The sequence below is a fragment of the Salmo salar genome, chromosome 12 (genome assembly GCF_965601325.2).
Source record: "Salmo salar chromosome 12, fSalSal1, whole genome shotgun sequence".
Classification (NCBI taxonomy): Eukaryota; Metazoa; Chordata; class Actinopteri; order Salmoniformes; family Salmonidae; genus Salmo; species Salmo salar.
This window is the reverse complement of record NC_138302.1, coordinates 31,482,764-31,729,058: the sequence shown is the minus strand read 5'-3', so window position 1 is coordinate 31,729,058 and position 246,295 is coordinate 31,482,764. Positions and strand designations below refer to the sequence as shown.

Sequence of the window (246,295 nt, the reverse complement as noted above, 5' to 3'; positions counted from 1 at the left end):
ACCTTATATTGAAGCAAATGTTGTCCTATGCATGTATGCACTTTTTAAAACAAAATCTCTACAATGAACTCAAAACAAAGGACAGTAATATACTCACGTTTGGGGTATTCGATTGACAACTAAGGGACAATCTAAATTACTATTTCACAAATAACGAATAACAATTATATTGCTTTATTAGAATCCGCACACTTGCCATATTAGAACATTCCAATATATACATTTTTTTCCCCAATAAAATATATCCCATAACCAGTGCAAAAAATACAAGCAAATTCCCTAAAGACTTACAGTCTAATTTACAATACAAACCCTGTCATAGAACAGTGCTGTTATTGCCTTGATCATAGACAACATTTACACATTCACTTCTTGCTGATGAGATTCCCCACCTGTTGTATGAATCGGCCAAGCTTATTTTCATTAGGCGTAGTTCCAGTCTGATAGCTGTGTATGAAACTAACAGAGGGATGTATCACAAACAAACTCCTGTGTTTGTCTGAGTTATATCCGTTTGCAGTGGTTGTTGTCGGTTTATCAGAAGGCTTGTTGTCAAATGAAACAAAACTCTCAAACCGGCTATATGCTCGTTTCCACCTGGTGTCTGAATGAATTGATGCTTGACTCTCCACAGTGTTTGTGGAGCTCAGGGGGTTCTTGTCCACTTCACATTTCTTTCTAACCCAGCTAGTAGTTAACCCAGGAGATGATGATTTACCTGCTGGGCTGGGAGAATTATGTTGTTGTTCCTTTTCGGTTTCAGTGCCAGCCGCATTGTGTGATGACCTGGAAGGGCTTGGAGAATGACCCTTGGGTGATGTAGTAAGTCCCACAGCTGACGGTTTTCCAGGAGGATCTGAGATGGTTCTCTGCTCTGCTGAAATGTCAGCCTGCACTAAATGCTTTGATCTCACTGAACCTATCCTTTGAAGTGTGTATCTGAATGAATTCTGCCTTTGGAGTTCTGCTCCTTCTACCTTGTGTGGCGTTTTCTCCACCATTTTCTCCACTGAAACATCGGCATGCACTATATTCTTTATTGATGTCACAGAATTTCTGGGTTTCAATGGATTCACACTTTGGCGTGTTTTCTCTTTGTCTGCGGAGAGCACCAAGTCGGAGCGGTTGGCCAGCTGGTCAGTGGATTCCTGACTCTTTCTGGTGGGGCCCTCCTTCTCCTCTGGTATTCAAATCAAAGATGTTAGCCCTTTAGAGCTCTCCACATTAAGTCCAGTTGGTCTGAAGTTGGAGGGCTTGAGCAAAGGTTCCTTTAGTTGTATTCCCAGTTGGGCTGCCGACATCGTCCTGGAGAGAGGCTCTTGCCAGTCATCAAGAGGATTCCTCTGTCTTGGTCATGATATCGTATTGTGAGACAGACCTTTGTGCATCACTGAAGTTGGTTAGTTTATATTTTTGTTCTTCAACTCTGTTTCCCTCTTCCTGTTGACCTCCTGGGGTGAGTTCCTCTCTGTGGCTGGATGGTCCCTGATTAGAACTGTGTTAGGAGCTGCCTGCTAGCTCTGTGCCTTTTATGCAGGCCTCTCTCTGATGACCTTCCTTTAGCTCTTTCGAGAGTAGAGAAAATAGACAGCCTGAGAGAATCCTGGCTCTGCCCTGGCCTTAAGTTGCTGACAGGTTCCTCATACTCATGTAAACTGAGCCTTTTCCGTCTGATCTCTTCCAATCTCGTCTGACTCTCCCTCAATCTAGCAAGGGTTAGTTGGGGTCAGATGTTGCTTAGGCCACCTAGACTGCCCTGTGGAGATGTCCCTCCTAGACTGCCCTGTGGAGATAGCATCCATAGACTGCCTTGTTGAGATGTCACAGTTAGGAGTTTCAGACTGCTCTGCCAGACGGCTGCTGAAGAGGACTGATGTTCTCATACGGGATGATGTGGTTGGGTTCTGCGTACTGTCAGGCAGATGCAGATTCTCAGCTGGCTCCCCTAGGGTCGCATCACTGTTATTGAGGTACGAGTCGATCTTCCACCTGCTAAGAGAGTTCTCACTGCTGAAGGGAGTAGATGCTGTTGGTCAATGCCATACTTCTTCTTCTGCCTTCTGCATGTAATGATTAATCCTGCCTGGTAACAGTGTGTCCTCGATGCGTCTGCCTCTCTCAGGGGCACCGTGAGCACCGCCAGCGTCATCTCTTACATTCGTCAAGGGAGTTGTGGAATTCCCTCTCTGCGGCAGCTCTCCGGCGTAGCTGTGTCCCCTCACAAGTTTCCCCATATCGGTGCAGTGAGATTGATTCAGTCTGTCCTGAAAACTCAGTCTTCTTGTGACCATCTGTCTGTTGTTATATCGATCATCCTTCTGTCGACCAGTAGAACTCATCAAGCCAAGCTGTCTCCCACGGGATCTCATGTGAATCTGGTCGAGAGACAGTCTGCTCTCTAAGAGAAGACCGGAATAAGGGTTGTACGTGGCTGTTGCCGGCTCTTTCCGGAAGTCTCTCTCCTGAGAGCGAGTGACAGGCAGAGTGGATCGGGCAAACAGACGTCTGAACTCCTCGTCGTAGGAGCCCACCAGCTGCCCTGTGACCACCAGGACCATGCTGAGGTTGATCTTCTCAAAGGACCACATGAAGCTGGAGAAAAGGGAGACCAAAAGAAAGGTGTTATAATAAATACATGCAGTCATCCGGTTACTTATATATGAAACTCCATGAAGACTTTAGAAAATGTTAGTATGCTATATAATGTATAATATTATATTTAATATACTGTATTTAAGAAGTATAAGGAAGATTTTGGGAACATATTTATGTTTTAAATGCAATAGAGGGGACATTGTTGGTTAGACATACCTGTATGCACCGTACAACACTGTTTTGCAGTCCACCAATAGAAACCTCTGCTCCAAAGATCCAGGGAACTTTGCTCCAGATCGACACATGTACTGCTGTCCTTTCACTGTCCGAACTCACAAGTTCTGAACAAGACAGAAGAACTGAGCTAAAATCTCTCACCATTTATTTTTTGCACACACACACACACACACACACACACACACACACACACACACACACACACACACACACACACACACACACACACACACACACACACACACACACACACACACACACACACACACACACACACACTCTAACCTTATCAAACTTGACAACCATCCCCAAAACCATTGACAGGAGGCCAACCAGAAAATTGGTTTGGAATGATTAAGAATTACAGCAAGACAACAAAAACATTTCACCTTTCATTGGCAAACTTTGTTTTTGCTCAAAAACAAGTTATTGATCTATCCAATTGAGACAAAGGGTAAAGACACTTTGTAACAGGAACAAGCCTGGCACTGTGCTATAAACCTCATGAAATAAACCCGCTGATGACATCCAGCATGTTACAGTTTTTCTCAATTGTTTACACACAAATACTGGTACTTGAGACACAATGACCACAACGTGTAACTCATGCACCAACCCCCTGAACTAATTCTGCTAAACTACAAGCACAATTCCTGCTTTACACTCAAATTGCAGTTCTAAAACATACTTTTTTCAAAACACTACACACAATTCTTTGCATTTGGCACAATTTTCATGCATAAAATCTCTTGTTTTCACAATGAACACACTGCCATTCAAATATGCACACTGACTCATCACATGGGCAAACACCCGTCACACAGTTTTACAATTAGAAATCAGAGCTTTAGCATAAAAGGGCAACAGGTGAGCTCTTCTGTTTTGGAGCAATGGATGCCAACATTGGAAACAGAGGCAGAGCCAGAGGAGTGAGAGTAAGAGGAGGACGAGGACGAGGACGAGGACCGTAATCTCTGATGAGATCCGAGCCACTTTGGTTGATCATGTGGTCAACCACGGTCTAACAATGAGGGAGGCTGGGCAAAGAGTACAGCCAAATTTGAGCAGGTACACTGTAGCATCCATCATCCGGACATTCCGAAATGAGAATAGGTAAGAAATCTACTCTCACTAGAAAATTGCAGTACTGCATATCAATACAGTACTCAATGAGTACAGTAGTACAGTATTTCCTGTGGACTGTTCTGTAGGACTGTAAAAATAAAGTATGTTTCAAGTATTTGGGAAATGTATTCCTACTTTGTATTTACAGTATTTTCCTATTTGTTTGGCAGAACTGAAAGATTACCAACACAAGGTGGTCGGGAACGTGTTCTGTCTCCTGAACAGGAAACTGAAATCATGAACATGGTCCTAGAAAATAACGCCATAACATTACAGCAAATACAAAGAAAAATAATAGAAAACAATGAGATATTTCAAAATATTGATAGGGTAAGCTTATCAACACTGGACCGTGTCTTGCGCAGAAATAATCTCAGGATGAAGCAGGTCTACAGGGTGCCATTTGAACGCAATTCAGAAAGAGTCAAAGAATTGCGATATAACTATGTGCAAGTGAGTCCTATACAATCCACAATTGATGCATACTCTCAACACTGTATAAATTATACATATTTCAGTATTGTAATCATAATGATTGTGCTTCACAATAGTGACCACTCCATGTCTATTTCTGATATTGTCATGTGTGTTTCAGAGAGTCCTTGAGATAGAGGTGGCTGCAGTGGAGCACCAGTTAATCTTCATTGATGAGGTTGGATTCAACCTCACAAAAAGACGAAAGAGGGGAAGGAATATCATCGGCCAGCGTGCCATTGTTCAAGTCCCTGGCCAGCGCGGAGGGAACATCACAATGTGTGCAGCGATTACCCACCACGGCGTCATCCATCACCATGCTACCCTTGGCCCCTACAACACCGCCCATCTGATCATATTACTGGACAACCTACACAACACACTCATTCCACCAGATCAGGTAGATGGCCCAGAGCAGCTCAGGCACGTTGTCATTTGGGACAATGTAAGTTTCCACAGGGCTGCTCTGGTTCGGAACTGGTTCACTGCCCACCCACGCTTTTTAGTTGTGTATCTCCCTCCATATTCTCCATTCCTCAATCCTATTGAGGATTTTTTTTCTGCCTGGAGATGGAAAGTGTATGACCGAAATCCACAAACGCGTATACCTCTTCTCCAAGCTATGGAAGACGCATGTGGAGACATAGCAGCTGATGCTTTTCATGGCTGGAATCGCCATGCTAGGCGATATTTCCCCCGCTGCTTGGCCAGGGAAAACATTGCTTGTGATGTGGATGAGGTGCTGTGGCCAGACCGCAACAGAAGAGAGGATGCAGCATATTTTATAATTTTTTAATTTTTTTTTACTGTAACTGTATACATTAAATTATTCTGTTTTGTATGTAGACCACTGTATGTGCAATTTTGTGTTGGTTGGGAATGGGATGTACACTGTGTACATTGTTTTTGTGGGAAAAATAAAATATATTTGTTACCGTGTATTTGTGTGTTCTGAGTATAAAAACAATATTGTCAAATATTTTACAACACACTTATGTATGTACTCTCTGTAGTAATGGCAACACTGAACCAAAAAAATGCCTAAGTCATTATGATGAATGGAGAAGAAGTGTTTTCCATTCATCACAGTGTTTTACATTGAGCACATCAGTGTTCAACTGGTTCTTATAAATGTCTATTCATATGATGCTTTGTGTGTGTCATTTGAAAACAAAATACCATTTTGATAAGAAATAACATTGTTTTGAATGTAAAGTTTCATTTTGCTGGAGAATTGAGGGGTTTTTCCCATTGTGTGTGTGTTTTTTGATTTGTGTGTAGAGTTCTGAGAATATGAGGCATGCTTTCAGAAAATGTATGTAAACAATAGAGAAAAACTGTAATACACTGATGATGCTTCAGGGGAAATAGACACACCGGTAAATGACTACTGCATTTCCATCAAGGGTGTGGAGCAAATGTCATTGCTAATCCGCGAAGACTCCTGCCAATAGTTAAAAGGTCATGCCTGACAAACTCCTGCTATGCATTTAAAAGAGACCTTGGTCTCAGTATGACGCCCTGATAAAATAAAGGTTAAATAAATAAAATAAATACAATTTAATAAGGACTTTAAGCTCATACAGTTCATTTGTGAATATACACTGAGTGTACAAAACATTAGGAACACCTTCCCTTTCCATGACATAGACTGACAAGGTGAATCTAAGTTAAAGCTATGATCTCTTATTGATGCCGCTTGTTAAATCCACTTCAATCAGTGTAGATGAAGGGGAGGAGACGGGTTAAAGGATTTTTAAGCTTTGGGACAATTGAGACATTGATTGTGTATGTGTGACATTCAGAGGATGAATGGGTAAGACAAACAATTTAAGTGCCTTTGAAATGGTATGGTTGTAGTTGCCAGGCGCACCAGTTTAAGTGTGTCAAGAACTGCAACGCTGCTGGATTTTTTAAAGCTCAACCGCTTCCCATGCGTATCAAGAATGGTCCACCACCCAAAGGACATCCAGCCAACTTGACTTTAACTGTGGGAAGCATTGGAGTCAACATGGGCCAGCATCCCTGTGGTACGCTTTCGACACCTTGTAGAGGCCATGCCCTGACTAATTGAGGCTGTTCTGAGGGCAAAAGGGTGTGCAACTGTCACGTCCTGACCATAGAAAACTTTTATTTTCTATAGTAGAGTAGGTCAGGGCGTGACTGGGGGGCTAGTCTAGTTTATTAATTCTATGTGTGGTTCTAGGTTTGTTTTTCTATGTTGGTGATTGTGTATGATTCCCAATTAGAGGCAGCTGGTAATCGTTGTCTCTAATTGGGGATCATACTTAAGTAGCTTGTTTTCCACTTGTGGGTTATGGGATATTATTTATATTTAGTTGTCTGTTAGCACTGCATTGTTGTCATGGTTCTTTTATTCTTTATTTGTTTTGTCTTTGCTTAAGTTTCACTATTAATAAATGATGTGGAACGCTACTTACGCTGCGCTTTGGTCCGATCATTCCAACGAACGTGACAGCAACTCAATATTAGAAAGGTCTTATTTTTTTATACACACATTATGTGTAGAAAATTGTGGTATTTCATTGGACAAAGCAGAAGTTTTTGTTATTTTGTATTAATTTTTAAGTCAGTTAAGAACAAATTCTCGTTTACAATGATGGCCTAGGAACAGTTGGTTAACTGCCTTGTTCAGGGGCAGAATGACAGATTTTTACCTTGCCAGCTCGGGGATTCGATCTAGCAACCTTTCGGTTACTGGCCTAACTCTCTAACCACTAGGCATTTTGCAAGGTATTTCAAATATAATTCCTTACCTTTAGATCTTGGATTTGGACACCTGCGCTCTTAGCCATATTCAGAAAGCTTTTGAATTGGAAGTCATCAAGAAGTATGTAGACCATCACTCCCCTAGTAGTCGCATTGACAATCTCCTTAAAAACATCAACGTCAGTGAAGACATCCATCGCTATAGCAATAACCTATAATGGAAAGGGATTAAGAACACGCTTAATGATCAGTTTTGTGAACAGCAGAGGTTTATTGAAAGTAGAAGTCTCAGAACTTGGTCACAAAATCTGAAAAGGTGCCTCATGTATTTTTCTGTGTAGTAATTACTGTGTTGGGGAGTAGTGAACTACATGTAGTTCAACTAGTAATTTAATTACATTTTTCAGTAGCTTGGTGGTAGTTGAACTAAATTCAAATATTTTCAGTAGTTAATTACTTGTTTTGCAATGTAGTGGTATAGCTACCTACTGTCACGCCCTGACCTTAGAGATCCTTTTATGTCTCTATTTTGGTTGGTCAGGGCATGAGTTGGGGTGGGAATTCTATGTCCTTTTTTCTATGTTTGGTATTTCTTTGTTTCGGCCGGGTATGGCTCTCAATCAGGGACAGCTGTATATCGTTGTTGCTGATTGGGAGCCATCCTTAGGCAGCCTGTTTTCCTTTGGGTTTTGTGGGTGGTTAATTTCTGTTTAGTGTTTTATTTTACCTGACAGAACTGTTTGGCTGTCATTCTCTTGTTTTGTTCAAAGTGTCTCGATTAAAATTAAATATGAGCACTCAACATTCTGCGCCTTGGTCTACTTCTTCAGACAGCCGTTACAGAACCACCCACCACAAGTGGACCAAGCAGCGTGGAGAGGAGGACTGGACATGGGAGGACATCCTGGACGGCAAGGGATCCTACACTTGGGAAGAGATCCTGGTCGGAAGGGATTGCCTCCCATGGGAACAGGTAGAGGCAGCAGGAAAAAAGGACCAACGGCAACGGTATGAGGGAACACGGCTGGCAAGGAAGTCCGAGAGGCAGCCCCAAAAAATGGTTGGGGGAGGGCACACGGGGAGTGTGGCAAAGTCAGGTTGGAGACCTGAGCCAGCTCCCCGTGCTTACCGGAAGCAGCGTGGTACTGGTCAGGCACCGTGTTACGCTGTGAAGCGCACGGTGTCTCCAGTGCGCGCTCATAGCCCGGTGCGCTATAGGCCAGCCCCCCGCAAGTGCCATGCTAGAGTGGGCATCGAGCCAGGACGGGTTGTGCAGGCTGTGCGCTCCAGACCTCCAGTGCGTCTCCAGGACCCGGTCTATCCTGTGCCTGCTCCCAGAGCCAGGCCTCCTGCATGTCTCACGAGCCTGGTGAGTCCTGTGCCTGCGCCCAGAGCCAGGCCTCCTGCAAGTCTCCCCAGCCTGGTGCGTCCTGTGCCTGCTCCCAGAGCCAGGCCTCCTGCATGTCTCCCCAGCCTGGTGAGTCCTGTGCCTGCTCCCAGAACCAGGCCTCCTGCATGTCTCCCCAGCCTGGTGAGTCCTGTGCCTGCTCCCAGAGCCAGGCCTACGGAAAGTCCCTGTCCAGAGCTTCCGACGACAGTTCCCCGTCCAGAGCTTCCGGCGACAGTTCCCCGTCCAGAGCTTCCGGCGACAGTTCCCCATCCAGAGCTTCCGGCGACAGTTCCCCGTCCAGAGATTCCAGCGGCAGTGTCCCGTCCAGAGCTTCCGGCGACAGTGCCCCGTCTAGAGATGTCCCACAGTTCGGAGCCTGCAGAGACAGCCCACAGTCCGGAGCCTGCAGAGACGGCCCACAGTCCGGAGCCTGCAGAGACGGCCCACAGTCCGGAGCCAGCCGAGACGGCCCACAGTCCGGAGCCTGCCAAGACGGCCCACAGTCCGGAGCCTGCCGAGTCGCCCGCCAGCCGGGCGCAGCCAGAGTCGCCCGCCAGCCGGGCGCAGCCAGAGTCGCCCGCCAGCCGGGCGCAGCCAGAGTCGCCCGCCAGTCCGGGGCCCGCTGCGAGGGTCCCCAGTCCGTGGTCGGCGGCAAGAGACCACGCTCTAGGGGAGCCATTAAAGTAGGGTGAGCCAGTGGTGGAGCGGGGTCTGCGTCCTGCTCCTGAGCTGCCACCACGGGTAGATGCCCACCCGGACCCTCCCCTATAGGTTTAGGTTTTGCGGCCGAAGTCCACACCTTTGGGGGGGGTACTGTCACGCCCTGACCTTAGAGATCCTTTTATGTCTCTATTTTGGTTGGTCAGGGCGTGAGTTGGGGTGGGCATTCTATGTCCTTTTTTCTATGTTTGGTATTTCTTTGTTTCGGCTGGGTATGGCTCTCAATCAGGGACAGCTGTATATCGTTGTTGCTGATTGGGAGCCATACTTAGGCAGCCTGTTTTCCTTTGGGTTTTGTGGGTGGTTCATTTCTGTTTAGTGTTTTATTTTACCTGACAGAACTGTTTGGCTGTCATTTTCTTGTTTTGTTCAAAGTGTCTCGATTAAAATTAAATATGAGCACTCAACATGCTGCGCCTTGGTCTACTTCTTCAGACAGCCGTTACACCTACTGGAATTTCACACTACTTTTTTTCTAAAATAAAACATGGGTGAAGTAGGCAAGAATTTTATTTATTTTTCTGCATCAGCACTGCCTAATTCTCACAACAGTTTTCATGTGCCTTATTCTCACTTTTTGTGTTTAATAGGCTTAATTACACATCTGACTCCAGAGTAATCTGTTCTTGCAATTTGGGGTCAACAACATTTCAGATGTATATATGATCATAGTGAAGGTAGTGAACTACTTTTTCAAAGTAACTTTAGGTAAGTAAAATATGTTTTTCTTAAGGATTGCTTCAGTGTAGCTTAACTTCTTCCAGTGTGAATTAATTGGTAGCTTGGTAAACTATATTTTCAGAGTAGCTTCCCCAACATTGAGTAATTGTGGTATTCAAAAGTGCACTGTCTGTACAGCACAGTATGTGCGTTTTGAGAAGTAACAATTACTTTTGTTATCCGCACACACTCTTTCATAACCTTCTGGAATTACATATCCAATTGTAAGGATGATGAGTGGAAACATGTGATGCTACCATTTCAGTAGGCCTACGTTGAAACCGGTTCAAGTTGAGACAGGCTTAGATGGTTGATATGCCACAGACATTTAACTGAACATACATTTTTTTCTCAACATGTGCACCTGTGGGAAATGCTACTCTGTGAGAAAGGCAATTCAAACCGGGAATGTGTATTTGTACAAACCATAACAGTAAATACCAGACATTGCAAATGATTGATTATATCATATGATTATATATATGAAATTATATTATTGTGCCTCGTTACCTGTCTTGCATCTTGGATTTGTTTACGTATCATCTCTTTGATGGTCGGTGAGTTGTGTCTGGGAGGGTGGAAAAGCAGGCTGATGTTTGTCTCCACGTTCTCATTGGTGACCTCTGGCCAGCCGAGGTCAAGTTCAGGAACCTCCTCATCTGACTCAGTGGGGAAGTAAGTCGAGGGAGCTCTGACATTTTCTTCACTTTCACGTTTCCTTGCTTCATAATCCTCATCCTCTGGGACTGGCAACTCTGCATTGTCCAAAATGAAGATGACCTCCTCTTCAGAGAGGTTACTGAGTTGTTCAGCTTTGAGGTACTCCTGGTCGGCATCTCTACCCCCACTGACCAGAGCGTAGATGGCAAGCCGGTATGACTCCTTGTAGTGTGGCTGGATGTATTCCGCTGGAATCAAGTCTTCTTTGAATGACAACAGACAGGAGAGCTTGGATTCCATTTGTATGATTTCCCCGAGAGGATCTCTGATTTATGTAGAATGGGGATATTACCTTAAAAAATATATACAATATATTATGTGTTATGACAGAACTGATTCAATTGTGACTTGTACTATTTTCATCTTCACTATGTATATTGCCACAACCTAATGCCAAACCCATTTAAGCGAAACAGTTGACTCACAAACTACCACAGGTGAAACTTCCAATAACTGTTTGATTTTACCATATTTTTGTAGACATTCTTCATTCAGTATATTTGTGGAAAATACACTCCACCTGTGTGTAAATTCAAGTACAGACAGTACACCACAAAGGATCTTTTCAAATCTTTCTGCAAATTTCAGGGGAGAAAGACAGAAAAGAGGCCTTGCACTCAATTGAATGTCATAATGTCAACAAACTAGACTTACTTCATGGTCAGCAATAATAGCCAGCTCTTTCCGCTTTTAAAATCCCATTGAATGTGTTAAATTGTCCAATAAGTTGAACATTGAGAATCACAGCCAGCAAGTCAACCCTGACTGGCACCACTGTATGACTGAAGTAAAAAAGTGAGCAGTCAACGATGGCTGTGGATTTTAGTTTTTTTATGCTAATAGATCAAACCTGCTGCAATCTTCACCCCATTCACAGTTTTGACAAAACACATCACATGACAGTCCCTGCCTCTCCATTCAGAGGTTTGGAAGAAGTCAGGCTAGTAGTATCTTGTTTGGGTGAAAGGGAACACATTAGTAGTATTCATACTGCAGTAGTTTATGTATCAGGGGGCTAGGGGTCAGTCTGTTATATCTGGAGTATTTCTCCTGTCTTATCCGGTGTCCTGTGTGAATTTAAGTATGCTCTCTCTAATTTTCTCTTTCTTTCATTCTCTCTCTCGGAGGACCTGAGCCCTAGGACCATGCCTCAGGACTACCTGGCATGATGACTCCTTGCTGTCCCCAGTCCACCTGGCCGTGCTGCTGCTCTAGTTTCAACTGTTCTGCCTGCGGCTATGGAACCCTGACCTGTTCACCGGACGTGCTACCTGTCCCAGACCTGCTGTTTTCAACTCTCTAGAGACAGCAGGAGCGGTAGAGATACTCTCAATGATCGGCTATGAAAAGCCAACTGACATTTACTCTTGAGGTGCTGACTTGTTGCACCCTCGACAACTACTGTGATTATTATTATTTGACCATGCTGGTCATTTATGAACATTTCAACATCTTGGCCATGTTCTGTTATAATCTCCACCCGGCACAGCCAGAAGAGGACTGGCCACCCCTCATAGCCTGGTTCCTCTCTAGGTTTCTTCCTAAGTTTTGGCCTTTCTAGGGAGTTTTTCCTAGCCACTGTGCTTCTACACCTGCATTACTTGCTGTTTGGGGTTTTTGGCAGGGTTTCTGTAAAGCACTTTGAGATATCAGCTGATGTAAGAAGGGCTATATAAATAAATTTGATTTGATTAGTATTCTTTATAGGTAGAGTTGTTACCCCAAATGTGACCTCTTCTGTGGAGTGTACATTTGTATTAATGTATAATATTTAACATGTCCTTAATACATCTTTGAGGAGAATACCAAAAGGATATTGTGCCATACAGAAGTCCGTATCGTCTAAAGTTATTGGTAAATGACTAAAAGGTCCCTCCTTAAAAGAAAGACAATTAGGAGATGAGAGGAGACAAGTGAGGGAAATAAAAATAAAGAATGACAGAAAAAGACAACAGAGGTGATAAATGAGGTTTTATTTCTAACACAAAGCAAAGGGGGAAATGCAACACGGTGCAGACAAACATAACTTCTCTGGCATAGTGACTGCTGTGCGGACGGCACTGGTTGTGTGTCTTCCGTCTGCACTCTGACATCTATTCACCATCCACAGAGAAATGGACACAGACATTCAGACCTGGGCTCAAATACTATTTGAATTCACTTCAAATACTTTAGCTGTGGTTGATTGAGCTTGCCTGTTGCAACGGAAAATTCCGCCCACCTGGCACTTTAGACAGGCTGATCCCAGGTCTTCAGACATTCCATTATATAGTACAGTATAGTGGAAGGTGCAGCTTTTTCTATGATTAACACTTATGATTAACATCTACACTGTTCATTTATTTTTTCAACATTTCTTGCCTGTTAAAGCTCAGTGACCAAGACATATGACATCTAAAATGGACACCTCATGTAACAGCTTCTGGTTTCACTCAACTCATGCTATAAAACAGTAGCAGGAAACGCCTCAAGCCTTCTCAGGCATCAACACCCCTGGTTACTTTCTAGGGGGGGTTGGTGACTTGAGAGATCTGGCAGGGCTGGGTGACTTAACACGCCTAGGGGGGGTTGGGGACTTAGGGGTCGGGGTTGGGGATTTCGCGGGGGACCTTAGGGATGGGGTGGGGGACTTAAGAGACGGGGTGGGGGACTTAAGAGACGGGGTGGGGGTTTGGGCAGGGGTAGGGGTTTTGGCAGGGGTCTTGGAGGCCAGGGGTGCAGGTGTTGCTCCTCTCCCTCCCATTTTGGGCTCGGGGGGGCTCTCGCCTTGCTTGTAGACGCTCACGGTGATCTCCACGAACTCCCCGCCATATTTGTTCCGTACGTTGATGCTGTACTTGCCGGAATCCTCGGACGTGACGGCGGTGATGGTGAGGCTGGCGAACTTATTGGCCTCAAGCGTTATCTTGGCGTGCTCAGTGGAGACTACCTCATTTTCATTCTTGAACCAGGTGACCTCTGGACTAGGGTCACCCCAGACTGTGCAGGTCAGGCTCAGGGTCTGAAGGGGGACAGAGGACGGTGGAGAGGAGAGGAGAGGTCCAGGAGTGAGAGGTCAGACGTCAGAGAGACAGAGGTCAGAGAGAAAGATCTCTTAAATATGCACGCAATTCTCAATGAGAGACCATGTATTTTCAATACAGTCACAATCTTATACAAGCATATGACATCATGATATAAAGTTTGTTCAGAGTGCATAGTATATCCCACCTTCTGCTCCATAATGGTGACCACATCTGGCAGACCACCAACCACTCTACCACGGTCTGAGGATTAGAACAGTCAATTACTACTTGTTGTCACGTAATCACTAGGATAATATGAATTGTGTAAATATAGTCTACTCACTCTTCTCAGCGAAGGCTGCTGCCCTGAAAGATAACAAAATAATGATATTGTTATAAATCAAGGACTTGGTGTATTACCAAAACATTTGGCAGTGTGTATACGATGAGGACAAATTCTTGGCTTATAAACCCGGTTGAACTTTTAATACTTTGATTGTTAAATGTGTTGCATTTTGCAAAAAAAACAACGAAAAACCATAAGAAGAAAAGCACAGCAATAAGTATCTTACTTGAGTCTCAGGTACTCCTCATAGGCATCAGTATATGCTACAAAAAGACAAATTGACATGATAAGAAATAATCTACAAAGACAAGCTAAGTGCAATTTAAAACAATCCTAGTGGTCAAAACTTCTGATTGTAATGACATCATTTCAACATTGTGACATTGTTTTGCCCGCTGGGATTTTTTCTCTCACAATGCTAACCTTGTCCGGAGAGGTCGAATGTGCGAGTGTGGGACTTGGTGGCATCCATAATCTGGATAGAGTAGTGTCCCTTCTCCTTCTCTGATGGCTCCCTGATCTGCATCCAGGCCATCTCAGCTGTGCCGGCGATCCTCATCTTCTCAGACGACGAGATCTTGCTATCCCTAAACAGATATGGTCAGGTTTATTTGTCTAAATGTCTTTCCACAGTTATATTTAAAGGATGGATACTTTAAGTTGAGGTAAGACCAACAGACAAATCTACCCTACAGTCTAAACTGAAATAAATAAAAATAGTATCTAGAAACATCCATTGATTGACATATGTTAAAGTATGCCTTCAAATCTCATCTCCAAAATGGCTGCATACTGTGTAACCGGCCTTGCTGAGTGTGATGTAGATGATGAGATGTGCGTACTTGTGCAACCAGGCAGTCCTGATCTCCTCTGTGTAGTACTTCATGTAGCACTGGAGCCTGATGCCTTCTGGGGTACACTGAAGCACCAGCTCAGAGGCAGAAGACCCTGAGAGGAAAAGGAGAGGCAGAGACTTCACAACCACACCAACACTAAGTACTTTCACAACCACACCAACACTAAGTACCTTCACAAGCACACCAACACTAAGTACCTTCACAACCACACCAACACTAAGTACCTTCACAAGCACACCAACACTAAGTACCTTCACAACCACACCAACACTAAGTACCTTCACAACCACACCAACACTAACTATCTTCACAAGTACATCAACACTAAGTGCCTTCACAACAATACTAAGTACCTTCACAACAATACTAAGTACCTTCACAACCACAACAATGCAAAGGAGAACATCAATATTTTTCCTAGCAGGTGTTTTGATACAAAGTACATACCAGCAATGTGGGCAATGGCGTTGATAATATCGTCAAACACTGCAAATCAAAAACAGAATATTTGTAGAAAGAGGAATTCATTTTCAATACCTCCTGATAAAGGAAATGATATTGTATCAATAATCAGATTATAGATCATGGAGATCCTGGAGCAGGAGTGTACCTTGGCCAGAAATGTCAAAGACAGAAGTGTCTTTCCCTCTGTCATCACTGAGTTTAGCTTTGTAATGGCCCTGGTCTTTTCTGGAGAACTGAAGAAAAAAGGTACTATTTACTGAGATTATATTATCAATTCAGAAAAATCTTGCAATATTTTAGATATTATCGTGATCTTGGAACAAAAAACGATACTGTGGGAAATTGAAAAATAGGGTCGATATTAATATAAGAAAATGTCAGCAAAAAAAATTAAAAATAAAGAGTTCTCTTGAGCAGATGTATTCCTTGTGCAGTCATTGCTTTCAAGGTTCACAGCAGTAGTTACCAAGGAGATGGGGAGAGCAACGGATCCAGACATCACATTAGGAGGGGTCTCCGGAACAATCTCCTCCTCATCCTTGAACCAGTGGAACACAGTCTCTTTCTTCACATTGGCAACCTGAGACACGAGCACATACAGAATACAATCTGTCCTGCCACTTTTAAATCACTGCAAAGCCTAGTAAAATGCATGAGCTGAAGCCCACCCAAACATGTCTGTAGAGGTGCTGACTAACAGAGAGTAAACTGTAGAAAAATGAAGTCCCACAAACTATATATGCTCCCAACAATTTAATGGGTAAACAGCAAAGTCCCAATGATTACAAATGTGTACACAGTTTCAACCTGAAGTAAATAGATATCTGTAACCTAGTCCTAGAAAACGTGTTTGTTACCTTGCAGACGAGCAGAACAGTACAATCGTCATCCACATGGTAGGAAAGGTACTCAGCAAAGTGGGGACCTAAACATGATAAAAAATATTTACATTTTTTCAACTATTATCACAATATACAGTACATTTCTACATTTACGTAATTTAGCGTAACTGTAAGTCGCTCTTATCCAGAGCGACTTACAGTATTGAGTGCATACATTTTTCATACTGGTCCCCCGTGGGAATTGAACCAACAACCCTGGCGTTGCAAGCACCATGCTCTACCAACTGAACCACATGGGACCAGTACAAACGTAATCTACAGCGCAATCTGAAATGTTGAAAATCAAACTAACAGACCAGCTGATTACTAATGTTTGATATCAAGACAACAAAGTCTTCACTTTCTGTTGAAAAATTACACAAACTTTCATACTATCGATTAAATATGTGCCATCAATCATCTGTGTACTAGGATAGAATACCTTGTTTCCTGATGTGCTCTGACCTCTGGAACTCAGCCTCCTTCAAGGCAGCCTTGAACACTGAGAACAGAACACAACAATGTCAGTACTTAACCTAATACCCAACCTCTTACACTCTAGCACCATAGCCTTATAGTAAAGAAGAAAATGCTTACTATTATCATATGTGTATATCAGACTTTGGTTCAAACACTATTTGAAATCTATCAAATCATTTTAGTGTTTGCTTTAGTCTACCTGGATTGCCAGATGGGCTGAGTTTGTGTTTTTATTGACTATTCTATTGGTCCTATTGCGCCAGGAAACTGAATCAAGCCCAGATAAAGTATTTCAAATAATTTCAAATAGTATTTGAACCCAGGTCTGACGTACTGTATATTAAATCCCCTCTCACCATCTCCCACCAGGACCAGAGAGCTCTGGTTCTTGGCTCTGCCGTCGTGGATCTGGACGGTGTAGGTGGCCTCGCTGGCCTTGGAGAAGTGATCCACAGTCATCTGGATCACCCCGGTGTTCACGTCATGGCTGATCTTGTGGCTCTGTGGAACACACAAAACACATATCATCATTATGTCAGGCATGTTTCTTAATAACTATTACCTTTACGTTTCACTGTTTATATGTTTCATATGATTATGTCTCATGTTATTTGTTATTTATATTCACACTGCACAATTGCCCCTTGTGGGATGAATAAAATATTATTGAATTCAAATCATCAGTGAAATTCAGAGTACAGAAAAAGGCATCATGTTTACATGCATTTAAAAAAAATATATTCTGTTGCTTTGTTAACTGTACTATACAGTACACCTTTCTTTTCCTTGATTAAAAAGCAATGTTTAAGGTTGTCGGTTTGGCACCTACATCACTGCTGGTGACCTCCTTGTCGTTGACAATGAACCTATAGTTGACGGCGGGTGACATCTTGAGGCACTGCAGCCAGAAACGCACATGGCCCTTCTCTAGAACCTCATAGTTCAGTTGGTGCTTCAGTGGGACAACTGGACGAAGAAACCAACAAAGAAATGATCAATTCTCAAGGGATATTTGTTGTGGTATTGTGAGAAGATTCCTATGTGACACTTCACCCCTGACAAAGATGCATATTGAAGCATAATACTCACTTGGATGTCTGATGTTGTAGCTGAGTTCCAGCATGGTGTTCAGGGCTGCAAGATAAATTCAAGAATGAAGAATATCGGTATAAACTTTGACAAGAAACATATCTATATTTTTAAATCTGAGTCTAGGGGCGTAGCCAAACCTACCATCCTCTGTCACGGTGTGGCTAGCAGAAACTCCATCGGTGTCAGTCACATGCACAGAGAAGGCACCCAAATCACTTACGTCTGGGTTGACGAAAGTCAGCTTAGAGCTGGAAAAGAAATGAATGTTGAAACAGATTATGTTGACAAAAATCTTTAGTGTGGTCGTTAAAGACATAAAAAACCCACTTACTGTTTGCCCTTCGTTTCTATGGAGACTCTTGTACAGTCACTGATTTCTTTGTAGTTCTTAGACCAAGCAAAGTTGGAGGTCTCAGAAATCTCACAGGCCTCGAATGACAGGAAAATATCACCAGTGTCCTCATCCACTCCACACTGGATCTCCTGGGTGCCTTAACACATGAAAACAGACAAAATAATAACCTTTATTACTGAGTGGTGGAGAGGAAATGTTACATATTATGCATCAGCAAAACTGTTCAAACCAAAAGCGAATGAAAACCCTGCTCAAAACCAATGGAGGTGTGTGTGTGTCATATGTTCCTACACCAAAACCTTTCAAACACAAATCACTCACACAAATCCAACAGGCTATATCAGACTGAAGTTGTCAAACAGTAAATACAGTTGTCATATAGCTGTCCTTTAACTGATATTACCTGGCAGAGCCTTGGCAAACACTGGCTCAGATGTCTGGGAGGCCTTTCCTACTCCCTCAGCGTTGACAGCCTTCACTTTGAACGTATACTCTGCTCCTGCCTCCAGACCAGTCACCTATACAGCGCCAACAAATCATTACATCCATGAAACATTTCATTGTTCATTGTGGACCGAATCCTAACTTGAGTTACATGAGCACAACATGAAGTTTAATGAACCTTTCTATATCAATACATGATTCAAACTACATTTTTGAGTTTGACGCACACATATTACAAGATTCAATATTCAAACTCTGCAGAGATGATGTGAATCATCATGTCTGCAGGTCTACATGCTGTAGCTGCTTGTTTACCTGCAGGTAACAGTGGCCAATAGCCTCTTCATTCAGGGGGTGGTAGTGATGGCCCTTCTTGGCCATCTCCACGATGTATCCAGTGACGGCACTGGCGCCAGTGTAGACAGGGGCCTTCCACAGGATGACGAGGGAGTCACCTCTGACCTCTCTGAAGGCCAAGTCATAGGCTGGACCTAAAGGTCAAAGGTCAAACAGTAACCTTGCACAATCTCACTGCCCATAGCTGGAACATTATTCAAATTAAATAACTTAATTTAAAATTAAATAAGTAACAGGGACATTATACAGTACCGCAATACTAATGATAAAAAATACTCATGTTAAGATGGTTACTTTACCAGGTACTGCAGAAGTCCAGGCCTCACACTTCAGAGGTGTGCTGGGAGCAGAGGGCACGCCAACACCTGCCAGGTTCCCAGCCTGGACCTTAAACTCATAGAAGGTTCCCTCCGTCAGACCATCAACCTGAAGAGAAGGGGACAATAATGAGACAGGGACACAAATATATCCAATATTTTCAACAGTGCTGCTACAAGTAGCTACGTATTTGCTATTGATTTTGAATGGCAAAGTTGTATTATAGATCTAATCTATTATTTAGATGCAGAGGGAAGAGTACATACTGTTCACACTATCAACACTGCAGTTATTAAACCATTATGTATGAAGAACCAAACCTATTTATCCTAACCAGATGCCACTTCTGACACCACGTGACGTACCGTGTAAGTCCTGGTATTGGTAGGGGCAGAGTTGACCTCCTTCCAGGCCAGGCTGTCTGCATCACGCTTGTCGACGTAGTAGGCGTTGATCTTGGAGCCACCGCGGTGCTTGGGACTGTTCCAGGCAATGATCATAGAGGCTCCGTCACAGCTCAGCATGGTGATGCCATGAGGTGCACTGGGCGTCGCTGTGGCACAGAGTCACACAGGTAAACTCAGAATACCTTTCCATCATGTAAAATTGACCAGTTTTTCATTTCAAACTGACATTTGTTTATATGGGATTTGTCATACAGTTGCATGAGTTTGTTATACAGTGATATAGTGGTTAAACTGTATGTACAATATGGTGGGTGATTTGAAAGGAAACACACGATAATACTGTGATACTCTGACAAGAGGTCAGAGCACAGATACAGCAAAAGTTGGGGGAAGGGACAGTGAATAAGTCTGGTGGTGAACCTGTTCAGGAGCAAAACTGTGCATTAAAACACCCCTAGATAACAGAACAACTTAATACATACCATACTCCACTCCCCTCTCTAGATTAAACAATAAAATCATTCATATTTAGCATTGGACAGAGGAAAATAGTCAAAGTTAAGTATTGATAGTAAGGCAATACTGCTTGCTCTTTGGGGGTCTACTTAAGGTTACTGTAAAGCACTTTACACTGTTGGTGTAAAAAGGGTTTTATAAATAAAATTGTATTAATTGATTGCAATCCTGCATTTCTTATATGGCAATATTCTATTGATACTTACTGAGGGCGGGCTCCACAGCAATAGGAGTGGACTCCTGGGACTCATCACTGAGGCCATAGACGTTGACAGCCTGGACACGGAACACATAGGTCTCCCCCGGGGTCAGTCCATGGACCACAAACCTAAAACAGTGAAATTAAACATGATCATCTATACGTCTTGAATTGAAGGTGGTATTGCTGACTCTAAGACCTGGACAATATATCCAGTGCCTTCGGAAAGTATGCCGACCCCTTGACCTTTTACAGGTTTTAAACAGGTTTTTAGAATTTTTGCAAATGTATAAAAAGTACAAAACTGAAATATCCATTTGCATAAGTATTCAGACCCTTTACTCAGTACCTTGTTGAAGCACCTTTGGCAGTGATTACAGTCTTGAGTCTTCTTGGGTATGACGCTACAAGCTTCGCACACCTGTACTTGGGGAGTTTATCACATTGTTCTCTGCAGATCCCTCAAAGCTGTCAGGTTGGATGGGGAGAGTCGCTGCACAGTTATTTTCAGGTCTCTCCAGAAATGTTTGATTGGGTTCAGGTTGGGGCTCTGGCTGGGACACTCAAGGACATTCAGAGACTTGTCCCGAAGCCACTCCTGCATTGTCTTGGCTGTGTGCTTAGGGTCATTGTCCTGTTGGAAGGTGAACCTTCGCCCCAGTCTGAGGTCCTGAGCACTCTGGAGCAGGTTTTCATCTAGGATCTCTCTGTACTTTGCTCCGTTCATCTTTCCCTCGATCCTGACTAGTCTCCCAGTCCCTGCCGCTGAAAAACATTCCCACAGCATGATGCTGCCACCACCATGCTTCACCATAGGGTTGGTGCCAGGTTTCCTCCAGACGTGACGCTTGGCATTCAGGCTAAAGTGTTCAATCTTGGTTTCATCCAACCAGAGAATGGTCTGAGAGTATTTAGGTGCCTTTTGGCAAACTCCAAGCGGGCTGTCATGTGCCTTTTACTGAGGAGTGGCTTCTGTTTGGCCACTCTACCATAAAGGCCTGATTGGTGGAGTGCTGCAGAGATGGTTGTCCTTCTGGAACATTCTCCCATATCCACAGAGGAACTCTAGAGGTCTGTCAGAGTAACCATCTGGTTCTTGGTCACCTCCCTGACCAAGGCCCTTCTCCACCGATTGCTCAGTTTGGCCGGGCGGCCAGCTTTAGGAAGAGTCTTGGTGGTTCCAAACTTCTTCCATTTAAGAATGATGGAGGCCACTGTATTCTTGGGGACCTTCAATGCTGCATATATTTTTTTGGTACCGTTCCCCAGATCTGTGCCTCGACACAATCCTGTCTCGGAGCTCTACGGACAATTCCTTCAACCTCATGGCTTGGTTTTTGCGGTGACATGCACTCTCAACTGTGGGACCTTTTATAGACAGTTGCCCCAATTGAATTTACCACAGGTGAACGACAATCAAGTTGTAGAAAAATCTCAAGGATGATCAATGGAAACAGGATGCACCTGAGCTCAATTTCCAGTCTCATAGCAAAAGGTCTGAGTACTTATGTAAATAAGATGTGTTTTTTATTTTTATGCATTTGCAAAAATTTCTAAAAAACAGTTTTTGCTTTGTCATTATGGGGTATTGTGTGTAGATTGCTGAGGATTTGTTTTTATTTAATACATTTTAGAATAAGGCTGTAATGTAACAAAATGTGGAAAAAGTCAAGGGGTCTGAATACTTTCCAAAGGCACTGTAGGTGACAGGATTTTTCCAAATCAGTGTCTCGTTTGCAAAGATTTTGTTTCTGGATTATTCTCAAGCCAGAGGGCTGTCACACTACATTCACTGTCCTTTAATAACATATCTAATATTAAATCACTGCAGTAGCTTGAATAGATAACTAGTAGACAAACGTATATGTTTAAATGGCTACCTGGTGTTCTTGTAGGGCTTATGGTTGCATGGGGCCCAGGTCTTTGATCCCACCAAAGAGGCGTCTATGTAGTACCCCATGAGGTGGTTGGGGTGTTTGGGGGGGTCCCACTGCACAAACACGGAGGACTTGGTGTTCCTGGTGGCAACCACCTGACCAGGAGCGGAGGGAACACCTACACAAGCAAAACACATGCATGTTGGGGACTGGAGATACTGAATTGATGTATCATTACTACACAGTAACAGAGTATACGAGCTTAGGAGTTAGAAATACACACATCTTCAAATTAATCTTCAAATAAATGATCGTCATCATTTATAAACACCTTCATTCAAGATGGGATACATTTAGCATTTCTCATAATGCAAAACGCCAAACGTACCCGATGTGACGCGATATCTTGGTACAACGTTATGAGGAGATACAGAAATATAAAGAACAATGAACACAATAACCATTCTGTAAACCAGTAGACTATATTCCACAAAACATACCTTCAGCAAGGGATGACAGAGGCATTCTTTTCAGTTGTGATGATACATGATGTCATGCATCTTTCATTTAGGGAGTTTGTGTCAGACAAGAGTGTACTATTATCAATCATGAATATTGTGGGGACGAAACGTATTTTGGGATTGTGATGTTAGGGTGAGGATACTGTAGGATTTGATGTGACTTAATCATGCCCATCATTGGTAGTTAGTTTCTCCAAAATACTAACAGGGGTGAAAGACCGATTTGTGATTGTGACATTACAGGAATGTGATAGTCACATGACATAAATCTCAGTGCATTTAAAATAAGAGATAAATGTTGGGCTTTATATTGTACATACCAACAGGCCGCTCACTACCTGAAACATATGTTAAACAGAGTCTCATTTATCAAAGTAGAATTGGAAAGACTCCTTGACTGTCGCTGTTTGTAAATGCATGTATCATACATTTTGTGTGTGTATGTGTGTACCTGTCTGTGTGTGTGTACACGTCTCTGTGTGTGTGTGTGTGTGTGTGTGTGTGTGTGTGTGTGTGTGTGTGTGTGTGTGTGTGTGTGTGTGTGTGTGTGTGTGTGTGCCTGCCTGCCTGCGTTTGTGTGTGTGTGTATGTGTATGTGTGTGCTAAACCCCACTCTTACCATGCTCATCCACCTTTTCGATGGGATCTGTAGGCTTAGAGGCCTCGCTGGCGCCGTACAAGTTCTCAGAATACACACGGAACTGGTACTTTTTCCCGGCTTCCAAATCAAAAACGGGGTAGCGAGGGGACTGCAGTTTCACTGCTGTGTTGATCCTCTGCCAAGCCCCAGTGCCTGACACGGACTAGTGGATATTTGGGACGGGAGGGCAAATGAAAGGTAAAGCCTTCTACAACGACATTGAATCACTAATCTCATTAGTAAAATGCATTTAGCTACATACCTGCCAGCTGTTATTTCTGCCATTTTGCTAAAATATTACTGCACTTTAGACAGACTGAAAGTTGTGAAAAGATAAATGGACTGTCTAATCTATTACAGTTCCTGTACTGAGAGATCTACATAGATGGGAAGGGGAAAGGAGCAGCCACACACCTTCTCAATGATGTACCACAGTGGTGCACGTCCACGAGGGCTGGGGGGTTTCCAGCTCAGCACGATATATGATTTGAATATCTCTGAGGCATGCATATCTGTAGGCTCCCCCGGCAATGTAACGTAACCTATATTGGGATTGAATGGCATTGAACAATACTTCATAACACTTATTATTTGATCAAAAATAATTACATCAACATTAAAGTACATTTGGGGTACATTTATTATTTATTATTATGGAATTACATTAGGGGTTAGTTAAGATCGCTTTAGTTACAATATTAGCGTCAAGAGTTAGATAATGGGTTAAAAGTTATACAACGCAAAGGATGACATTTGGATATGAAAAATTAAGGATATAATTTATAAGGAAAATACAGTTGAAGTTGGAAGTTTACATACACTTAGGTTGGAGTCATTAAAACTCATTTTTCAACCACTCCACAAATTTCCTGTTAACAAACTATAGTTTTGGCAAGTCGGTTAGGACATCTACTTTGTGCATGACACAAGTCATTTTTCCGACAATTGTTTACAGAAAGATTATTTCACTTAATCACAATTCCAGTGGGTCAGAAGTTTACATACACTAAGTTGACTGTGCCTTTAAACAGCTTGGAAAATTCCAGAAAATTATGTCATGGCTTTAGAAGCTTCTGATAGGCGAATTGTCATCATTTGAGTCAATTGGAAGTGTACCTGTGGATTTATTTCAAGGCCTACCTTCCAACTCACTGCCTCTTTGCTTGACATCATGGGAAAATCAAAAGAAATCAGCCAAGACCTCAAAAAAACATTGTAGACCTCCACAAGTCTGGTTAATCTTTGGGAGCAATTTCCAAATGCCTGAAGGTACCACGTTCATCTGTACAAACAATAGTACGCAAGTATAAACACCATGGGACCATGCAGCCGTCATACCGCTCAGGAAGGAGACGCGTTCTGTCTTAGAGATGAACGTACTTTGGTGCGGAAAGTGCAAATCAATCCCAGAACAACAGCAAAGGACCTTGTGAAGATGCTGGAGGAAACAGGTACAAAAGTATCTATATCTACATAACCTGAAAGGCTGCTCAGCAAGGAAGAAGCCACTGTTCCAAAACCGCAATAAAAAAGCTAGACTACAGTTTGCAACTGCACATGGGGACAAAGATCGTACTTTTTGGAGAAATGTCCTCTGGTCTGATGAAACAAAAACAGAACTGTTTGGCCATAATGACCATCGTTATGTTAGGAGGAAAAAGGGGGAGGCTTGCAAGCCAAAGAACACCATCCCAACCGTTAAGCACGGGGGTGGCAACATCATGTTGTGGGGGTGCTTTGCTGCAGGAGAGACTGGTGCACTTCACAAAATAGATGGCATCATGAGGGAGGAAAATTATGTGGATATATTGAAGCAACATTTCAAGACATCAGTCAGGAAGTTAAAGCTTGGTCGCAAATGGGTCTTCCAAATGGACAATGACCCCAAGCATTCTTCTGAAGTTGTCGCAAAATGGCTTAAGGACAACAAAGTCAAGGTATTGGCGTGGCCATCACAAAGCCCTGACCTCAATCCTATAGAAAATGTGTGGGCAGAACTGAAAAAGTGTGTGCGAGCAAGGAGGCCTACAAACCTGACTCAGTTACACCATCTCTGTCAGGAGGAATGGGCTAAAATTCACCCAACTTATTGTGGGAAGCTTGTGGAAGGCTAACTGAAACGTTTGACCCAAGTTAAACAATTTAAAGGCAATGCTACCAAATACTAATTGAGTGTAAGTAAACTTCTGACCCACTCGCAATGTGATGAAAGAAATAAAAGCTGAAATAAATAATTCTCTCTACTATTATTCTGACATTTCACATTCTTAAAATAAAGTGGTTATCCTAACTAATTGACAGGGAATTTTTACTAGGATTAAATGTCAGGAATTGTGAAAAACTGAGTTTAAATGTATTTGGCTAAGGTGTATGTAAACTTCCGACTTCAACTGTAAATGTAATCTACCCATGTTAAATCTAAGTTTAAAGAGCTGGCTTGTTAGTTTCTTATTTATTATGGTGTTCGTCTTACTGTTAGTCCAGTGTTGTCAATGAAGTTTCTTAGAAAAGTTTTTATTCATTCTTATTATGAAGTTTTGATATTAATATGACTACTATCATTAGAGTTGTTACTATGGCAATACCAAAGTCCAATCTAAAAGCAGGAGGTGAGCAGGAAGCGCGAGGGTTTATTGATTAATAATGATGAAACAATAAGGGCAGAAATCCTTCAACTTCTCCTTTAAGGTACTGAGAACACAAGCATTTATGTGTACATATATTCATGTGTATAGTATTGTATATTGTAAGGGCTTTTGCCGATACAATATATTCAACAGGTATTTGCTTTTATGGATATTGGTCAGTTCTGGAAATGTTGTGGATATGTTGATTTTAATGCTTTGTGGAAGGTTAATTTGTTATCCAGTGTTTTTGTTTAATAGATGACAGGAATAGAATAGACGCAACACAGTCTTTTGGACCGTTACTATTGTTGGCATACTCTACCTTCCAGGTCATCATCTTTAATCACTACTTCATGTTTCCCATCCAGTTTAATCACTGTTACAAAAGAGGGAAAAACAGAAAAGTCATGTACGACACAATCTGCTGGCTGATATTTCACCCAAAAATATAAATTAAAAAATGTCCTTTGAGTATGCACTCAAGTCGACATCATGAGTGTGTGTGTGGTTATGTACCTTGCAGTCTCTCTCGCTCAGCTGGGTCCAGGGCAGTCACCTTGTCAGACTCGCGGGATGGTCTGCTGATCCCGGCACTGTTAACAGCCCTGACCCGGAAGTGGTAGGCGTGACCCACGTTCAGGCCGTGCACGGGGTACTTACAGATCTGCACTGGGGCGTCGTTACACTGGGACCAGGTAGCACTACCAGACTCACGTCTGTACAGGAGGAGAAGGAATTACATCATGAACCATTGAATGCATTGATATGTGAAAGTGCTGGTCTGAATGGACATCAACAATGATACTGCAGATGTTTGTAATTCCATCAGTCATTTATTTACTAATCTAATTCGCATGCCTTCGTCACAAGTCTGTTTGGCTCTGTAAGATCCGGTAGCTTCACAAAATCAATTGCTCTACCAGATTAGATCTGAAACATCATGTGACCGTGAAGTTTCTCACAATCATTCCACTGTCTTACACTCTCAATGGCCTTCCTTTATGTCTTCTACATCTTCTAACAACTACAATCAAATCTGCTTTTATTGACTATTGTTGGAGATTCTGGATGGGAGAGTCTAACGTAAGGTCCTAAATGACTAAAACTGACTTGTCCACAAAGTATCCGGTGATGGCAGCCTCGTTGGTGGTGTTGGGGGGTTTCCAGGCAACCAGGACGTAGTCCGAGTTGATGTCAAATGCCTTGACGCTGATTGGTGCACCGGGTGCTCCGGCTACAGAGGGAGCAGCATCTGGGGAATAAGGAAGAGAATAAGGAGGTGGGAATGTAGAGAATAAGGAGACAAAGTAGCAATACTGTATAAGTCACTTGGGTTAACACATGCAAATATGTATGGGATTACAAACTGAATACAGTATGTAAAATGCCTAGAGCATATCTTGTGTTGAGTCAGGCCTGAAGTTTAAAGGGCCCGTGGGAACTGTCATTTATCACTAAATGTTTCTTAACAATAAACCTCAAATCTGGTATTGTTTCTAATGTATATCATTCTAGTAAACATCCTTTCCTTTCTAATGTATAACATTAAATAATATTTCTCAAATATAAATATGTTGTTTCAACACTGTTAGAAAAAAGTGTTCCAAAAGGGTTCTTCCCCATACGAGAACCGTTTTTTTGTTCCAGGTAGAACCGTTTTCGTTTTGGGTTTCATGTAGAACCTTCTGTACAAAGGGCTCTACATGGAACCCAAAAGGGTTCTACCTGGACCCAAAGTGGTTCTACCTGCAACCAAAAAGGACTCTTCAAAGGGTTCTCCTATGGAGACAGCCGAAGAACCCTTTAAGGCTCTAGATAGCATATTTTTTTGTAAGAGTGTATGCTGCTTTATTGTCAAATTATAATATTATCACTTAATTATTATAAGACCATATGACTTTACCTTTCACAAAGAGGTAGGCGCTATGCTCGGTGGTGCCGTCCTTCGTCCACATGCGGAGGGTGTACAGACCCTCATCATCCTTGGCCAGGTGGGGCAAAGTCAAAGTGGCAGCGCCCCCACCAACCTTAATCTCAGCCAACTTCCCTGCCTTCAGCAGTTTATCTGATCAACAAGAGAGACGGAATAACAACACTTTATCTAGTACTTCGTGGTTGTTGAGAGGTGACCGTAAGAACATGGATAGCATCTGTAGAATGTTTTCAAAAACTGTTCCTTCATTCTATGTCATACTGTAATATGCTGGGCTGTGCTGTACGGACATGTGCTGTGAATTAAGATGTGCTTTTTAAGATGTGCTCCTCCGCTCTTCCGCTCCTCCGCTCTCTCCACTGGCTTCCAGTCGAAGCTCGCATCCGCTACAAGACCATGGTGCTTGCCTACGGAGCTGTGAGGGGAACGGCACCTCCGTACCTTCAGGCTCTGATCAGGCCCTACACCCAAACAAGGGCACTCCGTTCATCCACCTCTGGCCTGCTCGCCTCCCTACCTCTGAGGAAGCACAGTTCCCGCTCAGCCCAGTCAAAACTGTTCGCTGCTCTGGCACCCCAATGGTGGAACAAGCTCCCTCACGACGCCAGGACAGCGGAGTCAATCACCACCTTCCGGAGACACCTGAAACCCCACCTCTTCAAGGTATACCTGGGATAGGATAAAGTAATCCTTCTAACCCCCCCCTTAAAGATTTAGATGCACTATTGTAAAGTGGTTGTTCCACTGGATATTATAAGGTGAATGCACCAATTTGTAAGTCGCTCTGGATAAGAGCGTCTGCTAAATGACTTAAATGTAAATGTAAATGTACACAATGTACTGTATGGCTCTCCTGTGTTGTGCTGTATTGTGATGATGTATCATTGAGTAATGTTCACTCGCTCACCGTCTCTGTACCACTGGGCCAGTGGTGGTACGTTGGGCAGGTCAGGGACCACCACCATGGTACACACCAGACTAATGGAACCTCCCTCTGTTCCGAACGACACTCCAAACCTATCCAGCATGGTGATCTCCAGCTTACTGTGGTGGATCACAGTCAGGTGGGGCACTGAGGAGAAGACAAGGACAACACATGCTAATATACTACTAAATCTCAAGTATACCAATAATGCCCTATAGTACTTACTATGATCTGTGTTAACCAAACACTTAAACAACATATACCTATATCAGTATGTAATACATACAGATATTGTGTATCTGTGGATGAAGAAATGTCTGTGTGATATGTAAACAAACCATATTAGCACAATCCAATATTATCATGGTTGATGTGTTAGTAAATGTTTGTTGTATTGTGACATTGTAAGGTCCTTCAGTGTGTGTTGAATGTAAGTCACCCCTTGTTTTCATTCGCTGACTGTCTCAGGGCCAGAACAACACAAAGTCACGCTCACAATAGTTTCCAGTGCTTATCAGGCCACTTAGATAGACACTGTTATTTGTGGCCTCTGATCTCAAGCAAAGCCTGCCATGTCTGGGCCCCACTCCAGCAGCACTGAGCTGGTTCTCAACCCACCCTCCTCCTCAAACCACACTTTCCTCTCACCTTGACCAAAAAGCTGGCAGGACCCATAGGCTCCTCCTGCTGGTCCTAAGAGGAATACAAATTATTTTTAGAAATGGAAGAAGGAACATTATATTAAAAAATGAAAAACTTCATTCAGATTCATATGTTATGGGTGTTTGTTGTGTTGGAGAGTGACACTTGATTGAACTTTTAATAGCAGTTCAAATCCTTCAGTGCAAATACTTCAAAAAGAGAGAGAGAGAGAGAGAGAGAGAGAGAGAGAGAGAGACTCACTCTTGACAATGACAGAGGCCTTGCTGGTAGTTGAGCCATGGGAGTTCGTTGCCACGGCGCTGTACTCAGCAGTATCACTCACCATACACCTAAAGTGAAGGAAATGAGATATTAGTATATTATGATTTCATTGGCTCAAATAAATGGTACATGTGTATTGTGTTGTTCATTATCACTGTTTATACAACAGGTGGGTCTAATCCTGAATGCTGATTGGTTAAAAACTGTTAATGTCATAGGGTGTTATTGGCATTGTGTTAAATGACTTCATGACTATGTAACATCCAAGAAATGTATTTAGTTCATAACATCCTCTCCTTCACCTTCATGCCTTTTAAAGGACGACTTTTAATCCCAGTCAAATGTTTGAGAAGGAGGAGACATTGCGTTTTGGAAAGTGATCTCATGGCTTGAGAGCGCCGTCGAACAGAAGGCGACGTTCTGAAGCAGCAGAAGGCGTTAAGAAGGCGGCACATCGTGAGGACAGACATTCCCAAGGAGAAACCGAGGGTGAGAATAGAAGAGGAGAAATGTGACCTTCCCCTCTGGAAGTACTATTTTAAAGACGATCCATTTTCCATTTTCCCAGCTGGGGTGATCTGGATCTCCGGCCATTTTATTCCCACTGTTACTCTCTTTCTCTTCAAATATTATCAAAGACAACTAACTGATTAAGAGAGGAAAAGAAAGGGGTATGAAACAGAGCATGTTGGGGCGGAGGAGGGGGGAAGGGCTAACTTAAACTGCGGTTTCCTTTTTGACCCAGTAACGTAATGACGACGTAGGAGAGCTTCAGTGCAGAGAGCGAGAGAGAGGGGGGAGGAGGAATGAACGGATCGAATGACACGGAGGTCAGCACTTCGGTGTGAACAGCTGAGGCGTCTTGAAGAAGAGGGCCGGGCGGGCCAGCGACATGCAGGCTGTCTTTAGACGAAATAGGAAATGCAACAACCCCCTCCACCCTTCAGGTTCACTGGGTTGCCATTCACTTCCACTGGCAACAGGGAACAACCAAAGGGGGACAATGGGTACTGCCTGACAACAAGTGGAAAAACAACACCTTTTCATAGAGTAGAACAAGGCAAGTGACAATTTCATTTGACGTCAGTAAGTTCAAGAAATTAAACACAATTTAATGTGTGTAATAATGATTTCAAATACTACAGTATGTGAATTGAATTTCGGTTAATGTCCTTAATCAAGTTGAAATGAACCCGAACTTGACCTTGGTCAAATTAAACCAATTAACATGAAAAGAGACAGTGAATTAGAGTGAGGTACACTACCTGCTAATAATCAGACTGTGTACTCCATACTTGCTCTCAATCTTGTACTTTCCTGGGGCACTCAGTGGGTCAACAGGTTTTCCTCCCTTATACCTGAAAATACAAGGCATCAAGTCAGTAAGTGGGTTCTTTTACACCTCAGTATTGATGGAATTCTCTGTACTGACGTGTTTGTAATATGTCTGCTATGTGACATATAACTAATATGGCATAATATTGACATAACTAATATGTTCGCATATTTGACTTTACTTCAATGGTTAAACATCACTATTTTGAACATTTCTAATGAGACCGTGCTGACAGGAAACATTTTTATTTATTTTTCTCCCCGATTTCGTGGTATCCAATTGGTAATTACAGTCTTGTCTCATCGCAGCAACTCCCGAAGGACTCGGGAGAGGCGAAGGTTGAGAGCCGTGCGTCCTCCAAAACACAACCCAACTAAGCCTCACTGCTTCTTGACACAATGCCCACTTAATTCGGAAGCCAGCCGCACCAATGTGTCGGAGGAAACACCGTACACCTGGTGACCGTGCACGATGGGACAAGGACATCCCTGGTGGCCAAACCCTCCCCTAACCCGGACGGCGCTGGGCAAATTGTGCGCCGGCCCATGGGTATCCCGGTCGCGGCCAGGGCTGCAACAGAGCCTGGACTCGAACACAGAATCTCTAGTGGCACAGCTAGCAGTGCGATGCAGTGCCTTAGACCACTGTGCCACTCGGGAGGCCATTGACAGGAAACATAAACAAAATATAGCCTAAATATCTGTGAAGTCCCTCCAATAAACAGTGAAATGTGCAGAGACATTTATAGCATTAGACAAGACGAAGGTGCTGGCTGTTGGACAGTGTAATTGGTGCTAATGTGATCATTAACATGGTGCTAATGAGACCCATAAAGTGAGGAAACCTCACTAAAAAGCTCCAATAGACACCATAATGAAGGCCAGCCAAGTACTGTCCCAGAGGAAAATCTGGTTGAAATGTAATTATAACCAGTTTACAACCACAACTGCAGGTAAATGCTCATTAAAAGTGCATTCTAATCCATCGTAGGTAAATGTCGCTAAACTGTCTGTCTATAAATTAAGCAGTTGCTAAGTTGTTGGTAAAACATGTCACATCTCAAAGACTACATGGCTAATCATAGTAGTTACTAGATGCATACACAATATGGAAACCGATACACAATGAAGTACAACAGTGGTTCAATAAGAGGCGAGCACTTCTAACCATTTGACAATAGGCCTGGGGTGACCGTCTACGGTGCAGAACAGCTTGACAGGAGTCTTCTCCCAGACGGTGTGGGGCCTCAGAGCCACCATGAAGTCAGGGGCCTTGTCCGTCTCCGTACTCAACGTCATCTTCTTGTGCATCATCTCCTGCACCTGAGGAGAGGCAGTATAGGTTGCATTAGCAAATGAGGGGGAACCTTTCCTCCAGCAGTGATAAGGTTAGTACAGTTAGAAATAGGATAATAGAAACTATAGGCAAAAAGCTATCAAATATTACATATCTGTTAACTGTGGTATTTGCAAACCACAGGGTATCTGATATATGATCCTTTGTCAGCAGCACTGTATATAACATGATCCTTCCACAATCCAGTGTATTACCTCTCTCTTAATCGCAATATTCTCCACTTGGGTCTTTGTGACCACTCTCATCCTGTGGAGCTCCTTCTGAATTGAAGCAAGTCCTTTCCCAACATGACTAGACACTCGCTGGTACTCCTCTATCTCATCGGCGCTCCTACATACATATTCCACAGCAGGAAATATAAGAATTGATATACCGGTACAATATACATTGTTTAATAAAAAACAACAACAGATGAACACTTCAACATATTGTCCAGTGTTAGGTCAGATAGGTCCGTTATTAACATCTAACCAACTCATCCTGTATAACAGGGTTCCACAATTGGGGGCTTGTTTTATTTCATTGTTTTTTTCTTCATTGTATAAAAATCGGCCCGCAGCTGAATCTAGTTGATGATCCCTGCTGTATAATGAAACACAACGCATGCACCAGGACACAATTTGGTATATTTGCTGTGTTTTTCAGTCACCATGGTAGCTCCTGGTAGTTTTTGACTGCAGTCAGCTCTGACTGTGGTTCATATTCCCTTACACCTAAAACAGCATGACATATCGGCCCTGTCCAGAAACAACCCCTAGCTCCTCCCCCTATGCACTTTATGTAAACCTGAAAGAATTTAATAGGTATGGTAGTAGTTCCATCTTAGTTGGGTGAAGATTTTGCCAAATTGCTTACACCTATCTAATCCTTTCAGATCTACACAAGTGTCTAGGGGTAAGGGCTAAGGGTTGTTTCTGTACTGTGCCAATGTAGCTGGGAGACACTGTCCTATTGGACCCACCTCTGCCTGAACGCCGGCACTGTATAGGCTGGTTCAGCCATAGCCTCTGTGGCGTGGGTGTGCTGCACCTGGTTAACTGACTTAGAGCTTGATTTCCTGTGGAGAGAGAGCAGTTGTTAGAGTCATTAGAACAGGTAGACAGGAAGATAAACAAACACTTAGTGCCAGCACTGTTGTGGTGGTACTGTAGTTTTAAAATGTAAAAACAATTGCAGAATATATTTCATATCAAAAACCAAAAGGGACATAAAAGCTAATAAAGCAATTAATTTAGTGGTTTTCACCTAGATAGTGAGATCATTGGTATTGGACAAAAGTTCACTTTTCAACCTCATTTTCAATATCTCCAGCACAATACCACTTTTACCATATGTGAAAATGGCGCATTTCTACGTTCTGTAGAAAAAAATATAAAGTAAAAAATGTCTATCCGATGATATCATCAAAGTTAAACATTTTAAAAACAGGGATTTTCCAACACTATGATACTCATGGTGACGTGAGGAACAAGAAAATACCCTCCCTTGGGCTAGAAACTCGTTGGCGGTTTAGAAAATCACAGTTTTTTACTTTGAATCCTACCATGTGATGTCACAGAGAACCATTGTTATTTGTACCTTTCTTCTTGTCTTTTTAACCACAGATCATAAAAACGTGCTGTTTTCACATATATGGACACTGTTTTGGTGCTGGATATGATGAATAGGAGGTTGAAAAGTTACAGAATTGCCCTTTAATTTCTTATCAAATATAACTAGTAAAGAGTCCAGAAACTGGATAGTTTTTTCTTGATGGGTTGGGGTCTAGAATAGGGTTCAGCATATGTTTCAGGCACAGTGAAGCAGTGGCATGCACACTACTCTATGACATAAGACATGGGTTGCATAACAACATCAACATCACGACCTGCTATGACCTGGTCAATAGGTCCCAACACTTAGGCTTTTGCTTGCAGTTTGAGGCTTCATTGGGTACAGTTCTATTTGCCCGCCCCCACTTCAGCACAAGACAGACTCCTATATCCTTGGAATTGCAGTTTGAAGCACAGCGGATGGCGCAACCACCAACGGGTTGTGGTGGTCTAAGGTTTAGGATGCAGTGCTACTAAGGAGCGCTAAAGCAACATCTAGTGGCCTGCTATGACCCTACGACCCTAAAACAAGGAAAAATCCATTGTCACAAGCCGCAAAGCATCAGCATGGGGTGGTGGACATTTGATGTTGGAGACCATCTCTTGTCCACTCCAATTCCCTCTACACCAGCACTATGTACATCCACACTACTGTGCTCCAGCTACTGTATTGCCAAAAAAACTGCTTTCTATAGTGCTGCATGTGAGCAATAACACTAATCCCCTACCTTGACGACTGCTCCTTGACAACATGCTTAGTAGTGTGAGAGCTGTGATGGCTGACGTGGCTCACATGCTTCTTCTGATTAAAATGCATGACCTTGGTAGCCATGGCTGGAACACTTCAAAAGAAACCTGGTCACAAAACCAGGTAGGAGGGGGAGGAGGGAAACGGATTTGTTTACCTTTACTTCACATGCAACTGCACATTGGATATTGTTTGCTGTGTTAATGAGGTTTTCAACATTAACATCAATGTTTTAGCATTATCAGACACAATAATGACTTCCCATTGAGCGCTTTCACGCTGCTATTGTCAACTATAGTTGTCAACTGTTGATGAGAATCTGCAAAGCCTTGGTCCTATCCATGTAGAAGGCAATTCAGGACATGAATATTCCCTTTAATTATCAACTTTTCACATAATTAATGACAACATAGCCTAATCGCAGTGGGCGTACTTATAGGCACACAGGCTTTCTTTGAAGGCTAAAGACTCTGTCTTTGAAGGCCTCACAAAATGGCTGTCAAAGGACTGATATGCGATGGTTATTATTTCTCCAATAAACTCCAAATACTTTGCTAGAGAATATATCTTTCACATTTTCTGCCTTGCATACTAGTTCTATAATATGTATCCCACAAATGACATGTTCAGGCATAACTTTATGGTTTAAGAGGGGCCATGAATGTTGCCTCCACATACCACCATATCAGCAGGGGTCAGCCCCTCAAATGTTTCACCTTACAGGGAGCACAGCTCATCTATGAATAGCTGAAAGAAGTCTGAAGGCTAATGCACTGGAGAAATATAGTCAAAAGCTACAGAAGAAAATTAGTAGTCTGCACCTTTGGCTGAATGTATGACAATACTAATTGGAAAATAAATTGGCCTAACATAAGCATCCTGATCAATCAATAAATTAATTATTCAACTGCACCTAAATAGATTCAATACTCAACTTTTTATGTACCCTCCGTATACAGTACACTATCCAGATTTCCAGGATGTGTCTTAGGTATGAACAATCATTAGTTAGGTAGCCTACATCATCTACTATGAACCAAAATTACGCACCCAAGAAAATAGGTTCAGCGACCTCTTCATTCAAAGGCATGCAATTAGTGCACAGTGAAAGTATAACAGCCTACAGATAAATTCCAACACAACCCTTTATCCCTCACTGGAGACAAATTATCAATCCCCAAAACAACTCCAGACATGTACATCTGTCACTTTCACTTAGCTTACATGTATGACCCCATATATGACCATTATCATTGTTAATGTACCGGAAAATACAAGGTTCCCCTGAAATAAAAATGTCGGATTTATATCGACCCGCTCAATGTAATTATGAAAAAATAACCGAAAGAAACGCGACTCACCCCTTGAGATTAAAACAGCGCAAAGCGGTAGCAGACGAGCCTGATGCCGCTTGGGAAGCACTTGCTGATGGTAACAAAAATATTACACTCTCACTCAAGGAATGGCTTTCCACGACCACCCCATGTATGGATGCACTTATGACTATATATAGCGTTTACCAACATTTTCTGACCCATTCAACACATTTAGTCAAAGTTGACGTGGGCAGGTGGCTGATGAAATTGTCAAATATTCAACACAAATATTTGCTTCAGTTTCGTCGATATTATTGTAGGATTTTTCAACAGGTTATTTGTTGGATAGACTGTTTTTCCTAGCAAAAGATTCGTGATTTTTTTATTTTGTCAATAATGTAATAGGCATATAAAAATGTGTTTTAGCCTATTTTTTGTTTTCGAGAAAATGACTAACGAATTTATAAATCGAATGGAGAGCTCTCTTGAAGGTGATTTGCTCACTCCCACTAAGATTTGCTCACTCCCACTTCAATTAGTTTGACCAATTTCCTAATAATGATTTTCTTTCTACAAACTGACACCCGTAACTGTCATTATCTGCAACAATAGTTGAATTTGACGTGATTTATTTCCTGTGTGATACTAACACTGTTAAGCTTATGAGACCTTTTTAGTGTTCTCAAGATTGCCTCCCACCCAGGACCAAACACTTGCCAGCAGCTATTTTTAACCAGAGATTAAGTTCAGAAACAGTGATGCCCTCACCGTTTACAGTAAGTGGACTACTATAGCCCTACAACTATTTTGATCGACATCTTTCTATTTTGAAAATGCTAAAATAAAATAGCTGGAATTACACCTGATATGACTTAGCAGATAAACTTTCTTGCGTCCATGTGCAAACTCTACAGTCATTTTAAATATGGTGCGATTTTCAGAAGTTGCCAGGAGTTGCCAACTTTTTGATGGATTTTAGAGTTAAAGTTATAGTGCAGGTGCAGTGAATTATGGGACAAGCCTACTCCTGGACTAAAAAAGCATTGTCAAGGCAGATCTCATTTGAAAGTGCTTTATTAGTAAATTAATATATACTGCTCAAAAAAATAAAGGGAACACTTAAACAACACAATGTAACTCCAAGTCAATCACACTTCTGTGAAATCAAACTGTCCACTTAGGAAGCAACACTGATTGACAATAAATTTCACATGCTGTTGTGCAAATAGAATAGACAACAGGTGGAAATTATAGGCAATAAGCAAGACACCCCCAATAAAGGAGTGGTTCTGCAGGTGGAGACCACAGACCACTTCTCAGTTCCTATGCTTCCTGGCTGATGTTTTGGTCACTTTTGAATGCTGGCGGTGCTTTCACTCTAGTGGTAGCATGAGACGGAGTCTACAACCCACACAAGTGGCTCAGGTAGTGCAGCTCATCCAGGATGGCACATCAATGCGAGCTGTGGCAAGAAGGTTTGCTGTGTCTGTCAGCGTAGTGTCCAGAGAATGGAGGCGCTACCAGGAGACAGGCCAGTACATCAGGGGACGTGGAGGAGGCCGTAGGAGGGCAACAACCCAGCAGCAGGACTGCTACCTCCGCCTTTGTGCAAGGAGGAGCAGGAGGAGCACTGCCAGAGCCCTGCAAAATGACCTCCAGCAGGCCACAAATGTGCATGTGTCTGCTCAAACGGTCAGAAACAGACTCCATGAGGGTGGTATGAGGGCCCGACGTCCACAGGTGGGGGTTGTGCTTACAGCCCAACACCGTGCAGGACGTTTGGCTTTTGCCAGAGAACACCAAGATTGGCAAATTCGCCACTGGCGCCCTGTGCTCTTCACAGATGAAAGCAGGTTCACACTGAGCATGTGACAGACATGACAGAGTCTGGAGACGCCGTGGAGAACGTTCTGCTGCCTGCAACATCCTCCAGCATGACCGGTTTGGCGGTGGGTCAGTCATGGTGTGGGGTGGCATTTCTTTGGGGGGCCGCACAGCCCTCCATGTGCTCGCCAGAGGTAGCCTGACTACCATTAGGTACTGAGATGAGATCCTCAGACCCCTTGTGAGACCATATGCTGGTGCGGTTGGCCCTGGGTTCCTCCTAATGCAAGACAATGCTAGACCTCATGTGGCTGGAGTGTGTCAGCAGTTCCTGCAAGAGGAAGGCATTGATGCTATGGACTGGCCCGCCCGTTCCCCAGACCTGAATCCAATTGAGCACATCTGGGACATCATGTCTCGCTCCATTCACCAACGCCACGTTGCACCACAGACTGTCCAGGAGTTGGCGGATGCTTTAGTCCAGGTCTGGGAGGAGATCCCTCAGGAGACCATCCACCACCTCATCATGAGCATGCCCAGGCGTTGTAGGGAGGTCATACAGGCACGTGGAGGCCACACACACTACTGAGCCTCATTTTGACTTGTTTTAAGGACATTACATCAAAGTTGGATCAGCCTGTAGTGTGGTTTTCCACTTTAATTTTGAGTGTGACTCCAAATCCAGACCTCCATGGGTTGATAAATTGGATTTCCATTGATTATTTTTGTGTGATTTTGTTGTCAGCACATTCAACTATGTAAAGAAAAAAGTATTTAATAAGATTATTTATTTCATTCAGATCTAGGATGTGTTGTTTAAGTGTTCCCTTTATTTTTTTGAGCAGTGTACTTAATCTGGGTCTGCAGCACATTGAACAATTTCCCAGATCATGATGTAAATCAACCTCCATACAATAAATTGTTGATCAGAATGTTCCTTAAAATGCTACATTTTATAATATACAATGTCATGATTTGACACCTGAGCTGAGACCTGCATAGGAGACTTTGAATTTATCTGAACAATGTTGGCTGTCATGATTTGAAGCTAGAATCCTTAATTGTAACAATAACAAAGCGGTTGCCCGCCTATGTTTTGGCAAAAGCTGAGGGTTGGGCCTGGAGAAATGTAACCACTCAAATTCATAGACAGAGCTATGGATGCAAGGACTGACCATCCATGATATCAAAATAATAGTTATAACCATGTTTTGAGGCTGTACAGTGTTTGTTTACATTTATGTTGTTTACAAACATTGGCATAAAACAAGATAATATTTGGGGTTCTGGTGGGGTACAACAGTTAATCAAAGCTCATCAGGCATATACACTGAGTATACCAAACATTAGGAACACCTTCCTGGTACTGAGTTGACTCCAATGCTTCCCACAGTTGTGTCAAGTTGGCTGGATGTCCTTTCGGTGGTGGACCATTCTTGATATACATGGGAAGCTGTTGAGCGTGAAAAAGCGATCAGCGTTGCAGTTCTTGACACAAAACGGTGCGCCTAGCACCTATTACCATACCCAGTTCAAATGCACTTACATTTTTTTTGTCTTGCCCTTTCACTCTCTGAATGGCACACATACACAATACATATCTCAATTGTCTCAAGGCTTAAAAATCCTTCTTTAACCTGCCTCCTCAACTTTATCTACACTAATCGAAGTGGATTTAACAAGTGACATCAATAAGGGATCATAGCTTTCACCTTGATTCACCTGTTCAGGCGATGTCATGGAAAGAGCAGGTGTTCTTAATGTTTAGTATAATCAGTGTATAAGTTGTATTCTTGAAGAATCAATGGGTATATATATCATTAATTTATAAGTCCAAAAATGTATGTAGCAACTAAGGATTCTAGCTTTAACTTACACTGCTAGAAATATTTGTATTAACATAATAACAATGATAACACAATTACTATTGCTTGTGGTAGCTATGAGCATCTGAGCACCTCGCCCCCTGCTCTCAACAGCATCCCTATTGGCTGAGATTTGACCCGAGCCACAGTGCCTTAGCCCTTAGCAGGGAGCAAAATCCAAATGGCTGAAGATCACAAAGTCTTGGTAGTAAGAAACATTGGTTTGAGGGATATAAAAAGGAATGAAGGTGGAACACATCTCAGACTCATTTATATTGTTTCATTTTAAATAGGTAGCCTAAGTAGACTGAAATTCATCTGCAAGATCCAGCGTATATAGGTATATATTAGTTGATCATTGATATTCTGGGACCAGATCTGTGTAGTAGGTGATTATTAAAGTAGTTTTACTGTACTTATCTTCAATAGAGACCCTGTAAAGTACTTTGAGACAGAAAGCCTTCCTAAACTGCATCTTCTTATTTCTCAGAGGAAATGAGAGAGTTATTGGGCCAATACATCTCAGACACCCTCAGCTATGTCTACACAGTGAAGGAATTCTGTGACAGGCATCCAAGGTGGATCCTGCAGAGAAAGGAGGAACAATCCAAGATGAAGAACATCAAGGAAATGTCAGACAGAAATTATCTTAAATTCAGCCGAGTCTTGAATGCAGAAGTCAAGACCAAGGCATTAGGAGAGTTCACGAAAGACTATCTGACCCAGGTGACTGCAAACCGTAGGGTTAAGGAGCTGGAGAAGGAGCTGGAAGCTGTACTGAAGGACACTCACAATGGGCTGGAGGAGCTGGACTGCTTCATGGATGCTGTGGAGAGGCTGGTGGTCACCTCTCTGTTTGTATTTACTGATGAAAACCGGTTGTGTCCTCTGCCTCAGGGGAGGGAACAAGCAAGTGTCCGAGCTGTCATCACCTCCGCTAGAATGGCCTGTCCTCTCCTCATCCACTTTAAGAGGGACGCTTCAGCCTTCTTTTCCCCATGCCTCCTCAATGTGGAGGTGCTGTACGTGTACTTGGAAAATTACATACACATCTCCGAGAAGCTGTGTGAGAGAATGGGATTGGGAAAAACGTAAGTGGAAATCAGTTAAAATTATTTAACACAATATTCAAATCAAATTATCTATCCTTTTTTTCTCTCTGTATGGTTTCAGACATACCAGTAAGATACTTTATATTATTATGTAACATTATAACAACTTTTGCTGTAGCTGAAAAGTTCTTTATATTGTTTTTTATTATCCTTATTAGAAAAACATTTTGCAGAGAGAAGAATGACAACTTGATGATTGACACCAGCACTGAAGTGAATGACAAGTCCATGCAGACCATGTTTAACCATTTGTGCCATTTGAGTGATATCAGGTAAACCTTTCCAGTTTTGTTTTATGTTACATTTGCAAATACTAGCTTACTAACACTGAGGGCACACATTTCTGATCATTCATCGATTCCAGCTACATATTTCAATGTCTCTGATGAAAAAGTGGAATATGTTCCTCCTGCTAGGATGAACCAGCACCTCAGACTGACGTTCCTGTTCCAGGAGTCTGCCCTGCGCTTCATTGGTCTGTTCAGTCAGTGCCACTCCAGAATGCTGGACTTTATAAAAGAACTGGAAAGGAGAGCTGGCAAACTAGATATAATGAAGAAAGGGGGTTATATCTCCAGTGTGGTAGGCAGTGCAGTGGGGGCAACAGGAGGGGCTCCGACCATCGCAGGCCTTTGTCTTGCCCCTGTTACTGCTGGGCTGTCACTGGGGCTCACCATCGCAGGGAGTGGAATGGGTGAGAGCAGTGGTGTCAACAGTCTAACCACCGGTGTTACAAAGGTGGCGTTTAAAAGCTACCAAAACAAGAAAGCCAATACAATCTTTCAATGTTTCATGGAGGACATGCAAAGACTCCATGGTAGTCTGGAGAAGGTGGCCAGCAACATTTGCCCTTTGGAGCCGAAGGTGGTGGCATTAGTTGTTGGGAAGAATATAGGCAAATGTGCTGCGAGTTTAGGAAAAAAGATCAATGGCATAGTAAAAAATACTTCTGCAATAGAGGCCTTAATGGGAAAAGGCGTGGTTATAGGTGCAGGCAAGGTGGGACTGCAAGAGGGCAAAACATTTGCTGCAGATTTACCTGACATTGGGATGTTGGCCCAAGGCACTCCACTCGCCCTCTCTAGGACATTAAGGCGATGCGCCGTGGCCTCAAATGCCCTATTCATTGGCCTGGACATCATCACTATCTGTAAAGACAGTGTCAGCCTTGCCAAAGGCAGCAAGAGCAAGAGATCCCAGGTCATCCGAGCCAGAGCAGCACTGTGGCGCACAGAGATCGACTCATGTCAGAGGATCCATGACTCACTGTGACGAGGCATCTGGAGGTTAAGAAAGAGTCAGCGAATCCTGGAGAAACCCTTTTACCTTGTGAAGGAGTTTGAAAGTCTAGAGCCGCTTGTGCAGATGGGACTCATGGAGCAGCCTGAGGATGATATAGAAACACTGGTGCAGCCTATGGAGGAGACGAGACTCCTGGGGCAGCCTATGGAGGAGACGAGACTCTTGGGGCAGCCTATGAAGGAGATAGAAAAAGGTCCAAAAGTCGTTAAATTGATTTGCCCTTAAACATGTCACATACTGTACACAGCAGATGTTGAATGATATTATGTGCATGTATTAGCAAAAATACTCAAGCTACTAAGTCTTTGAATTTCACCAAGCGGGCATTGCCATTGGTTAATTGCTTTTCCATAAAAAAATTCCTGTCTCTAGGTTTTTGCGACTGGATGTGGCATTCCGGTATGGTGTTGTTGCTGTTGCTGTTAGCATATGTATGGGCTGAGAACATTTATAAGTAGAAATTGAGAAAATTACGAAGCCAAGACACCTGCCGTTTGGACTGCATTGTTTCCTGTGCATCACTTCCTGTACACCTTAATCGCTTAACATGTAGATTTGAAATGATTACTGTGCATGGTTTTAAAGTTACTTGGACTTGAGAATAGAAGAGAACATATTTTTTTATTAAATGTATTTAAGATTATTACATTTTTTATTCAAACCACCCCTTTATCTGGGCGGTGTTCATGTTGTCGAATAGTCAGATCTAAATATTCTAAATGTATTATATAGAAGAAACATGCCTCTCTGACATGTCAAATAAAGACTCACTATCTTTCAGAAATAGAATATGACGTAGCTGTTCTACGTCATATTCTAGAACTTGTCACATTGTACATTGATGTAGTGTAACAATTTTAAAATAGTTTCAAAAGAGTTACATCCACATTACATTGTTGTGAAAATCTAATAGGCCTACATAGTTATTTCAACATGGTTATTCTATTTCTGAATTGTATAGGCATGTACTGCCCTCTAGTGTCTTTCAGTGTCTTTTACTCATGTGACATGTCTTGCTGTTATTGTTACTCACTTCAGTTAAGATATGTGCAGATAAAAGTGCATTATTTTCTACTTTAGCAATGTTTAAATATCCATACAGAGTTCAACTGCAGAACTCCAGAGATTTTCAGAAACAGTGATACCCTCACCGCTTACAGAAGATTAATGAAGCCCTACAACTATTTTGATTCACAACTTTATAATATGAAAACGGTAAAATAGCTGTAATACACCTGCTATGATTTAGCAGATTAACTTGTGCAGAAATCTATTAACCAGATCAATCTTTTCAATATGGTGTCATTTTCATAGCCTAAGTGCTTTGTGACAAGGATCGATGAGTTGTGCGTCCCAAGATGCCGTTCTGCACACCACTGTGCCGTTATTTGCCTGTTTGTGGCCAGCCTGTTAGCTTGCACGATTCAAGCTGTTTTCGCCCACAGGACTGCCGCTGACTGGATGTTTTTTGTTTGTCGCACCATTCTCAGTAAACCCTATACACTGTCTTGCGTGAAAAGCAGAGAAGGGCGGCCATTTCTGAAATACTCGATCTGGCGTGCCTGGCACTGACGATCATACCACACTCAAAGTCACTTAGGTCACTTGTTTTACCATTTCTAAAGTTCAATCAAACAGTAACTGAATGCCTCAATGCCTGTCTGTCTGCTTTATATAGCAAGCCACGGCCACATGAGTTACTGTCTGTAGGCACAATCTTTTTTTCGTGAACCTCGGTGTACCTAAAAACTGGCCAGTATGTGTATGTTACAGGTGTAATTACAGAGCTGGGTCTAAAAAACTGTCCAGTAAGTGTATGTTACAGGTATAATTACAGAGCTGGGTCTAAAAAACTGTCCAGTAAGTGTATGTTACAGGTGTAATTACAGAGCTGGGTCTAAAAAACTGTCCAGTAAGTGTATGTTACAGGTGTAATTACAGAGCTGGGTCTAAAAAACTGTCCAGTAAGTGTATGTTACAGGTGTAATTACAGAGCTGGGTCTAAAAAACTGTCCAGTAAGTGTATGTTACAGGTGTAATTACAGAGCTGGGTCTAAAAAAACTGTCCAGTAAGTGTATGTTACAGGTGTAATTACAGAGCTGGGTCTAAAAAACTGTCCAGTAAGTGTATGTTACAGGTGTAATTACAGAGCTGGGTCTAAAACAACTGGCATTACAGTACAGTATTAAACCTTCCTCCCCTTATAGATTTGTATGACAAGACAACAAATAATGATTATATCTGAGAATGACATTTATGCCTATTATTGAACCAATCAACAATTTAATCCCTTTTAAATCACAACAGTGGCAACAGAATGTAATATTGCCTATGTGTAGCTGGTGTAGAAGAGTCAGGCGCAGGACAGCAGATGTGAGTAATAAACGTAATTTACTCAAATATTCACAAATACAACGCAAATATGCGAGCCCACAATAACGGACCGTATTACAAACAAACAATAACTCACAAACAAACATGGGGGAACAGAGGGTTAAATAATGAACAAGTAATTGGGGGAATGAAACCAGGTGGAAAATGAAAAGTGGATCGGCGATGGCTAGAAGGCCGGTGACGTCGACCGCCGCACGCCGCCCGAACAAGGAGAGGGACCGACTTCGGTGGAAGTCGTGACAGTACCCCCCCCCTGGACGTGCGGCTCCAGCAGCGTGCCGACACCGACCTCGGGGACGACCCGGTGGACAAGGCGCAGGGCGATCCGGATGGAGACGGTGGAACTCCCGTAGCAACGAAGGGTCCAAGATGTCCTCCACTGGCACCCGGCATCTCTCCTCCGGACCGTACCCCTCCCACTCCACGAGGTACTGAAGGCCACTTGCCCGACGCCTCGAGTCCAGGATGGCTTGAACAGCATACGCCGGGGGCCCCTCGATGTCCAGAGGGGGCGGAGGAACCTCCCGCACCTCACACTCCTGGAGGGGACCAGCCACCACTGGCCTGAGGAGAGACACATGGAACGAGGGATTAATACGGTAATCTGGGGGAAGCTGTAACCTGTAGCATACCTCGTTCAGTCTCCTCAGGACTTTGAATGGCCCAACAAACCGCGGACCCAGCTTCTGGCAGAGCAGGCGGAGGGGCAGGTTTCGGGTCGAGAGCCAGACCTGGTCACCCGGGGCGAACACCGGGACCTCACTGCGGTGGCGGTCGGTGCTCGCCTTCTGCCACCTCCCGGCCTGTTGCAGGTGCACATGAGCGGCGTCCCTGGTCTCCTCCGAGCGCTTAAACCATTCGTACACCGCAGGAGCCTCGATCTGGTTCTGATTCCAAGGTGCCAGAACCGGCTGATACCCCAGTACACACTGGAAGGGGGAGAGGTTAGTGGAGGAGTGGCGGAGTGAGTTTGGGCCATCTCTGCCCAGGGGATGAACGCCGCCCACTCCCCCGGCTGGTCCTGGCAATATGACCGCAGAAACCTACCCACATCCTGGTTTACTCTCTCCACCTGCCCGTTACTCTCGGGGTGAAAACCTGAGGTGAGGCTGACCGAGACCCCCAGACGTTCCATGAATGCCCTCCATACCCTGGACGTGAACTGGGGACCCCGATCAGAGACTATGTCCTCAGGCACCCCGTAGTGCCGGAAGACGTGAGTGAACAGGGCCTCCGTAGTCTGTAGGGCCGTAGGGAGACCGGGAAAAGGTAGGAGACGGCAGGACTTAGAAAACCGATCCACAACGACCAGGATCGTGGTGTTGCTTTGTGAGGGAGGAAGATCCGTCAGGAAGTCCACCGACAGGTGCGACCACGGCCGTTGTGGAACGGGTATGGGTTGTAACTTCCCTCTGGGCAGGTGCCTGGGAGCCTTGCACTGGGCGCACACCGAGCAGGAGGAAACATAAACCCTCACGTCCTTGGCAAAGGTGGACCACCAGTACTTCCCACTAAGACAGCGCACTGTCCGACCGATGCTAGGATGACCAGAGGAGGGTGACGCGTGGGCCCAATAGATCAACCGGTTGCGGACAGCAGACGGAACGTACAGACGCCCAGCTGGACACTGGAGAGGAGTGGGCTCTCTACGTAACGCCCGCTTGATGTCCGCGTCCAGCTTCCACACTACCGGTGCCACCAGGCAAGAGGCCGGGAGTATGGGAGTGTGATCCATGGACCGCTCCTCTGTGTCATACATCCGGGACAGTGCGTTTGCCTTAGCGTTCTGGGAACCTGGTCGGTAGGACAGGGTGAACACAAAATGGGTAAAAACCATAGCCCACCTTGCCTGGCGAGGGTTCAGTCTCCTCGCCACTCGGATGTACTCCAGATTGCGGTGGTCAGTCCAGATCAGAAAAGGGTGTCTCGCCCCCTCAAGCCAATGTCTCCACGCCTTCAGAGCCTTGACGACAGCCAACAGCTCCCGGTCCGCCACATCATAGTTCTGCTCCACCAGTTCTGCTTCGGTGGCGTACCCGAGCGCTGAGAGAGCACGGCTCCTATCTCAGCCTTGGACGCGTCCACCTCCACTATGAATGCCAAAGAGGGATCCGGATGAGCCAGCACGGGAGCTGAGGTAAACAGAGCCCTCAGATGACCAAAAGCCCTGTCCGCCTCAGCCGACCACTGCAGTCGCACCGGACCCCCCTTCAGCGGTGAGGTAATGGGAGCCGCTACCTGACCAAAGCCCCGGATAAACCTCCGGTAGTAGTTGGCAAACCCTAGGAACCGCTGCACACCCTTTACTGTGGTGGGAGTCGGCCAATTACGCACGGCTGAAATGCGGTCACTCTCCATCTCCACCCCTGACGTGGAAATGCGGTACCCTAAGAAGGAGACGGACTGTTGGAAGAATAGACATTTCTCAGCCTTGACGTACAGGTCATGCTTCAACAGTCGACCAAGCACCTTCCGCACCAGGGACACATGCTCGGCGCGTGTAGCGGAGTATATCAGAATGCCGTCGATATACACCACTACACCCTGCCCGTGCAGGTCCCGGAAAATCTCGTCAACAAAGGCCTGGAAGACTGATGGAGCACTCATCAACCCGTACGGCATGACGAGGTACTCATAGTGCCCTGAGGTGGTACTAAATGCCGTCTTCCACTCGTCCCCCTCCCGGATACGCACCAGGTTGTAAGTGCTCCTAAGATCCAATTTTGTGAAGAAGCGCGCCCCGTGCATTGACTCGATCGCACTGGCGATGAGAGGCAGTGGGTAGCTGTACCTCACTGTGATTTGATTGATACCCCGATAGTCAATACACGGGTGCAGACCTCCATCCTTCTTCTTCACAAATAAGAAACTCGAGGAGGCAGGTGTAGAGGAGTCAGGCGCAGGACAGCAGATGTGAATAATAAACGTAATTTACTCAAATATTCACAAATACAATGCAAATATGCGAGCCCACAATAATGGACCGTATTACAAACAAACAATCACTCACAAACAAACATGGGGGAACAGAGATTTAAATAATAAACAAGTAATTGGGGGAATGAAACCAGGTGTGTAAGACAAGGACAAAACAAATGGAAAATGAAAAGTGGATCGGCGATGGCTAGAAGGCCGGTGACGTCGACCACCGAACGCCGCCCGACTTCGGCGGAAGTCGTGACACAGAAACGGCAATAAAATGTAGTAAGTCCAGATTTAATATAATATTATCCCATCCTAAAAGCCAATTTTACATTATTTTCCACCGTTTTTCCAGAACATCATTTTAAAGTCGTTGATAAGATCAATTTCTCAATATACAATAAACATATTAATCATACAAACTCCAAGTGACATTTCGAATATTTACTCAGGGAAGATGTCCAGCTGAATACGTACATTCAATACAGGGCAGTGTCCACTTACACCCTTAGCTCTCACCCCCTCCCTTCCACAACGATGTACATCAGTACTTTTCCATCACCCAGGATTTCTCCATGCTACTCTGTGCATATTACAGGACTTCTCATCAGTCAAGAGAGGCCTTGAGTTATTGGGAGTACACATTCCTACAGTCCACTAAATAATTACACTCTTCAAATAGACAAAGAGCTTGAACCTAACACTACTTTCAGTCTCTAAGGACATAAAAACAATATATTCATACTAAGAGGATTTAATGATATTAAACAGTAATATAAAACAGTCATTTACAATCTATCAGAGTAAAGACAAAGCTAAAGGAAAGTATCACCCTTATTGTGTGAATTACTCAGATGATGGCACTACAAAGCTGTCTTTTAATATACCAAATTCCTAAAGTCTCTACACCACTACCGGTGTCAAACGTTGTAAAGTTCTAAAGTGCTCTCAAAGTATGACAGAAACACCTGGGTATTTGCACTTTGATGATGTTTTTTAGTTTGTAAAAATGACTAACTAGTTTCTTAGTTTGTAAAATGTTTGCTTTTCAATGAAAGACCAATGGACAGCAATATGTGGCATGGTAATTAACATAAGTACCAGAGCCAACTACTAAGGTAAAGGGGAATACCTAGTCAGTTGTCCAACTGAATGTATTCACTGAAATGTGTCTCTGCATTTAACCCAACCCCTCTGAATCAGAGAGGTGCGGGGGGCTGCCTTAATCGACATCCACGTCTTCGTCGCCCGGGGAACAATGGGTTGTTAACTGCCTTGCTCAGGGGCATAACGACAGATTTTTACCTTGTCAGCTAGTTAGTGTTAATGATTGAGAGCATAGAAGGGAGGGAAATCACATGGTTTACTGTAAAGGAAGTACAAGTCAACACAAAAAATATCATTTGTCAAACTTTTGGCAGATGGGACACAACTCATCACCCGAAACCCTTAATTTGTATTGTAATATTTCCTTTGGACTTTAAATAAAGTTGATAATTCTCATAAAATTTTCGATTGGTAGCCTAAGCCTGGCTGACATCTATCTACAAGCGTCAGTGCATTAAGGTATGTTAGTTTGGTGACCCCGCTTTATTTGAAGTGCATCTAATAAAACCTTTAAGCACTAAATAGATGCTTCACAAATGATCTATAACCGTATACCATGCTCTATAAAGCTTCATAATGTGGCATAACTGTGTGACATAACCGTACATTTATTTGTTCACATTTATTAATCCTTTATAGAGCATGAAATACGGTTCTAGATGATTTGTGACCCAATGTATTTAGTGCTTATGAACCCTATTTAAATGCTTTATGAAGCCTTAATAAGATGCACTTCAAATAAAGCGGGACCATTCGTTTTTTTAAAGGGTCGTTTGGATAATTTTTGGTGGGTTTTGAGCATTGCTCTTCAAAACTTCAGAGGAAGTATAAAATTGACTAGTATATCCACAGATAGATGACAAGACCGACAAGAGACCAAAGATGTGGTAAGAAGCTTTTTATATTTCAGTATTTTCAATACTGTTGCCAGCTCTTTTGAGGTCAAACATTATAAGGGGTAATTGAGTAAGATCCTATGTTCTTACAGAGAGAAAATTAGAGAGTTATTTGACCAATACATCTCAGACACCCTCAGCTACATCCACAGAGTGGAGAAATTCTGTGACAGGTGTCCAAGGTGGATCCTGCAGAGAAAGGAAGAACAATCCAAGATGAAGAACGTCAAGGACAAGGCAGAAGGAATTGACCCCAACTTTGATAAAGTCATTAACTTTAAGGATAAGGAAAAGGCATTTCAAGAGTTCACAAACAACTGTCTGATCCAGGTAACTGCAGACAATAGGCATAAGGAGCTGGAGAAGGAGCTGGAAGCTGTACTGAAGGACACTCTCAAGGGGCTGGAGGAGCTGGACTGCTTCATGGATGCTGTGGAGAGGCTGGTGGTCACCTCTGTGTTTGCATTTGCTGATGAAAACCAGTTTTGTCCTCTGCCTCAGGGGAGGGAACCAGCAAGTGTCCGAGCTGTCATCACCTCCGCTAGAATGGCCTGTCCTCTCCTCATCCACTTTAAGAGGGACGCTTCAGCCTTCTTTTCCCCATGCCTCCTCAATGTGGAGGTGCTGTATGAGCACCTTACATGAACATCTCTGAGCAGCTTTGTGAGAGAATGGGATTGGGAAATGCGTAAGTGGAAATCAGTTTAAATTATTTACCACAATATTCAGATCAAATCAAAATACTTCAGTATGAAACCATATACATTTTTCTAAAATATTTCTTCTCAGTAAAGTTTCACACAAAATATATATTAGTATAGTATTATCAAATGTATTACCTCATATAAATAACGTAAGTGCTTTGAAAGAGATTGAACCATGTTACATGTATGCTCCCTCTATTGCTGAAAATTGCCTTATAAATAACACTTTTTACATCTATTTCTCATTAGAAAATCATTTTGTGGAGAGAAGTTTGACAAAATCATCATTAGAAAACAATTTTGCAGAGAGAAGAATGACAACTTGATGATTGACACCAGCACTGAAGTGAATGAAAAGTCCATGCAGACCATGTTTAACCATTTGTGCCATTTGAGTGATATCAGGTAAACCTTTCCAGTTTTGTTTTATGTTACATTTGCAAATACTAGCTTACTAACACTGAGGGCACACATTTCTGATCATTCATCGATTCCAGCTACATGTTTCAATGTCTCTGATGAAAAAGTGGAATATGTTCCTCCTGCTAGGATGGACCAGCACCTCAGACTGACGTTCCTGTTCCAGAAGTCTGCCCTGCGCTTCATTGGTCTGTTCAGTCAGTGCCACTCCAAAATGCTGGACTTTCTAATAGAGTTGGAAAAGGGAGCTGTCAAACTAGAAGAGATTAAGTTTGGGTCTGATATCTCCAGTGTGGCAGGCAGTGCAGTGGGGGCGACAGGAGGGGCTCTGACCATAGCAGGCCTTTGTGTTGCCCCTGTGACTGCTGGGCTGTCACTGGGACTCACCATCGCAGGGCTTGGAATGGGTGTGACCAGTGGTGTCAACAGTCTAACCACCGGTGTCACAGAGATAATGTTTAACAGATACCACAGTAAGGAAGTCAATACAGTCTTTCAACATTTCATAGAGGACATGCAAATACTCTGGGGGTCTGGAGGAGGTGGCCAGCAGAATTCTTCCTGTTGTGGGGCATAACAGGCCGGCATTAATGGTTGTGGCAATTGTGGGAAAAGGTGGTGCGAGGTTAGGAAAGAAGATTAATGCCATAGTGAAAAATACCTCTTCAATAGAGACCTTAAAGGGAAAAGGTGTGGTCATGGGGACTCCAAGAGGGCAAAAAACTTGCTACAGATTTACCTGACATTGGGATGTCGGCACAAGGCACTCCACTCGCCCTATCTAAGACATTAAGGCGATGTAACGTGGCCTTTAATGACCTATTCATTGGCCTGGACATCATCACTATCTGTAAAGACAGTGTCAGCCTCGCCAAAAGCAGCAAGAGCAAGAGATCCCAGCTCATCCGAGCCAGAGCGGCATTGTGGCACACAGAGATCGACTCATGTCAGATGATCCATGACTCACTGTGCCGAAGCATCTGGAGGTTCAGAAAGTGTCAGAGAATCCTTGAGAAAGCATTTTACTTCGTGGGGGAGATAGAGACTCTGGAGCCACCTTTGGAGAAGATGAGACTCCTGAAGCCGCCTGTAAAGGAGACATAAAAAGGTTTAAAACTAAGTTAAATGCTTTTGCCCTCAAACTGCCACTTATATAGGGTGTCAAAAAGTCCTGGAAGCGGATGCGGGGTAATGACAATGGACCTACATGTATACAGTTTCTTCACTCAGTCCAGCTCACTAACAATCACAGAAACAAAAGCTAGACAGTCAGAGAGCATCAAAAATTCCAAAAACATAGGACTATTTCAATGTGGCCCTCAGACTGTTAAAGACTCAATGTGGCCCACGGGGGAAAATGAGTTTTTCACCCCTGCTATACAGCAATGTTGAGTAATATTATTTGCGTGCATTAGCTGTAACGGGCGTCATATGAAGGGGACCAAGGCGCAGCGTGTTGAGTGCTCATTGTACATTTTTATGAAAATGAACACTGAATACAAAAATGACAGCCGACAGTTCTGTCAGGTTAATCTAACAAAACAGAAAACAACTACCCCCACAAACCAAAGGAAAAAGGCTGCCTAAGTATGGCTTCCAATCAGAGACAACGATAGACAGCTGCCTCTGATTGGAAACCATACCCGGCCAAAACATAGAAAACAAACACATAGAATGCCCACCCCCTATCACACCCTGACCTAACGAAACAGAGAAAAACAGCTCTCTTAGGTCAGAGCGTGACATTAGCAAGAAACCTAGTTCCACTGAGTCTTACTTTCACAAAACTGACATTGCTTTTGGTTAATTCATTGCTTTTCCTTTGTCTCTAGGTTTTTGCAGTTGGATACGAGCATGGTGTTGCGGTTGCTGTTAGCATGTGAAATGGAGAAAATGAAGCTTGTAAACCGGCCTCTTCGACTGCATAATTTCCTGTGCATCGCTTCTCCTAGTTTTTCTTTGTGTGGATTTTAAGATTACTGTGGAATGGTTAATAAAATTGCTAATTATTATGATATGAAGTTACTCAGATTTATGAATTGAAGAGAACTACATTTTTATCAATATGCATTTTATCACGTTTCAGGTAAGACCCAGATGCAGACAACGTCGAAGTAACAACAGTTTATTAATCCAACAGGGGCAGGCAAAAGACAGGTCAAAGGCAGGCAGGAGTCAGTAATCCAGATAGGTGGGGCAAAGGTACAGGACGGCAGGCAGGGTCAGGGCAGGCAGAAAAGGTCAACACCGGGAAAACTAGAAAACAGGAACAATTGAGAGACAGGAACAAAGGGAAAAACGCTGGTAGCTTGATTAAACAAAACGAACTGGCAACAGATAAACAGAGAACACAGGTATAAATACACAGGGGATAATGGGGAAGATGGGCGGCATTTGGTGGGGGGTGAAGACAATCACAAAGATCAGAGTGTGACACATTTAAGACAATTACAACTAGATACAAACTGACCTTTTATTGGCTGCGTTCACCAGGGCACAACATTGTGGAACATTCTGATAGAAATATAGTATGTATAACAAACATGTGTCTCTAACATGTAGAATATGAAATGCCTATCTACAGTGCCTTCAGAAAGTATTCATACTTCTTGACTTATTCCACATTTACAGCCTGCATTCAAAATGGATACCCCATAATGACAAAGTGAAAACTTGTTTTTAGAAATGTTTGAAATACAGAAGTCTCCTTTACACAAGTATTCACACCCCTTTGCTATGAATTTCCTTTGATCATCCTTAAGGTGTCACTACATGTCATGCCCTGATCTGAGAGAGACGGTTTATTTCTCTAGGTTGTTAGGTCAGGGTGTGGGGTGGGCATTCTATGGTTTATATTTCTTTGTGTTGAGCCGAGTATGGTTCCTAATCAGAGGCAGCAGTCTATCGTTGTCTCTGATTAGGAATCATACTTAGGCAGCCCTTTTTTCCACCTTTAGTTGTGGGATCTTGTTTTTTTGTAGCTGCCTGTAAGCAGCCCAGAACTTCACGTTTCGTTTTCTTCTGTATTGTTTTTGGTGAGTTTGTTATTTATTAAAAATTTGGAACTCTAAGTACGCTGTGCCTTGGTCTACTCCTTTTGACGATCGTGACACTACAACTTGATTGGAGTCCACCTGTGGCCAATTCAATTGTTTGGACATGATTTAGAAAGAAACACACCTGTCTATATAAAGGTCCCACAGTTGACAGTGCATGTCAGAGCAGAAACTATTCCATGAATTCCAAGGAACTGTCCGTAGATTGCTGAGATATAATTGTGATGAGGCATATATCTGGGAAAGAGTATAAAACAATTTCTAGAGTGTTGAAAGTTTCCAAGAGCACAGTGGTCTCCATCATTGGGAAATAGAAAAAAATATGGAACTACCCAGACGCTGCCTAGAGCTGGCCGTCCAAACAAACTGAGCAACTGGGCAAGAAGAACATTGGTCAGGGAGGTGACCAAGAACCGAATGACCACTCTGACAGAACTACAGAGTTCTTTGGCTGAGATGGGAGAACCTGCCAGAAGGACAACAGTCTCTACAGCATTTTACTAATCTGGGCTTTATGGGACATTGGCCAGATGGAAGCCATTCCTGAGAAAAAGGCACATGACAGCACCCTTAGATTTTGCAAAAAGGCATGTAAAAGAGGCAAAAGATTCTGTGGTCTGATGAGACAAAAATGGAACTATTTGGCCAATACGCAAAGTGCTATGTCTGGAGAAAACCAGGCACAGCTGATCACCTGTCTAACACCATCCCTTCCCGTGAAGCATGGTGGTGGCAGAATCATGCTATGGGGATGCTTTTTCAGCGACAGGGACTAGGAGACTGGTAAGGATAGAGGGAACAATGAATGGAGCCAAATACAGGCAAATCCTTAATGAGAACCTGCTTCAGAGTGCAAATGACCTTAGACCAGGGAAAAGATTTATGTTCCAACAGGACAATGACCCCAAGCATACAGCCAAAGCCATGCTGGAATGACTTCAGAACAAGTTTATGAAAGTCCTTGAGTGGCCCAGACAAAGGCCTGACTTGAATACCATTGAACATCTGTGGAAAGACGAAGATTGCTGTTCACTGTCACTCCCCATCTAATTTAACAGAGCTTGAAAAAATATTTAAGGAAGAATGGGCAAAATCCCCAAATCCAGACGTACAAAGCTGATACATACATACCCAAGACGACTCAAAGTTGTAATCGCCACCAAAGATGTTCTACAAAGTATTGACGCAGGTGTGTGAATACTTATGTAAATGAGATATTTCTGTACTTAATTTTCAATAAAGGTGTAAATAATTAGTATACATTTTTTTCACTTTGTCATTATGGGTTATTCTGTGTAGATGGGTAAAAAATGTTTAAATACTTAATCAATTTTGAATCCATGCTGTAACACAAAAAGTGGAATAGGTCAAAGGGGTGTGAATACTTTCTGAAGGCACTGTATCTGTGACAATACTAGTTGTACCAACTGAATGTGGCTGTTCTAAGCCAGATTCTAGAACTTGTCACTGTACTCTAATGTTGATGTAGTGTAACAATTTGATTGTTTCAAAAGAGTTTCATCCCCATTATATTGTTGATCAAATCAAATACACAGTAAATTCAGCATGGTAATTCCATGTCTGAATCTCCTGAATTATATTAGCTATGTACTGCCCTCTAGTGTCTTTTTGAATACTTACATGACATGTCTTGCTGTTATTGAGTGTTATTCATCGAAGACAAGATATGTGCCGATAAAAGTGCATTATTTTCTAGTTAAGTAATGTGTAAATATCCATTCAAGTGCATGATAAAACAATTACTTTATCAAATAAATGTGAATACCGTATCTGTAATTGTCTCCCTGAGATTGGTTTTAATCCATTGCACACAGGAATGTGGTGTTGGCTAAAAACAAATAAAATAAACAAAGAACTAGGATGTATGATGGCATTAACTCGGAATTGGGGTGTTATCTGTTGTATGTGTGTGTGTGTGTGTGTGTGTGTGTGTGTGTGTGTGTGTGTGTGTGTGTGTGTGTGTCAGGGGCGAAAATCTGATATCCACTTTGGAGGGGACAATTACATGAAATTTTCTCAAGAGCAATTCCTGAGGGGGACACCAAAAGTAGTGCTGTAACACATAGCCTACATTGTAATATGGTAAATGTATATTGAGGAACCAAAGAAATAAGGTGTTTGCCGTACTCCTAACTACCGGTACCCAAAACTACACAACTAATCACAACAGCAATACCATTGCCTTAACAAATCTTAGTTCAGTCACCAGTTTAAGTTGAGAGTGGGGGTATCCATGGCATTTTCCAATTATGTTCCTATTTTATAAGTAAAAAAAATGGAGAACCTTTCATAATGTTGCCAAACAAAGACTCAACAAACTTACCTGAGACTCCCTGTCTCTGCCAGTCTGTCCCTGCATATCTGTCCCCAACTCTGCTGTCTGTGTGCCATCTGTTGCCTGCTCTGCCTAATGACATCATTTACATTAGAATTTCATTTCTTTCTTATGAACATTTTATCAACTAGTCTTTGAGATATTAGGCTACTAGGGTTCTTACTATGCGTTTTGGTGTATTGAAAAATACTCTGATGTCCGTCTTTTATTTTTCTGCCATTTTTCTACCTGGCTGGCTGGCTGGCTACACACACAGTGTGTAGGTTATTTACAGTAGGAGATGGGCTTCTATCATCTTCAATCATTCTATATGGGCTTCGATCTAAAAGGTAGCTAGCAAATGTGAAACGGATTAAAATGACAAGAGTTGACAGCTGTATGAGTTCACCATTTACACAACATATGCTGCAACCTTTTGTAATTTTAATAGTTTGTTTCATATTGGCTGGCTTCCAACAATAGCTGAATTTGCAAAGCTAGCGAGCACCAATTCAGTTTCAGTGGTGTTTGCTATAATCTTTGCTACCCGGGTTAAATAAAGGTGAAATAAAATAAATAAATACAAGTTCCCTTGCGACAATTTAGCTTTTGCAACGAGACCATTAAATATATTTAAGACAATGGTAGAAGAGAGTGTAGTTCTGTTCAGTTTGGACTTCAGTTTATCGCTAACCTTATCACAGGGACTTTGAAGCACTAACTTACATCATCTGCATGCTGATTCCATCTTTGACGACGCCACATAAATGGAATAGGTACTAGCTAGCTTAATAGTTAATATTTGCGTGCTAGCTCTGCATATTCAGCTAGTGCGTGTGTGCGCGATTGACTGGATGAACCTCACGGCAGTTACGTAGCAAGCTAAGGAACTGGCAGTGGATCAAACCATTGTGAGGCAAAGGGCGGGGGGGGTCGCAATCTTTTGAAACTTAAAAACGCGTTATTAAGTGTCTATAATCAGCACAATTGCTTTCATTGCGTATTATTAATATTATTTAAATTACATAGTTATGTTTCAGTGATATATTGGGGGGGACAAATCATATTTTTCCCAGGATGGGGGGGTCGTGTCCCCCCCGTCCCCCCCGGGATTTCCGCCCCTGGTGTGTGTGTATGTGCTCATGTGTGTGCGTGCCTGCGTCCGTGTGAGCGTCAGATTATTGACCCCTTCTCAGCTGGATTCCATTGTCTATTTGGTGGGCACCAGCACACAGAGCACTTGTATGAGGAAGAAAGGAGATTATTGGAGCATAATAATATGATGAGCAGGGAAGTTTCAGGGGCCTCCACATTGGGATGCTGCTATATTCAGTTCAGTTCTTACTGGGGTTGGCATTTGGATCAGTCTGAATACAAGGTTTGAGTCAATTCTATTACAACTCAATAGATTCAAGACATTGATATTCAATATATCTATATATTGGAAATGTGCCTATCATTCCAATTTGGACATCAAATGCACAGAATTACAGTTAACTCCAACATTTGTGGCACGCTTAAAAAATGGCTAATCATATTTTATACTAATACAATTGCTCAGACAAATACATTTTTAACAAGTAATACATTTTATTCTCAAAAAGATAGATGTCAAAATTATTTTGGAAGTGACTATAAATAGGACTAACCTATAGAATTGTAGGATATGGTGTCAAATGTTTTATTTTATTTAACCTTTATTTAACTAGTGTCATGACTGTCCTGATCAGGTCAGGGTACAGGAGACCACCACCCTACAGATTATCTCCCAAAACCACATTGTGTATGTGTATTTTTATCATCATTTTAGCTTGCTAGTAAATAAATAATCAACTAAGATTGGTGTGGTAAACTCATTGGTGAAGCCCGGGTCCGTGCAGATTCCCGGATTATGCGACGTTCAGAATGAGACTGTAGAGGAAATTGATTAATTTAGCGACTGTTGTAAAATCGATATTCTGATATCCTTTGAGTTAATTTGGGAAATAGAAACTCAATCAAAATACTGTTCCCATGGTGCCCCAGGTTGATGAGTTAATAATTGCTTGATTCATAGCTTAATTCATTTAATCACGCAATTATAAACCGTTAATCATTCGATGAGCAACAGTCGTCACATTAACTAATACAACGTCACGACACTAGGCAAGTCAGTTAAAATGACGGTCTACCCTAACCCGGACGACGCTGGGACAATTGTGCGCCGCCCTAACCAGTGTCTGTAGTAATGCATCTAGCACTAAGATGCAGTGCCTTAGACCGAGGTGCCACTCGGGAGCTCCCAATAATTGTAGATTTGGAGACCAAGTTCTGTAATTTTCCAACTTCGGCCCTTGGAGTGGCCTCCCAAACCATCTTCCTCAATGTGTGTGAAAACAAGATACACTTGCGTTCAATACCAGACAAGTGTAAAAAAAAAACTCAAAGATAGGCATCAAAATTATTGGCACCGTTTTCAAAACTCTGGCACCCTTTAGAGGATAACGGCACTGAGCCTTTTTCTAAAATGTTTTATGAGTTTGGAGAAGACATTGGGAGGGATCCATACAAAATCTTTCCACATCCTTGATATCCTTCAGTGCTTATGGACTGCTCTCTTCAATTTAAACCACAGGTTTTCAATGTGGTTTATGTCCGGAAACTGAATTGGTCATTGGAAAATTTTGATTTTGTGGTCAATTAACCATTTATTTGGGGATTCTGATGTGTGCTTGTGATTATTGTCTTGCTGGAAGATCCCCTTGCGGCCAGGTTTTGGGCAAAAATGTCCTGGTACTTGGTAGAGTTTAGTGGAAGCAAAACAGTCCTATAATAAAGAGCCACCACCCTATTTTACAGTAGATATGAGGTTATGTTCTGCATGTGCATCCTTCTTTCGATGCAAAAGCCACCACTGGTTTGCGTGGCCAAAGAGCTCTATTTTCGTGTCATCGGACCATAACACTGGTTCCTATCCAAGGACCAAGGCCGTTTAGAAAACTCCAGGCATTTACATTTGATTGTCGCTCTCAAAGTTTTTTTCTGGCAACCCTTCCAAAGAACCAATTGGCATGGAGGTGGCGTGTCATTGTAGATTTGGAGACTTGGTGACCCGAAGATGCGACCAAGTTCTGTTATTCTCCAACTTTGGCCCTTGGGTTCTTCTTTGTCTCCTTAACCGTATTCGTCACTGTGCGTAGGGACAACATACACTTGTGTCCAATACCAGGCAAGTTTACCACTGTTCCAATTGTTGGTAATTGTGGTAAGTGGTATATTTGTGTTTTTAGCAATTTTTTACACACATTGCCTAAGGTCAACAACCATTTCTCTTTTCGTTTGTGAGTTCTTTGCCTTTTCCCGTGGTGGTGGATGACAAAGGGATTTTACATGCGTGTTACCAGACGGGGGAGATGCATATGCGACAGCTGAAAGTCGGACACTAAATTGGTTCTCCAACAGTAAGGCTCAGATCAACATGGCAGTGTTGCCATTGTTTATAAAAGGTGTTCTTTATAATGTCAGATTTTTAAAAATCTAACTCCCATATCACACACTCACAAACTAAATCATAATATATTATTATGTACACATTGTACAATCAATTAGTGAGAGAGGGCCTTAAATATCAAATGTATTTGTATATATCCCCTGTACACATAAATCCCATAAAAATTTGTTCCTGTTTCAGTCATGTCTTTGGTCACATAGCTAGCTATTCGCTGGCGTAAGTAGAGACACTTCAGGCTGAGGAGTACGTTTTACACATCCCCATGTGCTACATAGGTGCCAGTCAGACAATTTTTATCCCAAGAATGCAACACACTTTGAAAGGCGGTGACCAACACTGGACATCGACTTGACAAGCTTGACATTGAGACAAGCATGATGCAAGACTTTGCGCTCACTGAGTCACACAGAGCATTTGCGCATGTGCACGGGTGCAATTCCCGCTGCTACAATGAGGGTAGCTACAGTACCACAACAGCAGAAAAGTTTAGCCCCGCACTTCAACGCTTCTGATTGTTGCGGAAAATGACCCACTACTACTGTTAACTTTGTGCATCTACGTCATCTCGCGTCATCACACGGAGTCTACCTTTTAACCTAACCTAACCTATAACCTGACCCATCACCTTATGCATTACTGCCCCCAGTGACAAGAAGTGACACCCCAAAAACACACTGTCACGCCCTGACCTGAGAGAGTCATTTTTCTCTGTTTGGTTAGGTCAGGGTGTGACATGGGGTGGGCATTCTATGTGTTGTATGTCTATGTTGTTTTTTCTTTATTGGCTGAGTATGGTTTCCAATCAGAGGCAGCTGTAATTCGTTGTCTCTGATTGGGAATAATACTTAGGCAGCCCTTTTTCCCACAGTCAGTTGTGGGATCTTATTTCTGTACTGCTTGTCAAGCCTGCAAGACGTTACGGTCGTTGTCATTGTTTATTCTTTTGTTTGTAGTGTTCTGATTTATAATTAAATACAAAGATGAACACTCACCACGCTACGCTTTGGTCCACTCCTTTTGACGATCGTGACAGAAGATCCCACCACCAAAGGACCAAGCAGCGTGGGCCGATGGACTGGACATGGGAGGACATCCTGGATGGCAAGGGATCCTGGACGTGGGAGGAGATCCAGGCCGGAAGGGATCGCCTCCCATGGGAACAGGTGGAAGCAGCGAGGGAGGTACAGAGACGAGATCGACAGGCAGGGCAACAACGGAGGCCCGAGAGGCAGCGGCAAAAAACAAATGGGGGGAGGGGGGGGGCACATGGGTAGATTGGCTAAGGCGGGTTTAAGACCTGAGCCAACTCCCCGTGCTTACCCTTGGGGAGCGAGTGACCGGGCAAGCACCGTGTTATGCGGTGATACGCACTGTGTCGCCAGTGCGTACTCACAGCCCGGTGCGCCCGGTGCAAGCTCCTCACCGTTGCCATGCTAGAGTTGGCCGGCAGCCAGGGAGAAGTGCACCGGCTCAACGTATCTGGTCTCCAGTGCGTCTCTTCGGCCCAGTTTATCCTGCACCTGCTCTACGCACGGTACCCCTCATTCACCAGCACAGCCCAGTTCGTCCTGTACCAGCGCTCCGCCCTTGCCGGGCTATCGTCAACATCGAGCCAGGACGGGTTGTGCCAGCCCTAAGCACCAGACCTCCAGTACACTGCCATAGCCCAGTACGGCCAGTGCCTGCTTTGAGCACGCGGTCCTCAGTGCATCTCCCCAGTCTGGTGAGACCGGTTCCAGCTCCCCGTAGGAAGCCTCCAGTGATGATCAATGGTCCGAAGCCTCCAGTGATAATCCATGGCACAAAGCCTCCAGTGATGATCCATGGCCCGGAGCCTGTAGGGATGATCCATGGCATGAAGCCTCCAGTGATGATCCATGGCCCGGAGCCTGTAGGGATGGTCCATGGGCCGAAGCCTCCAGTGATAATCCATGGCACGGAGCCTCCAGTGATGATCCATGGCACAAAGCCTCCAGTGATGATCCATGGCGCGGAACCAGTAGTGATGATCCATGGCACGGAGCCTGCAGCAAAGGTCCCCAGTCCGGAACCTACAGAGACGCTCTCCAGTTCGGAGCCTCCAGCGACGCTCCTCAGCCCGGAGCCTCCAGCGACGCTCCCCGGCCCGGAGCCTCCAGCGACGGTCCGCGGCCCAGAGTCCTCAGCGACGGTCCGCGGCCCAGAGTCCTCAGCGACGGTCCGCGGCCCAGAGTCCTCAGCGACGGTCCGCGGCCCAGAGTCCTCAGCGACGGTCCGCGGCCCAGAGTCCTCAGCGACGGTCCGCGGCCCAGAGTCCTCAGCGACGGTCCGCGGCCCAGAGTCCTCAGCGACGGTCCGCGGCCCAGAGTCCTCAGCGACAGTCCGCAGCCCAGAGTCCTCAGCGACGGTCCGCAGCCCAGAGTCTTCAGCGGCGGCCTGCAGCCCAGAGTCTTCAGCGGCGGTCGGCAGTTCAGAGCCTCCGGCGCTGATCCACGGTCTGGTTCCTCCAGCGACACAGAAGCGGGGGGATCAGCGGGCGGTGTGGGGGCTACGCCCCGAACCAGATAGATGCCCACCCGGACCCTCCCCAATAGGTTCAGGTTTGCGGCCGGGAGTCCGCACCTTTGGGGGGGGTACTGTCACACCCTGACCTGAGAGAGTTGTTTTTCTCTGTTTGATTAGGTCAGGGTGTGACATGGGGTGGGCATTCTATGTGTTGTATGTCTATGTTGTTTTTTCTTTATTGGCCGAGTATGGTTTCCAATCAGAGGCAGCTGTCATTCGTTGTCTCTGATTGGGAATCATACTTAGGCAGCCCTTTTTCCCACAGTCAGTTGTGGGATCTTTGTACTGCTTGTCAAGCCTGCAAGACGTTACGGTCGTTGTTTATTCTTTTGTTTGTAGTGTTCTGATTTATAATTTAAATACAAAGATGAACACTCACCACGCTGTGCTTTGGTCCACTCCTTTTGACGATCGTGACACACACAAACTATACAAAACATAAATGGCTCCTAGCCTCCCACATATAGGCTACTTTCTGTCCCTAACACTAAAACTAAATAAAAACGAGTAAAGTTAATCTGAAAACTAACTGAAAATAAACTGAATTTCAAATAATATTAAAACCAATAAAAATAAAAACCAATATAAAAACACCAAACTATAATAACCTCGTAATATACAGTATTTTTTGCTCATCTTTATCAAGGCTGCAAATAATTTGAGGTGACTGTATAGTCTAGTTCTGTGTCAATAGTATCCCTTTATTATTCTCTCTCTGTGGCCTCTCACAGTGAAGCCAGAGACAAGGTCACCTTGGAGCGGCCATGATGGCACCAGGCAGTCTTTTTGGAGGAGAGATTGACAGGTCAACCAAACACAAAGCACACTCTTCTCTCTCTCAAGCTACTCCTGTGGAGGACAGAACAGAGAGAGGGAAAACCCTTCTTCGAGGGGGATAGAGGGAAAGGAGTAGGGAGGGAGGAGGGGAGAAAAGAGGGGGAGGTCCTAATTCACTATAGAGTTGAGGGGAAAAGACGTCAGAAGCGTCACGCGTCATTGAGTCAGCCAAGATGGTTCAGTTTACGTAAAGCGTGAGGTTGACGTACTGGGGACTGCATAGAAGGAGAGAAGGGGGATATTTAACACCTTCAAGACCAGGTATAGTAATGTTGAATTTTGTTGCATCAGATCATCGGAAATTGATACGGTGTTTCAGTCCTTGGTTTTATACCATTGATGGGGCATTTTCTTGTGGTTCAAACTTGAAGGTCAAAAGACAAAAGAAAGGTGACTGTCATAAGCAGCTGTAATATTTTGCGAAATTGACATTTTAGTGACATTTCAAAACAGAAAGAAATATCATTCTGGATTAAATGGTACACGTTACAGATGAGCTGTTTTGGTAAATCGGTATTGATTAATTGTTTGACAAAAAAACGATAGGATGGCATTCATAATATTCAAAAACAGTGACATACAGAACTTTTCCTCAGATTTCTGCCCGCTTCTATTCAATACAACAGTTGGTGAGAGTGGTGAGATGCTTTCAAACTTCTTCTCTACCTCAGGCTCAGACCACGTATGTCAAGCACTCAAGTCGTTAGATACATTTTTCCATCCAGACTCTTCACTGAATCTTCTCTGACTTGATACATTGTCTGTTTTATAAAAGGCCCCCACCAAATATCCAAACCCATCCTAAATTTCAAGAGGTTGACCTCATCAATACAATTATGAAAAATAACTTGCGATGTCCACTGGTTCCACTTTGGAGAGAGGTCACAGGGTCACAGACTACATCACATCAAACTTTGATGGGGCAATAGAAGTAGAATAGGTGTCACTAACACAAACACTCAACTCAGAGACCTTAACCTAAAGTATTTTTCTATATATGTCCCTAGAGCTGTCAGGATGCCCTTCAGTCACCTCCAATCATCCAGCTGATGCCCCAGCATGAGGATGGTGATGCAGAGAGGAATGACATCATCATGTGATTTCCCTCCTACTTGCACGTCCTCCCCTGGGTGCAGACATGCCGGCCGGGCGTCTCTCCCTCTCTTTTTCTCTATCCCTCTCTTTCGATGTCTCTCTCTCTGCTGCTGCGAGGAGAGGGGTGGGATACTGTATCAACCAAGCTTCCACTTCCTCCCTTATCCATTTCTCTTGCAATCCCCCTTTCCCTCCCACCTCTCTCTCTCTTCCTATCCCCCGTTCTTCTCTCCTCATTTCCTAAGCTGAAGGAGAAGCCCTCAGCCCCCCCTCCCCTTGCCATACCCTCCGCCAGCAGCCCCGGCTCAGCCAATCAGTGTACGGTGGGGGCAGGGCATAGCTGACCACCATTCCAGTGCAGCACTGCATCCACCGACAGACAGGCAGCTAGCAGGGAACAGCTAGGAGAGCTAGCACCACAGCACTGAGACACAGACAAGACACTGTGTGTGTGCCTGTGTGTGTGCAACCAAGGCACAACTTCTTCTTCTTCACTGTTTTACTAGCACTTTTACCTCACAACTCTCTTCAAAGGAGACTAGGACAGCTCAGGCCTGCGTTTCCTCCTCATTAGAATAAAGAAGAGATCAGTGAAGGACAAGAGAGAGCTTGGATATCGGTTGTTCTTTCCTCCCTTTTCTCTCACCTCCCTCCGTCCGTCAGTCGCTGACAGCCCTCGCATACGTGCAGGCAGGATGATAGCGGCACAGCTTCTGGCATATTACTTCACTGAGCTGAAGGATGACCAGGTTAAGAAGGTGAGTGACTATAACACTTTTACCGTACTCTTCCCTCTAGAATGGGTCAGTTTTGCAAGAGTAGACGCTGCTGACAGTCATGGACACTGGTTGATGGTTGATGCTATCTGCATATCAATATGCCTCTGGGACATTTGATGAGGCTGGGTGAGGATGGAGCATTGGGAGGGAAGCCATGATGGACATCTGATTTAATTTTGATGAGTGGTTAGTCTTGTCAACAGTAAGTATTGGAACAGGAGTGTGCAGTTTTTAATAAACACACTGTGTGTCCTTGAGATTAGGATGTGCAAGCTGGGTGGGCTAGCTGGTGGTGGTCGTGATGCAGTGCATGCTAGCCCCCCTCTCACCGCAAAGGAGTGTTTCCGGGGCGTCTGTTGCCGGGGCGTCTGAAGCAGACAGGTGTCTGTGAGCTAGAGGCTGCTTAGAAGGAAGCCGTGAGCACTTCCTCTCCCCCTCCCCCTCTTCTTCTCTCTCTCTCTGACTCCTCTCTCGGTCCCTCCATCGTCATGGAAACGGTTAAAGTGCCAAACCCCACCTTGCCTCGCCATCCTCCTCCCCTGACACTAGGCCTGTAACCAAATCCATTCCCTTGTTCATTCCCGTGGATAGGAGGGAACACGCCCGTTAGTGATAGACAGATGTTGACCTCAGATCAGAACAGAAACAAGGCACGACATGTAGATGTCAGAGAAGCATCAGAGCATCTAGTTGTCTCAGGACACACATTATACATTAATAAATCCATTGGTTTTGACTTGACCTGTGTGACATCCCCTAGAGACTGAGTAAAGACAGAGTGGCTCGTTCTCTGATGGAGTGTGGGATTTGATTTGTGATGTCATACGTGACGTGTAGTGCAGCATGTGCACGTGCCCCTAGTACTGTAGCTAGCTAATGTGTGATTCACCACAGCAATGAAAATGTTAAGGCCCCTGGGAATAAATTCAGTTAACCATTACATTCCTGATTAAGACCTGTATGAGGGCTGATTCAACAAAATATTATATTACGTCAATTATTATGACAGTATATTATACTACTACTATACTATATTATTATATTACAATTCATATGAGAATATTAAATTATCTTAATCATTAAATTTTTTGATGCCCCAAAATTGTACTAATACTTACCATTGTGATGAAAACAGATGGTCTCTGATAGTGCGCATTTCATAACGTTTGTAGCTTACTACTACTCAATTACTAGCGTCACACATGTGAAGGCTGCACAATGCTATTTATATCAGGACAATCATTCTCCAGCTATTGGCTTTACAGCAGTAATATTGTTCAGCTCAGCTCTTCTTTTTGGAGCCCCATAGCGACTGGTGAATACTAATGCCACTGCAAGAGATTATATAATAATCTGTGGATCCTATCCAGTTGTTCCCTGTGGATTGTGTTCCACTGCACTCTGGAATAATATGACAACTTGTAATGTCTGTCTGTCTTCATATTGCTAAGTACCTGCACTCCATCATTGGTTGAGTAATATACAGTATCATAACAATACATAATAGTTAGGGTCAGTAAAGCTCAAGACCCTAATCCTTGAATATACTGTACCATGATGACACATCATCATAACATATTGTATCCATTCTTTCCTGTGGTGGTCTATAGATCGACAAGTACCTTTACTCTATGCGTTTCTCTGACGAGACGCTGCATGACATCAAGTGTCGGTTCCGGCGGGAGCTGGAGAACGGGCTGGGCCGCGACACCAACACCACCGCGACTGTCAAGATGCTGCCCACCTTTGTCAGGTCCATCCCTGATGGATCAGGTAAAGTGTCACGTCAATACAGTGTAAACTTCAATGCAATAGTGGTTCTGTGTGGCTCAGTTGGTTCACAAGCCAAAACGGGTCCCCGGAAATTGTGCACAAAGTCATCCATTTCATATGATATGTTACATCCTGCAAAGAATTATAATAATAATAATTTTCCTGCAATTCGGATGATTTGTTACGAATTGGAAAGTGCTTAATATTGCCTTCAATCTCTTTAATAAAATACAGCAATATATACATTGGAAATAATCCACACTGATGATGTTCGCTGCCTCTCTGCATGACAAAAAACCTATACATTCATAATCATAAGATAATGGCATGGATCCCATTTGGACATGCAGCTTGCATATCTACTGGCATGTCCTTTCAGGCTACTTCTATACAGTAAAAGCACCAAACTACCACTATTGGACTTTTAACGCTACATAGAAAATAGTGTTTATACTGTAAGCACTTTAAAGCACACTACACTCCCAGCTTATCTGTGCTGCAAAAATGTGCTGAGGTGTTTTAAATGGCCAGTGCCATTCTGTGACATTAGGCTTTTTGTGTGTACTGTGTGGCCCCTGTATTTGAACTTGGCAGGTCATATGGCCACCTAGCGCCATTGTTGTGAGCCCAGGAGCAAAGCAGTGCTCTCTGTGGCCACTAGAGTGTCTATGGGCTGTCAGTATGTCAGTATGATTAGCTGTGCTATAGCGGTGCATGATAACATTTAATATCGCTGACGCTGATACAGAGACACTGAGCTCATGCAAAATGATGCAGGGGTCCACCGTTGGGGTAGTTGGGTTTATTGGGGACAGTTGGGGTTATTTTTGTTCAGTTTATAGTATATAAAATGTATCTGTTGTAGTTGAAATTTAAAGTTACAGGTAAGATTTATAGTTTAAGACATGAAAAAAGAGGAAATGAGTTCACTGTTTGTTTCCTTGTTTGTTTACTGCTGATTGCCTGTCAACATCAGTTAAAATGCCCAGCCCTCATTAATAAATAACTAGACTATTGGGTTACATTAACAAATGTAATGTTGAATGTCAACAGGCAATCTTCCCAGCATAAAGTTACTACTTTGGAGAAGAGGATGGAAAATACTATATGTAAAATGTTGCCTGATAATAAAATGTCAGAAAGCTATTTTGAACTTGCTGATTGTAGAGGCCACTGCTGATAGTAGAGGCCACTGATAGTAGAGCCCACTGCTGATTGTAGAGACCACTGCTGATAGTAGAGGCCACTGATAGTAGAGCCCACTGCTGATAGTAGAGGGCGTTGTCAAGAGGTTTACTCCAAACATCCAACCTATGCATAGACCAGGGTGGCCTATCTTTGTTTGTAAACAGAGCGGCCCGTGGACAGTAAATCCCAAGGCCCAACAAGGCTAGCCTTGCAGAGGGGTCGTATCATAAAGCCAGCCTGTCGTGAGCAGTTCCCTGTCATCTTGCATGTTATAAATAGCCATAGTTTTCTGCCACTGGACATGAGGGGGTCCGGGAAGAGGGATTCAGTCAAAGTTCAAAGTTGAGGCTATGGTGACAGCTGACAACTGACATGTGTCAAGTATGTGAGATGTGTGCAAAAGTATAATCAACAATTTACTTAGTTACACAGGCCAATAACAAGCCATCAATGCCATGATCAACAAGATAGCAACACATGCAATATATTTTCTGTGATGGTATTCTTTACAGAGTAAGGAAAGATGAATATCAACAGTGGAGAACTCATTTAACTACAGGCCCTTTACTGTAAACTACAATCTAGATGGAACAGCAGTACTCTATAACAGTGTTATAACAGAACATTACCTAGTTAGCCTGAGGATAGAATTCTACTTTGCTTTAATGGCAGCTACAAATGGAGCCATCGTCTAGTCTGTAGGCCATCAGACACACCTCCATCCAATACAGCTCAGTGACATTTCATTCCAGACAGGTCAAGGGAACAGATTGTGATAATGCTCTGTGGTCAACACCAGACAGATAGTGTAATTAGATCAGCTTAGTGTCTGGAGTACACAATCAGCTTGGTGCCAGATCTATACAATCAATATAAACAGGCCTTTCTTTACCTTTTGAGGACAGAGTATGATTTTGTCTCCCTTCCTAGAATGACATATAATCCTGACATATAGCACCTGGCAGGCGATCAATTCAGTTCACCTAAAAGGAATTTTGTAGAAAGTAATACGCTGCTTGAAAGAGACTAGAAAATAGGTCATGTTGTTAATGTATTTTCTTCTGCGTTTTTATTTTATCTTCTCCAATCTGACAGAAAAGGGGGATTTCTTAGCTCTGGATCTGGGTGGCTCCAACTTCCGTATCCTGCGCGTGAAGGTGACACAAGACAAGAAGCAGCCGGTTCAGATGGAAAGCCTGGTCTATGAGACCCCTGAGGACATTATCCATGGGAGTGGGACGCAGGTCATCAACACCACAAAACACCACCAAAAAACAAACCAAAACACCCTCAAAAATACAACAAAACAAACTCAAACACAAAAAAAAACCTCTAAACTGCCCAAACACTCCCAGACCATTGCCTATAGTCTCATTCACTCACATCAGAGGTTCACTGGGTCAAACAATAAGGATCACTCTGTATAAAAGCAGTCACTCAATATTGTTGTATGGATCTGTTTGTCCTATGAAGTGGGTGTGACATCAAGACCCCCATCACTACACTGTTGACATCTGTTGTAAGTCGCTCTGGATAAGAGCGTCTGCTAAATGACTTAAATGTAAATGTAAATATGTTGACTGTTGAAAGTCCCCGAGAGAGGGCAGTTGGCAACAGTAACGTGATACCCACAACAATTCTGTAACGAGAGAGATCAATTGTGATTGGTTGAAACAAAAAAAACATTCCAAGCTGTAACCTATAGGCCTACAGAGTGGTCGTAGTAGAGGACTGACTTGAAGAACTGCTGGCCACCATCATGATTCACCAATTCAAACCAGTTTAATTGTTAATTAGGGGTTTGATAAGCCAATAGGGTTGGGTTGCTGCTACTGTTATTATGTGTAATTGTATAACAACGTGCTTCCGTCTAACTCCTCAATGCAAGTTATTTTTATGTCTGTAGCTCTTTGACCATGTCGCAGAATGCCTTGGTGACTTCATGGAGAAGCAAAAGATCAAGGATAAAAAACTCCCTGTAGGATTCACATTCTCCTTCCCATGTGCACAAACCAAACTGGACGAGGTAAGAGGTTCCAATAATGTATGCTTTTATAATGTTTTAAATGCTTTATTTGAGATGTTGAGAAACCATAATAAATGGCATATTTAAAAAATATATACTGCTCAAAAAAATAAAGGGAACACTTAAACAACACATCCTAGATCTAAATGAAAGAAATAATCTTATTAAATTCTTTTTTCTTTATGTAGTTGAATGTGTTGACAAAATCACACAAAAATAATCAATGGAAATCCAATTTATCAACCCATGGAGGTCTGGATTTGGAGTCACACTCAAAATTAAAGTGGAAAATCACACTACAACTTCGATGTAATGTCCTTAAAACAAGTCAAAATGAGGCTCAGTAGTGTGTGTGGCCTTCACGTGCCTGTATGACCTCCCTACAAAGCCTGGGCATGCTCCTGATGAGGTGGCGGATGGTCTCCTGAGGGATCTCCTCCCAGACCTGGACTAAAGCATCCGCCAACTCCTGGACAGTCTGTGGTGCAACGTGGCGTTGGTGGATGGAGCGAGACATGATGTCCCAGATGTGCTCAATTGGATTCAGGTCTGGGGAACGGGCGGGCCAGTCCATAGCATCAATGCCTTCCTCTTGCAGGAACTGCTGACACACTCCAGCCACATGAGGTCTAGCATTGTCTTGCATTAGGAGGAACCCAGGGCCAACCGTACCAGCATATGGTCTCACAAGGGGTCTGAGGATCTCATCTCGGTACCTAATGGCAGTCAGGCTACCTCTGGCGAGCACATGGAGGGCTGTGCGGCCCCCCAAAGAAATGCCACCCCACACCATGACTGACCCACCGCCAAACCGGTCATGCTGGAGGATGTTGCAGGCAGCAGAACGTTCTCCACGGCGTCTCCAGACTCTGTCACGTCTGTCACGTGCTCAGTGTGAACCTGCTTTCATCTGTGAAGAGCACAGGGCGCCAGTGGCGAATTTGCCAATCTTGCTGTTCTCTGGCTGTAAGCACAACCCCCACCTGTGGATGTCGGGCCCTCATACCACCCTCATGGAGCGTGTTTCTGACCGTTTGAGCAGACACATGCACATTTGTGGCCTGCTGGAGGTCATTTTGCAGGGCTCTGGCAGTGCTTCTCCTGCTCCTCCTTGCACAAAGGCGGAGGTAGCGGTCCTGCTGCTGGGTTGTTGCCCTCCTACGGCCTCCTCCACGTCTCCTGATGTACTGGCCTGTCTCCTGGTAGCGCCTCCATGCTCTGGACACTACGCTGACAGACACAGCAAACCTTCTTGCCACAGCTCACATTGATGTGCCATCCTGGATGAGCTGCACTACCTGAGCCACTTGTGTGGGTTGTAGACTCCGTCTCATGCTACCACTAGAGTGAAAGCACCGCCAGCATTCAAAAGTGACCAAAACATCAGCCAGGAAGCATAGGAACTGAGAAGTGGTCTGTGGTCCCCACCTGCAGAACCACTCCTTTATTGGGGGTGTCTTGCTAATTGCCTATAATTTCATGTGAAATTTATTGTCAATTAGTGTTGCTTCCTAAGTGGACAGTTTGATTTCACAGAAGTGTGATTGACTTGGAGTTACATTGTGTTGTTTAAGTGTTCCCTTTATTTTTTTGAGCAGTGTATATATTTAAGTATAAGACAACTTTTAGGGTTTGAGTTTGCACAGTTCTGTTGTAGAGTATATAACTGCAGGGGTGGTACCTGCCTGGGGGACAAAATCCTCATTTTAAATGCCATTTAAAAAGCCAACACTAGCTAAGACTAGCCAACACTAGTTAACACCAGCTAAAACTAGCTAAGACTAGCCAACACTAGCCAACACCAGCTAACACTAGCTAAGACTTGCCAACTCTAGCTAACACTAGCCAACACCAGTTAACACCAGCTAACACCAGCTAATACTAGCTAAGACTAGCCAACTCTAGCCAATACTAGCTAACACTAGCCAACACCAGTCAACACCAGCTAATACTAGCTAAGACTAACACTAGGTGGTCATAGGACAGATTTATTAAAGAAAGTGATGTCTGTTACAGGCCGTCTTAGTGACTTGGACAAAGAAGTTTAAAGTGAGTGGTGTAGAAGGCATGGATGTTGTGAAGCTTCTGAACAAGGCCATCAAGAAACGAGGGGTGAGTTTTCTTATTTCTTAACCATAATTGAATTACCACGTGTACTACTGGAAGAGAATTAGAAAACATATTGTATTTGTCAGGACTATGAAGCTGACATCATGGCAGTGGTCAATGACACAACCGGAACAATGATGACCTGTGGGTTCGACGATCAACGATGTGAAGTTGGCATCATCATAGGTGAGGATACACAGCATTCAAGACATGTATGATCGCATACACTCAAAAGGGTTATTGATAAAAGGTGGTAAAAGAACTGTGCAGCTTGCCAATGGCAAATAATGGTTGTGGCATTGTAGACTCATGTTAATTCTAAAATTACGTGAAAATTAAGCAGATGTCCATTTTGCGGCACAGCATTCTCCTGTGGCTTGCCGTAGTGCTCCAGACAGGTTATTTACAAGGCTGGGTGTACTTTCAGGTACTGGTACTAATGCCTGCTACATGGAGGAGCTGCGGCACATTGACCTGGTGGAGGGAGACGAGGGCAGGATGTGCATCAACACAGAGTGGGGGGCGTTCGGGGACGACGGGTCCCTGGAGGACCTCCGTACAGAATTTGACCGGGAGATCGACCGAGGCTCCCTCAACCCTGGGAAACAGCTGTAAGTCAAGACAGCAGGGCCTGCATGGTACTCAGGACTGCTATGTGGAATATGTGTTGACAGTTGTTGCCATAACGGAGTTATAACCTAAAGCTAATTACAGTACAATTTGTCAGTTAAGCGTCCATTGAATCAGGCACTTTTTGCAGCCTCAAAAGCTTCAAAAAATCACTACAAGTGATAAATATATAGGGCTCCAGGCCTGGGGCTTGCCACTCTCACAGCCAAGATAAAACATAAAACAGTGTAGACATTGTTCAACCCAAGCAGGTATTTACAAAATCTCTGGGAAGAGTCATGTCACATAACAATAACTCCTCAGAGAACGTAAAGCTGTGTATTTGTTTACAAGCCCTAAAAATCAACTGACACTGTCTCTGTTGTGTCTGTCTGGGAAGGTTTGAGAAGATGGCCAGCGGGATGTTTATGGGAGAGCTGGTCCGCCTCATCCTGGTCAAGATGGCCAAGGAGGGACTGCTGTTCGAGGGTCGGATAACCCCTGAGCTTCTGACAAAAGGGAAGATCGAAACAAAGCATGTTTCAGCCATTGAGAAGTAAGAGGTCAACCATGGACAATTTCTTCCAAGGAAAATATACACAACTCCGTTGTTTTTGTGGACTATATGACCTTCATTACATACAATGAAAAGTTATTTGAGGCTAAGTGAGCTGTAGAGCTCATGCACTACATAAATTCTTGCCATTGACCTCTCTCTCCCCATGACAGGAGCAAGGAAGGCCTGACCAAATGCAAAGAGGTTCTAACGAGGCTTGGGGTGGAGCCTTCTCAAGAGGACTGTGTTGCCGTACAACACGTGTGCACTATTGTATCCTTCCGCTCTGCGAACCTCATCGCAGCTACACTGGGAGGTATCCTTACTCGGCTGAAGGACAACAAGGGAGTCGCCCGCCTGCGCACCACTGTGGGCATTGATGGGTCGATGTACAAGATGCACCCTCAGTGAGTACTCAATCCTACTTGAGGTCGATAGGACCTCCTCTGTGCAAGAACACAACAAGAGAACAGGAGGGAATTTCAAAATAGCCACAGGTGTCAAAGAATATGCTGGTCTCTACCACAAGTGATGATGCAATAACATATCAAGATTGACATTTCTCTGACAAGTACTAGGCTTTGATACAAAAATCCAAACAGCTTGTAATCTCTTCCATCCATCCGCCCTTCTCCTCTCTCTGCAGATATGCCCGGCGTCTCCACAAGACGGTGCGGCGTTTGGTGCCCGACTCTGACGTCCGTTTCCTGCTGTCCGAAAGCGGAAGTGCCAAGGGTGCTGCCATGGTGACGGCAGTGGCGTACCGTCTGGCCGACCAGGCACGCCAGATTGCCCAGACACTGGCCGAGTTCCGTCTGAGCAAAGCCCAGCTGCTGGAGGTAAAGAAGAGGATGAGGACAGAGATTGAGAACGGCCTGGGGAAAAAGACCCACGACTCGGCCACCGTCAAGATGCTGCCCACCTACGTGCGCAGCACGCCTGACGGAACAGGTGACCAACAGGAGGGGGTTGTGGAAGGATGGATGGATGGATGGATGGATGGATGGATGGATGGATGGATGGATGGATGGATGGATGGATGGATGGATGGATGGATGGAAGGATTTAAAGGAGGAATTAATATATCTTCTCACCACTATTCAGAGTTGGCAGGAATCAGTTCCATCTGAATTGTAGTCGATTCAGGAATTCAATTACACCTCCATAGAGGAATTCCTTATTCAACCGTTAGGGAATAAATTGGGACTGACACCCGCAAAAGTTTAAAAGCTTCAGTGCTTTCATAATTGGTCTACTTTTTGTACTTTTTGTATAATCCTTGGGCATTTGCATGTTAGAATCCCTTCATTTTTACTGAACTGTCACCCAATATCCCTGCCTAATCTGAACAGCAGATGAATGTCACTGACCTCAAGCAATTCATATAGGTAGAACTATGAGAATCAACATTTGAAGCATGAGAATATCTTATGGAAATAGTGGAAGTTTGTATGGTATTGTAATATCATTAGCTAATAAGCCAGCCCTCATGTTACAGAAAATGGGGATTTTCTGGCTCTGGATCTGGGAGGGACAAACTTCCGGGTGCTGCTGGTTAAGATCCGTAGTGGGAAAAGGCGTACAGTGGAGATGCACAACAAAATCTACGCCATTCCCACCGAGGTCATGCAGGGCACGGGAGAGGAGGTACAGCAATGGCTGAAATTACTAAATGTCATTAGCCAAAAGCCATTAGATTCGGTCTCAATTCATGAACTATGATTCATCCGTTTTCAAATGTCCAAATACCATACTTCAGTAGTTTTTCCATACATAAATTGAGTCTGATTTATTTCTGTCTGTACTGAAATAAATACAGCCAGCACATCATCAAGCCAATTTATCATTAAATTCATAATTAAATGAATGCAGTCAGCATATGATTAAAGCTGTTTTTTTCAACCGTTTTCTCCAGCTCTTTGACCACATTGTGCACTGCATCTCTGACTTCCTGGACTACATGGGCATGAAGAGCGCCCGTCTGCCTCTGGGCTTCACCTTTTCCTTCCCCTGCCACCAGAAGAGCCTGGATGCAGTGAGTATCTTATCTGCTGGCTAACATCTACCCTGGATGAGAACCCAAAATATATCCTGTCATGCAAGATCCTCCAAAAATGGAATCACTCTCACTGACAATTATGATCAACATTCGCATTTCACAGTATATTTCATTGATCGTTCTCAGAGTGACAGTCGTGTCTGCTGTAACTATAAAATATGTGGATGCACCGAAAATCAAGTCAATGTATTAAGGTGATCGTAGAGCTGGGACGATAAACCGAAAATTATTGACACCGAAGGCATTTTGCTGATATCGTTCATTGCGATAAGTAGCCTATACTAGAGAAATGTGAAGTTTGAAATTCTATAAGTTTGCTAATATGGGTGATTGTTAATGGGACAATTGACACTACAACAATACATTTCTTTGTAATAGAAAAAATGGTGGTGTACATTGTTATAAATGTATCGTTCTATTTAGCGTTATCGCATAAATTCATGCAATTTATCGCAATATGGATTTTTGCCCATATCGTCCAGCTCTAGGTAACCAAAAAGTGCCTTTTCTGTTTTTTAGGGTATCCTTGTGAACTGGACCAAAGGCTTCAAATGCACAGACTGTGAGGGTGAAGATGTGGTGGAGCTTCTCCGGGAGGGAATCAAGAGGAAAGAGGTGAGAATCACTTTTGGCTCATTGACTTGTCACTAGAAGTCGCTGGGTGACGTTTTGCCGTTGCCATGACGAAGTCACAGCACCAATTTGCCCTGCAGAGCTGCGGTCCCTGAAATAGCTTCTACCATGTTTTGCGGCAGAAAAGTTTGAGTGGGAAAAGTCGCTAAATGCTAGAGGTCGACCGATTAATCGGAATGGCCGATTAATTAGGGCCGATTTCAAGTTTTCATAACAATCGGAAATCGGTATTTTTGGATGCCGATTTGGCCGATTTTTACATTTATTTTTTACACCATTACTTAACTAGGCAAGTCAGTTAAGAACACATTCTTATTTTCAATGACGGCCTAGGAACGGTGGGTTAACTGCCTTGTTCAGGGGCAGAACGACAGATTTTTACCTTGTCAGCTCGGGGATTCAATCTTGCAACCTTACGGTTAACTAGTCCAACGCTCTAACCACCTGCTTTACATTGCACTCCATGAGGAGCCTGCCTGTTACGCGAATGCAGTAAGAAGCCAAGGTAAGTTGCTAGCTAGCATTAAACTTATCTTATAAAAAACAATCAATCAATCATAATCACTAGTTAACTACACATGGTTGATGATATTACTAGTTGATCTAGCCTGTCCTGTGTTGCATATAATCGCTTAGGAACACGTTGCTCCAACGTGTACCTAACCATAAACATCAATGCCTTTCTTAAAATCAATACACAGAAGTATATATTTTAAACCTGCATATTTAGCTAAAAGAAATCCAGGTTAGCAGGCAATATTAACCAGGTGAAATTGTGTCACTTCTCTTGCGTTCATTGCACGCAGAGTCAGGGTATATGCAACAGTTTGGGCCGCCTGTCTCGTTGCGAACTAATTTGCCAGAATTTTACGTAATTATGACATAACATTGAAGGTTGTACAATATAACAGGAATATTTAGACTTAGGGATGCCACCCATTGGATAAAATACGGAACGGTTCCGTATTTCACTGAAAGGAAAAAAAAATTTTTTTCGAGATGATAGTTTCCGGATTCGACCATATTAATGACCTAAGGCTCGTATTTCTGTGTGTTTATTATATTATAATTAAGTCTATGATTTGATAGAGCAGTCTGACTGAGCGGTGGTAGGCAGTAGCAGGCTCGTAAGCATTCATTCAAACAGCACTTTAGTGCGTTTTGCCAGCAGCTCTTCGCTGTGCTTCAAGCATTGCGCTGTTTATGACTTCAAGCCTATCAACTCCCAAGATTAGGCTGGTGTAACCGATGTGAAATGGCTAGCTAGTTAGTGGGGTGCACGCTAATAGCGTTTCAAACGTCACTCGCTCTGAGACTTGGAGTGGTTGTTCCCCTTGCTCTGCATGGGTAACGCTGCTTCGAGGGTGGCTGTTGTCGATGTGTTCCTGGTTCAAGCCCAGGTAGGAGCGAGGAGAGGGACGGAAGCTATACTGTTACACTGGCAATACTAAAGTGCCCATAAGAACATCCAATAGTCAAAGGTATATGAAATACAAATCGTATAGAGAGAAATAGTCCTATAATTCCTATAATAACTACAACCTAAAACTTCTTACCTGGGAATATTGAAGACTCATGTTAAAAGGAACCACCAGCTTTCATATGTTCTCATGTTCTGAGCAAGGAACTTAAACGTTAGCTTTCTTACATGGCACATATTGCACTTTTACTTTCTTCTCCAACACTTTGTTTTTGCATTATTTAAACCAAATTGAACATGTTTCATTATTTATTTGAGGCTAAATAGATTTTATTGATGTATTATATTAAGTTAAAATAAGTGTTCATTCAGTATTGTTGTAATTGTCATTATTACAAATAAAGCAAAAAAAGATTGCCCGATTAATCGGCATCGGCTTTCTTTGGCCCTCCAATAATCGGTATCGGCGTTGAAAAATCATAATCGGTCGACCTCTACTAAATGCTATCAAAACCATAGAAATCCTTTGTGGCAAAACTCCTCAAAGGCAGCCTGAAAAGTAGCTGAATTTGTTGCTAGGCTCTTTTACCAATAAAAGTCGCTGGAGGGGTCTGAAAACTCGCTAAATATAGTAACAGAATCGCTAAATTGGCAATACTGTGTGGAACTGTCATTACACTCATGCGCCATAACTGAACTGCCACTACACTGTCTCAGTCACCATCAACATTAACACCCCAGGTAAAGGCTGATCTCATTCATAACACCATTTATCAACAATAAATCACTCTATGCGGTTGGAAATACTGATACCATCCCATGCCAGACCACAATATTTAAAAAAAACAATAGCATATCATGCTAAGTTACCATTAGGAGCATATGCTAGTAGCATATGCAATGTCTCCATTGGCAACTTTCAGCCGTGCTGCAGTAACTCAGTTATACTCAATGTGCTTCAGTCAATCTGGATTTGTTGTTCTGAGGGGTTCTCAGCCCAAATCACACACCAACATGTTTCTCAGTATCTTTTCTTTATCAATTTCACCCTTTTAGATGGAGGATGAAGTAAGTATTAGTTGAATGTCAATGAGCAAATTGATTCGGGGAAAAAAAACAGGTAAAACGGAGCCGCAATGCTAGTCTCGAAAACCTGTCCCTAGGCAACACAGTGACTACAACCTGGTTTCAATTATGGCCTATTTTGGCATAGAGGAAGTATGTAACTACCTACATCACTACTTTATTGGCTTGAATAAAATACTAAATATTGGCAAAATAAATAAATACTAAATATTGGCTAGCAAGATGGAGATCACTTTGGTTATTTTTAATGAGTGCATTTCGCAAGTGGCTAGTTTGCATCAACTACTTTAACTAAAACCACAGCAAAGGTTTTTCCTGCAAGCTTTGGTTTTGAATCGCGACGTTCTGGCATGACTGCCTCATGATTTGTGGGAGAGCCAAGATAATAGCTTTTTTTTTTATCAACGTACTGTAGGTAGTGACGTAGTTCATCTATAACATAAAGAGTCAATTACTGAAACCAGTCCCTAGTCACTGTGTTGCCTAGGGTTGGATTTCCAGGACTACCGCAATGCAGAGGTGTGGAAATTGTTTAAATAGCATGTTATTAACATGGGAAAATTGTAATAAACAAGAATGCAAAAATGACTGTAAATCGTTACAGGAAAAGTATAAGACAAATTAACTTGAGAGTGTTTGTTGTGACCATTGTTGTGACCAAATTGCGAGTTTATATTTCTAGCAACAACAACAAAAAAATCAGGATCTTTACAAATGGGAATGGGAATATATCTCTTTGTTAATTGTGTGTGTGTATGTGTGTGTGTATGCCTGTCTGTCTCCTGTCTGAGCTTCTGCATAATAATGAGTGTGTGGAGGGTCAGTGGGTGGCATTGTTCTTGGAGTGCTATTTGAAAGGTTGCCATGTCTGAAATCATCTTTCAGTTGAACCAGCCATTCACTAACATTTCCAGGGGGGGAAAGTGGATAATTCATTGAGAAACAACCATTTGTACACACCAACATTCACCAACACTCACAGTGGTAGGCAATCAAACAAGCTAAGCGTCAGTATAGAGACAAAGTGGAGTCGCAATTCAACGGCTCAGACACGAGAGGTATGGGGCAGGGTCTACAGTTAATCACGGACTACAAAAGAAATACCAGCCCCGTCGCGGACCACGATGTCTTGTTCCCAGACAGACTAAACAACTTCTTTGCTCGCTTTGAGGACAATACAGTGCCACTGACACGGCCCGCAACCAAAACCTGCGGGCTTCTCCTTCACTGCAGCCAACGTGAGTAAAACATTTAAACGTGTTAACCCTCGCAGGGCTGCAGGCCCAGACGGCATCCCCGACCGCGTCCTCAGAGCATGCGCAGACCAGCTGGCTGGTGTGTTTACGGACATATTCAATCAATCCTTATCCCAGTCTGCTGTTCCCACATGCTTCAAGAGGGCCACCATTGTTCCTGTTCCCAAGAAAGCTAAGGTAACTGAGCTAAATGACTACCGCCCCGTAGCACTCACTTCCGTCATCATGAAGTGCTTTGAGAGACTAGTCAAGGACCATATCACCTCCACCCTACCTGACACCCTAGACCCACTCCAATTTGCTTACCGCCCCAATAGGTCCACAGACGACGCAAACGCAATCACACTGCACACTGCCCTAACCCATCTGGACAAGAGGAATACCTATGTAAGAATGCTGTTCATCGATTACAGCTCAGCATTTAACACCATAGTACCCCCCAAACTCATCATTAAGCTCGAGACCCTGGGTCTCGACCCCGCCCTGTGCAACTGGGTCCTGGACTTCCTGACGGGCCGTCCCCAGGTGGTGAGGGTAGGTAACAACATCTCCAGCCCGCTGATCCTCAACCCTGGGGCCCCACAAGGGTGCGTTCTCAGCTCTCTCCTGTACTCCCTGTTCACCCACGACTGCGTGGCCATGCACGCCTCCAACTCAATCATCAAGTTTGCAGACGACACTACAGTGGTAGGCTTGATTACCAACAACGACGAGACGGCCTACAGGGAGGAGGTGAGGGCCCTCGGAGTGTGGTGTCAGGAAAATAACCTCACACTCAATGTCAACAAAACAAAGGAGATGATCATGGACTTCAGGAAACAGCAGAGGAAGCAGCCCCCTATCCATATTGACGGGACAGTAGTGGAGAGGGTGAAAAGTTTTAAGTTCCTCGGCGTACACATCACGGACAAACTAAAATGGTCCACCCACACAGACAGCGTGGTGAAGAAGGCGCAGCAGCACCTCTTCAACCTCAGGAGGCTGAAGAAATTCGGCTTGTCACTAAAAACACTCACAAACTTTTACAGATGCACAATCGAGAGCATCCTGTCGGGCTGTATCAGCGCCTGGTACGGCAACTGCTCTGCCCATAACCGTAAGGCTCTCCACAGGGTAGTGAGGTCTGCACAACGCATCACCGGGGGCAAACTACCTGCCCTCCAGGACACCTACACCAACCGATGTCACAGGAAGGCCAAAAAGATAATCAAGTACAACAACCACCCGAGCCACTGCCTGTTCACCCCGCTATCATCCAGAAGGCGAGATCAGTACAGGTGCATCAAAGCTGGGACCGAGAGACTGAAAAACAGCTTCTTTCTCAAGGCCATCAGACTGTTAAACAGCCATCACTAACATTGAGTGGCTGCTGCCAACATACTGACTCAACTCTAGCCACTTTAATAATGGAAAAATTGATGTAATAAATGTATCACTAGCCACTTTAAACAATGCCACTAATGTTTACATACCCTACATTACTCATCTCATATGTATATACTGTACTCTATACCATCTACTGCATCTTGATGTAATAAATGTATCACTAGCCACTTTAAACAATGGCACTTTATATAATGTTTACATACCCTACATTACTCATCTCATATGTATATACTGTACTCTATACCATCTACTGCATCTTGCCTATGCCGTTTGACCATCACTCATTCATATATTTTTATGTACATATTCTTATTCATTCCATTACACTTGTGTGTATAAGGTAGTTGTTGTGAAATTGTTAGGTTAAATTACTTGTTAGATGTTACTGCATGGTCGGAACTAGAAACACAAGCATTTCGCTACACTTGCATTAACATATGCTAACCATGTGTATGTGACAAATAAAATGTGATTTGATTTGAAAATAATATCATGTTTTTTGTTTTACAACATGATGCATAACTCTAAATGGAGGTTTGTTTTCTGGTTGTGACAGTAAATTAAGGTGACGAATGAGGTTACTATTTAAAGCATTGGGTGAACAGAAAATGTATAGTTCAACTCACTCAAATGTACTGTTCAACTCATAATGTTGTTTGTGTGTTGTGTGTATGTGTAGGAGTTTGATCTGGATGTGGTAGCTGTGGTGAACGACACTGTTGGAACAATGATGACGTGTGCATACGAAGAGCCCACCTGTGAGGTTGGACTTATTGCAGGTATACAGGCCACTACTTAATTTAATCAACACTTACAGTACAACATTGTTTTTCTATCAAATGCAAAATAAGTTGATGAAATTGGATACAAAGCTAATGGCTAAAACTTTTATACCAAATGGTATATAATTTACTGTAATGTACATTGTAATAAGCAGTATATCCACAATACATATAATACTGTACAGATTTATAGACCTGGGATGTCACGTGCATTCTAACAGGGACGGGCAGTAATGCGTGTTACATGGAGGAGATGAGGAACATAGAGACGGTGGAGGGGAACGAGGGACGCATGTGTGTCAACATGGAGTGGGGTGCCTTCGGGGACAATGGGTGCCTGGACGATATCAGGACGCAGTACGACTGCGCCGTGGACGAGAACTCACTCAATGAGGGCAAACAGAGGTGACAATTGAACAGCCAAACTAGTAAATGGCTCTCTGAGCTAAGGATAGGTTGAAATGTGTTTTTTTTGGTTGTTGGTTTTTTGGCCTAAGTGTTTTGTTAATGGCCTGAGTATGCATCTGTACTTTATCGTATTTGAACCAGAATCCTTTATTGACTCTAAAATACTTTAATGTTATCCATAATAAAATGGTGCTTGGTTTTGATTGTTGGTATGTTAGACTAAGAGTCATCGATGGTCTACTGTACTATGCTCCCTGAGGAAAGATGGGCCTAACTAAATAACTAAGTTATCTGCCTCAAATGTTGGGTATGTTTCACTCCATGTCTCAGGTATGAGAAGATGTGTAGCGGCATGTACCTGGGAGAAATTGTGAGGAACATCCTGATTGACCTGACCAAGCGCGGCTTCCTGTTCCGTGGAAAGATCTCTGAGACGCTGAAGACCAGAGGCATCTTTGAGACAAAGTTCCTGTCCCAGATAGAGAGGTAGAGAACATGTGATTAAACTAAAAAATCTGTACTTAAATTTGACCCTATTAACTAAGGATATGTGCCTGGGGGTGTGCATAAGTATCCTGTTGTAATTTGGGATGTGCAGAGATGATCTACGCTGTTGAGAACCAACACTTAATACAATTAGAAATTGTTCACAACAATGGCATCTACATTGTTACAAACACATAAGAATATGATACAGACACCTTTATGAGACTGTAACCAGTATTAGGCCTACCTGTATGCACAAGTAACTATTCAGTATCCAGTGATCCAATGGCTCTTGATTGACCTTTAACCCTTTCTTTCCCCAGCGATCGCCTGGCCTTGCTGCAGGTCAGGGCCATCCTACAGCAGCTGGGTCTGGACAGCACATGTGACGACAGTATCATCGTCAAGGAGGTATGCAGCACCGTGTCCCGCCGTGCGGCTCAGATCTGCGGAGCCGGAATGGCCGGCGTGGTGGACAAGATTCGTGAGAACAGAGGGCTGGACCACCTAGACGTCACTGTGGGGGTGGACGGAACACTCTACAAACTGCACCCACAGTGAGTGATGGAGGGATAGAGAGAGAGGAAAGGAGAGGGAAAAAAGGAGAGCCAGTGTTAGCTCATAGTAAACTAAATCCAAAGCTTCCTTAAAATGTTAAAAGGTGGAAATTAGAAGCATGTCCATAATGACGTGTGATATTAGTGTCAGAGGATAAGGACATTTCACATCTGCTACATCTTGTCTACTTAGATATCATAGAAATAGAACTCTGAGTACAACTGTAATGAATCCGCATCATCAATTCAGTGATATGTCCTATGAGAGACAATTATCCTTATACTCATCTGACTATGTGTGCCTGTCTCCCTGTCTCTCCAGCTTTTCCCGGATCTTCCACCAGACAGTGAAGGAGCTCGCCCCCAAGTGTAAAGTCAACTTCCTGTTGTCGGAGGATGGGAGCGGCAAGGGTGCAGCCCTCATCACAGCCGTGGGCTGTCGCCAGAGAGTGCAAGAGGCGCAGCAAGCGGCTCAGCAAGCGTAATGAGCCGCCCCTCCCATCACCTTGACAACGCCCTGCTACTCCAACTTTTCTTCCACCCACCGCACAGCTCTTCTCTCCATCTCCCCATAGCCCCAACAGCCGTGACTCCACCTCTGCCCCACCTGGCCACTCTCACAGCCGGAGACATGTCCGCATGCATAGGGAAGTAAAAATACTAGAATATTTCACCTTTATTTATTTATAATGCACCAGAAGGGTTTATCATTTAAATGTTTGTACATTTTCCTCGATAGCATGTTGTCTTAAGTATCTGGTAAATATAGTGCAAAATGTGTGTATTGTATAACAAAAGTTAGATTTTGCACTAAACAAAAAGTTCTCTGTACTTTCTACTGGATATGCGAGTTACAAGAGTAGTAGTATTTTGGTGGAACTCTCAATTGAACCATTGAACATTTAATCCAATGAATGATACAACTCCTTTATAGTGATTACACTCTTTATATATCTTTTCCAAAAAGGCCTCTGCTTATAGGGTGGAAAGCAAGAGTCACGGCTGAAAAAAGTTATAATTTTACGCACCACCTACATACTATTTTCACACAATGTACTAGTCTACTACTAATAATTTTTTGTGTAAATGTATGTCAAAAGTAAGTCACATAATACAGTATTCCACCTTCACCTAACCACTTTTTCTGAGGAGCTTGGAGAGCTGAATGGACCCCCCCACACACAGTTAAAGTGTTCTACCTTGTTGCTACATAAATGTGAATTACTACTATACCTTAGGTGTTGTGTTTTGTGTTCATTCCCACCTATACCTACGCATTGTGTGCACAAAGAATAAATGTTCATTGGGCCCCAAGACAAGAGTGGCTACTCCGAGCGCTTCTGTGTGTACTTGTGGCTGAATGTCTCTGTGAGTCCTACTGTAACATGACCTGAATGTCTCTGTGAGTCCTACTTTAACATGACCTGAATGTCTCTGTGAGTCCTACTGTAACATGACCTGTAGCTTTACATGTCCAAAGCTCTATGAAGACTGCATGCCTTATTCTGAGACAAATGGAGGGTACTGGATCCTTTTATTTTATATATGAAAATAGATTTGTGTTTCAAACTGTGACAAGTGAATTCATTAAATTATATTTTGTTGTGCAGTAAATACTGTGGAGATGTCTCTTTCTTAGAATTTCACTGTACAGGTGGAGCTGATTCTACAATAAGCTTCAAGACATGACAAAAGACAACTCCAATGATGGATGGGCTATTTTAAACCTAAATAGACAGAATTCTTCAACTCAAGGGTTCTTCCTTGTTGTCTATCACCAAAGAAAAAGCAGAATTCATTAAAGTTAGACATGATATTTAAAATGTAATATAAAACTTAGTTTAGGTAAAGCAGTGGTTCTCGAATGGTTTTGCCTCGGGACACAAATTGAACAAGGTTGTCTCAGTTGCGATCCAATACTAGCATCGCCAAAATGCAATCTGGAAAACTATTTGTAATGCTATATTGATAGTAAATGTACCAATTATCACCTGGGAACAACAGTCGCACCTTTTTTCATTGTCAATCATTACATGTTGCCCATATTCTTGATGAAGAATGTTAAGCTCACAGATTTGAGACCTCTAAATCAGCGAAGTCTCTAAATAGCGCTGTTAATAACTATATTGAAAATACTGTGATTGAAAAATAGTTCAGATGTTAAATTATTAAAACATATAGGTTCATTATAATTTATACACACGTTCTACCTGGTTTTAGTAGTTTAAGTTCAGACTGCAGTATTCTTAATTTACAAATAATACAATTATATTTTTCTTTACTCAGACACTCGCGAACCATTCAACACCTCGGTCGCGACCAACCAGTTGAGAATCGCTAAGCTAAAGCATTACAATTATGCACTACATGTTGCTAACCATCCATATGTATACAGATCTGTGTGTGATTCTGCACAAAGTCTGTGCAGTCACTGGTACTGTGTTTGCAGCAGAAATATTGGAGGAATACGCGCTAATTCTAACTGTTAGATATTTGTTTACAGAAATGCATGCATATTAATATACTCGTATTATTATCGCTGTACACTGCAGATATGTAAATAAGGTAGAATAATTGTCGATAGACGAAATAGGTCGAAGACCAATGCAAGAAGGCTGTGCTAGCCAGGAAGCTAGCTAGCTAGCTAACGTTAGTTTGTAGCTAGCTTGCCATTTTCAACCAGTGGCCAGCTAGTCAAGTTAGCCATGCTAATTGGACCGTGGTAGGTGTCAGCTTTGGTTATTAGAATTTATTGTAATGTCAATAAATTTCTACAAACCACATGCTTGTAGTTGTTCATGCAAATGCACACCGAAGATGTTTGTATGCTCACAAAACTGAATTCGTAAAGGAGAATGTCAACGTACATAACATTCGCTTGATAGCTAGCTAGCATATGGTAGCATTTACTGTGACAATTTGACAGTTATTTGCCTGACTGGTTGCATAGATATTTTTCTCTGAGATATAGCTATGTCAATAGGCCTGTCGTATGAAATATAATATCATGATGCATTACATTTATATCATCGACATTATTGCATTTCACACATACCGCTCTTTCCACTGTCACTCAACCACACAAAAAGGGCTTTAGCTAGCTATGCAGATAATTCTTTAAGAAAATTATTATCATGCGCTGTTGTCTGTCCCACGCGCCCACTTATTCCCGCCCTTATAAATCACTTGTCTTGTCCAATCAGGCATGTTACCTGTGGTCATTTGTGTGTAACCTTTATTTAACTAGGTAAATCAGTTAAGAACAAATTCTTATTTACAATGATGGCCATGGAACAGTGCCTTATTCAGGGTCAGAATGACACATTTTTACCTTCGGGATTCGAGCTAGCAACCTTTCGGTTACTGGGCCAACACTAACCACTAGGCTACCTGCCACATTTAGTACAGGCCACTGCCACCTGCTAATTATTTGCTATCAATTGTAATTTTGTACCTGTGGGATAAAACAGTTATATTATGTTACAGCACATACAATACTCTGTTGAACACAATTTTATCTTTGCTTCCAGCAGGTTTGCACTGAGAGCTTGAGGTGACAGACTGCATGGTTAGGGGAGCCTTGCAAGACTGCCAAGGAAACCCACTCCACCAAAGCAGGTGCATCACTCAGGTAACCTCACACATCCTATTATACATGCTGACACAGTGGATACAACTTCATTACCTCTAAGCAGCCCGATGAGTGTTTAAGGGGAGGCACCTGGCCCCGCAGTGGCCCATGCTCCGTACCCCCTTCCCTCCCTGCCTTCCCTCCCCTTCAAGCTGATTCAGAGCCGACAGACACTCTCCCAGTACCACCTCCCAACCCATCCCGTCCCTCATCCTTAGGCCATGGCTGCGGGCACGGAGACGGTGCACTACATCCACCTGCACAACTCCAGCCAGTCTGTTCTGGAGGCTTTACGGACGCAGCGGCGTGAGGGCCTCTTCTGCGACGTGACGGTGCGCATCCACGACGCCTCGCTGCGTGCCCATGCCTGCGTGCTGGCCGCTGGCAGCCCCTTCTTCCAGGACAAGCTGCTGCTGGGCCACTCTGAGATCTCGGTGCCGCCGCTGGTCCCCGCTGAGACGGTGAAGCAGCTGGTGGATTTTATGTACAGCGGCTCGCTGGTGGTGGTGCAGTCGCAGGCCCTCTGCATCCTCACCGCCGCCAGCATCCTGCAGATTAAGACGGTCATCGACGAGTGCACCCAGATCATCTCCCAGAGGAAGGTGGCTGCTGCTGCGGCGGCCGCAGCAAGTGGAGGTGGAGGAGGAGGGGGGATGACAGCTGGGGTCCTGCCCAAGCAGGAGGAGCGGGGAGTGGGTAAAGGGAGGGACAGCGGTGGTGGTTGTATTGGTGGTGGTGGCGCAGTCAGCGGTGGTGGGGGTTACCAGAGCTTCTCGAACTTCGCCTTGGGGGACTGCGGGGCGAGCAACATGGTCACAGGCCTGGGTGGCGCAAACTTGAGTGTTAATGTTAGTGAGAGCGGCCCAGGAGGCGCCCTGGAGCAGGCTAACCCAGCGGGGCTGATGGCTCTAGCTGACATGGGCAGCCCCGGGGCCCTGTGTGGGGCTGACGGGCTAAGCTCAGGGGCCGCCGGAGTCCTCATGAAGAACTCAAATTGCACCCAGGATGTGAGGTACAAGCTGAGAGACCTGCTAGCGGCAACCACTAACGGCGCCAATGCTGGAAGTTCAGGAAATCTCTCGGTCGGCTGCAGCTCTGGTGTCAGCAGTGTGGACAGCATTGGCCGGGACAGTATCCGCAGCAACGTGGCTGACCTCTCGGAGGAGCTCGTGGGGATGGACAGATACTGCGAGGAGGAGGAGATGGATGGACATCACAGAGGGAGAGACTTGGACAGGGACAGAGGGGCAGGAGGACACAGCCGCAAGCAGAGGCAGCCACTCAGGCTTCAGGTAAGTTCCCCATGGTTACAGTTGTAAGGCAGGGAGATATGCAGCCAGACATAATAAAGTGAATAAAGCAGGACTTCTAGATGGCAATTCCCCTCATTGTGTCATTGCTGGGAATTAAGCTATAGATCTGTACGTGTCAGCAATAAACATAATTGAAAGGAAGTTGCTGTCCAGAAGTCTTATATTAGGCTATCCTCCTAGTTAATGTTCCATGGACTGATTAAACAGTGAACACCCCTTCTATGGGTCATTAAACATGTTAAGTCTTGGATGGAGTGCCAGCTAGCACCTCTTTTTAGTTGTTGTTACATTGTACCTAAGCCAATTATGTATACTCTTAGAAAAAAACGGTTCCAAAAGGGTTCTTCGGCTGTCCACATAGGAGAGCCCTTTTTGGTTCCAGGTAGAACCCTTTTGGGTTCAATGTAGAACATGTAACCCAAAAGGGTTCTTCAAACCCTTTTAGGTTCTAAATAGCACCTTTTTTCTTAATTTGTCCATTGAGAAATTGATATCTAAGCAATAAGGGCGTGTGGTATATGGCCAATATTCTACAGCTAAGGGCTGTTCTTATGCACAATGTAACGCGTAGTGCCTTGATACAGCACTTAGCCATGGTATATTGGCCATATACTACAAACCCCCAATGTGCCTTATTGCTATTATAAACTGGTTTCCAACATAATTAGAACATTAAACAAGTATTTTTTTGTCATACCCATGGTATACGGTCTGATATACCACGGCTTTCAGCCAATCAGCATTCAGGGCTCGAACGACCCGGTTTATAATTGTCTTTTTACTGTCTTCACATTCCTGACCATACACCACAGTTTGAAACACCAATTTTAGACTCTATACTCTAATTGACTATATATTTTTCTTTACCTTCTCTTAGGTTCTTGTAGGAGAGGAAGTAGTGGTGAAGGATGAAGGAGTGCAGGAGCCGGATGGAGGGGTCTTCGGCTTGGAGGAGGGAAGACGTGTTGAAGGGCAGGAAGGCACGCAGGAATCCATGGCAACCTTCGGCCAGGTGAGTCTTGTCTTGTCCTAGACAGCAACTTGTTGTTGGAGCATGGTGCTGGCAAAAAACGCCAGGGTTGTGGGTACAAAACCCGTATGGGCTGCATGTTCAGAATCTGTAAATTGCTTTGGATAAAAGTGTCTATACTCATTATTTTATCATTATCACAGTTTTGGAGACTTTTCAAGGTTATGTATTAGGGTTAATTAAGTTAGGTAATACTCATAAGTGAATTTTATCTCTCTGTCTTACAGGAGGGTGTGTTCTATGATGAGGCTGGAGTTTTCTCCCCCGAGGCTTTCTGGCCCCAGAACGAGCCGGCTCAGGCCATGTCCTTCAACCCCAGAGGAAGAGGAAACAAGCTACTGTCTCCCCCTACCTCCTCACAGGCCATCAACAACCAGGTCAGTTACAAATGTAAACATAGTTTTAAAGTAATCATTGCAACAATTTGGAAACTTTAATCATGAAAGTCGTTGGTGGCCATTATTTCAATTCCTGTTTCCCTTTCAGCTACTTTTTCAGTACCCAGTCAGCCAATCACAGCCATCAGCCTCATTCTTTGTGGGCGGACCGATGGTGATTGACAGCATGGCAGGAACGGAGCACAGCCAACAGGCTCCGCCCCCGGCACCAATGACCCCTGCTCTGTCAACCTGTGGCACGCCAGGCCCCTCCCCTTCCTCCCAGGGATCTGAGACGTCCTTCGACTGCACTCACTGTGGGAAATCGTTACGTTCCAGGAAGAACTACAGCAAGCACATGTTCATACACTCCGGTAGGCCACCACTTTCTATATATACTAGTTACTATCACTTCCTTTAAAACATTTACTGTTCATGATTGTTATATACACATGTTAAAACTCCACATAACAGATAGTCCTACTCTGATACACATGTCATACTAACAGATCCTATTTTCTGTTGTGTGTGCCTCAGGTCAAAAGCCTCATCAGTGCAGCATCTGCTGGCGCTCCTTCTCCTTGCGCGACTACCTCCTCAAGCACATGGTGGTGCACACGGGCGTGCGCGCCTTCCAGTGCTCTGTGTGCGGCAAGCGCTTCACACAGAAGAGCTCACTCAACGTGCATATGCGCACGCACCGGGCCGAGCGCACCTTCCAGTGCACCGTGTGCCACCGGGCCTTCACCCACCGCACCCTGCTGGAGCGCCACGCCCTGCAACACGCCGACCACGGGGCCACCCAGGGCCAAGGGCAGGGACAGGGCCTCCAGCAGACCCCCAAACACAGCCCTCCAGCCCTGGCAGGGCCCTCGGGCATGTGCAGCCCAGCTGGGATGGGCGGCACCATGGCCAACATGCCCAGCCACGGGCCGCCCTCCTAGAGGGAGAGAGAGGGGGAGGAGGGCCCAATCTCAAACTGATCCATCACCCCATGCTGGAGCCCTTTTCTGATCCGAGAGGATTGCTAGGTATGAGCAACATGGTTGATGCTCCATCTAGACCTATCGGAGGCTGGATGGAGTTTGTGCCATATTTCTCATACCTATGAAGCCCTTGCAGATATGCAAGAGGGAGTTGCCAATGATGGAAAAAGGGGGAGATAATTGTTTTGGGATTGGGGAAGAAAAGGAGAGGTAAAGGGAGAGAGAGGCAGAAATCTGTTGGAGACTAATTGCTGGACATTGAAGGGAGGAAATGTAGGAGGGGTGAGAAAGAGAGAGACAGAAAAGGGGAAGGGAGAGAGAAAGCAAAAAAGGAGAACAAGCCACGGCTAGAAAAAGAGTGCAGGGTGATGAACCAATGAAGAAGAGAGCGAATGAATCAATGAGAGTTACCATCATACATCAAGACGACATAGGAACACTATTACATGCAGGAGGCACTGGACGACCCAGGATCATATACCTCTGAACAGGAAGAGACAGGAAATGAATTAAGGACACAACTTTTATTTTGAAATGTGACAAACGTTTCAGCATGTTTTACACACCTCAAAGAATACCTCGGCGGTCCAAAGACAGGCATTATGCTACACATGTTTAATAGCTACTTCAAACAGAAAAACAGTGGGAACTAAAGCTACCTGAAATCCCTTCCTTTTAAAACCTTATTTAAAAAAAATTTACATCATATTCCTTTACATTGTCGATATGAGTGTATTTGTCGCTCATTTGTGATTTATTGATGAAGACGAAAACAATAAGGCAATGAATTAAAAAAGTGAAAAAGGATCTTTCAACTATAAGTGACACTTTTTGGGATAAATGAGAAAATCTACTTTTATCAGGCTTTTTAATCCATGTGTATGTGGGGTTATGTGGTTCTTTTGGGGCACTCTCCAATGAATGGGAAGGTTTGTTGCTGAGAACTATAAAAATGTTCTCCAACGGCTTCATTTAATACTTTAAAATGTTTTTAATTGTAACTAAATAAATCATGAGGAAATACAATCACCCAGAATGGATTTGATTACCACGTTAATATTTATTACAATTTGACAATGATTACTATGCACAATACATTTTTGCACATTGTGTAATTTAATTCAGCTTTATATGTTGTCCTACCCTAGATATTTGACCTTAGAAAAATATATTTGCCCTAAGATTACCAATGTATATCATGGAGAACATAAAATGTTTCGTTTTTTGTTTCCAACTTCCCACCTTAAAGGTGATTTTAGATATGCAGTAAATAGACCCTACTAGACATAAAGGGTAACTGAGGCAGTGAGACCAGCAAAACCCTTCTAGTCCTCACTATAAACGACGACAACGAAGAAACATTCTGCTTGATCAGGATGATCTCCTTGAGCTACGCACTGTTCTGATGATTCACTAATCTCTCTAATGGGAATCTGTTAAAGCCCTGTTAATAGGAAGTTGACATGATTTATAGATCAGTTAAATCTGTTCTGCATATAGGTTCAGGCCAACCCTTGTGAACAAACAGGTGATTAGGCTGTTCCAGAGATTTTTATATCCTCAGCAACCTGAATGTTTCTGTACATTTTGTCTGAGGTGGACCTGTGTACAGTACTGTATTATGTGTGCTTAAAGCCATGTCAGAAGAACGCAACCATTATTGTAATGATGTACTGTGTTTTGCCTTTTTTTTATTTAGCTTTCTTTGAGTGAAGGGGATGATAAATGTCATTTTTTATTTTATTTTGCAAATTTGAATATAACTGCAAGTCAAATATGTCATAAGAAAATAAGTAATTTTATAAAGCACCAATCATGCTATGTATACCACATGTTTTATGTATGAAAAAGCTAAAAGGCATGATATAACTTTTTATGAGAAATTACATGTACGTACTTCAATGGCTTTATTGAATTTTAAAACATGATTTTAAACATTTCAAACATTTCTTTCTCCAAATAAAGTATGGCTACAAGCCAAGCCTGCAGTTGATTATTTGACCAAAGGGTATAGGGGGGTAAAACAAGTGTATGTATTCTTATCAAAATACTTTTGAATATCTTCTTTGTTTTAGGTTTGGTTTTATCCCATACTAAAAACAAGTAATACATTTTGCTGTTGACCAATTTCACAGTTTTCTGTTAAGTCTAGATCCCCTCGATCCTAACCAATTTTTATGAAAGACAATATAAAATGCTTGCTTTTCTTAAACGCTATAGATTCATCTTTTTCTTTCCAGATTGAGCCTTTGAAGGTCTGGCTGGTAGTGCCGGAACTCTGGCCAGAAGGCATCTGTTACTCAACAACATCTGTTCCTGTTACTCTCTTTTTTTCCCAGCATGCCAAGGGACACACAGGCTCTCCCAAGGGTGGCCTTTTGTGTGGCCCCATTGTCAATTCCATCATTGTCTACTGCTGAAGTCTGTTCCCGTGATGCCACGAGGCAGGCTATAGTAGTATACCCGCCTTTAGAGGCCAACCTTAGGGGTGACAATTTACAGTTACTTTATTGTGTCCCAACTTTTTTGGGCTTAAAACAAATATGATTTCTTCGCTGGGCAACTAAGGAATCAAATGTGTAGAAAATAGAAAAATGTTAAAGAATCATCAATGGGGGAAATAAAAAAATCGGATTTTTGAAGAATTTGACCACAGATATCATCAAATATTATTGTAGATGTATAATAAAGCATATTCATCAAGAAAAACATTTGGATAAGTTACATTGACTGGGTGTTTGTCAGTGTTCTGAACTGAACATTCATCAATAGTTTTCATTGTTTCTTGCTTCATATAAGGATGTTTTTAAAAAAGCATTAGTTTGCATTTATCACATTTTTTCCATCGGAGTAGAAATCGGACTAGTACATCTAGCGTGGGGACATTGTTTTTTATGAATAGCCCCCGTTGGTCTCCACGGAAACACTTTCAACTCCTGGCAGTGACATACAGCATCGGCATTGAATAGCCCACCATGGGGTAGCCAGGGAAAGACAACAGATGTTACTGATTAACTTTCCTCACAGAACCCAAAGAACCGCTAGGCATGGGCTGATAAACCACAGTCACACACAAAAAAGTTGTACTTTCAATTATATTTATTCATTAAAAAACAGTAGCAGAGGCAGTAACAATAATAAAATGTTGTACAATCCCTCTTACTTTAAATAACATTTCTTTAAAACAAATTCCTTGACCTGAAGTGCCTTTGCAAATATCAGCATTAAAAAATGTACTTAAATATTCATAACAAACATAGCAAATATACAATATAATTAAAAAATAATAATAATACAAAATCCTTAAATTAAATTAAATTAAATCATACAACTTTAAATCATACGTCTTTTTTTAATCATACAACTTATTTTAATTTTTAATTTTTTACAAATGGACAGAATCCGTATCGAAGCAAAAAAAGATTTTAACCCAAAGTTTTCATCTCCAAAAACAATCAATACAATGTCATAAATGGTTCGGAGGGCTTTGAAACAACACACAGTTTTACACAGTGATATAGTATACGTAGTACAGTCCTCACAGGTCTAGAGATTGGATCAGAATCCATGTTAACAGCCTTGTGAAGGACAGGCCAGTATGGCCAAACATCCACCGTTTGATGCAGTTCATGCGCTCAGCAACGGCTTGTGGGGCAAAAGAAAAGGGCTGGGTGCAAATGTTGCAAAAACTTCAAACCTACATTTCTGTTACAACCGAAACCGAAGATATCGTACATCACCTCTATCGTGACGGTTTGTCCATTTTTTGATCTCGTTATAAAAATCTTCGCTTGAGGTCGCTTTGAAAGGTAAAAAAGTTTTGCCCCACCGATTCCTAACCCACAGGCTTGCACTTATTTTCCAGTAGAGAACCAGCTCACTCTGAATATCAGTTAAACGTCTCAGTATCAGCAGCAGTCTCAAGGCGGGACACCTCCCCCAAGGGTTAGAGCAGCATTTAAAGGAGTATAAAAACTCTCCCATAGAGCAAATGAGCAACGGACAGCCTATTGGTGGCTTGCGTTACACCTATGGAGACAAGAGAGAAACAAAATGGACATTACTTGTTGTTTACAAAGCTCTTAGGGAAATGCAGTGACTTAATCAAACAATTATAAATGAGGAAAAGTGAAGAGAAGTATCCAAACTCACCTCAGTTGCAATTATACATTCGTCCTTCTCCTCCGACATGACAAACACGGATTTGTACTTGGTGTCTGCACATGCAGACATTTCTGGAAGTTTAATTTCATTTCTTGAAGTTTCTGAAGTGTCACTGTTGGAAGATAGACAAAGATCCATATTACTCATCTGACATTCAAATGATATTTTTTATTTTTTCATGTTATATGATTACAATATATGATTATGATACATTATCTTATTGAGTGTTCTTTACATTTTTAAATGTTTGCTGCGTTTATTTCTGCACTCCTCATACTCAAAACTCGAGTCCAGAGCTTGGCATTTCTCTTCGCAAGCTGAGGCCTCCAGGCTCAGCATCGACTCTTTGGCCGCCTGCTCGTACTTCACCTCATGCACAAGGTTATAGTCCGCCGGCGGGTGGCGGCTCTTGTAGCTGCTCCGACACAACGGCGATGGTCCGTCCATGTCGGCATCGCTTCCGAAGTCCATTTTCTTGTTGATGTTCTTGACACCTGGCTGTGGCCCGAGCCCTACGACGCTTACCGACAGGTCCTTATCACTCCGGTGACAGTTATTGGTCAGGTTGTTTATGGTCTCGCCTTCGCCGACGGTGGCGTCGCCCTGGCTACCACGCAGCACCTTGTTGCGGACGCAGCCAACCAGCACTGCACACCCTGCTAGCAGAAGCAGCACCAGAGCTGTCCCAGACCCCACCGCCATCCAGGGGATCTCCGAGCCTCGAATAGCTGCATGGTCCGGGAGCAGGAACTGGCAGTTGCGGCCACCGTAACCAGGCACGCAGGCGCACACATAGCGGTTGTTCCTCTCGTGGCAGGTGGCGCTGTTGTGGCAAGGGTTGTGCTCGCAGCGGCTTATGGGAGAACTGCAGTTGCGGCCCGTGTAGCCCGGGGGGCAGGTGCAGGTGTAGCCGTCAAGACCCTCCTGGCATGTACCACCATTTTGGCAGGGGTAGATGGAGCACTCGTTGCCAGTGTGGTCGCAGTTCATGCCTGTGAAGCCATCGGGACACTGGCACAGGTAGGAGTTGACGAGATCCACACAGCGGGCACCTAGTGTGAGAGGCAGAGCGATTGGGAATCAATGGGTGGTCAATAATGTGGGGGCAGGCTGTAGTCTGAAAGGTACCTGTTTAAATTTAAAAAGTACATAAACTGAGATCTGAAAACACATCTGTGTAAGTTGTTCAATTAGCCCTTACCATTGGAGCATGGGCTGGAGGTGCAGTGGTCAATCTTCTTCTCACAGTTGAAGCCAGCGTAGCCAGTGGGGCACTGGCAGAAGTATCCGCCATCAGGGTTGTCGGCACAGCGGCCTCCGTTGAAGCAGGGACCATCGGCGCAAGTCATGGCGCTCAGCTCGCAGGTGTTGCCGTAGAAACCAGGAGGGCAAGCACAGGCATGCGTGTTCTCCATATCCTTTGAGAAAAAGATTGAAACATAAGCTTAACAAATACATTCCTCCAAAATGCATTAGATCACCATCACAACAACAGTGCTATTCATGATTGCCCACATCTTCCTAATCCTAGTTGTAATTGAGTGTACATTTTAACACAATGATGTAATTGTACAGTAGTTACAGTGCAGCTTCCTCCATTTCGACAGGGGTTCAGGGTGCATTCGTTGACTTCAATCTCACAAGCATCCCCAGTGAAGCCCGGTCTGCAGGAACAGGTGTAGCTCCCCTGGCCAGTGTTGCTACAAGTGGCTCCATTCATACAGGGCTTGTGGTGAGTGCAGTAGTTCAGATCTGGAGGAGGACAAGCAGCACATGTGGATTAGTCCATTAGTCCCATTGGAACATATGGCAGAACAACAACAGCAGCAGCCCAGCTAATGTCTTTCTGTCACTCTCACACTTTTTCTTACATTTTTTTTACATTTTCTCTCGCAACACTATCTCTTTGTCTCTGTTTGTGTCATCTCTCTAAATCCCCCTCCCTCCCACCCCCCCCTTCTCTCTCTCCCTCCCTCTCTTTCCCCTCCCTCTCTCTCTCTCTCCAGTAGGACTCACCTTGGTTACAGAAGAGGCCTCCCCACCCCTCCTGACAGTTGCACTGCCACGGCTGCTGGCAGGTCCCGTGGAGGCAGCCTGGGTAACGGATGCACTCATCACAGTACCGCCCTTTGAAACCCACTCTGCACCTGTCACACAATAATTACAACACATTGGTTAGAAACCCACTCAAGTTTCTCTTTATGTCACAGATTATTTCTGAAAATATTAACTGAGGAAGTGTTTTAATACATGAAAATCATAGTTGTCTTTTCTCTAACTTACTTGCACTCCCCAGGCTTCTCACAAAAGCCATGTTCGTCGTCACATCCTGGAAGGCAGAGAGCTACAAAGGAGACAAACACGGGGTAAGAACCATGGCAAAATAAAAACACTTCTTACACATATGCTCTTTGTTAAGTTTGGCTTTGAGCAACAACAAAAAACGTATTGCTTAAATCTGAACAAATTCATTAAAGGGGGGGCAACTAAACCCATTAGCTGTTTTACAAAAAAAAAACAATCTCCTTATCACGGTGGAAGAATATTCCGTTTAACATAGTGCATAGAGACAATGGGAGGGTGCACACAGCAAACTCTGTCTCTCGCTCTCCCTCTTTCAGTATAGGCCCCTTTTTCATCGCTGTGGGTCAAAACTCTTTTATTCATTCTGTGCACACAACTCCCCCTAATGTCTCGGATTGGGGCAGATAAGAGTGGACAGCTGGTGAGTATGTTGCCAGTGCGCGACAGCTGCTCCATTGTCTACTCTCTCCCCGCAGCTGCCCACTTCAAACAATACCTCACCCGCCTAAGCCAATCAGCGGCCAACCCACTCCAAGAGTAACGAATCGGACGTAGCATGTAAATTTATGGCACGCGTGAGATTATTCCGAAAACTTTCCTCCGCCCGATTTGAATAAATAAAATGGTCGTGTGTGTGGGAGTGTGTGGGCGCGTGGTGTTTTTGTACAAGTTGCCTCAATTTTAAAATGTCTATAGCCACGCCAAAAAGTAACGTCTATTTAGCTACCATAATAATAATGTTGTTTGAGATGAAAAAAGTGCCTATACGTAAAACATCAATAACAATGTTATATCATATTTAGTCAAATATTTCCCCCAAAACACCTGAACATCAAGTTTCACTTACGTTCTGTGCAGTAATGGCCTTTCCACCCGGCGTCACAGACAATCTCTCCGCGCTCTCCACAGGTGAAGTGGCCGAAGGCATCGTCTCGTGGGCGGCAGAAGACGGAGCAGCCATCGCCATAGTAGTGCTCATCACAGACAAAGCGGTAGGAGTACTTCAACTCGGTTCTTCCTCCAGTATGCAGGTCCTGAGACCAGTCATCTCCCACCGTCAGATGTCTCTGCGTGGTCATTGTGCTGATAACACGGTCTGGGTTTTCTACAGATGGAAATAAGAACGGAACTTTAGCAACATGTGTGTAAATGTAAGTTATCCTCGACTAGATCACACCACGTAAAGCCAAACAGCTGTAGGACAGTGTATTTTGATCCTACCTATCGAAAGATCGTCTTTGGAGTCGGTGTGCAGAGCTTCAATGATCAGCGAGAACGTCCCCTGAGGACATAAACAAATAGCATCATAAGACAGGTGGCCAACTGAGATGGGGAACGAGATAGGCACATCTAACATGTTCTCTATACTAGAAGATAAAATAACATTTCGAGACGATAATACAAACATATACACGACTAACATGTTTATGTATAGGTTTAGTCTTTAATAGACCACTCTATATAAATGAACCAACTTGTACGCACGGATTTTTAAAGACCTCGTGACTAGAGGCTGATATGAATGACTTGTTTATGAATTAACCCAAGGCAGAGTACTCACCGGCCATGTGAAACCGAAGTTAATTCTGATGGGATTGGTGAATGAACTGTCAGACATGGCTTCTGGAACTTGGAAAGAGTTTGACCCAAGAACAGGCGTTATAGCGCCGCCGTAGTTGCAAGGTGGCTCTGGTGATGCGTTTGGCTGATAATGTTTCAGACAGATTCTGAAAAACGTTTTACATTCACACTGTTGCTGATAAACCGACGTCAACCCTCCCTTGCAGCAGTTCATGTTGCCCTGAACCCCTTTCTTGTTCAAAAACTCCTGCAACTTCAGTTCGAAAACTCCTGAACAAAAACCCTGTTGAAATAATTGTATTTATTACACAATATTTAACATAGGCTATGTGATGTAAAATCTTGAAATTGTTATCAATTGAATAGTACGCTAACTGTGTTATGTAGTTGTCTTACCTTGCATATCAAGACGAGCATAACCGCAACTGTCAGAAGAATAGCGCGCCCCATATTCAATAAATAAAAATAAATAAATAGGAAAAAGTCTTGGAGCGACTCAGCTCAATTTAAGCTCAATATGTCTCCTTTCAAATCATGTTCTGTGAATGAATCATTGAGCACGCTTCTTCTCTTAGGAGGTCTTCTCATCAGTTTCTGGTGTCAGCCACGCCGATTTCAGTCATGTCCAAGAAACAAAAAGATAATCCAAAATAGATATTGGAACTGCCCTGAACTGTCCTCAAAATTCCGTTACAATGCGATAATCCCACTCCAAAAAAAATACAAAAAAACAATTGACACAGTTCGTTCCCTGTTGAAACGAAGAGGGCAACAAATGTTCGAAATTGCTTTTGTGTGACGTGGTCTATCCCAAGGAAAGAGTTGTCACTGATCCAACATACTTCCCCGCCACCTTCTTCCTTCTTTCCTCAACATGAATTGTGCGTCTGTCTTGAGTGAAGGCCGCCTGCCGCCAGTTTTATATGGGCCGGCGCATGCTAGGGTAATAAGATGCAAATGAGCTACCCCCCCAATCTGGCTCAGGGGATCACAATGGATACCTCTCCAAGCCCCATCGTCTCAAATCACAAGCTAGTATTGGGTCCGAAAATTGAAAATGGAGGAATGTCAAAGTATTCCAGCAAACTGTATGGGACTGTCTCAGCAACCTGTCCTGGAATGACTCACTTTCCACAACATTTGAGATCGAAAAATGTAGCACATAATAACAAAACAGAATGGCCAATTTATTTATTCCAGTTTAAACCAGATTTCAGTTATAAGTATAAAGCAGTATTTCACAGTAATGTATTGTACAAGTCTGCCTACACTTGGTGTTTAAGCTTATTTATACATGTAGATGGGGTAGTTAACTTGTATATTTTTATGTTAGGAAAGAAAACAACATTTATGTTCAAAAACATTTTCAGGGAGAGCTCTGAAAAAGCCAAAATATGTGGCGTGCCATGTGTAGTGTATTTGTCAAACCCTGACTCAGTTGATTGTGCAGCATAACTCCACCCTCTTCAAACGTTTTGGCATTTCTAGTTGTGGGAAAATCGAATACTTTGAATTAAGGCTTGAGTAATGAAAACATTCTCTGGCAAGGGTGTGTGGTGAGGTAAAGTAGAAAAAAACCTTTGTATGTGGCACAGAGTTTTTCATTCGCTTTTCCTTTTTCATTCTGTGGAGTGAAGAAAGTGTGTGTGTGTGTGTGTGTGTGTGTGTGTGTGTGTGTGTGTGTGTGTGTGTGTGTGTGTGTGTGTGTGTGTGTGTGTGTGTGTGTGTGTGTGTGTGTGTGTGTGTGTGTGTGTGTGTGTGTGCGTGTGTGTGTGCGAGAGAGAGAGAGAAGGAGAGAGACATCCGCGTGGCCGTCCTGAGGGCACTTTGTTATTGTGTGCTGAAGGAATAAGTTTGCTCTCCCTCTCTCTGTGCACTCAGCTGTATGGTAATTCCGCAGCACCTGCTCTCCCCTTAATATACAGTGAGTGAGCTTCCTTGGGCGCGCGGCGCTATCCTCACACAATTACAATGTACCCAACATTTAGAAGAACGAGCCCCCTCCTGAACAAAACTCAAACAGTAGGTCAAATATATATTTGGGTTTTCCCTCTTTGCTCGCATATGCAATGAATACTCTCTTTCTGTGTCCACGATGTGTTTTTTTATTGAACCAAACTTAGGGCAGACTATTATTCAAGTAGGCCTACTTTTGTGTAACGGGAAGCAGAGTGGGGGTGGGGTTTAGGGGTCTCCCTTAATTAGGTCGTTCATTATAAGTGTGATTTTCTTTTGGATAATAGCCATGGCCTGAGGTCCCTAGTTACCATACACAGATACATTGCGTCACCGCTAAGATATGCAAGTCGGGGTGGTTTAAATTCCCTTTTATCGAACAGCCAGAGTTGTTGTTGTACCTGTTTTCTAGCCCTATTGACAACACAAACAGCCTATAGACAGAACGAATACATCGGTGTTGTTTGTGATGAGCTGTGCTGTGATTACGCAAATCATTCCCATTTATTTCACAGTAGAAAGGGCGTTGTTTTTGCATTAAAGTCTCTAAATAACGTTTCTAGTAGAGTTCATTTAGTTTTGGTTTGTCTTTTCTTCTCGGTGCCAATGGCCCAGAAACAGCATGATGCGTCTAACCATTGCCCAACATTTTTCCATATGGAACACTTTGGGCAAATAAACTGCAGCAGTAGTTATACATGAGAAACTGCTTTCTCCATTGCACAAAACCCACCCCTATAGGCACCCATAAGAACTTCCCTCCGCATACATCTTTAAATTCGTGCTGCCAACCCACTCAGACTTGAGTTTGGCAAAATGCCCCCTTCTCTACTTTCCTACCTTAATTCCTTTCCAAAAATGATGGCTACGGGGGTGACTGTTTAACTAAAGTGCTACTGTAGGGGGCTGTTGTAGTTTAACTTCTGCCCACCAGTAGCTGCTGACAAAAAGGGTGACTCGAGGTCTGACTATACATCCATTCTCTGTGCTTCAATTTTCATTGATTCTGAATGCACGGGTAGCCCTTGGTGATTCTCCGTGAAGGGCCACGACACGCCTTCAGACGCGGCCAGACCCTTACAAGCCATCTGCCACTACCCAAACGTCGTTTTTTCCTCTCCCCCCTCCCTCCTCCCCATCTTCCCTCAAGCGCACGGGTCTATATGCCACTGTCCACTGGCTGGCTCTGTCTACATTGAACTGGAAGTATGTTAAAGAACCTGTAACGGTATGGCTATGCTGGGCCATATGGCGAGGGGAAGCCAGAAGTTTTCGTCCCCGAAGAGTAGACACCACATGGTAGCTCATGGGAACGTAAACACGGCGCGCATCACACGATATCGATCATATTAAGTGGTGTGGAGAAGATGATTAGCTGGAATGGGGTGACTGTTACCAAGTGATCAATCGACATACTATTGATTCTTTCTGAGCATTCAGACTGTTGGCACATTCAAATCGTCTATTTTCTTTTCCAAACTCTCATCTAGGCTATAGCTTCTGTCTCATGAAAAGAAAACGTTGTATGTTCATTTTTCAGCACAAAGAAGATTGGCGACTGAAGGGCAACTTTATATGTCTTATCAGGGCTGAGATAGGCCTAATACCAGCAACTCATCTTCTCTGGTCGGGGTTCTCTCCATTTCCATCATTTCTGACCCCCCTGTTTACCTGCTGAAATCCTTGGACTCTGCAGGAGCAGCGCGGCCTTTGTGTCCAGATCAGATTACTATGGCCAGCTGCTTGAAGGGGGGCACAGGCCAATCCATGGGTGCCCCCTAGTCGTGCTGCTGTCACATTTGCATATGTTGTGGCTGAGGACGTGCTGGGCTTAAGTTTGGGGAAGAGTGCCGCAATAATTACGCGGTGGCCCCTGAAGACGCGCCCGCGCGTGTGTGTGGCGCGAGTGGGATGTGTGGGAGTGTGTGGGACAGAGAGAGAAAGGGAGAGGGACAGAGGAGGGAGGGGGGAGGAGGAGAAGGCGTCGACGTTTTTCAAGGAGCAGTGGCCTGTCGCGTGCCAATGTTTATAAAAACACATCTGCCACGTTCCCCCGGGTAACGCCCATGCGTTGGCGCATTAGAGGATATGCGGTCCCTATGCATAAATCGATAATTCAACATCTGATCATTTGTATGACACATTTCCACACACAACAAATACTCATGGTGATATGTGATAGAATCAGTGCATAATCAATGCAGATATAGTGAAGTGAAGTACATGGAGTAGAAAGTAGTTTTTGATAACCCCAACTCTTTAGTGTTGATAACTCCAACCATGACATGGAAATAGGGGCTGATTAATTATTGTATCATTCTAGTTTAGTTCTAATAGGAATTACCCCATGCATGATCTTTATTGCTTATGAAAAACTGTGTGGAAAGTATGGCCAGTGGCGGTTCTAGACCATTTCAACTGGGGGGCCCAAGCTGGGGCCAGTTGTACTGTTCGAGGGGCCAGTTACATTAGACGTTATTGTTGTCATATCGTTTTCTTCACTGCATTGCAGGCATTAGCAGGCAAAATACCATGTTCATAATCATCATCGTTGCCACTGTCTAATAATGGATGTAAAAAAAACATGATAGCAAAAATGTGTTATGTAAAAATTATTTCATACTCCACATTTAGGAGGGCCATAAGGGGCTCCAAAATTGTTGTCACAGGGGCACTGCCCCCCCCCCCCACCCCCAAACCGCTAGTGAGTATGGCCGTAGTTTTGTAAAGATGATCATTTGTAGTACCTTAGAGATTTTTTCAGTCTTTCTCAATTCTGAACCAGTGCAATCTGGATGAAATTGTCTGCCACAATCTATGAATAGAGAGACCTTGTGAATGGGAAAGTGACACCTCTCTCTCTTTCTCTCTCTCTCTCTCTCTCTCTCTCTCTCTCTCTCTCTCTCTCTCTCTCTCTCTCTCTCTCTCTCTCTATTTCTCCCGTCACTCTCTATCTCTCTCCACGACATCTGCCAAGCCATGAACAGATGTAGGCACCTGCGTTGTCGGCCCACATATGCACACATGTCCCTTTCAACCTCTCTGGGACCCGGACCAATCACAATGGGATAGACCAAGGGTGTGGTAACCAAATACTCCCTATCCCCCCAGGACACACGCTCTGTTAGAGGCATTGTCACAAGCAATATCATGTGGCCAGGCCAAACAATCTGTTCTAAGACTGTTCATTTGAGAGATGGGGTTTGTAGCTATGTAATAAAGGGGCTATATAGAGTTTCTTGTTGTTGTTGGAAGTTGAAGTAGTAACACCAAGGCGTTTGATTTTCTCATGTTTTAGAGACTTGAATAGAAAAGCATAGAGAAGCAATGGAGCTGTATTCAGCCTAGTTTATCATGCTGATCTCCTAAGTGGCCGTTTGGGTAATTCTGGAGTGGCCAAGCCAGTGGCAGCAGCAGGCAGGTGTTAGTTGAGGTTCAGTAGAGGAGGCTGATGGGAACAACAAGGAACGGGGTGGGGGGGGGGGGGGGGGGGGGGAGCAGGTTAAAGACAGAGGAGGGTTTTGTTCTATGAGGATGAGCGGGAAAAGTAGCCTGAAAGCCCACTGGCAGCCCTAGATAATAGCGATAATAGCCCTGTCCCTATCCCTCAGCTGCTACTGGACAGAGGATCCAAACACACCTGTTGTCTTGTCGTCCCCATTGTGTGTGGATAGCTAGCTAGCGTTAGCACTACACCTCAGGAATGCTCCAGCCCCTTCCCTGCTGCACCACGACCATTAGCCTCTGTCCCAAGAGGAAGGAGGGGAGCTTGGGTGGAAGGTGGAGGGGGGTGAGAGTAAGCTAGGCTACGTGGTGTGGAAACCAGCAGGGTGGCTATAGAAGGGTGTATGGTGAGGGGGGCCAGTTTAGAAGCAGTGTCCTCTTCATAAGGGGTTCCCTCCAGGGTCTGTCCAGAGACCCCTGTCCTAAATCACTGCCCCCAGGGGAAAGGCCCTCCTTTGTGAGGAGATGGGCCTGCAAGCTGGGATGCCAGCTGCCACCTCTGTAGCGTCACAGTCTCCACTATGACAATGCTTCTCTCACTGGACACACTGGCCAGGCCAGCAGAGCCCATTAAATAAAGGACTTGTAGGAACTCCTAGAAGGGCTGCAGGGCCACAACATGTTTTTTGGCTAAACGTTAAGGATGACAAACTACCATGTGGGATATGGTGTATGAAATAATAACCTCTAGTGATATCGATTCTCTCTCTGTGGTGAATAAAATGGAGTGTCTGTAAAGACAGACGAGTCACGATTTGGATGTTATTACATCATGAGATAATCAATAAAACAATGCTATAAAGTGGTTTCTGGAAGCTGTAGTGAACTATAGGGCTGTATTGACTGTTGTCTTATTTCTTGAATTGAATTGAATGGAGTTAAATGATCAAGGACAACATTTAAGTTTGTAAAGTAAACATAACAACACATGAGAAAAGCACAGAACATTTACTTACAGTCAAAACTATATTTTGGAAGGATGGTGTGTATCCCAAAAAGCATCCTCTGATTTGAGACTTTGAGACTAACAGCTGGTGAAGAAACACTGAAAACAAAAGTAATAAAGCGTATCGCATCCACTAAATTATAAGATGACATTGAGTGTACCATAAGTCTTCCTCACTACAATATTAGACGTTATATAGCCTAAAAGTGAACGTGATATAAAGTACAGCAGATCTCCAATCATGCTCATATAAGCATTTAGGCATTTGTGTATGATATTCCCATCCATAGCTCAGGGAGTTTGTCCCCCCATTGTATGGAGCTCTAATGGTGATTCTAATGATGCCTTGTCCATCTTTGATAAAAAACAGCACGCCCCTCATTAAAGACCCAGGGCTGGTTCTCATGGCCCTCTCCCCGTCCCCGGAGCTGGGTGGACAGCAGGCGCGGTAGTCGAGACAACACCGTGGCACACGCCTGTTGACCGAGCCACAAAGCAAAAGCGTGTGACACACCGCCCCAACCCTCTCCCCAACCCCCGCCCTGGCCCCATTGTCCCCCAGGGTCCCGCAGCACAGGCACAGACAACCTACCCCCCACCTTACCCTCTGTCCTAAACCCATACCCCCTCTTCCTTTAGAATCAATTTTACCAATCAGCTGATCCCTAGCTCTCACACCACCAGGAATTTTAAGACACACCCTCCATCCTCCTCCTCCTTTTTCTCCCCCCCCCGCCACCTATTCTAGTAGCCCACCCCACCGGACCCCACCCTACCCGACCGACCCTGGGAACATCAGCTGCTAAGGTGGAAATCCATCATTGTGTGTAAGAAGGTTCCCCCTCTGCACATTGCACAGTCATTACCATACACCATACAGGGGAGGAGGAGGGGTGGGGCTTTAATTCACTGATTCGCATGCAGACAGTATTTCTTGGGAGGGTGGGGCCGGGATAGCTGGCTGAGGATGGAGATGGGGCAGGTTGGTTTGATGGGGATGGAGATGGTGCTGGTGGTGGTGGGGGGGGGGGGGGGGGGGGTACAGAGGGTTTTACGGCTGCCGGGGTCAGTCCTGTCCTGGGAAAGTTGGATTTTCCATTTAAATCAGCACATGTTGTGGCCTTCTGGTGGCTGCGTGAATGCCTCACGCTGACAGATGGCCGCAGCCCATAACTATAGAGTCCGAGCGCCCGGTCCCCGAGGGATACAGAGAGAGATGGAGAGAGAGCGAAAAGGAGAGAGGGAGAGAATGCGTCGCTCAGCTGATCCCATCAAAAAGAGAGAGAGAGAGGGTAGAGCACGAGGGAGGGATAAAGATAGGGAAGGAAGGCAGGAAGGAGGGAGGGCGGGGTTGGGGGGAAGAGTCCCAGAGCCCCTTAATCCCAATCCCTAAAATTGAGTAAATATATTTGCCAGCTCTGTAAACCTTAAAAGGGCGCCTGGCGCTCCCTAAAGGTTCTGATTAGGTGTCTAGTCTATCAGCTTGTAGGTCTTTGGGAAGATTGTTTGTCCACGGGTAGAATAGGGGCTTTGTATGATGATGGTGTTCACAGAGGATCGGTTTATAGTACCATCTAGTAGAACTGGGGTGCTGGCTGGTCATCAGTCCTCATTGTGTGATGCTACCTTTTGTCTTTTCACCATGACTCTTCGTTAATCCTATTAATGAAACGAAGTCATCGCCTGGTTAAAGATCCCACGTCTCTGATTTGCATATTTTAGGAATCTTCTTTGAATAAAAAGTTTAAAAATCACTGGCACTGGTAGACAATGAAGCCCTGAGATGCCCGTCACCATATACGTATATTGTGGAAATGAATAACAAGGGCTTCCTCTACAACTATAATATAATAGATTGAGAATGGATTTTCTATCTACTATAGTTCTTACTTTACAGGATTTTGTAAAGCAGTATATCATTCCCTGTACTCCCACTTGGTCTCACTCCTCACTGTACACCCTGTTTCGCTGTTGCTCTGTGCATACTCTCACGACCACTCACTTCTGCTGTGGCTCTACATGCAAGTTTTCTGTTAATTAAGAAATATGTTCAACTTTGAACAGCATATAAATAGTCTAGTGATAGAAATCCAATTTTTCTATCAATTCTACAGCTAATACTCCAGTCATGATTTCACATCCCTGCCATTCTGCTAGGCCTAAGGTCTACCAAGAGGCACTATGTTATGGTATGCCTGTGTCAGGGTTAAAAGTGATGTGGGAGTCCTCATTGACTTCATGTAAGGATAATGCAACTTTGTTAGAGATAAAAACGTGTTTCGTTTGATGGGCTACAAAATCTTCTTATGTTGTTGCTAAAATTGAACGAAAAAAAATCAAACATATTAATATTCAGTGGACCGTATCCTTAAAAAATAGATAAACAAAAATGTGTAGACCTACATTGGTCTCGATATTCACCATATTTCCTTGTGTAAATGACAAAGTGGATCACATTATTTACGACAGGGGATCAGAGTTTCAAATGATCTTAGTTTGTTTCACTTTGAAAGCCCTTGGACACGCACCGCATCTCATGTGGCGCGCAGTAATCCTCTTACAACTATTAACACACCAGATGCAGAGGATGCCAATCAATAGACCATGCGGCGTGGAGAAATTTAATGGCAGTCTTGTGTTTACTGTATGCTGCACGAGTTCAACTGTAGTTTACCTGAATTATTATTTCTCAAAATGTATATGACTTACTGACAGAAACGGACAGTCAGGTGCGTGCTGGTTCTATCAACTTTGGGAAGGGAACCAACATATGGGATATCAAGGTGCAGAGACCCAGGCGGCTCTGGCATTATTTAAGCGTTATTCCCCGTGGATTAAGCCAGTTATTCGACGGCAAAATGCTTCCACAAGATATAAGAGTGCAGAAACCCCGTCGGATCTCGGATTCGGCTCCACCGGTACCACCACGGCGTGGCAAGAACAGAGACTCTCCTCTTTCAACGCGTGGGTGGTCGGGCTCCGTACCTGGGCGGAACGTGAACTGCGTCCTCGTCGGAGATGGAGCAGTGGGGAAGACAAGTCTTATCGTTAGCTACACCACAAATGGTTATCCGACAGAATACATTCCAACAGCTTTCGATAACTTTGCAGGTAATTTGTGAGAGAAATCGGAAAACCGAAAACGTAATTTATTGTTAATTTGACCGCTTTTGTCACAGATTTTACTCATGAATTGATTTTTCCACATGTTGCATTTTATAAATGTTTTCTTGTTTTTGTTTGTTGCTTTTGTGTGTGTGTATTCTTTTAGATCTCTCTGAATCAATGATAGGTTACTATTTGATATAATTTGATGGTGCAAACAGTGGCGGTTCTAGACCATTTCAACTGGGGGGAAAGCTGGGGCCAGTTGTACTGTTAGAGGGGCCAGTTACATTAGACGTTATTGTTGTCATATCGTTTTCTTCACTGCATTGCAGGCATTAGCAATAATGGATGTAAACAAAGAACAATAGCAAACATTTTATGTAAAAATGATTTCATACTCCACATTTAGGGGGGCCACAAGGGGGTCCAAAATTGTTGTCACATGGGGCACTGGCCCCTCTCCCCCAGAACCGCCCCTGGGTGCAAAGTAAACGTCACTGATGCATAGCGCTATGACAGGTAGGCATTGAACAGGTGTCTGTCTAAATGCTGCACCATCAATAACAAACCTGTGTACACTCTTCTTCTTCTCAGCTATGGTTGTGGTGGACGGGAAACCTGTGAGACTGCAACTCTGTGATATGGCAGGCCAGGTGATTCAAAGTTTTGTTTTTGAATCCAACACTAAATGAGTGTTAGTAACCTATAGACACATTAACAAGGATATCCTACTGTAGTGGTAGAGCTAACACATTATTCTTTCTTCACATGCTCTGCTCAAAATGATAGAAATGGGGGATGGAGGATGACACTATTAATGTAAGCCGTTCTCTATCAGTGGTCAGTAGTTTGTTTAGATTCCACAGCTTCACTTATCCCAACATAGTTTGCCTCCATATTCTACCCCGTGTCTTGGTTTCCCCCTGTAGGGATTCCCCTGCACACCCTCCCCTCTCTGATCCTGTGTCAGTAATTATCACCCCCTGGCAGAATATCTCTCATAGTCGTTGCCTCCCCCTTGATCCTCAGACTTATATCGCCCCCTGTAGGAGGTTCCTGTCCGGGCCCCCAGAATCGATACCTTCTTTTGTCCCCTCTGGCTCTCTGTGCTTTATCGCCCCCTTTTGGACGACTCTCACAGACCTTGCACTTCCTGACTCGTGCCCAATTCCAAGTCAACTCTTCCCTACTCCTTAATAGGCACCTTTGTAGATCTGTTAGGATTGGATAGGTGTAATAATCAATATGCCCTCAACTCAGAGAGGGAAATGGACGTATTAGTGGACCATATTGCTAACCATCCAGTAGTCTTTTCAGAATCAGATATACATGGTATGCCATAAGGTCAGGGCTAAGAATCAATTTGGGATTGGTATCTCTGACCCTTCCACTTCCTCAACTTGAGACTTTTCCATTTCTGTCTCCTATAGGACGAGCTGGACCGGATCCGCCCTCTATGCTACCACAATGCCGATGTCTTCCTGCTCTGCTACAGCGTGGTGCGCCCCTCCTCCTTCCGCAATGCCACCGACCGCTGGGCGCCCGAGATCCGCCATCACTGCCCCGGGGCACCCATGGTCCTGGTGGGGACCCAGCTGGACCTGAGGGAAGACGTCCAGGTGCTGGTCCAGCTGGCCAGGAATCGGGAGCGGCCCGTGGGCACCGAGGAGGCCCAGCAGCTGGCGAAGGATATTGGGGCTGTGTCCTTCGTAGAGTGCTCGGGTCTGACCCAGAAGAACCTGAAGGAGGTGTTTGACCAGGCCATCTTGGCCAGCATCCAGCAAGCGGAGAACGTTCAGCAGCTCCAGCAGAGGCAGAGCCTGAGGAAGAAGACCCCGGATAAGATCAAGAGTCTCTCTGAGACTTGGTGGAAGAAGCTGAGCTGTGTTGTTGTGGCAGGAGAGTGTGTGGGAGGAGAGTTTGTTTGAACCCCGAAGCAGCTGTTTAGGATTTGACATTTTTCTAAGCTTGTGTTTAGTCTTTAGTTTATTTCACTCCATATATAATATCACTCAGGAAAACAGACCTGGATCAATAACATGTTGGAAAATGTACATGTATTATCCAAAGACTCATGGAATTATTTAATATCTAAAAAGGAGAAGCACTAGAAAGAATGATCAATGCTGGCAAGATAATGAAATGCGGAGATTCAGCGTTAGTGATACCTTATGTTAACTACGGGTAGGACAAGGTTTTGTGTTCCAAGGCCTTGACGAGGGCACAACAAGTCTGAATTGATTTGAGTTAGCAAATCCAGTAGCTGGGGAGACTACTAATGAAATGACTGGCTTCACAATGACCTCTGTGTCATTCTGTGTAACCCCCATCAAGGGTCGAAGGTCACCATTGGAGAACGTTGTGGAGGATAACAAGAAACCAGCCAGTAGAAACTGTAACGCCAAACCATAAACTTACTTTGTGTCCGCCATTTTGACAAAGTCTCTCAATGTTATTTACTAACCTATATCGGATCATGTACAATGATCGCTCTTTCAAGTTCAAGTAGTTCCTGTATCAGTTGTTGACATTGCTGGACATCCCAACCAAACACAGCTAAAGGATACTGTAGTTTCCCAGTCAGATTGACTCTAATCTGACTAATCTGCAGATCAATTGGTATGGCTTTCCCCCCTGGTCAGGTCTGTTGTGGAGATGAATCGTAGTGGTTCTCTGGTGGAGGCTGTACACAGCTTTCTAATAGGACGAGACAGGACCACCTGGATTGGATTAGCTGGGCATATGGTGGCTGACCCAGTCCCCTGAATCCCATCACACCTTAGCCCTGCTCTGATGTCAACCAAGACCATCTGCCTTGGAAGACTAAGCAAGACTCAGACCCTGTCACCCTGCTGCTGGAGCTTTACCATAAAGAGAACAGCGATCACTGGGGAACGGGGTTTATATCACTAGAGATGCATTCCAAAGAAGCGAGATAAGTTATTTATTATTGTTAATTGGTAATTTATTATTGTTAATTGGTAATTTATTATTGTTAATTGGTAAATACTATCTGCAAGTGGAGGTATTTCTGAAGCACACTGAAAGAATTTAAAGGATTTAAAATAAAGTATGATAATGATAGAAAACATGAAAGCTTTTACTGATTATTGATATAAAGTTAATGATAAGAATACTGATTTTGTCCGGCCCTAGTGATTGCTATCTTATTTTTTTGTTATAAATTAAATGTTTATTTCTAATGTTTTACATAGTTAATGCCTCCAATATTCTGTAGTACTCTTGATGTTTTATTATTGTACTGTCCCTATTGACTTACTGGCGGAGGAGAGGACAGGTGCATGAACTCACTTAATCCCGTCACCAAGAGTTGAACAGCTTGAGAAAGTTGACATGCTGGTGTGGTTAACTTGTGAGGCATTTGGCAGGGACAGCTGGCAGCTTCAAATTCATATTCACTCATCCATTAGTTGTCTGTTCCAACGTGTACTCTGTTCCAAATATATCAAATATTCTTTGTTTTCTAAGTTATAAGAAAATCATATATGTCCATAATGTAAAACCTGTTCAATTTTGAGGGAGTTTGTGGAGAGAAAACCCTGCCATCTTCTGTTGTTGTGACTGACATTCGCTGCCACTAGAGGTCCCTAAAGCATTACAAATGCTGAGCTGTAGTTCATGCTCCACAAAGCCTCAAGTTGCCGAAGGTCAGCACATCTCTATCACCTCACATATCTTATTAGTGGCAGAGATCTCTTTATTCTGTTTCCAGGTCTGAGTTTAGAGAAGACATTACACAGTGTCTCAGATCTTCACACTATCTGAATTTCAAGACATCAATTCATCATTCAGTTGCCTAATCCGTATAATATAGATATTTACTGCACTGTACTGTAGGTCGACACCTATTCCTCAACTATGTAGCACAACTACATAGTGGCTCCAAACAGCAGGCTTTATAGTATTCTAGATGTACTATTGAGTGCCTCTGCCTAGACGCAACAGGCTGTTTTTAGAGGACCTGGCTGCTCTGGCGAAAGGGGGATATTTCCATCCCCCCTCTTAGCTGTGCTCTTCAACTTGGCATACAGCTCTGACTAGCATTAAAGACCTAAGTCAAAGACCACAGCTCTGTTCTGCCCTCCTGTGGATCAGCGGCTCCATTTCAAGCAACCACTGCATTTATGGACAGACACAACTCACTGTTGTTGACGCTGCAATTCTCTCTCTAATTTACCCAGCTTCGACCATTCAAGCTATTCATACTGCTGCACCACTCCCACTCCCCCATGCAATGTCCCAGAGCCCACTCCTTTTCCCAAGACACATTTTTCAGACACTGTCAATTAGGGAGGGGTCCTTCTCTGCTGGCAAAGGAATATGTGGGGGGGCTATATTTAACACCCAAAGCCCCCCCCCCCCCCCCCCCCCCCCCCCCCTTCAGTCCCAGGCGGCTGGTGGTGTTCCTGAAGGCACCTATTTTGTCCCTATTGCGGTTTGAAATGCCAGGTGGCTTTAAATAGAGCGGGAAGATGTCTGGAGGGTGGAATTCTCAAGTAGAATGTGCTTGGCTCTGATTGAAGGACTCACTGTATGCAGTTGCTTGTCTCTATTACTTTGTAATTCATGTATTACTTTGTTAACGGGGATTTGATTTTATTGACTTCTGACACTCACGCGCACATACAGGAAAAGATAGCCACACTCATAAAGATAAAGGAAGTGTTTGTCTCTTTTAAACAATCAGAAGAGAACCATCACACTCTCCCAAAACCCGCAAATTCAATTTGTTTGTCTCTTTTAAACATCCATGTGCGAGCACACACACACACACTCTGTCTCTCTCCATCAGCTGCTGGAGGTGGGTATGTGTCAGGTTGGTATTTATAGCCAGTGCTAAACCCTTTGTCAGGAGATCTGCATACTAAGAGGCCCTTTGTCTGAACCTAATGATGTATTATGTACCAGAATTCACTCATCATACATAACATCTGAAATGTCCTGTCTAGTCTGTCATTGTGTCAGGCTGACGACTTAATACAAAAGCCTTGTGAGCGCTGTGGTGGTCACCTCACTGGGATCATACAGTACTCCGTATCTTACACTGGGACACATGGGTCATAGAGGACGATAACGTCAGAAGTATTCTAGAGGGAGAATATGATCTGGTATGTGATTCTAACGTTTCACTGAACCTTTCCATTACCATAGAGCGCAGATGACCTTACCAAGCAAGAAGTCATTTAACTAAAAGACAAAAGTGACATAATGGAGTGTCTCGGAATATCACAATACCTCACTAATGAATCAATATGGTAGTAAATTAGAGTACTTGTTTTGACTAAAACAAGTAGTTATATATTTCTCACATTGATGGAGTTTGGTGGGACTATCCATAGATTACCCATAGTAGCAGGATACTATCCATAGATTACCCATAGTAGCAGGATACTATACATAGATTATCCATAGCAGCAGGATACTATCCATATATTATCCACAGTAGCTGGATACTATCCATAGATTACTGTACTCTACCCTTAACCCTGGTGCCAATGCTGGACAGTGACATCAGATAGATCTCAGAGCAGCAGTGTAGAAAGGGCTGTAGGTTGAAATATCCTAAATTAGGAGTGAAATCTAATTAAAACCAATCCTGTATAATATCACTGGTATTAATTGATCAAATGGTGTCCTTAGGGGTCATGCAAAAACAGTGTTGTTGTTTATTAAAATGCCCATATAAACAAAAGCAACCAACTCAACTATGCAAATATGATTTTAATTCACAGCAATGTTTCAAAGTGGATGAAAATATATATAATTGTGCATGTTTTCAAATACAAATACAGTGATCAAAAATGTAAACATCTGTTGAAATAAAACACAAACATGGTTATATGTACCATGGTATGATACACATATCACTTTTGGTCAAATAATATCTTATGCAAATCAAATCCACACATAAAAATAACTCAAATCGTTGTTCAGAGAGCGCAAACAATTAATGTCCTATATAAAACAATCAATTTAGTTTTGAATCAGTGTGTTCCAAACCCATGAAACAGTACATCACATTTCCTCACATTGTAGTTACAGTAAGACTATAGACAAATCATTAGTGTCTCTTATTCCTTCCTGAGAGATGGTTCTTGGAATGAACATATTCATAAAGGAATGTTGTCGAGGACAATGAATACACAGACACTAGTCAAACCTGTGTGTGATATAAGCAGCCACTTCAGATTTCATGACTAGGTCATAACCTGACATTAACTCCTATAACTTCTTATAAATAATGCAATGTTCAAGTAAAGAATGACTCGGATGTTTTGCCAATCCATGATGACATAGGAGGGAAGTGTCACATGACCAGCAATGGATCTTTGACCACTCTGAATAAAGATGACCGTAAGATAATGCCAGTCTAATCTTCTTAACAGTGAGCTCTCTCTGCCCATACAACCACAACCAATCACACACACTAAAGACTCCCCTCTGGCAGACACAAGGGAAATCTCATCAGATTGTACACGCATTAGTCAATTAAAGCCACGCCCATTTCAACACTCCAAAAAACTGCTGGTGTCCTACAATGTTCCCCGTGAGACGGTCTGGAAACGTCGTTCCAACGTTCTTTCAAGGAACCATTCCTAAGCTACGACAAAGGTGAAAGTGAATGATTTGGTGAGTAAAAACATTCTGAGTGAATAGCACGATGAATAAGCATTGTAAAAAATAGGAAAGGTATGTAAACTGAGCATTATTCACAACCGACAAACAACCAAGCTTTCAAATATAACACTTAATTTCTGTCAAAATAGCCCTCAATTTAAATTACAGATACAGAACTTGGTACTGACATCACAATTCAGTATGAATAACTGTCAGATAAGTCAATCTACGTAACCCTGTCAAAGACAAATGTGATGGTGAGTGACATACTCTAAAAAGTGTATTTGGTAATGTAGCACATAAGGAAGGGCATTTCTTTACCACATTACATTGCAATTTCATTCTGTCCACTACAATACTGAGGCGGTGAGTGTTTGTGATTGTAAAATATAAGACGACCCTAAATTAGAGGGCGAAGCTGCCAAGATGTGGCCTCGTACGAACCATCCTGATCTCGCAAGCTCACATTCTGTATCCTTGTAGCGAAACAGAATGTGAGCTCGCGAGATCAGGATGGTTCGTACGAGGCTAGCCAAGATGTAAAGAAAAAACATACAGGTGTGAGCGCAATAACTATGTCATACAATGTCTAACAGTATCTTTCTCCAACTTTACAACAATTTCCATGGTACTGTTGATAAGAGCTTTAATTAAAATATTAATAAAACCATCCTCTGGAATGCACTCTTGATTTAGATTTGCAACAAAATACAATAAAGCTAATGCAGGATATTAGCCCGCTAACAGTTTCTTTCTCTGCAGCTCTATGTCACAACTCCTTGGCTATGGCTTTTAGTAGTTTGTAAATACTGTAATATCTAAAACAATAATTGTTTGGTCCTTTCATCTAACTCAGGGGTTTTCAACCTTGCTCCCGAGTGGCACAGCAGTTTAAGGCACTGCATCTCAATGCAAGAGGTGTCACTACATTCCCTGGTTCAAATCCAGGCTGTATCACATCCGGCCGTGATTGGGAGTCCCATAGGGCGGCGCACAATTGGTTTGGCGGGGTAGGCTGTCATTGTAAATAAGAATTTGTTCTTAACTGACTTGCCTAGTTAAATAAAACATTTAAATTCTTCCCCAGGGACCCCCGCCCAGGTAAACCGGCGACCCAGGGACCCCCATCATACGCTTCCTTTTTCCCCCCGCTTGTCTTGTCTTATCATCAGGTGAATGGCAAGGAGAATTAATCAACATTTTTAAATGAATAGATTTGGTAGATAGTTTTTCATTATTTTGACCTCCCCCCATTTAAATTGGAAGAGGAAGTGTAACATTGCCTATTAGCTAGAAAGGTAACTCGAAAAAAATTAGGGATGAATGTGTTCACAAAATTAAATGTCCAAGACAAGAAAGCTTACCAGCAGTGAGTGTAATTAGCTCCAATGAGTGTAATTAGATCGAATGAGTGTAACTAGCTCAATATTAGGAATAGAGAAATAAAGTTAAAAATACAAATCCAATTGTTAGTAGTTACTGTCTTGTCTCATCGCTACAACTCCCGCACGGACTTGGGAGAGGCGAAGGACGAGAGCCATGTGTCCTCCGAAACACAACCCAACCAAGCCACACTGCTTCTTAACACAGCACGCATCCAACTCGGAAGCCAGCCACACCAATGTGTTGGAGGAAACACCGTACACCTAGCGACCAGGTCAGTGCACACTGCCCGCCACAGGAGTTGCTAGTGCACAATGAGACAAGGATATCCCTGCCGGCCAAACCCTCCCTAACCCGGACAACGCTAGGCCAATTGTGCACCGCCCCATGGGCCTCCCAGTCACATCCGGCTGCGACAGACCCTGGGCTCAAACCCAGAGTCTCTGGTGGCACAGCTAGCACTGCGATGCAGTGCCTTAGACCACTGCGCCACCCAGGAGGCCCCCTATTCTCCTATTTTCTACTGTAGCTTTTTGTATATATATTATTGCGGACCCCCTGCAGTACTCCCGGTTGAATACCCCTGATCTAACTTTTGGATTTCATGCAGCTGCCTTTGTGATATAGCCTGAAATGACATAAGCAACACAGAATGTCAAAGATGCCACCAAAATAAAGCGAAGTGTAAAGACCATCATCATGCTTGGAATGTCTAATAATACAGTACAAATCATACTCTGTGGTCAGCAGCATAAAAATGTACAAACCAGTCCAATTTCTAGAGGCATAACTACATATCTTGCAATATTCTACTATGATTGTGTCATCCCTTGTGGAAGAAAAGTGGCATATCGCCAACTCAGCGATCACCTTAACAAATCAACCATACCTTATGATTAGGGCCCTGAGTTCTTCCTAGTCAGGTTACGTGGCCTCAGGGCCCTAATTGGTGTCTAAACCAATCCAATAATTTTGTTCTGTTAACCAATCCTCAATAAGGAAACATGGTGTTAAAAATAGAATGGTCGACGGGTGGTGGTGGTGGTGGAATACCCATGATCCTTGTGCTCTACCTCAACCGGGCAGAGAAGCAGCGCATGTACTCGGTCATCCAACGGTCATCCACCACGGCCAACTCCGACCGCCGTATCTTCTCCAGGTCGGCGGACCGTGCCCTCCTGCGGTCCACGTTCCAACAGCGTTTATCCGACTCCCGTCTGGTCTGGACGCATGCGTCGGATGTGCGACTCTGTAGAGAGCGAGAGGTGCCCGGGAGGTTAGGGCAATGAGACAGGATAGGCACTTGGCGCTCACTTCTGAAATACATACCACTCTTCTATTATTGATAGTTTCTGGGGGGAGTGTTGGATGATGAGATACGTTTCTCTGGTATTCTTTCCATGAAAATGTGCCAAAAGACTCACAATGCCCTCCTATCTATTTTCCCTGAAATAACTCAATCTTATTTGCAGAATAGATGTTTGACGCACAGTAAGCCTGCATTACATAAGCAACACAGCTTTCAACCAGTATTCCTATAATGTTAGCCTCTTTTGATCATTATACCGTGGCCTAAGAAACAAACAAAAAAAATATATATTTTTTTTATTCCACCTGTATTTAACCAGGTAAGCTAGTTGAAAACAAGTTCTCATTTACAACTGCGACCTGGCCAAGATAAAGCAAAGCAGTGCGACAGAAACAACAACACAGAGTTACATGGAATAAACAAGCATACAGTCAATAACACAATAGAAAAAAAGAAAGTCTATATACAGTGTGTGCAAATGGCATGAGGAGGTATGGCAATAAATAGGCCATAGTAGCAAAGTAATTACAATTTAGCAGATTAACATTGGAGTGATACATGAGCAGATGATGATGAGCAGATGATGGTGTGTAAGTAGTGATACTGGTGTGCAAAAGAGCATTAAAGTAAATAAAAACAATATGGGGATGAGGTAGGTAGATTGGGTGGGCTATTTACAGATGGACTATGTACAGCTGCAGCGATCGGTTAGATGCTCAGATACCTGATGTTTAAAGTTAGTGAGGGAAATGTAAGTCTCCAGCTTCAGCGATTTTTGCAATTTGTTCCAGTCACTGGCAGCAGAGAACTGGAAGGAAAGGCGGCCAAAGGAGTTGTTGGCTTTGGGGATGACCAGTGAGATATACCTGCTGGAGCGTGTGCTACGGGTGGGTGTTGTTATCGTGACCAGTGAGCTGAGATAAGGCGGAGCTTTACCTAGCAAAGACTTGTAGATGACCTGGAGCCAGTGGATCTGGCGACGAATATGTAGCGAGGGCCAGCCGATTAGAGCATACAGGTCGCATTGGTGGGTGCTATAAGGTGTTTTGGTAACAAAACAGATGGCACTGTGATAGACTGCATCCAATTTGTTGAGTAGAGTATTGGAAGCTATTTTGTAGATGACATGGCTGATGTCGAGGATCGGTAGGATAGTCAGTTTTACACGGGTAAGTTTGGCGGCGTGAGTGAAGGAGGCTTTGTTGCGAAATAGAAAGCCGATTCTAGATTTGATTTTGGATTGGAGATGTTTGATATGAGCCTGGAAGGAGAGTGTACAGTCTAGCCAGACACCTAGGTATTTGTAGTTGTCCACGTATTCTAGGTCAGAACCGTCCAGAGTGGTGATGCTAGTCGGGTGGGCGGGTGCGGGCAACGAATGGTTGAAAAGCATGCATTTGGTTTTGCTAGCATTTAAGAGCAGTTGGAGGCCACGGAAGGCCACGGAAGGAGTGTTGTATGGCATTGAAGCTCGTTTGGAGGTTAGTTAACACAGTGTCCAAAGAAGGGCCAGATGTATACAGAATGGTGTCGTCTGCGTAGAGGTGGATCAGGGAATCACCCGCAGTAAGAGCGACATCGTTGATATATACAGAGAAAAGAGTCGGCCCGAGAATTGAACCCTGTGGTACCCCCATAGAGACAGAGATGGGTGGGATTCGAAATGGTCAGTGATCTGTTTATTAACTTGCTTTCAAAGACTTTAGAAAGGCAGGGCAGGATGGATATAGGTCTGTAACAGTTTGGGTCTAGAGTGTCACCCCCTTTGAAGAGGGGGATGACCGCGGCAGCTTTCCAATCTTTAGAGATCTCGGATGAAATGAAAGAGAGGTTGAACAGACTGGTAATAGGGGTTGCAACAATGGCGGCGGATAATTTTAGAAAGAGAGGGTCCAGATTGTCTAGCCCAGCTGATTTGTATGGATCCAGGTTTTCCAGCTCTTTCAGAACATCTGCGATCTGGATTTGGGTGAAGGAGAAGCTGGGGAGGCTCGGGCAAGTAGCTGCGAGGGGTGCGGAGCTGTTGGCCGGGATTGGGGTAGCCAGGAGGAAAGCATGGCCAGCCGTAGAGAAATGCTTATTGAAATTTTAGATTATCATGGATTTATCGGTGGTGACCGTGTCACCTAGCCTCAGTGCAGTGGGCAGCTGGGAGGAGGTGCTCTTGTTCTCCATGGACTTTAAAGTGTCCCAAAACATTTTGGAGTTAGAGCTAAAGGATGCACATTTCTGTTTGAAAAAGCTAGCCTTTGCTTTCCTGACTGACTGTGTGTATTGGTTCCTGACTTCCCTGAACAGCTGCATATCGCGGGGACTATTCGATGCTTATTGCAGTCCGCCACAGGATGTTTTTATGCTGGTCAAGGGTAGTCAGGTCTGGAGTGAACCAAGGGCTATATCTGTTCTTAGTTCTACATTTTTTGAAAGGGGCATGCTTATTTAAGATGGTGAGGAAATTACATTTAAAGAACGACCAGGCATCCTCGACTGACGGGATGAGGTCAATATCCTTCCAGGATACCTGGGCCAGGTCGATTAGAAAGGCCTGCTCGCAGAAGTGTTTTAGGGAGCGTTTGACAGTGATGAGGGGTGGTCGTTTGACCGCGGACCCATAGCGGATGCAGGCAATGAGGCAGTGATCGCTGAAATCCTGATTGAAAACAGCAGAGTTGTATTTGGAGGGCAAGTTGGTCAGGATAATATCTATGAGGGTGCCCATGTTTATGAATTTAGGGTTGTACCTGGTGGTTTCCTTGATAATTTGTGTGAGATTGAGGGCATCTAGCTTAGATTGTAGGACTGCTGGGGTGTTAAGCATATCCCAGTTTAGGTCACCTAACAGAATGAACTCTGAAGATAGATGGGGGGCAATCAATTCACATATGGTGTCCAGGTCACAGCTGGGAGCTGCGGGGGGTCTATAACAGGCGGCAACAGTGAGAGACTTATTTCTGGAGAGATTAATTTTGAAAATTAGAAGCTCAAACTGTTTGGGCATAGACCTGGAAAGTATGACAGAACTTTGCAAGCTATCTCTGCAGTAGATTGCAACTCCTCCCCCTTTGGCAGTTCTATCTTGACGGAAAATGTTGTAGTTGGGTATGGAAATCTCAGAATTATTGGTGGCCTTCCTAAGCCAGGATTCAACACGGCAAGAACATGGCAAGGGTTGGCGGAGTGTGCTAAAGCAGTGAGTAAAACAAACTTAGGGAGGAGGCTTCTGATGTTAACATGCATGAAACCAAGGCTTTTCCGATTACAGAAGTCAACAAATGAGAGTGCCTGGGGACACGCAGGGCCTGGGTTAGCCTCCACATCACCCGAGGAACACAGGAGGAGTAGGATGAGGGTACGGCTAAAGGCTAGCAAAACTGGTCGCCTGGTGCGTTGGGGACAGAGAATAAAAGCAGCAGATTCCTGGGCATGGTAGAATAGATTCAGGGCATAATGTGCAGACAGGGGTATGATGGGGTGCAGGTACAGTGGAGGTAAGCCCAGGCACTGAGTGATGATAAATGCAAGTCTGGTACTGAAATAACATCAAATGGAATGAATAGCAAACATTTTAATAACCTCACATATGCCCAGCCTCTCTCACACACACAGTCACACACACACACACACACACACACACACACACACACACACACTCGTACCTCATTTGTAGACCTCCTAGCAGATGACGCATGTCTCTCTGCCCAGTCGAGCCGGGACGAAGGTTGTCTGTTCTCCTTCTCTGTGGTGATGGCTGGGGGCTGGCTCTTTGCTCTGGAGGGCTTCCTGACAGGCGCAGGCTTGATGTCGTCACAGGAACAGTCCCTTTGACATGGTTCTGGGTGAGGGACACAATGGCGGTGGCGACGCTTAGGCTCAGTCTTCACCGGCTCCTCGTCTGATGACGCCTTGTCTGCTGGTCCCTCATCTGTTGACGTTTCAGCCGCTGGACCATTTTGTACTACTGACCCGTTAACTGTCCCCTCATCTGGTTCGTTTAGGCCCCCGTTCTCTATTACAGACTCTTTGAATGAGCAGAAAGTGATGTAATTTTATTATACACTATACTGAGAAAAAACAAGAAACCCGCACACTGCTCTTGATAGTATCACTGCTTAGTATCACTGCTCTTTAATAAGCTTAACGTATCGGCCTCACGGCCTTTGTCGGAGATTTAATGAAAAGCTCTGACAAAATTCAAAAGGCACTCGCACATCTGAGCTATCTTTTTTGCAGGTGCATGGTAACAGTTGAATAAAATGAGAAAAAAGAAGAAACCCATACACTGCTCTTGATAGTGTCACTACTCTTTTGTCAAAAGCTCTGATGAAGGCCGTGAGGCCAACACGTAAAGCTTATTAAAGAGCAGTGATACTATCAAGAACAGTGTGCGAGTTTCTTCTTTTTTCTCATTTTATTCAACTGTTACCATGCACCTGCAAAAAAAGATAGCTCAGATGTGCGAGTGCCTTTTGAATTTTGAATTATACACAATACCAAACATTAGGAACACTTTCCTAATATTGAGTTGCACCCCTTTTGCCCTCAGAACAGCCTCAAATCATCGGGGCATGGAGGTGTCGAAAGCGTTCACAGGGATGCTGGCTCGTTCAAAGGCACTTAAATATTTTGTCTTGCCCTTTCACCCTCTGAATGGCACACATACACAATCCATGGCTCAATTGTCTCAAGACTTAAAATCCTTCTTTAACCTGTCTTCATCTACACTGATTGAAGTGGATTTAACAAGGGACATCAATAAGGGATCCTACTGTAGCTTTCACCTGGATTCATCTGGTCAGTATGTCATGGGAAGAGCAGGTGTTCCTAATGTTCTGTACACTCAGTGTATAGACCTAACAAATTAAGACCTTTTAACTTTATGTTTGAAGCTCAAAAGCATAGTCTTATTACAATAGGATCAACATGCAGGTGTATAAAAGTATTTGCAATAGTAGAAGATAGATACCTGTGGGTGGTAGTGCATCCAAGAGGGTAAACTCCTTGGCCTCCAATTCTGGTTCCCCATTCACAGAAGGAGGCTTCGGTTCCGGGCTCTCCCTTGATTCTGACTTCACTGGTGGTGTCTGAAGTTTGATGTCTAAAAGCGCCACTTTATTCCTCACCTTGGGGGTCGACCGCCCACTGGCGCTGGAGTCTGACCCGGTTGAGGTATCCCACCCCTCCCAGAACCACAGAGGTTTGTGAGCGTGCTCCATCACCCGCCTTGTCAACCTGTACTTCACTGAGTCCTCGTAGCACTTGGAAAACGTCTCCCATTTCGGCTCTTTGAATTTCTTCATGTACTCCGTACGGATTTTCTTAGTCACCATGATTCCTGTTATTGCTTAGGTCCAATTTTTATTAGCTCACAAACTATGGAGGAGAGGAGAAAAGAGAAGTGTTATCACATACATAGCCCTACAATGCAACAGTAACTAGGCCTACGTTTCTATATTTGGTGTGGAATGTGTTGGTGACAGTCCCGCCACAGATCTAAAGCCTGTAGCAACCCAGAGCAATCCAGTGCACCTGGGCCTTCTAGAATTACCTGTCCGCGTTTCCCTCCCTCGAATACAGTAACCCATGCCGTTTGATGGCTATCTATACGCTGTGCTCCATAACGCCCATCTGACGCTAGAAATATACACATAATCTATATGTAGTAATAGCATCGTTATTACAATGTTATTTATGCCTAGCATACTATAACAGAATAGATGGGGATAGTGTAGGCCCTATGTAGCCTAGTTATATAGTTTATTAAGAGCATTTCCATTCATAAACCAGCCATGGCCTAAATAGTTTCCACGACAAAAATCAGTTTTGTGGTTTATCTGCTGTTTCTGTTGCCCAAATATGGCGCAGCCGAGCCTGCTATTTGATTGAGGCAGACATTGCTGACGCCAATACGGCCGTCTTTATCAAAACACTGTGCATGGGTCTATCAATACAGAAATGTTATTGTTAGTCCACATACCAAAAGTTATTTATTAAATGTAAATACTTAAAGGTAATAGGGTGACGAAAACATGCACAGCTGGTGGCGTCGACGTTTGCTTCTACTTGCGCACTATAGTGGTTGTAAACACGACCAGAACAGGTTATTACCCGTGCATATAAGCTTACCCCTCACCCGGACTTCATTATGGAGAATTACAGAACAACATAATTTTCACTTCAAGTATTCCGCCATTATAACAGTCTGTTGTTGCGCATATCTTGGCATTGAATCGTCGTCAGAATATAGCCCTCTCAACCCTGGCATTAAAGATGTTTCTCCATTAAAAGCTATATGAAGTGCAATGCGCATGCCCAGAACTGCATGGTACTGGCGCGCGTCTCTTCCTAGGACGTATTTTATTCTACAGCGAGTAATTGCTTCAACAAGTGTGTCATTTTTTGTTGTTGTTGAGAAACGAGTACACATGGTAATGCAAATTCTGTGGGGGTTTTTCACCATCAAATGTATTTTTTTCAGTTGTGAAATATCAAATGATTAGCTTGCTCATGTGATTTAAAATCAACATCAGTATTGGTATTGTAGTCGAATGGCCAAATTTGGTGACAAAGACGATCTGCTGTGAGCATGGATTTGCTGTGACTACCTCCTTGGTGAAAGAATGCTATGTCATTGTTTAGTATGAATCTAACACAGAAACTACATTAATTCCCTCTCAGTTCAATAAAATATAGGCAAATGTTTGTTGAATAAATAGTTATGGAGAACAATTCGTATTTTAGGCACATTGATAATATTATTGTAAAATAGAGTTAATATCACAAAAGGAGGTCTGCTCAATGATTTATAACCTTATATCCATGACATTGTTTGTCTTGTCAGGGACCTTTAGAACAATTTCCTTAAACACTTGGCGGCCTACTTGAGCTCATTGTTTGTCCTTCCAGTTCCAGGTAGTCATGTTCTTCAAAACATTGAAAGGCATCCAAATTGAAAGTGTCTCATAATGTTTAGGCTATTTATGTTGCTATGTGCCAAAAATGAATTAATCTTTGCCCTAATGGGTTTTTAATGGTTGCGCATCATAAAACGCACACCAAGGCCTATTTTAAGTGTTGGTTGTGTTGTAATGCACCTCAAAAAGAACAAAATAACAGAAACACGTTTGAAAATAGATGGTTTTTATTTCCTATGTGGATCTCTTGATGGTTAGTAGTTGATAATGTTTGGCTCGAGTACAGATAGCACGTACTTCTGAGCCATTATCGGGTAACCAGAGAAAACAACGTTGTGGTCACCCTCTGTCCCTCTTGCTTGTCCCCAAAACAGACTGTGCTCACCAAAAAATACCAAATGATGGACGATCAATAAATAACATTTATGTACATTTTACATTCACATGTTGGTATTTTTTCCTCACACGTCGTGATATTGACGTCATTCTCTCCGTTTGCTGAGCTTTCGCTGTTACAATGTAACAGTTGTATAAAGTTGTCCCTTGATCGCAAGTCGGTGTGCCGTTGTTGCTTGGATCCTGAGCGAGATGTTGACAATGCATTTAGAAGCACTTGCGATGGACAATGCTGGGACCTGCCTCATCGTATTCCTGCTTGGTGATCCACATTGCCTGGAAAGTGGACAGGGAAGCCAGGATGGAGCCACCGATCCAGACGGAGTATTTACGCTCAGGTGGGGCAATGATCTATGCCAAGTGAGAAAAGGAGTATTAGATACTGGGTACCATAGGTAGCACAGGTAACACAATGACAATGAAACAATTATGCAGACCTATGTCATCACTTTTAACTATTTTACTGTGCGTAAAAGTATTGTTTATTTGTAATTACCTTGATCTTCATGGTGCTGGGGGCCAGGGCAGTGATCTCCTTCTGCATACGATCAGCAATACCAGGGTACATCGTGGTACCGCCGGAAAGCACATTGTTGGCGTACAGGTCCTTACGGATATCAATGTCGCACTTCATGATGCTGTTGTAGGCAGTCTCATGAATACCAGCGGACTCCATACCTGTGCAGTTATACAAAGATCAATATGAATATTCAACTACTCTTTAGGCCGAAGATTTTACGTTGGATTATATTATAGGCCTATAACGGTAAATACGCACCAATGAAGGAAGGCTGGAAGAGGGTCTCTGGGCAACGGAAACGCTCGTTACCGATGGTGATGACCTGACCGTCGGGAAGCTCGTAGCTCTTCTCCAGGGAGGAGGAGGAGGCGGCGGTGGCCATTTCATTCTCGAAGTCCAGGGCGACATAGCACAGCTTCTCCTTAATGTCACGCACGATCTCACGCTCGGCTGAAATGAGACATTTCCGTTAATGCGTAAAAGTATATCCCCGTGCGTCTGCGCTTTTGTGCGTAAAACGTTATAATACTTGGAATTGATCAAACAAGCATTTCTATGCAAAAACACAAAGTTCATGCTCACCGGTTGTGACGAAAGAGTAGCCACGCTCGGTCAGGATCTTCATGAGGTAGTCAGTCAGATCGCGACCAGCCAGATCCAGACGCATGATGGCGTGGGGGAGAGCGTAACCCTCATAGATGGGGACGTTGTGGGTCACACCATCACCGGAGTCCAGCACAATACCTAAACACAGAAAACACCACAATTCAGTAAATCAGACAACCCAACCATCAACAACTTGAAATACAAATAACGAGTTGTGTAAGAAAAAAGGCGCGAGCGGGGAAAGTTCTTACCGGTGGTACGACCAGAAGCGTACAGGGACAGGACAGCCTGGATGGCCACATACATGGCGGGAACGTTGAAGGTCTCGAACATGATCTGTGTCATCTTCTCTCTGTTGGCCTTGGGGTTCAGGGGGGCCTCAGTGAGCAGGGTGGGGTGCTCCTCGGGGGCAACGCGCAGCTCGTTGTAGAAGGTGTGGTGCCAGATCTTCTCCATGTCGTCCCAGTTAGTGATGATACCATGCTCGATGGGGTACTTCAGGGTCAGGATACCCCTCTTGCTCTGAGCTTCATCTCCTACGTAGGAGTCCTTCTGACCCATACCCACCATCACACCCTGGAAGAGACAGAACAAGCCCATTGAGACACCGGCAAGGACATGGCGCACACGCCTAACTACACATTATCATCTAACGGTACACTACACCTTGGACACTAAAACGGCACGTCGCACCTAACACATTACACGTTAGCACTAGTAAACTATCCCTAAATGCATTATTTTTTACTTGAATTCGTATATATTTGCCAATATGCTTTTACGCATATCTTTGTACTTTGGATATCATAGTAGGCTATATCATGAGACAAGGTATGATGCCTTAATTCACATGACTTGCCATAGCTAGGAGTGGTGTTTTTACGTACCTGGTGACGAGGGCGACCGACAATGGATGGGAAGACAGCCCTGGGGGCGTCGTCGCCGGCGAAGCCAGCCTTGACCAGGCCGGAGCCATTGTCGCACACAAGAGCGGTAGTCTCGTCGTCGTCACACATCTTGGTGGGTTCTGAGACAAGGTGCAAAAGGAGCACACATTTATCATACAGTATACTGTAAGTAGCCTACTTACTGCAAGATCTCTCACTGACATTACGCAACTACATTCTATGCGTAAAAACAACATTCTGTGCGTAAAAACGATACTTTCAGATGTATTGCTGATGCATCATGTATACTCACTGAAGATTATCCACTCGTAACAAATTATCAAACAGAATGAATCACATTACACTGAGAGTTGACTAAGAATGCATATTTGGTTACCTACATCAGTGGTTACCAAAGTGGGATCCACAATGTATTTTCTTAACCATTAGATCACAGGTGTCAAACTCATTCTACGGAGGGCCGAGTGTCTGCGGGTTTTCAAACCTCCCTTGTACTTGATTGATGAATCAAGTTAACTCATTAGTAAATAACTCCCCTCACCTGGTTGTCTAGGTCTTAATTGAAAGGAAAAAACAAAACCTGCAGACACTAGGCCCTCCTACCTTAGATGCACTACATGAGCCTGGGATGCTCGCAGGGATATTGGTATCCACAGTCTCCATCAATGATCAATTTTTCACAAAATTATTATTGTATTCACAAAAAAATGTTGTTTTCTCCAAAAATGTTGTTTGCAACATAAATGCAATATTTAAGCTTCATACTGCAGAATTATTTCACTACCCCGTGGCCATGCACTGCAGAAGTCATAGTAAGAGTTGTGCTTGTATGCTATTTTATCGCATTCTAAAGTAAGAGTTGTGTTCACGAGTATGACAAAAATAACGTTTTAGTGTTCTAATTACGTTGTTAACTAGTTTATAATAGCAATAAAGCACCTCTGGGGTGTGTGGTATATAGCCGATATACCACATCTAAGGGCTGTGTCCAGGCACTCCACGTTGCATTGTGCATAAGAACAGTCCTTAGCAATGGTATATTGGCCATATACCACACCCTTCATGCCTTAAGGCTTAAATATGACACCGTAGTCTGACACGGTGGTCTCGGTAATTTTACCAAAGTGATCATAGGCTACACATTACACATTGACCACAAACATTTCAAAGATCGTTTCACTGAGTAATTTTACATTACATATACGTTTTATATTAATACGTATTTCAGATAATGCACATCATCTGGTTAAATAGATTGATAATCAATACACATATTGGGTAACCTATCTTATAGGATAGCTATAAGCATGTAATGCAGTCGTTCCAGGAATTTTTGATTCAATACAAAGTTGTGGATCTCTTTCTCTTCTTGCTCTCACCTGCTGACATAACAGGTTTTCCAATATCCAATAGACCTATTCAATATTTTGTCTGACATTATCTTAATAAATCAAATGAACTACCAAAATATAATTATATATTTTTTTATCTCAAAGACCAATTATAATTTATTAATTAAATCAACATATTTTTTTTACATAGACGCATTTTAGCCTATATTATGCAGGTAGACTAAGGTATCAAATCAAATTAATTTTAATCCAATCTCTTCTATTATTATAATAATAATTTGACAGAGGTGAAATCTGTTTAGTTTACGATAGTAGGCTAAAAGTTAAACTGAGCCGGTGATTGGCTGCCAAGTTTCACTGACTGTCACAATACTGTGTAGATTATCTTTGATTTGTTTAATTCCTTATTCAGAGTCCATGATGTAATGTCCCAGAAAGAGAAAAAAATCCACTCCTCGTATTGACCTCCTCGTGCAGCAGCGTGGTGTAATATTCCACGGACCCGTTCACTTACCTGGTTTTCTTTTAGAAGAAGCTCAGTTGCAGAACTTTACCACTGCTGGTTCCAGCTAAGGACTGATAGCAACTGCCGTCAACCTTATATACCCGACGCCATCCACCTTTTTTCGTCTCCTGACAACCATTAGGAATGTCCATCTATTCCACAGGAATTCTCCCGACCCCTTCATCCATATTTGGTTCTTGGGACGGGTGCGCACTGGACACTCCCGTAGACGAGCGCGAAAGAGCTCAGGGTCGCACTTCGTAATGCGCAGGACGGTCCATATATGGAGAGGTAGTCCCGAATCCAAACTGTAGCGCTCGGCCCGTGTATGGCGAGCGGAGGGGTGTAATCCGTCGGACTCCTGCATGGCATTTTGAACACAGGCGCGCTTCGACGCAGGACTACACACGTCCATACTCCTTGTGCTATGACAGCATGCAATGCCAAATCATTCAATGATGCAAGGATATTGATTGTGGCTTTATTTTTTAAATTTCTTTGCAAATGACTTGCTTTCCGAGCGCACCTCGTCAAGGTAGCCCATGTTCTATTCATGTTATTTTATTGGTTTATGTTGATTCCTTTACAGCTAGAGCAGGTGCGATTTTATAAGGGTTGTTTAATGGAACACTACAAGTTATTAAACAGTGAATATCCCCGTGTATTTTACCCGGTTCTTTGTCAGATGCATGTTATTTTAATTGATAAGAACATGTCAAGTATAGCATTTTTTGGGGCGGGAATTGTCTCTCAAATGGTCTTTGAAATGTGTGTTTATGTGTAGCTGTTAGTCTAGTAATATTTTTTGTACAAAAAGTTTGAAAACCCATTTAAAATTACAATTAAAATCTCTCTCAAACTTTTCACAAGGGTCATGATTTAACATTGACTTTATTCTGCAGCATCAACAACAGCAAATAGAGGGGGGGGGGGGTTGTGTCAAGTTTGAGATGAGGGCGTTTGTGGTAGCTGGTCACTTGTAACTTCCGCATTTACTACAGTGGCCATGGTCTAGTTTCTCTGAACAGCTCTGAACAGGGGGGCTAGGTGAAAGCAGATAGGACCCTAGCCATGCACAGTCGAACAGCTGCAGCCAGCCACCAAGGCATGGACAATTCCTTTTTTGTAGCCCCAGCGTTTAAAAAAAGCATCTTTATAAACTGATATGTTTGTCCAACTGCTAACTCATCACTGCCAAGGTATCCAACTAAACATACTTGTGGAAAGGTATTTTAGTACAAGAAAACTAAATGTTTAAAATTGCATTATCCAACTTCCATTGGTCCCTATAATTTTTTTTTTTTAGCTTTGATAGGAATGTTATTGATGGGATAGCCTACTTCAAATACCAATATTAACATTTTTTACATTTGTCATTTAACGGACGCTCTTATCCAGAGCGACTTACAGTAGTGGTTTATTATCGTACTGGTCTCCCGTGGGAATCAAACCCACAACCCTGGCGTTGCAAGCGCCATGCGGGACCAATACTCAGGCTCGTAAATGTAATCTCCATACCAACCATACACAACACCACCATCCACGGAGGCATTCTACAAGCCAGACAGGAAGTCCTGTAATAAAATATTCCAAACCTAGAGCTCCCACACAAACAATCTGTCAAAGATCAGTGAAAGTCTCTACTAAGTAGTGTCAGCATCCATATGACAACTACTCAAAATAGTCATTCAAGACTATTGATAAGGTTTGAAAGAGTATGCTTAGAAGCCTATCAAAAGCACACTTTCTCTGAGGGAGTTCTTTCAATCCCCCCATATAGGGCTACTGAACTTTCAATCCCCCTCCCCCATAACGACAGTGGTGGTAATTTATTGTGTATGTCCCTAATTTAACCTCTATTTTCTATTTTTAGGACAAGACACAGTGGCCATCTGCTTCTGCCATTGGTGAAAGTGGATCAGTTGCAGACTCCTCGAAGGGTTGGAGGAGACACTTGAGGAGTCAGGCCCCGCTATTTAAACAAGAACCCAATACAGTTGGCAATGTAGGCTACAGCACCCAATGGCTTGCTGCAGAAATCCAATAGCCTATTATGGCATGTTAGTCAATGAGTGTGGCTTGTTGTTGAGTTGGATGTTGTGTTAATTTTGAGCGGCTAGTATAGGTATATTTTCCACGAGGTGTGTACTGTTTCATCTATCTGGTCCTAGCCTAATGGCTCCAGTTGAATCCATGACATTTACTCTCCTGACTTTTACTCAAGCAATTATCACAGGAGATATAGGTGTATTGGAGATTCAGGATTTGTAACTACATATGTTGCTTTTTCCCAGGTTATTGAGGTAAGGAAATAAAACAATATATTTTGTTTTTCAAAAACTTAAAGGAGTCTTGTGAATGCCAAAATCAAAAGAAAAGAACATTTACAGAAATATGACTTTTATTTAGAAAATGCAACACGTTATCTTTTTGTCAAACAAACAGTAAAAATGGAAAGTAAGGAACAAACCAAGTGCAACCTGGGAGACACAGTTGTGAAAGGGGTCAGGGGTCATCAGATCTGTGCTTGCAGGTAATGTTCATAGTTGGCCCGCAGTACAAACTCAAAAGTGGGCTTTGATTTCAAAGCCTCCATCTCGTCCAGTTGAAGAAGGTCTTTGAAGTCAGGAAGGTAGGTCTGTAGAGAAACACCTGGAAAACAACAAGAGAAGACATTCTGAATAGGTTGGAATGGTCATAAAGAGGTACATAAACAGAGCAGTGACACTCAATAGCCTTTTCAATATTTTGTAATTAATAACAAAAAATATTACAACAATCTCCTAAATATTTCTTAAGTAACTCTTGAAATGTGTTGTTAACAAACAAATTAACTGATGAGAATACAGTGAAATCCTTTGGTCACACACCGAGACAAAATGGCTACTGCAGTGCTTACCTTCTTGTATGAGCTTGAGGAGGATCTTGACAAAGATGCTGTCCTTGGCTGCCTCCAGAGGGTCATCGTTCCCATCAGCAGACGACCAGCTGTGAGCAACACAGCGGAAAGGAAGCTCAATGCAAACTTACAGTAATAACAATAATGCTTATTAATTCATTGACAGCGTAAATAAATAACAAAAATATAAGATAAGTGTCAAACAGCGTATTTACACCTTTCAAATATAGAATTAGGAAATTAGCAAGAAAGGGAGTAAGAGTGAGATATTAGAAGGATTAGGGCCATTGAGCGGTACTTACTCGTCTTTCTTGAGGGCCTTGCAGAAGATCTCACACTTGAGTCCCTCAATGTCCACAGCGTCCTCCTGCAACAAGAATATGGCCCATATCAGTGAACCCTGACAGACCTGATTAATCAACCCTGAGCTAATGATTCATGCTAGCGACAGTAGGACTACCTCGTCTATGTACTCCAGTAGATCCAGAGCCTTCTTGAAGTCATACTCATTGGCTCGTCGATTGTCATCACAAATATACAGCTGGTGAGAAGAGAGAAAAATGAGGTCAGTCCATTGGTATTTGTGGGAGTTGTATTTTGGGGTTCAGTTGGTGACAGGAGGATAGATGTGTGTGTTGTATTGTCATCGTGTGTCTGTGTGGTGGCAGGTATGTGGATTTATGTAGAGTTGCTGGTTGTGCGACTGTGCGTGTGTGGTCTACATAAGCTATAAGGCATGAGGGGGTGTGGTATATGGCCAATATACCACAGCTAACGGCTGTTCATAAGCATGACACAACGTGGAGTGCCTGGATACAATCCTTAGGTGTGGTATATTGCCCATATATCACAAACCCCTGAGGTGCCTTATTACTATTATAAACTGGTTACCAACGAAATTAGAGCGGTATAAAAACATTGTCATACCCGTATACGGTCTGATATACCATAGCTGTCAGCCAATCAGCATTCAGGGCTCGAACCACCCAGTTTATAATGGTGCATTGATAAGGTTGTCTGTGTTGGGTTATGTGGTAATGTGAGTGGTCCACTGATGTGTGTTCTTACATGAATAAGGTTGTGAGCGCTGAGCAGGGGCATGGTGTCTGGGTTCTGTTGTTTCTCCTCCAGCAGCTGTTTGGGCAGAGTCTCCTGGTGCAGCAAGAACCTCTCCTGCTCTACCATGTCTGTAGGATGACAAAGAAAACACTGGTGATATCCCTGCAGAACTCACCAATTACACAACCCACAGTGAACAGAGGTTTCCTTGCTTCTTTTGCATCAAACAGGGTCTGTTGTCTTAGGGCTAAATACTAACACAGTTTGAAATACATGTTCATAATTCCCATTGACAATAATGTATGATTTAAGTGAGAATTAAGTAGCAGTATCTCAAGTAGCCCCTTACCGTCTACTTGTTTCTTCATCACAGCCTCAGGCATGTCTGATGCCAGGGCAGTCAGTTTACTGAGAGCCAGCAGGGTCTTCTTCTTCACAAAGTAACGCGTCTCCATGTTGGCCTGGCCATACAGGGTTTTGTGGGCCTGGGGAGTGATGGTCAAATAAATATCACAAATGCAACACTGTTTATATTAACATGGGAAACTAAACTATGTCTACTGTATGTCTTTTCATATGAAGCAGCATGTTCACAAGTTAGCTACTAAGGTCAACTGATGTGTGTGTGTATGTGTGAGAGAGTGTGTGTTCCACTTACACTGCTGAAGTCATGTACGTGGATGTGGTGCAGCCAGCTGAGGTGTTCGTGGGACTGCAGGAAGCTGGCCAGCTGCCGGTGCTGGGCGATGGGCTGGGAGAGCAGCTTGCCCCGCTTTCCCTTCTCCATGTACCAGCGGAACAGGAAGTCCGCAAAGTTCTACAGGAAGTGACATGGAAATTAAATGAAACACGCAGCATTTTTGGAATCCTAATCTAGTCCTAGCTTGAGAAATAACAACATTTTTATCCCATAATGGGTATCAATGTATGATTTACGTGTGCAGTCTTAGTAACGGCAGGTAGGCTAGCGGTTAAGCGCGTTAGGCCAGTAACCAAAAGATTGTTGGTTCGAATCCCCGAGCCGACTAGGTGAAAATTTGTTGATGTGCCCTTGAGCAAGGCACTTAACCCTGATTGCTCCTGTAAGTCGCTCTGGATAAGAGTGTCTGCTAAATAAATAAAAATGTAACATGCAAATATCTGTGTTCTTATTGGACCAGTTCAAGGAGTACCTCCCCATTTCAAAATTTCTCCAACTAATGAACACCACCCAGGTTTTAGAGGATTAGTGTCTAACCTGGTCGGCGAACTTGGCCATGTAGTGCTGCAGTCTATTCTGGTTGTCAGTCTGCTCACACATCTGGACCAGGATGTCAAAGTCACAGTACTTCTCTGCCAGTGCCGCCACCCACTGGTACTGACCCAGCTCCACTGGAACATAAAGAAAAGTTAACACCCTTAATATTATTTAAGTGTACATAATACCTTTATAATGGAAGCAATAAGCAGTCAGGCTTATATTTTTCATAAATTATCAGCTACATTTAGCTATAAAATGTGTAATTCAACTGTAATTCCACTTATTTTGTATTCCAAAATGTCTTGACCCGGTAACCAAACACTCAAGCCAAAATGTCCGCCCGGTATTTTGCGTTCAACCTCCACTCACACAGTGGTGCGAGCAGCTCAGAGCGGCGCTGCGTGTACTCCATCTCCAGGGTGTTGTAGCGGTCCTGCTGGCCCGGCCGGCCTGGTCTCAGTGAGGTCAGCTGGGAAACGTAGCCTCCCAGGAGCACGTCCAGCAGCGCTGCCAGCTGCTCGTTCAGGCCATTGCGCAGCTCCGAGTCGGCGTGAGGGTACACGTCACGCAGGATCACCTCGTGCTGGCGGGCGATGACGGTGCGCACCCCGCCCAGACCGCTAGAGGCTGTGGGGAGAGAAAGAGACAGGTTTAGGGATTAAGGGCGCATCTCAATTGTCTTACATTTGGGAGACTCTAAATTCTTCTCCTTCATCGCAGTGAAAGGGATCTAGCGTATCACTTTCACCTATCCTGTCTTTTCAGATCAGTTGACATTAACAAAAGGAGACAAGGCGTTACAAGAAGTTACTTTAGATTACTATGTGTGTTCAACAGGGAATGTACCGGTCCATGGGATGTATTCTGGCTCAGCAGGGGTGCTCTCTGAGGCTCTGTACAGTGAGGCCTTGGTGTCTCTGTACTGACCAGCAGCCTGCAGCATGTCCTGGAATACAACACACAAACGTACACAAATTACTGACTGTGCCATTACAAGAAATACAACCTCACAAGCAACATGACATACAGATGAAGTCAGAAGTTAACATACACTTTGGTTAGAGTCATTAAAACTTGTTTTTCAACCACTCCACAAATTTCTTGTTAACAAACTATAGTTTTGGCAAGTCTGTTAGGACATCTACTTTGTGCATGACACAAGTACTTTTTCCAACAATTGTTTACAGACAGATTATTTAACCTTTATAACTTACTGTATCACAATTCCAGTGGGTCAGAAGTTTACATACACTAAGTTGACTGTGCCTTTAAACAGCTTGGAAAATTCCAGAAAACGATGTCATGGCTTTAGAAGCTTCTGATAGGCTAATTGACATAATTTGAGTCAATTGGAGGTCTACCTGTGGATGTATTTCAAGGCCTACCTTCGAACTCAATGCCTCTTTGCTTGACATCATGGGAAAATCAAAAGAAATCAGCTAAGACCTCAGAAAAAAAATTGAAGACCTCCACAAGTCTGGTTCATCCTTGGGAGCAATTTCCAAACGCCTGAAGGCACCACGTTCATCTGTACAAACAATAGTACACAAGTATAAACACCATGGGACCACGCAGCTGTCATACCGCTCAGGAAGGAGACGCGTTCTGTCTCCTAGAGATGAACGTACCTTTGTGCGAAAAGTGCAAATCAATCCCAGAAGAACAGCAAAGAACCTTGTGAAGATGCTGGAGGAAACCGGTACAAAAGTATCTATATCCACAGTAAAAAGAGTCCTATATCGACATAACCTGACGGGCCACTCAGCAAGGAAGAAGCCACTGCTCCAAAACCGCCATAAAAATGCCAGACTACGATTTGCAACTGTACATAGGGACAAAGATCGTACTTTTTGGAGAAATGTCCTCTGGTCTGATGAAACAAAAATAGAACTGTTTGGCCATAATGACCATCGTTAGGTTTGGAGGAAATAGGGGGAGGCTTGCAAGCCCGAAGAACACCATCCCAACCGTGAAGCACGGGGGTGGCAGCATCATGTTGTGGGGGTGCTTTGCTGCAGGTGGGACTGGTGCACTTCACAAAATAGATGGCATCATGAGGGAGGAAATTATGTGGATATATTGAAGCAACATCTCAAGACATCAGTCAGGATGTTAAAGCTTGGTCGCAAATGGGTCTTCTAAAATGGACAATGCCCCCAAGCATACTTCCAAAGTTGTGGAAAAATGGCTTAAGGACAACAGAGTCAAGGTATTGGAGTGGCCATCACAAAGCCCTGACCTGAATCCTATAGAAACATTTCCGGGCAGAACTGAAAAAGCGTGTGCGAGCAAGGAGGCCAACAAACCTGACTAATTTACACCAGCTCTGTCAGGAGGAATGGGCTAAAATTCACCCAACTTATTGTGGGAAGCTTGTGGAAGGCTACCTGAAACATTTGAACCAAGTTAAACAATTTAAAGGCAATGCTTCCAAATACTAATTGAGTGTATGTAAACTTCTGACCCACTGAGAATGTGATCAAAGAAATAAAAGCTGAAATAAATCATTCACTCTACTATTATTCTGACATTTCACATTCTTAAAATAAAGTGGTGATCCTAACTGACCTAAGACAGGGAATTTTTACTTGGATTAAATGTCAGGAATTGTGAAGAACTGAGTTTAAATGTATTTGGCTAAGGTGTATGTAAACTTCCGACTTCAACTGTACATATATGAACAAAAATATAAACGCAACAGGCAACAATTTCAATGATTTTACTGAGTTACAGTTCATATAAGGAAATCAGTCAATTGAAATAAATTCATTAGGCCCTAATCTATGGATTTCACATGACTGGGCAGGGGTACAGCCATGGGTGGGCATAGGCCCACCCACTTGGGAGCCAGGTCCAGCAACTGGGGAGCCAGGCCCAGCACGAGGTGCACCTGTGTAATGATCATGCTGTTTAATCAGCTTTTTGATATGCCACACCTGTCAGGTGGATGGATTATCTGGGCAAAGAAGAAATGCTCACTAACAGGAAAGGTAAACAAATTAGAGAGAAATACATTTTTTGTGCGTATGGAACATTTCTGGGATCTTTTATTTCAGCTCATGGACCAACACTTTAAATGTTGCACTTATATTGTTGCTCAGCATATATACAGTGCATTCGGAAAGTATTCAGACTCCTTGACCTTTTCCACACTTTGTAAGGTTACGGCCTTATTCAAAAATGTATTAAAATACATTATTGTTCCTCATTAAATCTACACGCAATACCCCATAATGACAAAGCGAAAACAGGTTAAGACATTTTTGCAAATTTATGACAAATAAATACCTTATTTACATAAGTACTCAGACCCTTTGCTATGAGACTCAAAATTGAGCTCAGGTGCATCCTGTTTCCATTTATAATCCTTGAGATGTTTCTACAACTTGATTGGACTCCACCTGTGGTCAATTCAATTGATAGGACATGATTTGGAAAGGCACACACCTGTCTATATAAAAGGTCTCACAGTTGACAGTGCATGTCAGAGCAAAACCCAGCCATGAGGTCGAAGGAATTGTCCGTAGCGCTCCGAGACAGGATTGTGTCGAGGCATAGATCTAGGGAAGAGTACCAAAAAATGTCTGCAGCATTGAAGATCCCCAAGAACCCAGTGGCCTCAATCAGTTTGGAACCACCAAGACTCTTCCTAGAGCTGGCCGCCCAGCCAAACTGAGCAATCGGCCTTGGTCAGGGAGGTGACCAAGAACCCGATGGTCACTCTGACAGAGCTCCAGAGTTCCTCTGTGGAGATGGGAGAACCTTCCAGAAGGACAACCATCTCTGTAGCACTCCACCTATCAGGCCTTTATGGTAGAGTGGCTAGACTGAAGCCATTCCTCAGTAAAAGGCACATGACAGCCCACTTGGAGTTTGCCAAAAGGCACCTAAAGGACTCTCAGACCATGAGAAACAAAATTCTCTGGTCTGATGAAACCAAGATTGAACTCTTTGGCCTGAATGCCAAACGTCACATCTGGAGGAAACCTGGCACCACCCCTACGGTGAAGCATGGTGGTGGCAGTATCATGCTGTGGGGATGTTTTCTGCGGCAGGGACTGGGAGACTAGTCATGATCGAAGGAAAGATGAACGGAGCAAAGTACAGAGAGATCCTTGATGAAAGCCTTCTCCAGAGCGTTCAGGACCTCAGAATGGGGCGAAGGTTCACCTTCCAACAGGACAATGACCCTAAGCACACAGCCAAGACAATGCAGGTGTGGCTTCGGGACAAGTCTCTGAATGTCCTTGAGTGGCCCAGCCAGAGCCTGGACTTGAACCCGATCCACCATCTCTGGAGAGACCTGAAAATAGCTGTGCAGTGACGCTCCCCATCCAACCTGACAGAGCTTGAGAGGATCTGCAGAGAAGAATGGGAAAAACTCCCCAAATACAGGTGTGGGTCTGAATACTTAGGTAAATGTGATATTTTTTTGCATATATTTGCAAAAATGTCTAAAAACCTGTTTTTGCTTTGTCATTATGGGGTAGTGTGTGTAGATTGTCAAGGGGTCTGAATACTTTACGAATGCACTGTAGATACACAGTATATATAAGCACACCATATGATCAAAAGGCAACCATACACATGCATGGAAGATACGTGACTAACAATATGGATGTGGATACAGAGCCTGCACTGCCTGTGTTGTGTACCTTGATGATGGTGTTGACACTGAGCACCACTTCAGCCCACTTCACAGAGTCCACAGGGTTCTCCTTCAGAGTCCTCTCCTCCTCTTCTAGTAGACACTCAAAGACTGAGGAGATTTGAGACACCTACACACACACACACACACACACACACACACACACACACACCTCTTAATAACCTCACCTGAGGCATAAGACAGAAGCTTCCCACAATCCCAAAGCTAATGTTTTGACATTGAAAACATGATTTTATGATTTAAATTGGAATCTCAAATCATCTAAATTGTGTGAAGACCCCAACTATTATCTCTGTCATTGTCACCAGACCCCAACTCTGCTGGGGATATTATCTCTGTCATTGTCACCTCTCTGAAGAAGATGTCGGCAGCCGTGAGGCTGGTGGACACGGTTGCGTTGCTCTTCCTCAAGGCAATGAGGATGGCGCGATTGATCAGCTCGCCGTGCTTGGCGTGGTGGTTCTTCAGCGTCATGGCCGCCTGTAGCTTCTCGGCGTGCTCACACAGCAACAGGCGCGTCGCCATGGGAGACGAGCGCACCGCGGTCTGGCCCAGCCGGTCCAGGAGACCCACCTGTGGGGGAAGGGAGGTGTACCAGTATGAGAACAAGTTCTCATTTACAACTGCGACCTGGCCAAGTTAAAGCAAAGCAGTGCGACAAAAACAACAACAGAGTTACACATAAATAAACGTACAGTCAATAACACAGTAGAAAAATCTATGTACAGTGTGTGCAAATGGAGTAAGGAGGTAAGGCAATAAATAGGCCATAGTAGCGAAGTAATTACAATTTAGAAAATTAACACTGGAGTGATAGATGTGCAGATGATGATGTGCAAGTAGAAATAGTGGTGTGTAAAAGAGCAGAAAAGTAAATAAAAACAATATGGGGATGAGGTAGGCAGTTGGATGGGCTATTTACAGATGGGCTGTGTACAGCTGCAGCAATCAGTAAGCTGCTCAGATAGCTGATGTTTAAAGTTAGTGAGGGAGATATCGCTGAAGTTGGAGACGTATTTTTGCAATTCGTTCCAGTCATTGGCAGCAGAGAACTGGAAGGAAAGGCGGCCAAAGGAGGAATTGGCTTTGGAGATGACCAGTGAGATACCTGCTGGAGTGCGTGCTACAGGTGGGTGCTGTTATGGTGACCAGTGAGCTGAGATAAGGCGGAGCGTTACCTAGCAAAGAAGTAACGGGCAGGTGCGGGCAGCGATACCGATCGCTGCCCGCACCCGCCCGCCCGACTACCATCACTACTTTGGACGGTTCTGACTTAGAATATGTGGAAGAGCATGCATTTAGTTTTACTAGCGTTTAAGAGCAGTTGGAGGCCACGGAAGGAGTGTTGTATGGCATTGAAGCTCGTTTGGAAATCGGGGTGTGGAGTAACGAGATAAGGTTGTTGAACTCAGTCATGACATATCGATCTTTATTCAGAAATCTGTGAGGAGCCCTGTAGTGAAGTCCGATCCCACGGTGACCCATATGATTAGAATTATTCCGGATTAAACGGGATTGAAATGCATTTCTATGCAGGTGGCCCACAGGATTAGAATTATTCAGGACTGAAATAGATTTCTATGCAGGTGACCCACCTGTAGCAGGAAGTCCATGAAGCAGCCGTGGGCCTTCATCTTGTCCTCCAGCTGGTGGAGGATGATGAGGGAGGTCAGGGGGAAGCCAGCACTCTCTGGACACGACAACACAGAAACAAGGTCACTTCTATGTGGAACAATATATTCAATCATTTTGATAGAAAAGAACTACAGGTTTCCATGTCTTCGCCTGTCTACATTTCTCTCCCTCTTTTCCTGTTCTCCCTCCCTCCCTCCCTCTGTCCCACCGTCAGGGACAGACTCGGCCCAGCGGGGGTCTGAGGCTGGGTAGTCGTCCACCAGGTCCAGGTTGATCCGGGTCACCACCAGGTCCAGCTCCCCGCCCACCTCACCGTCCCCCTTCGGGGGGAACAGCTCATCTGTCATGGTCTGGGCCCCCACCAGGTCATTCCTGACAATCACAACAGTTACGTTCTACTCACAACATTGTAAGGTAAACTCAATAGTAACCATGTTTATTGCTTAGATCATTTAACCAGGTCATTCCTGAAAACACATAAAATATTTTCACAGAATTACTTAGTGGTACTCATTACTTAGTGGTACCCCATTCACTCGATGTGTACATGTACTCTCTCACAGTCACTCACAAACACTCCCTCCCTCTTTCTGTAAAAAAAACTCACAGAGCTCTGCATCCTCATTTGGCAGTAACAGCTGCTCGAGCTTACCAACAACAGGGCAGATGCAATCACAGAGAGCAAGTAATTACACAGACCGAAATCCACATCGTCCTCAACACAGGGACATTTTTTTTTAGGGGAGAAACAAACAAATTCCCTTGTTTTACAAAGGGGGTCTGTGTCACTGTGAATAAATCTCAAACTTGAGCAATTGGAGCCAACGACACACAATCATTCTGCAGACTTACCTGCAAAACTGCAGGAACGCTGCTTTTAGGAGTTTGGTTTTGTCCTCTTGCGCTACAGACTCCATCCTAGTTGGAGTCTCCATAGGAGTTGCCTTGAAACCAAAAAGTGTGAATTCATAAATAATGTACGTCATAAAACAATGTGAACTCACTAATTATGTAAAAATTATGAAAATGAAAAAAAAAAAAAAAAAACATTGCTAGTCCACCAATTGAATGTCATCTCATTATTCATACAAGTCAAATGACCCAATTGGTGACCCAGTTCCATATCAGAGACCTAGCACTGCTTTATTTAATCTGACTCTACTCCCTACCTCAGCCAAGGAGAAGCAGAGGGAGTCCTCCATAGTCTCAGGCAGCATGGATGCACTCTCCCTGGCCACCACGGCCACCAGACCACTGTTCTGGGAGAAGAACACTGGCAGGTTGGCACAGCAGCCCCCACCACGCAGACGGTCACCTGGAGAGATGAAGGAGGACGGTGAGAATGGAAACATGGGAGGCGAGTCAAGTCAAATTGACCATTCATGAAAATGGATAATGATCTAAAAAGACAAAAGGTTTGTTGATATTATTATGATAACTATGAATTACTGAGAGCTGTTGTTGTAGCCATCTACACCATTCACTCATCAATACCATTCAGTTTAAAACATTGGGTGCATGTCAACAGTCTCTAAAGGCTTCCTCTTCTTGTCAAATGTATTTTCTTCATTAAGAAAAGGAGATGAGGAAAAAGGGACAATTTTAAACTATTGAGAGGCACCCAATGTCTTCTAACCTTGAGTCCATTATCCATGTCTCTTACCAGGTGTGTTGAAGGGGATCTTCTCCTCAGGTAGACCTCCTCTGCCAGTACCGGTGGAGCAGGCAAACACCAGCTCCTCGTTGTACAGGAAGGCAGCAGGGCTGGAGGCCCGTGGTAACACCAGCCTCATGGCCTGGAGGGCATCCTCACTCTGAGGGGAATAACACATCATATCAACCATTAGACAAATAAACATCGACATTTAAACTGAAGGAAGACCAATATGGTTGATCATTTTCATGTCTGAAAAATAGCATTCTATTTTGTCGAAATGCATGAAATTCATGAAAATGTAGAAAGCCATGAAGCCTTGAGCATATTCATAGCAAGTCTACTTAGGGAACCTATTGCCACTTTGAAACTGATAAAAAAATAAGTTTTTTTAAATAATGAACCATAATACACCATTTCAGTTGAAGCCCAACAGTGACCAGGGTTGAGTGAAAACTGACCTGGAAGGGGGGGTTGAACTTGGTGACCTCCACAGAGAGCTCCTCAGAGATGTTGTTGCCGTTGTCCAGCAGGGTGACCAGGCAGAAGTAGGCCAGGCAGGGGGAGTCTGAGGGGTGCCAGGCTGCTGCCAACACTACCAGGCCATCCCTGGAACACCAAATTATAGTCAGAAGTATGTAGAATCATAAAAAGTCGCAGTCCCCAGCTGACTATTACATCAAATCACGTAGTGAGATAAATACACATCCAGAAACCTAGACGAGAGCTCGACTTACTGGCTCAGCTGCATGTCCATGTAGGTAACGTTCACTCCCTCCTTGATTTCCTCATAGTTGCTCTCTGACCCCTGATTATTGGTGAGAGAAAAAAAAAACAGGTCATGCCTTCAGGACAATCATCCAATCTACTGGTTACTACCAAAATAAAGGAAACACCAACGTAAGTGTCTTAATAGGGTGTTGGGCCACCACGAGTCGCCGGAAAAGCGTTGATGCACCTTGGCATAGATTCTACAAGTGTCTGGAACTCTATTGGAGGGATGCAATACAATTGTTCCACAATAAACTGCATAATTTGGTGTTTTGTTGATGGTGTCTCAGGCGTCGCTCCAGGATCTTACATAAGTGTTCAATTGGGTGGAGATCTGGTGACAGACACACACACGCTTTAAACCCCCTATACTCCTCTGAGACCCCGCTTTCAAAGTAACTGAGATCTCTTCTAGCCATGGTTGCCATAATGGCTAAGCATGATGATATGTTCATTTATTAATTAACTCAGGAAGCACATGCTTTGTGTCCCTCATTTACTCAAGTGTTTCCTTTATTGTTGCAGAGACCTGTACAACCAAGGGGACAGTTCACCTCAAAGTAACGCACCATGATTTAACGCAACCTGACAAAGTAACGCAACACGACATCCATGTAAAGTGTTGTTCTGCTTACCCAGATGGCGTCGGCGACACTCTCCGTCAGAGCGCGGCTGGAGTCCCAGCTGAGGACCTGGCGCTCTGTGACCTCATCCACCTCCCATTTACTGAGCCCACAGGAGGTCAGAGTATACAGGCAGCCCGTCTCTGCCACCCACAAAACACTGTGGAGCTATAGAGGGAGAAGAGGGTATGTGAGCTGTTATCATCATATTACCCACTAATGACTATATTTTGGGGATTCCTAGGACTCCACTAGAAGAAACGTGCATTGTTGTTGGTAAGCGGGGCGAGCATGCCAAAGAGGCTGGAGACGCGGCGTCCGATGCCGGAAAGCACCCCCTGGCCCTGCTGTAGCGCCCTCTGCAGCGGCTTTCCGGAGGGGTCCGCCCCGAGACGCATCAACTGGCCCTTATAGGATGACACGATGAAACTACCCCCCTGAGGGAAGAGAGGGATGGTGGGATGAGGGAGGAGAGGAAAGGGGATGAAATCAACAGCACATAATGTTTAATCAGATAAATATGCTCAAAATGTATCTGTGTGCTACCATTTTAGACAGAATTTGTTGGTAATTCTCAATCCACTAATAATGAGAACCTGCTCTATACATCCTTTATCTGTGATCGCGGAGCAGCGCTGTATTCAAGTGCATTGGAGATGTTGTACCCACTGTGCCTATTAAAACCTACCCTAACCAGACACCGTGGATGGATGGCGGCATTCGCGCAAAACTGAAAGCGCGATCCACCGCATTTAACCATGGAAAGAGGTCTGGGAATATGACTGAATATAAACAGTGTAGTTATTCCATCCGCAAGGTAATCAAACAAGTGAAATGCCAGTACAGGGACATGGTGGAGTCGCAATTCAACGGATACGAGACGTATGTGGCAGGGTCTACTTCAAATCACGGACCACAATAAGAAAACCAGCCACCGACGTCACACTTCCAGACAAACTAAACACCTTCTTTGCCGGCTTTGAGGATAACACAGTGCCAGTGTAGCGGCCCGCTAACAAGGACTGCCCCCCCCCCCCGTGGCTTAAACATGTTAACCCTCGCAAGGCTGCTGGCCCAGACGGCATCACTAGCCACGTCCTCAGAGCATGCGCAGACCAGCTGGCTGGTGTGTTTACAGACATAGTCAATCGCTCCCTATCCCAGTCTGTTGTCCCCACATGCTTCAAGATGGCTACCATTGTTCCTGTACCCAAGAAGGCAAAGGTAACTGAACTAAATGACTACCGCCCCGTAGCACTCACTTCTATCATCATGAAGTGCTTTGAGAGACTAGTCAAGGATCATATCACCTCCACCTTACCGGCCACCCTAGACCCACTTCAGTTTGCATAACGCCCCAACAGGTCCACAGACGACGCAATCGCCATCACACTGCCCTATCCCATCTGGACAAAATGAATACCTATGTAAGAATGCTGTTCACTGACTACAGCTCAGCATTCAACACCATAGTACCCTCCAAGCTCATCATCAAGCTGGAGGCCCTGGGTCTCAACCCTGCCCTGTGCAATTGGGTCCTGGTCTTTCTGACGGGCCGCCCCCAGGTGGTGAAGGTAGGAAACAACATCTCCACTTCGCTGACCCTCAACACTGGGGCCCCACTTGGGTGCGTGCTCAGCCCCCTCCTGTACTCCCTGTTCACCCACGACTGCGTGGCCATGCACGCCTCCAACTCAATCATCAAGTTTGCAGACGACACAACAGTAGTGGCTTGATTACCAATAACAACGAGAAAGCCTACAGGGAGGAGGTGAGGGCACTCAGAGTGTGGTGTCAGGAAAACAACCTCTCACTCAACGTTAACAAAACAAAGGAGATGATCGTGGACTTCAGGAAACAGCAGAGGGAGCACCCCCCTATCCACATCGATGGGACAGCAGTGGAGAAGATGGAAAGTTTTAAGTTCTTAGGCGTAAACATCACAGACAAACTGAAATGGTCCACCCACACAGACAGTGTGGTGAAGAAGGCACAGTGCCTCTTCAACCTCAGGAGAATGAAGAAATTTGGCTTGTCACCCAAAACCCTGACAAACCTTTTTGATGCACAATCGAGAGCATCCTGTATCACAGCCTGGTACGGCAATAGCACCGCCCTCAACCGCAAGGCTCTCCACGCATCACAGAGGGAAAACTACCTGCCCTCCATGACACCTTCAGCACCCGATGTCACAGGAAGGCCAAAACGATCATCAAGGACATCAACCACCCGAGCCACTGCCTGTTCACACCGCTATTATCCAGAAGGCGAGGTCAGTACAGGTGCATCAAAGCTGGGACCGAGAGACTGAAAAACAGCTTCTATCTCAAGGCCATCAGACTGTTAAACAACAATCACTAACTCAGAGAGGCTGCTGCCTACATTGACACCCAATCACTGCCCAATTTAATAAATGGCTCACTAGTCACTTTAAACAATGCCACTGTAAATAATGCCACTTTTATAATGTTTACATATCTTACATTACTCATATCACATGTATATACTGTATTTTATACCATCTATTGCACCTTGTCTATGCCGCTCGGCCATCGCTCATCCATATACTTATATGTACATATTCTCATTCACCCCTTTAGATTTGTGTGTATTTGGTTGTTGTTGTGGAATTGTTAGATATTACTGCACTGTCGGAACTTGAAGCACAAGCATTTCGCTACACTCGCATTAACATCTACTAACCATGTGTATGTGACAAATAAAATTTGATTTGAAGAACAATGCATCCACAACATATCAACTTACCCTAACAGCCACAACAAAGTTGCAGAGGTTTTTGCCCATGTCGACCACAGTCTCAGCGTAATTCCCCTCGTGGGCCAAACTGGGCCAGAACCGGGCTGTTCCCTCTGGAGCCACCGCCATGACAGAGATAGACTGAGCATTCAAGACAAAGTCCCACAACAGTAAACAACCATGACTGATGGTGAGTTGATTGGAATTTCAGTTCATTTGTTCCTGATTATTAGCCTGGGTGCCAGCTTATTCAGTCAGGAATGCCTTGTCAAGACAACAACAAGTAGGCTAAAGCAGAAAGAGACCGACACTCAGGTTAGCTGCTCAACAGCTAACAGTTAAATCATTAGGCAGACAGGTGAACGCGTCACACATTCGGAGGTTGAATAGTTTACTTTCCTGATTAGTGATATAGTCATTGATTACCTGAACAGTGGCAGTCTCCAGAGGGCTGGGAGATGATATCGAGATGAGATCAGCATAGTAGACAAACTCACTAGTGGGCAGCTGGAGGCCCTTACATACTGACAACTAGGAAACACAACAGAGAAGGTTCACGCATTGGCACTGCATGTTTTTTTATTATAGGACACACTGTATCAATGCGTTGCATATCTCATCATTATCAACCAGGGTTGTGTATCCAGTGTTGAAACGGAGTGACACAAAGTGGTAGGGTTCTACCTGGACTTGCCCAATAAGGAGGGCTCATTTTGTGTTCCGTTTCAAAGCGTTTTGCTACGGTGTGACCTACTGACTGTACCTTTGCAACAGCAGTCTGGCAGATCTTCCAGATGATCAGTCTCTCTCCACACACCATCCATGCCCAGCCACTCTCATCAACCTTCACAGAGATCTGGTCATCATCTGTGGGTCACAAAACACAGAACCCATGGGAGAGGAGAGCATTGATCGGGATGACCTGTACAATGCATTCTACAGCATGTAGAACTCGCAGAGAGATAATGACAGGAAAGAGTCAATGACCCACCATCAGCCATAGTCAAAGCCTCCATGACTTTGACAGGTAGAGAAGACCCAAACGTCTGGACATCGAAGTGGAGTGCTTCTGAAGTTGAGTAGCTCTGCACACGCGTGGGAGTTGATCTGGAAATGAGAGGGCCAGCAGTTGTTTAAAAACACTCCAAGATTGACTGTGCCTGAAGAGACACTGTTGACAATGGCATGATGGAGCATGGACACTCACCTCGCTGCTAACGACGTTCTACGTGGGGAAAAGAGAAGCCCTGTAGGTGTACCGGCGAGACTCTTTCTACCGGTGACCCTTGAGGACTGCCTGCGGCCTGAACAAGGGGTGGAACGAGGGCTAAACATCGTAGCTATGCCCCAAAATGCTCAATATTAATTCAACTTCAGACAGCTCTTCTTATTTTGCGCGCACAATATGAAACTTCAGGCGCATGAAATATACGTCATGAAATACAAAATCAAATTCGCAGTACATAGTTGATCCACTAGATCGTGCCATTGAAAACATTTCTTTGCACACAAATTTTTACGAATAACATTGTCATTGATGAATAAACCCTTCAATTAAAATTGTATTACACTATTACTGATTGTGGATTGATTGGCTTTTGCAAGTAGCTAGTTGTAGTGTTTTGGGTGTCAGTAAACAGAACACAAAATTGATTTCTTGCCATCACATTCAGGCAAGATGAGTCAATCGATCGATGACTGCAAGATGAGAGCGAGCTGCTATTTTTGATGGAAGGGGTGGACATACATGATGGGGTTGCTACGATAGGCAACGGGATATTTGTGATAAAAAACAATCACACTGCATAAATATAATCTCCTTAATAGCTGTAACTGACAACGAAGAATATCAGCACGATATGCAGTGAGTGGCCAAGTTGTTGTTGATGAGATGTTTTTCGTTAATAAACCCGCTTAAAGTTCCCGAAAGGTCCGTGTGGCCCTTCTATCGACTAGCTAGCTTAGCTAACGTTAGCTGCTGGCTAGTTTGCTAATGACAGGACTGCAGTACTCTTTACTTAAACTGTTTGGTGCATCATTTTACCAGTGCATTTGTTGCTCACTTGTACGGACATGTCATTCATGATTCTCCCAAGTTTGCATAGTGACCCTTGTTAACACTGGCTAGCAGTCTTATTGAATGGTTGTTGTTGGAAAGTGTTAGCTACAGCGCTGAAGTGAGTTACTCATGGGTCTATGTAATTCCAGCAAGTTATTAATATAGCTATCTAATTTCTAGCAGTGTTTGTAAGGAGTTAACTCATTTATGGAAATGCAATCCAGTAAGTTACAGCAGCTAAACAACGTCTTAACGCAGGTAAAGCATTTGCTTTTGCCCATGGTGTTAAACTGTTTTAATATTTTCCCAGGTTATGAAGCGGGTACGCACGGAGCAGATCCAGTACACTGTAGCTCAGTACCTGAAGCGGAGGCAGTATGTGGACACTGAAAGTTCCCTGAAGGGGGCTAAACTGTCCCATTCCGCAGAGGAGATGGCTGCCAACCTCACAGGTGAGGCTTTGAAGTGGCAGCTAGCCGGTATCTGGTGCTAAGCTTTATGACCAAATCAAGTTAAACTAGTATCACAGATGTAATGGGTGAATGATGCCAACTATTTTTGCAGACATGATTCAGCAAATCTCACTTATGGAGAAGCTCAAGCATTATCTTTTAGTTTAGGATGAGTAGTACCAGGTGATTACTCATGGACATATACCTAATCTTATTGTCTCTTTCTTTGAGCAGTGCAGACAGAGTTGGGGTGTGCAAACATTGTCTCTGCTGCCCCTTGCCAAGCTGACCCTCAACAGTACGAGACCCAATTTTCCAGACTTCGCAATTTTCTCTCAGGTACTTAACAATTGCATAGAGAATGGAGACTGATGATATGTACGCTGCTATGCAACATTGGGATATGTTCCAGTGTCCATACTAGCTTACCACTTAGTATGAAGCAATGTATTGTAAATGCTATGCTAGTTATTGTTGGCATAGGATCGTGGCCTTACTCTTTGTTTATTTTCTCTGGTCCAGAAGCGGTGTTGCCATGGGGCCAGGAGGTGAGCTGCATCATGTACCCGCTCTTCGTTTACCTCCACCTGGACATGGTGCGCTGCAGCCTGAAGGGGGCGGTGGATGGCTTCTACAGCCGCTTCCACGGCCTCTTCCTGGGGGACGCCGAGCAGCGCTCCACCGTGGAGCAGCTTCGCCATGTCCTCACCCAGCAGGATGTCACCGCCAACCCCAAGCTCCTGGCCTTCCTCGACCACAAGTACGTGGTGAACCTGACGGAGCCGGCCTACAGTTACTTGTTACGCTACCTGCAGAGCGAAGACAACAGTACCCTCTGCAGGGCCCTCAGCACCCACGTCCAGGTAGAGGTCACCTCCTCACCACGCACCGACTACCAGCTGTACGGGACGACGGGTGCGGGAGCTACCGGGGCCGCCACCACGGCCCCCAACTCTACCTCCTCGTGGTCGGGCACGGATGGCCCTGAGCGAGGAGAGGTGGCGGGGGTGGAGGTCCCCACAGGGATCCCGCAGAGCGAGGCGGCCCTGGAGGCACTGCAGGACTGCATTAAGAAGGTGCGTGAGGGGCCGCCGTCACTCACCACCGTGTGCTTCTACGCCTTCCAGCACACGGAGCAGCTACTGAACACGGCAGAGGTGTCGGCCGACAGCAAGCTGCTGGCCGCCGGGTTCGACAGCTCGGCCGTCAAGCTATGGAGTCTTAGGGCCAGGAAACTGAAGGCCAGGCCACACCGGACCGACGTGTCACACATCCGCCTAGCATGCGACGTGCTGGAAGAGGAGGTGAGAGGATTTTCTTTGGTTACGATTTTTACAGAAAAAGTCAGTTGTTAGATAAATGACATGGCGGTTGTTAGTATCTCTGCTGCCAAGTATGGCAAACCTTTACATATCTAGGCAGTACAATGGTGTTTCCTCTGAAAATGTCAATGCGCTCTTTTCCCCCTGTATTCAGGCAGATGAAGAGGATGGCTCGGGCAGCGAGATCAAGACCCTGCGTGGCCACAGCGGTCCGGTGTTCCGCACAGCCTTCCTGACAGACAGCTCGGGCCTGCTATCCTGCTCGGAGGACACGTCCATTCGCTACTGGGACCTGGGCAGCTTCACCAACACGGCCCTCTACCAGGGCCACGCCTACCCCGTCTGGGACGTGGACGTCAGCCCCTGCAGCCTCTACTTTGCCAGCGGCTCTCACGACCGCACTGCCCGCCTCTGGACCTTCTCCAGGACCTACCCCCTGAGGCTCTACGCCGGCCACCTAGCGGACGTGGACTGCGTCAAGTTCCACCCCAATTCAAACTACCTGGCCACAGGCTCAACGGATAAAACCGTCCGCCTCTGGAGTACCCAGCAGGGGGCGTCAGTGCGCCTGTTCACAGGCCACCGCGGCCCTGTGTTGTCCGTAGCCTTCGCGCCCAACGGGAAGTACCTGGCGTCGGCGGGCGAGGACCAGCGGGTGAAGCTGTGGGACCTGGCCTCAGGGGCTCTGGTCAAGGACCTGAGGGGCCACACGGACAGTGTCACCAGCCTGTCGTTCAGCCCCGACAGCAGCCTGGTGGCCTCCTCTTCCATGGACAACTCAGTCAGGGTGTGGGACATCCGAAACTCCCACGGGACGACCCACGTGGATGGCTCATCCAGCGAGCTGGTGGGGCTCTACACAGGCAACACCAGCAACGTGCTCAACGTCCAGTTCATGGCCTGTAACTTGCTCCTGGTGACGGGAACAGCGCAGGAGAAACATGGACAGTAGCCGTTTTGTTTGGCCTGTCTGTTTAGTTTTGTTTAAAAGACTGTTGTGTCCATCTCAAACATGTTCACCATGGAGACATACATGTTTTCTTCCCTAAGCCAATCACAGAGAGGCTTAATTTCAGGTCAAAAGGTCACCTGCTAAAATTGCCCACTCAAGGTTGTTTTTGACAAGATCTCTGAGTAGAATAAGAGCTGTTAATCTGAACATACTGCAAAAAATGACTTGGTTTTATTTTGATGCTTATATCCACAATGCCAAAATGAGAAGTTACATGGAAGAGGGTAGATTCGTAGGAAAGGACTTGTGATTTATGGCATTTTCACTGAGAACTACTTGATGGGTCCTACTAGTGAGACCTCAACTGTTCAGGCTTCCGAAATGTTTCCAATAAATTTACATCAAAGTAGAATGTTAGCTTGGCATGATTACGGATGAGGATTGCATTTTGGGTCTAGTGCCTTGATGGTCAACACCTGTTTTATTCGGTCACGCACAAAATTCACATTGATCTAAAAAATGGGTCTCTGGCTATTCGATTACATGAGTTTTTTAAAATCAGCATCTCCCCAGAATTTGTCCTCATACAGTTGTTAAACATCATCACCGCTAATTGAGAATGGTGGTATGCTATGAAATGCTGAACTGTGATCAATATGAGAGTAGTCACAGGTGAAGAATGACAGCTGTACTTTGTTTCTTACCATTCTGTTAGTGGCATTATTTGTAATATGCTGAGAAGTGTAAATATATTTTTGTAATCTCTGACTGGCTGTACCTGGTTTTTCTTTTTCAAGAGAGTTGGCACCCTGTTGCATGTTTTTCTTTGTGGGTGAAAATGAATTGAGAAAGTTTAGAGAAAGATTTGGACTTGGAGTGTTTATATTGTTTCATATCTATAATGGTAAAGATAAAACAAATGGACACTCTTGTCAGTTGACATACATTTTCTGTTCATATCAGCCTTTTTTTGGTAAACGATCGTTTCTTTTTAAATGGCCTTTTAATAACGTCATAGGATCAACTATTTCTCCACAAATTGATCCTGATCTTTAAGATCTAAATCTTGTGCTGTTCCACTTCAAATATACATAACATGTTAGCAGTGACTTCAAATCTGTCACTACCTAAAAACCTGACATTCTAGAACACATTCTATAGTGAACTCTCATACCAGAGGGCGAGCAGTAACAGCCAGTTGGGCAGGGAAAGTGGGCGAGGTCAGGTGTGTTGCCATGGGAGTGGACAAACCAGTTTATGTCTGGAGGGTGTGTACCTATCTACCCACCTGCTTGACAAGCTTGTCACTCCGTCCAAACCACATACATATCAAAGAAACAGGACAGGCAAAACACCAACGCCCCTCTCTCTCTCTCTCTCTCTCTCTCTCTCTCTCTCTCCCAGTCTCTGTCACTGCTCACAAACAAGGGACATCTCTCCCACACACACACACCGTCCTTCTCCATCTCTCCCTAGTTTCCCCTTTAGTCTGAGCCCTCAAAATGCCCGCCAAGTCGATCAGCACCCAAGGGGATGGGAAGACATTTGAGCAGCTGAGGCAGGAGTGTCTACAGAAGAAGAAACTCTTTGAGGACCCAGACTTCCCTGCCTGCGACTCATCCCTCTACTACAGCCAGAGTGTGCCCATCAACTTTGAATGGAAGAGGCCTGGGGTATGTAAGCTATAGTACAAATGGTCTACTACGAGGGCGCTAATGTGACAAATACTGTAATTAGTGGTAATTACAGCGTAATTAGAATATTTGTAGTTGACCGTTGAGAAGGAATGGCCTGGACGGGGTCTCTGTCGTAGGTAGATTGTGCTAATTTGATCTGAAGGCAAGACACTATACAATGTTAAAGTATAGAAGACTATAATCCTTATATTTACCTTATTCACATTATATCAAACCTCAAGACCTGGCCAGTTCTCTCTCTGTTGATGACGAGCTTTTATCCAACCATCCCTTTAAAACCAGTACTGCCAGAAAGGAATGTATTAGCCGATACGTTTATCTGGCTAATATCTAATTCCCTTTCTGAAGTGTTCATGTCTTGAAACTTGGAACTATAAAATGTCCTATGTACACAAATTAAGCTGGAGATACTGTACATGCCTGTCTCACGTGTAGGGCACAGTCTTCTGGAATGTAGCCTTGAAGCATGCATTGAATGTTTTCTCTCTGTTGACTTTGCTGGGAGTGGTGGTTGACAGGTTATGTGCTCAGAGAGGTTAGCTAATCTTAAGAGTTTACGCTAGCCAGTTTTCACTCATTGTATATCCACAACAGCATTCACACTGTGCATTTCAATACATACCGCTGACCACACACTGCCATTGAGAGTGAGTGCCTTGCCAAGGTTGACACAGCAATGTGTAACTAATAAGATCTGTGATCAACCATTAAAACTAGCATACCTCAAACCTCCAAGAAAACCATCTCTCCATGTAACATTAGAGACTAAAATGGGAAAGATCCAACTAAGATCCTATTTATGATCCTTACACATTTTTCTCTTGGGTGACCCTTGTGAATGAATACCTGTATCACTCTGTGTTTCTGCGTTCCAGTAACTGGGGACTTTGACTGATTAAGACGCCAGGAATGTGAACACACCTACCCGAGGCGGCAGAGTCACTCCTAACCCCATCTCCATTTAAACCTGTTTCTCCACTGTCACTAAGCCTCTTACACCTGCTCCTATTCTTTTACAGGAACTTTGCGAGAATCCCGAATTCATAGTCGGTGGGGCTGACAGGACAGACATATGTCAAGGAGCACTAGGTTTGTATACATAGTGCTTCTTATATGATACGAATCGTATATCATACATCCATATACAAACACTAGAAATAACAATGAGATATTTGTCTGGGGACCACAAGAAAGCAGATTGCGGGCCTGATGTGGCCCCCGGGCCTTGAATTGAAGACTTAGACTCTATAGCATTACATACGACAGCTAAGATGGGGGGTTATGTCCATGGTTTTCAGTGTGTAGGTCCTGACTCATTAAATCTCTCTCTCTGTCTGTCACTGTCTGTGTCACCCAGGGGACTGCTGGCTCCTGGCAGCCATTGCCTCTCTGACCCTCCATAAGGAGACCCTGGCCAGAGTGGTGCCCAACGACCAGGGCTTTGACCGCAGCTACGCTGGCATCTTCCACTTCCAGGTAGACTCGCCCACTACAAAGCTATCAACTGCCCATCACATTTATTGATAGAACATTGCATTTTATCTATATGACAATATTACATTATTCACAGAATGTTTGAGTCTTAAATGTTAATTGTTAAAGTGGCAAGAAAAAGTATGTGAACCCTTTGGAATTACCTGGATTTATGAATTCATTTGACATACAGTTTGACCTGATCTTCATCTAAGTCACAACAATAGACAAACACAGTCTGCTTAAACTAATAACACACAAATGATTGTATTTTTCTTGTCTGTATTGAATACACCATTTAAACATTCACTGTGTAGGTTGGGAAAAGTATGTGAACCCCTAGGCTAATGACTTCTCCAAAAGCTAATTGGAGTCAGGCGTCAACTAACCTGGAGTTGAATCAATGAGGCGAGATTGGAGATTTTGATTAGAGCTGCCCTGCCCAGTAAAAAACACTCTCAAAATTAGAGTTTGCTATTCACAAGAAGCGTTTCCGGATGTGAACCATGCCACGAACAAAAGAGATCTCAGAAGACCTAAGATTAAGAATTATTGCCTTGCATGAAGTTGGAAAGGGTTACAAAAGTATCTCTAAAAATCAGTCCACAGTAAGACAAACTGTCTATAAATGGAGAAATTTCATCACTGTTGCTACTCTCCCTAGGAGTGGCCGTCCTGCAAAGATGACTGCAAGAGCACAGCGCAGAATGCTCAATGAGGTTAAGAAGAATCCTAGAGTGTCAGCAAAAGACTTACAGAAATCTCTGGAAGATGCTAACATCTGTGTTGATGAGTCTACAATACGTAAAACACTAAACAAGAATGGTGTTCATGGGAGGACACCATGGAAAAGCCACGGCTGTCCAAAAAAAAACATTGCCGCACGTCTGAAGTTCGCAAAAGAGCACCTGGATATTCCAGTGCTACTGGCAAAATATTCTGTGGACAGATGAAACTAAAGTTTTGTTGTTTGGAAGGAATACACAACACTATGTGCGGAGAAGAAAAGGCACAGCACACCAACATCAAAACCTCATCCCAACTGTAAACTATGGTGGAGGGAGCATTGCTATCATCAACAGAAAAATGACTTTTTTTATCAAGACATTTTGCAGGGGAATGTAAGGCTATCTGTCCGCCAATTAAAGCTCAACAGAAGTTAGGTCAGGACAACAGGACAACAACCCAAAAGACAGAAGTAAATCAACAACAGAATGGCTTGAACAGAAGAAAATACGCCTTCTGGAGTGGCCCAGTCAGTCCTGACCTCAACCCGATTGAGATGCTGTGGCATGACCTCGAGCGGTTCACACTAGACATCCCAAGAATAGTGTGGAACTGAAACAGTTTTGTAAAGAGGAATGGTCCAAAATTCCTCCTGACCGTTGTGCAGGTCTGATCCGCAACTACAGAAAACGTTTGGTTGAGGTTATTGCTGCCAAAGGAGGGTCAACCTGTTATTAAATCCAAGGGTTCACACACTTTTCCCAACCTGCACTGTGAATGTTTACACTGTGTGTTCAATAGACATGAACAATTAATTGTTTGCGTGTTATTAGTTTAAGCAGACTGTTTGTCTATTGTTGTGACTTGGATGAAGATCAGATAAAATGTTATGACCAATTTCTGCAGAAATCCAGGTAACAGTAGGGTCCAAAGGGTTCACATACTTTTTCTTCCCACTGCACATAGTACTTACTGTATTGACATCAGTGATTACACAATTCTTTAGTTAAAGGAAGTCATCCGTAATTATAAACTGGGTGGTTCGAGCCCTGAATTCTGATTTGGCTGACAGCCGTGGTATATCAGACCATATACCATGGATATGACAAAATATTTATTTTTACTGCTCTAACTACGTTGGTAACCAGTTTATAATAGCAATAAGGAACCTCAGGGTTTGTGGTATATGGCCAATATATCACGGCTAAGGGCTGTATCTAGGCACTCCGCGTTGCGTCGTGCGTAAGAACAACCCTTAGCTGTGGTATATTGGCCTTACACCACACCGCCTCGGGCCTTATTGCTTAAGTATAGTCTCTCTCCTCCAGTTCTGGCAGCACAACAGATGGCTGGACGTGGTGGTGGATGACCGACTGCCTGCTGTGAGGAATCGCCTGGTGCTGCTCCACTCTGCCTCCAACAACGAGTTTTGGAGCGCACTGCTGGAGAAGGCCTATGCCAAGTATGTGTAACTTGTAAACTTTGAAAAGTACAGATATAACATTTATGCAAACTAAAATAGGTGTTTTGTACAACTATTGTCGGTTCTTATCGTCACGTTTGCTTGATAGTGTGTAGTTCATGTAAAACATGAGTATTGGATGATTGTAACCAATTTTTCACCAAATGCGTGCAGACACTCTGCAAAGCTTGGGTTAATTTTCAGATGCCTGCTATTTGATGCCCGTTATATCCCTAGTTAACCCATTCCATCCCATTCCTTGTCCTGTCAGGTTGAACGGGAGCTATGAGTCCCTGAAGGGAGGCTCTACCCTGGAGGCCATGGAGGACTTCACCGGCGGCGTGGGGGAGACGTACGAGACCAAAAGTGCTCCAACCGACCTCTTCAACATCATGAAGAAGGCCTACGACAGAGGCTCAATGATGGGCTGCTCTATCGACGTAAGGGCCTCCAAACAAGTTTCAATGGAAGACCATTATACATGGGGTCCTTAGACACCAGGTCCCGTATTTCCAAAGCGTCTCAGAATAGGAGTGCTGGTCAGATATAGGATCAGTTTTTGTCTTTTAGATTACAATGAATAAGATAATATAGACAGGATGGACCTGATCCTAGATCTACACTCCTACTACTATGAGACACTTTGTGAATATGGGTACAGGTTTGAGAGACATAGTCCTGGTCTTTGGTGGCTGATACAGTTAGTTTTTTTCTCTCTCCAGATCACCAGCTCTGCTGAGTCAGAGGCCCAGACAGCTTCAGGACTGGTGAAGGGACACGCCTACTCCATCACAGGCCTTGAGGAGGTTAACTACAGAGGAAAAAAGGTCAAGCTGATCCGGATCAGGAACCCTTGGGGACAGGTGGAATGGAACGGTGCCTGGAGTGACGAGTGAGTCCAGTTAATTTCCATCAGGTGTTGCTGAAATGAGTAGGAATAAAAACCAGCATACACTATGCATTATGGGAGAGTGGGTTATTCTGTCATGTTTTCTCTCTTACAGGTCCAGGGAGTGGAATGTGATCGACAGTTCTGAGAAGAAACGCATTCTTCAGAACTCCATGGATGATGGTGAATTCTGGTTAGTAACAACAGCGATTGTAATAGTTTTACATCTGGCACTACATCAAAGTTTCCCGCATGTTCAACAGCAATAGGCTTTCCAGTGGCCCTGAACAGTTACTGGACAAGGTCTGGGGACCACTCGTGTATACAGTGAAGACTTTTCTGAATCAAAAAGGTTGCTTGTTTCAGGATGGAGTTTGAGGACTTCAAGGCCAACTACGACAAGATAGAGATCTGCAACCTGACGCCGGACTCTCTGACGGACGACACCAAGCGGAAGTGGGAGGTGAACATGTTCGAGGGCAACTGGATCCGTGGCTCCACCGCAGGCGGCTGCAGGAACTTCATAGGTGAGAGGACAAGGTTGCAGACATAAATGTAATAAATAGACTTGACATGATTCCCTATTCTACATGAGAGATGAACATATATGTTCTACACAGTACATTTCCATCTGAGCTTTGTAATGTGACAGTCAGCTTGGTTCATACAAATTTGATGACCCAGATAAAAGGAATGCCAATTGTATCTTTATGATGAATCCACTGTGCCAGAAGTGACCAACCTTGATTCTGGAATGCCAGATAGTGTAGGCTTTTGTTCCAGCCCAGCAACAATACAACCATTTAAACCTGTTTTCCCCAGATACATTTTGGACCAACCCTCAGTTCAAGCTGATCCTGAAGCATGCTGACGATAATAATGATAAGTGCAGCGTGGTCATCGCTCTGATGCAGAAGAACCGCCGTGCGCTGAGGAAAGAGGGACTGGACCTGCAAACCATCGGCTTTGCTCTTTACGAGGTTAGAGAGACAACAGGCAAAGAGGCCATATGCACAAACAATAGGAATACATTGGTTTTCAATTTCCTAGTACATGCTACCTATAGTTACAGTTATTGTGGTTCATCACAAATTTCCTCATTAGAATTTGAAGGGTCTCTAAAAACATGTCCCTCCCTCTCTCTTCTCCCTCAGGCCCCTGCAGATGAGGACCACCTGGGGAAAGACTTCTTCCGGTACAATGGGTCCAAGGCTCGCAGTAAGACCTACATCAACGTGAGGGAGATCTCCGAGCGCTTCACCTTGCCCCCAGGGAACTACCTGCTGGTGCCCACCACCTTCCAGCCCCACGACGAGGCCGACTTCCTCATACGCATCTTCTCTGAGAAGGCAGCCGGAACCATGTAGGATATTTACATTTGGGAGTATTGTCTGTGAATCAGTATTAGTTTCAAGCAGATAGGTTGAATGAAAGCCCTTGATGACTGTAGCCAATCTACACTAAGATTTATTTGACTTTTAATATTACATGTAGCCTAAATTGTCATTCAATGTAAGATTTGCTGGACAAGTTAATGTATGTAATAGAAAGCTAATCACAGGATGTTGACATCAACAGGGAGATGGGAAACACAGTAGATGCTGATTTGCCCGATGTAAGTACTCTGCTATTGAATACCACAAAACTGCAATGATTTTTACTTCCTGTTGATGATGTATTGTGATGTATCTCTCAGCCCCCAATGCCCAGTCTACCAGAGGAGGAGACGGATGAGGAGAAGGGACTGAGGAGAATGTTTGAAAAGATTGCTGGTTCGGTAAGAAAGTAAAAATATTATAAGAAATGAGGAGAGCTGTTTCTGATAACTGGCAATGTCACAGATTCAGAGACTATGAGCATGTCGAAAGGAATACAGTAATGTCGTATCCCCTGGTCATAAGACTGTTAAATGGCTAACAACTACTGCTCTCCCTCTTATAATATCCCACTCTGTCAGACGATCCACACACTCTACCCTCTCTGACACACACCTTCACTGTCACTCTTACTCACACGCGCACACACTCGCATACAGCCTTACTCACACACTCATTATTGACGCCACACACTTGCACCACTCCAGTATCCCTGCATTGAATAAGGTACTGGCACTGAAAGAGCTCTCAAAGTAAGAATTTCACTGTACTGTTTTACACCTGTTGTGTCCTGTGGCGAATAAACTTTGAAACGTGTGCATAACCAGAAGGTAATATTTTGTCTATTGTGTCTTCTCCCTAGGACCAGGCCATCTCTGCCAAGGAGCTTCAGCAGGTGTTGAATGGAGTACTTAGCAGGAGTAAGCAGCCCTCCTCTTAAAAGTCCCATGTTTTATTACAACTCAGACGTTAGCATAAAGAGCAATTCAACGAATGTCATTTGAATACACATCCACACGCACATAGGTTGACTCTTGACTCTTTAAAGCTAAAAAAAAAAATTCAAAAAACTTGCACACTCTGAGGTTATACTTTCATGGATTACAGATTTTAGAATATTATCAGTATTATTTTAGGGATTTGTTATGATGTTCCTCTCTTTTCCTTCAGGGAGAGAGATCAAGTTTAATGGTTTGAGTCTCAACACCTGCCACAGCATCATCAACCTGATGGATGTATCCTTTACCTGTCCTAAATGCCTATAATGAGGCTTTGGAAAATGCATTACTGTGATCAATATTGGATTCATGCTTTTACAATATACACTATATTTACAAAAGTATGTGGACACTCCTTCAAATTAGGGGATTTGGCTATTTCAGCCACACAGTCATGCAATCTCCATAGTCAAACATTGGAAGTAGAATGGCCTTACTGAAGAGCTCAGTGACTTTCACTGTCATAGGATGCCACGTTTCCAGCAAGTCAGTTCGTCAAATTTCTGCCCTGTTAGAGCTGCCTTGGTCAACTGTAAGTGCTGTTATTGTGAAGTGGAAACGTCTAGGAGCAACAACGGCTCAACCGTGAAGTGGTAGCCCACACAAGCTCACAGAATGGGATCGCCGAGTGCTGAAGCGTGTAAAAATTCTGGCCTCGGTTGCAACACTCACTACCGAGTTCCAAACTGCCTCTGGAAGCAACGTCAGCACAATAACTGTTCATCGGGAGATTCATTAAATTAATTTCCATGGTTGAGCAGCCAAAGATCACCATGCGCAATGCCAAGCATTGGCTGCAGTGATGTAAAGCTCGCCGCCATTGGACTCTGGAGCAGTGGAAAGGCGTTTTCTAGAATGATGAATCATGCTTCACCATCTGGCAAGTCTGATGGATGAATCTGGTTTGGCGGATGCAAGAAGAACTACCTGACGGAATGCATAGTGCCAACTGTAAAGTTTGGTGGAAGAGGAATAATGGTCTGGGGCTGTTTTTCATGGTTTGGGCTAGGCCTCTTAGTTCCAGTGAAGGGAAATATTAACACTACAGTCTACAATGACATTTTAGACAATTCTGTGTTTCCAACTTTGTGGCAACAGTTTGGGGAAGGACCTTTCCTGCCCCTGTGCACAAAGCAAGGTCCATACAGAAATGTTTTGGTGTGTGGAAGAACTTGACTTGCTTGCACAGAACCCTGACCTCAACCCCATCGAACACCTTTGGGAAGAATTGGAACGCCGACTGCGAGCCAGGCCTTATCGCCCAACATCAGTGTCCGTCCTCACTAATGCTCTTGTAGTTGAATGTAAGCAAGTCCCCACAGCAATGTTACAACATCTAGTGGAAAGCCTTCCCAGAAGAGTGGAAGCTGTTATAGCAGCAAAGTGGGGACCAACTCAATATTAATGCCCATGATTTTGGAATGAGATGTTTGACGAGCATGTGTCCACATACTTTTGGTCATGTAGGTTATTTGCCTTGACAGATCAATCCAGGTTGACAATTCAGGGCAGCTTGAGTTTCAGGAGTTTAAGGTCTTCTGGGAAAAGATGAAGAAATGGATTGTAAGTACAGCATGACTACATGTTGCTGTCATTTACAATATCATATACATTGTTATACAATAGCCTATGATGGCAATTTAATATTGAACATGTGTGTGGATTGGAGGTGATAACGATGTCTATGGTGTTGGTTGCAGATGCTCTTCATTTCTTATGACACGGACCGGTCAGGGAAGATGTCCTCCTATGAGCTCCGCATAGCTCTCAAAGCAGCAGGTGAGAGACTACCGCTTGGTACATTTCGAATCTCACCGTACCTTGTCCGCTATGCAATCTGGTTTCAGAGCTGGTCATGGGTGCACCTCAACCACGCTCAAGGTCCTAAACGATATCATAACCGCCATCGATAAGAGACATTACTGTGCAGCCGTATTCATCGACATGGCTAAGGCTTTCGACTCTGTCAATCACAACATTCTTTTGGCAGACACAACAGCCTTGGTTTCTCAAATGATTGCCTCGCTTGGTTCACCAACTACTTCTCCGATAGAGTTCAGTATGTCAAATCAGAGGGCCTGTTGTCCGGACCTCTGGCAGTCTCTATGGGGGTGCCACAGGGTTCAATTCTCGGGCCGACTCTCTTCTCTGTATACATCAATGATGTCGCTCTCGCTGCTGGTGATTCTTTGATCCACCTCTACGCAGACGACACCATTCTGTATACCTCTGACCCTTCGTTGGACACTGTGTTAACTAACCTCTAGATGAGCTTCAATGCCATACAACTCTCCTTCTGTGGCCTCCAACTGCTCTTAAATGCAAGTAAAACTAAATGCATGCTCTTCAACCGTTCGCTGCCCGCACCTGCCCGCCCGACGGTTCTGACTTAGAATATGTGGACAACTACAAATACCTAGGTGTCTAGTTAGACTGTAAACTCTCCTTCCAGACTCATATTAAACATCTCCAATACAAAATTAAATCTTGAATCGGCTTCCTATTTCGCAACAAAGCATCCTTCACTCATGCTGCCAAACATACCCTCGTAAAACTGACCATCCTACCGATCCTCGACTTCGGCGATGTCATTTCCAAAATAGCCTCCAACACTCTACTCAGAAAATTGGATGCAGTCTATCACAGTGCCATCCGTTTTGTCACCAAAGCCCCATATACTACCCACCACTGCGACCTGTATGATCTCGTTGGCTGGCCCTTGCTTCATACTCGTCGCCAAACCCACTGGCTCCAGGTCATCTACAAGTCTCTGCTAGGTAAAGCCCCGCCTTATCTAGCTCACTGGTCACCATAGCAGCACCCACTCGTAGCACGCGCTCCAGCAGGTATATCTCACAGGTCACCCCCAAAGCCAATTCTTCCTTTGGATGCCTCTCCTTACAGTTCTCTGCTGCCAATGACTGGAACAAACTGCAAACATCTCTGAAGCTGGAGACTCTTACCTCCCTCACCAGCTGTCAGAGCAGCTCACAGATCACTGCATCTGTATTTAGCTCAACTGTAAATAGCCCATTCAATCTACCTCATCCCCATACTGTATTTATTTATCTTGCTCCTTTGCACCCCAGTATCTCTACTTGCACATTCATCTTCTGCACATCTTACCATTCCAGTGTTTAATTGCTATATTGTAATTACTTTGCCACCGTGGCCTATTTATTGCCTTACCTCTCTTATTCTACCTCATTTGCACATGTTGTATATAGATTTTTTTCTACTGTATTATTGATTGTATGTTTGTTTATTCCATGTGTAACTCTGTGTTGTTGTATGTGTCGAACTGCTTTGCTTTATCTTGGCCAGGTCGCAGTTGTAAATGAGAACTTGTTCTCAACTAGCCTACCTGGTTAAATAAAGGTGAAATTAAAAATAGGGTTAGAACAGAATGCCTGCATAGAAGGTCATATCTCAATGGTAGAATGCTAGTGTTGAATCCTGTCTTTGATCTTGAAGGTCTCGTTCTCTGTGAGTACTCCCACGCTTTCTCAAGGAGACATTTCAGGGGGCCAGAAAGACAAAGGCAAAGCTGTGACTTCAGGTGTGAATCAGAGCCTAACTAGTAACATTCTGTCTCCACCATCCAAGGCATGCATCTGAACACCAAGCTCCTCCAGCTGCTTGGCTTGAGGTTCGCTGATGAGAACTACGACATCGACTTTGATGACTACCTCACCTGCATCGTCCGCCTGGAAAATATGTTCAGTGAGTACCAAGGGGACTGTAACACCTTATGGGATGTAGCTGCTCAAATAACTTGTATTTTCGTGGAACAAGTAAACACTCAGAGATGTTTAATGCTTTGGAGTTGTTGGACATACCCAATGTTATATTGGTTGTTGACAAAAAATATATATTTGTCCTCCCCCAGGGGTGTTCCAAGCATTGGACAAAAGCAAGACAGGTCAGGTCAACATGAACATACTGCAGGTATAATAAAAATGTGTATAATATGAACATTACATTTTGTATAATATGTGTATATGTTTCCACTGTAAAGTCCATCCGGTGTGATGTGCCCACCAAGACACGATTTGCTTTTGATTATGAAAAAACTTTTCTCTTTTCAGTTCCTCCTTCTTTCCATGAACGTCTGAAGAGGATCCAGCAGAAGAACAAAGTAAAATAACAGGCTTGGGATGCAATATGTGTTGCTTGCAAATACACTAATCTCGAGTCGTTCCTGCTGGGAACGCGGTTAGCGAATACACTAGTTATAAACCATGCATAAAACAGAGCTATGTTTTAATGTTGTATGCCTTTGTCTCTCTTGAATTCTCTCTTGAATTCACTCTTTTGTTTTAAAACAAAACCAACATACTTGTGCCACAGTTTGGATCTTATGCCCATTGTATTTGACAATCAGGTGAATTTGTGTTAAATTCTGTTTACAGAGATGCTCCAAAAAGAAATAATGCACTGATCAGGTTTTTCAAGTTTCATCATGTTGACACCCTGTATCAGTTGATTTCTCAGTTTGGGATGAAACAAAATTAAAATATATTATGAAAATGTAATATCTGCTGTTTGTGTCTGAGCTTTAGATTTCTCCGTAAATATTAACATGTAGAATACTGTATCTCAGCATGCGTAAGAGGGAATTAAACAAATTGCCCTACTTAAATGACCAAATATTTATGGTGGAGCTCCAATGAGTCGATATTGATTTTGGGCTCTGATATCACCGCTAGCGGTTCTGGGGCCCCGCTAAATGTGGAGTATGAAATAAATTTTACATAGCAAAAATGTATCATTCTTTTTTTTTTTTACATCTGTTATTAGACAGTGGCAACGATGATGATTATGAACATGGTATTTTGCCTGCAATGCAGTGAAGAAAATGATATGACAACAATAACGTCTAATGTAACTGGCCCCTCTAACAGTACAACTGGCCCCAGCTTGGCCCCCCCAGTTGAAATGGTCTAGAACCGCCATTGGATATCACACGCTGCAAGATTCTTCACTTGGTGTTGAGGTTGTCGATACCACGCTGTCTCGAGAAAACTATGAGATTTAATGTAGCTAGAAGGAGCTGTGGCTCAAAGCAGCCTCAAATATTTTCAGTCAGACATTCACGCTTGCCAGAGTTGAAATATCTAGCCAACATTTAGAATTGAATAACATTGCTTGTGAACTTCAGAGATGTTGCGATTTGACAATGTGGCTTTGATTAAAGGCAAGTACAAACATATTAACAGTAATCATCGCTTCTTCTCTAGAGTCTACACGTTGTTGGTGATGCGAAATAAAGTCATCTCACTGGATTCTTCTCTGGCGAGCTCTCATTGGCTATTGCTCATCTCACACAACAAAAGCTTTGTAGATTTTGTGCTAATAAAATAAAACGGGCTATATCACAACCGGCCGTGATTGGGAGTCCCATAGGGCGGCGTACAATTGGCCCAGCGTCGTCCGGGTTTGGCCAGTGTAGGCCGTCATTGTAAATAAGAATTTGTTCTTAACTGGCTTGCATCGATTCCTGTTGTTCATTAACGATTAGTTTGGTCGTCTGGTCTTTACCAACGGAAGATGGGGAACACATGTATTAGGGAAAGGGGGATACCTAGTCAGTTGTACAACTGAATGCATTTCACTGAAATGTGTCTTCCGCATTTAACCCAACCCCTCTGAATCAGAGAGGTGCGGCGGGCTGCCTTAATGAACATCCACGTCATCGGCGCCCGGGGAACGGTGCTCAGGTGTTGCTTTATTATTCAGGAACGTGTCAAGACCTGACCCTCAGAACCTACCTTCCCTGTTGACTCATCTGTAGGAAAGATTTGTTTGTCATTTGGTCCATTCAACAACAGCGATTTTAACCTTGTTTCAGCAGGATGTTGTATCTATACCTTATGTCATGCCTTATTGGAACGCTTTTATTGATAATATCTGTCGGGAAAAGGTTTGGATGTTGCCACACACATACCTACTTAACTAAATTAAGGAAGTTTCCTTTAAAATTAATTCATAAATACATACTATCCTGTTAACCATTATTTGAAGAAGTTTAAGAAAAACTCAGATTGTACCTTTTGTAATGACCACCCAGAAACCGTTGCATTTGGCATTGTATTCATGTAAGGAAACTGTGGCAAGACATCAGTATATTTATAATTGAACACATTTATGAAGATTTTACACTATTGTTGAGAGATGTACTGCTTGGATTCTTTACCTACGATAGAAATAAGTTGAAACAATTTTATGTAATTCATTTCATTATTCTTTTGGCCAAATTTCATATTCACAAATGTAAATTTATAAACACAAATCAAATCAAATGTATTTATATAGCCCTTCGTACATCAGCTGATATCTCAAAGTGCTGTACAGAAACCCAGCCTAAAACCCCAAACAGCAAGCAAAGCATGTGAAAGAAGCACGGTGGCTAGGAAAAACTCCCTAGGAAAAACTCCCTAGAAAGGCCAAAAACCTAGGAAGAAACCTAGAGAGGAACCAGGCTATGAGGGGTGGCCAGTCCTCTTCTGGCTGTGCAGGGTGGATATTATAACAGAACATGGTCAAGATGTTAAAATGTTCATAAATGACCAGCATGGTCAAATAATAATAATCATTGTAGTTGTCGAGGGTGCAACAAGCACGTCCGGTGAACAGGTCAGGGTTCCATAGCCGCAGGCAGAACAGTTGAAACTGGAGCAGCAGCACGGCCAGGTGGACTGGGGACAGCAAGGAGTCATCATACCAGGTAGTCCTGAGGCATGGTCCTAGGGCTCAGGTCCTCCGAGAGAAAGACAGAAAGAGAGAATTAGAGAGAGCATATTTAAATTCACACAGGACACCGGATAAGACAAGAGAAATACTCCAGATGTAACAGACTGACCCTAGCTCCCCGACACATAAACTACTGCAGCATAAATACTGGAGGCTGAGACAGGAGGGATCAGAAGACACTGTGGCCCCATCCGATGATACCCCCGGACAGGGCCAAACAGGCAGGATATAACCCCACCCACTTTGCCAAAGCACAGCCCCCACACCACTAGAGGGATGTCTCCAACCACCAACTTACCGTCCTAAGACAAGGCCGAGTATAGCCCACAACGATCTCCGCCATGGCACAACCCAAGGGGGGGCGCCAACCCAGACAGGAAGACCACGTCAGTGACTCAACCCACTCAAGTGACGCACCCCTCCCATGGACGGCATGGAAGAACACCAGTAAGCCAGTGACTCAGCCCCTGTAAAAGGGTTAGAGGCAGAGAATCCCAGTGGAAAGAGGGGAACCGGCAAGGCAGAGACAGCAAGGGCGGTTCGTTGCTCCAGCCTTTCCGTTCACCTTCACACTCCTGGGCCAGACTATACTTAATCATAGGACCTACTGAAGAGATAAGTCTTCAGTAAAGACTTAAAGGTTGAGACTGAGTCTGCGTCTCTCACATTGGTAGGCAGACCATTCCATAAAAATGGAGCTCTATAGGAGAAAGCCCTACCTCCAGCCGTTTGCTTAGAAATTCTAGGGACAATTAGGAGGCCTGCGTCTTGTGACCGTAGCGTACGTGTAGGTATGTACGGCAGGACCAAATCGGAAAGATAGGTAGGAGCAAGCCCATGTAATGCTTTGTAGGTTAGCAGTAAAACCTTGAAATCAGCCCTTGCCTTAACAGGAAGCCAGTGTAGGGAGGCTAGCACTGGAGTAATATGATCACATTTTTTGGTTCTAGTCAGGATTCTAGCAGCCGTATTTAGCACTAACTGAAGTTTATTTAGTGCTTTATCCGGGTAGCCGGAAAGTAGAGCATTGCAGTAGTCCAGCCTAGAAGTAACAAAAGCATGGATTAATTTTTCTGCGTCATTTTTGGACAGAAAATTTCTGATTTTTGCAATGTTACGTAGATGGAAAAAAGCTGTCCTTGAAACAGTCTTGATATGTTCTTCAAAAGAGAGATCAGGGTCCAGAGTAACGCCAAGGTCCTTCACAGTTTTATTTGAGACGACTGTACAACCATCCAGATTAATTGTCAGATTCAACAGAAGATCTCTTTGTTTCTTGGGACCTAGAACAAGCATCTCTGTTTTGTCCGAGTTTAAAAGTAGAAAGTTTGCAGCCATCCACTTCTTTATGTCTGAAACACAGGCTTCTAGCGAGGGCAATTTTGGGGCTTCACCATGTTTCATTGAAATGTACAGCTGTGTGTCGTCCGCATAGCAACACATTTTCTTACCTTACAAAAGAAATTGAACTATATTTTAAGACAATTAAATACTCTATTAACAAAAAATCTGTTAGAATTATAAATGTATGTCTGTCCCTTAAGGTCCTGTAATGTGATATTGTACCCCCTAGCCCAATTGTCCTTTGTATATTATTTATATATATACTCGTGTTCCCCCATGTACTTTCTGTATTGATTTGTTGTTAATTAAACTAAATTATAATAATAATATATATACAAAAAATAACTGCCTTGCGCAGAACGACAGATTTTTACCTTGTCAGCTCGGGGATTCCATCTAGCAACATTTCGGTTACTGGCCCAACGCTCCTACCCGTCAGGCTACTTACATTCCAGTTGCTTGGTTTTCAATTAACAATTATTTCATACAGAGAATACATACTTTGACAACATAATATATTAATACAAATTCAAGAATGTATAGCAATCTGATATAACGTATGAAGTGAACAAACTACACCCCTTTTGTCCTGTGAAATGGTTTGTTCCAAAAATGGTAGAAGCAGCGTGTGAGGAAGGAGTCGGCGTGGATAAACAACATTGACAATTCTATTTAAATCCCCGTAAATTACAATTTTAGCGCGAGATAAACTGTAACAAACGTTTTTGTAATTTTTTTTTAAAAAGTGTGTTCACAGCGGTCCAATTGAACTATGGTAAGCACACTTTCAGCTGCCAACGTTGCTTTGCTAGCTTAGCATGCTATATATATGTCGACGAATAGGTAGCTGACTTACTAACGTTACATACATAATGCCAACTGTTGTGATTGTCAATGACTATTAAACCAAATGTGTTAGTTAGCTAATATCTGTTCTTTCAAATGTGGGTGTGATTGATAGCTTTAGCAATAGCCAACCAACTAGTTTGTGTGTTGGTGTTTGTCGTTAGCTAACTAGCTAGTCCAACAACAATTTACATTTCAAAACAGTTCTTTGTGTACTGCCTAACCCTCATGTACAACGGGCTTGTGATGAACAGTGACCACTCAACACAGGTCACTGGCATATTGCTGCATCTGAGCCTGATACAGTTGACCCTAAGACTGTGTAACAAGTTACATTATCTACATGCCTTTCTTTTCTAGCCTAATAAAAGGAAGAAGGCATTTATTGACAAGAAAAAAGCGGTGACCTTCCACCTGGTCCACAGAAGTCAGAGGGACCCCCTCGCTGCTGACGAGAAAGCACCGCAGCATGTCCTCCTACCCGCACAAAAGGTAACGTGTTAGTACAGTGGTTCCCAACCTTTTCCGGTTACTGAGTATGGTTACATGCACAAAATTATGAGATTGTGTATAGTAAGATAAATATACATTTGATTAAAACATATACATGTTTTGCAAGAAGAACAATTCCCCTAATAATCCCGTTTACATGGACACGTCTGGAAAGGCTACCTGTTGGCGCTCTGATAAATGCCGAAAATCGCGATTCAAAATAAACGTTCTACCACAGTGAACATGTTATTTTCGAGAAGCATATTTAATTCTGAGTTTGGACATGTACAGTTTGTATGTGAAAACTACTTCTAAGACGCATACGTTCAGTTGTACCTAACTCACTTCATTCGTGCTAAAGGAGGCTCGCTCCGCTGGTGCTTGCACATGCGCAGATCAAATACACCGCTGGAACGCCGATTAAGGTGTTTTACATGTCCAACTAATTTGAAAGATTACTCAGAAAAGCATGTGTTTTAATCGGCGTATGTTTACATCGATTATGACCTTATGTCGATTAAGATAAACAGAGTAAGGTGTTTACATGAGTATTGCATAGAAAATGTACTCACTGTACCCAGGGGCGAAAATCTGATATCAACTTTGGAGGGGACAATTACATGACATTTTCTCAAGAGCAATTCCTGAGGGGGACACCAAAAGTAGTGCTGTAACACATAGCCTACATTGTAATATGGTAAATGTATATTGAGGAACCAAAGAAATAAGGTGTTTGCCGTACTCTAACTACCGGTACCCAAAACTACACAACTAATCACAACAGCAATACCATTGCCTTTAACAAATCTTAGTTCAGTCACCAGTTTAAGTTGAGAGTGGGGGTATCCATGGCATTTTCCAATTATGTTCCTATTTTACAAGTAAAAAAATTGAGAACCTTTCATAATGTTGCCAAACAAAGACTCAACAAACTTACCTGAGACTCCCTGTCTCTGCCAGTCTGTCCCTGCATATCTGTCCCCAACTCTGCTGTCTGTGTGCCATCTGTTGCCTGCTCTGCCTAATGACATCATTGTGAAGCATTTCCATTAGAATTTCATTTCTTTCTTATGAACATTTTATCAACTAGTCTTTGAGATATTAGGCTACTAGGGTTCTTACTTTGCGTTTTGGTGTATTGAAAAATACTCTGATGTCCGTCTTTTATTTTTCTGCCATTTTTCTACCTGGCTGGCTGGCTAGCTACACACACAGTGTGTAGGTTATTTACAGTAGGAGATGGGCTTCTATCATCTTCAATCATTCTATTTGGGCTTCGATCTAAAAGGTAGCTAGCAAATGTGAAACGGATTAAAATGACAAGAGTTGACAGCTGTATGAGTTCACCATTTACACAACATATGCTGCAACCTTTTGTAATTTTAATAGTTTGTTTCATATTGGCTGGCTTCCAACAATAGCTGAATTTGCAAAGCTAGCGAGCACCAATTCAGTTTCAGTGATGTTTGCTATAATCTTTGCTACCCGGGTTAAATAAAGGTGAAATAAAATAAATAAATAAATAAAAGTTCCCGTGCGACGATTTAGCTTTTGCAACGAGACCATTAAATATATTTAAGACAATGGTAGAAGAGAGTGTAGTTCAGTTTGGATTTCAGTTTATCGCTAACCTTATCACAGGGACTTTGAAGCACTAACTTACATCATCTGCATGCTGATCTTGGAATAAATTGACGATAGCAAAGATTCCATCTTTGACGACGCCACATAAATGGAATAGGTACTAGCTAGCTTAATAGTTAATATTTGCGCGCTAGCTCTGCATATTCAGCTAGTGTGTGTGCGCGATTGACTGAATTAACCTCACGTCAGTTACGTGCATTGAGTGCCTATCAGACAGTAGATACGACGTCTCTGTTACCTAGCAAGCTAAGGAACTGGCAGTGGATCCAACCATTGTGAGGCAAAGGGTGGGGGGGTCGCAATCTTTTGAAACTTAAAAACGCGCTATTAAGTGTCTATAATCAGCACAATTGCTTTCATTGCGTATTATTAATATTATTTAAATTACATAGTTATGTTTCAGTGATATATTGGGGGGGACAAATCATATTTTTCCCAGGATGGGGGGGTCGTGTCCCCCCCCGGGATTTCCGCCCCTGACTGTACCATCAACTGAATTTTGCTCTGCCCTGAGTACCGCTGGTGCTTCAACATCTGCATTGTTTGCTGTTTGGGATTTTAGGCTGGGTTTCTGTATAGCACTTTGTGACATCTGCTGATGTAGGACGGGCTTTATAAATACATTTGATTGAGAGTCTTATCAAGTACCTCCAGGGGTTCTAGTACCCCTGATTGGGAACCACTGTGTTAGTACATGTACCAGGCTTTACTAAGGTATTTAGTGTTGCAATGGAAGAAATGCTCACAGTTTTCATCAAAAGACAATATTGGTTACAATATTTAGGCTGCTTATCCTAGTAGAAGAGTTAAACTTCAAGTCAAAAACATATTTGTTGAAGATATTAATTGGCCAAGGACAACCAAGATATTTGGTGCATATAATCCTGCTTTATATGCACAATTGTATGTTTTGTGTCAGTCTGTAACCACTTACTCTACTGTCTGTGTTCAGGTGGAGGTGGAGAAGCGGCAAGAGGAGCAGAGGGAGTTTGGGGTGTTTTTCGACGATGACTACAACTATCTGCAGCACCTGAGAGAAACGGTTCGGCCCGTAGAGTGGGCTTCATCTGGCAAATCACAGAGAGGCAAACGTACCCATGACTTCCATGATGGGGATGACAATGAGGAATATGAGGAAGAGGAGGAAAAGGTTACTCCTGTAAGTTTAGCAGGAGGTCCAGTGGTTGTTCCTGAGTGGAACGGTTGTGTAAATGTTTGGGCTATATATTGGACCAAACCGCTTATGGTGTAAATACAAGGTAAAGTAATCTGGTCCTTTGTTAACAATGTAGCTAGCTGGAGTAGTTTTTAAAGGTTGGCATTTGTGAGATCAAATTTCCCCAGTTGTGACATGTCAACATATGACAGTGGCCTTCATGATGGGGTGGCAGGTAGCCTTGTGGTTAGAGCGTTGGGCCAGTAACAAAGTTTGCTGGATCAAATCTGAGAGTTGACAAGGTAAAAATCTGTCGTTCTGCCCCTGAACAAGGCAGTTAACCCACTGTTCCCCGGTAGGCTGTCATTGTAAATAAGAATTTGTTCTTAACTGACTTACCTTAGTTAAATAAAGGTTCAATTAAAAACAAAAATCATATTGTATAGGTTGTGGTAGGAGTGATAGTGGTAGGATAGGGTGTGGGGGCAACATTAGCTATCATGACTACATTTCTGTGAATAACCACTTTGCATTTTATAGCCACAGTGAGTAGGGTAGGCAGTTTTTTTTTAGGTAATTGTGATAAATGAAAGTATTAAACATGCTTTTGTAACTTCAGCAGACCGTCTCCTTCAACTTGCCCTCCTCTGTGTTTGCGTCAGAGTTTGAGGAGGATGTGGGAATGTTGAACAAAGCTGCCCCCATCTCAGGTAAGAGGCCTCTGTCAGTAACAAAACTGAACTCCAGAAAGATGCCATTTTGGGTTCTTTGTTTTATGGCCAGGTTATTATTCTAAATCAGTGAATTTTTCAAGTTTTTAACTCTTGTCCCTCATGTTTTGTCTCAAAGGACCCAGGCTGGACATGGACCCAGACATTGTAGCTGCTCTCGATGAGGACTTTGACTTTGACGACCCAGACAACATGCTGGATGACGATTTCATTTTGAAGGCCAACGATGTCAATGGAGCTGTTGGTGTGGGGTAAGAATATATACTTTATATCAGTTTAATTTGTTTTTACCAGCCCTTAGTCCCATTAATTTGGGCTATACCAATCAAGTTACAATTGTTGAGAGCGAGGATTGCTTTTTGTGGTTTCAGTTTCTTACTGAGAGCTGGTTAACATCTGCTAATTGAAGTCCTGTCACAATAAGGCGGTGCTCTCCCAAGTCTCTTTGTGCTGTTGGAAACCTCTCTCTGTCTCTGTCATTGCAGTGACGATGATGAAGAGTGGGAAGATACAGAGGAAGGGGAGAGCGACTCTGAGGGGGACGTTGACTCTGAGGGCGCTGTCTCTGGTGATGAGGACGGCGAGGGGCACCCCAGGGAGTTCATGTTCATGGACGAGGAGACGAAAACTCGCTTCACAGAATACTCCATGACCTCGTCAGTCATGAGGAGGAACGAACAGCTCACGCTGCTGGACGACCGCTTTGAGAAGGTCAGTGAACCCTGGACATCCTTTTGGGGTTTGGACCTGGGTTGCATTTTGTGACCTTTGGTAAAAGATAAACTGTGAGTGACTGGCTGATCTAACAGCATAAACACTCTGGTAGGGCTGTGGCGATCACAATTTAGTCAGCTGTTGATTGTCAAGCAAATAACTGTTGGTCTCACGGTAATTGACATAAACACATTTAGCCTCTCCTTGTCTAATACACGTTGGGTTTTATGTTTTGATTTTTAATACATTGTACGGCTGCATGATGAGACTCGAAGGATGATTTTAAATAAGTTGCTTGAAAATGCATGAGCTCTGCTTTGTTTTTTTCCACAACCTGTACACAAGCACTTGATAATGCCTTGAATTTCACGGCGGCATCCCCTTTGTGGCCGTAATGCACCCTAAAAAAAATCCATGCCTTTTGCGGGCCCAGAGTGCTGCGTTGTGCCCTTCTCCCTGAGTGCGCTGTACAATCCGAAGCGTCTAACTCACACGGCTCTCCGTCACATGACCGGGTCTTGTTCACAGGCTACAAGTTAAGACAGACGCAACTGCGGGCGTACTTATCCAATTCCGAGGTGCATATTGAAGATCTTGGAAGAGCTGTCCACATTTACTTTTTGTCAGCCAACAAGATTAGTAGGCCTAAAGAACAGCAAAAGCACTGGCCTATGTCAATCTACTATCTCCCATAGTACGAAAGTCTTATCTATTCTGTGCGTGAAATAAATATTCCAAACATAGTCTGGGACAGTTGTGGGATGCAATGGATCCCAAATTAATACAACCACTAGCATCAACAAAAACTGTTTTATGCAATGTGGCTGAAGCAACAGATCAGAACGTTTAGCTAAAAATGTTGATTAAACTATTCAGCTATTTCTTCACATTATAAGCGCAAATGTTCCATTAGCGGAAAACACCTTTTATCAAAAGTGACCGCAAATGTGATTATGTACCGTAAATTCCGGACTATAAGCCGCAACTTTTTTCCCACGCTTTGAACTTCGCGGCTTAAACAATGACGCGGCTAATATATGGATTTTTCCCGCTTTCAAATTTGTGGGTCCTGGCAGCGTGGAGCATTGTCAAAAAATCCACTATCATCAACGGGTTTCGAAAGGCTGGACTGCTGCGTGTTGAAGAGGGCTCAGCGGGGGATTTGCCTCCGGATGAAAGTGACGAGAGCGACAATGAAAACGATCCAATATCGGATGAAGCAATTCTGAGGCTATTCAACTCCGACACCGAAGGAGATGACTTCAGTGGTTTCAGTGCACAGGAGGAGGAAGATAGTGACCAATGACTTTCTTGGTAGGCTACTGTTTACTGCTAATTTTTTATTTTTGGTTACAAGCCGTGTTTCGTTAAAGCCTATTTATTTTTGTTACAAGCCGTGTTTCGTTAAAGCCTGTGTAAAGTTCATTTGTTTCAATGTACCGGTAGGCACCTGCGGCTTATAGACATGTGCGGCTTATTTATGTTAAAAAAATAAAAATAAATGTTTTTAATTCAGTGGGTGCGGCTTATATTCAGGTGCGCTTAATAGTCCGGAAATTACGGTATGTAATGCTTTTATTGTTAAGGTGCATTCTTATGGCGTAAATTATCTTCCCCAAACGTGAAACTCACGCGCTGCTTATATATGCCAGTTAGGCTCTACACCCCTTGTAAAGCAGATTAATGTGCTTAATTTTAAGTAGTTATTTGGCCACTTTAGTTGCGATACAAACCTTATTACAACATATAGGCCAATGGGCTAGGCTACATGAGGTGTGCAACTAAGTCACACAAAAAAGATTCAAAAGTGATAGGCTAATATTGTCACCCATCAGACTATTCTTGATTTAATCTTGTCTTTACATATACAAAATAACACGTTAATTTTTATTTTATTTAGATTTGACCATTATCATGTGTCAACACGGGCAGCGGGAAAAATACATGTCATCTATGCACTTAAATAACGAATGGGGGACGCTTTTCCCCGTGGTTTATTTTCATGCCAGCCAGGTAGGCTATACTCCTGTTGTAAAGAGAAGCAATGTGCTTAATATTAGGAAAGTTGAGAAATAAATATCGTAGGCATAGCCTATAGAAAGCTGATGGGATCCTATTTTTATTAGTGCTATCACGCTGTTTTCTCCCCCAATTGCATAGCCTATAGAAATGTGCTGCAACATGAGCTCATGGTCTCTCATGAAGTGTTTGATTACATTTTTGAATATATTTGCATTGATGTCAGAGTGATTAGAGGGAAAATCGAGTGCTGAGTACCAGACAGTTTGGTAGGCTACTAATGACCAGCAGCCGCTTGGAGAAGCCTAATTACCGTGACTAAACAGTCATGTGGAATTTGACTGCCTTCATGACTCGTGACCACCGGTGTGGCGGTAATATAGTCACCAGCAGCAGCCCTACACGCAGGTGCTGATTTCAACTAATGATGTTCATTTAATTCAAACAATTATTTCAATTAATATCATTGTATCGTTTTCAAAACTTGTTTCTTTCTGTCTCCCATAGTTTTTCGAGCAGTTTGACGAGGATGAGATTGGGGCCCTGGACAACGCTGAGCTGGAAGGGCATATCGAGCCAGACAGTGCACGCCTGGAGGAGGTCATCAAAGACTACTTCAAACAGAAGGAGTTAGAGTGAGTGTGAGTGTGAGTGTGTGTGTGTGTGTAAGTAACTCTATAGCCATAACAATACTCGTAGATAAAGACAGAAGTGGAAGTCCTCATTGGACACAATGGATTACCATAAGTCTTTGTGTATGTGTGCTTAACAATAGATAATGACAGTAATTGAATCAACTGCATTCTTTCAGCTACCAGAGGCCTGATGCCCTGGGTCCTAAAGAGCTGCCAGTGGTGAGGGAGGAGGAGGAAGATGAGGATAAAGAGGAACAGGAGATGGAGACCATTGTCCTGATGGCACCAGCAGAGAAGTGGGACTGTGAAACCATTATCAGTAAGTGAGTCTACTAACCGTGTTGCTATTACCTCTGTCTGTTCAGTAACTAACACTTTAAGATTGCCATTGTAGTACATGCCTGATGACATAATTCTATTCTGATGACATACGAATTGGCTAGATGTTTATTACCATAATAAAATCATTTATTTTTTTATGAATATTTAAATCCTTTCTGTTTTTCTTTACTATCCAAGGTACCTATTCAAATTTTTATAACCATCCAAAAATCATCAAAGATCCACCAAAGGTAAGAAATGTTTTCCTCTGTCGGGTGTTTGAGCAACGATAATGGAAAGAAATACATTGTCACGTATTAAGTTGCATGTCTAACGTTCAACATTTTGAGAGGCTTTTAGCTCGTCTTCCTACCCAACATTAGCTACTAAGTTGTGAATTCAAGGCATCAGCTCAGGGCCATTGTTGCTGTTGATATGAGATGCTACACAGTACTTACCGATAGTGGTGTATTTCTATGTTCTCTAATCAGGCCAAGCCCATCCGAGTATCCACCAGGACAGGCATTCCTCTGGACGTCCTTCCCGGGAGGGGCCTGACAGCCAAGCAGGCTGAGCGCATGGAGCGTATCAACGACTCAGACCTGCCCCGCGTCGCCACACAGCCCAGACCTCGCGAGGAGAGCAAGGAGGAGCGGAAAGCCAGGAAACAGGCCATCAAAGAGGAGCGCAAGGTAGGTTACTATACTCACGACTAATAGTTCTGCCTGGCCCTCCCTACTGGGTGTTCATGTGGAGAATTCATTTATTATTGGCTTGGTAACTAAATTGTTGAAAAAGCTCCTGGAACAATGGTCAGAGGTTGGAATACTGTGCTTCATTTAATTATCACTAATATATATATCACATTCTATAAAAATTAATTTATTTATCACATTCTATAAAAATAAAACAATGTGTAAGTGTCATCTATGAATACAGTTCAAGTATTTAGATATCTTGTAGAAAGCTTTTTGTCCTTCACCATTGACACCATATTGCTTGAATGTTTCTACAGGAGCGAAGAACAGAAAAGAAGGCCAACAAAGAGGCGTTCAAACAGGAAAAGGTCTATCAAGAAAAACAAATGTTGAACCTGCGTTCCAACGTCCAGGGTCTAAAGCTGTCTTAGCTGCCCAAATGGAAGATGAATTGGGACTGACTTTGTACTCATCCTCTTAACTGGATTACTGATGGACAACAACCCTGCAACTGCCATTTTGCAGAGGACCCCAACACAAGAGGACTATGGGCCGTGTGACATTTTTTTGTGAAGTGTTCAGAGATTGATGTAGCCTGGTCCCAGATCTGTTTGTGCTCTCCCCAACTCCTATGGTTGTGAGAGTCTGCAAGACTGCACAAACAGATCTAGGACCAGGGCAATTCAGATGTTTTTTTTTTTTTTATATAGATCAACTGTTCTGAAGGTAGCATGTCAATCATCAGAGTGCAGTTCGCAAACCATTCTACCTTATACAATAAAGCTAAAGATTCTTCCTGGGGGGGTTTTATTGAGAAGAATTTCAGAAAATCAAAGTCTTTGGATATCTTTAGTAAATACTGAGTCTGTTTGATTTGGAGTAGTGTGTCATTCAATTATATTTCAATGCCCAACAACCCAAAAGTTTTTTACAGCCTGAGTAAAGTTTACTGAGGATTAGTTAAGCCCACAGATTTGGACTGGCGATAGATTTCCAGAAATCTCACAGGGACCATAAAAACAGAAATGCAACAACAGAAAATAACATTATACAAAGTGTCAATCGTTATTTACAAATATAAGACAACTCACGACAAGAGAGACACCGCAGCACTACATAAAGAGACCTAAGATGACAACATAGTGTGGCAGCAACACATGAAAACACAGCATGGTAGCAACATGGCAGCAGCAAAACATGGTACAAACATTATTGGGCACAGACAACAGCACAAAGGGCAAGCAGGTAGAGACAACAATGCATCACGCGAAGCAGCCACAACTGTCAGTAAGCGTGTCCATGATTGAGTCTTTGAATGAAGAGCTACACCACTGAAGACATGATTGAAAATCAGTGAGGCATGACAGTGTATCAGTGTACCTCGGTAAACCAGTTCTGTGAAGTCATTGTCTTTCATCTATCCAGTAAAAGGTGTGATTTACAGAGGCCTGAGTTCAGAGGTGCTCAGGTGGGGCCATAGCCCACCACTACATCTCCTGCACTCATCTCCACCTCCAGTAGAGGGACGTGTTGTCTGTCATAGCCAGAGGCTGTGAAATCCATGTCCTCCACCTCCAATGTCCTCGAGTCTGATTCCTTTGAGTCATCTCCACACAGCAGCACAGAGCATAGCTGTGTCACCTCCAGAAGCTCAGACCGTAATTGGCTTCTACTGTCCAATAAGCCCTCTCCCACCTGCCTACAACTAATGGAGTGTTGAAGGTAAGCCGAAAATCCAACGCTAGTGGTTGCTTCCTCTTCCTCTTCTGAAGTTTCCAACGTGCTCTGGGATGTGGTGGTAGCTGGTTCTATGCCACTGATGTGCGCTATGATCTCGCATTGCAGGTCCATTATATTCTTGTCATGTGTGTTTGATAGGTTTGAAGCCTGTGAAACAATGAATACATAGCTAAATTGAGATAAGTCAGCTCAGAGGGAGTATGGTTACTGTCTTGGACCAGAAAAGAAAGTGATAACATATACTGTTCTAGCAACAAGAAAAAGCATCGGATAGGATGAACTTGTCCCAGAGGGGAAAATAGTATACGACACACAGTACTGCTGTATACATAATATACACTATATATTTACACATTCTACATAATACATACATTGCACGTTACCCACCATATACATTATGCGCTTACCAAAGTCCTTCGAAAATTGGACAAGTTTCTTTTCCGTATGCTTCTCTTGCAGAGCCTTATTATCACAAAGACTACAAAGGCCACAATGCCAATGATGATCAATGACAAAATCATGAGCAAAGATGATTCCAGTGAAATTGTTTCTGCAGATAGATAAACATATCAGTCACTGAATCATTTAACTAGCATACTATGTTATTGTAAGATAACTTTCCATAGACACTATTCATTTTGACTATAATAATTCATCAAAACTGCAATAATTCATACAAACAAAACGCTAGAATTAAATAACGCCTACTTGGACCAGATATAACAAAAAAATGTAACGTCAACAAAGGTAGTGTACTTACTGTGTTCATAGCCACAGATGGGTCCTATTCTGCTGAACATAACTGTGTGGCTCTTTGCATACCCCTCCAGACTAACACAGTACTGCTCCTTCTTCTCCAGGACTGTGAAGTGATGACGGCAGACTTTGTCTTTTATCTGACACTCAAAAGGGCCATCAGTCTGCAGACAGAAGAAAGAATATGCAACCAGTAAATCAGCTAATGTCAACACCATCGTTAAGTATCCATTAGTCATCATTACTAATGCACTGAGCAAAGTAATTAAATGGATATGACCAGTGTGTACCCTCTGTATGTATACTGTAAATTGTAACCAATTATGGGAAATTTTCATCATACTTACATTTTCATAGGTTACATGGTAAAGTAAGCTTTTGTCATCTACACGTATGCGAGACTCTTTCAGTTCTGTGTACAGGTGGTAAGGGTTGTCGAAGCTAACTGTGACCTCCATATCCTTCATTGACACTTTTACAGCAGGGAAATCCAACTTGCCTGAGATAAAATTAAAAGGGTATTAGAGTAGAGTTAGAGAAAAAGCCTGCAGTAATGAATATACTGACCTGGAGGAGGACTACCTGAATATACTGACCTGGAGGAGGACTCCCTCAATATACTGACCTGGAGGAGGACTACCTCAATATACTGACCTGGAGGAGGACTACCTCAATATACTGACCTGGAGGAGGACTCCCTCAATATACTGACCTGGAGGAGGACTCCCTCAATATACTGACCTGGAGGAAGACTACCTCAATATACTGACCTGGAGGAAGACTACCTCAATATACTGACCTGGAGGAAGACTACCTCAATATACTGACCTGGAGGAGGACTCCTTCAATATACTGACCTGGAGGAGGACTACCTCAATATACTGACCTGGAGGAGGACTACCTCAATATACTGACCTGGAGGAAGACTACCTCAATATACTGACCTGGAGGAAGACTACCTCAATATACTGACCTGGAGGAAGACTACCTCAATATACTGACCTGGAGGAGGACTCCTTCAATATACTGACCTGGAGGAGGACTACCTCAATATACTGACCTGGAGGAGGACTACCTCAATATACTGACCTGGAGGAGGACTACCTCAATATACTGACCTGGAGGAAGACTACCTCAATATACTGACCTGGAGGAAGACTACCTCAATATACTGACCTGGAGGAAGACTACCTCAATATACTGACCTGGAGGAGGACTCCTTCAATATACTGACCCGGAGGAGGACTACTTCAATATACTGACCTGGAAGAGGACTCCCTCAATATACTGACCTGGAAGAGGACTACCTCAATATACTGACCTGGAGGAGGACTACCTGAATATACTGACCTGGAGGAAGACTACAGTACCTCGATTTTGTCATATATAGACAGTACCAGTCAAAAGTTTGGACACGCCTACTCATGAAAGGGTTTGTCTTTATTTGTACTATTTTCTACATAGTGAAGATATGAAATAACACCAAAAAAGTGTTAAACAAATCAAAATATATTTTATATTTAAGATTCTTCAAAGTAGCCACCCTTTGCCTTGATGACAGTCTGCACACTCTTGAAGGAGTAGGTGTGTCAAAACTTTTGACTGGTACTGTACCTCTCTGTTGCTTGGATGGATGTCATTTTTATGTCACAAAGAAATCACATTTCTTACAAGGAGGAAAAATATAGGTATGTTTTCAAAACCCACTTTTGAAAACATTGTACTTACACGTGATGTCAGCTGTAAGGTCTCTACTAAATGTGAATATCGAGGACTCCAGAGATGCCGATTCCACCGTTCCATCACTGGCCGTTATAGTCACAAAGTAGCGATCCAATTCTTTAGCATTCCATATGAAGGGGGGGAGGTCATAATGATGCGGTTTAGTGGAATCCAGCAGAAAACTATGATCACTAAAAACAGGGAGCATTAGATACATTTAACAGAAAGACGGCACTCAACCAACAAACAGAGTTAGAAACTGTTAATAGATCATGTGTCATAGTTGAATAAGCAGATAGTTCTGTTAGGATATTGTTTCAGGTAACAGGCTGTGGTTAAGGTATCTGATGCCCATAACATATGCATACTATTCTTTTCAATCAAATTATATACACTGAAAAAAATAAAAACGTAACATGCAACTATTTCAAAGATTTTACTGTGTTACAGTTCATATAAGGAAATCACTGGAATTTACTGAGTTACAGTTCATATAATACATTCTTTAGGCTCTAATCTATAGATTTCACATGACTGGGAATAGAGATATGGTCACAGATAGCTTTTTTTTTAAATAGGGGCGTGGATCAGAAAACCAGTCAGTATCTGGTGTGACCACCATTTGCTTCATGCAGCTCGTCACATCTCCTTTGTACAGAATTGATCAGGCTGTTTATTGTGGCCTGTGGAATGTTGTCCCACTCCTCTTCAATGGCTGTGTGGAGTTGCTGGATATTGGCAGGAACTGGAACATGCTGTCATATACATCGATCCAGAGCACCCATAAAAATGCACAATGGGTGACATGTCTGGTGAGTATGCAGGCCATGGAAGAACTGGCACATTTTCAGCTTCTAGGAATTGTGTACAGATCCTTGTGACATAGGGCCCGTGCATTTTCATGCTGAAACATGAGGTGATTGCAGGGGATGAATGTCACGACAATGGGCCTCAGGATCTCGTAACAGTATATATCGATAAAATGTCAAGACCCTGGTGAGGACGACGAGCACGCAGAGGATCTTCCTTGAGACGTTTTCTGACAGTTTGTTCCAAAATTCTTCAGTTGTGCAAATCCACTGTTTCATCAGCTGTCCAGGTGTCTGGTCTCAGACGATCCCGCAGGTGATGAAGGCCGATGTGGAGGTCCTGGCCCGGCCATGGTTACACGTGGTCTGCGGTTGTGAGGCCGGTTGGAAGTACTGCCAAATTCTCTAAAACTACGTCGGAGGCGGCTTATGGTAGAGAAATTAACATGAAATTATCTAGCAACAGCTCTGTTGGGCATTCCTGCAGTCAGCATTCCAATTGCATGCTCCTTCAGAAACCGAGACATCTGTGGCATTGTGTTGTGTGACAAAACTACACATTCTAGAGTGGCCTTTTATTGTCCACAGCACAAGGTGCACATGTGTAATGATAATCCTGTTTAATCAGCTTCTTTATATGATACAACTGTCAGGTTTATCTTGCTCACTAACAGCGACGTTAACAAATTGTGCACAACATTTGCGAGAAATAAACTTTCTTTAGTGCGTATGGAACATTAAAGGGATCTTTTATTTCAGCTCATGAAACATGGGACCAACACTTTACAGGTTGTGTTTATATTTTTGTTCAGTATAGTTAGACAAACTCATATTTCATCAACAATTAAAGCATGATATTACAATCATGAATAAACATTCAGGGCCGGTTTCCCAGACACATACTAAGCCTAGTCCTGGACTAAAATATATTTGAATCTCCATTGTAACATGCTTCTTAGTTCATGACTAGGTTTAATCTGTGTCTGGGACACTGTCCCTCATTGTTATTTCATAGTGTATATCAGAGGAACTTATTGGGAGGAGCTATAGGAGGACGGGCTCATCGTAATAGCTGGAATGGAATTCTGGAACGGAGTCAAACATGTTCTTTATGTGTGTTTGGTACCATTCCATTCAAGCCATTACAATGTGCCCATCTTCCTATAGTCCCTCCCACCAGCCTCCTACCATGGTGTATATGTCATATGTAAGCCATTATGAAGTAATCCAAAACCAAGTCAGCAGTAGCCTGTAGTAGCTACTACTCATTAGAATACCAGCCGAACTCACTTGAGATCCCCATGTAGTATCAATTTGGAGAGAGTTTGATTAAGCAGTTCACTGTAGTTCCAATAAACAGTTGTCTGAAAGTTGGTGCAGCTTACTGTCACATTTTCTGGAGGTGGAACTGTCCAGGAAAAGAAGGCATTACATTTAGTTAGTAGGTTTATGCAGGCAAGGTGAAGAACCTGCCATGCAGGTAGTCTCAGTGTTAACATCTTGAGGCTTTGCTCATGAGGGTTAGTACCAAGGGAACCTTCACCAGAGTACATTGAGTAGACTGGTTGTTCATGGCAATAGCTTTGGAGCAAAGGCGAAACAGTTCCACCTGTCTTGGTAAAGTTACGTATTCAATCATAGGTATAATTTTAAATCAATATGTGATCTAAACTTTGAAGATTGAATGTATGCAGTATCTGCTTGTTGATGCCCCTGAGATGATGCAACCACAATGAGCACTTGTCTCTCAAATACATCATTACAGTTGATGGTTAACTAGCTAGCACATTTTAGCATAGACATGACAGTCAAAACACCTCAAAACATCCCTTATGAAAAAAAGATTGCAGTCAGAGTGCACTATAACTATAACTGCAGTACACTGTGGTATAATTAAGCAATAAGGCATGAGGAGGTGTGGTATATTGCCAATATACCACGGCTAAGGGCTGTTCTTACACACGACGCAACGCAGAGTTCCTGAACACAGACCTTAGCCGTGGTATATTGGCCATACGTCACAAACCCCCAAGGTGCCTTATTGCTATTATAAACTGGTTACCAATGTAATTAAAGCTGTAAAAATACGTTTTGTAATACCTGTGGTATGCATTCTGATATACCACGGCTGTCAGCCAATCAGTATTCAGGGCTCAGCCAAACAGCATTCAGGTCTCGAACCACCCAATTTGTAATTGCAGTTAGAGTGCAGTATAAACGCAGTATGCTGCAAACACTACTTCCAAAATAACCGTTTTTTTACTGCAGTAATTTTTCAGTGTAACTGCAGTACACTGCAATTATTCTGCAACTACTGTGTCCAAAATAACACACTTTTCCTGCAGTTTCAGAACTGCAATCTTTTTTCTAAGGGATGGTATCAATAACAAGATAAAACGAGCCACCTACGAATCCCCATATGGCAGCTTCTTGTAATTGTTGCTAACTATCTGGCTATCCAGTATCACAACAACACACAGATTAATGCCCCAATCAATCGCATCACGAAAATGATGCACTTCCACCGACGGAGGCGAAAGCGCTTTGATAGGATTTTGTTTGTTTTCAAGAAACATTTGAAGGATGAATATTGTTTGTTGTCAACAATCTAAGCCAACCCTGTCTGTTTTGCCCCATAGTTGTGCAAGCGTCGGTTTTGTTGCTAAATAACCAACCCCTCTATACACACTAAATCAAATGAAATAATTTGTTAATCAAAGTGTGATTGAGCAACACGAACTTCCTCATGTCAGCACCTTGGGCCATTTCTGTTAGACAGCTATATGTTCAACCAAACGACACGTCACAACTCTCATCTCAACCAGAGATCTCCATTGACTTATTTTATTTTTATTTATTTTTTACCATTATTTTACCAGGTAAGTTGACTGAGAACACGTTCTCATTTACTGCAACGACCTGAGGAATAGTTACAGGGGAGAGGAGGGGGAATGAATGAGCCAATTGTAATGTATGCAAAAGCACTGCTTTTGTCCTCCTTGAAAATGCCAGGTAAATATTGGCAGCAATGAGGAGGCAAATAAGAGTGTTACTTTGTCCAGGTGAGTTGGGCTACATTGTTGCCCATCTGCATTCATTCAAAATTCCTTCTCATAAACTATTAAACCCATTTTGCAACACTGCCTTACCCACAATGAATTGCAGAAAGCACCTAAGCATTGTCCTGCTCATGCTTATCACAGTAAAGTACTGATGTTTATTTTATGAGCCTACTTGAAAAGAACAGAAAGGTCTGCACACTGAATTACCACTTTTATTGACAACGTTTCTTCGTTAGGTCAAGAGTGTTTTAACAGTCTAAGCAAGCACTCAAGAACATAACCAGTCCAGGGATTTACCACACACCACACCCGTGTTAAACCACCCGCTTCTAAACAGCTTCTACCCCCAAGCCAAAAAACTCCTGAACATCTAATCGAAGGGCTACCCAGACCATTTTCATTGCGGTGCCCCCGCACCTGTGCCCCCGCACATCGACTCTGTATCGGTACCACCCTGTATATAGTCTCGCTATTGTTATTTTACTGCTTCTCTTTAATTACTTGACTTCAATACAAGACTCATTTGACAAACTGTGGTTTTAATAGTTAGGATTGAGGAGTGGATGAGACATAATGGGGAGTTGACTGTAGAGTCGGTTTATTCTAAGGACAGGTTCAAACACAGCGGATGAGACATAATACACCTGAAACCCCACCTCTTTAAGGAATACCTGGGATAGGATAAAGTAATCCTTCTACGCCCCCCCCCCCCCCCCCAAAAAAAAAAGATATAGATGTACTATTGTAAAGTGGTTGTTCCACTGGATATCATAAGGTGAATGCACCAATTTGTAAGTCGCTCTGGATAAGAGCGTCTGCTAAATGACGTAAATGTAAACGTTAAACGTAGGGGTGTGTGTGTGACTGTAGAGTCGGTTTAGGGCAGGTTCAAACACCCGCAGACTTCTCAGAATTACTGCCCATTTGTATTTTTCTAACATCCTTTGGGGACATTTCGAGGTTAGGATACTGACAAAAGATGATGTGAGCTGATTTAGTACATAGTGTGTCGAATTATTACAAGTGGGCAAAACACCATGACTTAAAAAGATAACCTACAGACAAAATTGTTATTGCAGTATTATTACATAGCTAAGCCTATTTCCGCAAATCATCCCTTCCTATTTGTAATCAGAATAATAACAACCCACATTGTTCTTCAATCAAAGCAATGTAGTTTTGTAAGTTTTCATTCGGTTAACAAACTTACCCAGTGTGGAAACCGCTGTGACCAAAACCATCAGGAATGTCAGTGAAACACAAGAAGCCAACATCATGCCTTTTCAAATACAAATCCACGAAATTTAAGGAACCGAAATAACAATTGGATACTTATTCTTAGATTTAAAAAAACAACAACAGCAATCTACCTTTAACCTAAATTATAAGACATAACCGCAAAGCTAAAATGTGTTATCAGACTAGTATCGGTCGTTGACGTAACTGAACGCAGTTTCTCCGGCAGGAAATGACACCGAGGTGTATTTCTTCACAGTTGATTCGAATCGACGCACCTCCGTTTCCTCATTTCATTCTAAGTCATTCTAAAGACTTCTGTAGAATATATGCCTACCCTAGGGGAAAATCCTAGCAATTATTAGGCAGTTAACTAAACTAAATATATCCTAAAAGGACTATATGTCCGTCCAGTCTGAGTTGAGTACAAGAAACATGCGGAGGTCACACCTTGGCTCACCCGATTAGCCACGTGTGGGATACCATATTGTGATTGGTAAGATTTTTCCACCTTTTAATGGGGTGATTGGTGGCTAATCGGGTGCTTGACCTCAACCCAATCTCTCTCCAGTCGCAGGACATCAAAGGACAGGTAAAAAACATGTCAGCCTACCTTGATCAATGCCACCTCCTACTGCTGATTTGTGGTAAAACTTAACATAACAACAAAGAATTGACACAAGCAATTCACAATGAATGTTGTTCATTGCACCCTTGAGAAAGTGACATCAAATGCCCACCTTGGAAAACTTTTGAAACGGGTAGGATTGTTGTACAGGCTATAGTGATGACATTGTAGCACATGGTCCATTTTTTAAAATGTAACTAGGGAAGTCAGTTAAGAACACATTCTTATTTACAATGACAGCCTACCAGGGAACAGTGGGTTAACTGCCTTGTTCAGTGATAAAATGACAGATCTTTACCTTGTCAGCTCAGGGATTCGATTCAGCAACCTTTCGGTTACTGGCCCAACACACTAACCACCTGCCACCCCAATAAGAGCTTCATATACTTTTTAGGCCGTTGTCTATCAAGGAAAAATGATACATAGCTGGATTTCTGGTCCCGAGGTAAAGACGGTTTCAGGTTGGTTGAATATTAGAATATTCGACAGATATTCAGGGTTGTCAGGGATATTTAGCAAATTGGATGCAGTTTATCACAGTGCCATCCGTTTTGTCACCAAAGCCCCATATACTACCCACCACTGGGACCTGTATGCTCTCGTTGGCTGACCCTCACTTCATATTCGTCGCCAAACTCCACTGGCTCCAGGTCATCTATAAGTCTTTGCTAGGTAAAGCCCCGCCTTATCTCAGCTCACTGGTCACAATAGCAGCACCCACCTGTAGCACACACTCCAGCAGGTATATTTCACTAGGCACCCCCAAAGCCAATTCCTCCTTTAGCCGCCTTTCCTTCCAGTTCTCTGCTGCCAATGACCGGAACGAATTGCAAAAATCACTGAAGCTGGAGACTCATATCTCCCTCACTAACTTTAAGCACCAGCTGTCAGAGCAGCTCACAGATCACTGTACCTGTACATAGCCCATCCAACTACCTCATCTCCTTACTGTTATTTTTTTTCTCCTTTGCACCCCAGTATCTCTACTTGCACATTCATTTCTGCACATCTATCACTTCAGTGTTTAATTGCTAAATTGTAATTATTTCGCCACTATGGGCTATTTATTGCCTTACCTCCCTTATCTTACCTCATTTACACACACTGTATATACACTTTGTCTCTATTGTGTTATTGACTGTGTTTGTTTATTCCATGTGTAACTCTGTGTTCTTGTTTGTGTTGCACTGCTTTGCTTTATCTTGGCCAGGTCACAGTTGTAAATGAGAACTTGTTCTCAACTAGCCTACCTGGTTAAATAAAGGTGAAATAAAATTTAAAAAATAATAGTTTTCCTTATGTCCACCAACAGCAGTTAGGGACTGTCAACATAGTGACAAATCAATTTTTAAAAATTTCCATAGCTCTTTAACCATTACTCCTAAATTTTTCTAAACTGGTTGTAGCTAACCCGATGGCATAGACACACATTGCACACACATTTTTTAGTCGATTTACATCTCGCACTATTTTCAAATATTTATTTACATTTTTGAATTTCAATAGCTCTTTGGTCATATGACCTACTGACTTCAAACAAGGTTCAGAATGTACACTCAGTGGGCCTACACATCGCACACCCTGTAGTTTGTCCATTTTCATCTCACACGTTTTAAATTAATTTTTCCAAATTTAAATCGCTCCTTGGTCATGTGACCTATTGACGTCAAACAAGGTTCAGAATGTCCACTGACTACCCTTATTGTCACGGCCGTCGTAGTGAGTAGACCAAAATGCAGCGGGTATGTGAATGCTCATATTTACTTTTATTAGAACACTACACAAAACAAAAAAACGAACGAACGACAGCTAAACAGTTTTGCAGGCTAACCACAGCAGTGCAAAAACAACTTCCCACAAAAGACAGGTGGAAAAAAGGGCTACCTAAGTATGGCTCCCAATCAGCAACAACGAAATACAGCTGTCCCTGATTGAGAGCCATACAAGGCCAACACAAAGAAATACACAACATAGAAAAAACATAGAAATACAAAAACATAGAACCATACCCAAAAACCCCGACAACACAAAACAAACACACCCCTGCCACGCCCTGACCATACTACAATAACAAATAACCCCTTATACTGGTCAGGACGTCACACTTATATAGTCATTGGACTATAGTTATTCCATTGTACTGGATCTAATTCATATTAGCATTTTACATACATTCATAAGTATAATAATTTTTTATGACATACTGTGAAAAACTCTTGGCTGCTGGCTCTGTCACTTTCAGACATGCGCAGAGCAGACTGAAAGGGAAAGGGTAGCTCTTGACTTGAACCACAGGGGTTCTCTGTAAAGAGAGAGTAATCCAAAAGGCACAGACACACCCCTAGACTTTCAATTGGCACCCATGACCTTCATGTATTCTCTCTTGATTGGTCTCCATGGTGCTTAGTCAATGGGAACTCCGTTGCCGGCCCCATTATAAAGTTTTTACACAGTCTGGCAGTCTGACTAAAGTGCCAGAGGTATGAGGAGAGACATCCTCCTTTGTATTTATGGGAACAAATATTTCCTAACTCTTTGGATCCTATTCTTGGACAGTTAGAAGACACAATGTGTCAATGCAAAAAAATTCAAATAAATACTAATTACTGTCCATGAGTAACCTCAACGTTGTGGGTCTGTGGGTGTTTGGCCCAATAAAGTGCCAACTCAATTCTACCACTGACTAGTCTCTCATGACCCTATGAACGGGGACACAGGGCAATAGTTTTAAATCTAAACCAGCCCTTTTTTACTGGAGTACACTAACCCCAAATCTAACCCCTAATTGGGGCTCTTTTCTTGACACACAGTAGCAGTTTACCAGATAAGAAGTTAAGAAGATCAAAAAGTAGATTGTTGTAAGGGTGTATTACGTCCTGTGCTGGCCCCATTGTCATATCCATTCTGAATTCTGAGTGGTAAAATCATAGCTGAAAAATACCTCTATGTATGTGTATACTGTATGTGGGAATGTCTTTTGTCCGTCCTACATGTAGTGTTGATACATGGAATATTCCTCAACTGCATATATCATAAATTGCTATTGCAAAAAGAAGTATTATGTTCAACAACTGACATTTTCAGATATTATTTTGACAAACACACCAACACACTTTGGTGCTTACAATTCATTCTCTATTGTTATAGACTTGATGGGCACTGTCATCTGTCATCTGTGATCTTTATGATATGACTTTCTTTAAGCACGTACTGATGAAACTGTCACTTACTATTTTTGTTCTTAAAGTCTACAAACGCTCTACATTTATTCACTCTGTGATAGGGTTGGATCCTATATGCTACTTTTATTATTGTCCTGTAAATGGTTCAGTGCCTATAATTTAGGCTGTGTGTAGAATGGGGCATAAAGGAAATTACATCTACTACTAAATTACTACTAGATTATAGTGATAAGAAAATCAGCATACAGTTTTGGCCTGTGTATTCATTTGCCTATAACTAATCAGAATTCCATTATGTTTACATAAAAAAGAGAATACTTCAAAATGAGAAGATCCTGCCATGGAAAAGAAAACTGGGTGGACATAAAGTGGAAAGGAGGGGAAATAACTCACACCATGCAGCAGGACACCTTCAGCTGTGGGGTCTTTGTAATGCAGGTTTGATAGTTATATTTTCAATAATGAATGGTAAGCTGTTATGTGACAATTAGGTCAAAAACGTATTTAATTTTTTGGTGTAGATGGCCAAGGAAGTTGCACAGAACTTCCCCAACATCCCCTCCCAAATTGATGTAGAACCTTCACAAAAACACATGGAGCAACTGTGAAAAGAAATGGCAGAGGATATACTAAAAATGTCTGGTATGTAATGACATTTAATTCAAAGTAAATGTAAAATCTTTATTTTTATGTAGTTGTGTGGGACAGCCATATGTTCCAAGTTCAAAGCCAACAACTGCTTCATGTGTGCCACTGATAAAGAACCTGGATGTGGCCCAAAGACTGACTGGGTTAGTAACTTTATTTAACATGTTTATAATCTTTTGACAACAGTGACGGCATGTAAGACAATTTATGATATAACACAATGGATGGCTAATTCGTCATACTGCATTGATATTTGATATTATTTATAAAGTGTTACGTGCTTTGTTTTGTTTTAGATTGAATGTTTTGCATGCCAACGGTGGTTCCATGTGCTGTGCCTAGGAATGAAGACAAAAGAGTTTAGTGTGAAGAACACAAACTGGAAGTGCTGTCTTTGTTGTTGAAAATGTATGTTATACTCTATCCACACTGAAGAGGCTCTGAAATGTACATCAACCAGGGATAAAGAGAAAGTTAACACTGTGAAATGTTTTGTACTTATTTGAAGTAAAGTGTCTGTTGACATGTTGGAAAAGATTTAAGGTCTACAATTTCTGTTTAATTTGTCAATATTACATTTTTATTCATTGATTTACTGGCCACCATTACTGTGGTTACATGTTCAGTATATGTATTGACCAGCAAACCCACTGCAGCCCACCTCACTAGCTCACTCTCCATCCCTGCTTTGGACAATTAATAACATGACTCTTGTACTTTGCCATTTTCCTTTATGGTTGATATTAACGATGAAAGGAGATATTATCTGTCTCTCTCCTATTGTGTACCGCTGTTGAATACTGTGGCAAAATAAAAAACAGGGAAAATAAGTACTTAGAACTACCAATTATTATAGATAAATATTAAAGAAAAGGGTGGACTGGACTGAACCCCCTAATTGTCAAACTAATATTAATGTACAACAATGTAGAAGAGACTGTAACGGCCGTCGTAGGAAGGGGACCAAAATGCAGCGGGTACGTGAATGCTCATATTTATTTTATGACGAACATTACACAAAAACGAAAAAACAAACGACAGCTAGACAGTCTTGCAGGCTAAACATAACAATGCAAAAACAACCTCCCACAATTCCCATAACAAACACACCCCTATACATAGGACCTTCAATCAGAGGCAACGAGGAACAGCTGCCTCCAATTGAAGGCCCAATCCCAATTAACTAAACATAGACTAGACTGAACATAGAAATACACTAACATAGAACATAGACCAAAACCCCGGAATACTCTAAACAAACACCCCTCTACATAAACAATATTATCAACATCTCCGAACCACATAAAACAAACACCCCCCTGCCACTTCCTGACCAAACTAAAATAACAAATAACCCCTTTACTGGTCAGAATGTGACAGAGACATAACTAGAGGTTATGCAATACGGGTGTATATCCAATGCACGCTTCTTAGGTGTGTAATTGACATGAACAAGGAGCTATTGAAATTTAAAACTATGAAAAATGTATGTTACACTGCGTGATTTTCAGTACACAAACAAGAGTGTGCAATATATAAGGCTAGTCTGTGGACATTCTGAAGTTTGTTTGAGTCCAGTAGGTCAATGACCAAGGAGCTATTGAAGTTTTAAATTCTGAAAAATTAATGTAAAATCGAGTGAGAGGAAAATTGACAAACTAAAAGGTTTGCAATATATAAGGGTAGTCAGTGTACATTCTGCACCTTGTTTGAAGTCATTAGGTCACATGACCAAGGAGCTATTGAAATTTTTAATAAAAAAAATACACATAAAATCAAGTGAGATGAAAATGGACAAACTAAAGGAACCTTGTTTGAAGTCAGTAGGTCACATGACCAAGGAGCTATTGACATTTTTAAGTTTGAAAAATTTATGTAAAAACATGTGAGATGAAAATTGACAAACTAAAGGGTGTGCAATGTGTAGGCCCACTGAGTGTACATTCTGAACCTTGTTTGAGTCAAGTAGGTCACATGACAAAGGAGCTATTGAAATTCGAATGTAAAAACAGTTTGTACTTTGTTTACATACAAAATGCTGATCACATTTCCACATGTTTATTAGCTTTGGAAAGCGAATTAATGTCCAAATCGTGAAAATAAGACCTGTGCAATGTTGTGCGCAATTTTTCCAACATCATGACACTTATTTGGAGTCTGTGGCTCAAGTGGTTTGAAAGCTATCGAGGTTTGAAAGCGCGAATATCCGTCGAATATCCAAATCGAAACTGCCTTTACCTCGGTATTTCTTGTTGAGATGAAAGATAAATGCAGGCACGTCGGCAGGCAAGGGGGTATCAGAAATGACTAAGGGGGCACAACTATTTTCGCTTGCTGATAACACAGGATGTATAATTATCCATAGTACAATTACACACAATGTATTTGCAGCCACGCACGGCTGTCTTGCCGCAAGAATACAGGCTACTGCACCGCTTTACAAACATGGACAATTAAAAACCGTCTGTAGAAATTGCAAGTTATGACAACGCTACATGCACAATACCCATCAATGCAATGCAAAACAGTTGCTAATTACCATAATAACACTTCTCTATGACAAAACAATGTATTTCCAATCGCGGAACGCAAACAATAATGTACAATGAACTACCACGATTTATCAGTACAATGGAGCTTGGACGCAGGTACCAAGCTGTCTTCCCACAAGAGTTCCGTACTCTGCTGCATATGATAACAGAGAAATTTGTATTCCATAGCAACGAGTTGTTTATGGCAACACTATAGCTACATTGTTACTCAACCATTGGTCAAAGTCTGCCCACCCTCATCAATGTAAAGCAAAGCACCTCTTCTACTATATAAAACATGAAAAACAATCCGATTATATTATAAACCAAACATTTCCAATCCAATCACATCACAGAAATCAAGCAGTAGACTTGGCAGCAACGCCAATAAAGAAAATCACGTATACGCCTATTTCTGACATTTGCCACGCATTTTCCGACTTCAACTGTAGCTGTTAGAGGCCCTGAGTATCTATTCAAAATGCTCTGCATAAAGTTAATCCATTTTTCTTCTCCAGATCGGGCGATTTCAGCCTGTAGAAACTGACGTGCAACAGTAAACTTACAGTTGAAGTCGGAAGTTTACATACACTTAGGTTGGAGTCATTAAAACTCGTTTTTCAACCACCCCACAAATTTATTGTTAACAAACTATAGTTTTGGCAAGTCGGTTAGGACATATACTTTGTGCATGACACAAGTAATTTTTCCAACAATTGTTTACAGACAGATTTATTTAATTTATAATTCACTGTATCACAATTCCAGTGGGTCAGAAGTTTACATACACTAAGTTGACCGTGCCTGTAAAACCAGCGGAACCCCTTGCCAATGGGATCGCATGGCGCGAAATACAAAACCTCCAAAAATCCAATAATTTACATTTTTCAAACATACGACTATTTAAACACCATTTGAAAGATAAACCTCTCCTGAATCCAACCAAGTTGTCCGATTTCAAAAAGGCTTTACAGCAAAAGCAAAACATTAGATTATGTTAGGAGAGTACATAGACCAAAATAACCACACAGCCATTTTCTAAGCAAGCATATATGTCAATAAAACCCAAAACACAGCTAAATGAAGCACTTTGATCTTCATCAGATGACACTCCTAGGACATTATGTTATACAATACATGTATGTTTTGTTCAATCAAGTTCATATTTATATCCAAAAACAGCTTTTTACATTGGCGTGTGATGTTCAGAAAATGTATTCCCACCAAAAACTTCAGGTGAATTTACAAAAATACTCATCATAAACGTTGACAAAATACATAACAATTATTTTAAGAATTATAGATACAGAACTCCTTTATGCAATCGCTGTGTCAGATTTTTTTTTTTTTATTAATAAAAAAAAAAAAAAAAAAACATTTTTCAATATTCTGAGTACATAGCTCGCCATCACAGTGAGCTATTCAGACACCCGCCAAGTTCGGGACAACCTAAACTCAGAATTAGTATTAGAAATATTCTATTACCTTTGCTGATCTTCGTCAGAATGCACTCCCAGGACTGCTACTTCCACAAGAAATGTTGTTTTTGTTCAAAATAATCCATAGTTATGTCCAAATACCTCCGTTTTGTTCGTGCGTTCAGGTCACTATTCAAAGGGTAACGCGCGAGTGCAATTCGAGACACAAAAAGTCTAAATGTTCCATTACCGTACTTAGAAGCATGTCAAACGCTGTTTAAAATCAATTTTTATGGTATTTTTTATGTAAAATTGCGATAATATTCCAACCGGACAATAGTGTATTCATTCAAGGAGGAAAAGAAAAAACAGCGGGAACGCGCATATCCAATCTCTTTGTCCTCAGGCAGACCACTCAGTAACTGAGCTCCTATACTCTGCCCAGAGACAGGAGAAGGCTCAATCCACTTTCTGAAGGCTTTAGACAGCAAATGGAAGCCTTAGAAAGTGCAACGTAACAGCACAGATACTGTAGTTTCGATAGAGAATCAAAAGAACTACAATCCTGACTTTCCACTTCCTGCTTGGAATTTTCTCAGGTTTTTGCCTGCCATATGAGTTCTGTTACACTCACAGACACCATTCAAACAGTTTTAGAAACCTCAGAATGTTTTCTATCCAAATCTACTAATAATATGCATATTCTCGTTTCTGGGCAAGAGTAGTAACCAGTTTAAATCGGGTACGTTTTTTCATCCGGCCGTGAAAATACTGCCCCCTATCCATATCAGGTTAAACAGCTTGGAAAATTCCAGAAAATGATGTCATGGCTTTAGAAGCTTCTTATAGGCTAATTGACATCATTTGAGTCAATTGGAGGTGTACCTGTGGATGTATTTCAAGGCCTACCTTCAAACTCAGTGCCTCTTTGCTTGACATCATGGGAAAATCAAAATAAATCAGCAAAGACCTCAGAAAAACAATTGTAGAACTCCACAAGTCTGGCTCATCCTTGGGAGCGATTTCCAAACGCCTGAAGGTACCACATTCATCTGTACAAACAATAGTACGCAAGTATAAACACAATGGGACCACGCAGCTGTCATACCGCTCAGAAAGGAGACGCGTCCCAGAACAACAGCAAAGACCTTGTGAAGATGCTGGAGGAAACAGGTACAAAAGTATCTACACTGCTCCAAAAAATAAAGGGAACACTAAAATAACACATCCTAGATCTGAATGAATGAAATCATCTTATTAAATACTTTTTTCTTTACATAGTTGAATGTGCTGACAACAAAATCACACAAAAATAATCAATGGAAATCCAATTTATCAACCCATGAAGGTATGGATTTGGAGTCACACTCAAAATTAAAGTGGAAAACCACACTACAGGCTGATCCAACTTTGATGTAATGTCCTTAAAACAAGTCAAAATGAGGCTCAGTAGTGTGTGTGGCCTCCACGTGCCTGTATGACCTCCCTACAACGCCTGGGCATGCTCCTGATGAGGTGGCGGATGGTCTCCTGAGGGATCTCCTCCCAGACCTGGACTAAAGCATCCGCCAACTCCTGGACAGTCTGTGGTGCAACGTGGCGTTGGTGGATGGAGCGAGACATGATATCCCAGATGTGCTCAATTGGATTCAAGTCTGGGGAACGGGCGGACCAGTCCATAGCATCAATGCCTTCCTCTTGCAGGAACTGCTGACACACTCCAGCCACGAGGTCTAGCATTGTCTTGCATTAGGAGGAACCCAGGGCCAACCGCACCAGCATATGGTCTCACAAGGGGTCTGAGGATCTCATCTCGGTACCTAATGGCAGTCAGGCTACTTCTGGCGAGCACATGGAGGGCTGTGCGGCCCCCCAAAGAAATGCCACCCCACACCATGACTGACCCACCACCAAACCGGTCATGCTGGAGGATGATGCAGGCAGCAGAACGTTCTCCACGGCGTCTCCAGACTCTGTCACGTCTGTCACATGTACTCAGTGTGAACCTGCTTTCATCTGTGAAGAGCACAGGGCGCCAGTGGCGAATTTGCCAATCTTGGTGTTCTCTGGCAAATGCCAAACGCCCTGCACGGTGTTGGGCTGTAAGCACAACCCCCACCTGTGGACGTCGGGCCCTCATGCCACCCTCATGGAGTCTGTTTCTGACCGTTTGAGCAGAAACAGCACATTTGTGGCCTGCTGGAGGTCATTTTGCAGGGCTCTGGCAGTGCTCCTCCTGCTCCTCCTTGCACAAAGGCAGAGGTAGCTGTCCTGCTGCTGGGTTGTTGCCCTCCTACGGCCTCCTCCACGTCTCCTGATGTACTGGCCTGTCTCCTGGTAGCACCTCCATGCTCTGGACACTACGCTGACAGACACAGCAAACCTTCTTGCCACAGCTCACATTGATGTGCCATCCTGGATGAGCTGCACTACCTGAGCCACTTGTGTGGGTTGTAGACTCTCTCTCATGCTACCACTAGAGTGAAAGCACCGCCAGCATTCAAAAGTGACCAAAACATCAGCCAGGAAGCATAGGAACTGAGAAGTGGTCTGTGGTCACCACCTGCAGAACCACTCCTTTATTGGGGGTGTCTTGCTAATTGCCTATAATTTCCACCTGTTGTCTATTCCATTTGCACAACAGCATGTGAAATTTATTGTCAATTAGTGTTGCTTCCTAAGTGGACAGTTTGATTTCACAGAAGTGTGATTGACTTGGAATTACATTGTGTTGTTTAAGTGTTCCCTTTATTTTTTTGAGCAGTGTATATACACAGTAAAATTAGTCCTATTTCAACATAACCTGAAAGGCCACTGAGCAAGGAAGAAGCCACTGCTCCAAAACCGCCATAAAAAAGCCAGACTACGGTTTGCAACCGCACATGGGGACAAAGATTGTACTTTTTAGAGAAATGTCCTCTGGTCTGATGAAACAAAAATAGAACTGTTGGCCATAATGACTATCGTTATGTTCGGAGGAAAAAGGGGGAGGCTTGCAAGCCGAAGAACACCATCCCAACCGTGAAGAACAGGGGTGGCAGCATCATGTTGTGGGGGTGCTTTGTGCTGGAGGGACTGGTGCACTTCACGTTGACATTTCACATTCTTAAAATAAACTGGTGATCCTAACTGACCTAAGACAGGGAATTTTGACTAGGATTAAATGTCAGGAATTGTGAAAAACTGAGTTTAAATGTATTTGGCTAAGGTGTATGTAAACTTCTGACTTCAACTGTAGCTTCCACAAAATCTCCTGAGATTAATTCCAGCAGTGTTTTCACCTTTTCCACATCCATAAGGGTTTCATTCTCTGGGTGCAAGGCACACAGGGCCTCAACAAGTTGGCTGTTTCGTTCGTTGACATTTTTGGATGCTGCCATTTCTCCCAGTACAGCATCCAGAGTGCTAAAAAACACTGTCTTTTACACTCCCTCTCATTATCCTCTTCTTGCTGGCCCATTGTTGTTTCGACCACATATTCTTTCAGATTACTACTCCCTACTTTTTGCCGTTTGCTTGGAGCGGGGGTGTCCGTGTGCTTGTATTTCCTTGCAGGAATACTCCAGCCACTGTCTGCCTTTGAACCACGTGCTACAAAATGCCAGTTTTCTCCCACAGTACAGGCGGGTTGGGTATCTTGGCGGATGCAGGCCACTCCTCAGGTTGGGTACCTCCTATGTCACCAGGCTGCAAGACGGTTGTGCAGGTGCCTTTGCTGCTGGGCTCGACGGCCTTGGCCTTGGTGATTAGTGTCGGCTCAGCAGCCTTGGGCTCTGTGGCAGGCTACTCCCCCTCCTCGCCGCTTGATCCGATGCTGCCGTTGTGGCCTGGAAAAGCCACTTTCTAACCGTTAACATTAGCTAAATTCCATCCAGCTGCGCGGTTAAACCTTTTTTGGTAGTAAGTAACTTTGAAAGTTAACCTAAACTCTACTGTGAAGGCCAATCAAAAAAATATATAATTCAACCGGTAGAATGTGTATGACGTACGTATGATGCATGCAAGGGAGTTGCATGAATAAAGCATACACAACAAATCGGTTGGGCATGACGGAGGGGGCAGATTGTGGGACACAATAGGGATACAAAACTGAGGGGGCACAATATTCCAACGGAGGGGGCAATGCCACCTTTTGCACCCTCGTGGCGCCGGGCCTGGATGCTCATGCATTTATGTCCTCCTTCAATATAAAAGGGACTTGACATGGTCAATCAGTGAGATTGTATTTCTATTGCTGAACCTTGCTCTCCTGGGGGATATTTCTTGTTTTAAGTCCCTGTATTACGTAATGCTGAGTTTCACTCGAACTGTAGTAAACTGGCCAAAATCACAGCCTGTGTTGATGTTGGGCCTTTTGAGGTGTAGCCCCTTTTTAGGTCCTTTTAGTGACTGTGTTTTAATATATAGTTCCTAGTTGGCACACTTTGCATAGGAACAAGCATGACATGCAAAATAGGTTGAATTTACATTTACAGAAATACTCAGTGATCCTTTATATGGCATCTTGTTGAGAACAATTGGATAATTTATTTCAGTTAAATCTGTGGTATGATTTTACACTGGATGACAAGGTACTGTGGGTGTTATTATGGCAAAGCTATGACGAAGCATGTTTAGTACTGCACCATCAACACCGTGTGACTTCGTGACAACCAAAAACTAAGGCTCTTATGAGATTACAGCTGCAGTCTTTTATAGAAGCAGACATGGAAAAAAAGAGCTGAGTAAAAAATAACAACATTCTCTCTGTATATGGAGTCTTGGGAAATGTCCTCGATAACACTTGGGTCTGTGTGTAGAGTGTATCCAAATCCACACAGTTTAATGTGCTTTCCATAAGCGCCTTGGCACACGTGTACCTGATTGCATGTTATGTAGCCTATGATGATGATGATATACAGTACATACTGTGTTATGAAATAGACCTGGCTTTCACATGCCCTGTGGGATTTTCTCACAACAGCCAGCCATGATGGAAATGCTTGTTTATTATCACATATAAATCCATACAATTCTTCTTCTTGTATCACATGTCCTTCCACTCCTTTCTGCCTACCCTGTCGTTCAGTGAGTCACGCTCACATTAATGAGTAACCTTGCCTGAGACCTGAAACTGCCGTTAATGGCTAGGCTTAAGCTCACCGGCCCAACACAGTCTTGTTTTGCCCATGAGACCCAAGTTCGGACCCAGTCGGTCACACCAAGTCCACGGCGTGAATGATATTCTATCATATTGGCCTATAATCCAGCTGTAGTGTTAACTAGGATGCCAGCATTACCTTAGAATGGGTTAATATGTCTGAACTATGCCTCCCTCTATGCTCTATTTTCTCTTTATTGCAGGGGAACCACTGCACCAGGCAGACTTTAATAGCATCCTATTCCCTATATAGTGCATTACTTTTGACCAGGGCCCTAGTTGGGCACTAGACAGACTGATCAGCCCACTCTGGACGCCACGTGAGCTGTAATTACAGTCCCCCGCATGCCTCCCAAATCCCCCCTGGCTCGGACAAATCCCAATCTCCCTCCTGTTTGACATCCACAGGCCGATTGGAGACAGATGTTGGGCCTGACAGCTGGACCCACTGCAGTTGGTGGACATCATACATGGCTCAATCTGGACACAGGGAGAGTGGATGGAGATGGATGCAGATAATAACTAAATAGCTGAACAGTAGGCAGCCATCATTAATTAAGAGAAAGGGATATAATTATCTCAGTTTCTGCTGCACAGCTTTAGAGTATGGAGATAAATCCATGGAGAGCAGGACCGCATAATAAGAGTTCAGGCACACTGAAATCACACTGTTCAAATAATTCCCAATATAATCCAAACTGTAATTTTCAGTCTCTGGGTTAAATAAGGGGGCAGAAAAGCTGAGGAAGATTGATCTGTTTGTACGAGCCCCCCTTTTCCAAGAAGAGGACACTCAGCCTCAGACATAGACAGACAGTCAGACAACACACAATTTAGTATCAAAAGGCTGATGGGGAAAAAATAAATACATGATTCTAGAATTAAGGGCACCGCAAGCAAATCTCCAGTAAAAGGTGTTGCGTAATGTCTCAAACACATGGGTCTTTGGTTTTACAGTTAAAGAGCATCCCTGAGCAAGTGAAGATGAACGCAAGGGGCTTATTCTTTTCAATGTTTTTTATTTATTTCACCTTTATTTAAGCAGGTAGGTCAGTTGAGAACAAGTTCTCATTTACAACTGCGACCTGGCCAAGATAAAGCAAAGCAGTGCGACAAAAAACGACACAGAGTTACACATGGGATAAACAAACGTACAGTCAACAACACAATATAAAATCTGTATACAGTGTGTGCTAATGAAGTAAGGAGGTAAGGCAATAAATAGGCCATAGTGGCGAAGTAATTACAATTGATCAATTAACACTGGAGTGATAGATGTTCAGATGAGGATGTGCAAGTAGAAATACTGGTGTGCAAAAGAGCAGAAAAAACAGAAAACAAATATGGGATAAGGTAGGTAGTTGGTTGGATAGGCTATTTACAGATGGGCTGTGTACAGCTGCAGCGATCGGTAAGTTGCTCCGACAGCTGATGCTTAAAGTTAGTGAGGGAGATATGTCTCCAACTTCAGTGATTTTTGCAATTCGTTCCAGTCATTGGCAGCAGAGAAGTGGAAGGAAAGGCGGCCAAAGGAGGTGTTAATCACGGCACAAGGCGAGACCCAAATGCAGACACAGGAGGCAGATGGTTGGAGTCTTACAATGTTTATTAATCCAAAGGGGTAGGCAAGAGAATGGTCGTGGACAGGCAAAAAGGTGAAAACCAGATCAGAGTCCTGGAGGCTCATGGTCAAGGCATGCAGAATGGTCAGGCGGCGGGTTCAAAGTCCAGAAACAGGCAAGGGTAAAACCGGGAGGACTAGAAAAAGGTGAATGGAAAAAGCAGGAGAACGGGAACACCGCTGGTTGACTTGGAAACATACAAGACGAACTGGCACAGAGAGACAGGAAACACAGGGATAAATACACTGGGGAACAAAAGAAACACCTGGAGGGGGTGAAGACAATCACAAGGACAGGTGAAACAGATCAAGGCGTGACAGTGTTGGCTTTGGAGATGACCAGTGAAATATACCTGCTGGAGCGCGTGCTGCGGTTGGTTGTTGCTATGGTGACCAGTGAGCTGAGATAAGGCGGAGCTTTGCCAAGCAACGACTTATAGATGACCTGGAGCCAGTGGGTTTGGTGACGAATATGTAGCGAGGAACAGCCAACGAGAGCATACAGGTCGCAGTGGTGGGTAGTATATGGGGCTTTGGTGACAAAACAGATGGCACTGTGGATAGACTGCATCCAATTTGCTGAGTAGAGTGTTGGAGGCTATTTTGTAAATGACATCGCCAAAGTCAAGAATCGGTAGGATAGTCAGCTTCACGAGGGTATGTTTGGCAGCATGAGTGAAGGAGGCTTTGTTGCGAAATAAGAAGCTGATTCTAGATTTAATTTTGGATTGGAGATGCTTAATATGAGTCTGGAAGGAGAGTTTATAGTCTATCCGGACACCTAGGTATTTATAGTTGTCCACATATTCTAAGTCAGAACCGTCCAGAGTAGTGATGCTAGTTGGGTGGGCGGGTGCGGGCAGCAATCGGTTGAAGAGCATGCATTTCGTTTTACTTGCATTTAAGAGCAGTTGGAGGCCACGGAATGAGTGTTGTATGGCATTGAAGCTCATTTGGAGGTCTGTTAACACGGTGTCCAAAGAAGGGCCAGATGTATACAGAATGGTGTTGTCTGCGTAAAGGTGGATCAAAGAATCACCCGCAGCAAGAGCGACATCATTGATATATACAGAGAAAAGAGTCGGCCCGAGAATTTAACCCTGTGGCACCCCCATAGAGACTGCCAGAGGTCCGGACAACAGGCCCTCCGATTTGACACACTGAACTCTATCTGAGAAGTAGTTAGTGAACCAAGCGAGGCAGTCATTAGAGAAACCAAGGCTGTTGAGTCTGCCGATAAGAACACAGTGATTGACAGAGTCGAAAGCCTTGGAGAGGTCGATGAAGACGGCTGCACAGTACTGGCTTTTATCGATGGTGGTTATGATATCGTTTAGGACCTTGAGCGTGGCTGAGGTGCACCCATGACCAGGAAACCGGATTGCATAGCGGAGAATACGGTAGGATTCGAAATGGTTGGTGATCTGTTTGTTCACTTGGCTTTCGAAGACTTTAGAAAGGCAGGGCAGGATGGATATAGGTCTGTAACAGTTTGGGTCTAGAGTGTCTCCCTCTTTGAAGAGGGGGATGACAGCGGCCGTTTTCCCAGTCTTTAGGAATTTCAGACGATACGAAAGAGAGGTTGAACAGACTAGTAATAGGGGTTGCAACAATGGCGGCGGATAATTTTAGGAAGAGAGGGTCCAGATTGTCTAGCCCAGCTGATTTGTAGGGATTTTGCAGATTTTGCAGCTTTATCAGAACATCAACTGTCTGGATTTGGGTGAAGGAGAAGCGGGGGGGGGGGGGGGGGGGGGGGCTTGGGCCAGTTGCTGCAGGGGGTGCAGAGCTGTTGGCCGGGTTTGGGGTAGCCAAGTGGAAAGCATGGCCAGCCGTAGGGAAATGCTTATTGAAATTCTTGATTATCGTGGATTTATTGGTGGTGACAGTGTTTTCTAGCCTCAGTGCAGTGGGCAGCTGGGAGGAGGTGCTCTTATTCTCCATGGACTTTACAGTGTCCCAAAACTTTTTGGAATTAGTGCTGCATGATGCAAATTTCTGTTTGAAAAAGCTAGTCATTGCTTTCCTGACTGACTGTGTATATTGGGTCCTGACCTCCCTGAAAAGTTGCATATCGCGGGGACTATTCGATGCTAGTGCTGTATGCCACAGGATGTTTTTGTGCTGGTCAAGGGCAGTCAAGTCTGGAGTGAACCAAGGGCTATATTTGTTCTAAGTTCTAAATTTTTTGAAAGGGGCATGCTTATTTAAGATGTTGAGGAAAGCTTTTTTAAAGAACAACCAGGCATCCTCTACTGACGGGATGAGGTCAATATCCTTCCAGGATACCCGGGCCAAGTCTATTAGGAAGGCCTGCTCGCTGAAGGGTTTTAGGGAGCGTTTGACAGTGATGAGGGGTGGTCGTTTGACCATGGACCCATAACGGACGCAGGCAATGAGGCAGTGATCACTGAGATCTTGGTTGAAAACAGCAGAGGTGTATTTAGGGCAAGTTGGTCAGGATGTGTCATGAGAATTTTCAATCCCAATGATAATAACTAACACTTATTTAAGCTTTGACTAATTTCCGAGGTTTGTAAGACCCTGAGTTTAAAAATAATTAGGCAAAGACTCAGCTTATGCAAAAGGTCCGTGTTTATTCATGAGAACGTTCTAAAGTCAAAATACAAAGAACATGTCATTTTATAACTCACTCCCTCCCTACTTACGCACATACCTACACACAAACAGTAGATAGCCTACGCACATACATACACAGGAACAGTAGGTAGGATGTATCCTTCCCCATGGTTCTCACCACTGTTTATCACTACAGAGCTGGCAGTTCCATTCCCCCGAGATTAGAGGGACCTAAATGGGACTCCCTTTCCTGCCGTAAGTTTGTCAGACTTCTAGCCAGGTCAGGTCATACACAGTTTAATTGTTCTCTGTATTTTCTTAGTCACACACACATTTCTACTTGTCTCGACCAAACCTTATTAGACTGAAGTTTATCATTCTAATTCATTATACATGTTACAGAATCTAATAATTACTAATAGTTACGTTTGTCTAATAATTCATTATATATGTTACATAATGTCATAATTACGTTTCAGGGTGGAATTGTTTAGTCATTACCTTTAAACATATAAATTCCCTTATTAGGATGATATCTATGAGGGTGCCCATGTTTACGGATTTGGGGTTGTACCTGGTAGGTTCCTTGATAATTTGTGTGAGATTGAGGGCATCTATCTTAGATTGTAGGACAGCCGGGGCGTCAAGCATATCCCAGTTTAGGTCACCTAACAGTACGAACTCTGACCATAGATGGTGGGCAATCAATTCACATATGGTGTCCAGGGCACAGCTGGGAGCTGAGGGGGGTCTATAACAAGCAGAAACAGTGAGGGACTTATTTCTGGCGAGATGGATTTTTAAAAGTAGAAGCTCGAACTGTTTGGGCATAGACCTGGATAGTATGACAACTCTGCAGGCTATCCCTATAGTAGATTGCAACTCTGTCCCCTTTAGCAGTTCTATCTTGATGGAAAATGTTGTAATTGGGGATGGACATTTCAAAAATGTTGGTGGCCTTCCTAAGCCAGGATTCAGACACGGCTAGAACATCAGGGTTGATGGAGTATGCTAAAGCTGTGAATAAAGCAAACTTATGGAGGAGGCTTCTGATGTTAACATGCATGAACCCAAGGATTTTACGGTTACAGAAGTCAACAAATGTGAGCGCCTGGGGATGTACAGGGCCTGGATTAACCTCTACATCACCAGAGGAACAGAGGAGGAGTAGGATGAGGGTACGGCTAAAGGCTATAAGAACTGGTCGTCTGGTGCGTTGGGAACATAGAATAGAAGGAGCAGATTTCTGGGTGTGATAGGATAGATTCAGAGCGTAATGTACAGACAAGGGTATGGTAGGGTGTGAGTACATTGGAGGTAAACCTAGGCATTGAGTGACGATGAGAGAGGTTGCATCTCTGGAGGCGCCAGTTAAGCTAGGTGCGGTCTCCGCATGTGTGGGGGGTGGGACGAAGGAGCTATCTGAGGCATGTTGAGCGGGACTCCGCAGTAAAATAAAACAATGCGAGCTACCCTAAACAACAGTATACAAGACATATTGCCATTAGGGAGAGGCATAAAGCAATCACAGATGTTGATTGGGAGAGCTAAGACAACTACGGGCAAGACAACAACGGGTAAACAGCTAAGACAACAACAACAACGGGTAAATGGCGATGAATGGGCAGAGAGGGTCAGTTAGCTACACACAGGTCCTGAGTTTGAGGCTGGGGCCGACAGATAAACAAAATGAAGTACCGTGTTAATGAACAGTCCAGTAGGCATCAGCTGTGTAGCCGAGTGATCATAGGGTCCAATGAGCAGCAATAGATGAAACAGGGAGCCGTTCGGTACTCGTTACTATGCTGGGCGAACGGGAGACACGGCATTCAGAAAAGCTAGTGGGCTGGGGCTAGCAGAGGCCGGTTGAGAGCATAATGGTCGAATCACGTCAGCAGACCAGCAGACCTGTCATGATGGATCGGCGGGGCTCCGTGTCGACAAAGGGTCCAGGCCAATTGGCAAGAGAGGTATTGTAGTTGGTGTACTTCGTTTGCTAGCCGAGAGATGAGGCTAGCTCGAGGCTAACTGGTGCTTGCTTCTGTACAAGGGCATTAGCCAAAATAACCACTCAGTAGCAGCTAGCTAGCTGCGATGATCCAGTGTAATGGTCCAGAGCTTGTGGCAGGAATCCGGTGATATCGTGGAATAAAGCAGGGCTGATTTCACGCTGTGCAGACTGGCAGGTATTATCCAGGCTATCCGGGCTAAAGCGTCTGGTGTCTGAGCTAAAGGTAAAGACCGCTGGCAGTGGCTAACAATACATGTCAGGATTTGGTCAAATAAAGCATAAATTACAATGGTGTTAATACTTAGTTTTTCTGTCGTCTCAAATGCTTTTATACAGTTGAAGTCGGAAGTTTACATACACCTTAGCCAAATACATTTAAACTCAGTTTTTCACAATTCCTGATGTTTAATCCTAGTAAAAAATCTCTGTCTAAGTTCAATTAGGATCACCAGTTTATTTTAAGAATGTGAAATGTCAGAATAATTGTAGAGAGAATGATTTATTTCAGCTTTTATTTCTTTCATCACATTCCCAGTGGGTCAGAAGTTTACATACACTCAATTAGTATTTGGTAGCATTGCCTTTAAATTGTTTAACTTGGATCAAACGTTTTGGGTAGCCTTCACAAGCTTCCCACAATAAGTTGGGTGAATTTTGGCCCATTCCTCCTGACAGAGATGGTGTAACTGAGTCAGGTTTGTAGGCCTCCTTCCTTGCACACACTTTTTCAGTTCTGCCTACAAATTTTCTATAGGCTTGATGTCAGGGCTTTATGATGGCCACTCCATTAATTTGACTTTGTTGTCCTTAAGCCATTTTGCCACAACTTTGGAAGTATGCTTGGGGTCATTGTCCATTTGGAAGACCCATTTGCGACCAAGCTTTAACTTCCTGACTGATGTCTTGAGATGTTGCTTCAATATATCCACATAATTTTCCTACCTCATGATGCCATCTATTTTGTGAAGTGCACCAGTCCCTCCTGCAGCAAAGCACCCCCACAACATGATGCTGCCACCCCCGTGCTTCATGGTTGGGATGGTGTTCTTCGGCTTGCAAGCGTCCCCCTATTTCCTCCAAACAGAACGATGGTCATTATGGCCAAACAGTTTTATTTTTGTTTCATCAGACCAGAGGACATTTCTCCAAAAAGTACGATCTTTGTCCCCATGTGCAGTTTCAAACCGTAGTCTGGCTTTTTTATGGCAGTTTTGGAGCAGTGGCTTTCAGGTTATGTCGATATAGGACTCGTTTTACTGTGGATATAGATACTTTTGTACTTGTTTCCTCCAGCACCTTCACAAGGTCCTTTGCTGTTGTTCTGGGATTGATTTTCACTTTTCGCACCAAAGTACGTTCATCTGGAGGAGACAAAATGCGTCTCCTTCCTGAGCGGTATGGCGGCTGCGTGGTCCCATGGTGTTTATACTTGCGTATTATTGTTTGTACAGATGAACGTGATACCTTCAGGCGTTTGGAAATTGCTCCCAAGGATGAACCAGACTTGTGGGGGTCTACAATTTTTTTCTGAGGTCTTGGCAGATTTTTTTTAATTTCCCCATGATGTCAAGTAAAGAGTCACTGAGTTTGAAGGTAGGCCTTGAAATACCTCCACATGTACATCTCCAATTGTCTCAAATGATGAAACAAGAAATGTGTGGAGTGGTTGAAAAACTAGTTTTAATGACTCCAACTGTATAACTAGTTGAAACATTTCACTGGCAAATAGTGACATGGCTTTGTGTGACAAGACATTCTGTGTGTAAATGGTTTTACACACAGAGCAGTAGAAACGGCAACAGGTTGACAAAGTTTGGAGGTAAACGCTTATATAAAAGAGATATGATTATTGTTGAAACTTGAATTTAATGTTATCACATTGTGTTCTCTGATGACACAGTAACAAAAAAAATCCCACAAATTGAGGTCACACAGACAGTATACAGAGACCTACATTTCCATGCCAAATGTTTCATCCAATACATTTCTTGATGGTTGACAGCTGATGGTGTCCAACCTAAATGACAGGTCAGCTTTTAACACCATTAATACCCTTTGTAAGGGATTAATTCCTGTAAACCTTATGTTTCCTTGTCCTAAATCCTGGCCTTATTCTCTGTCCCACTGTTCTAATGCATCACTTCACTACTGGACATGTCGTGTTTGGCTGCTGTCTGTGGGATATTTGGAACTCCATCACAACCTCAATCTCTTATCTGTCAGTGTGACCTCTTTAGCTCTGTCCGTCCTACGCCTGAAACCAAAGAGCAAACAGACTGTTTGAGTCATGATTTTAGGTTCCTATCAAGGGTGTGTGTGCATCAAATCAAATCAAAATCCAATTTTATTTGTCACATGCGCCGAATACAACAGGTGTAGACCTTACAGTGAAATGCTTACTTACAAGCCATTAACAACAATGCAGTTTTAAGAAAATATAAATAAAATGAAAATGTAAATATAACAAATAATTAAGGAGCATGTCACGACTTCCGCCAAAGTCGGCTCCTCTCCTTGTTCGGGCGGCGTTCGGCGATTGACGTCACCGGCTTTCTAGCCATCGCCGCTCCATTTTTCATATTTCCATTTGTTTTGTCTTGTTCCATACACGCCTGGTTTTCATTCCCTAATCACACTGCATGTATTTAGTCCTCTGTTCCCCTCCATGTCTTTGTGTGAAATAGTTTTTTGTCACGCACCAGACTTTTGTTCATGTTCTGTTTTTTGTGCACGTTTATGTACCTATGTGCTTTCGTTTTGGACCGGAATAAAAAGTGCGCCTGTTACTACACTCTGCTCTCCTGCACCTGACTTCGCCTCCCGTACACACCCGTAACAGAATTTCACACCCACCATGGAGTCAGCAGGAGCAGGTACCCCGGTTAGAGGAGTCGAGACGCGCGTCCAGGAACATTCTGCTATGTTACATCATCTTGGTGCCATGATGGATCGCGTTGTCCAGACTATGGACCACTGGGAGAGACAGGAAGTCTCTCCAGTGCCTCGACCAGCGCAACCGGGGTTACCTCTACCCGTCCCATCCGGAGCCAGTCCCAGTGGGATGCGTCTCTCCCTTCCCAGGGAGTATGATGGGACGGCAGCACAGTGCCAGGGATTCCTGTTACAACTGGACCTCTACCTGGCCACTGTGCAGCCAGCTCCCTCGGGAAGGGAGAAAGTGTCTGCCCTCGTCTCATGCCTCTCGGGGAGAGCTCTGGAGTGGGCAAACGCCGTATGGGGAGAAGGAGACGCAGCGTTGGACCACTTCGAGGAGTTCACCCGTCGCTTCCGGGCCGTCTTCAACCATCCGCCCGAAGGTAGAGCGGCGGGAGAACGGCTCTTCCATTTGAGGCAAGGGACGAGGAGCGCCCAGGAATTCGCCCTGGAATTCCGGACCTTGGCCCGCCGGAGCAGGCTGGAATGACAGGGCCCTCATCGACCACTATCGGTGCAGCCTGTGCGAGGACGTCCGACCTGAGCGGACCTGCAAGGATGCCACCATCTCCTTTGACCAACTGGTGGATTTGTCCATCCGGTTGAATAACCTGCTGGTCACCCGCGGACATCCAGAGGGGGATCTGTCGGTGCCATCTTCCAGCACCCCCGCTCCGGTGCCCATGGAGTTAGGAGGGGCTGCTCATAGGGAGGCTGGAGGAGGGGCCATCACGTGCACCATCTGTGGCCGCAGAGGGCACACTGCCGGTCGGTGCCGTGTCGGTCCCTCTGGGAGTCGAGGCAACAGGCAGGGCACTCTGGTGTCACCCCAGGTGAGTCTGCACCACACTCATCCAGAATCCTCTGTTGACCACCTGTTTGTACCTGTTTGTTTCCCTGAGGTTTCCCCGCATTCCCAGCATAAGGCGCTCGTCGGTTCAGGCGCAGCTGGGAATTTTATCAACAGAGCGTTAGCCCTTAGTTTAGGGATCCCCATTATTCCTGTAGTTAGACCTTTCTCGGTTCACGCTCTGGATAGTCGACCATTAGGGTCCGGGCTAATCAGGGAAGCCACCATCTCCCTGGCCATGGAGACGCAGGGGGGTCACGAGGAGAAAATCAGTCTCTTCCTCATTGACAGTCCTGCATTTCCCATGATACTAGGCCTTCCCTGGTTGGCTCATCATAACCCCACTATTTCCTGGCAACAGAGGGCTCTCACGGGGTGGTCGCGAGAGTGCTCGAGGAGGTGTGTAGGGTTTTTTGTTGGTGCTACCATGGTGGAAAGTCCAGACCAGGTCTCCACCGTGCGCATCCCCCCAGAATATGCCGATTTGGCTCTTGCCTTCTGTAAAAAGAAGACAACTCAATTACCACCTCATCAACGGGGGGATTGTGCGATAAATCTCCTGGCAGACGTGGCGCTGCCCAGGAGTCACGTGTGTCCCCTGTCGCAAGCGGAGACGGTGGCTATGGAAACATATGTCTCTGAAGCCCTGCGTCAGGGGTACATTCGGTCCTCCACTTCACCCGCCTCCTCAAGTTTATTTTTTGTGAAGAAGAAGGACGGAGGCCTACGCCCGTGCATTAACTATAGAGGTCTCAATCAAATCACGGTGAGGTACAGTTACCCCGCTGCCTCTTATCGCCCCGGCGATTGTGTCAATGCATGGGGTGCGCTTCTTCACGAAACTGGATCTCAGGAGTGCGTATAACCTGGTGCGTATTTGGGAGGGAGACGAGTGGAAGACAGTGTTTAGTACCACCTCAGGGCATTATGAGTACCTCGTCATGCCATACGGGTTAATGAATACTCCATCAGTTTTCCAATTCTTTGTAGACGAGATTTTCAGGGACCTGCACGGGCAGGGTGTAGTGGTGTATATCGATGACATTCTGATATACTCCGCTACACGCGCCGAGCATGTGTCCTTGGTGCGCAAGGTACTTGGACGACTGTTAGAGCATGACCTGTACGTCAAGGCCAAGAAATGCCTGTTCTTTCAGCAGGTCATCTCCTTCCTAGGGTATTGCATTTCCACATCAGGGGTGGAGATGGAGAGTGACCGCAATGCAGACGTGCGTAATTGGCCAACTCCCACCACGGTAAAGGAGGTGCAGCGATTTTTAGGGTTTGCCAATTACTACCGGAGATTTATCCGGGGTTTTGGCCAGGTGGCTGCTCCCATTACTTCACTGCTGAAGGGGGGTCCCGTATGGTTGCAGTGGTCGGCTGAGGCGGAAAGGGCTTTTGGGCAGCTAAGAGCTCTGTTTGCTTCGGCTCCCATGCTGGCCCATCCGGATCCCTCTTCGGCGTTCATAGTGGAGGTGGACGCGTCCGAGGCTGGGATAGGATCCATGCTCTCACAGCGCTCGGGTACGCCACGAAACTCCGCCCCTGTGTTTCTTCTCGAAGAAGCTCAGCCTGACGGAGCGTAACTATGATGTGGGGGACCGGGAGCTGTTGGCCTGAGGGGGCTAAACACCCTTTCCTCATCTGGACTGACCACCACAACCTGGAGTACATCCGGGCAGCGAGGAGACTGAATCCTTGTCAGGCAAGGTGGGCCATGTTCTTTACTCGTTTTGTGTTTACCCTGTCCTACAGACCAGGTTCCCAGAATATGAAGGCAGACGCACTGTCCCGGCTGTATGACACAGAGGAGCGGCCCATGGATCAGACTCCCATACTCCCGGCCTCTTGCCTGGTAGCGCCGGTCATGTGGGAGCTGGACGCAGACATTGAGCAGGCATTACGTACAGAGCCCGCTCCCCTCCAGTGTCCTGTTGGGCGTATATACGTTCCATCTGCTGTCCGTGACCAGTTGATCTATTGGGCCCACACGTCACCCTCCTCTGGTCATCCGGGGATCGGTCGGACGGTGCGCTGTCTGACGGGGAAGTACTGGTGGCCTGCCTTGGCTAAGGACGGTTTATGTTTCCACCTGCACGGTGTGTACCCAGTGTAAGGCTCCGAGACACCTGCCCAGAGGTAAGCTACACCCCTTACCCATTCCACAACGACTTTGGTCACACCTGTCGGTGGATTTTTTTAACCGATCTTCCTCTTTCACAGGGAAACACTACGATCCTGGTCGTTATGGCTCGTTTCTCTAAGTCCTGTCGTCTCCTCCCTCTGCCCGGTCTTCCCAAGTCCCTACAGACTGCGGAAGCCCTGTTTATTCACGTCTTCCGACACTACGGGGTGCCTGAGGATATAGTATCTGATCGGGGTCCCCAGTTCACGTCGAGAGTCTGGAAGGCGTTCATGGAACGTCTGGGGGTCTCGATCAGCCTTACCTCGGGTTTTCTCCCCAAGAGTAACGGGCAGGTAGAGAGAGTCAACCAGGATGTGGGCAGGTTTCTCCTGTCCTATTGCCAGGACCGGCCGGGGTAGTGGGCGGCGTTCTTACCCTGGGCCGAGATGGCGCAGAACTCGCTTCGCAACTCCTCAACTAACCTCTCCCCCTTTCAGTGCGTATTGGGGTACCAGCCGGTTCTGGCGCCGTGGCATCAGGGTCAGGTTCCTCCGCCCCCTCTGGACATCGAGGGGGCCCCGGCGTCCTCCGTTCGTTCCATCCTGGATTCGAGGCATCGGGCAGGGGGCCTTCAGTACCTCGTGGAGTGGGAGGGGTATGGTCCGGAGGAGTGGTGCTGGGTCCCGGTTGTGGATGTGTTGAACCCCGAACTGCTGCGGGAGTTTCACCGTCGCCGGCCGGATCGCCCTGCGCCTCGCCCTCCGGGTCGTCCCCGAGGCCGGTGTCGGTGCGTCGCTGGAGCCGCGCGTCAAGGGGGGGTACTGTCACGACTTCCACCGAAGTTGGCTCCTCTCCTTGTTCGGGCGGCGTTCGGCGATCGACGTCACCGGCTTTCTAGCCATCGCCGCTCCATTTTTCATATTTCCATTTGTTTTGTCTTGTTCCATACACACCTGGTTTTCATTCCCTAATCACACTGCATGAATTTAGTCCTCTGTTCCCCTCCATGTCTTTGTGTGAAATTTGTTTATGTTATGTGGGTATTTGTCACGCGCCAGACTTTTGTTCATGTGCTTTCGTTTTGGACCGGAATAAAAAGTGCTTCTGTTACTACATTCTGCTCTCCTGCACCTGACTTCGCCTCCCGTACACACCCGTAACAGAGCAACAATAAAATAACAGTAGCGAGGCTATATACAGGGGGTTCAGGTACAGAGTCAATGTGCGGGGGCACCGGTTAGTTGAGGTAATTGAGATAATATGTACATGTAGGTAGAGGTAAAGTGACTATGCATGGATAACAAACAGAGAGTAGCAGCAGTGTAAAAATGGGAGGTGGGGTGGGGACAATGCAAATAGTCCAGGTAGCCAGTTGATTAACTGTTCAAGAGTCTTACGGCTTGGGGGTAGAAGCTGTTAAGAAGCCTTTTTGACCTAGACTTGGCGCTTCGGTACCTCTTGCCGTGCGGTAGCAGAGAGAACAGTCTATGACTAGGGTGGCTGGAGTCTTTGGCAATTTTTGGGGGCCTTCCTCTGACACCGCCTGGTATAGAGGTCCTGGATGGCAGGAAACTTGGCCCCAGTGATGTACTGGGCCGTATGCACTACCCTTTATAGTGCTTTGCAGTCGGAGGCCGTGCAGTTGCAACCAGTCAGGATGCTCTCGATGGTGCAGCTGTAGAACTTTTTGAGGATCTGAGGACCCATGCCAAATCTTTTCAGTCTCCTGAGGTGGAATAGGCTTTGTCGTGCCCTCTTCACAAATGTCTTGGTGTATTTGGACCATGATAGTTTGTTGGTGATGTGGACACCAAGGAACTTGAAGCTCTCAACCTGCTCCACTACAGCCCCGTCGATGAGAACGGGGGCGTGCTGGGTCCTCCTTTTTCCTGTAGTCCACAATCATCTCCTTTGTCTTGATCACATGGAGGGAGAGGTTGTTATCCTGGCACCACACTGCCAAGTCTCTGATCTCCTCCCTGTAGGCTCTCATCGTTGTCAGTGATCAGGCCTACCACTGTTGAGTCGTCGGCAAACTTAATGATGTTGTTGGAGTCATGCTTGGCCAGGCAGTCATGGGTGAACAGGGAGTACAGGAGGAGACTGAGCACTCACCCCTGAGGGGACCCTGTGTTGAGGATCAGTGTGGCAGATGTGTTGTTACCTACCCTTACCACCTGGGAGCGGCCCGTTAGGAAGTCCAGGATCCAGTTGCAGAGGGAGGTGTTTAGTCCCAGTGTACTTAGCTTAGTGATGAGCTTTGAGGGAACTATGGTGTTGAACGCTGAGCTGGAGTCAATGAATAGCATTCTCACGTAGGTGTTCCTTTTGTCCGGGTGGGAAAGGGAAGTGTGGAGTGCAATAGAGATTGCATCATCTGTGGATCTGTTGGGGCGGTATGCAAATTGGAGTAGTTCTAGGGTTTCTGGGATAATGATGTTGATGTGAGCCATGACCAGCCTTTCAAAGCCCTTCATGGCTACAGAAATGAGTGCTACGTGTCGTAGTCATTTAGGCAGGTTACCTTGGTGTTCTTGGGCACAGGGACTATGGTGGTCTGCTTGACACATCTTGGTATTGCAGACTCGGTCAGGGACAGGTTGAAAATGTCAGTGAAGACACTTGCCAGTTGGTCAGCACATGCTCTGAGTACACGTCCTGGTAATCCATCTGGCCCTGCGGCCTTGTGAATGTTGACCTGTTTACACATCGGCTACGGAGAGCGTGATCACACAGTCGTCCGGAAAAGCTGATGCTCTCATGTATGCTTCAGTGTTGCTTGCCTCGAGGCGAGCATGGAAGTTATATAGCTCGTCTGGTAGGCTCGTGTCACTGGGTAGCTCGCGGCTGTGCTTCCCTTAGTAGTCCGAAATAGTTAGCAGGCCCTGCGCATGCGTGTGTTTGTGTGCGTGTATGTGTGTGTGTGTCTGTGTGTAAAGCGTTCCCAAAACGAAAGCAATGTCCCAATGGCTCAGTAACACAGGCGATGAGTCAGTTGCATTAGATATATATACATAAATAAATGAATAGGCCTTAATATACTGCTCAAAAAAATAAAGGGAACACTTAAACAACACAATGTAACTCCAAGTCAATCACACTTCTGTGAAATCAAACTGTCCACTTAGGAAGCAACACTGATTGGCAATAAATTTCACATGCTGTTGTGCAAATGGACTAGACAACAGGTGGAAATTATAGGCAATAAGCAAGACACCCCCAATAAAGGAGTGGTTCTGCAGGTGGAGACCACAGACCACTTCTCAGTTCCTATGCTTCCTGGCTGATGTTTTGGTCACTTTTGAATGCTGGCGATGCTTCCACTCTAGTGGTAGCATGAGACAGAGTCTACAACCCACACAAGTGGCTCAGGTGGTGCAGCTCATCCAGGATGGCACATCAATGCGAGCTGTGGCAAGAAGGTTGCTGTGTCTGTCAGCGTAGTGTCCAGAGCATGGAGGCGCTACCAGGAGACAGGCCAGTAGATCAGGAGAGGTGGAGGAGGCCGTAGGAGGGCAACAACCCAGCAGCAGGACCGCTACCTCCGCCTTTGTGCAAGGAGGAGCAGGAGGAGCACTGTCAGAGCCCTGCAAAATGACCTCCAGCAGGCCACAAATGTGCATGTGTCTGCTCAAATGGTCAGAAACAGACTCCATGTGGGTGGTATGAGGGCCCGACGTCCCCAGGTGGGGGTTGTGCTTACAGCCCAATACCGTGCAGGACGTTTGGCATTTGCCAGAGAACACCAAGATTGGCAAATTCGCCACTGGCGCCCTGTGCTCTTCACAGATGAAAGCAGGTTCACACTGAGCACGTGACAGACATGACAGAGTCTGGAGACGCCGTGGAGAACGTTCTGCTGCCTGCAACCTCCTCCAGCATGACCGGTTTGGCGGTGGGTCAGTCATGGTGTGGGGTGGCATTTCTTTGGGGGGCTGCACAGCCCTCCATGTGCTCGCCAGAGGTAGCCTGACTGCCATTAGGTACCGAGATGAGATCCTCAGACCCCTTGTGAGACCATATGCTGGTGCGGTTGGCCCTGGGTTCCTCCTAATGCAAGACAATGCTAGACCTCATGTGGCTGGAGTGTGTCAGCAGTTCCTGCAAGAGGAAAGCATTGATGCTATGGACTGGCCTGCCCGTTCCCCAGACCTGAATCCAATTGAGCACATCTGGGACATCATGTCTCGCTCCATCCACCAACGCCACGTTGCACCACAGACTGTCCAGGAGTTGGCGGATGCTTTAGTCCAGGTCTGGGAGGAGATCCCTCAGGAGACCATCCGCCACCTCATCAGGAGCATGCCCAGGCGTTGTAGGGAGGTCATACAGGCACGTGGAGGCCACACACACTACTGAGCCTCATTTTGACTTGTTTTAAGGACATTACATCAAAGTTGGATCAGCCTGTAGTGTGGTTTTCCACTTTAATTTTGAGTGTGACTCCAATTCCAGACCTCCATGGATTGATAAATTGGATTTCCATTGATTATTTTTGTGTGATTTTGTTGTCAGCACATTCAACTATGTAAAGAAAAAAGTATTTAATAAGATTATTTCTTTCATTCAGATCTAGGATGTGTTGTTTAAGTGTTCCCTTTATTTTTTTGAGCAGTGTATATTAAATAAAACCCTCTACAACCCAGACAGGTCAATCAAGGCTAGAGTGTAGATCAGTGGTAGGACTGGGCAGGACAGGGTAGGGCCTGCATTTATCATCTGTCATTAGGCATCAAATGTTTGCTCTTGGTTACGCAGATACAGAGATAGACAACCTCCTTCCCACTCCTCTGGCAATCCATTTATTCTTGCTGTTTAAAACACTATAATTGAGATGATCACTGGTTAATAACAGGTTGTTCATAGATCTACAGCTAAAAAACAGTTTGTTTGAGTTAATTGAACTCGATTCCACTCATGAAAACTTAACGACCTCTAATTAATAACCTGGTGGAGTACCTCTCTTCATTACAATGCAGTGCTGACGAAGGTTGACAATACATGAGAAGACTTTACACACACACACACACACACACACACACACACACACACACACACACACACACACACACACACACACACACACACACACACACACACACACACACACACACACACACACACACACACACACACACACAACCAATCAACAACCAGGGAGGGACTTTCTGGTGATTTGCAAATCTGGGTGAAAGATCTGGCTCAGGACACAACGTGCCATTTGATGTTGCCTTTAAAGAGCCCCGTAAAAAGAAGATGCGATTTGGGCCATCCATAATATCAGGCTTTCTGAATTGTGCCTGATTAGGTATAAATCTCATTCCATTATATGATCTCTTCTCTCCATCTCTGTCCCATTATTTTAATAATGCTAATAAAAGACGACCTGGTTGATCAAATTAAATCAAATCAAATCAAATGTATTTATATAGCCCTTCGTACATCAGCTGATATCTCAAAGTGCTGTACAGAAACCCAGCCTAAAACCCCAAACAGCAAGCAAAGCATGTGAAAGAAGCACGGTGGCTAGGAAAATCTCCCTAGGAAAAACTCCCTAGAAAGGCCAAAAACCTAGGAAGAAACCTAGAGAGGAACCAGGCTATGAGGGGTGGCCAGTCCTCTTCTGGCTGTGCAGGGTGGATATTATAACAGAACATGGTCAAGATGTTAAAATGTTCATAAATGACCAGCATGGTCAAATAATAATAATCATAGTAGTTGTCGAGGGTGCAACAAGCACGTCCGGTGAACAGGTCAGGGTTCCATAGCCGCAGGCAGAACAGTTGAAACTGGAGCAGCAGCACGGCCAGGTGGACTGGGGACAGCAAGGAGTCATCATACCAGGTAGTCCTGAGGCATGGTCCTAGGGCTCAGGTCCTCCGAGAGAAAGACAGAAAGAGAGAAAGAGAGAATTAGAGAGAGCATATTTAAATTCACACAGGACACCGGATAAGACAAGAGAAATACTCCAGATGTAACAGACTGACCCTAGCCCCCCGACACATAAACTACTGCAGCATAAATACTGGAGGCTGAGGCAGGAGGGATCAGAAGACACTGTGGCCCCATCCGATGATACCCCTGGACAGGGCCAAACAGGCAGGATATAACCCCACCCACTTTGCCAAAGCACAGCCCCCACACCACTAGAGGGATGTCTCCAACCACCAACTTACCGTCCTAAGACAAGGCCGAGTATAGCCCACAACGATCTCCGCCATGGCACAACCCAAGGGGGGGCGCCAACCCAGACAGGAAGACCACGTCAGTGACTCAACCCACTCAAGTGACGCACCCCTCCAATGGACGGCATGGAAGAACACCAGTAAGCCAGTGACTCAGCCCCTGTAAAAGGGTTAGAGGCAGAGAATCCCAGTGGAAAGAGGGGAACCGGCAAGGCAGAGACAGCAAGGGCGGTTCGTTGCTCCAGCCTTTCCGTTCACCTTCACACTCCTGGGCCAGACTATACTTAATCATAGGACCTACTGAAGAGATAAGTCTTCAGTAAAGACTTAAAGGTTGAGACTGAGTCTGCGTCTCTCACATTGGTAGGCAGACCATTCCATAAAAATGGAGCTCTATAGGAGAAAGCCCTACCTCCAGCCGTTTGCTTAGAAATTCTAGGGACAATTAGGAGGCCTGCGTCTTGTGACCGTAGCGTACGTGTAGGTATGTACGGCAGGACCAAATCGGAAAGATAGGTAGGAGCAAGCCCATGTAATGCTTTGTAGGTTAGCAGTAAAACCTTGAAATCAGCCCTTGCCTTAACAGGAAGCCAGTGTAGGGAGGCTAGCACTGGAGTAATATGATCACATTTTTTGGTTCTAGTCAGGATTCTAGCAGCCGTATTTAGCACTGATGATCTTGATGCTGTCATTTAATCCAAGGAGCAGGTAAACAATGTCGTCGATGTTTAATCTTAAATATTGTCTCTTTAGCCTAATGCAATACTTCAATCACAATGAATTAAGGTGAAGAGCTTGCAGACTTGCAGACTTGTTTACGCTGCTGTGCGTATTGTTGCCGATCTTACTTTGCTACCTGACGGTTTTTTACTTTTTCATTACCGTATATTTTTACTTTTTCCCTCACTCAACTTTTTTCATTCAACTTTTTCACCCCGGAGGTTTTATCTGGACATGGTTCGTCAGGACTTCAAACAGCCGAAGCTAAGTAACATTAACATGATGCCTTCTAATTGCAGTCGTTGTACTTATAATATACAGGAGAATGATCGCCTTACGGCAAGGATAGCTGTGCTGCAAGCCCAGCTTCAGACGCGATCGTTAGGCAAGGGTAATTTCAGTGTAGGAAAGGATGAAACAGCGTCTGTGCCACCAGTAAGTACAGATAGTAACGTTAGTATAAACCCCCTCGCACGGTCCCCGCAGCAGGACATCTTTCTCATGGCTTCTGGAGGGAAACGCTGTAGGAATGCTCAACCGGTGTCGCTTATTCAGCCGACAGAAACTTTCAACCGGTTCTCCCCATTAAGCGAGTCGGAGTCGGAGGCCGAGACTTCTCTGGTCTCTACTCCTCCCGTTGTGGGGTCTGAGACGCCGACGGCTCCCACCATTAGCTCTGACAAATTGAAAACCCTAGTCATTGGCGACTCCATTACCCGCAGTATTAGACTTAAAACTAATCATCCAGCGATCATACACTGTTTACCAGGGGGCAGGGCTACCGACGTTAAGGCTAATCTAAAGACGGTGCTGGCTAAAGCTAAAACTGGCGAGTGTAGAGAGTATATAGATATTATTATCCACGTCGGCACCAACGATGTTAGGATGAAACAGTCAGAGTTCACCAAGCGCAACATAGCTTCAGCGTGTAAATCAGCTAGAAAGATGTGTCGGCATCGATTAATTGTCTCTGGCCCCCTCCCAGTTAGGGGGAGTGATGAGCTCTACAGCAGAGTCTCACAACTCAATCGCTGGTTGAAAACTGTTTTCTGCCCCTCCCAAAAGATAGAATTTGTAGATAATTGGCCCTCTTTCTGGGACTCACCCACAAACAGGACCAAGCCTGGCCTGTTGAGGAGTGACGGACTCCATCCTAGCTGGAGGGGTGCTCTCATCTTATCTACGAACATAGACAGGGCTCTAACTCCTCTAGCTCCACAATGAAATAGGGTGCAGGCCAGGCAGCAGGCTGTTAGCCAGCCTGCCAGCTTAGTGGAGTCTGCCACTAGCACAGTCAGCGTAGTCAGCTCAGCTTTCCCCATTGAGACCGTGTCTGTGCCTCGATCTAGGTTGGGCAAAATTAAAAATGGCGGTGTTCGCTTTAGCAATCTCACTAGTATAAAGACCTCCTCCATTCCTGCCATTATTGAAAGAGATTGTGATACCTCACATCTCAAAATTGGGTTACTTAATGTTAGATCCCTCACTTCCAAGGCAGTTATAGTCAATGAACTAATCACTGATAATAATCTTGATGTGATTGGCCTGACTGAAACATGGCTTAAGCCTGATGAATTTACTGTGTTAAATGAGGCCTCACCCCCTGGTTACACTAGTGACCATACCCCCCGTGCATCCGGCAAAGGCGGAGTTGTTGCTGACATTTACGATAGCAAATTTCAATTTACAAAAAAAAAAACAATGACGTTTTCGTCTTTTGAGCTTCTAGTCATGAAATCTATGCAGCCTACTCACTCACTTTTTATAGCTACTGTTTACAGGCCTCCTGGGCCATATGCAGTGTTCCTCACCGAGTTCCCTGAATTCCTATCGGATCTTGTAGTCATAGCAGATAATATTCTAATTTTTGGTGACTTTAACATTCACATGGAAAAGTCCACAGACCCACTCCAAAAGGCTTTCGGAGCCATCATCGACTCAGTGGGTTTTGTCCAACATGTCTCTGGACCTACTCACTGCCACAGTCATACTCTGGACCTAGTTTTGTCCCATGGAATAAATGTTGTGGATCTAAATGTTTTTCCTCATAATCCTGGACTATCGGACCACCATTTTATTACGTTTGCAATTGCAACAAATAATCTGCTCAGACCCCAACCAAGGAGCATTAAAAGTCGTGCTATAAATTCTCAGACAACCCAAAGATTCCTTGATGCCCTTCCAGACTGCCTCTGCCTACCCAAGGACGTCAGAGGACAAAAATCAGTTAACCACCTAACCGAGGAACTCAATTTAACCTTGCGCAATACCCTAGATGCAGTTGCACCCCTAAAAACTAAAATCATCTGTCATAAGAAACTAGCTCCCTGGTATACAGAAAATACACGAGCTCTGAAGCAAGCTTCCAGAAAATTGGAACAGAAATGGCGCCACACCAAACTGGAAGTCTTCCGACTAGCTTGGAAAGACAGTACCGTGCAATATCGAAGAGCCCTCACTGCTGCTCGATCATCCTATTTTTCCAACTTAATTGAGGAAAATAAGAACAATCCGAAGAAAAAAAATTGATACTGTCGCAAAGCTAACTAAAAAGCAGCCTTCGCAAATGGAGGATGGCTTTCACTTCAGCAGTAATACATTTATGAACTTCTTTGAGGAAAAGATCATGATCATTAGAAAGCAAATTACAGACTCCTCTTTAAATCTGGGTATTCCTCCAAAGCTCCATTGTCCTGAGTCTACACAACTCTGCCAGGACCTAGGATCAAGGGAGATACTAAAGTGTTTTAGTACTATATCTCTTGACGCAATGATGAAAATAATCATGGCCTCCAAACCCTCAAGCTGCATACTGGACCCTATTCCAACTAAACTACTGAAAGAGCTGCTTCCTGTGCTTGGCCCTCCTATGTTGAACATAATAAACGGCTGTCTATCCACCGGATGTGTACCAAGCTCACTAAAAGTGGCAGTAATAAAGCCTCTCTTGAAAAAGCCGAATCTTGATCCAGAAATTATAAAAAACTATCGGCCTATATCGAATCTTCCATTCCTCTCAAAAATTTTTGAAAAAGCTGTTGCACAGCAACTCACTGCATTCCTGAAGACAAACAATGTATACGAAACGCTTCAGTCTGGTTTTAGACCCCATCATAGCACTGAGACTGCACTTGTGAAGGTGGTAAATGACCTTTTAACCTCTATGGGCTAGGCGGGATGAATTCGTCCCACCTACGTAACAGCCACTTGAAGCCTGTGGCGCGATTTTCAAAACCTTAAAAATCCTATTACTTCAATTTCTCAAACATATGACTATTTTACAGCTATTTAAAGACAAGACTCTCGTTAATCTAACCACACTGTCCGATTTCAAAAAGGCTTTACAACGAAAGCAAAACATTACATTATGTCAGCAGAGTACCAAGCCAGAAATAATCAGACACCCATTTTTCAAGCTAGCATATAATGTCACCAAAACCCAGAAGACAGCTAAATGCAGCACTCACCTTTGATGATCTTTATCAGATGACAACCCTAGGACATTATGTTATACAATACATGCATGTTTTGTTCAATCAAGTTCATATTTATATCAAAAACCAGCTTTTTACATTAGCATGTGACGTTCAGAACTAGCATACCCCCCGCAAACTTCCGGGGAATTCGCTAAGATTTTACAAAATTACTCACTAGAAACGTTCACAAAAAGCATAACAATTATTTTAAGAATTATAGATACAGACCTCCTCTATGCACTCGATATGTCCGATTTTAAAATAGCTTTTTGGTGAAAGCACATTTTGCAATATTCTAAGTACATAGCCCAGGCATCACGGGCTAGCTATTTAGACACCCGGCAAGTTTAGCACTCACCATAATCATATTTACTATTATGAAAGTTTGATTACCTTTTGTTGTCTTCGTCAGAATGCACTCCCAGGACTGCTACTTCAATAACAAATGTTGGTTTGGTCCAAAAAAATCCATCGTTATATCCGAATAGCGGCGTTTTGTTCGTGTGTTCCAGACACTATCCGAAATGGTAAAGAAGGGTCGCGCGCATGGCGCAATTCGTGACAAAAAAATTCTAAATATTCCATTACCGTACTTCGAAGCATGTCAACCGCTGTTTAAAATCAATTTTTACGCCATTTTTCTCGTAGAAAACCGATAATATTCCGACAGGGAATCTCCTTTTCGGCAAACAGAGGAAAAAATCACAAAGGCGGGGGCGGTCGGGTCACGCGCCTAAGCCCAGAGTCCCTTGATCGGCCACTTGAGAAAGGCGATAATGTGTTTCAGCCTGGGGCTGGGATGACGACATTCTGTTTTTTCCCGGGCTCTGAGCGCCTATGGACGACGTAGGAAGTGTCACGTTAGAGCAGAGATCCTTAGTAAAAGATAGAGATGGAAAAGAAGTTCAAGAAATGGTCAGACAGGCCACTTCCTGTAAAGGAATCTCTCAGGTTTTGACCTGCCATTTGAGTTCTGTTATACTCACAGACACCATTCAAACAGTTTTAGAAACTTTAGGGTGTTTTCTATCCATATGTAATAAGTATATGCATATTCTAGTTACTGGGTAGGAGTGGTAACCAGATTAAATCGGGTATGTTTTTTATCCAGCCGTGTCAATACTGCCCCCTAGCCCTAACAGGTTTTAATGACGTCAGACCGAGGCTCTGCATCTGTCCTCGTGCTCCTAGATCTTAGTGCCGCTTTTGATACCATCGATCACCACATTCTTTTGGAGAGATTGGAAACCCACATTTTTTTTTTTTTTTTTTATTTATTTTTTTTATTTATTTATTTTTTTCCCCAAGATGGCGTAGCAGTTCAGACGTCCTCTACCCTCCTCTTGTCGTGTCCCGTGTATATATATATTCACTTATCTTTATATATATATATTTTTTTTAATTCTAAATACTCAACCTCAAAGCACTCTCCTGCAACCCGCCTCACCAATTTAAAAAAGAAAGTATTATTTACCTCATCTGAATTCCACAACAGAAGCTAGCAAGTGTTTAGCAATTTTCACTGGCTAACGTTGAAGTTCAGCTAGCCACGGTTAGCTGTCCTCAGCAATCCATTAGCTCGATAAGCTATCGCCAGTTTTTGTACAGCGCGACTCAGACCAGAGCATACCGGACCTATTCTCTCTCCTTTCCCCGATTTCTACCGCAGGCTCTGGACATTTACACCTGGATCTTGCAGCTAACTAGCTGCTACCTGAGTGACTATTGGCAACGTCGGTCACGGAATTAACACACATTATTACGGAGCTAGCCAGCTAGCCAGCTGAAGAGTTCCGTCAGCCACTCCTGGGCTATTCCTGAGCTAGCCAGCTGAAGTGTCTCCTGGGCTACAACTCACCTATCCTGACCCGTTTTACTGCCGATGCGGAGCCCCATCGGGTCTTCACGACTGGACCACCGACGTTATCTGCCCGAGGGAGTTATCCAACTGGCCCCTCCGTCGCGACGTAACCTGATCGCCCATCTGCGTCCCGCTAATCGTTAGCTGTCTTTTCGGCTGCGATCTGAATAGGTCTATCGGACACTTTTCTTGGGCCACTATAACTAACTATTTTGCCAACTTGGACTGGTCCCCCCTTCCACACGGAACCCCACTAACCCACAGACGGAAACGCACGAGGTGGCTAAAAACAGACCTCCCTCCCATCTTCCACCAGCTTGCTACCTATGGCCCGGCTAGCTGTCTGAATCTCACTGGACCCTTTGATCACTCGGCTAAGCATGCCTCTCCTTAATGTCAATATGCCTTCTCCATTGCTGTTCTGGTTAGTGTTTATTGGCTTATTTCACTGTAGAGCCTCTAGCCCTGCTCATTATACCTTATCCAACCTCTCAGTTCCTCCACCCACACATGCTATGACATCTTCTGGTTTCAATGATGTTTCTAGAGACAATATCTCTCTCATAATCACTAAATGCCTAGGTTTACCTCCTCTGTACTCACATCCCACCATACCTTTGTCTGTACATTATACCTTGAAGCTATTTTATCGCCCCCAGAAACCTGCTCCTTTTTCTCTCTATTCTGGACGTCACAGACGACCAATTCTTATAGCTTTTAGCCGTACCCTCATACTTATTCTTCTCTGCTCCTCTGGGGATGTAGAGGTGAATCCAGGCCCTGCAGTGCCTGGCTCCACTCCTACTCCCCAGGCGCTCTCTTTTGATGACTTCTGTAACCGTAATAACCTTGGTTTCATGCATGTTAACATTAGAAGCCTCCTCCCTAAGTTTGTTTTATTCACTGCTTTAGCACACTCTGCCAACCCGGATGTCCTAGCTGTGTCTGAATCTTGGCTTAGGAAGTCCACCAAAAACTCTGAAATCTTCATCCCTAACTACAACGTTTTCAGACAAGATAGAACGACCAAAGGGGGCGGTGTTGCAATCTACTGCAGAGATAGCCTGCAGAGTTCTGTCCTGCTATCCAGGTCTGTACCCAAACAATTTGAACTTCTACTTTTAAAAATTCACCTCTCCAAAAACAAGTCTCTCACCGTTGCCGCCTGCTATAGACCCCCCTCGGCCCCTAGTTGTGCTCTGGACACCATATGTGAACTGATTGCCCCCCATCTATCTTCAGAGCTCGTGCTACTAGGTGACCTAAACTGGGACATGCTTAACACCCCAGCCATCCTACAATCCAAGCTTGATGCCCTCAATCTCACACAAATGATTAATGAACCCACCAGGTACAACCCCAAAGCCGCAAACACTGGCACCCTCATAGATGGGTCAGCGGTCAAACGACCTCCACTCATCACTGTCAAACGCTCCCTGAAACATTTCAATGAGCAAGCCTTTCTATTCGACCTGGCCCTGGTATCCTGGAAGGATATTGACCTCATCCCGTCAGTAGAGGATGCCTGGTTATTTTTTTTAAATGTCTTCCTCTCCATCTTAAATAAGCATGCCCCTTTCAAGAAATTTAGAACCAGGAACAGATATAGCCCTTGGTTCTCCCCAGACCTGACTGCCCTTAACCAACACAAAAATATCCTGTGGCGTTCTGCATTAGCATCGAACTGCCCCCGCGATATGCAACTTTTTAGGGAAGTTAGAAACCAATACACACAGGCAGTTAGAAACGCCAAGGCTAGCTTTTTCAAACAGAAATTTGCTTCGTGCAACTCCAACTCTAAAAGGTTCTGGGACATTGTAAAGTCCATGGAGAATAAGAACACCTCCTCCCAACTGCCCACTGCACTGAGGATAGGAAACTCTGTCACCACCGATAAGCCCACTATAATTGAGAATTTCAATAAGCATTTTTCTACGGCTGGCCATGCTTTCCACCTAACTACCCCTACTGCATTCAACAGCACTGCACCCCCCACAGCTACTCGCCCAAGCCTCCCCCATTTCTCCTTCTCCCAAATCCATTCAGCTGATGTTCTGAAAGAGCTGCAAAATCTAGACCCCTACAAATCAGCTGGGCTTGACAATCTGGACCCTTTCTTTCTAAAATTATCTGCCGAAATTATTGCAACCCCTATTACTAGCCTGTTCAACCTCTCTTTCGTGTCGTCTTAGATTCCCATAGATTGGAAAGCAGCTGCTGTCATCCCCCTCTTCAAAGGAGGTGACACTCTTGACCCAAATTGCTACAGACCTATATCCATCCTACCCTGCCTTTCTAAGGTCTTCGAAAGCCAAGTCAACAAACAGATTACCGACCATTTCGAATCCCACCGCACCCTCTCCGCTATGCAATCTGGTTTCAGAGCTGGTCATGGGTGCACCTCAGCCACGCTCAAGGTCCTAAACGACATCGTAACCGCCATTGATAAGAAACAATACTGTGCTGCCGTATTCATTGACCTGGCCAAAGCTTTTGACTCTGTTAATCACCACATCCTCATCGGCAGACTCAGTAGCCTTGGTTTCTCAAACGATTGCGTCGCCTGGTTCACTAACTACTTCTCTGACAGAGTTCAGTGTGTCAAATCGGAGGGCCTACTGTCTGGACCTCTGGCAGTCTCTATGGGGGTACCACAGGGTTCAATTCTTGGGCCAACTCTTTTCTCTGTATACATAAATGATGTCGCTCTTGCTGCTGGTGAATCTCTGATCCACCTCTACGCAGACGACACCATTCTGTACACTTCTGGCCCTTCTTTGGACACTGTGTTAACAACCCTCCAGACGAGCTTCAATGCCATTCAACTCTCCTTCCGTGGTCTCCAACTGCTCCTAAACACAAGTAAAACTAAATGCATGCTCTTCAACCGATCGCTGCCTGCACCTGCCCGCCTGTCCAGCATCACTTCTCTGGACGGTTCTAACTTAGAATTTGTGGACAACTACAAATACCTAGGTGTCTGGTTAGACTGTAAACTCTCCTTCCAGACTCACATCAATCATCTCCAATCCAAAGTGAAATCTCGAATTGGCTTCCTATTTCGCAACAAAGCATCCTTCACTCATGCTGCCAAACATACCCTCGTAAAACTGACCATCCTACCAATCCTCGACTTCGGCGATGTCATTTACAAAATAGCTTCCAATACCCTACTCAACAAGCTGGATGCAGTCTATCACAGTGCCATCCGTTTTGTCACCAAAGCCCCATATACTACCCACCACTGCGACCTGTACGCTCTCGTTGGCTGGCCTTCGCTTCATAATCGTCGCCAAACACATTGGCTCCAGGTCATCTACAAGACCCTGCTAGGTAAAGTCCCCCCTTATCTCCGCTCACTGGTCACCATAGCAGCACCCACCTGTAGCACGCGCTCCAGCAGGTATATCTCTCTGGTCACCCCTAAAGCCAACTCCTCCTTTGGTCGTCTCTCCTTCCAGTTCTCTGCTGCCAATGACTGGAACGAACTACAAAAATCTCTGAAACTGGAAACACTTATCTCCCTCACTAGCTTTAAGCACCAGCTGTCAGAGCAGCTCACAGATCACTGCACCTGTACATAGCCCATCTATAATTTAGCCCAAACTACTACCTCTTCCCCTACTGTATTTATTTATTTTATTTATTTTGCTCCTTTGCACCATATTATTTATATTTTATCTCTGAACTTTCTTCAAACTACAAATCTACCATTCCAGTGTTTTTCTTGCTATACTTTATTTACTTTGCCACCATGGCATTTTTTTGCCTTTACCTCCCTTATCTCACATCATTTGCTCACATTGTATATAGTCTTTTTTTTTCTACTGCATCATTGATTGTATGTTGTTTTACTCCATGTGTAACTCTGTGTTTTTGTATGTTGTCGAACTGCTTTGCTTTATCTTGGCCAGGTCGCAATTGTAAATGAGAACTTGTTCTCAACTTGCCTACCTGGTTAAATAAAGGTGAAATAAATAAATAAATAAATAAAAAATTGGTCTACATGGACAAGTTCTGGCCTGGTTTAGATCTTATCTGTCGGAAAGATATCAGTTTGTCTCTGTGAATGGTTTGTCCTCTGACAAATCAATTGTAAATTTCGGTGTTCCTCAAGGTTCCGTTTTAGGACCACTATTGTTTTCACTATATATTTTACCTCTTGGGGATGTCATTCGAAAACATAATGTTAAATTTCACTGCTATGCGGACGACACACAGCTGTACATTTCAATGAAACATGGTGAAGCCCCAAAATTGCCCTCGCTAGAAGCCTGTGTTTCAGACATAAAGAAGTGGATGGCTGCAAACTTTCTACTTTTAAACTCGGACAAAACAGAGATGCTTGTTCTAGGTCCCAAGAAACAAAGAGATCTTCTGTTGAATCTGACAATTAATCTGGATGGTTGTACAGTCGTCTCAAATAAAACTGTGAAGGACCTTGGCGTTACTCTGGACCCTGATCTCTCTTTTGAAGAACATATCAAGACTGTTTCAAGGACAGCTTTTTTCCATCTACGTAACATTGCAAAAATCAGAAATTTTCTGTCCAAAAATGACGCAGAAAAATTAATCCATGCTTTTGTTACTTCTAGGCTGGACTACTGCAATGCTCTACTTTCCGGCTACCCGGATAAAGCACTAAATAAACTTCAGTTAGTGCTAAATACGGCTGCTAGAATCCTGACTAGAACCAAAAAATGTGATCATATTACTCCAGTGCTAGCCTCCCTACACTGGCTTCCTGTTAAGGCAAGGGCTGATTTCAAGGTTTTACTGCTAACCTACAAAGCATTACATGGGCTTGCTCCTACCTATCTTTCCGATTTGGTCCTGCCGTACATACCTACACGTACGCTACGGTCACAAGACGCAGGCCTCCTAATTGTCCCTAGAATTTCTAAGCAAACGGCTGGAGGTAGGGCTTTCTCCTATAGAGCTCCATTTTTATGGAATGGTCTGCCTACCAATGTGAGAGATGCAGACTCAGTCTCAACCTTTAAGTCTTTACTGAAGACTTATCTCTTCAGTAGGTCCTATGATTAAGTATAGTCTGGCCCAGGAGTGTGAAGGTGAACGGAAAGGCTGGAGCAACGAACCGCCCTTGCTGTCTCTGCCTTGCCGGTTCCCCTCTTTCCACTGGGATTCTCTGCCTCTAACCCTTTTACAGGGGCTGAGTCACTGGCTTACTGGTGTTCTTCCATGCCGTCCATGGGAGGGGTGCGTCACTTGAGTGGGTTGAGTCACTGACGTGGTCTTCCTGTCTGGGTTGGCGCCCCCCCTTGGGTTGTGCCATGGCGGAGATTGTTGTGGGCTATACTCGGCCTTGTCTTAGGACGGTAAGTTGGTGGTTGGAGACATCCCTCTAGTGGTGTGGGGGCTGTGCTTTGGCAAAGTGGGTGGGGTTATATCCTGCCTGTTTGGCCCTGTCCGGGGGTATCATCGGATGGGGCCACAGTGTCTTCTGATCCCTCCTGCCTCAGCCTCCAGTATTTATGCTGCAGTAGTTTATGTGTCGGGGGGCTAGGGTCAGTCTGTTACATCTGGAGTATTTCTCTTGTCTTATCCGGTGTCCTGTGTGAATTTAAATATGCTCTCTCTAATTCTCTCTTTCTCTCTTTCTGTCTTTCTCTCGGAGGACCTGAGCCCTAGGACCATGCCTCAGGACTACCTGGTATGATGACTCCTTGCTGTCCCCAGTCCACCTGGCCGTGCTGCTGCTCCAGTTTCAACTGTTCTGCCTGCGGCTATGGAACCCTGACCTGTTCACCGGACGTGCTTGTTGCACCCTCGACAACTACTATGATTATTATTATTTGACCATGCTGGTCATTTATGAACATTTTAACATCTTGACCATGTTCTGTTATAATATCCACCCTGCACAGCCAGAAGAGGACTGGCCACCCCTCATAGCCTGGTTCCTCTCTAGGTTTCTTCCTAGGTTTTTGGCCTTTCTAGGGAGTTTTTCCTAGGGAGTTTTTCCTAGCCACTGTGCTTCTTTCACATGCTTTGCTTGCTGTTTGGGGTTTTAGGCTGGGTTTCTGTACAGCACTTTGAGAATATCAGCTGATGTACGAAGGGCTATATAAAAATAAATTTGATTTGATTTGAAGAGCTGCCATCAATAACAACAAGCATCCCACCATACCAGACCATGGTTCACTCATCTCAAAGGTTTGTGCCATGTCATTATTTTAATCTCATCCCATGTCTCTTTTAGATCTGCTCTAGTGTATATTAACTCCTCATCTCTCTATCCAGCAAATGTTTGTCATGCTCCAGCAGGCTATTCCTGAAAGTACATGTAAAACCTGCATTGCACACACACACACACACACACACACACACACACACACACACACACACACACACACACACACACACACACACACACACACACACACACACACACACACACACACACACACACACACACACCACACACACCACGCACACACACACACATACACGGCAGATAGCCTAACACAGGGGTATTCAACTCTTAACCCACAAGATCAACTCTTACCCTACCCACCTGTTGTCCCAGATCTCAATCAGTCCCTGATTAGAAAGTAACAATGAAAAGAGCAGTGGAATTGCCTTCGAGGTCCAGAGTTGAGTTTGAGGGGCCTAGCGGTTAGAGTGTTGGGCCAGTAACCAAAATATCGCTGGTTCGAATATCCGAGCTGACAAGGTGAAAAATCTTTTGATGTGCCCTTGAGGAAGGCACTTAATCCTCATTTGCTCCAGGGGTGCCGTACTACTATGGCTGACCCTGTAAAACAACACATCTCACTGCACCTATCTGGTGTATGTGACAATAAAACAAAACAACAGCAAACTCAATGGTCCAGCAGCAGCTGTGTATTCTATATTTAATCTTACCATCTGTATTGTAAGATATTCAATTATCCTGCCCAAGTAATTTCCACGTGGCTACTAGTCTAGACTCTCGATACAGCTACCATCATCACACTGATGTTGACTGACAAATGGGGATAACCATTGTCCCCTCCCTCCCTGCCTCTATTCTCTCCAATAAAGCCAACACTAGCTACCTCAAATCCCCCCAAGAGGAGATTGCCCTTGGACTTTTAGCTCCACCGTCATTGGGCGGTTCCCTGGCCTGGATCCTGTTGTGCCCTGCTTATAGCACACGACACCTTCCCCCCACCCTTACCCTTACCCCTGGCTGCACTGCTTTCTCTGTCGAACCAAGGGACACACAGCTGGATCGCTACCGACCGAGTCTCCCTCTCTCTCGCGCACTTCTCTATGTGGTCCTCTCCATCACCTCCCTCCTCATGCTGGGCCTTCTGGTACTCCTGGCCTACTGGAGGTGCTCCTCTCCTCGAAATTACAGGAAACTTAATTGAGGAGGACGGGCTCATAGTAATGGCTGGAATGGCTGGAATGGCATCAATGGAATGGTATCGAACACATCAAACACATGGTTTCCATGTGTTTGATGCCATTCCAGTTACTCCAATCCAGACATTATTATTAGCCCCCCTCCCCTCAGAAGCCTCCTGTGGTGGAAAAAAAACCTCAGGAAGCCATCACCATCTGCAACCGTTCAATGCTGAAGCTGCAGCTCAGCACAGGACAGACAACATTCAAATTGACTGATATTATCAATGAGACAACACAGAATATAGTGTAGCTTACCTTCTCAAGTGGGGTGAGGAGTAATCTTCATTCTGTCAGCGCTGGCTTTCTCAAAGCAAAGCTCCAGCTTGGTCTTGTCTAGGGGACATGGAAATGTGACAAGATAGGACATTTGAACGGAAGTGAAGAGTTCAAGTTGTTCTTCTCCAACTGGTTAGCTGACTGTTACATGTAGCTGTTTACTCTACATTGGATATTGTCGTGAAATTGTGAATGAAAGAACATTGTGGAATACAATTAATTTACAAGAGACTAGGCCTGATTCTGAATGTACCACACCAACAGTAACAGTGTTCTACCTGTATCATCCGGGGTGCTAGTCTCTCTCTTGATCGGGATGTTGATGCAGTATGGCTGGTCATCACCCTTCTTGGTGTCCTTGGCGAAGGTCAAGGTAGGCCTCAGGTGAGCCATGACCTCTCGAACCATGATATCGCAGACCAGCAGAGACCGTATGTCTGGGTATAGCTGGGCTTTAACCAATGGCCACTCATGGAAAGTCCTGAAGTACTTGCTCCTGATAGAGAGTGAGATGTCTTCTAAGGATTTGCCCATCTTGTCTGGCTCATCGTTGAGCTTCTTCAGAGTGCGTAAGAACAGTCTTTGGTTTTGGTATTTCAACGCCTCTTTCTGAACCTGGATATGTATGTGCTCTACCATATCACTGCAAAGTGGGACGTCTTCCCATGAACCGTATTGCTGCTTAATTGTACATGAATCTGGGAAGACAGAGTCAAATACTTTCCTGACAAGAATAACAGGAACAATATCAAGGTTTGTCACCTTTGGTTTGTTCCTCTCTGTCTCCTTCTGAGCCTGGTCTTGCACAGGCTTTCCACAGTCCTTTGTGGTTGACTCGAAAACATCAGTCTGTGGGAACTGCTTCAAAAAGGCAGCCTGACTGATGTCGAGAGCAAGAGGATTATCAGGCATTGTGTTGCTTGATGTTACAACCTCTTCATCGTCGTCCGCAACAAAGTATTTGGGGTTGATCCAGACTACATCTCTGTTGGAGGAACGAGACAGAGAAACACGATGGATGTATTCTAACTTGATGTGGTCATTCAGGGGGAAAGCCTTCTGGAACAGCGCCAGTTTCCCAACCCGGGACCCCTAGTGATTGTAGATGGTCTTCCTAAGGTCCTCGGGTAGGGCTACTGCAAAGAGCTTGCTCTCCATAGCCTATTCGCAGCTCCTAGCTATTGGACACTGTGGGCTGAGGACTTGAAGCAGATAGATGTCACTGATGCCCTTGTACACCATCAGGATCCCCTCACAGATAGCGCTGGGGATGGTGGAGATGATCACCGTGCCTTTCATGGCAACCAGTTTTTTTATTTTGATTGTCGTGCCAAACTGATGTAACACTGTCTGTCTCATGTTGCATAAGGGGGGGCACAGCTTTTCATCCACAGACATACCTGGAATTTTCCTCAAGGTGTTAAAAGCAACTGAGGCCATTTTAACGACCAGTAAGAGCAGAGCCTGTTGGTCAAGCTGTTTAGTACCGTGTCCGTTCATTGGATATAGTTTTAGAATAAACTTCACTACGAAGTCACTGAATAGTTCTCCACTAATGATAAATCTAGCAGGTAGAAAATGTTCACCATATTCTGATTAATACGTCTCTCCTCTTCGTTGGCAGCATAAATAACAGGCACTGTCTTAGCAATGCATAGACCTACGAGATGAACAATGCACCTTGTCAAGATGTGTGACCCGATTCCTAGTGCTCTCGCCAGCACAGGTTTTGGGCTTAGCACCTGCTCCAGGTTGTTGATGACAGCCTTAGCCACCTCATAAGCGTCAATGCACTGCTGACCGTTAGACAGCTCCTCCTCCTCAGTGACCTCGACCCAGGGAATAGACCACAGAAGAGCTTGGGTGTCGTTGATGATAACAAGTGTCTCCAAATAGACTCCGCCCTGAAAGGCTTGGGGATCTACTTGAAGAAGCACCTGGGTGATGATATGCTTGACGGTGGAACCAAGTACCACAATCTGCTTCAGCATGATCTTGTATGCAGTCTTCATTGTGGTCTCTGTGAGGGCCGTTTGGAGTATGGGACATGTGCTAAGGTCAAGGGCCTCAACCGTATTCTCCTTCACATAGAATAGAAAGAGAGGCATTGTAATGTCTTTACTATCTATCACGTCTTGTAGTGTATTTCTTATTACATGTACAGGTATAGTACTACACTTAGAAAAAAAGGTGCTATCTAGAACCTTAAAGGGTTCTTCTGCTGTCCCCATAGAGAACCCTTTGAAGAACCCTTTTTGGTTGCAGGTAGAACCCGTTCTACAGAGGATTCTATATGGAAACGAAAAAGGTTCTACCTGGAACCAAAAAGGGTACTCTTATGGGGACAGCCAAAGAACCCTTTTGGATCCCTTTTTTTTAAGAGTGTAGTATTTAACAAAAATGCACAAATAAAGGATCCAGTCTTACCTTGTCTACCTGGCTCTCAAGGACCTTCATGACAAAATTCTGAGGATGAGGGAGGATAGAGGATCAGGTTTGCAACGAGGACTTCAGCCTTCTTCTCCTGGGCTTCTCCATCTGCCAGCAGGCTGTCCATGACCTCCCTGACCTCTTGTGGAATCTCCACCTGAGTCTGGCTGAGGAACTCCACCAGGAGCATCTCAGCTGACCTGATCTCAGGTTGGGCCTGTTTCTCTGAGAGCATATCTGCTGTGTCGCCACTGATCAGAACTGCAGAACCAAGAGGCTCATGGGAAGGAATCGATGGCTTGGCCTTGTCAGTCAGGAGCTGCTGCCCCTCCATGGTTACCTTCAGATGGAAGAGAGGAAGAAGACATTAGTTCATACTGTTGTGTGATGTACAGTATGAACATACTCTTGTGTTCATACTGTACTTTGTGAACTAAAGGTGCAATAACAGGTAAATAAACAGTCTATGTGGGTGGTAGCAATGGTGAACTATATAGCAATGGTGTACTATAGTTTAGGGAATGGAAAAGTATGAGTATACCTCTACTAGAGGCTGGTGACATTGGCTTGGTGTCACACTCAGCTCTCTATGAACTTCCTGCTCGATCTCATGGAGTCTCTGGCGACCCTTCACCTTCAGCATCTGTACACACAGTGGGAGTTTAATATTAGCAGTGGAATCACACAGGACATTTTATTTTATGGCCATGACAATGTCATTTTGTTCAGGATATCACAGATTTATAATGGATGTGGTTAGCCCAAAATGTATTAAATACTAAAAGAGAACATCAAAACAGATGCATATACACATGAGAGCTATTGTATAATTAATGGCACACTTACCTGCTCATCAAGGTAACAATCGACCCAAGAAGACCCTTGGATGGATGTAGAGTCATTCATATTAGCTCCAAGTTATCCCCAGGAGACCAGTAAGCTAGAAAGTATTTCTTTACAGAAAACTCAACTAAAAACTTCAAAACTGTGCTAGAACTAAATCCTAAATAAGAGCTAAACAATCAAGCAATGCAACCAACACGAGTGCTGTATTATAGCAGTCTGAATTCAGAATACATGTGTATGAATATAGAAGTATAGCATGTTCAAATATAGAACTTTAGAAACTCAAAATAGCAACATGTGAGAAATACTGTACTTTATTGTTTCAATGGAACCCACCAAAATCATACAATTATTTAATACAAAATACATTTCACCAAAATCAAGGTTTCATAATTATTGGCACTCCTCATTTAGTACTTAGTGCCACCACCTCTGGCAAGGATAACAGCATGGTCTTTTCCTGTAATGTTGGACAAGGTTAAGGAACACATTTTGAGGGATTTTGGACCATCCCTCTATGCAGATCCTTTCAAGATCCTTCACATTCTTGGTTTGCGCTTATCAACTGCCCTCTTCAACTCAGCCCACAGGTTTTTGATTGGATTGAGGTCCGGCAACTGAGATGGCCATGGCAGAACATTGATTTTGTTGTCACAGAACCATTTCTGTGTGGATCTTGAGGTTTGTTTTGGGTCATTGTCTTGTTGGAAAGTCCACATACGGCCAAGTCCCAGCCTTTTGGCAGAGGCAACCAGATTGTCAGCCAAAATTGCCTGATACTTGGTAGAATTCATTATGCCATCAATCTTAACCAGTGCCTCTGGACCTCTGGAATTAAAACAACCCCAAAACATCACTGACCCACCACCATATCTCACCATGTGTATGAGGTGCCTCTCCTTGAATGCATCTCTGTTTCGACGGCAAACATGCCGATGCTTTATCTGACCAAAATGTTCAATTTTGGTCTCATCTGACCAGAGCACCTTCTTCCAATCATAATTTAAATGACGTTTGGCAAACTCTAAGCGCTTGCGTCTGTGTCTTGGGGTCATTAAGGGCTTTCTTCTGGCAACCCTTCCAAAGAGCTTGTGGTTGTGGAAGTGGCATCTGATGGTGCTTTTTTAAACCTGGTGACCCCAAGACGCCACCAAGGCCTGCAATTCTTTCACAGTGATTCTTGGGGATTTTGTTGCTTCTCTCACGATCCTCCTCCCTATCCTGGAGGGCAAAATGCATTTGCGTCCTCTACCCATGAGGTTTTCATCTGTTCCATATCTTTTGAATTTTTAAATAATTGCTCTGACAGCGCTCAGTGGTATATTCAATCGTTTGTGGATCTTCTTGTAGCCATTACCAGATTTATGAAGGTCTACGACCATCTGTTCCTTTTGAACTGCCAGTTCTTTTCTTTTCTTCATGGTGTTGGATGACAAAGGGATATTGCATGCGTGTTACCTCATTTTTATACCCTAGTGAAAAAGGAAGTGATGTAATGGCTCAATATAGTTCCTTAACACTTAGATAAACTTAAATAAGTGGAATTTAATTTCTGGTTTAATTTTGGTAGATGTTATTTACAATAATATTTAAGGGTGCCATTAATTGTGAAACCTTGATTTGGAAGACATTGATTTTTAATTAAATCAATAAATTATTTTGGTGGGTTCCATTAAAACATTAATAAAGTACAGTATTTTTCACATGTTGGTATTTTGAGTTTCTCTATAATTATTTTTTTAAGTATTGTTTGTGCATTGCCAGTCAGGGGTGCCAGTAATTTTAGAGCCCACTGTAAGACATTGCGATGTCACCACTAGATGGTTCAAGTGAGCAAAAAATAACTGCGGCAAGGAAAAGTATTCTGAAACAGAACGGTCTTCATTCTGCCGAGTTGTGCCTAGTTGTCACAGTTGGCTATTTACTCCATTGTTTAAAAACAAATCATGTACAATTTAAGTACAGTACTGAGACCCCATGTTTTTAAAATATACAAATATTTTTGTTTAATGAAACACAATCATTTATTTTCAATAAATTGTTTTATTTCATAAAGTAACGCTCCCATGCAAATGAATGACAGGTCAATACTTTTATTCTTAACGTCATACAAAATGATTTCCAACAACCACACAATACAGTAACATACATTACTGCTCAATAAAACATTGAATATGAACAGACATCAGATACAGTTCAAATGTATCACTAGCTGGTAGGGAATTGGTAATAAAACTCTGTCTTTATAAATGATATTCGTTTTTATACAATACGTAAGGAACCATAAGGAAAACATTGGCTAGTAGGAACCAGAGCTATGACACTGCTCAGTCCTTAAAGTCCTTCCCAATAGTTACTTAGATTTGAAAACATTAGCCGAACATAACACAATGTAAAACTAACAATAAGTCATGTTAAATCCTTTAATCAACGAGAACATGTTATGGCCAAAGGCAGAACTAGAACAGTGGCTTGTCTCTGCTATGTTGTTTCACGACTGGGGCCTGCCACTGGGCTCTGTTGAGAAAACAACACCCCCACAAGGCAGTCAGTAGCAGTGCAGGCAGAGGGCTCCTCCGCTCCCAGACACAACAGCCTGTGGTACCCAGCCTGTGGAACCCAGCACAGCACCCTGGAATGAACACGCACACGCACACACACACACGGTACTTTTTAAAATGTTTATTCATTTCACCTTTACTTAACCAGGTAGGCTAGTTGAGAACAAGTTCTCATTTACAACTGCGACCTGGCCAAGATAAAGCAAGCAGTGTGACACAAACAACAAACACAGAGTTAGTTACACATGGAATAAACAAACATACAGTCAATAATACAATAGAGAAAGTCTATATACAGTGTGTGCAAATGAGGTAGGATAAGGGGGGTGAGGCAATAAATAGGCCATAGTGGCAAAATTATTACAGTATAGCAAATTAAACACTGGGGTGATAGATGTGCAGAAGATGAGTGTGCAAGTAGCGGTACTGGGGTGCAAAGGGGCAAAATAAATAAAATGAATAATATGGTGATGAGGTAGTTGGATGGGCCATTTACAGATGGGCTTTGTACAGGTGCAGTGATCTGTGAGCTGCTCTGACAGCTGGTGCTTAAAGCTGGTGAGGGAGATATGAGGCTTCAGTAATTTTTGCAGTTTGTTCCAGTCATTGGCAGCAGAGAACTGGAAGGAAAGGCGGCCAAAGGAGGAATTGGCTTTGGGGATGACCAGTGAGATATACCTGCTGGAGCGCGTGCTACGAGTGGGTGCTGCTATGGTGACCAGTGAGCTGAGATAAGGCGGGGCTTTACCTAGCAGAGACTTGTAGATAACCTGTAGCCAGTGGGTTTGGCGACGAGTATGAAGCGAGGGCCAACCAACGAGAGCATATAGGTCGCAGTGGTGGGTAGTATATGGGGCTTTAGTGACAAAACAGATGGCACTGTGATAGACTGCATCCAATTTGCTGAGTAGAGTGTTGAAGGCTATTTTGTAAATGACATTGCCGAAGTCGAGGATCAGTAGGATGGTCAGTTTTACGAGGGTATGTTTGGCAGCATGAGTGAAGGATGCTTTGTTGCGATATAGGAAGCCGATTCTAGATTTCATTTTGGATTGGAGATGCTTAATGTGAGTCTGGAAGGAGAGTTTACAGTCTAACCAGACACCTAGGTATTTGTAGTTGTCCACATATTCTAAATCAGAACCGTCCAGAGTAGTGATGCTGGACGGGCGGGCAGGTGCGGGCAGCGATCAGTTGAAGAGCATGCATTTAGTTTTGCTTGCATTTAAGAGCAGTTGGAGGCCACGGAAGGAGAGTTGTATGGCGTTGAAGCTCGTTTGGAGGTTAGTTAACACAGTGTCCAAAGAAGGGCCAGAAGTATACAGAATGGTGTCGTCTGCGTAGAGGTGGATCAGAGAATCACCAGCAGCAAGAGCGACACCATTGATGTATACAGACAAAAGTTACTCTTAAGTACTCTTTAAACAAGTCAAAGATGAAAGAGTGTTGCGTAGCGATCTGAGTGTGACTTTGTACCATTCGTAGATGTCATCTTTTATGGGTTCAGGCTGCGTTTGGACCCACTGACCGATTGACCACATCTTGACCACATTGCCTATAGCAACCGTCTCCCCTTTACCCTCTGCATTGCCCCCCTCAGCAGGCTCCTCTGGGACTTCCTCGTAGCACAGGAAGTAGCTGCTCGAGAAACACACACACAGTCACACACACAGTCACACAGAGGCAGTGAGAGATGCCATCTGATTGACTATTCTTAGGCCTGAATTCCAAAATGTACATTGTCATCGAACATCTCAGTTCAAATGAGTCCCAAAGTTCTCTTGGCACTAATATTACAATGGTTGTTTATTGGCATGTTATGCCTTACTTTAACCCTTTCTCTACCACCCCCCACTCTCTCTCTCTCACTCACTACTCGGTGGCTCGCTCTTTTCCTGCTACTGGCCTGTCCTCCTCTGGATGTCCCTCCTTCCCGCCATACGTTTCCTGCTGTAGGCTCTCGCTGGGTCTCTCCACATTCCAGCGCATGCGTTTGTACAGGCCAGTGTGGACCCCAGCCAGGTACGGGGCTAGACGACAGTACCTGTATATGGACAATCCCACACGGTCTATCTGACACTTGCCAATGTAGAAATGGGAGATACTGGAATGGAGAGAGAGGGAGAATGATAGATACATAAATGGTTGGATGAAGGATTGTGGAATGAGAATAAGGGTTGACAAGTCCAAGCATCTGTCCTCTATATATTTGGGTCATACTCCAAATGTTCCATTTGTGGATCTAAATACAGGTATTCAAGTAGGTGTTGGTACATATCGTCGCTGTCTGATGAAAACCTTGCAACTAAAATCGTGTTGAAAGCACGAACTCTCAACGTAATCTGAACGTTTCATGACTCTAGGACCAAGAAAATGTATTCAAAACAGCTTCAGAAATTTCGAAATTGAATGTTTGTTAAAAATAGTCTAATATGGGAGTTTTCAATTTCTTGAAAAGTATCTGTTTTGGAGATTAGGTTTTTACCCGACAGCGGCGATATGCGTTTGTATGTGCATCTGTGTGTTTGTGGTGGCTCACAGCCTTCAGATGTTATGTTGTAAGTACCAGAGGAGGCTGGTGGGAGGAGCTATGACGAATGGCTCATTGTAATGGCTGGAATGGTATAAATGAAACGGTATCAAACACATTAAACATATGGAAACCCCATGTTTGACTCCATTCCGTCTACTCCATTCCAGACATTACAATGCGCCCATCCACCAATAGTTCCTCCAACCAGCCTCTTCTGGTAAATACAGTACCTGGCCGGCTCAGCCTCCTCCAGAGAGAGAAAGTCAAAGGAGGCATAGGTCAAGACCAGCTGCTCCAGCCTCGCACACAGCTGCTGGGAGAAGTCTAACAACTGGACAGATGGACAAACACATAAATACAGACAGACAAATACACACACTTACTCAATACACACCACTCTGTCTACAGCATCTCTCTTGATCCTTCTCTATTAGTTCTCAAACCTCTCATAAGCCTATATTCTTGTCCAGAGTTGATTCACAGAGACATTTATGTTGGTTTGAAGTGTAGAATACATTTAATATCAATAAAGAGTGCAAAGGGAAGGGATCACAGCCACTACCTCACTTTCCAACCAAGGTGCATGAATTGAGGAGAGCGGACACTGTCACTCAATAAAGAGTGACAGTTTTGTCCTACCCAGATTCAGATGAGTAGGGTTGAGTTTCGAGGCTCTTACTCGTGAACGGATGTACATGGGTAGAGGCGTGCGCTGGGGCAGGGAGCTGCGAGCGGTCGACTCCAGGTAAGTGAAGTAGGGCTGACAGGTCCGCAGGAAAGTAGGCACCACGCAAGCAAAGTTTTCCTTGTGCAGAATGTCACTCCTGCAGACAACACACACACACGGTTATGTCACAGGACAGGGCTTCATTATGCATTACTTAAATCGCTTTGATAAATAATAAACAATAACTTGAAACCCTACTAGATGTAATTGCATAGTCAAGCTGCACTATTCATTGAGTCACCTAACCTCTACCTATCATTATCTTAGACTACATTAACAACTTTCCTAACTAACTCTAACGTTACCTGTATAAAAGGTTTGTTTGAAACTCATCCGCCTTAATCAGCAGGTCCTGGAATTGCTGTTCAATGGGTCTTAGCTTCTGATCCATCATGTTGATATCCTGGCATGACGACATGGACTCCAAATTCGCATCACCTGTGCTGTCCATTTGGTCGCCACATGAGGGCGCTAAAGCACTATCCTCTACATGCGCCACAGAGTGAGAAATTTCGGGAAATTATTTGTTGACTTGAGTTTGATTAGCAGAGTCAAATCAAATTGTATTGGTCACATACACATGGTTAGCAGATGTTATTGCGAGTGTAGCACGTTTTTTGTCTACATAATTATTAAGCTACCTATGCATTTTGACAGTAACTTACCTGTGTCTGGTGATGATTCAGGATTATTTTTCGTCTCCCCCTGTTCCATGCTTTCTTTGTAACCTCAATACAGCTAGAAGGAATTGACATTTTAAACTATAAATGTAATAACATGTATATAAGAAAACTATGTCAAGATGTTACTATTCCCTCTGCTAAAATATACTGGAATACAGCCCTAGGACAAGTGAACTGGAACAAAGTATCGCTGTTGTCTGGCAAATATTGTGTATCTAATAAGGTGAAAGAAGTATCATACAAACTCATTCATGAAATCTACCATAGAAAGACATTTATTATACACAGATTCAAAATAGTTATTGATAACAAATGTGTATTTTGTGGTTGTGACCCAGAAACTCTTGACCATTTATTTTGGGATCGCTCTTATGTCAGAAGATTTTGGAGTGAGTTAGAATATTTTATTTGAAAAGAAACGACAATTAATATTAATTTGAGAGACTGATATTATGTTCTTTTTTGATCCAAATGATATGGACCCTGATTTAACTTTCATTCATTTGTTTATTTTTCATGTCCGATTCTTTATCCATAAAATGAAGTGGGCAGAGAATAAACCCCTCTTCACATCGTTTAAGATAATTTCAAAATAATATTTCAAATCTATCAGTAAGTGTAAAAAACAATTAATAATAACCCATGTTCGCTTTCAGTTGACACCTCGAAATCCTTCATTAGCTAGCTAGATTTAGCTTGTTAGCTAGCTAGCAACTGCAATATTGTTAACGGTTTTCTTGTGTGTCGTATTAATTGAACACTTCACAAGTTGTTACAACTTTCTGAGGGTACTTAGCCAGTATTTTCATGAATTGAGGATAGTTAGCTAACTAAGTTACACCTACGCCACTTTCCCCACTCCTCTGAATCGTTGTAGAACTCGTGTGCGGCGCCATGCACCGTCGGTCCAAGAACTTGACAAGTACGGTTTTCAACCGGTCTCCGTCTCCAGCCTCCTCTCTTCCCCTTGGCTTCTACATCTGACGCTCAGCCCCGTCTCAACTGAATTTGTCAGTCTGCAGGCTAGCCTAGCGCGATAACTACTACCGTGAGCGCGTGAAGCTACCACTAGACAAGCTCGAGCGGAGCCCTCTGCTGGCCGAAACATGCACAAAATCTCATGACAATTATGTGGGCTTATTCATATACATAATTGGGGATAGACAACCATTCTGCCTATGGAGACTAATAAATAAATAATTGCAAAATGACAAAAATTACCATATATCTTACACCACTGTCATTGTTAAGCCAAATACCATCGTTTGTTTGACAACACTGGTATGAAAAAAAAAATGCTTTGATTTGTCAATATTAGTATCCATACTAGCTACGTGAATAAAGTTATTCTAACTCTATTATACTAATTCTGTTATTCTAACTATATTATTCTAACTATCAAAAGTTCAGAAGTGAGTGTGTGGAGTGCAGACTGATGACAACCGGCTCCACATCGATTGATGGCTCTTACGGTTCTTGCCACCAGAGGGAAACATTGATATATAAAACCCCACTGAATCAACGTGATTTGGGTTACATTACATTTGAAACTTTTTAGAGATTTCGTATGTGATCAGAAAATGTATTAATCTCCCGGCGTGGTCACTGTGCGCTGTTGTAGTTGACGTAATAGTGTATGTTGTCCTGACATAATATATGAGCCTGTGACGCAAACGCAGTCAACAAATTATTAAATTGATTGGCTCAGTTGAGTTGAGAGTTTGCATAGGACAGTTATCCTCATGTTCAAAGACATTACTTTGCCTGGACAAGCTAATTCTGTGTAACTGTAAGTATTGTATTTAAAATGTTCAAACCTTTTATAAAAAATGTATTTGTTTATTATTTTTCTATCATTGTACAGGTCCAATCTGAAGGATGTCTTAAAATAAAATGGGTAAAAGTCATAAACGGTTGAGGAGAGCTCGTCTAAAGGTAAGTCTCATATATGAAGAAAAACATGTTTATCTGTGTGTCTCCGTAATGGGGAATTTTTTTGTTGTAGTACAACCATATGGCAGAGTTTTTAAAACCTCTCCTAGAGGACCCCCAGACATTCCACTGTATTCCACAGCTAGCACACCTGATTCAACGTGTCAACTAATCATCAAGCCCTTGAATAGGTTTTAATGAGGTTTGCTTGTTTAGGGCTACAACAAAATTGTGAAACGTCTGGGGTTCCCCAAGGAGAGGGATGAAAACCACTGGCCTATGCAAAAACAGACTGATATGCTTTATGGTTGGAAAGGAGGACTCAAAATGGAGGTCTCAAGTGTAATTTAGTTCATTTTGTACCTATACCCCAGGCTGGGACCTTCCAAACTAGTGTTGGAGAACAGGTGCCCCAGACAGACGACCATGATGGACCAAGGCTGCCAGCACTGGTGGACTGCACCAAGAAGAGCCCCCTAAAGGTTAGAAATTGCTTTGAGTTTTGTTGCGAAACGTTTTGAACAGTTCAGAGTGAAATATGTATCTGTTCAATTGGAAAACGTTCAAAATGTTTTGCAATGTTAGGCACGCTGAATACACTCCAGGCAACCTCTCAGAGCAGACTGGTTGGCTCTAAGCAACACCCACTTCAATTGTTTTGTTTATATTTTTTAAATTTTCTTCCCCAATTGGTAGTTAGTCTTGTCTCATCCCTGTAACTCCCATACGGACTCAGGAGAGGCGAAGGTCAAGATCCGTGCGTCCTCCGAAACACAACCCAAACCAACCAAGCCGCTCTGCTTCTTGACACAATGCCCACTTAACCTGGAAGCCTGCCGCACCAATGTATCAGAGGAAACACCGTACACCTGGCTACCGTGTCAGCGTGCACTGTTCCTGACAAGTTCATCCCTGGCGGCCAAACCCTCCCCTAACCCGGACGGCGCTGGGCCAAGTGTGCGCCGCCCCATGGGTCTCCCGGTCGCGGCCGGCTGCGACAGAGCCTGGACTTGAACCCAGAATCTCTAGTGGCACAGCTAGACCACTGTGCCACTTGGGAGACCACATTCACTCAGAAATTCTTTGCCTTAATTGGACATCTATTTTGATTGGTTTGTTGGTCAAGTGGATAATGCTGTCATTCATATGCTAATGATGTATAGGGCTAAGACATGCTTGTCCATTTTTGGTCACTGAATGTTGCTCAACGTTCCGTCTTGCTGAACGCACCCCTGGTTGTATAAGGACACTTTGTTTTGAAATCTTTACATGGTTGTAACTGAGAGACCAGTTGGTTGTAATCTACTGATATGTCATGTTCTCAAGCAGAAATTTGTTTAAAACGAGATAATGATGCATGGGTCACTTACTAGTTAGAACCAATAGCATTGGAATTCTGATTCAAATTCTGATTCAAATTCTAAGGTTAACCCTTATGTGACATGTCACTTAGTACCACCATGCCTATGGTGAAATAGGTGGTTTCTATGGTGATATGATTTTGCTGCTGTTGATGTTTCTCTCAGAACTTTGTGCCGAAGCCCCCGCAAGGCCCCAGGCTGAGCCATCAGGCCAAGGCTGAAAAGAACGCCAGAGAGGCCATTGATCCCAGAAAGGCTAGGGAGGACAATGCAGAGGCAAAAAAAACAAGCCGCCAAGTCATTGGTGTGTTGGCACTGCCTCCACCTCTTCTATCTCCGACAACCAGTTACAGTGAGTATTGATCACCACTTCCAAAATACCTGGATTTATTGATATAATTATATAAGGACATACAGTAGAAGGATCAACTAATGACTCGACTCTCCTCTTTCTGTAGGTGTCCTACCAGCTATCAAGAAGGGCACTAAAGTGACGAAGGTGGAGACAACAGGTGGGTTTTGGTGACACAGTGGTTATTCAATAGAATTGTTGCTGTGGTTACAAGCTTGTTCGGTGGTAATTCTGATTGACTTCTGTTTCAGAGCCACCAGGCCCCCTGACACCTGAGGATGGGGTGAGAATGAACTCCTCTCCATCTGTTGATGACCCCCTGACCCCAGAAACCCCAGAGAGTGATGTCACCTCCGATGCCACTTCTCTGGCGGACCCACCCCGTGAGATGACACCTGAGAATGTAGAGGAGGCGTTCTCTCTGGAGGACTTCCTGAAGTCTCACCCGTGAGTCCTGCTCTGAACCATGTTATGTGCAGTACAAAAAATATAATCTAGGAGCCAGTCTACTCACCAAGGATTCTTGTTTGTGTTTTATTTTCCAGTCAGAGAAAGCTCATCAGGAAGTTCCTCAAACAAAAGGTAAGTCCCCCATTTCTACTTCTTTACCGACTCTAATCATGCCAACAACAACAAAAAACGTGTACCTTAAAAACTAAAAAGAAATGTTGTCACTTGAAGTTGTTGTTTTCCGTATTTCTTTCTAAGAATGTGACCATAAAGGACCTGGAGGACATGTCCTATGTGGTCCTCCTGCCAGCGATAGCTCTGCTCAGGATCTCCAGACCAGAGTCATCCCACTCCTCCTGCTGGGGGTCAGGGGTGCTGAAGATCGTCTCGGAGACGTTCCACCGGCGGAGCTCTGAGCCGAAGGGGAGGCTCTGGGGTGGGCAGCCCCCAACGCCCAATTCTGAGACAGACAAGGAGCTTCAGGGTATAGCAGACATGGCTGTGAGAAACATCCTGAGGAATGCCCAGGGGGACTTCTTCTCTGCTGTGAATGACCTGGAGACGATCAATCCACGCATCACTCTGACCAAAGAGAGGATCTCCAGCATCTTCTCAGAGCTGTTCAGGGATGCCTGTGAGAGTGCCCAGGAGGCTGCCAGACGGATCCACCACATGAGGTCTGGAAGAGGCAACAACAGCCGGAATGGGAGTCGGCCTGGGTCGTCACAGGGATCGAGCAGATCCAACATG

The 246,295-nt window shown here is 43.8% G+C and overlaps 14 protein-coding genes, 2 long non-coding RNA genes and 1 pseudogene across 23 annotated transcripts; 9 read left to right on the top strand and 8 right to left on the bottom strand.

The window, feature by feature from the left end:
* Positions 1-12,665: 12,665 nt before the first annotated feature.
* Positions 12,666-36,425, bottom strand: LOC100194684 (myomesin-2). 4 transcript variants are annotated; one of them, XM_014131031.2, is made up of 37 exons: positions 36,274-36,391; positions 34,893-35,019; positions 33,534-33,629; positions 32,767-32,902; positions 32,384-32,538; positions 31,146-31,238; positions 29,860-29,948; positions 29,605-29,649; positions 28,939-29,103; positions 28,002-28,163; positions 27,209-27,350; positions 26,615-26,814; positions 26,421-26,474; positions 23,886-24,013; positions 23,451-23,634; positions 22,314-22,488; positions 20,441-20,562; positions 19,677-19,864; positions 19,293-19,419; positions 18,952-19,127; positions 18,596-18,710; positions 18,169-18,328; positions 17,979-18,085; positions 17,835-17,879; positions 17,575-17,711; positions 17,102-17,246; positions 16,708-16,767; positions 16,242-16,309; positions 15,851-15,964; positions 15,530-15,617; positions 15,367-15,405; positions 14,905-15,010; positions 14,486-14,649; positions 14,289-14,325; positions 14,060-14,082; positions 13,922-13,977; positions 12,666-13,712 (listed from the first exon to the last, which is right to left on the bottom strand). In XM_014131031.2, exons 2-37 carry the CDS (start codon positions 34,994-34,996, stop codon positions 13,209-13,211), a joined length of 4,509 nt encoding a protein of 1,502 aa, XP_013986506.1. In that variant the 5' UTR covers positions 34,997-35,019; positions 36,274-36,391; the 3' UTR covers positions 12,666-13,208. The 4 variants fall into 4 exon arrangements, with proteins under 4 accessions (XP_013986506.1, XP_082814966.1, XP_013986508.1 ...); XM_082958840.1 differs by lacking the exon at positions 34,893-35,019 and having other exon boundaries at positions 36,274-36,425; XM_014131033.2 differs by lacking the exons at positions 23,451-23,634; positions 23,886-24,013.
* A 2,362-nt stretch (positions 36,426-38,787) lies between these two features.
* Positions 38,788-42,301, top strand: LOC106564735 (apolipoprotein L2). The gene is made up of 2 exons (XM_082959545.1): positions 38,788-41,008; positions 41,446-42,301. The coding sequence occupies exons 1-2, from the start codon at positions 40,413-40,415 to the stop codon at positions 42,299-42,301; spliced, it is 1,452 nt and encodes a 483-aa protein (XP_082815671.1). The 5' UTR covers positions 38,788-40,412.
* Positions 42,302-42,394: 93 nt separating this feature from the next.
* On the top strand, positions 42,395-52,792 carry LOC123725642 (uncharacterized; annotated as a pseudogene).
* Positions 52,793-52,884: 92 nt separating this feature from the next.
* Positions 52,885-61,792, bottom strand: LOC145859433 (uncharacterized). Its single transcript, XR_014379675.1, has 3 exons — positions 56,893-61,792; positions 56,176-56,259; positions 52,885-53,031 (listed from the first exon to the last, which is right to left on the bottom strand). It is a non-coding gene; the product is annotated as an uncharacterized LOC145859433 (long non-coding RNA).
* A 2,634-nt stretch (positions 61,793-64,426) lies between these two features.
* LOC106564733 (hexokinase-1) lies at positions 64,427-84,859 on the top strand. The gene is made up of 18 exons (XM_014131035.3): positions 64,427-64,890; positions 66,522-66,684; positions 68,968-69,116; positions 69,779-69,898; positions 71,915-72,010; positions 72,094-72,193; positions 72,435-72,618; positions 73,017-73,172; positions 73,346-73,579; positions 73,819-74,123; positions 74,671-74,819; positions 75,088-75,207; positions 75,751-75,846; positions 81,692-81,791; positions 82,016-82,199; positions 82,533-82,688; positions 83,012-83,245; positions 83,568-84,859. Exons 1-18 carry the CDS (start codon positions 64,828-64,830, stop codon positions 83,728-83,730), a joined length of 2,772 nt encoding a protein of 923 aa, XP_013986510.1. The 5' UTR covers positions 64,427-64,827; the 3' UTR covers positions 83,731-84,859.
* Positions 84,860-85,649: 790 nt separating this feature from the next.
* Positions 85,650-92,563, top strand: LOC106564734 (uncharacterized). Of its 2 annotated transcripts, none has more exons than XM_014131037.3 (7): positions 85,650-85,967; positions 86,779-86,876; positions 87,095-88,168; positions 89,067-89,201; positions 89,447-89,596; positions 89,706-89,970; positions 90,134-92,563. In XM_014131037.3, exons 2-7 carry the CDS (start codon positions 86,811-86,813, stop codon positions 90,538-90,540), a joined length of 2,097 nt encoding a protein of 698 aa, XP_013986512.1. In that variant the 5' UTR covers positions 85,650-85,967; positions 86,779-86,810; the 3' UTR covers positions 90,541-92,563. The 2 variants fall into 2 exon arrangements, with proteins under 2 accessions (XP_013986512.1, XP_013986513.1); XM_014131038.3 differs by having other exon boundaries at positions 86,776-86,876.
* Positions 92,564-93,663: 1,100 nt separating this feature from the next.
* Positions 93,664-99,539, bottom strand: LOC106564732 (delta-like protein A). 2 transcript variants are annotated; one of them, XM_014131029.2, is made up of 11 exons: positions 99,028-99,539; positions 98,612-98,914; positions 98,272-98,332; positions 97,898-98,155; positions 97,030-97,090; positions 96,763-96,893; positions 96,320-96,498; positions 95,948-96,164; positions 94,982-95,798; positions 94,735-94,858; positions 93,664-94,611 (listed from the first exon to the last, which is right to left on the bottom strand). In XM_014131029.2, exons 1-11 carry the CDS (start codon positions 99,079-99,081, stop codon positions 94,606-94,608), a joined length of 2,211 nt encoding a protein of 736 aa, XP_013986504.2. In that variant the 5' UTR covers positions 99,082-99,539; the 3' UTR covers positions 93,664-94,605. The 2 variants fall into 2 exon arrangements, with proteins under 2 accessions (XP_013986504.2, XP_013986505.2); XM_014131030.2 differs by having other exon boundaries at positions 96,329-96,498; positions 99,028-99,538.
* A 7,989-nt stretch (positions 99,540-107,528) lies between these two features.
* Positions 107,529-111,954, top strand: LOC106564731 (rho-related GTP-binding protein RhoU). Its single transcript, XM_014131028.3, has 3 exons — positions 107,529-108,148; positions 108,740-108,798; positions 109,576-111,954. Exons 1-3 carry the CDS (start codon positions 107,896-107,898, stop codon positions 110,071-110,073), a joined length of 810 nt encoding a protein of 269 aa, XP_013986503.1. The 5' UTR covers positions 107,529-107,895; the 3' UTR covers positions 110,074-111,954.
* A 1,918-nt stretch (positions 111,955-113,872) lies between these two features.
* On the bottom strand, positions 113,873-123,759 carry LOC106564764 (centriole, cilia and spindle-associated protein-like). Its single transcript, XM_014131106.2, has 4 exons — positions 123,600-123,759; positions 122,440-122,846; positions 121,133-121,494; positions 113,873-117,416 (listed from the first exon to the last, which is right to left on the bottom strand). Exons 2-4 carry the CDS (start codon positions 122,801-122,803, stop codon positions 117,237-117,239), a joined length of 906 nt encoding a protein of 301 aa, XP_013986581.1. The 5' UTR covers positions 122,804-122,846; positions 123,600-123,759; the 3' UTR covers positions 113,873-117,236.
* Positions 123,760-124,596: 837 nt separating this feature from the next.
* On the bottom strand, positions 124,597-128,868 carry LOC106564730 (actin, alpha skeletal muscle 2). Its single transcript, XM_014131025.3, has 7 exons — positions 128,684-128,868; positions 126,797-126,936; positions 126,161-126,485; positions 125,886-126,047; positions 125,562-125,753; positions 125,280-125,461; positions 124,597-125,134 (listed from the first exon to the last, which is right to left on the bottom strand). The coding sequence occupies exons 2-7, from the start codon at positions 126,923-126,925 to the stop codon at positions 124,991-124,993; spliced, it is 1,134 nt and encodes a 377-aa protein (XP_013986500.1). The 5' UTR covers positions 126,926-126,936; positions 128,684-128,868; the 3' UTR covers positions 124,597-124,990.
* A 2,189-nt stretch (positions 128,869-131,057) lies between these two features.
* On the bottom strand, positions 131,058-147,425 carry LOC106564728 (nuclear pore complex protein Nup133). The gene is made up of 26 exons (XM_014131022.2): positions 147,189-147,425; positions 146,973-147,088; positions 146,745-146,848; positions 146,408-146,512; positions 145,991-146,122; positions 143,491-143,661; positions 143,237-143,392; positions 142,568-142,638; positions 142,292-142,439; positions 141,840-141,990; positions 141,346-141,491; positions 141,029-141,120; positions 140,385-140,548; positions 140,137-140,231; positions 138,890-139,114; positions 138,528-138,650; positions 134,719-134,818; positions 134,242-134,499; positions 133,870-134,003; positions 133,291-133,449; positions 132,982-133,117; positions 132,642-132,760; positions 132,034-132,114; positions 131,876-131,940; positions 131,574-131,662; positions 131,058-131,326 (listed from the first exon to the last, which is right to left on the bottom strand). The coding sequence occupies exons 1-26, from the start codon at positions 147,314-147,316 to the stop codon at positions 131,190-131,192; spliced, it is 3,405 nt and encodes a 1,134-aa protein (XP_013986497.1). The 5' UTR covers positions 147,317-147,425; the 3' UTR covers positions 131,058-131,189.
* Positions 147,426-147,658: 233 nt separating this feature from the next.
* On the top strand, positions 147,659-151,534 carry LOC106564729 (TAF5-like RNA polymerase II p300/CBP-associated factor-associated factor 65 kDa subunit 5L). 2 transcript variants are annotated; one of them, XM_014131024.3, is made up of 5 exons: positions 147,659-147,845; positions 148,351-148,492; positions 148,727-148,831; positions 149,018-149,796; positions 149,969-151,534. In XM_014131024.3, exons 2-5 carry the CDS (start codon positions 148,354-148,356, stop codon positions 150,764-150,766), a joined length of 1,821 nt encoding a protein of 606 aa, XP_013986499.1. In that variant the 5' UTR covers positions 147,659-147,845; positions 148,351-148,353; the 3' UTR covers positions 150,767-151,534. The 2 variants fall into 2 exon arrangements, with proteins under 2 accessions (XP_013986499.1, XP_013986498.1); XM_014131023.2 differs by having other exon boundaries at positions 147,660-147,845; positions 149,015-149,796.
* Positions 151,535-152,090: 556 nt separating this feature from the next.
* On the top strand, positions 152,091-163,922 carry LOC106564727 (calpain-9). Its single transcript, XM_014131020.3, has 19 exons — positions 152,091-152,439; positions 153,483-153,552; positions 153,821-153,939; positions 155,991-156,124; positions 156,396-156,564; positions 156,847-157,016; positions 157,129-157,206; positions 157,380-157,540; positions 157,836-157,993; positions 158,168-158,376; positions 158,592-158,628; positions 158,710-158,790; positions 159,252-159,309; positions 159,560-159,624; positions 160,882-160,950; positions 161,088-161,166; positions 162,994-163,110; positions 163,277-163,335; positions 163,476-163,922. Exons 1-19 carry the CDS (start codon positions 152,269-152,271, stop codon positions 163,500-163,502), a joined length of 2,031 nt encoding a protein of 676 aa, XP_013986495.1. The 5' UTR covers positions 152,091-152,268; the 3' UTR covers positions 163,503-163,922.
* Positions 163,923-167,921: 3,999 nt separating this feature from the next.
* On the top strand, positions 167,922-177,570 carry ltv1l (LTV1-like). 2 transcript variants are annotated; one of them, XM_045690409.2, is made up of 11 exons: positions 167,922-168,259; positions 168,691-168,822; positions 171,419-171,625; positions 172,245-172,332; positions 172,472-172,604; positions 172,839-173,064; positions 175,594-175,721; positions 175,898-176,040; positions 176,241-176,293; positions 176,534-176,734; positions 177,058-177,535. In XM_045690409.2, the coding sequence occupies exons 1-11, from the start codon at positions 168,257-168,259 to the stop codon at positions 177,169-177,171; spliced, it is 1,428 nt and encodes a 475-aa protein (XP_045546365.1). In that variant the 5' UTR covers positions 167,922-168,256; the 3' UTR covers positions 177,172-177,535.
* Positions 177,571-177,942: 372 nt separating this feature from the next.
* On the bottom strand, positions 177,943-186,274 carry ifngr1b (interferon gamma receptor 1b). Its single transcript, NM_001360920.1, has 7 exons — positions 186,040-186,274; positions 183,058-183,175; positions 180,965-181,149; positions 179,584-179,735; positions 179,241-179,400; positions 178,888-179,030; positions 177,943-178,627 (listed from the first exon to the last, which is right to left on the bottom strand). Exons 1-7 carry the CDS (start codon positions 186,104-186,106, stop codon positions 178,205-178,207), a joined length of 1,248 nt encoding a protein of 415 aa, NP_001347849.1. The 5' UTR covers positions 186,107-186,274; the 3' UTR covers positions 177,943-178,204.
* Positions 186,275-186,351: 77 nt separating this feature from the next.
* On the top strand, positions 186,352-191,211 carry LOC106564726 (uncharacterized). The gene is made up of 4 exons (XR_001319527.3): positions 186,352-186,561; positions 190,187-190,313; positions 190,571-190,666; positions 190,820-191,211. It is a non-coding gene; the product is annotated as an uncharacterized LOC106564726 (long non-coding RNA).
* A 45,769-nt stretch (positions 191,212-236,980) lies between these two features.
* LOC106564763 (UPF0575 protein C19orf67 homolog) lies at positions 236,981-242,540 on the bottom strand. Its single transcript, XM_014131105.3, has 8 exons — positions 242,296-242,540; positions 241,433-241,505; positions 241,073-241,253; positions 240,720-240,864; positions 240,271-240,371; positions 239,381-239,611; positions 238,984-239,145; positions 236,981-237,578 (listed from the first exon to the last, which is right to left on the bottom strand). Exons 2-8 carry the CDS (start codon positions 241,479-241,481, stop codon positions 237,428-237,430), a joined length of 1,020 nt encoding a protein of 339 aa, XP_013986580.1. The 5' UTR covers positions 241,482-241,505; positions 242,296-242,540; the 3' UTR covers positions 236,981-237,427.
* Between the last annotated feature and the right edge of the window lie 3,755 nt (positions 242,541-246,295).

Coding starts and splice junctions, on each gene's coding strand:
- ltv1l (XM_045690409.2), top strand. Junction 176,041..176,240: donor GGACTGTGAAACCATTATCA/GTAAGTGAGTCT, acceptor TTACTATCCAAG/GTACCTATTCAAATTTTTAT. Junction 176,735..177,057: donor CCATCAAAGAGGAGCGCAAG/GTAGGTTACTAT, acceptor ATGTTTCTACAG/GAGCGAAGAACAGAAAAGAA.
- LOC106564728 (XM_014131022.2), bottom strand. CDS start 147,316: ATGTTTAGCCCTCGTTCCACCCCTTGTTCAGGCCGCAGGCAGTCCTCA. Junction 139,115..140,136: donor TCATGGACTTCCTGCTACAG/GTGGGTCACCTG, acceptor CTTCCCCCACAG/GTGGGTCTCCTGGACCGGCT. Junction 131,941..132,033: donor TACTGGAGTACATAGACGAG/GTAGTCCTACTG, acceptor TTCTTGTTGCAG/GAGGACGCTGTGGACATTGA.
- LOC106564763 (XM_014131105.3), bottom strand. CDS start 241,481: ATGGAACAGGGGGAGACGAAAAATAATCCTGAATCATCACCAGACACA. Junction 240,372..240,719: donor CCATGTACATCCGTTCACGA/GTAAGAGCCTCG, acceptor CCATCTGTCCAG/TTGTTAGACTTCTCCCAGCA. Junction 237,579..238,983: donor AAAGATGACATCTACGAATG/GTACAAAGTCAC, acceptor TGTTCATTCCAG/GGTGCTGTGCTGGGTTCCAC.
- LOC106564734 (XM_014131037.3), top strand. CDS start 86,811: ATGGTTAGGGGAGCCTTGCAAGACTGCCAAGGAAACCCACTCCACCAA. Junction 86,877..87,094: donor AAAGCAGGTGCATCACTCAG/GTAACCTCACAC, acceptor CCTCATCCTTAG/GCCATGGCTGCGGGCACGGA. Junction 88,169..89,066: donor GGCAGCCACTCAGGCTTCAG/GTAAGTTCCCCA, acceptor ACCTTCTCTTAG/GTTCTTGTAGGAGAGGAAGT.
- LOC100194684 (XM_014131031.2), bottom strand. CDS start 34,996: ATGGCTACCAAGGTCATGCATTTTAATCAGAAGAAGCATGTGAGCCAC. Junction 32,539..32,766: donor ATATTGCGATTAAGAGAGAG/GTAATACACTGG, acceptor GCCTCTCCTCAG/GTGCAGGAGATGATGCACAA. Junction 29,104..29,604: donor CTGCCAGCTTTTTGGTCAAG/GTGAGAGGAAAG, acceptor TCTTCTCCTCAG/TGCCCCACCTGACTGTGATC.
- LOC106564730 (XM_014131025.3), bottom strand. CDS start 126,925: ATGTGTGACGACGACGAGACTACCGCTCTTGTGTGCGACAATGGCTCC. Junction 125,462..125,561: donor CTTCCAGCCTTCCTTCATTG/GTGCGTATTTAC, acceptor ATAACTGCACAG/GTATGGAGTCCGCTGGTATT. Junction 125,135..125,279: donor CCAGCACCATGAAGATCAAG/GTAATTACAAAT, acceptor CACTTGGCATAG/ATCATTGCCCCACCTGAGCG.
- LOC106564729 (XM_014131023.2), top strand. CDS start 148,354: ATGAAGCGGGTACGCACGGAGCAGATCCAGTACACTGTAGCTCAGTAC. Junction 148,493..148,726: donor GATGGCTGCCAACCTCACAG/GTGAGGCTTTGA, acceptor TTCTTTGAGCAG/TGCAGACAGAGTTGGGGTGT. Junction 149,797..149,968: donor GCGACGTGCTGGAAGAGGAG/GTGAGAGGATTT, acceptor CCCTGTATTCAG/GCAGATGAAGAGGATGGCTC.
- LOC106564727 (XM_014131020.3), top strand. CDS start 152,269: ATGCCCGCCAAGTCGATCAGCACCCAAGGGGATGGGAAGACATTTGAG. Junction 160,951..161,087: donor AAAAGATGAAGAAATGGATT/GTAAGTACAGCA, acceptor TGTTGGTTGCAG/ATGCTCTTCATTTCTTATGA. Junction 163,336..163,475: donor TCAACATGAACATACTGCAG/GTATAATAAAAA, acceptor TTCTCTTTTCAG/TTCCTCCTTCTTTCCATGAA.
- LOC106564735 (XM_082959545.1), top strand. CDS start 40,413: ATGAGAGAGTTATTGGGCCAATACATCTCAGACACCCTCAGCTATGTC. Junction 41,009..41,445: donor AGAATGGGATTGGGAAAAAC/GTAAGTGGAAAT, acceptor TCCTCCTGCTAG/GATGAACCAGCACCTCAGAC.
- ifngr1b (NM_001360920.1), bottom strand. CDS start 186,106: ATGATGTTGGCTTCTTGTGTTTCACTGACATTCCTGATGGTTTTGGTC. Junction 183,176..186,039: donor CACAGCGGTTTCCACACTGG/GTAAGTTTGTTA, acceptor TTTCCTGGACAG/TTCCACCTCCAGAAAATGTG. Junction 179,736..180,964: donor CCTTACAGCTGACATCACGT/GTAAGTACAATG, acceptor ATTTTATCTCAG/GCAAGTTGGATTTCCCTGCT.
- LOC106564764 (XM_014131106.2), bottom strand. CDS start 122,803: ATGGTGACTAAGAAAATCCGTACGGAGTACATGAAGAAATTCAAAGAG. Junction 121,495..122,439: donor GGATGCACTACCACCCACAG/GTATCTATCTTC, acceptor GCTCATTCAAAG/AGTCTGTAATAGAGAACGGG. Junction 117,417..121,132: donor CTAGGAGGTCTACAAATGAG/GTACGAGTGTGT, acceptor CGCTCTCTACAG/AGTCGCACATCCGACGCATG.
- LOC106564732 (XM_014131029.2), bottom strand. CDS start 99,081: ATGGGGCGCGCTATTCTTCTGACAGTTGCGGTTATGCTCGTCTTGATA. Junction 96,894..97,029: donor GAGAAGCCTGGGGAGTGCAA/GTAAGTTAGAGA, acceptor ATTGTGTGACAG/GTGCAGAGTGGGTTTCAAAG. Junction 95,799..95,947: donor CTCCAGCCCATGCTCCAATG/GTAAGGGCTAAT, acceptor CTCTCACACTAG/GTGCCCGCTGTGTGGATCTC.
- LOC106564733 (XM_014131035.3), top strand. CDS start 64,828: ATGATAGCGGCACAGCTTCTGGCATATTACTTCACTGAGCTGAAGGAT. Junction 66,685..68,967: donor GTCCATCCCTGATGGATCAG/GTAAAGTGTCAC, acceptor CCAATCTGACAG/AAAAGGGGGATTTCTTAGCT. Junction 69,117..69,778: donor TCCATGGGAGTGGGACGCAG/GTCATCAACACC, acceptor TTATGTCTGTAG/CTCTTTGACCATGTCGCAGA.
- LOC106564731 (XM_014131028.3), top strand. CDS start 107,896: ATGCTTCCACAAGATATAAGAGTGCAGAAACCCCGTCGGATCTCGGAT. Junction 108,149..108,739: donor AGCTTTCGATAACTTTGCAG/GTAATTTGTGAG, acceptor TCTTCTTCTCAG/CTATGGTTGTGGTGGACGGG. Junction 108,799..109,575: donor TCTGTGATATGGCAGGCCAG/GTGATTCAAAGT, acceptor TGTCTCCTATAG/GACGAGCTGGACCGGATCCG.